A 245,002-nucleotide genomic window follows, 5' to 3' on the forward strand; every position below is an offset into this window, starting at 1 on the left:
CTGTTACTTTAGTGGCTTAATTTAAATAATTAAGGAACTTGTGAATCTGTTTTGTTTGGTTTCTGCTCTTCCTAGCAGCTCTGTGCAGTTTTATATGTATTAAAAGTGCTAAGCTTCCTCTGGCCTAGATGTACAATAAATACCTTAGTCAATGCAGTTAAGTCCAGTTTCCTCTCTTCACTCAGAAGAGATTTGTTCCTTATCTGAATTGTTCCTCCATTCAGAAGGAGAGAAGCCTTGTGCAGCCAAAGCTCACCTCATAAATCACCCAGACAAATGGAGCTTGGGGCAGAAGAAGATACAAAATAGGAATAGTTGTGATTTAGGCTCCCTGAGGTTTGGAGTTCTGCTGTGGGAATGTGCTTACCAACTATTTGAAGTACAAATGTTTAAAATGGTCACCATTTTCCAGCTATTCCTTCAGCTGAATTTGCAGTTATCAGCTGGGCCCTGCTCCTCAAGGGTGCCTCCCTTCGCCCTTAAACATCCTCTAACATTCAGTAGCTTCTCTTTAACAGTATTAGCCTCTCTTTGCTTGGTCTCCTGCCTAACTTAAACAATTCATCTCATTTGCCTTCAATATAAGGTTATTTTCTACTGTTAGCTCCTTTATAATGTCTTCATTGCTTACAGTTCTGAAGAGTTGGTATCTTTCCATTCCGAGAGTGTTTGATAAATACATTTGTTGCCACCTGTCCTTGTTTCCTCCCTTCCTCCCCTGCTCACTCTAAGGACCCTTTACAGCAATCTCACCTCAGTCACAAAGGGTCCCTCTGCCAGACTGGAGCTTCCTGTTGGTGTTATGTCATTTCTGAGCAAGGAAAGGCTGATACCTCTGAGCTCAGTGCTTGCTTCTTCTCCTCAGTCCTCCCAGGGGTCTTGCAGGCGCTTTCAGTTCTGCCTCACGTCTTTGATTTGGTGAGGTTCCCTGCTATTTACATTTCTTCACATATATCCTCTTCCTACCATCTGCTACCTTATGTTTTGCTCATCTCTGAAATGTACTGACCATATTTCATTCAATGTTGTTTTACATGATTTTCTTAAAATTTAATTAAAAGGTTCTGAAAGAACAAAGCAAATTAGAATTCACCCATTTTGTGCAGACGCTTTAAGTGAATGGGAAGCAACTCAATAAAGACCTTCAAATGCCTTGAATGGATTTGTAACCAAAATCCTGAGCAGTATTTATCCAAAGAGTCTATTATTGAATTCATGAGGAGAGTTTCATTAGTGACAAAAGTTAAGGTTGTTGTTGAGGAACAGCACCTTCTCTAGAAACTCTCTTTCTTTGGAATTCGGCAGTTCTCCTGAGCAGTATTTACTTTGGAGTGAGTGTGTGGCTGTGCCTTGTTAGATAAAAGCTGCAGCACTAAAACTGTTTTACTGAACTTAGCTCCTGACCTGCCTTCTGAGGCCACAGCTACAAAGGGATGATACATCAATCTAGTTTGTTTGATCTAATTACAGCTGTTTAACCATCCTGAGCACAAGTGCACTCACCCTACTTTGTTATGCTGATTTCAGGTATTTTCACTGTTAATCGGGTGCACGGTGCTTGGTTCTTTCTTGTATTAATTTACCTCTCAAGATATTCTGGGCAGTTATCCCACAGAGAGGTGTTCTGCTACTCAGCTGTATGTTATTTTTCACAATGTGTTGACAGGGAATTCTCAGGAATTTGGGGATTCTGTGGGTCAACCTGACAAATGACTACTCCTTTTCTCCTGACATCCATTGTTTTTTTCCCTGTGCAACTTCTTTTCTGAAAGGCTGCAAGGTTCATGGGGAAGAAAGTGGTAAATCTATTTAAACATCCCTTAACATGCAGAAGCCCATTGCCACCTGTGGAAGAGCAGATTTCTGATTATTTCTAACTGAAGTCTCTGGGGTTTATGTCAAGAATATTGTCATGGGATCTTCTTTTAATGTATATATATGATCTTTTGTGCTTGTGAGATATCCTCTGGTGAGAACACTGGGAAAAGCAAAAAGGTAATGAAAAAAAGGAGGAAATCCCCCCAACAGAAGATGGTTTTTTGCTCCATGCTTGTGTGTGTTGGTGTTTATAGGAAGGGGAAGAGGTGGCAGATCCAAGGAGGCTCGGAAGAGTGGCATGGAAAGCATCTCCAGTGGGAAGGCACCTGGGACAGGAGATCCCAGAAGGGCAGCCCTGTTTGTTGCTATTTTGCTACAGCAGGTACTTCTTGTGTGGAGAGGGGAAGAGGTGTGAGATGAAAGAAATGGGTGCTACACGCTCCTTATGATGGAAACAGAAAGACTTCAGGAAAACCAGGCCTGTGGTGTGAGCCCTCCTGGTGTTCTGGGAGGTGCAGTGCTCTGGGATTTTGGAAGCTGCTCCCTTGGAAATGTCTCTCCTTGACGAGTTCCCTGCAGAGCAGAGGAGCCCACCCTGAGGTGACAGTGACAGTGTGTGCAGGCCTGGCACACAAGGATCAGTGCTGAGTCCTCCAAGCCCTGGCTGCCCCAGGGAATGTGCTGAGCTGGTGTGTGCTCCAGGCCCACATTAACTCACCCTCTGCTCCTTCACGCCTCTGTGGCCCGGATGAATTTACCGGGGAGCTGAGCAGAGTGTTCAGTTCTCCTGCCTGTGTTCTTGCACTTTTGCCCACCCTAATCCAGTTCTTGGCGCCATGATGCAAACTCTAATTATAAATCAAATCATACAACCTGCCTTCTCAAACTCTTGTCTCATTCAGAGTTTTCTTTTATCCTTGTTATTTGATGTTTGCTTCCATATTTTATTTATTGCATATAATTCAAGTGCTGCAGTAAATACAGAATTACTAATTGTAATGGATTTTTGTTACACTTATCACTACAGTGTCTGAATACTTTTAAACCACCGTTAATGAATCTTCACAATATTGCAGAGATTTTCTTCTCATTTCACTGATTAAAGGTGGGGAAAATAATGACAAAACTGTCAAAGTTCTCCATTGGGTCTGCGTTCCCCAGAGGAAAGAAGGATTCCTTAAAATCTAGTTTTTCTAATAATAAGACATCCTATTCTAGCAATCATTTTAATTGTTCTCAGGCCTTTAGATCTGTATTTGTTGCCCACATAACCCTGGAGTTCAAATACTGTCTTCAAGCCATAGTCTGTGTATACAAACTCACCCTATCACCCCTCTCTTTGTTGGAGTTTGCTGAAAGGAAGCTTCACTCTTCTCTCCTGACAGATTCCTTGCTCTTGTAACCAGCTCAGGGAGCTTTTTCTGTGATTATTCCAGTTATCATGTGTCATTCTTGAGTAGAAACTGTACCCAAAATTCTGTAAGAGAGCTGTTGCCATAACATCTGGATGTGCCTTACCTGGTCTTTAGATCCCATTTGTCATCTTGGTTTCTGTGACTGAATAACACTCCTGAGTCTCCATCCTTCCCTAGCTGTGCTGGATTCCCAGGTTAGAGGAGTTTTGGCTGTCAGTCCCCCTGTGAACAGCCTTGTGATTTGCATTAATCTTGTTACTGCATTCCACCAGCCCATTCCTCAGGATTCCTGGGCTGTTCCAAAACCTCATCCAGGTCTTCATTTAGGCTATTCCAGTCTCCTGACTGGTGCCCTCGGATGTTGTCAGTCACCACCTGCATTAACACTCTTTTTCAGTTCCTTGTGCCCGTGTCACTTAAAGCCCATCAACAGCATCTCTAGCCCAAAACTTCCCATTTCAGCACAATCCAGCTCTGGATTTTTAGTCAATTTTACCCACAAAACTTCTCTTGCACTGACCTTCATATTTATCAATTTAACTGGTATTTTTACATGATGCACCAGACCAAACACTTTACTAGTTTGGGGATGGGTGAGATCTACTCTGTTTTCCTTTACCCAGAAAAATTTGCTGCCCTATCAAAGAAAGACATCAGCTTTGGCATTATTGCAACCTTTGTTGTCTTTTATCTCTTTACTTTCCTCTACATCTTTTCCCCCTCCCGAGGAAGAATAATTTAAGTTTTGCATCTCACTGAGGTCATGTTAATTAGCCTCTCATTGTTTGGACATTACTTTCACCATCTTTGGCTTGATTTTGGTTTTTTTTTCCTTTCTCCCCATAATAGCATGTCAAATTTAGATTATTTTTGTACCTCTAGAAGTGGTGGAAATGAATTCACTCATTTGCATCACAACTCAGCTGTAGTGTTTCGTCTTTGGGTTGGGTTTTGTTTATTGGTGGGTGGTTTGGTTTGGTATTTATTTTTTATTTTTAAAGAAAGTTGCTGTGCTGTGGCTATGAAATAGGTAACAAAAAAAAAAAGAATTTTGGAATATTTGCGAAGTTCTTGAAAGCATAATGATAATGAGCAGTTTCTTGAGCAATGATAGCTGAATGCAGGGCTCCGTTATCCTGTGGGATGCTGATAAGTGCCAGGGGCTCGTTGCAGCCCGTGGCTCATCACTGCCCTGCAGAAGTTCTGCTCCTGCTGCTGCCTCAGCATTATTTACTGCTCTCAGCCTGTGTTTGAACAGAACATGAAGCTTGCTGGGCTCTCTGCACACACGTATGAGGCAGTCCTGCACAAAATACTCCCTAGAAATAGACAAGGTAGGTGAGGCAATGTTTAGGCAGTGATTGCAGGGAGTCGGGCAGGGCAGCGCAGGGCAGGGAGGGCTGCAGTGCCCCCAGTGACTGCGGGAACCCGGGCTCAGGAGAGCCCGAGGTCAGTAACTATGTTTCCTGAAGCTGCGAAAAGTAATAATTTTAAATACTTTGTTTCATAATACCGTTAATTGCACCTTTTTCTGACAGCTGTAATGACTCTGACTCCTTCTGATCACGTTTCACTCAGGATCTAATTCTAAAGATTGAGATACAAGCAACAACTGTTACATGTTTGGATTTGGACTGGGTTTTTGTATTTTGCCAGATATACTCGATAATTTCATACATATTTGAAAATTATGCCTTTTTTACGATTTTTCAGTATGTCTGGAGCTCAGTTTTACAGAAGAAGCTCAGGCCAATGCCTTTGTTTTAGTGAAAAATGTGTGTGATATCCCAGGCTCTACCAGCAGTGCTGTTGCTGAGGTGTGATCACGGGCCTCTCTCAAGGCAGAGATAACTGATAGATAAAAATGACCTCATTTCACAGTCCCAGAGCTGAACTCTGAAAGTTCCAGCAAGGCTGGTCAGAATGTGTTTGAATTTTTGTTTGTGAGTAAGTGTCACCAAGGTCCCTACTTGTGACGTTCAGAAGGTGACTTCAGGCCATGAGAGCCCGAGGGGTGGAGGCCTGGAGCAGAAAATCCATCCCCACACAGGGACCTTGAGTGTGTGGGAAGTCCCAACACTCCCGGGGGGGCTGATTACAGAATTCAGATTGGAATTACACATTTATGTGAGGCTGCTGAAAGGTAGATAAGGACAATTGCTGTTTGACCCTTTCTTGGCCAATGTTTGCAAGCTGCTCAACGCCGTGTTGATGTGGAATGTTGCGATTGTTTTGGGTTATTCATTTTTTCCTCAGCAGTTATTTGTGCCTGTCTTTGTACAGCTGGAATGAAGGGACGTTACTAAGTGTTCTCCCCATAGCATGAATATTTAATAGTTTGTGTGTTCCTTCTCTGTGTCGTGTGTGTGCCGATATAATACCAACAAAATCTCTTAAAGTCAGTTTCTGCAAGAGATTTTCAAAGCACATCGTGTAACTGAGTCACGGTGCTGAGTAAACCACTATTGTAGAATTTCACCTAAGATCTGAATTTGCCAAATGGTGATATTTTGCAAATAAGCACAGATTCTGCTAACTTCCCCTTGAGATTTTATTCCAGTCTGATCCAATTTCCCAGTATGGACGAACTGGTGTCTCTTAGAAATAAAGCAGAAATGTTTAGCCTATTGAAAAGAGGATTTTCTTTGTTTCTCAGATGTGCAGATACTCATGTCCTGCAGCTCAGAGCTGCTCTGAGTGTGCTGGGCGGATCCTGCAAAGTGCTGAGTGCATGGCTAACTTTAAGGGAGTAGATCCTTAAAATCACCGGGGCTGCCGGGGCTGCCGATGTTTAAAATTACGCAGAGACTTAAGTACTCTGATGGCCCCCTGCCAGTGGCTTTCACATCTCCTAGGACTGAGCCCTGAGGAGACGCAGTGATCAGCTGCAGCTCAATTTCCTTCTCCCCTTTTAAATATAAGGTTTAAAGCCCAAATTCTGACAGCTGTTTAATTAAAGATACTCATTTTAACTGTGAGGAATGTGATATGCAGCGGCGCTACGCCTGCTTTCTTTCTTTCTGCCTCTCCTGGCATCCCAGCTCACTCCTCTCAGCGTTAGTGCAGGGCTTGCAGTTTTCACTGCTGCTCCGTTCCTGCTTTATCCTCTTCCATCTTTTCCATCTGCTTTATTCTGTTTGGAAAATGGCAATGTAGAATGTGTTTGGTGTAACCTTAATCCTGACCAGCATCTGGGCTCCGTTTGAAAAAAAAAAGCATCTACTGCAAGGAAGGTTTCTGTATATGTTTCCCCACTTTACTAAAACAAAGTTGGGGGGCGGGGAGGGGCAGAACCCAAAATAACCATGGCAAAATGATATTTATTTCAATTGACTTGTTAATTAATATGCGGGTTTTAATGTGTTTTCCTGCCTACATGGACAAACCGTGGGGTTTGTGCTCTCACCTCTGTCCGGGTGGGGGTCGAGTCAGAGGTAAACCGGATTTGGACCATTTTGGGAAAGGAGAGAAAGGGGGGAGGGAGGTGGTTATTTAAATCTGCTTTTAACAGCCTCGCTGCTAATTACTCCCAATATGTAAAAGTTAACGCCACCATAAACCACGGGATGCACTGAAATTCCTGCCTGATGCTTCCTGACGTTTCCCTGTTAAACTTTCCCAGGCCCGCAGAGGTGCCGGTGGGACACGCCGGGACCGGGCAGGACGGGGACAGGACAGGGACCGGGCAGGACGGGAGTGGGCAGGACAGGAGCGGGCAGGATGGGGACAGGACAGGGACCGGGCAGGACGGGAGTGGGCAGGACAGGACGGCCGGTGCCCCGCGGTGCCCCCCGCCCGGGCAGGGCAGGGCACGGCAGCTCGGCGGGGCCGCGGCCGCTCCCGGGGGATGCTCGGGGCCGGCCCCGGGACAGGGCAGCGGTGCCCGCGGTTGCGGCGGGCCGGGGGCACCGGGACCGGGCACGGCTCGGGCACCGCGTGCCCCGCGGAGCTCAGGGCGCTCCCGCACCGAGCCGGCTCCGATGCGGGGGTGGGACCGCTCCCACCGGCCCCGCTGCGCTTCCCGGGGGGGCAGCCCCGACCCCCGAGCCCCCTTTTCCATTCCTGCCGCTGTTGGGTTTCCCCGAGCCGCATCTGCTCCGCGCTCCCAGCCCGGGGCTCTTGAACTTCAGTCCCCGGCCGCCACAGAGGTCGCTTCTGAGCTCCACGCGAAGCCTTTTTTTCATTCATTATTTATTTTCCCCCAACTCAGGCTCTCCCTCCCTCATGGCCGGAGTGGAAAAGCACGTTTAAATCCCGAGCTCGGCTTTCCCACGTGGTGTCTCGCTGAGCTGCTGCTGTCACAGCCACGCCGCGTTCTCACAGGGCACCGGAGCTTCTCCCCTGCCCTGCCGGGAAGGCACAAGGTGATGAACGTTTTAAATCAAACCGTATTTTCGGGACACCTCACTAAACCCCAAACTTGTGCTGAGAAATTCGCTCGCCTCGTGATCAGGCTCTTGCTTTTTAATTCCACCTGGACCGAGTGTACAAATAATGAGGGGGTTAGTTCTGCTCCCCCTTCCTGGGTGCCTGCTGAAGGGATGGATGTCTGTCAGCGATTTGGGGGTTAATTCAGACAAGTTTATTTCACATTCTGGGTCTGCATACACGCAAAGAGCACGCGTGGTGTGGGGTGAAGGATTAGTGTGCAGGGAAACAAAACCAATTGTGGATGTGAATATGGGATGCACTGGATGTGTGCCTAAGCATTAAATCGAGGGGGGGCTGGGTTTTAGGTGACTTTTCGCCCCATTCCGAGATCATGGTCACAATGCACCGTGTTTCAACACTCCCTGGGCAGAAAGGGACACGGAGGGGAGGCAGGGCAGTACCCCAAAGTGCATCTGGGCTTCAGACCGCGCTGCAATCTCTCAGGGAGGGTATGCCCAACCTTTAATTATTCAGTTTAAACAGGCCTAGAGCACGCCACATTTTTAAGGCCTTTTCCCTGGTGTCTCTAGGAGGCAGCCTTCATCGAGCGAGGAGAGCGAATCTTGGCAAAAAGAGCACCGAAGGATGTGAACCCCTTGGAAAATTCCACTTCCTGCCCAGCACTGCGTGTCCTTGGGTCTCTCACTCATTCCCATGCACTTAACGAGGGATTTCTGCCTCAGGCTACCACACCAACTTTCTAAATAAACGCCGCGCACACCCGAGCGCGGTGCTCTGCAGTTAATCTCAGCCCAGCACCAGCTCTCTCTCCTCTCTTCCTACTTCCCTCCATTTTATTTCTCCGCTGGTTTTTCTCTCCAGCAGGCTCCAACTCTCTCCTCTGCTGAACTTGCCGGGAACAAAAGGCTCCGTTCCCGATCCAGCCCGCAGTTGCCGTGAGAAACTTCCTCGCCAGCGCTGTCTGTCGCTCCGCTCTCCCTCCCTCGCTCCCTCCCTGCCTCGGGAAAATGGCAGTGCGAGAGCTTGATGAAAAGGGGGAAAAAAACCCTTCTTTCTCAGCGCCTGCCTCTCCCGCAGCACCCCCCTCCCCAGCCGTGACGCCTGAACTCAAACTTCTCTAAAAATACACTTTAGGAGGGTAGATTTTCAGGGGAGGGGATGTGTTTTTTACACCCCACTGAAAAGAGGCACCGAGGTGGGGAAAGGCCGAGGGACAGCTTTTTCCAGACAGGAGAACCTGCTGCAGACCCCTCCCGCACGGCATCGCCAGGTCCCAAGGATTTGGAACACAATAAGTTTTCCTTCAGTGGGAAAATCCAGGCCCAGAGTTCAGATCTTTCTCTTTTTGCAGATTTAAAAGCCCCTTTTTTCCCCTTTTTTTTTAACTCTTCACAGTGGGGTTCGCAGCAGAAAGCGGTCTCTCTGCCAACCCACCCTAGAGCTCCCAAATCTGGTGGCATTCAGGGAAAACAGAAGGTTGGCTCCGGATCCAGTGCAGGGGTTTTTGCAAACTCCGGTCCGCGTTTTGATTTTCTTTTTTGCCCTTTTTTTTTTTTTTTTTTTTTCTTTTCTTTTTTTTTTTTTTCAGTAGATTTACTCTTCCTTCCCCGAGCGCACCGGAGCGCTGCTGTCCGAGGGCAGCCGGGGTGCACCCCCGGGTGTACACAACAAACGGGGTTCGTCTTTGCCTGCACTTCATTGTTGTTTTCCTGCCCTTCCCGATATCCCCCAGTTTTCCCTGGAATCACTAATTCCCACCCCCACCCTTACTTTCGCTGCGGGGTGAGCGCTGCTGTCCCCGCTCAGCCCCAATCCGCACACATGTGCCCCCAAACTTGCTCTGTTTCGCTTTTCCCCGCTGGGTTGGCTCGGTGCGGGCCGGGGGCGCGGACACGCGTGGCCCCACGCCCGGTTGCCCCTGGCCCGCGGGGTCGCGCAGGATGCGCGGGGACTGCGCTCCCGCTTCCCTTCCCCTCCGCAAACTCCGCTTCGCTTTTTCCTCCTCCTCCTCGCCAGCGCTGCTAAAATAATGCATTTCCTCGAGTCAGGCCGAGTCCACTTTCCTGCCTTAAAATGCATCCAAAGTTTCGCAGATCTCTGTCAGATGTCACCAGCGGGCTCTCGCCGGGGCTCGCTCCCTGCCCGGGGGAACCTGGCGTGGGAAGCAGCAAAACCCCTGGAAAATCCACGCCTGCCTTTGAGCTGCTGCATTCAGCAAAGGGACAGAGTTACCTTTGCCTGGCACTCACAGCGCACAGCCATTGTGTCTCCCCAGAAAGCCAGATTGTACAATATTTTAGCATTATGTTGAAGTGGATAAGTGAGCGTTGTCTTGCACGATGCCCAGCATACAAATAATTCAAATAATATCAATCTTAGTGGTGATGGAGCCACAAGGAGAGTGCTTAACCCAGATACAACAAACGCTGCAAGGAATAGGCTGGGCAAATACAAACACATTGAAAGGAAATGTGATTTTCTGTAGCAAAAAGCCTATAAGGGAAGCTGAGGCACAGCCAATAACCCTCCCAGCTCCGTTCCATCTTTTGCAGGGCACCCCATGGATTGTAATAGATGGGTCTCTTGTTCTCGGGTCCGGCGTGCACATCCCCGCACGCCCGGTGCGGGTTTAGAGCATCCCTCCCCATCCCCACACAGCTCCTGCATCCCTGCCCAGCTCCCCTCGCTCTGCCCTGCTCGCTCCTCCAGACTTTATCGGGAGCCGCAGCCGGCTCCGGCAGCCGGATCCAGTCCGTGTTTGTAGCCAGGGAAAGGCTGGATAATGATAACTTGTGTGTGCGAGCTGAGCCGAGGCAGCGCTGACTTTAGTCCGGTTTCCATGTCAACGATTCAGTCCATATTTGCCATCACACAGTTGGCAGAGCCCGTTTTTTTTTTTTTCGTGGAGGGGGGAGACACTACTCCTGTTTCTAGTACTGTAATCTAGACCAGGTTTCCTAAACTGCCTTAGTGCTGGGTTAAATGGCACGGCCACCTTCATGAAGGAGACTTCCAGTCAGGAGGAGGCAGCGCGGTGGCGGTGGCCTGCAGTGCCATGTGAGCGCTGCTTCCCAGCCTATCTGCGAGCCGGGAGCCGGGCCGGGCTGAGCGAGGCGTGCTCGGCTCCGGGGACACGGGCACGGAGCTCTGCCGAGCGGGGACGGCCCCGGCTGCCCAAAGCGAGGATGTGCCGCAGGGAGAAGTCGCTGCCGGTCCCGTGCACGGCCGCGACATCCCGGGACGGCGGGAGGATTTTCAGCTCTTAGGTGGCAATGTTGTTAAGAACTGTGCTGTCATCTGCTTCCCAGTGCTCATGGCTGGGAATTCACTGAATGCCTCAGTATTGAGTAAAGTGCCAGGGCCTCATTGATGAGGCGTATTCCAAAATCTGCTGCAGCTTTCACAAACATTTGGTAAAGTGAGTGTCTCCTCATTGTGTGGGTGGCTGGGGAATCCAGGCTGCTTTTCACATTACTATCAACACCGGGTTTCATAGTCTGACATAGTGCTCCTTGGAGGGGGTTCCAAAAGGCGGACTCAGGTAGAGATGTGTGAGCTCGGGGTCTTTGCCTGGATGCACCCGAGCTGCTTCCCAGGCTCCTGCAGTGAAGTGGTTAAACTTTTGGTGATGCTCAGTGAGGTGGTGGGGCTTTGCTCCCAAAGCAGACCTATCTCTGGGGCTGGGGGCTTGAGATGGTTCTGGGGTAAAATGGCAGAATTCTCTCCAGTTCGTGCTTTTTCAAGTTTACTGCCAATGAAACACTCAAGGAATGGTGTTTTGGTGCTGGGCACCATGGACATTAACAGAACACTGGGCTTCACTTCTGAGAGTCCAGCCTGATATTGGAGGAGTTTTCCCCCTCTTTTCCTTTGTCTTTCCAGTACCCAGGATTTAATCAAATAACTCCTCTGATAAGAGGATGTAGATCAATTTTCGTTCTAGTACATTCCATAGTTTCCAAACTCTTCTGAAGAAGAATATCTTGGTGTTTTTCCTTCTCTGTGGTCCACACACATCTCACTGTAGCCACAGGGCCTCTCATGTGAGATTTCAGCATTGTGCTGGGGCTCCAACCCTTGAGAAGGCCTTGAGTCCTATCACAATACCAATATCATCGTTTATTACTTATTTTTTCCTAATAGTTTATTGACAGCTGAGGAGAAAGGCTGACCAGCCAATTTGCTGGATGGAATCTGCTCCATATTGCAGAGTCAACTGTGCAGGCTGAGAAATGGCAAAGGTGCTTTGTTTGGAACCTGAGGGGCAGTTCCTTGCTCTGGAAAACACTTAGAGTTTTGCTATTTATCACCATATCCCACCTCCCCTCCCACTTTCCAGCTTTGGAATAACCCCTTTGTTCCTCCACCTGCACTCTAGATGATAAATATTTCATATTATAAGTTTTATAACGGGTGTGAGGGCTGAGCTGCTGTCAGCAGACACTGACACATTCACCGGATCCCCGGCAGGCACACGGTGCTGGCAGGGACCCAGTCCTGCTGCCCAAGGCTTCTCCTCCTGCGCTGGACTGGCGTTTGCTCCCTCCCAGAGGGATTCCCTGTGTGTGTCCCGCTGGGTGCTGGGCTGGGGCCAAGCCCTGCACAGGGGTCACTTCTGCCACATTATCTGTTCTGTGCTGATGTTCTAAAATGGCAGCCTCAGACCTCAGAGCCTCTTTTGGCTCCCCACCTACTGTTTTCTGATGTTTTCTCTCCTCTTAAAGTTGTATTTACTTCAACTTCACTTTTCTAAGTATTTCCATATTCCAGAGGAACACTGGTCCATGGGACCCAGGCCTAACCCACACCATGCCTGCCATTTTTATTGGACATCCATGTCCTGATTTCTAAGAACTTGGTGGTTATATCCCAAATAACTCATCTTTGTGTCCTTCCCGTGCCCTGCACCACCTGAGGTTAAACGGGCAGGCACAGGCCAGGCTATGTCCAGGGCAGAGCTCCAGGTACATTGCTCTCCTCCCTCTTCCCGCTCTGCCATGGGCTCGGGATGGAGGAGGAGGAGGTGGGAATCTGGGTCTGAAAGGGTTGCAGAAGAGCATGGCCCAGTTCCCAGTTCACCTCTTGACAGCCGGGGAGCTCCAGCCCGGCTGGGCTCTGGCTGCCAGCGCATCCTGTCCCGCTGCCCAACGTGTTGTGTCTAGATGTGCTCAGGTGGTTTTGGATCTGGGAATTCCTGGTTCCGTGCCCACCGCCCTCGCCTTGGCAGGAGCGGGGAGCCGGACTTTCTTGGATTGTCCGCGCGTGCAGTCACAGCCCTGGCGCGCCGCCAACGCCTTTTCCAGAGGGACACGGCCAAGCGGAGAGGAAATGACAACCGCTAACAGTTCGCAGAGGGCTTAATTCTAAATGGAATTTCTAGGGACAAAGAAGAGGCGCTTCGGTAACCCACGGGCAGAAACCCCGGGGCCGGCGGCCGCCCAGCGGCCAGCACGCCCCCGGAGCGCTCGGGTCGCGGGACATCGCCCGCTGCCCCCGGGGATCGCCGCGGGCGGCTCCGGCCCGGCGGGGGAGCGCTGCCCCCCGGCCCCCGGCTCCGCCGATCCGCCGCGGGTTTTGCGGGCGGCAGCTCCGCGCCGGCGGCGGCCGGGGCCGGCCCGCTCCTCCTTTGTGACGGGGGGGAGGCTCCGCTCCGGGCCGGGCTGCGCTCCGCTCCGGGTTTGGCAGGCGGCCGCGGCGCTGGGTAAAATGGCAGCGCTGAGCCTCGTGTCGGACTGAGCCCGCTCGGCCGAGCAGAGTCGGAGCTCGCCCAGCCCGGCCCCGCCGCCGCTCGGCCCCGCTCCGGGGACGGCGCCCGCCCGCCCGCCGTGTCCCCCCTCCCTCCCTCCCGCCTCTCCCGCACCGGGAGCCCCGTCCCGGGTCCCCCCCCACCCCCCCTTTCCTCCTCCTTCCCCCCCACTCCCTCCTCCTCCCCTTTCTCCGCCGGCTGCAACCGAGGAGGTACAGCGGGGCCAGGCCCCGGGAAGCCCAGCCCAGCGGAGCCCTCCCCGCCTCGCCGAGCAGGCCGGGGGGGAATGAGCCCCCGCTGCCCTGAAGAGCCGCCCGCCGCCGCCTGAGCGGGGAGAGCAGAGCAGCGAGGCCTCACGCCGGCCGGCCAGGCAGGGAGCAGCTCGGGGGGACCGGTCCGGGGGGGTGGCCGGGCGGGGAGGGGGGGGATCATGGCTGCTCAGGTCGCCCCCGCCGCCGCCAGCAGCCTGGGCGCCCCGGCTCCATCCGAGCTGAAGAAAGCGGAGGCGCAGCAGCGGGATTGTCCCCCGGAGGAGGCGGGGGGTGAGGCGGCGGCGGCGGAGCGCGGCGAGAAGCAGGCGGAGAGCGAGGGCCCGTCGGGGAAGGAGCTGCAGGACGGGGCCGAGAGCAACGGAGGGGGCGCAGGGGCCGAGTCCGACCTGAAGAGCTCGAACGGGAACCCGGGCCCCAGGCCCGCCGCCGCCGCCACCCTGAACAATAACCTCCCGGAGCCGCCCGGTGGCGGCGGCGGCGGCGGCAGCGACGGGGTGGGGGCGCCGCAGCCGCCGCCGCAGCAGCAGCCGCCCCCTTCCCACCCGGCCGCCTTGCCCCCGCCAGCCTACGGCTTCGGGCAGCCCTACGGCCGGGGCGCCGCCGCTGCCTTCCACCAACATGGCGGACAACAAAGCCCTGGCATGGCAGCGCTGCAGAGCGGGGGCCTGGAGCAGAACTACCCGGGGCCGGCGGGAGCCCCCGCGGGGCCGCCCCCTCCGCAGAACTCGCACGGCGCCGGGGCCGAGCACGGTTTCCCCAACCATCAGTACAACTCCTACTACGCGGCCGGGCGCAGCGCCGGCTCCTACCCGCCTCCCCCCCAGGCCTACGCCCTGAGCTCCCCCCGGGGCTCCGCGCCGCCGGCCGCCAAGTCCCCCGCGGCCGCCGCCGCCGCCGCCTTCCAGCAGCAGCAGCAGCGCTTCGGGGTCATGGGTCCCTCGGCCGCCGGCGGCGCGGGAGGAGGGGGCACCACCCCGCAGCCCACGGCCACCCCCACCCTCAACCAGCTCCTCACCTCCCCCAGCTCCGCCCGCGCCTACCAGGGGTACCCCGGGGGCGACTATAGCACCGGGCCGCAGGACGGGGCGGCCGCCGCCAAGGGCGCCGCCGACATGGTCTCGCAGTACGGCGGGGGCAGCGGCCAGGGCTGGGCAGCGGCCGGCGGGGCCCCGCCGAGGAGCCACCACGCGCCCATGAGCCCCGGGAGCAGCGGCGGCGGGGGACAGAGCCTCGGCAGGAGCCAGCAGGTACCGGCCGGGCCGCGCGGGACGGGCCGGGGGGGGCTCCGGGCACGGGGCCGGGCGGGGGGCGCGGGGCTCGGGGGGCTCGGGGTGGCGGCGGCGGCTCTCCCGCGGGTTCCCCCCGCCGGGCCGGCGCTGCCGGGCGCTGCCATTGTCTGTGCTGCTCGCTCGCTCTAAAATGGCTGCCTCGCCGCCTTCCCTTCCTCCTCCTCCCCGGCCTTTGTGCGGGGCTCCCGGGCCGCCGCCGCCGGGCTCCCCGCCGCCCCGGGGGGCTCTGCCGGGGGCCCGCGGGTCGGGGCGGGCGGCGAGGGCCCGGCGGGGCCGGGCGCGGGGGGCCGGGGCGGCGAAGGGCGCGCCCGGGACATCGCGTGGCCCCGGCAGCGCCGCCGCCTTCCCGCGGCCCCGCGACCCCCGGCGCCGGCCCGGGGGGGTCCCGCGGCCCGCGGCGGGGTCCGGCGGGGCGGGCAGGGCCGCGAGGGGCCGGCGGGGCCGCGGGGGCCGCGGGGCGGGCGGAGGGGCCGCGGGCCGGGGCGGGAGCGCTGCCGGGGAGCTGGGCGACGGGAGCAGCGAGTGCGGATCGCTTGGGTTTGGGATTTGAATTATGGAGGTAAAATCCTTCTGTCAAAGCCAGGAGACAGTTGGTCTTAGGTTGACATCCCATCTGTGATCTGATTGGCTCCCCATCCCCTGCTCTTGGCCATTTATAATTGCCTCTGATGTAATGGTACAACCATCCTGATGAGCTCATAAACTTCCACACTCGCCTCCTCCGCCAGCCCCGGGACGGGGCAGCCCCGCGCCCCTCTCCGCATCCCCCGGCGTGACCTTGAGCCCCGCACGGAGCGGGGGGCCGGGGCACGTTGTTTGTACCTTGGCTTTATTTTCCTTGTGATGTTGGATTCAGCCTGGAATAGAGTCTGTGTTGTCGGAACGGTGGCAGGGCTGCTCCGCACAATGGGCTTGCTGTTTATTTTGGTTATGTGACTTTCCCCTTGGTATAAATGATTTCTTTGATGGATCTGAGGATGCGTTTGTTCCTGCCTGGTTTTGGCCCTTTTCAGAACTGGGGCTGTTTGGGTTCTTTATTAGATGGGAGCATGTGGGGGGTTCTGGGGTGTGTTACTGCCTAAAGAAGGAGAAAAAATCCTCGAACAACCAAACAATCAGATCCAAACTTGTGGCCAAAATGCTGAAATTGGTCGGTTACCAAGAATTATCAATTTACATTCAACAGAACTGTGATACAGGGCAGGAGTCTCTAGCTCTGTGTCTTAGGGCACATTGACTTATTTTGAATGAGAACTGATCTGTCTCCTTCCCCCCCCATAAATACAGGCACTTCCTAGAGGCTTCAGGTGCTGGTTGTGGTCAGGCTCAGCAGTGTCACAACTCTTCTGAGGAGTGGAACTAGCAAAAGCAAGCCTGAGGATTACCTTTATTGTTGGATGTGCAGAATTCCCTCTTTGCTGGAATAGGAATGGCCAGGAAACGTGCAGAGGAGAAGGCAGCACAGCATCAGACATTTTAGATACGGGGAAAAGAGGTGCTGGTATCTTTATCTGACAGCCTCGACTCAAAGCAGGTTCCTTTCTGTGCTCAGACTCGCATCTCCAAGGCCTGTGCAGGGCTAAACTTCCCTTTTCATTCTGTGTGCTTTGCTCCAGCTTTAGGCCGAGGTTGGAGAGATTTGGTACCACGTAGGGTGACCTGCAGCCTCCAGAGCTTCCCTTCTTGCCCAGGAATTCTCCTGCACTGATCTGAAGCCTGCTCAGTTGTTTGTCCCTTGATTACCAAAAGCACCCTCTGCTGCAGCCCCTTGAGTGGTTGGAGTGGCTTTTCTTTCAGGTTCTGCTGTCCCAGAGAGCAGATCTGCTCTGCTGGGGCTGTCAAACATCCAGTGGTGGCTGGCACTGAGTGCTGGAGCATCCTCAGGGAAGGTTTCAGCTGCTCGGGAATGTGGCCATGTGTTCCATGGATGCACAAAGTGCTTACTTTGTAAATCCTGGAAAATCTCAATTTAGATAAAATGTACACTAAAATACAGAGCCAGGTCGAACTTCTCAGGTGTTTTCCTGCAGTTCGCTTCTGTCAGTGTTCTGGTGCAAATTTGTAAAAGAAGCTTTTTTTGTCTTGGCAAATGAATTTTGCTTAATTCCATGAGCTGCTGACACAGTGAATTAGGAATACCTGAGTAAGTAGTCCCATAAACTGGAATTATTAATGAATAGTTGTTTTTAGAATTAGTTGGGCTTGAGGAAGGACTAATAGTGGATGTAGAAGGTTAACCAGCAACTCCCTCACCTCAAAAACCAAATTACTTTCCCCCCCAGTCCTTTTTGTGCCCAGGAGTGTCGGACTTAAACTGACAATTCCTCTTTTTCTGCTGGAAAAAGAAAAGAGCAGAGGTATCTAATGAAAAAAGCTTCCACGTGTCATCTGTGCTGCCCACAAAAGGTTGATTAATAATAATAATACTCCAGGCCTGAATTACAGCCTCCTGTGCTGTGTACTCCTAAATTCCCTGGATTAGGAGAATTTAGAGCTTTGTGTCTTTCTTTGTCTTGCACAGCAATGAGCAGAGCAGGTGCTTCCCTCCCAACTCTGAGAAGCTCTGGGAAGGCAGAGCAGGGCAGAGGGCAGCTCGGCTGCCAGAAACCTGCCAGGAGCATCTCGGGCAGGCTGGGGAGGAGGATGTGGGAAGAGCACGCCTGGCAATGCTGGGGCACCTTGGGGTGAGGAGCAGGGTGGTGCCTTTAATCCCTCCTCAGGGACTCTTCAGGAATTCTGAGTGATGCTATCGAGAGGATTTTGTCACTTTGCTCATCAGGAAAGGCCCGGTGATTTTCTGTGAAAGTTGTTTGGGTGGAATGCTGCCTGCAGTGAGCGAGAGGAGTGTGTGGTTGCACAGGGGTGGCTCCTGTGTGTAACCTTGATGGGTGCTTCACCCACAGCCAGTGAACACAAGGATGCTCCGTGTTTTGGGGACTTTTGGTGTTTTTTCCAGATGATCTTTCCAGCTGGGCAGCACAGAGCAGGATCAGCAGATCGGGATGGCTGATCTGTGCTGTGTGGGATGAGAAATCCGGGGTTTGCTGTGGCAATGACTTGTTAGAAGCCAGGCCATGGGTCCTGGTTTTCAGTTTTTCCAGTTCTCCCATGGATTTGTTTGCACTGCTTCCCCTCAGAGCATGTAGCAGCTCTTAGTAATGCGCCAGTTTTCCCAGGGTCGTGGGATTTAAAGGAAACTGCTTGAGAGAAAGGTCTTCCCTGCCTTTAATAGATGGGCATTTCTCAGGCTTTGGCTACAACGAAGTGTCTCCTGTAATGGGAGAACTCTTTGGATCACATTAAACATTGACATCTTGGATAACCTCCCCATAGGTGCCCCGGCATCTCAAGGCCTCTGTTATAAGTTCAGTGAAAGCAGTTTAAGAATCTTATGTTAATTAAAAAAAAAGCTTTTGGGCCTGTTGCCATACAATAGCTATTTTTTGTTGACTTTGATTCTGACTTTAGTAGCGAGTGAGGCATGAAAAACGTTGTTGGAAATATGGTTTTAAACTAAATTGGCACCAAAAGGCACTGTGCTGCCAGTGAGCTGCGATGTCTTGGAATGGGAAATTGGGACCTGGCTCCTCTTGGCTCGTGGTTTTTTCTTGCTTTGCATTGTAATGTCAGGAGCCCTGGAGTTGTGTGTTGTGCACTGGAGCTTTCCAACAAAAAGGAGAGTGCTGCATCTCCTTTCTCTGAATGAGCGATTTTAGGGCTTGGATGTTTTAGGAAAAGCAGGAAAATTCTGCTGCTTTGATTTTTTTTTTTAAATAAAATCTTGTTAATCCTGGTGTGGACACTGGAGGTTTTACTGCTTTATCTTTTTTAAACAGCCTGAAGTCAACCAGGTGTTGTCTGATTCTCTTAAAATCTCTCATTTTCTGCAGCACCATCTCCCTGATGCCCAGCTTGGAGGTGTCCAGTGTTTCCAGGCACGATGTGTGTGGGATACAGGACAGTAAAACTCAATCCTCACTCTCAGCTGCAGCTTTTATTTTTCCCTGCCCTTATCACCACCAGTTTACTGGGAAACCCAGGACAAACCACTTGAGTGTTGTGGTGAAATGGTGTTAGCAAGGCTTGCCTACTGCTTTTTATGGAGTTTAATTGAGCTGCCCTGTGAATCCTTATTTATTATCTGGGCTAGGGGAGGTTTCCCCTACGGTTCTCTCTTGTGAGGATGTTGTTGTTTGCAAGACAGAACTTTGTTTTCTGGAAGGTTTTATGTTTGACTTTCAGGCCTTTTTTGGGGGGCTAGAATGCTTAGTGGTTTCCTGGAAGTGCCCAGTTTTATTCCTTTTACCTGCTACAACTTCTGTTTCCTATTTCTGGAATCAGGAAAACTTCCTGTTTTCCCTCAACAAGCAGGCAGAACTTCTTCCCTGGTCTTAAATAATATTGGAAACTGGGCTGGGGGAGGCAGGACAGTCAAATGTTCTGTTACAAAGCTGTGCCTGACTGTTCTCATAAGCTTGGTGTATTCATAATGCTTTGGGATTTTTCTGTTGTCTCATTTGAGAACTCTGGTCAGTGGTTCCTGTGTTACAGACGTATCACACGTTCCATGAGGGCTGTGCTAAAAATCCCAGCAGCTTTCCTTCAGAGAGAAAATAATGTCTAAAATTAGGCTTAATAGTGCAGCTGTTGGTTTTATCTGTTACCTCATGCACGACTTTTCCACCACTTCTCTCCCTTACTCTTTTCAAAGGAACGCCACCAATTGGAAATCCAGCTTTTACCCTCTGCATCTGTGCTCTGGGTAATTAAAATATTAGAGGAGAAAATGCCCTTTCCAGTTCCTACTCTGTGTATTTAAAATTCTCTGGCTAGTGAGCCTGATTTCTTCTTTGAATTGCAAGTCCTGAGTGATGGATTGCTCTGGGGAGAAGCTGATCAGCAATGCCATTGCCCAATTCCTGCTAGGAATGCTGGAAACTCTCAAGGAGCAGCAGCAGCAAAACAGAAACTGAAGGCAGCAAACCTGGTTGGGGAGATGGAAAAGATAAGCTTGTCAATATTTAGCCATTTGCTTTTTCCCCTCTGATGTGGTCCTTAAACCATCAGCGAGGGTGGAAAACAACATTTCCCCTTTTGTTCTGGTGGGAGAGAAAGGAAGGATACCTTCCTGCTGGAAAAAAAAGTGTTTTTAAGAAGTCCTACAAAAGTTTTTTTCTGTTGTGTGCTGGCTGCAAAGAGTTCAGTCTTTAATTTATGCACGGGCAGTGGGAAAACTGGACTGGATGTGTGTTAGGCAGAGCCATAAATCTCCAGCTGGAAGTGAATGACAAGAGGGATGGGAGGAATAAAGCTGGTTTTTGGCACGTTGGAACAGAGCTGCTGGGGCTGTGTCCGGTCCCTCCTGCCCACCAGAGGAGCTCTGCTGCCCTCCTGGCTTCCCTGGGAAAGCTGGGGAGTTCCTCACCTGGAGATAGAGCACGGGTCCTTCTGGGGGCTCAGGGGGACCACGCTGTGCCCACCATCAGTCATGTCCAGGAAAACTCCAGGGCCAAATTCAGCATCCTCTCTGCTTCTGGAGGTGCTGCTTTTGGTGCTTTGGGTCTGAAGTTCTGCAGGAGCTGGGTTTCTTTAGGATTCTGAAGTTCTGCAGGAGCTGGGTTTCTTTAGGGTTCTTTGGTTCTGAAGTTGTGCAGGAGCTGGGTTTCTGTAGGGTTCTTCAGGATTCTGAAGTTGCGCAGGATGTCAGGGTTTCTGTGGTTCTTTGGTTCTGCAGGATGTCAGGGTTTCAGGCAGCCTTTTGTCTCTGCCTGTGAAGCAGGGCTGGAACGTGGGCTCTCAGTTCCCTCAGTGGCTGTTCCTGAGCAGCTGAGCCGCCGCTGTGGGAGCTTTGGGAAGGGCTGAGCTGCAGGGCTGGGAAGGGTGCGAGGGGAATGTGACTCCTCTGTCGCATCCTGTGCTGTGAGTGTGACCCCAGCGTCCGTCCCTGGGTTAGCTGAGCACGTTGAGACCCCTGGGATGGAGCTCTGTGCTCGAAGCAGAGCCCAGGGCTGCACAGGAGGAGCTGCTGCTGCCAGGACTCAGCTCCTGTTCGTGTTTGACCATTCCCTGTCCCAGTCAGACCTGGATTAATCGTGTGTTAGCGCATGCTGAGCGAGGGGCTCCCACCCCTGGCCCTTCCTGCCCCTGAACCCCGGTGCTGTGAGCCAGCAGCTCGGTCCTGCAGCTGGAGCATTCCTGAGGGCTCTTGCACCACATCGAGGAGAGCATCTCCAGGTTTGCCACAGTGTCTTTGTGGAGTGTCTCTGAGTGTGAAGTGACAGCTCAGTGAGTATTTACACAACGTGGGCACGAGTTCTCTGTAGTGAAACGGAAAGGATGCTGCATGATGACAGGTAAACTTAATAAAAGCTGCCTCAGAGTTCCTCAGCAAGTATTGCTTTTTGCTTTAGGTGTTAAGAAGAAAATGTAGCTGGAGTCTAATTTCTAATAATGTTCTTTATATTTTTTTCTGGGAGAAAAAAGAGACAAAGGTGTATAGGCTCAAACAGGGGGACTGGTTAATTCTGTTAATAGGGTAAAGAAATATCTTTGTGAGAAAGTGGAGGTAGTATTCATGTCTTAATTCCTATGAAATTCCCGTGAAAAATCAGTTTGTGTAAATAACTCCAAAAAACCTGCTGCTCCATTACAGTTATTGGCATTTCATGTGATAACCAGCATGTCATTATTTCCTTAAGCCAGCTCTGGTAATTGAAACTCTTTCAAGGACAAATTCAATTGCTATTAACTTTCTTTTTCTCTATTTTTTTTAAACTTGAGTAACTTTCTCTCTCTCCTGGATAATTAACATTAGGCCTAAATTGGTCCAAGAAGCTCTGGGTTAGATGTGGGCAGTGGTTTTTGGGAACCCTGGTGGAGCAGAGGCTGCTCCTTGTCCTGGATTTGTGGGTGCTTGGCCGCGTGGGGAGCCAGAGGGGACCAGAGGTGGCTTTGTTTTGGTGGGATGTGATGGACACATCTTGGGCGTGGCTGGGAGGAGGCTGAGGCCAAAGGTGGCCCTGACTTTCTGCCACTTGTGACTTTCCACCCTTACAGATTCTGTGAAACTTTTCTCAGAGAGAAATTCTTGAGGCTGGGAGGGCTCTGGACTTTCCCACCCGGGGAGGATGAATGGGTTAAAGGAGTACTTTCCTCCCCTCCACTCACTTGTGAAATTTCATTCAGGTTTGACTAAGAGAAACCCTGAAAATTACCATTTCCCTCCTGATGTCAGCAGGTGCTGGCGCCCTGCCTGTGAGCAGGAATGTTTGAAACCCTGGGCCCAGCCCAGCTCCAGCTGCACTCCGGGCTCTGGGAATGGCTCTGCTGGGGCAGGAGCTCAGCATGACCAGGGCTCACCCTGCCGGGACAGGGCGCACGGGGCTGGAGGGAGCTGAGCTGCCCTGGAGATGGCCGTGCTGCTTTGGGTTTCAGCCCTGAATGGGATCACCGGTGAGGAGAACACACGGTGTGGGCTCTGCTGCCTGGCCGGTCTCGCTGTGGGTTCCTCGCCTGTGTTGTCTCTCTGGTGATGATGTTTTAGAGGCCTGGAGGTGAATTGGTGAATTGATCCTCCTCCTCCAGAGCAGGACCAGCCACCCCTGAGCACAGACAGCAGGGCTGCCCCCGTGTCTCAGCGCTGTGCTGCTCATTGGACATTAGGGAGAACACTCCAGCTCAAATCACGTTAATTGAGTGTCTCTTGTCCTGTCTCTCCAGGTGTGGAGAGCAGAGGCAAAAGTGCACACACAGTAACCTGCTCTCAAACCCGTGGCTTTGTGCCTGTTTCCTTGAGAGAAACTCTCTGCTTGTGTTGCAGAATGCCTCCCTTTGCCTCCAGGTTACTGTGGGAATTCTCCTGGAGGGCTTGGACTGTCCTGCTTTGGCACCTGAACTCTGCCAGGGTCCTGGGCTCACTGCTCTCTGTGGGATCCTTCCTGGAGGCCTGTTTGCAGTTCTGTACTTCATATCCAAGGGTGGATTTAAAGTCCAAATGACTGTAGGACTATGCACCCTGTGCGAGTTTAGGAGGAGAGTCTGGTACTCATTAACTCTGTAAATAATTAAACCAGTGCCAGGCTAGAGGTGATCTCCCCTCAGCCCTGCTCCATGTGAAAGGCTTTCAGCAAGAGTTCTTCCCTCTGTGCAGGAGATCCAGTGAAACAGTGGAAGTGCTGCTATTAGTTAAAACTTGATTTTTTTTTTTTCTCTTTAAATTATCTTTGACTTTGGGGTTTGCATGGCTGATCAAGGAAAAGACTTCCCATTCAAGGCCAGTTTACTGAGTGTGATCACGTGTTGCAGAAACTGCCTTTATGTGCTGTGGCTGCACGTGTGTCTCTGTTCTGGGGAGTCCTGCAGCCCTGTCCCTCGGGCTGCATGGGTGAGGGAGTATTTTTTATTAGAAAAAAACCCCAAACTCATTTACTTACTGTTCTGTGGGGCACTTGTGATGATTGCAGTGCTTTGGATCCCCTGGGAAGGTCCTGGGGCAGTTGCTGCATACAGTCAAGTTGAACATTAATTTTTTAAAAAAATGTGTGGATAAATTGAACAGTGTTTTGAGAGGAGACATTTAAGTATCAAAGTATGTCAGAGATTTTCAGGTTATGGTGGCAGACCATGAGGCTTGAAGGAGGAGTTTCCATGTTTTGGAAGCCTTTCCCTGGCTCTGCACCCTGCAGGTGGCAGAGGGGTGCTCTAAACCATGGCTCAGAATCCAGGTTAATGCCCTCCCTGCTGGGTCAGAATTTCTCTCTGGGCATGGGGTTACACCTAGAGCAGTTTTCACAGGATCACAGCTTGGGAGGAGCTCTGGAACTGTCCCAGCCAAGCCCTGCCCAGGCAGGGTCACCTGGAGCAGGTGGCACAGGGACACGTCCAGGTGGGTTTGGGGTGTCCCCACAGAGGGAGAGTTCAGCCCTGCCTGGGCAGCTCTTCCAGGGCTCTGCCCCCCTTTCCACCTCATGGAGAGAAGTTCTTCCTCACGTTGAGGTGGAACTTGTGTTCTATTTTATGGCCATGGCTCTTTGTCCTGTTACTGTCACCACTGAGCAGAGTCTGGCACCATCCTCCTGAGAATTTTCTCTGGTTTAAGGAAAAATCACCTTGATGGAAATGTGGTTTCCAGCAGCCTGTGGGCAGAATGTGGCTCCCTGGGACAGGGCACACTGCTTGGGAAGGGACTTTGGGGGGAATGAGAGTGTTGGCATCAAACCCACCCTGACTCAGGTCATGCACTGGCTGCTGTGCAGAGACACTGACAGACCAACCCTACCCCAAATCATCCTGTCTGCCTGGACTTGAGGGGTGTTTCTGAGCCCCTTCCCTGTGCTTCCTGCTCGGTTCATGGCCATGGTGGTGTTGCAAAAGCTGCTTTCCACGTTAATTGTGATTGATTACCTTGCAATCTGGGACAAGATTCCCTTTGAAAAGCTATATGCTGATTTGGTGTCAGGAATTAAAATCAGATGAAGTGATTAGCGTTGTATGAAACATCCCAGAGAGCCTTGGTTTTCAGCTGTGTTGTGGCCCTTAACCCTTCCCTGCCCTCTGCTTGGAGCGAGGTGCTCAATCTGCAGCCCCTGCTCAGGTGAATCACTCAGCTGGGGTGCTGGGGACCCTGGAGCAGTGCTGGGGACCCTGGAGCAGTGCTGGGGACCCTGGAGCAGTGCTGGGGACCCTGGAGCAGTGCTGAGAACCCTGGAGCGGTGTTGAGAACCCTGGAGTAGTGTTGCTGAGCCCCAGAGCAGGGATTTCCTGGCTCTAGTGAGGACTCTGAGTGTGCTGATGCTGCTCCCACAGAATGAGGAGCAGGAATTGAGGAGAGCTTTGTGTCTGATCACTCTGTAAATGGCAATAAACTGTTGAGAGGTGTCACTGCTGTCAAGGTACAGTCATGGCTCATCTTCCTTTCCTTTCCTCATACGAGTTGCCTTACAGTTTCTCGTTATACCTGTTCCTGGAACCAGTGGAGACTTTGCAGCGTTGGCTGTTCCTCCTGCCCCCATGGCATTGGCACGCTTGGGAATTCTTGTATCCTCTCCCCAGCTGCCAGCACACACTCTTAACTCACTAAGCAACTCCCCACGTTGTTCATTCTGCCTGGAAAGAAAGCTGGATTTTTCTGGATGGAGATGCAATAAAAGCCCAGGGACAGAAGCGAGTGTGGGGCAACAGAACCAGGCTTCAAAAATTACTGTAAGCAAGGCCTGGTGGGCTTTAAAAAAAATAAAAAAAATTTAAGTAACAAGGACGTTGTGGCACTCAGGATGTGTCTGTAGTGAACCTGAATCACAGCAGCCTTGGCTTGGTGAAGGCTCCAGGAGTGTCTTCCCTGCTGTCTGGAGCTGCCTTGGCTGCAGCTCCAAGTTTCTTGCCCACGTAGACTTTCCATCTCCCCCAGCCTCCTCTTCCCCAGCAGCCCGGCTTAGCTGGATGCAAATAGCTCGTTTGGGTGTAAATACTGGAGATTGGTTGTGGCTTTGCTGTAAAGTTACAGAGCCCATCCTCAGTAAATGCAGATGGTAACTTGTCATTACTGCAATTTTAAATATTTTTGGTTCCGTGGAACTGAAGTGGAGGCTTGAAGGTTGAATTTTAAGGCTAAAATAAGAGGAGGCTCAATAAAATCCACAAAAATAGCACCCGGATTTGTCAGCTGCTGTAATGACAAGGGAAATAATGTAACTTTTCTGTTTCCTATTAGCAAAACAAAGCTTTGCTACCTTGTTTCGGGTTGGACACAGAACGCAGCGGGGTCGGGAGTGATGGGAGGGGGTTTGGGATTTACTGAGTTACTTCCTAAGGAGGGAGCAGCGGGGCTGGTGGCGCAGTGTGTGGTGACAGCTCCTGTACCCCAGGGGTGTTTGAGGGACTCTTGGGGTGATCAGTGACGCTTATCTGGCTGGGCTAGGGCTGTGAGAGCAGCCAAGCCTGTGTCACCCCATCCCAGGGCCAGGGTGGTCTCCACTGTGGAGCTGTGAGCAGTGAGCGTGTGGTGGAGCACAGGGGATGGGTTGTGTTGGCACAGTCTGGGATTGCCTGTCTTCCACAGATTCATGCCCAGCCTCAGACTTCTTGGATGGTTTCTATCTTCCACAATGCACTTTTGAATGAGTTCAGGCACTCTGCAGGAGCAGGGCAGAGGCTGAGCCGTGGCTTGGAGCAGCTGCAGGCCCCGACACGCAGCTCCTGTGGAAGCTGTGGGTAAGATGGAGCTCTGGGATGAGGCACCTCCAGGAGCTGCAGCTCTGCAGGGATCAGGGTGGCTGCGTCCTCCTCCCTCGAGGTGCTGTGTGTGGCAGGAGAGGTGGGGCTGTGGGGACCCGGGGTTGTTCAGAGCCCTGAGCTGGTCCCTGAGGCTCCCCAGGAATGCCCATCCCGGCGTGGGAAGGGGTCATGGGAGTCTGCCTGTCCAGTTCAGTCTGTTCAGCCAGTGTTTATTCTGGTGTAAAATGAGATGAATTTGCAAAGTGATGAGATATTCAAATACAGATGGAGCTTTCAGACACACAAGTGGGTAGAAACCTGTGCTGCTGCATTTTGCAGATGAAGATTTATCAGGAAAGTGTTCTTAGAAAGGAACCCAGGAGGCTGTGCTGGAGGTGTCTTATCAACTCCAGAGCATGCACCAGCACCCTCAGATTTCTGTGCAGAAAAGGCTTTTAATGAACTGATAAAACTGCCTTTATTCTAGAAAGCAAACTGCAGTGAGCCCTTGCGTTGGCTCTTCCTTCAGACCTCCAGTTTTGGGAAACATCCCTCGTGCTCAGTAGCAAAAGACATCTGCCCGTGAGATCAGCAGGACTTGTTTTAAAGGAAGCAGGGGTTACAGGGAATTAGCTGGGTGACTGAAGTCTGCCACAGGTTGCAGTGTCTGAATGCATTTACGGGGCATCTGGAGCCCTTTCAGGTTTCCAGCGCTGTTCAGAGCGAATATTTTGGGACTCCCCGGCTGGTGATGGGGAACAGCTGCTCTCGTGCTCCTTGGAGTGAGATCGCTGAGGCAGTGGTGACACTGAGTGTAATTCTGCTCCTCCAGCCTAGCCCTTCCTCCTGCTGCCTTTTTTCTGGCTTGCTCTTGGCCCGGTCCCACTGCTGGGGTACAGCAGGAGCTCCTTGCAGCCGGGCTGGAGCTGCGAGGAGACCTTCGAGAGCCCTTTTGTTGACTTGCCTCCAGTTCATTAGAGCAGAAGCAGGAGGCTGGCTGAACTTAAAGCCTGATTTAATATTCAGGAAGGAAGTTTCTTTCCATCTTAAAAGGAGCAGCACCTCATTACAAGGATCACATGTTCCTTTGGATCATCTCCCATGGAGCTCAGGCGCAGTTTTCTTTACATCTCGGTGTTGCTTGGATTTTTGGGTGGAGTCAGCAGTGGCACTTGGGGAATCCTGGGGCGAGTTGCTTGAATAATGTGCTTGTAAAGTGAATTGAAGCCTGACAGTGAGGGATAGATAGCTTGTTACTTAGTTCTCTGGATAGAAGGAAATTGTATTTTAAATGTAAGGTGAAACTATAAATTGTATGGGGATCACACAGTCTGAATAACAAGCTGCATCATCTGACCCAGCTGCCTGGGAAATGCCTGAAATTTTCACTGGTCATCATCTATTGCACAGTAATTATAATCTTTTGTTAATTTTGACTGCTGTTAAATCAGTAAATGGTGTTTTTCAGAATGATCTGCCACAGTGTAAGTAGTTGAGGTGGAGGGACAGGGATTGAGTCCTCTGGTTGTTGTTAATGTTCAGGTGATGGGGGAATCCCTTGTGCTGTCCCATGGGGATGTGCTCTGAGCCTGCAGACAGGAGAGGTGTCCCTGAGGAACCATCGTGGTGCTTGTGGCACACCTGACGCCTTCCCACCCTCCAGTTTTTGATAAAATAAAAAATAACAACTCTGCTGGTACTTGGGCATGAACACTGTGCTGCTGTTGGGCTGTTCCCAGTGAGGTTTTGAGGGGTGACTCTCATTTCACTTCCCACCACATCACCTTCTGCCGATTGACTTCTTTCAGGAATGAGACGTTCCCTAATGATACATCCTGTAATCAAAACTCTGGTCAGTTTTAATCAATTAGAAGAAACTTAGTAAGAGCTGTGCTTTGGAAAGTCCTCTGAGATGTGTGGACTGGGCTCTTGCTGAGAAACGTTAATGGGTAATTACTGGATTTTGTTTAGCAGGGAGATACAGGTCACAGGATGGCAGCTGGGAGAAACTCACTCATCTTCCTTCCACAGGATCTGGATTTACAGCAGATCTCCCCCCAAAAATGGTGTAATAAATGATCAAGGAGGGGTTAGACATTGAGCAGGGCAGATTTGGGCTTTGCAAGAGCTCCAGGTAGAAGCAGGTGGCTGAAGTAATGCAGCAAGAGTCCTGTTCCCCTCCTGTGTTGATGTCGTGAGCTTCTTCTGAGGTCGGGGTGTTAGCAGAGGTTTAGAGGAATAGAAAGTGTCTGGGGTCAAACTCTGACCTACTGGGAAAAGTCAGAAGAAAAACCAGGCTCTTTCTGGTTGCAGAACTGAAACTGTGGAGCAGAGGTCATCTGTTTTGACAGCCAAACTTTCATCAGCATTGGCCATTGACAATGAGATGATGATACATCACCTCCTGGTTATGTGTCCAAATCCAAGTTAGATTCTGGGATTTGTGGGGGCGAGGGAGGAGTTTTATTTTTCTGTAGCTTATGTGAAAATGGATTTGTCCTGCACGTTTCCAAGGGATGAGCATTTGTAACCCTGTATTGCAGAAGTCAGGTTTTGGCACTCCAGGCTTATGGGTGTGAGTCTGAACATCCCAACTGCTTCCTGAAGGGAGTGGGGTTTCCAAAGGGATGGGGCTGCCCTGGGGAAGGCAAGGAAAGCCCTTGGTGGGAGCTTGGCACAGGCTTGGGGTGTGCCCTGTGTGAGCTGAGGGACTGAAGGAAGTTGGTGGATTTCTCAGGTTTAAGAAGGGAGGGGAAAGGCAAAAAAGGAACTGTGCATTTCTGTGACGATGTTCTTGGAGAAACAAGCTCCTTGTTGAAACTGTCCCAGTGAGGTGGTGGTACACCTCATGGAGTGTTTATTACCATGGGTTTTCCAGGTGTTTTCTTTTGGGGGTATCTTCATGTCCTGCTGGAGGATCTTTATTTTAACTGCAGCTTCCCCTGAGCCTGTTCTGTCCCCCTTTAAAGCAGACCTCCATGGAATAGAGGCATTGGAGCATGACCCGGCTATAAAAGGCAGCGAGTTCAGGCCGGGGTGTTGACCTCAGCACAGCCAGTTGCACCTTAAATAGAGCAGATGAAAGAGCTCCCCACTGCAAGGTGAGCCGTGTTTGCTCCCGAACGAGGACGGTTGTTGGTTTGTGATCGTTCCTCCAGTTGTGGAGGAGTTGGAGTCACCTCTGGGGGGGATTTTGGAAGGCACAGGTGGGTGTGAGACTGTCTGATGTGCAAACACGAGTGACCAGCTTAAGCTGGGGTTTGCTGGAGCCTCCTGTGTTCCCCGTGGGTGCTGTTGTGTCCCTGTCCCCATTAGTCCTGTTTTGGTGATGCTGTGGATCAGCTGTGGTTGTGTTGTCGCAGGAGAGGAGCTGCTGCTCTCAGCAGTGGAATCACCACAGCCTGCCTGGTTTTGGTGGATGCCCAGGGCTCGGTGCCAGCTCTGGGCAATGCCTCCCTCTGTTTCACGTTGTTCATGAGCCCTGTGCTTTGTGAGCTGGCACCATCACACGGGAAATGGGGTTTGTGTGTCTCAGGCCTTGGTGCTGCAGCAGCAGAACTCTCACAGTGCCCTTGGAAGGTGGAAAAGGGGCAGGGGTTGGAAAGGGGCAGGGGTTGGAGGGTTTAGGATAAGGGTTTAAAGGTGGGAGGTCGAATGCCTCATCCCTGTTCTCCAAGTCCCACTTCAGTGCAGTGAGATGCCCTGGAGGGGTGAGCAGTTTGTCCCTGAGCCTGGGGATGAGTTGCCCATCCCTGGTGCTGCTCAGCGTCGTCTCAGCCTGGCCGCTTCCACCCCGCTCTGTGACCCCTCTCTGGCCAAGCTGGGGTGGCCAGGGAGCAGCTGGCAGCTCCCCGTGGGCTCTGCAGGCTCTCTTTGTACCAGTGCGAGCAGCCAGACAATGGCTGGTGCTGCCGGGGTCCTCCCCATCTGTTGCTGGCCCTTGCTGGGATTCCCGGCGCGGGTCCAAGGCCTCGCAGGCAGCGCTCGCTCGGTGGCCGGGGATTCCGGGCTCAACCTTGCTGGCAGCAGTGGCGTGGCTTTGCTTTTATGCAGATTAGCCATGTGCTTCTCACTCGAAGGCGTTGCACAGGAAAAGACGTTTCCTGTGTTTGGTTCTGGGTGGGCGGCTCCGGCTCGGGGCTGAGCTGGGCTGGGGAGAGGGATTACGGAGAGCGGCCCCCCCGTCCGTCCCCTCCACCTCCAGCTACGTCACCACAACACAACCACACGCGCTCATACTGTTGGTGTCATTCATTCAGTGCCAAGATTGCTTTAAAAAATTCCCTTGGCCCCAGTTCAAACAGGAGTACAGCTGGGATGTGTTAGATTTTAGGCAGTCTGCCCTCAATTTGAGATGAGTTATAAATAGCAGTGCCGACTTCCTTAACTACCACTCTCCGAGGTAAAATGCAGGTTAATGACTGTGGGAATCAATTAGGGCTTCTCTCGGTTAAACAGCCAGGAATGCCTTTTATTATTTTTTTATCACAAATAACGGACAACAAAGCTGGTCAGGAAAAGATTTCAAAGCCAAGGTGGGAGCTGAGGGCTTTTCTCTTATTTTTTCAGCCTTCTTATTTTTTTTGAGGGGGTCAGAGGGGGCAGCTGAAGAAACCGGTTGTGGCCAACACCCATGTTTGCCAATAATTGAGTGACGCTGATTTGAAACTGGAGAGTTCAGTAAATCACTCTCCTTCTTTTTCTTCCTCTGGCCCAATAAAATACAAATATGTAATAAGGTAATGGGGAAGGTCAGAATTTCATTTTTCTGTACAGCTGTGGAGAGTTTGGCTCTTGCTTCCGAAGTGGGATTTGCCTCTTCCCTTTACTCGCTTTCCTGACAGGACCAATAGCATGTCCTCTCCAATTTAACCAAGCCATTCATTCAAGAGGCCAAATTTCTCTTCCACTGGACAAAATCTGAAAGGAATTGTTCATGGAATCCTCTTGTCTGCCTCAAGCCTTTTTTGTTTCTGAGGGAAAACCCTGGTGTTGTTTGGAAGAAGAGCTGGTTTCAGTGCACTGCCTCATTATAGGGGCCTGACACCCTTCACATCACACAGAGTGATTTCAAGAGCTTTTGAACTCGGCAATTTCAAGCTCACTCTGGGCTTGCTGTTACAAACTCTTAGTCTAGAAATATCTTAAATTACCCCAAAAGCTCCACAGTTTCTCTGGAGCATGGGTTTCTGGTCACTCTCTTTACTCACCAAACCACACAGCTTTGTTTTTGGGAGTTTGACTGGTGGCAGGACAATGTTTTGTGAGTTTTGGTACTTACTGGTGTTGCACAACAGCAGAGATAGTGGGATTGAAGGAGAATAGAAGCAATTTCTATGAATGCAGGGAGGTGTAAGCAGGGGGTCTGGACTTCAGTGATCAAGGAGCAACACTTTCTCTCAATTATGTCTCTCTGTGGCAGGGCCTTTGCTTTTGAAGTGTAATCACAGTAATCTACTCCTGCGGTTTCCTATTGAAAGGATTTCCCATGTATCAGCCCAGAGAAGAATTTCCAGCCTTTTGCAGTCAGGGTTTGGTATTTCCCTGTTTACCCTGCCCATCTCTGTGAGAGGGCTGTGCAGCCTCTGCTGCTCCCAGCACCCACACAGCCCCTGGATCAATCCTGAATTCCAGCTTGGTCCTTGCCTTGAGGCACATGGAGTTAAACTCCCCAAAAGGGTTTTGGGGCAGCAATTCCTGATGGCTGACTCTTGGAGCCAGAGCAGCAATACCAGGTCCAGTTACAGCCCCTTGTGTGGGATATTCTGAATTAATGGCATATTTTGAAGGAAGAAACAACACATGGCAGCATCTGAGATGTACAGGGCAACCCTGGGGAGCACGAATTAGCCTTGCTATGAGTCAGGAGCGTGTGTATGAAATAGTTCCTTCATTAGGGATTAATTGGCATTTACATTCCTCCTGGTGATAGAATTTTATCCATAAGGCTGCCATCTAGATGCTCTTGGTGTTTGTTTTTAGCACCCTCTCTGTGCTAGGGCCTGGTGGAAGGGAGGCAGCTTGAGGCACGTCGTGTCCTCCTACGCTGAGCAGCCAAGGTGACGACTTGGTCACATCCTGGAAAGATGTTTGGGGTTTGTGTTTTGGGGTTTTTTCTTTTCTCTCTCTCTCTCTTTTTTTTTTTTTTTTTTTTTTTTTTTTTAATGGCTGCATAAACAGTTGCAAATGTTTCTTGGAAGTTTTTTAGTAGTTGTCATGCTTCCTGTAGGAGTCATGGAGAAGTGAATCTTCACCTTGTTTTCTCCTCCCTGAAGAGATGGTTGGTCTTGTGGGTGACCACAGACAAGACAATCAGTGCAGGGGTGGCAGCATGTGGTGTGAGTGTATTTAGGGAAAAAAAAAAAAAGGTTAAAAAAAACCCGAAAAAGGATGTATTCAAGAAGCTGCCCTTGGTAGCGGGCTGCAAAGGTGAGTTACAACCAGGAGGAAGCGCGTAGCAAATGGAAAAGATGTTGAAATATTTAGTCAGTAACCCCAAAGTTGCACTTTGTCAGGTGGAAGGAAGGATGTGAGTGCTTGGGGGTGGTGAGAGCAGGCTGAAGTCAAAAGCCAGGGGTTAGGAAGGCTCCTGGTGGCCCTGTTTTTACATACCAAAGGAGATAATGTGGGCAGGGAGAAGATGTCAGTAATGCAAGGGGATACCCACAAGGCAGGACTTGGGAAGCACCAGGGACAATTGCAGAGAAGATGTAAACACAATTTGCATCTTTGAAGGTGTATGGGAGCTCCACATGGGTGCTCCATTCAGGACTGAGGCCCTGCAGCTCTGAGGGCTCCACCAGAGCCTTCAAAGATCTCTTTTTTCTGCCCCCATGAATGGAAGCTCCTTTTCCCAGCTGGCACAGACCCTGTGTGGGTGCCTGGCATTCCCAGGGCAGGGACCTGGGGGCTGCAGCCTCTGCCCTTCTCCCTCCCCATCTGTGAGAGCTTGGACACGAAACACAGAATAAAACTTGTTCAGGGCTGGTTTGGTGTCAGTATGGATGAGAATGGGAACAGCCAGCACAGCTGAGTGTGGGAGGGCATCCAAAATCTGCCTCTGCAGGGCCCTGCGCTGGCTGGGGGCAGCTTCCACAGGGTGGCCAGGCTTTCTCAAGCCTGCCAGAGCTCCAGGAGCGGCTGGGACACACTCTCAGGCACAGGAGGTCACTCTGGGGTGTCCTGTGCAGGGCCAAGTTGGATCCTTTGGGTCCTTTCCAGCTTGGAAGAGTCCATGGGTGCCCTGAGCAGCACAGAGCCCCTGGGCTTTGCTCTCCATCCCTTTGTGCCGTATTGACACCGATTGCTCTGAGAGCCAGCCCAGTTCCTGTGGAGCCAGCACCCTTCCCTTTCCCAGCAATGGGGCTTTTCCTGCCATCCCCGCTCAGTGCCAGCCCCTGGTGCCCAGCAGAGCCCACGAGCTGCCCGTGCTGTCCCTGTGCTGGCTGCTGGCTCTGGGCTGAGCCTCCCTGGCAGCCACCCTGCGCTGACAGCTGGGCACACAAATGTGTGCTGGGGCTCCAAGCTGTGCTGGCTGCTGGGGAAGGCTCCTCTCCAGTGCAGCATGCTGCAAGGACTTTCCTTCCTTCATTACCATGGGTTTTCTCTCCAGTGCAGCATGCTGCAAGGGGGGATTCTGCAAGCACCAGTGGAATCCTGCTCTGGTCTCCAGCGTTCTGTGGGGTTTCCAGCCTGAGCTGTGTGTGATGTTGGCTTGTGCGGACCTGCAGGGCCACTCCTCAAGCACCTGAGCTCTGCCAGGGAGGGTGGATCTGTACAAACACCACCCCGGGGCTGGTGGCAGGAAGGGATGGTGGAATAGAGTCCATTGTCATGGTGATCTGTGGAAAACATCTAATTGGGATTAGTTAGATCACCAGGAGCTCAGGGAAGGATTCCCATTCAGCCCGAGGAATGAGGGTTAAGGACTGTGCTGGGATTCATTTAGAGGTCAGCATGCCAGAGCAGCCCTTGCTTTAGTGGGGGATAACTGCCAAGGTGAAAAGCCCTGTTTTGAGGTCTATAGTGTTGAGGTTTACAGTGTTTTCAGGAAATCTAATTGACTATTCCTAAACCTTGGCTCCAGGCAGGGATAGTACAAATGAAGTCCAAGGAAAGTTGCATTTCTTCACTCATTGTCTCTGCTCTAAAGCTCAGGGACCTGACTTTCGAGGCTGACAAAGTGTTTTACATGCATCTGTATAAATTTGATTTAGAAACTCTTTATTCTCCAAAAGGCAGCGGACACAAAGCACATGTAAAAAATAGATTCAAAAATGAAACTGCAGTCTTGAGGACTGTGGATGTCAGCAGCACTGCCCAGTGTTACTACATCAATGTGCATTAATTGAAATGCATAAGTGTAAATTAACAGCCTGTAGTGTTTTGGGAGACCTTGTTATACGTGAAAGAAGCAGTGTTTCTTGTGAATATTTAAATTTTCAGCCTAAATTTAACTTGTTGTGGAATATCTGGACATTAAACTACTACCTACAATGGGGAAAAGTCACTTCCACTGATAATTGATTTTTCTTGATGATCCTTCCCCCCTTGTTCCCTGTCTTGCCACGGGAGAGATGTCAGCATTAAATGACTTCTCACTGGGCGTGTTCTTGGTGCGGTGGTGGGTTAGGGAGGGCAGCAGGAATCCTGCTGTAATTCCAAATGTAACTTTGGGCTTTAGCCCCTGGGAAGAGGCAGAGCTTCTCCTTGGTGCCGAATTTCTGAATTTCTGCAGGGTTTTTGGGGAGTTGTGATGTTTAAATCAGCGATTCCTGTGTCTGGATGTGCCTGACGTGTCCTGCATTGCCTTGCAGCCCGCGAGCCCGATGGATCAGATGGGGAAGATGAGGCCTCAGCCCTACGGAGGGAACAACCCCTACACGCAGCAGGCGGGGCCGCAGGCGGGGCCGCAGCAGGGCCACGGCTACCCCGGGCAGCCCTACGGGCCCCAGGGCCCCCAGAGATACCCCATGGCCATGCAGAGCAGGACGCAGAGTGCCATGGGCAGCATCTCCTATGCACAGCAGGTACAGCTCCACAGCTGGCACGCACAGCTGGGCGGGCAGGGACACGCAGCCAGCCTGGGTTCTGTGCCACACCTGCATCCAGGTGGGATCCATAGCCTGGGGAATCTTTGTCTGAGAGAGGCGGTGGCAGAGCAGTGAATCCAGCAAGGGAAAAATAAATAGCAGGGGAGGGAGATCCTCTTTCTGCTGTGCTGAGTTAGAGACACAGCTGTTCTTTGCACAAGAAATGACTCCAGGTCAGTTTTGGCTCATTACATGATCCAAGTGGCGCCTGCTGGACTGTTTGCAGGATTCAAAAGGCAATTTTTTATTTGTTTTTTTAAGTCTTTGGAGCAAGCAGTCTTTCCTTTCAATGTTACTTTTATTGAAGGCTGGTCAGATAGGGATCCCTAAAAACTTAGCTATGATGCCTGTTAGAACTTGGTTACTGCCAAGAATAATGTCACACGCGAGTGTGTGACACGAGTGTGTGACGTGACTTCTGCTGTTTTCTGGGAAGTATCTAGATAGTGGCAATTCCAGTGCATTTACTGCTGTTGAATTTTGCTTCTGGAGCAGAATCTGTGTGTGTGTGTGTGAAACTCCCTTGTGACTGGCTCACCTCCCTCTCTCCCCTGCAGATGCCTCCATACGGGCAGCAGGGCCCCAGCGCGTACGGGCAGCAGAGCCAGAGCCCCTACTACAACCAGCAGAGCCCTCACCCGCAGCAGCAGCAGCAGCAGCAGGCTCCCTACTCGCAGCAGCAGCAGCAGCAGCCCGCTCACTCGCAGCCCTCGTACCAGCAGCAGCAGCAGCAGCAGGCGCAGCCCCCGGCCCCGGCGCAGCCGCCGTACTCGCAGCCGCCGGCGCAGCCGCCCCATCAGCAGCCCCCCAGCCCGTACCCGCAGCAGGCGGCCCCGCAGCACGCCCAGGGCCAGCCCCCCTACTCCCAGCAGCAGTCCCAGTCGCCGTACCAGCAGCAGCAGGCGCAGCAGCCCGCGGCCCCCGCGGCGCTGGCACAGCCCTCCTCGTCGTACCCGCCGGCGCAGCCGCCGCAGCAGCCCTCGGCCTACGGCCAGCAGCGCTTCCCCCCGCCTCAGGTAGGCTGGCCTGCTCTGCTCCTGCTCTGGGGCGCTGTGTGTGGGGCAAAGCTCCCGGTCTGTGCGTTAGAATTGGGTAACTACACACAGGGAGCTGCATGGCACAATATGGGCAAAGCTCCTGTTCTGTGTGTTAGAATTGGTTAGCTGCACACAGAGAGCCCCTCGGCCTACAGCCAGCAATGCTTCCCCCTGCCTCAGGTAGGCTGGTCTGCTCTGCTCCTGCTCTGGGGCACTGTGTGTGGGGCAAAGCTCCTGGTCTGTGTGTTGGAGTTGGTTAGTTACACACAGAGAACTGGCTAGTTACAGATAGAGAATTGGGTAGCACCACATGGGGCAAAGCTCCTGGTCTGTTTGTTAGAATTGGTTAGCTACACACAGTGAGCTGGGTAGGACAAAATGGGCAAAGCTGGTGGCTTCTCCTGTGGCTCACAGAGGTGGTAACCAGCAAAAGAAAAAGTTGGCTTTGGGGAGGAGAAACAATGCTTGGGACCTTTCAGCAAACACTGCAATGCATCCAGAGTAGCCTTTGAGAAGTGGAAGGGTTTAATTGACTTGCCTTGTTTGTGTAAAGATGTACCTGGAATGAGGGTGAAGGTGAAGGTGAGGAAGCAGAGGGGCAGATCCAGGACAGCCTGTGGCAGAGCCTGTGATGAGGGAAAGCTGGGAATGGCTGTTCTGTCATGCCCTGGACCTGTGCTCCCAGCTCTGAGCACTATCTGTGTGTGCTGCTGGCTTTCAGTGCTGGCTCTCACCTCCCGTTTTGGGCAAATGTCACCAAGGGGACATAAGTCTGCCACAATGTGAGAATATCCCAGAGTGATTCCGGCAGAGGCCTCATTGTATTCCCATTTGTGACTTTTTTGTGTGTGTTGGTTGATGTTTCAGGAGTTATCTCAAGACTCGTTTGGGTCCCAGGCATCCTCTGCTCCCTCAATGGCTTCCAGTAAAGGGCAAGAAGAGATGAACTTGAATCTTCAGTCCAGACCTTCCAGCCTGCCGGTGAGTGGGGCCTGGCCCGAGGGCAATCAGCAGCACAGCAGGAAAATGAGCACTGGTCCTGTTCCACGTGGAAATGGGAGCCGTGGAGGCTGCCTGTGCTCTTTGCTAACTCATTAGCTTCCTACTTCCCACTGGAGGTTGAATGTAATTTACAAAAGTAATGGATTTGAGAGGGGAGTTTAACCCTGAGTGCTCTGGTCTGCAGGTGCTGCCTAAAGCAGTTCATTCTGTGTTCTCTGTGTGCAGAGTCTGAAGTACGTCACTTCAGAGCAGGCCCTGGCCTCCAGGAAAATCCTCATTTCTAGCTGATCTTCCTGTTCCTTAGCCCACTGTGGCACTGGTGACTGGCATTGGAGCATCAGTGGGCTTCTCTGGTCCAGTCTGGCTGAACAGTTGGTGAAAAAGACAAATTCATTGGTATCTGGCGTGAGAAAAATCAGTCCCATGTAGCTCCTTCCTTGGCAGATGGAGAATTGGATTTTCTTTGGCATCCTAAATCTGAATGTGCAGTGACCAGTTGAGGATGAGGCTAGTGCCCAGTGTTTCATCAGGTTTTGGGCCAGAGTAGTTTAATTTTGTATTAAAACATCAAGGAAACAGAGAAGGGTTGAAAGTTTAGATTAGCTTGCACAAGTTGGTCTGTGCCTCTGGCTTGGGAGAGAAGTTTGGAGCTTCTGAGTTCCAATTTTGCTGGTAACTTTTGTTCTAACCAGTAGGAAGTGAGTGAGGTTTCATTTTTTTCTTTAGCCACTGGCTAAGTCAGTGCTGGGAGCTGCAGCTGGATTGGCCAGAGGAGTGAGCTGTGTGTAGAACTGAGTTATTTTTGCTCCCAGCCATGAGAACAGCTTTGTTACCCGCCCCTTGAAATAATGCCTTCAGATTGTGGGTACAAATTGTCACCCAAAATATAAAGTGATTCTAGTTCTGACCACCTAATGGGAGTAGTTGTGGGTTGTTGCTTTTTCTTCACTTTTTTTTTTTCCCTTTTTTTCCTTTTGGACCTTGATTACAAAGATTTAATTTGTTCTGAGGCCTGGGGGGAAAAAAAGAATCTTTTTAAATAGCATGTTTCTTTCCACTCTGCCTCTCCACAAGTTCTTCCATGTGACCCATCTTCTGGCAAGGAGCTCAGGAGAAGTGAAGGCACTGAAGTAATTGAAGCAATTGCTGTAGCTCAGAAGGGTGGGAAGTCCTTTCAGAGGCACTGCTGATGGAGCCTCCCTGGATCCCACTGATCCCTCTGCCTTGGATTATAGGAATTAGGAACCAGGCTTTGCAGAAGTGGCTCCTTCTCAGCACCAAGTGGGAGTTTGTGTTATACCTTGTGGTTAAATATATTTGGCCCTTTTCAAGTTGTCCCCTCTCCTGAGCAGTCTAAGAAAAGAAATCCATCCCAGCTGCAAGAGTGGAGGAACCTAGAAACAAGGGAATATCAGGTTTTCCTGGCTTTACCACCAAATAATTTGCATTTAAGAAATCAAGCAGTCTTTAGCTTACCCAGCCCTGGTGTATTTTTGGCCTTTCTCTTCCTTAGTAGGCAAAAAATTAAAAAAAGGAGACTCACTTGTACATCTTTCATAATTCCTGGTTGTCTCTTTGGGATCCTGTAGGACAGGAACAGCACCAGCTGAGAAGGGCTCCAGACAGGGATGCTGTGGGGTGTTGAAAGGCATCTCTGGGATGCTGGCAGCCAAATCCTTCTTTCAGTTTGCAGTGATCAATCTCCTGCACAGAGTTTGGCCTGGGGATGCTCAGGAACACAAGATCTCCATGGAAGGCCGCTATCAATTTCTTTTTATCTTCCTGATATTGCTCAGTCTGTCTAGTTGAGAAAGTTTTATCCTGCTCAGGAGGATTCCCAGATCCCTGTTTTGCCATTATGGATGACTTAGAGGAGCAGAGTTTGTTTGTGGGCTTTTAATTTTATTACAGAGTCCTTAGCCCGTTTCCAGGCCTGGTGGGTGCTGTGGAAAAGCTCACTGGGTATCCTGGAACTGGGGCAAATCATGCCATGCATCATCTTTAATTAAACAGGGATCAGCCCAGCAGGAAAAGGAAAAGGAGGTTCTGCTTTTTGGGTTCTTGGGAAGTGTTGAATTTATGTGCCTTTACAAGTCCTTGGCCTTTGCACATGGATATTGTGCATAGTGTTCATGTTGGAATTCAGGGCAATAAAGGGAATATTCCTTGGGCTGGAGCATCACCCTTCAGGAGGTGCTGGTCCCCTGGCAGGGGCATTGTCAGGTTGTTCAGCTCTGGGATCTGCCTGAGGAATGTCCTGTGGATCCCTCTGGGTGGGGCCTTCAGGATTCCTTCCACAGGATCGTGGTTGTTGTGTCATTAACCAAACTTTCTCCCTGGTGCCTTGTAAAGAGCCCTGCCTCCCTGTGAGTGTCCTGGCTGCTCTCCCTTCCTGTGGCAGGCAGGCTGAGGAATTTCTCTGTAAAATTCACTCCTTCCCCAGGGAGTCTCCATCAGGATTGCAGCCAAACTAAACTTAGATTGCAATTGCACAGGAGAAGTGGAGTAGAGTATTCTGTGTCTGGGTGTAATAGAGGAATAGTGATCCTTGGGATAGATCTCCTTCTCCCAGGAGATTCCCTAGTTTCTTCTCCTTAGCAAAAAAATTCTTCCTGGAGAGTTGTATCCAGTTTATTCAGTGCTAGCTTGGACTTTTGAGTCTTGGGTTTTGAGGCTGAAGGAGTCACACATTTCCAGGTAAAAAGTTCCTTTGTGCAGCCATGGAAGCAGCTCTGGGGGAAGCAGATTGGATCCGTTTGGGTTTGGATTGCAGATCTGCTCTGCTGCAGGGCTCTTTGGAGTGTTGGGTTTGTTGGGAGGGATTTTCTCTCTCATTATGGAACATGGGACAGGTTTTACCTCGCCCCAGTCTCTCTCTCTCATGGGCTGCCTTGAAGGAGTTCCTGATGTCTTTGGGAAGGATGTGGGGCATGAGGCAGGGGTTCCACCAGGCTCTTCATCCCTGCCCAGCCACAGAACTTGGCATCTCTGGTGTTTGAGCTCCCAGGTTCGCCCCAAAAGCCATTAATAAACCAGGAGGACAGTCTGGCAGGGTTTTGCAGGTCCTGACACAGCAAGGTCATGTTTAAATTTTTGTGGCAGCAAACTGGGCAGTTGGGGCAAAAATTTTGGAATTCCTACCCCAGAATGTTCTTAATTTGGTCAGTGTAGTGGTGAGCCTGAGGGAGAAATCTCCTCCCTGTCCTGGACAGTTTATTTTCATCTTATTGTAGAGTGGGAACAGTTTTAACCTCAGTATTCTGCTGTTTTGCCCTATTGGGAAACCATTTTGTTTATTTAGTGATGTTTCACTCCGGTTCATATGTGAATTTTGATCTGAAAAGTGTCCTATCAATGGCAGAAAGGATTTTAACCAACTGAAAATATTCCTGATCCAAGGTTCATTTCTGGGTGTGTGTTCTGGCCTTGGGTCCTTGCAGTGTGGATTGAAGGAAATGAGGTTTTGTTGGGTAGGGAGAGGAATGAGGCTGCAGAGCTTTGGCAGAAAAATCTTGTCAGTGAGTGTCCCCAGCAGTTGTGGGGTGGTTTTGGTTTGATTATCTCTCCCTCTGTGGAGCAGTTGCTGAGCTGGGGCACAGGAGGCTGTCAGGAAGCCCTGCTTGGGCTCTCCATCCTTTCCAACTGGTCATTTCAGCTGCTCTGGGAGTGCTTGAAGTGGAATAAAGTTGAGCTCTGTCAGCTGCGTCCCCTGACCTGGAAATAATCAATGCAACAGGCTGAAATGCAGCACAAAACTGTCAGAGCTGCCATGGAGGGAGGCAGGCAGCCTGCTTCCTTAAAATTTCAGTTTAAAATGAATAATTTCAGCAACTTTTTCAGGGGGCAGGGAGAAGGAACCTTTTATAGTTGAATCTGCTGGTCACTTCAAACCCTTTTTTTTCCCCTCTCCTTTTTTTTCTCTTTCCATATGGGACTTCCTGCTTCTGTTTGGTTTGTGTTTGGCCTTTTGAGCTCCTCTTATTGCATGCCTTAGGAGAGGGATTAGCAGTGTGTGCATTTCAAAGCAGGGCAGCACAGTGGATATGCAGATAAAGCCACCAGCACCCCGGGCTTCCCCAGGAGCACCTGAAGCTCTGGCAGTGCAGATCCCTGCCTGCCTTCAGTTCGTGCCATCTGCAGGGTTTTATCCAGGCTGTGGTGATTCTGTAAGGTAAAAATGTATTTTTCTTTGTTCAGTGCTCCTCTGCCCAAGGTTTGCATGTTGTGTGACTGTGCCCAGCATTCCTGCATGGCTCCTTGAGGAGGCTGTGCCTTTTCCCCCAAGTTTGTGTATTTTGTTAGCTGTGCAGAGCATCCCCAGAGCCACCCCGACCTTCAGCTGCTCAGTGACGCCTTTCACACTGGGCCCTGCCCCAGGGCAGCTTTGCTGTGTGTCCGTGGGGCAGTTCTCTGTCGTGGCACCCCTTCCTGGGCTCTGAGGGGAGCTGATGCCCTGTGCCAGGGGTTCTCCCCACGCTGGGGCCGCTCCCCTGCGCAGAGCATCCCAGGGGAGCCGCCGCAGGAGCTGTGCTGTGTGCTGCGCTCAGTGCCGGGCTCGTTTCCTGTTTCTATTCTGGTCTAGAGCAGCTCAGCTCGGCTTCCTGCCTGTGCCTCTGCATTCCCCACAGCCCAGCCCTTCCCTCACCCGCCCTGCTCTGGGCAGCGCAGCTGGGACCCCCGTGGGACCCTCCCCGGGCCAGCCATGGGTGAGAGGGGCTGCAGGGTGGGCAGCCCTGGCTGGGGGGCCTGGCTATGCTCTGGACTCTGCTGCTCACATTGCTGTGTGCCATGGGCCCTGAGCCCCTTCCCCAGGGCAGGGTGAGCCCCTCAAAAGGGCAGGGTCAGCCCCTGCTCTGCCCAGCCCCTGCTCTCCCAGCAGCTCAGGCTGCGGGCCGGGGAAGTCAGGCTTTCACTTCCTCTCTGCTGCTGCCTTTTAGGCTCACTGCACACCCTTTAAAAGGTACAGAATCCTCTTGTGAGTCTGGCATTTGATGCTCACCCTCTTCCCTCTCCATGCAATGAGCCCTGCCAGAGGGGAGCCCACCCTCACCTCCTTCCCTTTCCATGCAGATCAGCGCTGCCAGACAGGAGCCCACCGTGCTGGGAGGGAGGGGCTGTGCTGGTGAGACCCTCCTCTGGAGGGTGTTCAACCCTGGGGTGCTTCAAACACCTCCCCACCTGAGCTCTCATTCCAGTTTCCCTCTTACTGTGCTTCTGGCACGCTGGATTGACTTGTCTTGGAGACATGTGGGATCATAAATACCACGGGGAAAACTCTTCCCACGTGGTGCCCATGTGTGGGGCACGGCAGGGGCCCAAGGCTTGGGATGTCCTATGGGCTGGGATGGGTCACACCAGCATCCCAGTCAGCCCTGGGAACTGGAGGAGGTGTAGGATTGGTTTTTATTGCAGTTTTGAATCTGGAAAGAAGAAGCTTCTATTAAGGGAAAGGGAAAAAAAAAAGGTTTAATTTCCTGAAAGGACAAGAAGTGACATCTCCAGGCATGGACTGTTCTGGCGCCCTGACCCCGAGGGCAGCCTGGCCTGGGCCAGGTTTCCATGGATATGGTGCCTCTTCCTGTGCTGCTCACTGCCCTGGGCCAGGAGCAGTTCCGTGATTCCCTCCAAACGTGTCTCAGCCTCCCCATCCCACCCAGAGCAGCACCCAGGCCTGGGGTGGCACTGCAGACAGCTCTGGGCATGATGCCCCAGTGCCAAGGGGCCAAACCCTTCCCACAGGCTCCAGGGAGTTTTGGAAGGAGCTGCAGCCTCCAGCTGTCTCTTAGAATCCATCCAGGATCACAGACTGGGTTGGGTTGGGAAGGACCCTAAAGGTCATTTGGTTCCAGCCCCCTGCCACAGGCAGGGACAACTTCCAGGGGAGGAACCACTGGATTCACCACACTTGCAGATGCCTGAGACCTTATAAATCTTGTTCTGTCCTAAAATCTTCCTCCTGCTTTTTTAGAAATTGATTCTGTCACTGTTAATTGTTTCAGAGGCTGATGAGAATACTAAAAGCTGATTTATCTTAAAGTCCAAAGTATTGCCTGAACCGGGGCCTTCTAAATTTTGTAATAATTTCAGCCTCTTGCCTTTGCTGCTTCCCTTTGCCCACCGTGGCTGGGGAGGTTGGCAAGGTGGCGCAGTCACATGCTGGGATGACTAAATGCTCTGGAGTGTCAGTGTGTGGAACATGAGCCTGGAAAGTGCCTTCCAGAGAAGCTGGGCAATGGGAATATCCTCATGTCTGGCAGTGCAAGGGGAGCTTCCTGCCTGATCCTGATCCTGGGTTTTCTGGAGCTGGGCAATGGGAATATCCTCATGTCTGGCAGTGCAAGGGGAGCTTCCTGCCTGATCCTGATCCTGGATTCTCTGGGAGCTGGGACTCGTCTTCAGACTTGGATGAGGAGATGTAAGATCCTGTGGAAGGAAAACAAAAGCTCTGTGAATAAGCAGGTCTGTCAGCTGAGGCCTGCACTCATCTCCCTCCTGCACCTCCTTTCCCACTGATGGCTTGGAGATCCCTGCATCCCCAGACCTGCCAGAAATCAGGGAGAGCATCCCCTGGTGCTGCTGCCATGTTGCTTCCTCCTGTGCCCAGATCCTCCTGCCTCTTTCCTGAGCTTATTTTGGGGTCAGAGTTGCTGTGGGGGCTGGAGGTGTCACCCTTCTGTGCTGATGGATGGGACAGCTTCTGGGACAGCTGAAGTGACACCACCCTGGCTGGGAAAATTCGGCATTTTTGCGCTGCTTTGGATGTTTGATGTGGTACCAACCTTTGTGTAAAGCTGGGAGTCCTTTTTGTCAGCTGAGCAGCCTCCAAAGGGTTAAGTGGGAGCTCCTGTGTGGGGTTTTGCTGCTGCACCTCGCAGGGTCCTGTGGAAGAGCCCGGGTGGGAATGCTGCCCTTCCACACGGCGCTTCTCCCTCCAGCGACATCTTGTTCTGTGGATGAATCATGGTGCTCCTTCTCCACTTTGTGCTGCAACCACAGCTCTGAATCTCTGCTCTCCAAAGACGGGGAAGATGAGATTTGCTCGCCTGCTCCATGCTCGGAGGGGGAGGAAAGCCCCCTCGCCCTCCCCTTTTTTTTTAATATATTTTATTTTATTTTATTTTATTTTATTTTATTTGGAGGGGGAAGAGAAGGAGGGGTGGCACGGGGAAGGAGCAGGAGATGTGATTAAAGCTCCTGCCGAGGAGATCTGTGGGAGTGGAGTATCGACCTCTGAAAAATCAATGGCTGCTGCGGTAGCTGTTCCGCAAGGCTCCGGCGCAGGAATGTGGCACAGCCAGCAGCCCTTCCTTCCCCTGCCCTGCTCCTGCTCCATCCCCAGCCTGGTCCCTGCCAGCCCACCACCCTCACCCACCTCTCCCGAGCTGGATTAGAGCAGCAGCTTATTTTTGCAATCAGAGTAAAATTCCTCATGTGGCACCGAGCCCCTCCTCCTGCCAGCCTCCCTTCCCTGCAGTGCAGCTCGAGCCAGCAGCTTCTCCCAGTTTGTCTGAAGCCAGCCTGGAAGAATGAGCTTTTCAGCTTCTTTTTTGAGCAAGGAAACTGCACGAATCTCTCTGGCATGTTCCAGTCCCCATCTTAGGTTTGTAATTGCCAGCGCTGCTGCCTGAGAGGAGCTGGAACTCCTTAGAAGGGGAAGGGAATATGGACTCTGCAGCAGAGCCTTGCTGAAGCCTTGCTGCTGTTTGTTTTAGTGAGCAGGTGTTTTCCCCTTGAAGTAGTAAAGTCTAGCACTTCCTTCCTCTCTGTAAGGACTGTGGGGATGGGTGAGTGGCACGTGAGGGCTCCAGGTCCTTGTGGCTCACTCAGTTTGGTACCAAACTCGATGTTTTTTCTCCTGCTGAACTCAGTTCTTGTTGCTCTCCTGTCATCCCTGCTCAGATCAGAGGTGGAGCTTCCAGGGACATATCCAAGGGGCCAATCCCAGTGATTTCATTGCAAATAAATCCCTTTGTTCCTTCTGACTGCTGGGCTTGTCCCATTTTGAAGGAGGGCGTCCCCTTTGTGTCTTGTCCAGCCCATGCCCACCCCAGGAAAGATCCTGAAGGTGCTTTTGGTGCTGGGAAGATGGACTCGTGTTCCTCTCCACAGTGGAGTGAGGGGAATGATGCCATCCCTGGCACAAGCTGCATGTTTTTGGGATAGGACAAGACTTGGAAAATCTCTGTTCTGACTCTTGATTTGTCAGCTTTGGGGACACTGGATGAGAAATCTCTCTGGATGACAAGCATCAGCTTGTTCCCAAGCTCCAGCTTCTGGTTTCTGCTGGGGGAGCAACCTGGAAGAGGCACAGCAGGAAGGCACTGGGGCTGCAGGGCCTCTCCAGACCCTCCTGTCACATCTGGGAAAACCTCAGGTTCCTTTGTGGGGGTGCTGTGAGTGGAGCATGGGGAAGTCTCCAGGAGAAAGTGTTCTTTGGAGCATGAGAGGCAGAATTTGTCTGTGCTGCCAAAGGAGGAACGAGTCTATCCATGTCCCCAAAATAGCAGGGAGATCCTGCCAGTCAGCTGTGTGATTGTTGTGATAGAGAGGATTGAGGTATTTTGGGTGTGGAAATAAAGGGGAAGGAAAGGACAAGCTTGTGATTTTTAAATGTTGGTAGTTCTTGAGTAAGTGGAAAAGCAACTGCACAGAAAAGGAGCTTGTAATAGAAAGTGAGTATTTCAATCAGAAGGAAGGAAGAGCCTTTTTCCCTTTCAGAAAGAACTGGGGAATAAATTTAGCCATTGTTCTCTGGTCTTGCTTGTGAGCATCCTATGGAAACAACTGGCCTTACAGAATTTATAAACTGCAGCACATGCCCATCTCAGACCATAATTTCCCTGAGTGCTGTCTGGTGACCTGATGGTGTGAGATCAGTCCCTGTTCCCCCACACTTCCCTCGTGGAAGGGCCGAGGCTGGGACGGGCAGGGGAGGCTGCAGTCCCTGCTCAGGGATCCCTTCTGCTCTCTGGTCAGTCTTCCTGCTCCTCCAGGTCAGTGGGATGGGCCGGAGCCGAGCCTCGAGTCTCTCTGCTCCTCTGGGACTTTGTTACCTTGATCTTAAGCATTTCTGGCTGTTTCATCTCTCTGTTTGTTTAACAAATGGGCTGTATCAGATAGAGGGGTGCAGATAAAAGAATCCCGGCTGTTTGCAGCACAAACCCTCGGCTCCTTGTGCTGCCAGGCCAGGACTCGCAGGGATCTGTGTGCAGGCTGAGCTGCCCTGGCCCCTGCAGCAGGGTCTGTGTGTGTGAGCAGGAGGTGCTGTGCTGGTTCCTGCTGTCAGCAGCACTGACAGCCCCGCGCTGGCACCGGCCCTGCTCGGGCATCCTCTCTCTCTCACAGCTGGAACCGCTCCCTCCCCGGGTCCCCGTGGGCTTCCGCTATCAGGTCACATCCCAAAATAACACTGGGCAGTATTTCAAGTGAAGAAACTCAGGCTTTGGGGCTGCAGCCAGCCTGGAGTGTGAGATTCTGTGTGAAATAGTTGGAATCCCTCCAGCGTTTTTTGATCTGCATGGCAGATGAGCAATAAAATGCATAAAAAACACATTGGAAACACGTGAGGAAATTCTCCAGACCCTGACGTTTCCTTGAGTTGGCAGAGCTGCTGCTGCTGAGCCTCACCTCCTGTCTGGGCTCCCTGGCTGTGCTGTGGGAGAGGGGAGAGCCCTCGTGCTGCTGCTGTGCCTTCCCAGGGCTGCTCCTGGTGCTCGTGGGAGGCAAATAAAACCTCGCAGGCCCTCTGCTCTTGGGCTGCGTCCAGAACCCCCTGACGGCAGCAGGGCTCCGTTATTTCCATCAGGTTCCGTTGGTTTTAAAGGTTCTCTGCTAACAGGCTGCGGGGAGATGCAGGCATTTCCTTTTCCCCTGCTTTGGGGGTGGCAGAGCTGGAGGTGTCTTTCAGGTTTAATTAACCCCTGGTGCCCTGGTGCTTGACATCCTGAGAGGGAATTTGATGGGAGGAAACCAGCTGCCCCCTGATGAGCTGCTGGGGCTCAGACACTCCAGTCCATGTTTTCTCCTTCCCCTTGCAGGAGTTTCCCTTCTGAGCAGCTCAGTCCTGCTGAATAACACACTCAGAAAATGCTGCTGTGCTGGCAGAACCCTTCTTTGGTGGGAAATGACTTTATTGTTGGAATTCATAAAACTTACCTATCTTTGGAGGTGAAAGTCACTTCAGGAGTTACTCAGTTTTCACGGTCATGTTTCAGCTCATGTCCCAATGCTGGGAAAGGGGGATATGTATTTCACTTCCAACTCATTGGAACTGATAATCTGGGAGCCTGATGCACAGCTGTAGCTCTGGGGGTCCCTCCTGGTGTGTCAGCAATGGGGCACAGCCACCCAGGACCCACCTGCTTCATTAAAATGGGATGTTTTTAAATGCCTTGAGTACTAAAGCACTGATGCACAGGCAAGGTGAAAGGCATGAGCTCTGCAGATTATCTGCTTCTTAGGAGTTAATTTTCAAACCGTTTTTAACGTTCCTTCATTTTATGTCTTGCAGATATTTGGTGATTCAAAGTAAAACCACCTTCATTTATTGAAGGGACATGCCAGTATTTCCATCCAGCTGTAGGCTGGACTGAACTGGTTTCTGGACATTGTGATCCCTTCATGGGCTCTGGAAGAAACCTCTTTGTGTGTCTTGAATCAGTGGCTGCAGTTGGGTGCAGTAAATCTCAGTGAGAGGAGTGTTTTGCTCTTGATTGTTTGTGTTGGTTGATGCTTTTTAATGCAAAATGTAGGAAATAATGTCTCTTTACTCCCACTTCAGATGGTTTCTGCAGTAGGAATGTGGGATTTGTCAAAGTTGTCCAGGGAAAAACACCCAAATAGCTGCATAAAGGAGCAATGCTTTTGATGTTACAATAGGAAAGTAGTGAAAATTGCAAGAGATCTCAGACACTATTTTTAGGCTTTTTCTGCAGTTTTTTAGCTTTCATTGAAATAAAACAAAGCTTTTTTTTTTTTCCCTCAGGAAGATAATACTTGAGCAGTAAGCAAATACACCTCAGAGACTGTGGTGAAGGAAATGAGCTCTCCAACAGGAGCAGTAATGGAAGGGGAGGGAGGACACGCTCTGCACTAAATCATCCCACCAAGTGTCTGGGCTCTGCAGCTCCAAAGTAACGCTGGCCAGCATTTGTTAGAAGCATTTTGTTCAAATTCCATTAAAACAGAGGAAATTGCTGTGCTGGAGCAGCTGAAGGCGGTGCTGAGGCCCAGCTCTGCCCTCTGGGTGTCCCAGTCCCACGGGGTGATGAGGTGCTTGGGTGTCACCATGTTGGCTTTTATTCCTCCACAATTCCCCTTCTCCCTGAGTTCCACATCCTGGCTGTGCTGTCAGAGCCTTTGCACGCCCCTGGCAGGCAGGGCTGGGTCTGGGGGCTCTGCTCCCCCAGGCTGATGAGTTGCAGTGTCTGTTCCAGGTCCCTGTGCACTGCCGGGGCTGGGAGCACGTTCCCTGCCCTGCTGCTGGACCAGGAGCTGTGCTCTCAGTGGGAATGGAACCAGGCTGGCCAGGTGATTTATCAGCTGCCTCGGCCTTTCTCCGTGGGGTTTAAATGAGGTTGGCTCTGCTTGTGCTGCTCAGCTGAGTTCTGTGCAGGGAGAATGACCTGGGATTCCCTCAGGGCTCACCCAGAACCCTTCTGATCCAGAGCTGATTGCTTTGGAAGACTTAGGAGGGGTAAGTGAAGTCCTGGTAAGCTTTGGCCTCCACTTCTTCACCTGCCGTGATCCTTTGAACCTCTGGCAGTGATTTTATCTAATCCCTGGAATAGTTACAACTCCCCAGCTTTCTGTTCAAATAGGCTGCCACTTCCTCTGGCTGGGGCTCTCCTGACTCATTGAGTGCAGGCCAAGCCTGAGCAGCTGATGCACCTTGTTAGCAGCCAGCCAGCACAATTGGGCATGCTGGATCTGATCTGCACATCAGCTCCTTGGAATTAGCCCCATTCCACACTTGCCAGCTGGTTCTTGATGCTGTGGCAATTGGAGGGTTCAGCTCTCTTAGGCTTTTTGTGCTTTTCTTCTGCAAGGTGAATACATGCAGGAGGAAGGGTGTTTTCTAGCCTTGCCTTTGAGAAAAGCTAAACTTTACAGGTTGATGCAGTAACTGCTAATTTTTGCTGTCTTTGAAGAAAGGGAAGTGGGAACCCTGAAGAGTATTTTATGGTTTTCTTTTAAATCTCTGTTTAGTTTGTTTTTATCCATCTCAAGTGAGTAGTTTCCCAGCTCATAGGAGGTTTATGAATTAATTATGGTGAGGCAGGAGTTTTCTGTCTTTCAGAGGCTGAGCCACGTTTCCCTTCCAAGCCATGATCACATGGACTGTCTCCTGTGTTTGCAGCTTTACGTGTGCTGTTGATGCATTCTTTACCTTCCCACCTCTGAACTGAATTAAAAGGAAAATTAGCCGGTTGTTTGGGCCAGCAGCAAACCAGCTCAGGAGCTCCTGGGTTCAGGCTGGCAGCAGGATAGGACATGTCTGGCAGCAGCCTTTGGTACCAGCAGCAAACAGAGTTCACTGACTCCTGAGTGCAGCATGCCCAGGGACAGATGCTCCTCCTGAGCAGTGTGAGAGAGCAGCCCCGTGGCTCTGTGGTTTCTGATGTGTTTCTGTGCCCTGCAGGACCTGTCTGGTTCCATAGATGACCTGCCCATGGGGACCGAAGGAGCCCTGAGCCCTGGAGTAAGCACATCAGGGATTTCCAGCAGCCAAGGAGAGCAGAGTAACCCAGCTCAGTCTCCTTTCTCGCCACATACCTCTCCTCACCTGCCAGGCATCAGAGGACCCTCCCCCTCCCCAGTTGGATCTCCAGCCAGCGTTGCTCAGTCCCGCTCCGGCCCCCTGTCCCCTGCTGCAGTCCCAGGTAACCTCTCACCCCGGCTCTGCTGGGGCTGAATTGTGCTGCCCAGAGCTGCCCTGGGTGCTCACTGAGCTCCTCCGAGCTCCTTGGTGTGTGTGAGAGGTTTCTGGGGTGGATGAGGTGCTGGAGAGCCAGCAGTGCCCTTGCTCTGGCCTGAGTGACCGCTTGCTGCTGTTCTCCCCTTGTCCTGGGCTCGTTTGGGGTTCTGGGCTGTGCCTGCTGGCTGTGTGGGGGTCTGTGCTGATGGTGTGTGTCCTTTTGTGGCCCAGGCAATCAGATGCCTCCCCGCCCTCCCAGTGGCCAGTCGGACACGATCCTGCACCCCTCCATGAACCAGTCGAGCATCGCGCAGGACCGAGGTGGGTCCCCCCCTGCTGCCTCCAGCTCCCTGCCCTGGGCACCTGGCTTCAGGGGGCTGAGCCCTGGAAAGCTGCCCCAGGAATACAGGCTGAAGTGTTGGGGCGCCTTGCAGTAAATTCAGCTCTTGGTGGCTGTTTGGCCTCTGAATGTTCCATCCAAACTGGTGCTTTGGCTTCTAAGATGTTTTCTCTGGCTTTTTAACATGCTTTAAGCTTCAAAACAAGGGGTGCTCACAGCAAGATTGTGTGCCTTTGCCCTTTGAGAGAGTAAAATTTTGCGGGGGAAAAATGAATGTAAAATTTCAGCTCTCCTGGCTGAAGGTATAGAGTTGTCACCCTGAGAAAAGAAACAAGTGAACAAAAACCAAGAACAAGAAGCCCCAAGGATTTGCAGAGCTGTGCTGGCTTCTGCTGTGACACTAAGGGGGTTTTTTCCTGACTAAAACAGGAAATTGGATCTGTTATCTGCTCAGATAACACAGGCTCCTTAATGCAGCCACTAAAATGTGTGCAGGCTGCTGCTGGAAGGATTCTGTCGGTGCTGGGGGCTGTTCCCTGGCACACGTGTGTGCACTGGCAGCTCGGGACGCTTTGCACTAACGCTGTTTTCCCTCCTGGTGTGCAGGGTACATGCAGAGGAACCCCCAGATGCCCCAGTACAGCTCCCCCCAGCCCGGCTCAGCCTTATCCCCCCGGCAGTCCTCGGGAGCACAGATGCACGCCGGCATGGGGCCCTACCAGCAGAACTCCATGGGGAGCTACGGACCCCAGGGCGGCCAGTACGGACCTCAAGGTGGGAACGGGGCCAGCAAAGGCCTCTCTCTGTCCTCATGTCCTGTTGGGGCCCCAGGTTGCCCAGAAAAGCTGTGGCTGCCCCATCCCTGGAAGTGTTCATGGCCTGGTTGGAGCAGGCTGGGATAGTGGAAGGTGGCCCTGCCCATGGGATGATCTTCAAGGTCCTTCCAAACCACTCCATGATTCCGTGATAAATGTTTTGATTTGTCCCCTCTTAAACTGTGGGTGATACCAACCAGAGCATTGCTCCTGTTGAGATTGATGGGATATGTTGCTTTCAGGGATAGCTGTACTTCTAAAAGTAGGATTCTTCCAACTTATTTAGGAATAAGCATGTTGTGCCTCCCATGTAATTGTGACAAAGGGATGGCTCTCTTTGGAGAGGAAGATGATGCCTCTTTTGGGAAGGGTTAATGTGGGATTTTCCATCCTGTCCTGGGCCATTTAGCTCTCTGTGCTGGGCTGAGGTTTGGGAGAGTTTCAGGCAGCTTCTGAATCGATGTTGTTACTTGGCTGTGTCAAAACACATTTTACGTGGCTTATATCCAAGTACTTTGACTTTGTGTTGAGGTGTGAACACTCCCCCTCATCTCTGTTAGTGATCTTTAAATATTTGCCGATAGAGGATTTCTGTGGTGATTCATGAACGGAACGGGGTGAGTGACGCCGCGTTCCCCTGTGCTCTCTCCCCAGGAGGGTACCCCAGGCAGCCAAACTACAACGCCATGTCCAACGCCAACTACCCCAGCCCGGGCATGGGGGGCAGCATGAACCCCATGGGGGCGGGCAGCCAGATGCACGGCCAGAGCGGGGTGCCCCCGTACAGCGGGCTGCCCCCGGGCAGGATGGGCCACGGGGCCATGGGCAGCCGGCCCTACGGGCCCAACATGGCCAACATGCCCCCGCAGGTGGGCAGCGGGATGTGCCCCCCGCCCGCCGGCATGAACCGCAAGGCGCAGGAGGCGGCCGCCGCCGCCATGCACGCCGCTGCCAACTCCATCCAGAACAGGTAGGGGGGCACGGCTGGCACGGGGCTGGCACACGGCGCTGCACGGGGCCGGGCAGAGCCTGGCGCACCGCGCTGCACAGGGCCGGGCAGAGCCTGGCGCACCGCGCTGCACAGGGCCGGGCAGAGCCTGGCACACCGCGCTGCACAGGGCCGGGCAGAGCCTGGCGCACCGCGCTGCACGGGGCCGGGCAGAGCCTGGCACACCGCGCTGCACGGGGCTGGGGGGGATTGGGGGAATGCTCACAGAGGTTCCTGGAGGTTTGTCCTTCATGGGCGTTTGATTTCCAAGGGAAGTGTTAAAAAAGAAAGAGAGTAAACCCTGGAGGAGCTGTGTGTGTGTTGGAATGCCCAGAGCAGCTGTGGTTCCCCCATCCCTGGCAGTGCCCAAGGCCAGGTTGGACACAGCCTGGAGCAGCCTGGGATAGTGGAAGGTGTCCCTGCCCATGGTGAGGGTTGAACAGGGGGTGATCTTTAGGGTCTGTCCAGCCCAAACCATTCCAGCCCTCTATACATCATTTATGACATACTTAGGGAGTTTTTAATGCTCACAAGGGAATTATTTAACTCTGAGATCCCTACAATTGTTTTTGCATTTTGCTTTCTGGTGCTCTCTGTTCCCTGGGTGACTTGGAGATGCTGTCCCTGCGCTGCAGCCCCTAAACCCAGCAGCCACCCAGCTGTGTGTGTGATCCAAGGCATTGCTTGTCCACTGTGAGGAACTTCTTCCTTTTAGGGCCTTGATGAGCAGCTGTGGGAAAGGAGCTGGAATTCAGCTCTGAACTTTGCACTGTTTTCTGTGGTTGTTTTCCCCTTTATTGCCCATTTCAGAGTAGGTGTGTGTGGCCTACCAGAATGCCAGGGGAGCCATGAACGTGCTCTTAAATTGGGTTCCCCCAGAAGTGGTGGATTATTTGTTGTCTGACTGGACCCTGCTCTTTATCTTCACCTGAGGGCTGCTCCTGCAGCCTCCTGCTTTTACCTGTGCCTGCCAAGGCTCAAGTTCCCAAACCCCTATGAAGGCACCCAAGCCTGTCCCTCTGAGGAAGAAGTTTGAGCCACAGTACATGGAAAACAATGCTTCCAGCTCAGGACATTCCACCATTCTAAATCCTGTATTCTCACTACACTGCCCAGGGCTGCAGAGTCTGCAGGTTAAAGGCAATTTCACAGCTGAAATGAGGCTCAGTTTGTGGATCTAGGAGAACAAGATGAAGGGTGAAAATGTTCAGAGCTCAAGTCCCACTTTCCAAAGGGTTTGCATCCTCTTTTCTCTTGAGAATGTGGCTTGGGCTCTGGGCACTGAGCTTTACAAGAGCACCTGATCTTTGTTCTTGGTTTGGGGCAAGTCACTTCTCCTTGTCCTTTAAAGTTTCTTTTAGCAAAGCTGCTTTGTCAGAAGGCAATATCCTAGTGCCTAGCATGTGGAGTAATTGTGTGTTTCTTCCTCCTCCAGGCCTCCTGGTTATCCCAACATGAACCAGGGGGGAATGATGGGCACTGGGCCTCCTTATGGGCAGGGAATTAACAGCATGGCTGGCATGATGAACCCCCAGGGCCCCCCCTACCCCATGGGGGGCAACATGGCCAACAACTCTGCAGGTAAGCCAGAGCTTTGGGACCTCACTGATGTCGCTGCGTGGAAGGAGAATCAGTGTTAAAGATTCCTTTAACTTCCCAGGGATGGCAGCCAGCCCTGAAATGATGGGACTCGGGGATGTCAAATTAACACCTGCAACTAAAATGAACAACAAGGCAGATGGGACGCCCAAAGCAGAATCCAAGTCAAAGGTAAAACGTTCTGGGTTTTGTTTTTATTGACTCCCATCCTCCTCGGCATCCAGGGAAATAAAGCCATGTGTTGTGTTGGATTGAACAGTGGAGGGGAACGCTTCCCAGTCCTGTGGGACACATGGATTTCACCAGGAAAACAAATTCAGTATTAGGAATTATTACCTGCCACAGTGAAACTGCCAAAAGCAGCGTAAACAAACCTGAGTTTGTTGGTGGAGTGGGCCTGGAGCGAGGCAGCTCTCAGCTGGGACGTGGTAACTAAAGTGTTGCAGTTGTTTCACAAACAGACCTCTCACTAATCCTGTATCAAAGCCAGAAGAGGGAGGCAAACAAGTTCTTCAGGGAGTGTTTTTCTTTGCATTGCTGCTACCAGTTTCAAAAGAACCACCAGAAAAGCAGTTTCTGAGCCCCTGGTCTCCTCCTTTGCTACCTGAAGGAAAACAAATGCTCAGCAGGTTTGATCCCTGTGCCAGCAGCAAGAAGATCCAGGAGATCTCTCACTTCTGCTCCTGTGTTCTGGCATCTGCCTCTCCTATTTATGGCAAAAGAGGAGTTGAATGTTCTTAGCCACAAATCAGGGCTGGTCTGTGCTGTGAAGGAATCTCATGTGCCATGAACACACTCAGTTCTGGGTCTGGGGTTCACCTGGAACATACCAGTTTTGAGGAACACCTCTAGTTCAGGAGATCATTCTTAAGTAAGGATTTGGAGTGCCAGAGCCATCTCTGCCTCCACTCCAGGTGGTGAAGGACACAGGAGACAGGGCCAGATGCCCCCTGGGACATGGAGGAGCTGCTGTGGTGCCGCTCAGTCCTGATCTCTCTTTCCTTCTCCTAGAAGTCCAGTTCCTCTACCACGACCAACGAGAAGATCACCAAGCTGTACGAGCTGGGAGGGGAGCCCGAGAGGAAGCTGTGGGTGGATCGATACCTGGCCTTCACTGAGGAGAAGGCCATGGGCATGACCAACCTGCCAGCCGTGGGCAGGAAGCCCCTGGACCTGTACAGGCTCTACATCTCTGTCAAGGAGATCGGGGGATTGACTCAGGTCAGTGACCCCAGCACAAAGATCAGCTCTGGGGCCAGATGTGAGCCATGCATTTCCATTTAGCCTTAACATTTTATCTGTTTTATTTCTGTAAATAAAACCCAGCACCCTTTAAGGGAGCCAGATGTCTGCTCCCCCTTTGTCTGGGTGAGAACAGTCTGTGGCCAGATCCAATCCAAGCCCTTTTTCCTGCTTGCCCAGTGCAAAGATTGGTGACACTGCCTTTGTTTTTGCATCTGGCTGTCAGCTGACCTCGTGCCTAATTTGATTTGCAATCTGTCCCTGGAAATGTGAAAAGTTTCCTGTAGGTGAAGAAGGGAGTTCAGTGGTTTTGGGGTTGCTCTGCTTGGCCCTCAGTGCACCCTTTGTGTGAGCTGGGAAGGGTTGATGTCTCCTCTGGGAGGGGGTACAGCTGGGATTTGGAGTTCAGAGCCTCCTGTTTGCTCGTGCAGGTCAACAAGAACAAGAAGTGGCGCGAGCTGGCCACCAACCTGAACGTGGGCACGTCGAGCAGCGCAGCCAGCTCCCTGAAGAAGCAGTACATCCAGTGTCTGTACGCCTTCGAGTGCAAGATCGAGCGCGGCGAGGATCCCCCGCCCGACATCTTCGCAGCTGCTGACTCCAAGAAATCCCAGACCAAGATCCAGCCCCCGTCTCCAGGTGAGGCCAGGCCTGGTTTGAGCAGGGCTGTGTGAGCAGGAGGGTCTGTGGCACCTGCTGGGGGCCAGGCTGGTCCAAACTGCCAAATGCCCCCCGTTCTCTGGCTGTGCAGGATAGAAGTGCTTTGGTAAAGTGGGAGTGGGTGAGACTGGGAGTGAGTTGAGCCTCTTGGGATTCAGTTTGTGTGTCCAAGCTCTGGATTAAGCTTGAGAGAAAGGAAATTCTAAAAATACACACACACACCTCTGTGCTTGCTGCTGCATCTCTCTGGAGGAGAGAGAGCTCTGGAGTTTCCCTGCAGGGTGGCTCCAGCAGCAGCCCCTGCTACTGCTCCTGTTTGGGAGCCCACTGTAAAAGCTGAGCTGCTCTGGACTGTGCCAGTGATTCCTTCTGGAGGAGAGGCTGCATGTGGGTGTGCACTCACCCTCCTCAGGAATTCCTGCTCTCAGCCCTCAGCAGGAGCCAGGGAGGGCATTCTGGGGCTCTGTGCTCAGAGCAATAGAGGCCTACAACATGCTTTAGGAATCTTTAAAATGCACCTTTGCTGTTGTTTCAGATTTTAGGGGGTGCTCCTGTTTCTGAATATTTAAGCATAATGCTCAATTCAGATTTGTTAAACAAAAAAAGAAAAGACATGCAGGCCAGCCATGCACGTTGTGCTCTTTAGTCTTTGGAAAGTCTGATCCTTTCTGTCTCATTTGCATTGAGTTCATTGCTTGAATTGCTGCTGAATTTGCCAACTCTCCTTTAAGCTTGAGTTTTCCAGTTTGTCTTATAACTAAAAATCTTCAGATGCTTTTTCTGGTCAGGAGCCTGCTCATGTAGGTGAAACAAAAACTTGGTCTGCTTTGAAGTTCCTATAATGTTTGCAAAAAAATGCCTTTTTGGTTGTGAGAGCTGGCACCATGTTCGTCTGGCTCCTGAGGAGCAGAATAATGAAGTTTTTTTGCCCGCAGTGCAGTTGTGTCCCAGCCCTGCTGGACCCTTCAGGGACAGTGGGCCTGTCCCAGTGCTCTGCTGGGCACCACATTTCTCCTTCCAGCTACAGGAGGGGTTTTGTAAAGAAATAAATCCTGTCTTGTCACTGGTCAGGAAACCTGCCCCATGGAGCTTCAGCCTTGTGTGTTCTGCAAGATAAAGAAACTTCTGTGCCATTAGACTGAACCTCTGTCCAAAGTGGGTCTGAGTTCTGCCCGAACTACACCACAAATCCAATCCCACTTAATTTCCAAAACCTCTTTCTTGCCCCCCAGTGCAGTGGAACAAAGATGTTGAGAGCATTTGGAGTTTATTTGGAGAGAGCTGAGACTTTTAGGAAGCCACTTTAGACTTGCTGTAGCTCTAGGTGTGTGTCAGAGTGGATTAGGTGCTGCATCAGATTTTGTTTTGTTTTAGCTCACGTGGTGTTTGGGAAGGAAGGGCCTGGCTCTGCCTTCTGGGCTGAGCTCCTGCTTCAGCAGGAGGAATTTGCAGGGCTCTTACCCAAACTCTGCACGTTTGGGTCCTGCTCTGGGAGGACCTTGCTGCATTTCCAGCTCAAACCCTTCTCTGGGTGCTCCAGCTCCCACACTGGGAACGTGCAGGGCAGCACTGCAGCCTGGCTGGTGGCTCTGATGCTTTCTGCTGAATCACTCAGCTGTCCCTGCTCCTCTTTCACTTTCCTTTTCGTCCTCCCAGGGCCTGGGGGTGTGGGGCAGACAGAAATTGCTCTGTCAGCCCAGCTCCAGGCTGAGGAGCCCTAGGGCAGTGTGGATGCTGCTCTTCCAGGGCCCCACACAGTCCTGTCCCCAGGGAATCGCCTGGATGAGAATAAATTCCCTGTTTGGGAACCTGTGGACAACAGGGGGACGTTTTGAAGCCATTTCATCATTTGGTTGAAGGGCTCTGCTGTCCCACAGACGTGGTTTGCTCTCCTTGCAGACCTCACAACCTGTTGGCATTGGCTCGCTCTTCATTTCAGCCTGTTCTGCCCAATTAACTCCTGCAGAACTTTGGGAATGGTGAAGGTTGCACTGTGCTGCTCTCCATTAACCCTTCCTGGGGCTGCAGAGGTGGAGCTGCTGGTGCCAGAGCTCGTCCATGTCCATCACACCCTCAGCAGCCAGCAGTGCCCCAGAGATGGTGGCCAGAGGGAACTGGGAGCTCCCTCATGGGCACTGGGAGTTTCCTCTGGCAGAGTCCCCGGGGAGGCACCTTAGGTTGGAATTCCCAGAGCGTGGAGCTGGCCCTGCTCCAGCTCCGGGTGAGTTTGTGAGTGGGAGGGACAGCGGGAGCTGGGGACAAACACCAAACGGCAGCAGGCAGGGAATGTCTGGGGAATATCTCGGGGAATATCTCGGGGAATGTCTCAGGGACTCCTCCAGAGCCAGTCCCGGGGGATTCAGCAGGGCTGGGCTGCCAGGGAGGGGCTGTGAGTGAAGGAGCTCCTGCTGCCCTTCCTCCTGCAGCCCTCCCGGCCGAGGGAGTCGAAGAGCACAGGACAGGGTGCCAGGAAGGTGGGGTGTAAACAAACATGGCCTGGACGTGACCTCGGAGGATTTTAATGAATAGCTGAAATGACTCATCAGCCGGCAGGGCTGAGGCTGAGGGATATCGGGTGCTGGGGACGGAACTAATGGAAACATTAATTAAGAGTTCAGCTCTTGCCAGCTGCGAGGAGCGGCTGAACCTGAGCTGATGCTGTCACAGCGATCCCGGGCCAGGGGAGAGCTGCAGCACAGCTGGATTGCTGGGTTGCACAGGGGGGTTTGGTCAAGGCTCAGTGGAGCAGAAAGCTGGGGCTTGCAGGGAACCTGCTGGACGGGTTTTGTGCGCATTCCCTGTTCCAGGAATCCTTGGGAGTGGTGCTTCACTGGTGAATTCACTGCTCTGGGAGGGCAGAGCAGGCAGAGGAGCCTCCTTCAGCTGTGGTTTCCATGGCTGGGGAGGTCCTGGGGCTCCCAGGACAGCGTTCCAGCCCTCCATCCTGGCTGGGGGATGTGAAGGTGACAGGCACATCAGGGGTTGTTGTCACTTGGCAGAAGCCCCACGTTCCTGCCACGTGGTGCCCTCCAGAGCATCAGCTCTGGCAGGATAACGTGGGAAGCACCACACAGGGCCATGGTGTGGAAAAGGGAACGGGGTTAAGATGAGCAGAGACACAACCTGTCAGCTTTGGGTTCTTCTGGGGAGCCTGGCCCAGCCTGTCCTTGAACTGCTGAGCTCCTCGTGCTTTCTTGGCCATATTTCACCTGTCTCTTCCTCAAAGGACTCTGGGAGGTTCAGGGTTGCATCCTTAGGGTACAAGGCTGCTCACCCCATGTTCCTCCTCTTGCAGCGGGTTCAGGCTCCATGCAGGGCCCTCAGACACCTCAGTCCACCAGCAGCTCCATGGCAGAAGGAGGGGACTTGAAGCCACCAACTCCAGCCTCGACGCCTCACAGTCAGATGCCGCCTTTGCCAGGCATCAGGTATGGCACCGCTGCTGGGGTGACACCTCTGGGTCATTGCTGCAGATGTTGGGGCCTTGGGTGTCTCTTTTGGTGGGACTCCACAGCTTGGCTCCTTCCCTCATGGCTGACAGCAACATCGTGTGTGAAGGTTATTTAATCTTGGAGTTGGGTCTGAGGACAGCATTGTGGAGGGACAGTTCCTCTTAGCTCTGGCCCTTGGAGGGGATGGCAGCACCTGAGAGGGAGCATGTGAGGAAGAGTATCCTGAGGACTGTCATGGACCTCTGTAATGTGGTGTTTGTGGGACTTTTTTGGAGCAGGAGTAACTCGGTGGGCCTTCAGGATGCCTTTGCAGACGGCAGTGATCCCACGTTCCAGAAACGGAACTCCATGACTCCAAATCCAGGGTACCAGCCCAGCATGAATACCTCTGACATGATGGGTCGCATGTCTTACGAGCCAAATAAAGATCCCTACAGCAGTATGAGGAAAGGTGAGGGATCATCCTCTCCTGGAGCCCCCATCCCTGCCTGGCTGGGTGCTGGAAACGCTGCAGGACACCCCTGCTCGCCCTTCCTGCCCAGAGCCTCGGGTGTCTTTCCCTAAGGGTGTGTTCAGTGGTTCTTTTCTCTTGCAGCTCCAGGAAGCGACCCCTTCATGTCCTCAGGGCAGGGCCCCAACAGTGGCATGGGTGACCCTTACAACCGCGCCGCCGGCCCCGGCATGGGCAACATGGCCATGGGCCAGCGGCAGCACTACTCCTACGGAGCCCCCTACGACAGAGTCAGGTGGGTGCTGCCCTCCCTGCCCTGCCCTGCCCTGCCCTGCCCAGCCCTGTCCTCCCCGGGGCACCTCTGCCCACTGCCATGGCTGTGCTGAGCAGCCTGTGCCACACAGGCTCCTGAGTGCCCATGGGGCTCTCTCTGTCCCTTTGCCCGGTCCTGAGTGCCCATGGGGCTCTCTCTGTCCCTTTGCCTGGCCCTGAGTGCCCGTGGGGCTCTCTCTGTCCCTTTGCCTGGCCCTGAGTGCCCGTGGGGCTCTCTCTCTGTTTCCCTGGCCCTGAGTGCCCGTGGGGCTCTCTCTGTCCCTTTGCCCGGTCCTGAGTGCCCGTGGGGCTCTCTCTCTGTTTCCCTGGGTCCTGAGTGCCCCTGGGGCTCTCTCTGTCCCTTTGCCTGGCCGTGAGTGCCCATGGGGCTCTCTCTGTCCCTTTGCCCAGTCCTGAGTGCCCGTGGGGCTCTCTCTGTCTCTCCCCACAGGACGGAGCCGGGGCTGGGGCCCGAGGGCAGCCTGGGCACTGGCACCCCCCAGCCCAGCATCCTGCCCGCCGCGCCCGACTCGGGCATGTACTCGCCCAGCCGCTACCCCCAGCAGCAGCAGCAGCAGCAAAGGTCTGTGCCAGGGGCTGCTGTCCCCAGCCAGGGCTGCCAGCCCGTGACAGGGACACTGACACATCTCTCTCTTCTCCAGACATGATTCCTATGGCAATCAATTCTCCACTCAAGGCACATCCTCGGGCAGCCCCTTCCCCAGCCAGCAAACCACCATGTATCAGCAGCAGCAGCAGGTGGGTGATCCAGGGATCCCAGCTGGCTCAGCTGGGAGTTTTACCTGTGCTCTTTGTGAAGAGGGGAAGATGGAAACTCTCAGGGCTGTGCGTTTGCTTTATGAATGTGAGGAATTGGGTACCTCATCACAGAATCACACAGTGGCTTGGGTAAAGGGACCTTAAAGCCCATCCAGGGCCACCCCCTGCCATGGGCAGGGACAACTTCCCAGGGAGCTCCAAGCCCTGTCCAACCTGATTTTGAAAACCATTGTAAAAGTTTTAATTGACATTCCCAGTGCCGTGTTAACAAAACAGTGTTCTGAGAATGGAGGTTGTGTGGTTTGCATGCTCTGGTCAGGTAGCAGAAGGTCAGGGAGCTTTATTGGATTTCTCTGTCCCTCTGGAGCTTTGTGAATCCCATCCTGTTTTTGTAACACTTTTGGTCCAAGTGATGACTTTCTTTGGAGCAAGTCCTGGATTATTCAGGAGAGCTGTTTCAGGTGGATTGTTCTGCACAAACCAGGGGATTGTTTTGGTCCTTCCCTTTCCCATCCTGCAGCCAGAGGCTTCAGACTCCATGGCCCTGCTGCCTCCTCCTCCTCCTTGCTGTTCCCAAACCCATCAGGTTTGTTTCAGGACAGTTTGAATGAACGTGGATCCCTTCCCATAATCTTCACATACGACTTGCTCTTTGTATCCGTGCCAGGACCCATAATGTTTTCCTGATAATTTTAAGTCCTATGGTTTAGGAGAGTATAGAGAGGGCACTCACTGAGCTGTGCTAAGAATAATTCCAACTGCTCTGCAGTTTGGCCCTGCAACCAGAGCCACGGGGCTCGGAGCCAAGAGTTCGAGTTACTCTGGAACTTGTCATCTTTGAAGCCCTAGAGCTCCATCTGAAGCCAGTTACGACCGTGGAGTGTCTGAATAGCCTCCACAGCAGCTACAGCTCAGACCTTGGAGGCAAGAGAGAGCCTGGATTTTAATTTGGGCAGCAGTTGGCTGTTTTCTCCGTTTGCACTTTAAAGAATTAGGGGTGAGAAGCCTTCTTGCTCCTTTCAGCAAAGTGTTTTGAAATCCACAGGAAAGGAAGAAGCAGGAAGTACAACAGTTTTTAATGCATTTTGTCTGATACTTGAGCAGAAACCTGGGAAATGAGAGAAATAGGGTCTGATAAAATTCCTGGATGTGGAAGGCAGCAAGTGCCAATGTCTGGTCTGGTTTGTGGTGAATGCAGAGTAGAGCTGAGCCTTTTCTGCAGGAAAGTCCTTTCTGTGGGCAGACTCCTGCCCCCGAGGCATCCTTGTGGAATCCACAGGGAACCTCCCCAGGCAGCCACAAGGAATTGGCCGTGGCTTGTGAAATGGAACAAGTGATCCAACTTTCACATTGGGTACGGCCAGCAAGGAGACAGAGCCTCTCCCAGGCCATGCCGTGGGGCAGATCCTCTGGCTCTGGGGACTCTGCCCAGAGGTTTGGCTTTTTGTTTCGTGGAATCGGTGAGGGTGGAAAAGACCTCTGGGATCCATGAGTCCAAGGTGTGACCGATCACCAGCACATCACCCAGGGCAGAGCACTGAGAGCCACACTGAGGTGTTTCTTGGAGAGCTCCAGGGATGGTGATTGCACCACCTCCCTGTGCAGCCCCTTGCAGAGAAACAGTCCCAACTTCCCACTCACCCGACCTCGTCTGTGCCTTTCTGTCCCCGCAGAACTACAAGCGGCCGATGGACGGCAGCTACGGGCTGCCCGCCAAGCGGCACGAGGGCGAGCTCTACAACGTTCCCTACAGCTCGGGGCAGGGCCAGCCGCAGCAGCAGCTGCCCCCGGCGCAGCCGCAGCAGCCCAGCCAGCAGCCGCCGGCGCAGCCCTCGCCGCAGCAGGACCTGTACAACCAGTACGGCAGCACGTACCCGGCCGAGCGCCGCCCCGGCCAGAGCCAGTTCCCCTTCCAGTTCGGCAGGGAGCGCGTCTCGGCCGCCCCCGGCTCCGGCGCCCAGCAGAACATCCCCCCCCAGATGATGGGGGGCCCCATCCAGCCGGCGCCCGAGGGTCCCCAGCAAGGGGCCCTGTGGCAGGGCAGGAACGAGCTGGGCTACGGCAGCTACCCCAACCGGCAGAGCTCGGGCGCGGCGCCGCAGGGCCCCGCCTACCACGGGGTGGCTCGAACGGATGAAATCCTGCATTCAGACCAGAGGGTCAACCACGAGGGACCATGGCCTTCCCACGGGAACAGGCAACCTCCCTACGGCCCCTCCGCCCCCGTGCCCCCCATGACCAGGCCCCCCCAGTCCAACTACCAGACCCCCCCCAGCATGCAGAATCACATTCCTCAGGTATCCAGCCCAGCACCTCTGCCCAGACCTCTGGAGAACCGCACTTCTCCCAGTAAATCCCCGTTCCTGCACTCGGGGATGAAGATGCAGAAGGCGGGGCCGCCCGTGCCTGCCTCGCACATCACACCAGCAGCTGTGCAGCCCCCCATGATCCGACGGGACATCACCTTCCCGCCCGGCTCCGTGGAGGCCACGCAACCCGTGCTGAAGCAGAGGAGGCGGCTGACGGCAAAAGATATCGGTAAGAGGAACCTCCTGCCCTCCTGCTGGAGCCTTCTGAGGGATTGGTGCTGCCTTGGCCCTTCAGTACAGAGGGGCTCTGCTGGCTTTGAAAAAAAAAAGGCATTTTTACAGGTTAATTGTGTCCTGAGCCCTTATTCTGGCATTGCCTGTGGGCAGGTTGGTGGTAGATGTCTACTGTCATCTTAACCAGGCTCTGCTCTTCACAGGTTCAAATTAGTATCAAGTGTCTCCTTTTTGTTTTGAAACTCCAGGAGCTGGAAGTGTCATGTGTTTATGTTACAGGAACTCCTGAAGCCTGGAGAGTGATGATGTCTCTGAAGTCGGGGTTGCTGGCTGAAAGTACGTGGGCCTTAGATACCATAAACATCCTGCTCTATGATGACAACAGCATAATGACCTTCAACCTCAGCCAGGTGGGTGCAGATGCTCTCTGGGACAGGTCTTTGAAGTGCTGATGCTGCAGGGGTTTCTGTCAGCCAGGTGTCAATGAGCAGCTCATGCAGCCTCTGTACCTGGAGCGTGGGGTGTGAGCAGCTGTGAGTGGTCACTCCCTGGCCTGAGTGATCTGTGTGTGCGCAAAGGCCTTCCCTGGGAGTTGTTTTCTGATCGCTGTTCCTTCCTGCCCCCATGTAGCTGCCAGGCTTGCTGGAACTCCTGGTGGAATATTTCCGGCGCTGCCTGATTGAGATCTTTGGAATCCTGAAGGAATACGAGGTAGGAGACCCAGGGCAAAGAACACTATTAGATCCAGAAAGGTTCTGCAAATCTTCAGCTTCCTCCCCTGAAGAAGGGGAGGAGGACGACGAGCCACGGAGCCTGAACTGTGAGGAGGAAGAGGAGGATGAGGAAGAGGAGGAGGCCGCGTTTTCGAGCAAGGACAAAGTACCTCTGGAGAGCAGCGAGGAGAAGCTAGTGAGTAAATTTGACAAGCTTCCAGTGAAGGTGGTGCAGAAGAACGACCCCTTTGTGGTGGATTACTCAGACAAGCTGGGCCGGGTGCAGGAGTTCGACAGCGGGCTCCTGCACTGGCGCATCGGCGGCGGGGACACCACCGAGCACATCCAGACACACTTCGAGAGCAAGACCGAGCTGCCCTTGCCTCACAAACGAGCTTCCTGCTCCTCTGCCCTGAGGAAACGTTCAGCAGCCGAGAGCAATCCGAGCCCCAGGGAAGGGGAGGCTCCCGCGCCCGACGGCTCCGCGGAGAAGAGGATAACTGCCACCATGGACGACATGCTCTCGGCACGCCCGGGCTCCCTGGCAGGCGAGGAGGAGGAGGGCAAAGCCTCGGAAACGGCCAAGGAGAGCAGCAAGTTTCCCTTTGTCATCAGTCCAGCTCAGAGCCACAGAAATATAAAAATCCTGGAGGATGAGCCCCACAGTAAGGACGAGACGCCGCTCTGCACCCTCCTGGACTGGCAGGACTCTCTGGCCAAGCGCTGCATCTGCGTCTCCAACATCATCAGGAGTTTATCGTTTGTGCCAGGCAATGACTTTGAAATGTCCAAACACCCTGGGCTGCTGCTGATTCTAGGGAAACTGATCCTCCTTCACCACAAGCATCCAGAACGCAAACAGGCGCCCCTGACCTACGAGAAGGAGGAGGAGCAGGACCAAGGGGTGAGCTGCAACAAGGTGGAGTGGTGGTGGGACTGTTTGGAGATGCTGCGTGAAAACACACTGGTCACGTTGGCCAACATTTCTGGGCAGCTGGACCTCTCCCCTTACCCGGAAAGCATCTGTTTGCCTATCCTGGATGGACTCCTCCACTGGGCAGTGTGTCCCTCAGCAGAGGCCCAGGATCCCTTTCCGACACTGGGACCCAACGCTGTCCTCTCCCCTCAGAGACTGGTTTTGGAAACACTCAGCAAGCTCAGCATCCAGGACAACAACGTGGATCTGATCCTGGCCACGCCGCCCTTCAGCCGCCTGGAGAAGCTGTACAGCACCATGGTGCGGTTCCTCAGTGACAGAAAGAACCCGGTGTGCCGGGAGATGGCCGTGGTGCTGCTGGCCAACCTGGCCCAGGGGGACAGCCTGGCCGCCAGAGCCATCGCCGTGCAGAAGGGCAGCATCGGCAACCTGCTGGGCTTCCTGGAGGACAGCCTGGCCGCCACGCAGTTCCAGCAGAGCCAGGCGGGGCTGATGCACATGCAGAGCCCGCCCTTCGAGGCCACCAGCGTGGACATGATGCGCCGCGCCGCCCGCGCGCTGCTGGCCCTGGCCAAGGTGGACGAGAACCACTCGGAGTTCACCTTGTACGAGTCGCGGCTCTTGGACATCTCCGTGTCGCCTTTGATGAACTCTTTGGTTTCACAAGTTATTTGTGATGTACTGTTTTTAATTGGCCAGTCATGACAGCTGTGGGATCCGAGCCCCCGTGTGCGTGTGCGTGAGTGGAGAACTTAGAAACTGACTGTTGCCCTTTATTTATGCAAAACCACCTCAGAATCCACTGTCTGCCCTGCGCTGTCCTGCTTCTCCCTCGGGGAAGGATCTCCCCGGCCCCTCTCCCCCTCCCTGCCCCTCAGATTTGTCCCCAATCCCTTATTAAAGGAGACAAAGTTCTGTCTACATAGAAGACTTTTTTTATTTTAACCAAAGTTACTGTCGTTTACAGTGAGTTTGGGGAAAGACGACTTGCCGTGTTATCCCATTGACAGGCACCACTTTCATAACTGTTTTTAATGGTAAACTCTGAAGGACAAAAAGTGACTGCTGAACTCTGTGTGGTTTATCGTTGTACATTCACAATCTTGCAGGAACCAAGAAGTTACCAGTTGTGAACAGACCTTGTCCAAGGGAGGCCTGTGCAGTAGCGTGTAGAACTCCATGTACTGTACACCTTAAACTGTAAACATACTGTAATAATGTCTCACATGGATAAAAAAAAAAAGAAAAAAACGCTGGATCAGCAGCAAGCTGTAGTTTTTAAAAATGTTTTTAGTTAATGTTGAGGAGAAAAAAAGGCTTTTCCCCCAAAGTATAATGTGTGAACCTACAACACCCTGACCTCTTTCTCTCTTCCTCCTTGATTGTATGAATAACCCTGAGATCACCTCTTAGAACTGGTTTTAACCTTTAGCTGCAGCCCAGCGCTGCCACGTGTGTATATATATATGACGTTGTACATTGCACATACCCTGAGACTCCTGCAGTTTTGTCCCCTCCCACCCTTTATAGTATGACGAGTTAACGAGTTGATGACCTGCAAAAGCGAGACACAATTATTTAATCTCTTGCCAGACATCCCTCCCTGGAGGATGCTGTACAGGTCTCTGTGTATAAAGTCATTGCTGTCTCAGCAGCCAATCAACTTATAGTTTATTTTTTTCCTGTTTTTGTTTTCTTTCTAATCGAGGTGTGAAAAAGTTCTAGGTTCAGTTGAAGTTCCTGATGAAGAAACACAATTGAGATTTTTCAGTGATGAATTCTGCATATTTGTATTTCAGACGATGTAGCTAAAAACTTGATGTAAATTCCTCCCTTTTTTCCTTTTTTGGCTTAATGAATATCATTTATTCAGTATGAAATCTTTATACTATATGTTCCACGTGTTAAGAATAAATGTACATTAAATCTTGGTAAGATGTTTGTAAGGGTTTTTTTTATTGGCAGGACAGGGAGGGCAGCTCAGTGCTGGTGATGCCCGAGGCCTGCCCTGCTCTGATGCTGCTCGCTCTGACTTCGCTTTCCCTGCTGGAATTTTTCCTTAGGAGCTGCCCAGGCTCGGGATTTGCAGCGTGAGGTGAAGCTGTGGCTGCCAGGGAGGGAAGGGAGGCAGCTCCCTCCCAGCTCTGTAAAATGGAAAATTTTCCTTCCCCTCGCATTTTTCACATTTTCTTGGGAGCGTGGCACAGACTCTTGACTTCCTCCCGAGCCGGGGCTTTCCAGCAGACAGAGCTCCCAGGCTTTCCTGCAGCAAGTAGCCAAGCTCAGGCTCTCTGGATGAGGATCTGCAGTTTCAGGGCTGTGGAAGCAGGTATTTCATTTAGCCCCAGGCTCTGTCCTCAGTGGATGCTGCAAGTCGGGTAGCTGGAACTGCTCATTAAAGGAAAAACAGCTTTTTTTAAAGGCAAACGTCATTTTTGTTCAGAAATTCCCCTTGTTTTATCTTCCCAGTCCTCTCCTCAGGAGCTCTCAGTTCCCAGAGCCTTCATTCCTCAGACTTCAGATTCCTGGGAGCGACTGTGCCAAAATCAAAGAGCTTTTTCCTGGAAAGTCTTGTCTGTCAGCAGGAGTGGTGGGAGCTGCTCCTGTCAGGAGAGTCCTTCAGAGGATTGCTCAGAAGGCAGGAACCGTGCTGGGCTTCCTTGGCTTTGGGAAACGCTGGCACCCAGGATTCTGCCGGACTCCAGGGCACCCCCAGCTGCCCTGACAGTCCCTTGTGTGTTCCAGGAGCTGAACCTGATGAAAGCAGGTGGGAGTTCTGCTGCTTTTCCTGGACAGAAAGGAGCCAGCAGTGACCTGGAGGCAGGTAATGAATGGCTCACGGCTGGGAGGGAGGAGAGGCAGGAGTGCTCCTCAAGGCCCATTTCACCAGAATTCTGCACCCAGCTGATCCAAGGAGAGGAATTCTGCTCCCTGTCACTTGTGTGGGCACAGCCACAGCCCCTGGGCACTTCTCAAACTGTGAAATGAAGGGCAGAGATGAGAAATGAGTAAAATGAGAACAGCGTGGCACTGGGGGAGCCACACCTGCCTGCAGTTCAAACCCTTGGTGCTTTGGGCCCGATCTGTACCCAAATCCTTCCATCCCAGGAATTCCTTCTGGACTCCAGTCACTCTGCCGTTCCCCATTTTTTGCCAGCAAAGAAAAGGTGAGTTCTTCCAAGGCTGATGCCCAGTGAAAGCGCTCAGGGCTCCTTAATGGTTTCTCCTTCAGCCCCGGGTGGATTCGGGCCGGGCTGAACCCTGAGCACTTCACTGAGGGCTCCGGCAGAACTCAAGTTTTCCCCTTTGCTGGCAGAAACGGGGAACGGCAGAGAGGTCGGGTCAGAGAGAGGCGTGTAACGAACTGCCCTAGGAATGGAACGATTCGGCTGCAGATCGTGAGGGATTGGCATTCTGGCCGCCCCGCCCGCGGGGCTGGGAGCGAGGGCCGTCCCCCCGTGCCCTTCCGACACCCCGCAGGGCGCGGCTCCCGCGGGCCCGCCCTGCCGCCCCAGGAGCTTGTGCTGCTGCGGGTGGGACACAGCCCTGGGCCTGTTCCGTTTCCAGCCCCGGTTCCGGTCCCGGCCCGGCTCCCCCGCCCGCCCCTTCCCCGCACGCGCGCGCCGCCGGAACGGGCGAGGCCGGAAGCTGCGCGCGCAAGGGCCAGTGGGCGGTGCCAGGGGGCCGCGCATGCGCCGCGGGGGGGGGGGCGGGCACTGCTCCCTCTGTATCTCCGCAAGGGGGCGCTGCGGGACCGGAACCGGCACCGGGATCTGAACAGGGACCGGGACCGGGACCGGGATGTGAACCACGACTGGGGCCGGAAACGGGATCGGGATCTGAGCGGGACCGGAGCCGGGGTCCCCGCCGCCTTCAGCCCGGCCCCAGGACCGGCAGGAGCCGCACGGTGAGGCCGGAGGGGCCGGGTCGGGCGGGGTGCGTGTCCGGGCAGTGCCGTGCGGCCTCGGCGGCGGCAGGAGCGGCACCGGCGGGGCCGGAGGCGGCCCGGGACAGCCCCGTGTGCCCGGGGCCGGTCGGTCCGTGCCCCCTCCCGTGTCCGGCCGCTCCTCAGTTTAACGGGAGCTGTCCCTCCCTGGCCTCTGACCCAGAGCGGGCTCCGTTCACCCGTGCGCTGCTGCCGGGGACAGACCCGCTCCCGTTCGCACCCAGACCCAGGGCAGCGCTGCCGCAGCCGGAGCGGGCAGCAGGGATGGCCGAGAGCGCCAGGCCCGCAGGAACAGCACCAGGCAGACGGGAATTCCAAAATCGTCCTGCTTAGAAGGGGTTTAGAACGTGTCTGGAGGGTCTATTGAGTCTCACGGCAGGCTGGGGAGGTGCCGGTGCCCGGACCGTGCTGAGGATCCGGCAGCAGCATCATCCCGGACCTGCCGCTGTGGCGGGCGGCTGCTGCCCCCGGCTGGTCCCTGCCCCGCACTGCGGCTGCCCGGAGCCGCCGCTCCCGTCCCGCGCTCCTGCACCGGCCCTGCCCGCATCCCCCTCTCAGCGCCGCTTCCAAACCGAGAAGTTTGGAAAACTTCTGATTCGCAGCTGAGAGCCAAGGGAAGCGCAGCACCCAGAGAGGAAAACATCTTTAAATCAGACTTTGCACGCTTTTCTGCTGGAGTATTTTTAACGCCCTTCTCCCTCTCCTTTTTGTGTTCGTGCAGGTGCCGTTTCCCACAGGATTTTTGGGGCAGAGCCATTCCCGACGCTGCGTTCTGGATCCAAACGGGGCTTGTGGGCTGCAGCTCTTTTGAAGGCTTCGCTCTGTCACAAGGTGTGCTGCGTCGTGACAGGAACAGGCTTTTTAAAGCTGTTTGCTTTGAGCTCTCTTGGCACATTCAGGCGAGGCTTTTTCTCTGCTTTTTGAAAAAAAAACTATATTTAAAGTGCCGGGACAATTTCTGCCGCTGTGCTTTAATAGGATTTGCAGCTGTGAATGTGCTTTAAAAGGGTTTACAGCTGGGTTGAAGTGTCCCCTCGCTTAAAATAACGTCACAGCTTCGTGATGCAGGAGAATGTGCCTCCCACCAGTTGCTTTGTGAGTGCTGGGGAGCACAGGGGGAATAGGAGCAACCCCAAAACTTTTATTAGTGGTTAAATAGGAAGCAAAACCCTGTGGTTGGGGATTGGAGCTGTCAGTGAGCCGGTCTGGATCTTGGTTTTTGCCTTGCTGATGATTTGCTCTCTGCCCTCTCGTGCAGGTTCAGCCTGGCAGGGTTTTCTCTCCACGATGGCACGAGGGAAATGTCAGTGATTTTAGGTTGTGGAGCGGTGGATTTGGGGCTCTCTGTGTGCTGCAGAGGGCTGGAGCAGACAGAAGGGCAGGATGTGGTGTCATGGCAGCCAGCGAGAGCTGTGGGCTGTGTGTTTCTCTAACTGATCAGCAGTTGGTGGCTGGGGAACCAACGGAAGAAATGTTTTATCTTAAAGAGCTGCAGAGCAGATCCTGCCTGCCTCCCATGGTTCAGGGCCAGGGGATCAGAGCTGGGCCACCACGGCACCCAGGACATGCAGGCACTGAACAGAGAGGCTGAAGTCCCTCAGGGAGCTTTGCAGGGAGGAGGTGGACAGCTGGATTGAAAATGTGCAATGTGCCCAGCAGACAAGTGCCAGGAGCTTTGCCAAAATAGTGGAGAATTGCAGGTGGTGGCACAGAGTTTGTGTGCTGCCTGTGCTGTGTGCCTGAGTTCCACCCTGCTCTGCTGCCATGGAACCAGCTGAGTAAATCCATTCCTGGCTTCCCAGGGGCAAACAGGGAGCAGCAGAGAGGAGGGAGCTCCTGGCAGCCCCACTCAGCAACTGCTCACACGGGGGTTACGCTCACAGTCCACAGGAATTCTGTCTCCATTCCAAGAAAAAGAGGCTTAGATCCCATTCACTGGCACTGGATGCGTGTGAGGATGCTTGGCTCCAGCTGCTGGAGCTCCTGCTGAGGCAGCTGAGCAGCCTGTCTGCTCCAGGGATTTACCCCAGCCCGGGCTCAGAGAACATGCCATAGCCTCTCTCCCTCAGTGTCTTGGCCAAGCTTAACAAGTCAGGGATGTTTTTTTCAGTAGGAACAGTATCAAAGAGGTCTCTGCATTATCTCCCAGATCCCTGATCTCTTCCAGAAGCGACTTTCTTGTTGACAGAGACTTGCACCTTTCAAGTGCCTGATAGTAAATAAAGGTACAAAATTGACAGAAATCCCTTTCTTTGTCCTCTGTGTTCACCCAGCCAGGTTTCCCGAACTGGAAGGAGGATTCCCCTGGCCGCGGTGACCTCCCGAGGCGGTTCCTGGCCGTGGGATGGAGCTGTGGAGCAGGGCAGACCCCCAGCTCCGGGAGGTGGTGTGGTTCGCGCTGCGCTGCCGGGCCCTGGCGCTGCTGCTGCAGGCAAGTCCATCCTCCAGCCAGGGAGCTCTGCTGGGGTTTGCTGCTCCCAGATCCTCCCTGCTGTACCCCAGAGACCCGTGAGCTGCTTCTGCACAATGGGGAAATCTTCCTCTCTGGAGAGCCAACAGACTGTCCACAGCCAACTTACAGGTTGCTGTTAAGTAAAATTGCATTAATTTCCTCGTGACTTGCTGTGTTTTCATGCTGCTGCTGCAAGACGCTGGTTTGGCTCAAAGTGTGTTTATCCACAGAAGAGGAACAATAATCTCCTCCTGTACATTCCTCCCAAGTCTTATTTCCAGAGACATCCTGCTCTGAGCATGGGAGAGCTTGGTTGTGACAGCCAGCACAGAGCCCAATCATAGCCGTGAGCAGCTTTCCCTGGCCACTTCTGCAGGGATTCATGCTGCATCCCAGAGCGTTATTCTGTTGAGATGCAAACACTCCAAAAGGGTTGTGTGTGCACCTTTTCACAGCCTCGTGGGCATTTGGGCTCCGGCCTTGGTGCCACCCTCACCCCTTGTTGGAGTGCCAGGAGCATCTCTGCCAGCCTGCAGCCCTGTCTGCCATCTCTGCCAGCCTCCAGCCCCGCACTCCCCTTGTTTTCCAGGCCGTGTTTAACGCGCTGATCCCGGACCACGCTGCCGACGCCTTCTCCCCGCCGCGGTCGGGCGCCCGGGGCCCGTGGGACGCGCTGCTGGAGCGGCTGCTGGGCGGGCTGGGCCGCTGGGACGCCGAGCATTTCCTGTTCATCGCCGAGCGCGGCTACCTGCTGGAGCACAACTGCGCCTTCCTGCCGCTCTTCCCGCTGGGGCTGCGGCTGCTGGCGGCGCTGCTGCCGTGCCCGGTGCCGCTGCAGCCCCGGGGCCGGCTGCTGCTGGCGGCCGCGCTGCTCAACGCGCTGCTGGCGGTGCTGGCGGCGGCCGCGCTGCTGGCGCTGGGCCGGGCCGTGCTGCGCAGGCCCCGCCAGGCCTTCCTGGCCGCGCTGCTCTTCTCCCTCAGCCCGGCCGGCGTCTTCATGGCCGCGGCCTACTCGGAGAGCGCCTTCGCCGCGCTGGCCTTCGGCGCCATGTGGCAGCTGGAGAAGGGGCGCCGCTGGCTCAGCGCGCTGCTCTTCGCCCTGGCTGCCGGGGCCCGCGCCAACGGGCTGGTCAATGCCGGCTTCGTGCTCTACTCGAGCGTCAGGCGCTTCGTGCTGCAGCTGCAGGGCACAGCGGTGTCCCTGAGGGAGCTGCCTGTGCTGTGGAAGCAGGCCCTCGGCCTGGTGGCTTCGGCAGCCCTGGTGTGTGCCGGGATTTCCCTGCCTTTTGCCTTGTTCCAGTACTACGCCTACGTGAGGTTCTGCAAGCCCAGCACGGGCCTGGCGCAGGCTGTCCCCGAGGCACTGCTGCAGCTGGCACGGGACAAGGGCTATCGTGTGGCAGGCGTGGGTGAGGCCAAACCCCCCTGGTGCTCCCAGCGCTTCCCCCTGGTCTATTCCTACATCCAGGACGCTTACTGGAACGTGGGCTTTCTAAGGTACTTTGAGCTCAGGCAGATCCCAAATTTCCTGCTTGCTCTGCCTGTCACCCTTCTGTGCTCGTGGGCTGCCTGGACCTACGTCACCGCAAACCCCCGGCACTGCCTGACTCTTGGTCTAGTGAGGAGCAAGGCTGAAGAGAGGGGAAAGGCAAGAGATGGATTCTGTGGCCCTGCTGCCTTTGTGTACGTGGTGCACAGCACAGCCCTGCTGGCGTTCGGGTTCTTCTGCATGCACGTGCAGGTAGGACGGGGGGATTCCTCGTCCAGGGGCTGGGGCAGTGACAGCACAGCAGTTTGGGTGATTTCTCCTCTGCCTGTCGTCCCCAGGTGCTGACCCGGTTCCTTGGCTCCTCCTCGCCCATCCTGTACTGGTTCTCAGCTCACCTGCTTTTGGAGCACGAACCTTTACTCTGGAGCACAGGGACTGATAACCCAGCCTCTGGGAAGCCTCCTCTGGGTAAATTTCACAGTTCCTGTGGGAAAGGGACCTCGGACAACCCCGTTGTGAGGCTGCTGCTGAACTGGCGATCGATCACCCCCCTCAGCAAGAGCATCCTGGGGTTCTTCCTGGGCTACTGGCTGCTGGGGCTGGTCCTGCACTGCAACTTCCTCCCGTGGACGTAGCACAGGCCAGAAGTGGGGCAGGCACTGCTCAGAACTGAAACTCAGCTGCTCTGAAAGCCTGAGGTGGCTGCGGTGACGCTGTCCTTGCAGTTACAAAGGCGTTACTCCTCCAGTACCACTTCCCAGGCGGGATGTTCTCCGTGGTGTGATGCTGCAGCATCCTGCCCCGCTCAGCTGGCATTGCTGACGGCCAAAATTCCCATCCCCTGTCTGGGATGGGGAGTACACCTGGGCTCCTGCATCTCCCGGGGGGATGACGGCAGGTGCGGATTTGCGGGGGGATGCTCTGATGGATTTGGGATGTGCTGTGGGCACGGCAGGGAGGGTCCAGCTGCCCTGAGCTGCTCAGACTGTTCCGGTTCCTTTTCCATGGTGCCGGTTCCGGGCTCCGAGCCAGGCTGGGCAGGGGCACGGCGGGGGTGGCGGGCGCTGCGGGAGCACATGCACGACCCCAATAAACGTGAAAGTTACCGGACAAGCGGTCAACCCGCTCCGCCGGACCGGGCTCGGGGCAGGGGCCGGGCCCGGGGTCCGAGTCGGGATCGCGGGTTCCGGTGCCGGGTTCGGTGCCGGGCCGGGCCCGCTGCGCTCCCGGTGTGGCGGCGGGGCCGGCAGGGGGCGCTGTGCGGCGGGGCGGGGCCGGGCCCGCATCGGGGCCGGGCCGGGGCTCGGGGCGGGACCGGCGGGGCCGGGCCGGGATCGGGGCCGGGCCGGGGCTCCGGGCGCCGCGGCGCGGCCATGAAGGACTGCGAGTACCGGCAGATCTCGCCCGGGGCGGCGGCGACGCCAGGCCCGGGCCCGGACGGGCCGGCGGCCGCGGCCCCGCCGGCCGGAGCGGCGCGGCGGCCCCGCAGGAAGTGGGAGGTGTTCCCGGGCCGCAACCGCTTCTACTGCGGCGGCCGCCTCATGCTGGCGCGGCACAGCGGCGTCTTCGCCCTCACGCTCGGCCTCATCCTGGCCACCAGCGGCCTCTTCTTCGCCTTCGAGTGAGTGTGGGCCCGGCGGGCTCGGCGCCCCGGAGCCGTGCGGGCTCCGCGCCTCGGGGCCGCCCCTTGCGGCTGCTTGTCCCCCCGTTAGGGCCTGCCGGGGTTAGCTGCACCCCACGCTGGCCCCGGGCCGGAGGGAGGTGGGCTGGGGGTCCCCTATTCCCCTGGGATCCCCGCTGTCCCTGCTGCCCGCTGCCCTTCCCCACGGTACAGCCCCCAGAGCCCCTTTGCTGCAGTCACTGCCCCATCACCTGTGCCCAGGTGTGTTTGTGGTGGGCAGGGGTCGTTCTGCGCCTTGTTTGCTCAGTCTGGCCCCAGGGAGGGGTTTAACGTCCCCCTAGGATGCCCCCCTGGCCTTTTAATACAGCCCGCAGGTCTCCCCTTTTGCTCCCAAGAAGAGAATTGGCCCGAAATTGCACCCAGGAAACCCCCAAGGCTCGTGGGCTTTGTCCACCGCTGAGATCTAGGAGCAGTGTTTCTTCTAAATGGTGAAGCCCTTTGGGGTCCCACCTGGAGGGTCTGCACTGGAGCTGGGCCCCCATTGTGCAGCACAGTCTGGGGAATCGGGAGCTGCATCTTTCCTTTCCTTTGGAAGCTGGTCCAGGGAAGCTCCCTGCTCCTGCAGCCCGAGGCAGGGGAGAGCCAGGAGCATCCCGGTGTGTCCTGTGCTGCCCTGGGGGCTGGGGAAGGAGCACCCTGGGTTCCTCACGCCTCGGAGGGTTCCGGTGTCCTGCCTGTCTCTGTCCCGGGAGGGATGGGAGCCGCTTTTCCCTGGAGCAGGGGGAGCCGCGCCTGCCTTTGGGTCTCGGCGTTATCCCTGCGAGGCTCGGAGCAGAGCTGCCCCAGCCTGCTGGTGGGGAGATGAAAGCGCTTGATCGGATTAGAGGCTCCGAGGAGTCAGATGAGCTGCAAGGGACAGGCAGCTGCGGCAGGCAGGCACGGCATCCCGATGGAAAAACCCTTTCTCAGCATCATCCGTGCCCTGACAGCTCCATGCCAGGTCGGGGGCCGACGGGCAGCTCAGCACAGTGAGGGCTTTGTGTTCCGGGCAGAGCACACAGGACATCTGCTCTGCCTCCCTTCTTGCCGAGTCACCCTCTCGTGCTTGAGGGTGCCCTGGGGCTCTCCCAAGTTGTTATTTTTGCAGGATGCCTCTGTGGCACAGGCTCCAGTTTGCTGGGTGTACAGCAAATACGTCTGTCTGTGTCTGCATTTCATGGTTTCTGTGGGAAAACCTGGCACAGGTGCCCAGAGCAGCTGGGGCTGCCCCTGGATCCCTGGAAATGTCCTAGACCAGGCTGGACAGGGCTTGGAGCAGCCTGGGACAGTGGAAGGTGTCCCTGGCCATGGCAGGGGTGGCATGGGATGGTGTTTAAGGTCCAAACCATTTGGGGATTCTATGATTTGTGTGATTGTTGTTCCCTAGTGGGGCAGAGTGGGCTCTGGAGGTTCTCTCAGGAAAGGGCTGACAACAGGCTCACATCTCTCCTTTCACTGACCTTTCTGTGCATGTCTGAGGGGCTCAGGCTTGGACTGAAGGGGTTTTGTTGCTTGGTGGGTGCTTTGTTCTGGACAGCTGAGCTGGGGAGGTGAAACAAAAGTTGCTTAATCCTCTCAGATTGCTGCAGAGCCTGAGCACTGCCTGCAGCCCTCGGGGCTGGGGCAGCCCATCATCATGTGCTGGCTCTGGGTGCTCTGCAGGAGGGGACAGTGGCTCTGTGTGTGCAGGGTTGTGTCCTCTGCTGTCCTCAGCTGCTGCCTGTGGGTAACAGAGCTGCCCTGGTGTGGGGTGTGATCACACCAGCCCCAGGCTGGCTGCTGAGCCCACTGCCCCGTGATAGTCAAGGCGTGATGTCCCAGCTGACAGCAGGTCTGTGCAACGATTGATAACAATTCCATTTTATTTATCTTCCAACAGCTGCCCCTTCCTTGCCAGTCACCTGACCCTGGCCATCCCCATCATCGCCGCCGTCCTCTTCTTCTTTGTCATCAGCTGCCTGCTCCAGACGAGCTTCAGGGACCCAGGGATCCTGCCCAGAGCCACCCCCAGCGAGGCTGCGGACCTGGAGAGGCGAATTGGTGAGAGCTCTGGTCCCTGTGTTTAGTTCTGTGTGTGTCTGTGCACCTTCCAGGCTCAGTGAGGCCCCTTCTTTGGGTCTTGGCTCCTTTGGGTTTGTCCAGGTGGAAGAAAAATCCAGAGTATCAGATTGTGGGGCTTGACAGTGTTTACCAGTCGTGATGAGAGGTGCAGTAAGCTCCTCTGGCAGTGCCTCAGAGAGGATCTGCAGAGCAGCTCAGCTGCTTTTTGCTCCTGTCCAGTCCCAGCTTTTTCCCAGGCAGCAGAGTTGAAGGACAATTAATGCTTTTTGATATTGCCATTGAGCCTGCTGTGCTGCAAGGTGTTCTTTAGAGTAGGCTGATGTTTGTCCTCTTCTGAAAACTGCTCTGTCACGCTGGTCTGGGGACAGCCAAGGAGGTGTTTGCATCCAGGAGCTCAGGACGTTGTTGATGTGACAGGTTGGAGCAAATGCTTTAGCAGAGCTGATGTGACACAGCTTGAATCTGTCCCGCTGAAGACAGATGCAAGGCAGTAATTCTACATCTGACTTTAAAGATGGTTTTTAAATATCCCCCAGAGTGGTGATCCATGTTTCTATTTATAAGGGCCTAAAGCAGTAATCTGGCTGCAGATGCTGCCTGATGTGCCAGCTGTTACTGCTAATATAATCCACTTATTATCCTCTTAACATGCTCGCTGTTGCATCACTGTTTTCAAAGAATTCCTCACAGTTGGAAAGGTACTTTTTTGGGAGTGACTAAAAGGAATAACCCCCAAAACTGCAAATATGATACCAGGGGTTTCCAGCTCTTGCTGTGTACAGGAACAGTCTCCAGCCCCCAGGGAATAACGGAGTGCCAGCACACAGAGATGTGACTTGCAATGCCCCTAAAAATCCTCAGTTTAAACCTGGAGGAGGAGGAACCCTCTTGTGCTATGAACACAAACATGTCAGATTCCAGGGAATCTACTGGAGCACTCGGGACCTGCTGCTGTCCTTCCCCACAGTGATGGAGGCGAGTCCCTGCAGGCTGTGGGGGGACAGGCTGTGTGCTGGCAGTGCCAGGGATGCTCCTGTGGCAGGGCCACACGTGCCTGCACAGCCAGGCTGCCTGGTGTGACCTGCTGGACGCGCAGAGATGAGCTGGTGTTCCTGGGCTGCTGCTTCACACTCACTGTTTGTAAATTGCTTGATGTTCCACAGCACTGGGCGCTCACTGCTTCCTCTTGGCATCCCAGCAGCATCGGCACTGAACAAAGACAGGCCATAAATAACGCTGGAGCTGACTGCAGCTCTTGGCTGCCTACCCTGCAACAAATCCTGTGCGCTGTTAAAGCCAGGAGAGCGTGTGCCAACCCCTGCCCCCGCTGGGAGGTGGCACAGGGCTGTGAGTGTCCCTCCTTGTCCCTGCAGACAGCATGGGCAGCTCCACATACCGTCCCCCAGCCCGCACCATGGAGGTGGTGATCAACAAGTACGTGGTGAAGCTCAAGTACTGCTACACCTGCAAGATGTTCCGGCCGCCGCGCACCTCGCACTGCAGTGTCTGCGACAACTGCGTGGGTGAGCAGGGCTGAGCTGGGCAGCAAACAGGGTGTCCTGAGCTGGGAGGGACCCACAGGCACCACTGATCCTCCTGACCCTGCCCAGACACCCCAAAATCCCACCCTGGCCATCCCTGGCAGCGCTGTCCAAATGTTCCTGGAGCTCTGGCAGCCTTGGGGCTGTGCCCATTCCCTGGGGAGCCTGGGCAGTGCCAGCACCCTCTGGGGAAGAACCTTGTCCCAATATCGAGCCTGCCCCTGCCCTGACACAGCCCCATCCATTCCCTCTGGTCCTGTCACTGGTCCTGTCACCTGTGTTCCTGGACACATTGCTTTTTGCTTCTCCTGAAGGATTATGAAACAGGATACTGCATAGTCTGTCTCCTTTGCATTTAAATTGGAAGCAGCACTAGTGCAGTGTCTCAGGGCAAGGGGCAGCACATCCAAGACTCCCTGGCTCTGTTTTCCCTGGTTTTGGGAGGAGGGTTCTGTAAACAAGCACGAGGTTTGCTGCAGGCTCCTCAGTGTGCGTGGCCAGGCTGGTACAGCCACCATGGAATCTTTGTGCCTCTCACTGCTGCACAGGGCTTCTGCCCTCGGGGTGCAGATGGGTTTGCAGCTCCTCATTCTGGGGGGCTGAGCAGAGTGTGCTCCGTGCTGGGTGTGGGGTGGCAGGAGCCCTCCTCACCTGGAGCCTTTGTTGCAGAGAGGTTCGATCACCACTGCCCCTGGGTGGGCAACTGCGTGGGCAAGCGCAACTACCGCTACTTCTACGCCTTCATCCTGTCCCTGTCCTTCCTCACCGCCTTCATCTTCGCCTGCGTCGTCACCCACCTCACCCTGCGTAAGTCCTGCCCGGGGGCTGTGGCTGCAGCTCAGCTCTGCTCCCTGCTCCGTGGGACACGGCACAGGAGGGTCTGTGGGGTTACACCAGGGATTAGAGGGTGCCACAGGTCTGCTTCACCTCGCTGCAGAGGCGCTTTGGGGGCTGGGGAGGGGATTTGCTTCCCAGAGCAGGTGAGCTGCTCTTACCCTGGCAGGGAAGGTGCCACCAGCCCCAAATCTCCTGGAGCCGTGTCCCTGCACTGACATTCCTGCAGCATCCCAGACTGCAGGTGTTCCTCAGCACACAGACACAGCCACACAGCCCACGGGGTGGAGTTCTGGCTGCAGGGGCAGGGCTGCTGCTGGGATGCCATTCCTTGTTCTCTCTTGCTTTGCAGGCTCTCAGAGGGATGGGTTCCTGGCCACTCTGAAGACAACCCCTGCGAGATATCCTTCTGCTGGCAGCAGCTGCTCGGGGTGCCTTGCGCTGCTAATCACTGACAGAGAGGGGCCAGGAGCTCTTTGCACATCACCCTGGTGTCCCTTCCCCAAAGTAATTTAGTCCCCTGGCTACCTGGAACTAAGGGTGGGTTGTTTCCCAGTTTGCAGGTTTAGGTGGAGAGGGAAGAGCTGGAGCAGGCTGTGCCTTGGTGGATCCCTGCAAGCCAGCTCAGGGAATGGGAAGCTTGCCCAAACCTCCCCAGACAGTCCTCTGCCTCTCCTTGAAGGATGATTTTGTTCCTTGAGACTTCCTTGACTTCTGTTTCACTGTGCTGGAGCTGGTGATTTGTTTTTTCTCAGTCTGGTCCATTTTGGGCCTCTCAGGTTTTCACACTTACTTGGTCGCCTCCAACCTGACGACGAACGAAGATGTAAGTACCTGGATGCCTGTGCTGCTGCCAGGCTGCCTGTGACCCATCCTGAGCAGCTCTCAGGGCATTCTTGGCTGCCCCAGTGCAGTGTTTCATGTCTGTGATTCCCCAGTGCAGAGCACACAGCCTGTGCCCACGGCTGCACTTTCAGGTGGCTCAGTTAGAGCCATCACGTGTGTGTTTTTTCCAGTCTGTTTGTGGCCTTGCTTAAAATTAGGAGTTGTGAGATTAAAAAAGGGAGGCTGGCCCAGGGGAGTATTTGGGTGTGAGCTTGGTGATCTGAATTCAGCATCCCGTGTAACCACGGGTTTCCTCTGAGACCCTGGGCCCGTCCCTTTGTGTCTGGCAGTTCCTCATCTCTAATTAGCAAGCAATCTACAGACATCTGATGAGATTTGCCTTCAAATCTGGGCTGTGCACAGGCTCCAAGGACCAAATGAGTGCCCTGAGTGGGAAAAGCAGGATCTGTCTGATCCTCAGAATCACAATTCGCCCTTCTGGCCAGAAGTACCTGTAATCCTTGCTGGGAGCTTCCAGCACTGCAGAAAGTGTGTTTGCATCCCTTTTGGTTTTGCTTTTTCCCTTTTCCCCTCCACCTTACATTCAGAGGTGTGGCAGAACTGCTCAGGGCTGTGTGGGTGAAGCTCACAGCTTGTACCCAGCTCTGGGAGCACCGTGGCTCCAGCCTCGTGCTGCAGCTGGGGGGAGGAAGCAAAACAAGAGGAGGAAATGTGCTGGTGGAGGTGCTGGTGCTGCTTCAGTGCAGCCTGAGGCAGCTGTGGCAGCTGCCCAGCCCCTGTGCCACAGCCAGTTTCAGAGCAGGGCTGGGGACAGAGGAGCCCCTGGGCTGGGAATCCCCTGGCTGTTTGTTTGTGCAGCCTGAGGGAGCAGAGCCCTGCTCTGGTGGGTGCCAGCCTGGGGACCACGAGGGCAGCAGGAGGACAGGGCGGTGTGGCAGGTGCTGACAGGGGTGACAGCAGTGACAGTGACATTGCTGTCAGTGGTGGCAGCAGTGACATTGCTGTGCAGCACGGGGAGAGCATGGCTTGGGAGCTCTGCAGCTGCAGGGCTGCACTTCAGCAGAGGCAGCACGTGGCTGTTTGTGCCTGCAGGTGTCCTCCCCGTGCTCTGGGACAAACCTTCCCCCCTGCACGGATCCGCTGTTGTTGTGTCACTGTCTGCTCTCCATCCTTCCCCTCCTGATCTCTGTCCATCCCTTTCAGATCAAGGGCTCCTGGTCAAACAAGAGGGGCTCGGAGTTTGCCAATCCCTACAGCCATAAAAGCATCCTCACAAACTGCTGTGCAGTGCTGTGTGGACCCTTCTACCCCAGGTAAGAGCACTGGGAATTGGCCCCTGCCATGGGAGAGCACAGGACAGCTGCAGCTTGTGACAGGATGGGGCAGCTGGGCAGGGCCAGGCCCTGCTCTGCTCCTCACCTCCGAGAGCCTGCCTGGAGCTCCCGGCCTGTTGGGGATGTGGGGATCCCTGGGGGATCCAGGCTGGAGTCCTGGAGCAACTCTGTGGTGCTGACAGCAGCACAGTAAAGTGTGGTTTATATTTTGTGGTTTATATTTTGTATCAGGCCCTGCTCTCTGCAGTGTCCCCAGGCTTTGTGGTGGGTTCAGAGGTGCCAAAAGGCAGGGCTGCCGTTTAGAGCTGGTCAGTCTGTGCATTCAGGGAGCCAGGCTGGGAGGTTGTGGGGAGGAGAACAGTGTTCTACTCCAGTTTGTTCCTCTTTCATGGTGCTTTCATGTTGTGAAGCCCTTTGGCCAGTTCCCCTTCGGGTTTTGGTGGCCCATGGGCTGGGGTCTGTGGCTCATGGGAGGGGTCTGTGGCCTGCTGGGCAGCAACCCTGTGCTGTGCTCTGCAGCTCCTGGGAGAGGAGCCTTCCCTGTGGCCTGTGAGCTCCCAGGTTCAGTCCTTGCTCCCTGAACTGCTCTTAACTTCCTGTTTTGCAGTTTGATAGACAGAAGAGGATTTGTCCAGCCAGATGTCGGGACCCCGTCCAGTCCCAAGAGTGAAATCCCTTCCCTTGGAGCCAAAACTGACACCAGCATGGTAGGAGGCATTCCCTAGCAGTGCTGTGATGTGCCCAGTGCCTGCTGTGCCTGCACCTTGCTCCAGCCAGTTCCTTCCCCTGCCTCATGCCCGGCCTCAGGCGGGCAGCCCTGGCACCCAGAGCTGCCAAAGACTCGAGCCATGCGTTGCCTTCTTTTTTTACATTTATTTATTACTTTTTGTTCATTTGTTTCACTGTGAGGTGGCCTGTCAGGGGTGTTGCCTGACAGAGCCCAACAGCTTGTGGGACCCTTGGACTCGTGCTGGAACAGGGGGTCCCCAGGAGCCCCCAGTCCCTGAGCTCCAGGGAATTGCTGTGATTCCTGCTGGGAATGAGATGGGCCAAGGCTGGGAGGTGGCACTGGCAGATGGTTCCCACTCGGGGCTGGGCTGGAGGAGGTGTCACCTCCCTGGTGCCCCTGTGAGCTCCATCAACACTCCCTGTTCCCCTGGAGGCAGGTGACGATGTCCTGGGTGCTCCCTGCTGCTCCTGTGCTGCCTGGGGCTGTGCTTTGGCCCTGCCAGTTGGTCAGACACGTTTTGCAGCAAGGACACGAGGCAGGGGACCCTCCTCTAGCAGGGAAGAAGAAACACTCTGTGCTCTGTGACTCTCAGGAGATGCACAAGGCTGCAGGGGTCAGGTCTGGGAGCTGGAGCTCCCCAGGGTTGTGTCCTGTCTGTGGGAGACCAAGAGGCAGCAGAAAAGTGTGTGAATTCCTGAGGGTCCTGAATTGCTGAACTGCACCTGAATTCCCTCCCAGGTGGGGTTTCACGAGGAAGCAGTGAGGGGTGCTGGTCTCTGATAAGCTCATGTGTGCTCTTGGTTTGGGTTTCTGAGCAGCAGAGTGTCCCCAGGGCTGTCCCCAGTGCCCTGGGGACCGTTCCAGCTGCTCATCCCTGAGCACCCTCTGCACCCAGGCCGCCAGCTCCGTGTCCCTGGGCTGAGGGCAGAGTCACAAACCTTGTAGCAATACTTGAATCGTGTTACTCGAAGCTGCTGGATATTTTTGCACAATTTGTAGGACTTTTTTCTACGTAGAACATTTTCTGTGCTGTGCAGGGAGCGCTGTGCGCGCTGGCACCGGGGCAGAGGCTCACAGTGCCGTGCTGCCTGTCAGGTTTCCTTGGATCACACAGACCAGTCTCACCCTCGGGCAGGGGCAGCACATTCTGGGGGGCAGCCCAGCCCCCTGAGCTCACCAGCGTCGTGCTTTGTGCTCTGCAAGTGCCTGTGCCAGGGGGATGGCAGAGGAGCAGTGAGGAGGGGGTACCAGGGGCCAGGCTCCTTCCTGTTTTTATTTAAACCAGTTTCCTTTGTTACTCAATAAAACTTTATTTTGAAAGAGTTAACTGCTTGGATGATTATTTCCTCCTTGGAGACAGAAGGGGGCAGGTGTGTCCCGGTGTTTGGCATCTCCCAGGTGCCAGCTGCACTCTGTTGGGCTCAGGCCTCACCTGGAAGCTCCTGCAGGGAGGGATGAGCAGCAGCTGGCGCTGCTGTGGCTCCTCTGGAGTGAAGGGAATTTGCTGTCCCACATTTCCAGGCTGGGCAGGGGCTCATCCCCTCCTGCTGCTGTCACCTCAGTGTCCTGTCTCCAGCTGGCACCTGTGCCCCATCTGTGCCAGCCTGTGGCCCCGTGGCAGGTGTGAGGTGCATAACCTCTGGTGTCTTCCCCAGGAGGATGCCTGCCAGGACTTTGCCATTTCCTGCACAGCCTGACGGGATTTGCCCCTCCTCGGACGTTTGCCCTGATTTCTGAGGGTTGGCTGGTAAGAAAGTGCTTCCATCTCCCTCTCACCACTGCAGCCACCCATCCTCACTGCATGACAGCTCTGAGCTCAGGGCCCATCATCCCAGCCGTGCTGCCATGCCTGTGTCCCATCCATCCCACCAGAATCCCACCCACGGGGCACGGTGCCAGGGCTGGGGGTCAGGGGGCACAGGAACGCTTTGCCACAAGAGGAGAGGTTTGGTTTTTCCTGGCTTTGTGCTGGGCTGGAGCCACCTGGTCTGCATGGGGACATTGTGGGACATTGTGGGACACTGTGTGACACTGTGGGACACGTGTGGGACATTGTATGACACTGTGTGACACTGTGTGACACTGTGTGACATTGGGGACACTGTGTGACACTGTGGGGCACTGGGACACTGTGGGACACTGTGGGACACGTGTGGCAGAGGGCTCTGCAGCCCGGGGCTGCCTGGAGCCCAGCCTGCCGTGGCTGTGTGAGGGAAGCCCAGCCAAGCAGAGTTTTGGTGTTTGGAGGAGCCATGGCCCCTGGGGTGGGTCTGGACCCCCATCCCTGACCCGTTCTGTGGCCTGGGTGACCCCTCTGGCCCCTCTGCCCGTTTTCCTCTCTGCAGCACCCCGTTCCCCCTCCTGTGGCCAAGGTAAGTTCCTTCCTTGGCATGGGATGTGTCGCCTGTGGGCCGTGAGCTGCCCCTCTGCCCCTCCCTGCAGCCCCCCGAGGGCTCCTGAGCCCCCTCCTCCCTGTGCCCCAGCCCTGCCAGTGGGCCTGGCTGCTCACCCTGCTCCTGCTGCTCCCCAGCTCCATTTCTGGCACTAACTCTCTCTTTATCTTCTCCCCTCTGCTCTGCCTCGCTCCGGGCGGATCCAGCGCCATGAGCAGCAGCCTGAGCCTCTCGTGGGGCGCCCACGGGAGCCGAGCCCGCAGCCATGACCACCGGAGTGCCTCCGCTCCCTCCCTCCGTCCCTCCGTGCCCCGGGGCGGCGGCAGCGGAGCCCAAAGCCATAGAGCCCCCGCAGCGAGGAGAGCGATGGATGAGCGCAGTGCCGAGCCGTGCCGTGCCGAGCCCGGCCACCGCTGGGCGCTCGGTGCCGGTGCCTCCCCGCCTGGAAATGTCGTGGTTGGCGTCCCAAGGGGATTTTGGAAGGAGCAGGACCTCTCCAGAGCATTTACAGCCAAACCGGGGGCACCAAACCCTCCCAGCCCCTCCAAGCCGTGTCCGTGTGCCACAGGACTTTCCCGATGGGAATCCGTACCTGGTCAGTTCATCCTGCAGCCCCCGGGCCAGCTCCCCTGCCAGCCTCATCCCAGCACGGCTCTGGATTTAGGGGAAGGGGCTCCTGCACCTTGAGCGGCCTCCCTGGGCTGAGAGCTGAGTGGGCAGCCAGGCCTGCCCCAGCCCTGTAGGGTTCACCGTCTGTTTATGCCTTTTACTTTTGTAACAAAATGAAAGTTTCTCCTATTTAGCGTACTCTGCGTCTGGCTCTGCTCGGCGGGTGGAGGGGAGCGGCTCCTGCCTGGGCAGGCCCGAGCAGAGCCGAGGGAAGCCACCGAGGGCTGGCCCTGCTGCTGTGCCATCAGCCCTGGGGACGGGAGCCAGGAGCTCCCCACACCGGGCTGTGGCACAGGATGGGGCTGCTCTGTGCCCAAACCGGGCTGTGGCTGTGGCACAGGATGGGGCCGGGCCGGGCCCAAACCGGGCTGGGCCCAAACCGGGCTGTGGCTGTGGCACAGAACGGGGCTGCTCTGTGCCCAAACCGGGCTGTGGCTGTGGCACAGAACGGGGCTGCTCTGTGCCCAAACCGGGCTGTGGCACAGAATGGGGCCGGCCTTGGTGGGGCTGTGGAGGCCATGGAGGGGCTGTGGGACCCATGAAGGGGCTGTGGGCACCTTGGTGGGGCTGGGCACCCTCACGCTGCTGCCACGGGAGCCCCTCGATGGCACCCTGGGCACCCCAAACCCAGCACATGTCAGGGGCTCAGCCAGGAAGGGGTGAACAGCCCGGTGAATTCCTTTTTCCTGAATCCCAGGGTGCAGAGGAGGCGGTGTGAAGGCTGGGGGTGTTTTCCTGGCCTTGAAGTGCCTGGGAAAAGCATCCTCACGTTTTTCCTGCCTCCTCCATCGCAGCAGGGCTGGGGTGGAAGCTCAGCGAGGCACAGGGGGATCCGGCCGGGTGTCGGCAGGCAGGAACAAAGCAGCGAGAGCTCACGGAAAGAATCACAACCGGCGGCCCCACCCTGCCCTTCCCGCACGCTCCCGCACGGAGATAAGGCCGGGCCGGGCCGGGGCTGCGGCAGCGCCCGGCGTGTGGCAACAGGCTCGGAGTGAAACTCAGCGCAAGGCGCAGCTCAGATCCCTATCGGGCACCGCGGCCCACGGCCAGCCCGGAACAGCCCAGGTCCTGCAGGGAGAGAAGGCTAAAACCCTGAATTTACAGCCCGAGAGATGCGGAACGGTGCGATGGGCGAGGGCAGCCCTGGGCTGGAGCTGATGGGGATGGGCTGGAGCTGCTGGGGATGGGGTCTCCCCTCTATCCTCCCACCACGGGGAGTTTTTGGGGGTCCCACCTGCGGCTCAAAGGCCAGCGCTGACCGTGCCCCGCTTTTTGGGCCGGTCCCTCCGCGGCGCCTGGGAGAGGTGCGGAGCCTCTGCCGCGGTTTCCCCACCTGTGGGAATAAATACCTGCCCGTCAAGCCCTCGCAATTACCGCCGAGGCAATCTCCACATTAAAAACGACTGTGATATGACTTTTTCGGGGGGGTGGGACCCGTTTTCGCGAGCGGCCACACCCCATGGCCCATTTCTCCGGGCTGGGGACGAGCCAGCGCTGCCGTGTCGCCGTCCCCCCGAAGGACAGCGCGGCTCCGCCGCCTCCCCAGCGCTCTCAGCAGCTCCACGGGCGCGTCCCGGTGCCGGGGCGGGCGTTGGCTCTGGGGAGAGCCCCGGGGCAGCCGCGGGTGCCGCACCCACCGGGAGGGCAGGGCGTGGGCCGCCCCCCGCGCCCCCTCCCCGGCCCCGCCGCCCGCGGGCGATGATTCACCGCGATTTTCCTTTTAAGGCCGCGCTCGGCGGGGAGGAAGCAGAGGAGGAGGAGGAGGAGGACACTCCTTGGACCTGGCTGGCTCCTCCTGCTCTCGCTCGAGGCTCCGACGCGCAGCCAAAAGCGAATCCCGGCGGCGGCGCTCGGCAGAGGCTCCGACGGCTCCCGGCCCCGCTGCTCGCCCCGCGTCCCAGGCATGGCAAGAAACCAGCAGGTGCAGAAGGCCAAGCTGGCCGAGCAGGCTGAGCGCTACGAGGACATGGCCGACTTCATGAAGGCCGTGGTGGAGCACGGCGACGAGCTGTCCAACGAGGAGCGCAACCTGCTCTCGGTGGCCTACAAGAACGTGGTGGGCTGCCAGCGCTCGGCCTGGAGGGTCATCTCCAGCATCGAGCACAAGACCGAGGAGGGCGACGACAAGGCGCAGGTGGTGAACGAGTACCGGGAGAAGGTGGAGCAGGAGCTGAACGCCGTCTGCAACAACGTGCTGGGCTTGCTGGACAAGTATCTCATCAAGAAGGACAGCGACACCGAGAGCAAGGTCTTCTACCTGAAGATGAAGGGCGACTACTTCCGATACCTGGCCGAGGTGGCCAGCGGGGACGACCGCCTGTCGACGATAGAGAAGGCCCAGGAGGCCTACCAAGAGGCCATGGACATCAGCAAAAAGGAGATGCAGCCCACGAACCCCATCCGCCTGGGGCTGGCCCTCAACTTCTCCGTGTTCCACTACGAGATCGCCAACGCCCCCGAGCAGGCCATCTCCCTGGCCAAGACCACCTTCGACGAGGCCATGGGCGACCTGCACACGCTCAGCGAAGACTCCTACAAGGACAGCACCCTCATCATGCAGCTGCTCAGGGACAACCTCACGCTATGGACAGCCGAGTGTGCCGGCGAAGACGGCGGCGAGGCTGGCGAAGAGCCCAAGAACTGAGCATCCCCTGCCCCGCTCCAGACCCTTCGGCATCTCTTCGTGGTTTTCTTTTTTTTTTTTTGTCTTTTTTAATTTTTTTTTTTTGGTCGGTTTTGGCGGGGAGGAGTCTCAGCTTCCCCCCAGCCTGGATACCGGGAGTGGGGGTGGTTTTGGCAGGGTCCCTCCCTCCCTCTGCCCCATCCTCTGCTCTGGGGAGGGGGAAAAGAGGGAGAGGGGGTGCCTCTGTCCCGGAGAGCTGCCAGCCCCCAGCTATTTAACATTTTTTTGTGGGGGTGTCCGGTCTGGCTTGTGCCAGCTCCAAACGCCCTGTCCCAGAGGGCTGGAGCAGCGGCAGGAGGAGGTGAGGGGCTGGGCCGGGGCGAGGGGGGTCCGGGCAGCCCCCCCATTCCGGGAGGGCGTCTCGTGTTGCCTCTGTGCTCCAATAAACCTTCTCCTGCACCTCTGCTCTCGTCTGCCTCGTCTCTCCCTGTGCACATGTCCGGGCAGCTCCAGGCCTGCCTCGCCCCCCTCCCACCCCAGGGTGGGGGCAGCCGGGCCCCCCAGCAGTGGCTGGTATCAGTAGCCCCAGCCCTGGCTGCCCTCGGTGCCCCCCATTCCCCCAGCAGGGTCTTGGGCTGAGCTGCAGCCCGTGGAAGGGCTCAGGGGTCTGTGCATCCCTGGGATGGGCATTTTGGCAGCCCCACAAAGAGCTGGCTGCTTTGAGGTGCTCAAAGGTCCCGAGTCCCTGACCCAACCCCATTAATACAAACCCAGAGCTCCCCAAAACCTGCCTCTGACACCCCTGTGAGGGTCCCCAGGTCCTCCCCAATGGCCCCTCTAATTCCAAGGAGGAAAATCCACAAAAGCTGCATGGGTAGCAACACAGGGACAGCCCTGGGGTGGGGACACCCCTCTGGAGGTCCCACATCCCTCTTGGGGTCCCACATCCCTCTCGAGGTCCCGGCGCTGGGACAGGTGAAAGCTCAGCACTTCTGGCCCTGGCACGGGGCCACGGCGAGGGCGCAGCTCCCTCCGCCTTCCCCCAGCAGCGCGTTTCAACACGAACGATAATTACAATAAAATACAGTCACAGCACCCTGGGCTATGAGCTCACAGAGCCAGCAGGGCCGGGCAGGAGCTGCCTTTGATGGGAGCCCTGGCAGGGAAGGAAAGGCGCCTGACTCAGGACGTGCTGCAGGGGGACAGGGGGACACGCCAGGCCCCAGCCCTGGCCTGGCCAAATCCCAGCCCGAGGGGTGCAGGGACCCCCAAGCTTTGGGGAATGAGGCACGAGCAGGGACGTGACCCCCTTGGTGCACGCAGGAATTGGGGGAGCGAGGGGCTGGCCTGGGATGTAATGAGGGCTCTGGTGTAGGCAGAGCACAAACCAGCGCTGCTCACCTGGACGGGACACCTGGAGAGGGGCTGCAGAGGGGATGAACCCCTGTGAGCCCCCTGGGCCTCCCCAGCCCCATCACAACACCCTTGGTGCTGCCCTGGCCCCCCAAAGTGTCAGGGCTGGTCCTGGGGGACCCCAAAGCGTGGCCTCCCCCTGGCCCCAAGCTCTGCCAGCCTGGGAACAGCCCCAGCCCTGTAATTAGCCAGAGCGGGACTAACGAGCCGAGGGCTCGCGCTGACCCCGCGGCCCGGGGACACCCGGACTGGTTGAACTGGGCACGGCGGGGCTGGAGCTGGTGGAGCCGTGCCCGGGAAGGGGAACCGGGCTGTCTGTCCAGCCCTGGGGCTCTGGGTTCCCCCCTGGCTCCCCAGGAGTTAACTGATTTCAACAGCTCCCGAAATTGCAGCGTGGCTGGGCCGTGTGGGAGGAAGGTGCTCCCCGCTCCCAGCCGGTCCTGCAGCTTTTCCAGGCTGGGGAGAGGAGCCCTGGCTCCCAGGACACTCCTGTGAGAGGCTTGTGCTGCTGGGGAGCTCCCTGGGGTCCCTCTGTCCCCCTGCTTCACCCAGGATGGGGGCACCCAGGTGGAAGGACCAGGGGGACATCGGGACCTCCATCCCCAGCCTGGTCCTTGTCTGTGGAATGCTCTCGGCATTCCCATCTGCAGGAGCATCCAGAAAAGCTCTCAAATGGATCAGTTTTAGTGTCCTAAACACCCTTAGAGCAGAGGGACTGGGTGCCAGGGCCAAGGAGTGTGCCCACCTCACAGTCACTGCCCAGCAGGGCCCTGGCACTGCCCCTTTGGTGGCTGTGGGGACAATGCCACCAAAGCAGGGCTGTAGGGCCAGCAGGGACGTTCTGCTGCCTGCCAAAGGCTCTGCCCAGCCTGGGTGGCAGCAGCAGGACCCACAGCCCTGCCCGTCCTTGTCACCAGCCTCCCCCAGGGCTCTGTGCCCAGGGCTGGGGCTGGGCACCACCAGTCTGGGCACCCAGACATGGAGTGCCCAGCGTCCCTGGCCTGGGCAGCCTCCTGCCAGGCTGGCACCACTGCCTGCTCTGGGGACCTTGGCATTTTTGGAGGAGGTTCTATCCCCATTGGAAAGCACCTCTTGATGGGGAAACTGCTTCTGAGCAGGAGCTCCATGATGGAGCTGGAAATCAGGGCCGGAATCCAGGGGGGACCCAGGAAAGCCCAGTTCTGTGGCTGTGATGGGTGCTCAGATCCCTCCATCCCCAAAATGCCACCCTCGGGGTCAGTGCCACGGTCAGGGTGGGCTCAGCAGCAGGAGCAGCCCAGGGCCGGGTGGGCTCTCAGGTCAGGGTGGGCTCAGCAGCAGGAGCAGCTCTGTCAGGGTGGGCTCAGCAGCAGGAGCAGCTCTGTCAGGGTGGGCTCAGCAGCAGGAGCAGCTCTGTCAGGGTGGGCTCTCAGGTTCAGGATGGGCTCAGCAGCAGGAGCAGCCCAGGGCCGGGTGGGCTCTCAGGTCGGGGTGGGCTCAGCAGCAGGAGCAGCTCTGTCAGGGTGGGCTCAGCAGCAGGAGCAGCCCAGCAGAAAGCTGAGCCCCCTCCCAGGGACGTGCCAGGCTTGGCGTGACTCATCCTGGCCCTTGGCCCCGCCGATTGCTCAAGGCAGTGACAGCAGCCGGTGTCACCTCCCTGGCAGCCCAAGTGTCCCCTCCCTGCCCGGGGTGTGTGGGGTGCAGGGACAGGCTCCTCTCACCCTGCCTTCCCAACAGGGGCTCCAGCAGGGCAGGAGCAGAGCTGTCCCCTCCGGGCTCTGGGTCCCGGTTCAGCCCCTGGTTCATCTCTAAGAAGCTCCTCGGTGTAAAACTCTGCAGTTCTGGGGCTGAGGCTCTCTGAGGCCTGAGCTTTTCCTGGCTGCAGCACAGCAGAGGATCCTGAGCTGAGCTGAGCAGTTTCCATCCCAAGGCTGAGGCTGCAGATATCCAGGGCATTCCAATAAAAAAGCCAAAAAGCCACAAAAGCTTTGATGGCTCTTGCGTAACTCAGCCTGACCTGACCATACCCTTTTAAGCCACCAAATCTCTCAAAGCCAGGAAAAAGCCACTATAAAATTAATATTTTTATGATCCAGTCTCCCACCCCTTCACAGCAGCTACAGAGCTCCCAAAGGAGCAGGACAAGGCCACGAGCCACAGGGTGAGGATGGGATTTCAGCTCAGGTGTGGTGAGATTGGCTTCCAGAGCCCCAGCACTGAAATGCAGCTGCTGGGTCCCAGCCAGGAACACCCGGGGAAATTCCTGGGCTCTGGGGAGAGCTGAGGCCCTGGCAGCACTCTGGGATTCGCCTTTGGTATCTGAAATCTCAGTTTCATTGGGAAGGGGTCTGGGTGAAGCACAAGCATTGTGCGTCTGCACCCTCCTCTCCCTGAGCTCCTCCTGGTCTCCAAATCCTGGCCACAGAGTTGGGAGATGAGGAAAAAATTCATTTAAATTCCTTGCCCAGCTGCCCAAGACCCCATTCACAGTTAGAACCATCAAGGATCCAGTCTCCAATCCCTCTGCCAAGGGCCAAACCATCCTGTGAGAAAATCCTGCTGCATTTTATGCAACATCTTGGGCAAGAGGTGATGCTGAGTCTGCAGAGCTGGGACTGGGAGTTGTGCCCGCTCCCGTCCCTGTGGGGCTGCCAGGAGGCACCCGGGAACTCCCTGATGTGGACACCCCCCTTGGCACCCCCAGCCCTGCCAATTCACCCCCCAAACCTCCCAATCCACCCCCAGCCCTCCCAATTCACCCCCAGCCCTCCCAATTCACCCCCAGCTCTCCCAATTCACCCCCAGCTCTCCCAATCCACCCCCAGCCCTCCCAATCCACCCCCAGCCCTCCCAATCCACCCCCAGCTCTCCCAGTCCACCCCCAGCCCTCCCAGTTTACCCCCAGCTCTCCCAATTCACCCCCAGCCCTCCCAATTCACCCCCAGCCCTCCCAATCCACCCCCAGCTCTCCCAATCCACCCCCAGCCCTCCCAATCCACCCCCAGCCCTCCCAGTTTACCCCCAGCCCTCCCAATCCACCCCCAGCCCTCCCAATTCACCCCCAGCTCTCCCAATCCACCCCCAGCCCTCCCAGTCCCTGCCCCAGCTGCTGCCTGGAGCAGGGCTCAGAGCAGGGAGCACACTCGGAGCCCCAGAGCTGCAGCAGCAGAGCCAGAGGGAATCCCACGGGCAGCAGGGGAAGCCCCAGGATCCGGGAGGTGCAGAGAGCAAGGCCAGGAGAGGGAAGGTGGATGAGGACAGCCAGGGCTGCTCCTGGGAAAGGCCCGAGATGCAAACCACGAGCTGAGTCACACAGGGGCTCTCTCAGCCCAAAGGAGCCGAGCTGGCACTCTGAGTGTGTGCCCAGGATGGTGCAGGAGCTGTGCCCTGCCTGCTGCCCCCAGCCCTGCCGGGCTGAGCCTGTTCCCAGCAGGGCACAGGGCACAGGGCACAGGCCCTTTGGCCCCGGGCTCCACGGCACTCCTGCGTTTATTTACTCAGCTTCGGCAAACTCTAAGATGAAAGTGAGACGGAGGAGCGTTTTATTAAGAAAGAGTCCATCATTATTTCTAAGAAAAAGAAAAACAAACATCCTTCTGTCCTTGGGACGGCGTGGAGGCGTCCTGGCCTGGATTCTGCTGGGAGTGTGGGGCCCCTGCACGCTCCTCCTGCAGCACACCCAGGCCTGCTGCCTCCACTCTCACTGCACACCAGGCAGCTCCTGCTGATTTTTCTTCTCTGGATCTGTCTTGGTCAAGATGGAGGAGACCTCATCTCGCTGCTTTTCCTTGCTCTCCCTGCCTTCCCTGGCTCAATCTCTCTGTTCCTAAGGGAAGACCCTTGGCCAAAGCCCTTCTCTGGGCAGCAGGCCTGAAGCTCGGGAGGTCAAACCCACCCAGAGAGGGTCCAGACTCTGCCTGGAAAGGTTTCCAGGGGCTCTGAGTCACAGCCGAAGCTCCGGGTAGGAAAAGGAGAGGTGTCAAAACAGAGGAGCCAGGGAAGGGCGTGTCACAGATCCATCACCTCCTCTTCCACAGCTTTGTCCTGAGATTGCACATACTTCTCCTGCACTGCCAGGGTGCTGATAACGCAGTAATTAAGGAAAACGAGGGGCTGGGCTCAAACACTCCCTTCTGCAGGAGCTCTGAAGTTCCCAGCGAGGACCCAGCCCAGCCTCACATTAGCCCCAAGGCCATCGGGAAGAGGCAGCATCACCTGAGTTACTTCTGGCTCTGCCTGATCCCAGGCCTGACAAGTCCAGGAGAATCAATTGCATGGTTGGAGGAGAAGGAAAGAACCCACCCATGGGAAGGTGAGAGAGAGGGAAGTTGTCAAAAGGTTCCTGACAAGTTCACAGTATGGATTCCCAACCTTTGGGGGGTTTGGTGGGGACAGGTGTCCGCCCCAGGCTGGGATGAGCACACCCCACTCCCCGCGTGTGTGCCACCCTCCAGATGATGAACCTGGGCCTGCAGATTCAGCCTCTGTCCCCCAGGGAGAGGGAAATGGAGCCCGGCAGCAGAGAGGATACGAGGAGAAGTGGAAGTCGGCGCCCACAGCCGCCGACATGAGCGCCTCGAGGCTGCGCTGCTCCCGCTCCCCGAAGGAATATCCATTGGCCTTGTCCACAGCCTGCAGCACCTGCCTCATGCTCTGCTTGTCCTGCACCAGAGAGCTCCTGTGCCTGCTGCTTCCCCACAGGCAGCAGCTCCCTCCCTCCATCCCTCCCTCCCCACGCTGGCCTGGGCCCCTTGGGGCCACCCTGACAGCCCGAGGGCTGGGGACACCAACAGGGACAAACAGGGACAAACAGGGACAAACAGGGACACCAACAGGGACAAACAGGGACACTGCCACTGGCCCTCCACCCTCTCATTCCCTTTCATCACCTTCCCCCAGCCCATTTGCCTGCTGACACTTCTGCCAACTGCCTGATTAAGGGCATTTCCAGCCCTCCCTCCCTCCCCCTTCTCATTATGCACTGCTCCCTAATTTAACAGGGCTTTAGGTGACCCTCAGCCCAGGCTGGAAATGCAGGCCAGAAGAGCTGAAGGAAGGGGGGCCTGGATTGCCCACCCCAGGACACAAGGCCCAGGTATCCCCAGGCTCATCAGCCTTTTTCTTTCCTTTGGCTGCCACAGATCATTTACAATCTGGCTGTGCTCTCCTGCTTTCCCCGAGTCTCTTCAGAGCTGAGGTTTCCAGCCCTGTGGCTCTGAGCACACAACAAGCAGCTGCAGCACATGCAGGGCTCCCTGCTCCCTGCTGCTGGCTCACCTGGACGTTGAGGGGCACGAAGGACACCAGGCTGTAGTCCTCAATCACCTCCACCAGCTTCTCGTTGAGGCGGCGGAAATTCCTGAAGAAGGGATCGGAGGCCAAGTGGTCCACGAGGTAAGAGAGGTCCAGCACCTCAGTGTAATAATCCAGGTTGAAAGCTGCAGGGCAACAGGGAGCTCTGAGGGCAGGCTGGCAGCTGAGGAGCACAGTGGGATCTGCAGTTCCTCACCCAGCCCCGTTCTCGCACAGCTGATTCGCACCTGGCACCCCAATTCCACTCCCCTGCCCCTCAAATTCCACGTGCAAGGCCAGAAAGGAGCTCTGAGCCACCCTGCATGAGGAAGGGAGGCAGAAGAGGTGAGGTGTGAGCTCCCTTGCCCCCCAGAGCAGGCTGTGGCTCAGCAGATCCTCATCCAGCCCCGTTCTCGCACAGCTGATTCGCACCTGGCACCCCAATTCCACTCCCCTGCCCCTCAAATTCCACGTGCAAGGCCAGAAAGGAGCTCTGAGCCACCCTGCATGAGGAAGGGAGGCAGAAGAGGTGAGGTGTGAGCTCCCTTGCCCCCAGAGCAGGCTGTGGTCAGCAGATCCTCACCCAGCTTCCCGTAGTGCTCGATCAGGTCCATCTTGGAGAGGACGTTGACGTGGGGCAGCTCCACGTGCAGCATGGTGGACAGCGAGGTGCAGAGCACTGAGATGAACTTGCCGGGGTCTGTGCAGTAGTGGGAGTCCACCAGGTGCACGGCAGCCAGCTGGGCAATAAGGGACACGGTCAGAGGTGCTCCTCCCCTGCGAGCAGCCCACCCTGCCCGTGGCACGGCCTGGAAGGGGCACAGGAGAACCTGCCCAGGCCTGGCTGCACCTCCTGGGGAATGAGCTCCCACCTCCCGCCCACTAAACAGCACCAGAGAATCCTGGTTTGGGTCAGAGGGGACCCAAAGCCCCCCCAGTGCCAGCAGCGGTACCTGCAGCTCACCACCTTCTGCTGGGAGAGTCCCCTGTGGTTGGCACTAATAATTAATAATTGCACTAACGAGCACGTTGATTCCCTGGGTTTTGTGTGGCTGTAACGATGTGGTCCCAGAGCTGGGGAAGTCACTCCAAGCCAGGGCTCTGGGGCTGAGTCACAGCAGCAGAGCCCAGCCAGTCTGGGGCTCCCAGGCAGAGCAGGACCAGCCCTGCACATGTCTCATTTTAGCAACTCCAATCCCGTGTCCACTCACTCCAATGAAAATAAGCTCTGATGTGCAGATTCCCAGTGACATTCCCAGGCAAATGAAGCTGCCCTTCTTGCTCAGAGCACGCGGGGTTTGCAGCTGGTGGTGCAGCCCTGCTGCAGAGCAAGCGCAGCGTCAGCAGCTCGGGGCTGCTCTCACCTGCAGCTCCCGTTGTGCAAGAGCCCAGAGCCCGGCCCGGGGCTGCTGCAGGGCCCTGCTGGGGCTGCAGGGGTTCTGCTGGGGCTGCAGCAGGGCCTGGCACGGCCCCTGCATTCCTCAGGGCAGTGCCAAGGCTCCCGGCACACACAGAACCCACCCTGGTGAAACCCCCCCGGGCTGGGGGAGGATCCTGCAGCACAGCAGGACACACTCCTGCCCAGCCCTGGGAGTGCTCAGGGACAGGCTGGGGTTCTCTGGAAGGTGTCCCTGCCCACGGGATGGACTGGAACGAGACGGGCTTTGAGCTCCTCTCCAACCCAACACATTCTGGGATTCTGTGTGAAGTGTGAGGAAGGAATCTGTGCTCCGGTTCCCACTAAAAGCCCTGACAGGACATTCTTTTGCCAATCTCTCCCAGCATAAAACAGGGCAAAACTCCCCTCCTTCCCTGAAAAAGCCACTTCACCTAAAGCCCACAAACCTCCTGAAGGCAGCAGCCACGAGCCCCCCCAGCCCCAGGGGTGTGGAGCTGCCTGCGGCTCCCCCAGCCCATCCCTACCCTGAAATTCCACTTGGCCAGCTGGGCCAAGACGTTCTTGAGGGCCTGGTGGTGGGTGTAGAGCTCCACCTGCCCGGGGCAGTCGAAGAGCAGGTAGTGTCCCCGCAGCCCCCGCAGCCGCTCCCGCAGCCAGTCGGCGTTGGCCTCCAGGTACTCCATGCAGTAGAGCAGCCCCCCGTTGGGGCCCAGCCCCAGGCTGCCCATCACGTCGGGCAGGGTGACCAGCTCGCCGATGTCCAGGGCGCAGGGCCCGGGCAGGGCCTCGTTGGCAGGGTCCAGGTTCACCACGGCCACGGGGCGGCCCAGCCGCGCCAGGAACTCCCGCATGGCCTGGCAGTAGGTGCTCTTCCCCGAGCCCGGGGGGCCGATCACCACCTGGCCAAAGGCCAGCGAGCTGGGCCGGCTGTCCTCAGCCATGCTGGGTCATCCTCCCGCTGCTGCCGGGCTGCGGGGACACGGGGACAGGCTCTGGTACAGGGGACACGGGGACAGTGCCCCAGCGAGGGTCTGACCTGTGTTTAGAGGGACAGGGTATGATAGAGGGGACAACATCCCATTGAAGGCTTGATCTGTGTTTATAGGGCCCATTTATCCCCACCACCCCATTTGTTCCCGAGTTTCCCTCGCGCCCCCTCTTCTCCGTCACGACCCTCCTTCCCCGCTCCCATCTCCCGTCCTTGCCCAGACCGCTTCATCCCCGGTTATCCCCCCGCTATCCCGGTTATCTCCCCCATCCCTGTTATCCCTCCCATCCCCGTTATCCCTCCCCAGTCCCGGTTTCCCCCCCGTTATCCCGGTATTTCTCCCCGGTCCCGCAGGCCGCTTACCGCCGCCGGTGCCCCCGCGGTGGGTCCGGGTGCCCGCGGGCCCCGAGCGCCGCGTTCCGGGAGCGGAGCGGCCGCCGCTCCCACAGCGCCCCCTGGCGGCCGGGGGGACGCGCAGCCCCGCCCGGGACTCGGTCACGGCGAGGGTCCAGGGTTCGAGTCCCGGGCCCGGCTCTTGTCCCTCCAGCACCGCCCCAGCCCCGCTTTTTAACAAATCACAGAATAAATTGGGTTGGAAAAGGCCTCTGAGACCATCGAGGTCTAGGTCTGACCAGAGCCAGCACGATGGCACTGAGTGCCACTCCCAGTTTCTCTGGGTACAGTGACTCCACCACGTGCCTGGGCAGCCCCTTCCCAACGTCTAATCCCCCTTTCTGTGAATAAATTCTTCCTAAGGCCTACCCTCAGCCTTCTCCCAGGTGGCTACACCCTCCTGGCAGGTATAAGGAGGAATTCCTCCCTGCATTTTCCCCCTTCACCCCTTCAGGAATTCACACAGGGCCTGGCCTGCCAGCACTGGGTCAGTGGCACAGAGCTGTCCCCTGTGCCAGTGCCTGGGGAACAGGGCAGAGCAGCCTGGAAAGCACCCGCTACCAGAGCCACGGGGAAGGCAGAGAATCCCCCTGCAGGCTGGCAGGACCAGGCTTTCATCCCTGCCAGAGCGGGACAGCCACACCCCAGGAACACTCGGGCAGGGAAGGAGTTACCCTGCCCTGCCTGTACTTGTCCTTCCCTGCCTCCCAGGCTGAGTTCTGCTTCCTCAGCCTCACCAACGCACACATTCGGTTGATCCCAGCACGAATGTAAGTGTTAATCATCTTAAATCCTTCTCCATTCACACCAAACACCATTTCCTTTCATTTGACAGAAAAAAAACCCCACTGTGGTGATTTTAATTACAAATCTATATTTTTACTAAAAATAAATACAAAACCACCCTGCTTACACTCACGCCAGGAGCCAGCCTGGCCTGGGGAGCAGGACAAAGGCTGTGACAGTCCCTGCTCAGCGCGGCTGGGCCCTGAGGCTGCCCAGGGCGGGCTGGGACGCTCGCACAAAGGCCATGTCCTGTCTGTACTTCATGGCCGTGAGGGGCTGGCGCCTCAGCAGCTGGTCACCCATGTCCTGGGGCTCAGGCTCATCGTAGATGGTGGAGATGACAACAGAGCTGTCACCACGGGGCTTCTTCCTCCTCACAAAGGTTGGCAGCTTCTCCCCGTGGTACCTGCAGGGAAGCAGGAAGGTTTGGTTGGAGCTGCAGAGGCCATCAGGCATCCCCTGAGCTTCCCAGCTCCTTTCCTGGAATGGTTTGGGCTGGAAGGGACCTTAAACCCACCCAGTTGCACCCTGTGCCATGGGCAGGGACAGCTCCCAGAGGCTCCAGCCCTGCTCCCTCAAGGAGCCCCAGCTTTCAGGAGGAGCAGCCTGTTTGGCTATGGAGGCTGTGGAACTGCCCAGCTGTGCAGGGATCACCCCTGGGACAGCCCTTTGCAGCCCCTCAGTGCTCTGAGCCTGGGCACAGGGGGAACAGGGGCTGGGAGGGCACTTGGGAACTCACCCCAGCCCCCTCTTGCACCGGGGGTTCTGACCCTCGTTGTCCAGAGCTTCAGCCATGCCAGAGTTGCTGCTGCCCAGGCCCAGCCCCTCTGTCCAGCCCTGCTGCTCCAGGACCTTCCTGCCAAACCCCTGAGAGAGAGGAGAAAACCATCACAGACTTGCTGGACAAATCCCACCCTCTTCTTCCCACAGCCAAGACCTCTCCTCCTCCTCCTCCTGAGAGGAAGGCAGAGCTCTCCCACCTTGGTGTGCCTCTCGAAGGTGCCGATGTGCTGCCCTGACACAGAGCCATCCTCCAGCCCGGCCCGGAGCCGCTGCTCCAGCCACATCTGCACCGAGTCCCGGGCGTCCTTGTCCCCTCCATCTGGGGACAAAGCAGCCACAGTCAGCACAGGCCAGCCCAGCCAGCCTGGGCACCACCAGCGTGCTCCCCAGAGCACCAGCACAGGAGGCAGAACCTGTTCTTTTTGGCAAGCCTTGCTGCCAGACCAGAAAAACACAGTTTCAGGTTCACTGACAGCCTGGGTGCTTTCAAAGAATGACAAAGGGCTCCTGAATTGTGCATGGTCAGAAGTTGCCTGGCTCCCCTGGGGAGGGTGGCTCAGCTCTCATACCTTTGTCATAGTAGATGCTCATGTCCACGTCCCAGTCGTCGGCTGTCTGCTCGTCAAAGTCTGCCAAGAGAAGGGAAGCAGCGCTTTGGGTGAGCTCTGGCACAGGGCAGCCCTTTCCCTGGTCCCTGGAGCAGAGCCTGACCCTCCCAGCTGTCCCCTCCTGGCAGGAGCTGTGCAGAGCCACAGGGTCCCCCCTGAGCCTCCTCTGCTCCAGGCTGAGCCCCTTCCCAGCTCAGCCCCTGCCCTGGGCACTCCCCAGCCCCTCCATGTCTCTGGACACAGCTCTGCACTCAGGGTGGTGCCTCAGCAGTGGCAGCACAGAGGAAATGGCCTTAGAGGCCCCCCAAACCCCACTGCCCACCCGAGAGGCTGCCAGCAACACCACGGGGGTCTCTGGTGAGCAGCTTTGTGCCCAAGGGAGGGCTCAGCAGCCAGGGCACGGTGCTGGGGGCTCCAGCTGGCCCGGACAGTTTGTTTAAGCCTGCTCAGTGAGGGCTCGGCGGCACAAACAGCAGGGTCACCTCCGTCCTGCTCCTGCCAGAACTGGGCATCCGTGTAGAACACGAGGCCGGAGCCGCCCTTCTCCCACTTGAGCTCGATCTCCTCCTCGAAGAGGCGCTCGCGCAGCCGCTCCTGCTGCGTCACGTCCTCGTGCAGCGCCGCGTGCCGCTGCCACTCCTCGCACGTGTCGTTGTCCTGCGGGGGACAGCAGGGCGTGGGACGGGGCTGGGGCACAGCACAGGCCAGCACGGAGCTGAGACACTGCACAGCCCCCTGCCCGCTGCCACTCCTCGCACGTGTCACTGTCCTGCGGGGGACAGCAGGGCGTGGGATGGGGCCGGGACACAGCACAGCCCCCTCCTCACACGTGTCGCTGTCCGGCAAGGACAATCTGGGATGGAGCTGGGGACAGCAGCTGAGCCCTCTCCTGCTCCCTGCCCCGTGCCACCGCCCTCCCCTGGAGCAGCTGCGCTCAGGCCCCGACACGAGGGATGAGCTCATCCCTGACTCAGAGCCCTGCCAGCTCAGCAGGAGCAATCCCAGAGCAGCCCCAGCCCAGGGGCCCCAGCTGATGCCCATGTAAGGAGCAGGGCTGCTGGACCTCAGTCAGCACAGCAGGGAGCTCATTCCACTGCAGCTGATCCCTGCAGACTGCGTGGGCTCCAGGAAGCAGCTCCTGGCACAGACACAGAGCTGCCAGCCCAGTCCTGGGCACAGCCACTGCCCAGCCACAAGAATGGCTGCAGAGCCAGGAACAGCCCGGGAGAAACAGCTGCAGGAGTCTGTGCAGTCTGCGGGAGAAAAGGTTGAATAAAAAGCTGGGAAAAGGAGGGAACAAAGCATCCCTGCGCCCCACGTTGCCAGGAGAAAGGAATGGGGTGCAGCTGCAGCAGAGATTTGGCATCTGAGTTAATTCTGGAGCAGCAGAGAACGGGAATGGCTTGCCTGGGGATCTGTAATGACAGAGCCTTGGGAGAACAGGCCAGACAGGCGTCTGCCAGGGACAGGGCTGGGATGGCTCCTGCCCTGCCCATTCTCCAGAAGCCTTTGTCACTGAAGCCATGTTCCCCAGAGTGACTAACCCCCAGTGCGGGAGCAGCTGAGGTCAGCCCTCTGTGCACCTCTGCACGTCACCCCAGCACAGCAACGGGATGGAGCAGGGGACACAACCCAGCCTCTGCCACCCCATCTGCCAGGCAGCAGACAGGACCTGCTGGGCAGCACCAGCCTCCCCTCTGCTCCTCCTCAGATCAGAGTCTTTGGGATCAACCCCCAGCACTCCCTGAGCAGTTCTGGGGGGCTCAGTGCACCAAGGGGTGAACAATCCTGTTTCAAAGCTGGTTTTAACATGCCATTTATCCAACTAAGAGATGAAAAATGAGCTCAGAGATGGGATCTGCCCTCACAGCTCCAACAGCCCAGCCCACAGGATGGTGCTGGAATGTTCCACTTACATCATCGGAGTTTGACTCCTCTTCCTCCTGCTGCTGCCCCTCCTCATCCTCCTGGGGCTGGGCAGGCTGAGTCAGCGCCACGGGCTCCTCTCCCTCGGTGATCTCATCCCCCGCAGCCGTGTAGACTCGCTCCTCCTCGGGCACGGTGTCGGTGCCCGGGTACTGGAAGGGCACGTTCCCATACCTGCGGGAGGAGCCCGTCCTGGGAAAATCCAGCTGCAGGCGGGAGATGACGCGGGGGGGCAGGCGGCAGGCGCGGATCAGCTCCAGGAACACGCCCAGGGGGGTGCCCACGTTCCCGCGGGGCATGAACGAGGGCGGGTTCAGCTCGGGCAGCCGCCGCAGCTCCGCCTCCGTCACGGCCGGGCCGGCGGCAGCGGCGGCCGGGCTGGGGGGAACCTCCGGGCCTGCGGGGACAACGAGGGGACAAGGGAGGCCGTGAGGCGCTCACGAGCAGGAGGGGGATAAGCAGAGCCCACAGGGGTTCTTCCTGCCTCGGAGCAGATTTAACGCGTTAAGGAAGCCCTAGGAGGAGCTTTAACCACCCGGTGCCCGAGGGTCCCGCCCGTACCTGTCCCGGCGCTCAGGCGGACCCTGCGGATGAGGCAGCGGCCGGGCAGCGCGGCGCCGTCGGGCCCGAGCCAGCGCTTGCCCGAGTACATGCGGACGAAGCGGCGGGCACGGCCGGGCCGCACGGACACCAGGCAGCAGCAGGTGCGCGGCGCCGAGGCCCCGCCGCCGCCGGCCGCTGGCGGGCGCTCGGGGCGGTGCCGGTAGTGGAAGCAGAGGAAGCCGCCGGCCTCCAGGAACTGGCTGAAGTAGGCGCGGAGCTGCGCGGAGCGGAGCGCGGCCGGGATGCCGCTCACCAGGCAGTACCGGGCCGCGCCGCCATCGCCGCCGTCGCCGCCGGTACCGCTGGGCGCCGCCATCTTGGCCCGTCGCGGCTGGCGCGCTGTGATGACGTTGTGCGCGGTGATGACGTTGCGCGTGCAGTGATGACGTTGCGCTCAGCGTGTGAAGGGCGCCGCCTTGTGGCGAGAGAGCGCACGGCAGGCGGGGCGTCCTGGGGAGGTCACAGGGGTGGGGACAGGGACCCTGGGGGTCACAGAGAGACCCTGGGGGGGGGTCACAGGGATTGAGGACCAAGATCCCCCATTGAGGAAGGCGTTTAACGGGCCCGGGGGGCCGCAAGGCTTGGCCAGACCCCCGGGGTCACAGGCTCTGAGGGTCACAGCCCCGGGGGTCACAGACCCTTTGGGTCACAGCCCCGGGGGTCTCAGGGGGTCTCCGGGCTGCCCTTCTCACCCCATACCAGCGCTCTCTGGCCTTGTCCCCCCCTGTTCAGTCCCCTGTCTGCATTGCCAGATAGAAAATCCCTTTAAATTCCATTCTATCTTTTCCATGCCTGCATTTTTTTTTCTGCCCACCCCAAATTCAACACTGTCTCTAAAAAGGCACCACCGTGGTCCAAAACAGCAAACATTTTATTAAAAAAATAATTTATTGCATCTTATATACAAACCATGCAAATGTACACATAAAATACTGACACCTCACATGCTGGAGGCAGGAGGAGCGAGTTTTCCAGGTGCGCACCTGGCTCTGTCTCCAGGGAGGGAGGTTTGGGTCTCCCATTAAACCAGCTCTGCTCGGGTTTAACTTTTCACACAGACAGGAAAGCCCAGAGCCCCACAGGAGGTGCAGTAGGTTTAGGCGCTGCCAAGTGCTCTTAATCCTGTTGCATTTCATGGAATTACGGAGGAAAGAGAGAATCTCAGGAAAAGAGGGGTGAGTCTGTCCATCCTGTAGGATTTAACACTCTAGCTTTTTCCCTGAAGAAATGTCCTGAGCATTTCTAAGCGTCCAAGCACAGAAGCCAGACCCAGAGCTAATTTTATAATCATCCCTCAGTCAATGATCTCACTGAGGATCCCAGCGTGGCATCAAGCTGAGCACAACCCTCACTGCTTGGAGCTCACAGCAAGATGAGCAAAAACCGGGAGCAGGACAGGAAACCCTTTGCTCACTGACACTGCCCGGGCTGGAGAGAAGCTCGGGGGGAGCAGGAGCTGCTGTGAGCCTGCTGAGCCTCAGCTGCCTCGGCAGGGATCCAGAGGCCTGGGCACACGAGGGAGATGCTGCAGGGATCCCACAGCCTGGGCACACAGAGATGCTGCAGGTCGGGAGCACCAGAGGCTCACAGAGATCCCGCAGGTCCGGAGCGTTCCTGTCCCGGCTCAGCGGGCCAGCGGCAGCCAGGGCGCCCGCGGCCAGCCCGACACCTCGAAGAGCATCTCGGCCAGCAGCTCGCCCATGGCCGCGTTGCCGATGATGGGTCGGAAGAAGAGCGCCGTGACCAGGGCGGCGGGGACGGAGCCCAGCGAGGCGGCGAGGCGCAGGGTGTGCGGGACGCGCTGGCGGTGCGCGGGGTGCGGCAGCTCCCGCAGCGCCCGCTGCGCCTCCCGCTGCAGGCTCTCGATGTACAGGGCGGCCCGCAGCCCCGGGATGTCTGCAGGAGACAGCACGGAGAGAGAAAGGTCAGGGATGGCCAACAGAGACGGGCTTCTCCCGTTCCCACCCCTCCCCGTTTCTCACACAGCGCTGGAGAGACACCGCTGTTCTAGGGATGCTGGGTGAGGGAGGGACAGCACCTAACACCGAAAGTCATGCTTTAAAAGTAAAGGTATCCAGGGTTTATTGTCCGCAGGGCGGGCAGAGGTTGTGACATCCTTCCTTCCTGCTTCCCAGTGCATTTGGGAACAGCCAGAGTTAGGGAAAAGGTGACCGGCCCTCTCTGCTCTCACACCTGCCCATCTCTGAGCATCTCCAGGCCACGAGGTCTGTGTTCACCTGGGAAGGTGGTAGGGTCCCCATTCCTGGATGTGACACTCAGTGCTCTGGGCTGATGGGGAGTGGCACAGGGTGCACTCCATGGTTTTGGAGATCTTTTCCAGCCTCAGTGGCTCTGGGACACCGTGATTCTGTGCCCAGCTGCCAGCGGGGGCCAGCAGAGCCACGAGGGCCTGGCACTCACCTGGATTGAAGAGGATGGCTCCCCTCAGGTAGGTGAACTCGCTGGGGCTCAGGTCCAGCCTCCAGAAGCTGTTGAGGCAGCCCTGCAGCCTCTGCACGGCCGCCAGCGTGGGCTGCGCCCCCTCGGGCTCCTGCCCCTTGCTCTGCCCGCTGAGCAGGATCTTCTTGAGCATGCTGGGCGCCGGCGCCTCCGTCACCTCGAAGGTCACCATCTCCTGCACCAGCCCCAGCAGGAAGAGCGGCACCCAGCAGCCGTCCAGCAGCAGCAGCTGGTCCTCGCGCGGCAGCAGGCGGAAGGCGGCCACGTTCTTGACGAAGCTGATGGTCTTGAGCAGCACGTGCGAGGCGGCGCGGCAGGTGAGCTGCGGCGTGCGCAGGCACACGGCGCGGCGCTGCCGGCACGGGCACTGCTGCCGCGGCCGCAGCTCCTGGCTCAGCAGCGTGTACAGGATGGCGGGCTGCCGCTCGCTGCCGTGGCACCGGCACCGCTCGCAGCCTGCGTCCACGCCGGAGCTCATGGCTCTGCCAGCTCCTCCAGGAGAGACGCAAAATCCCTTCCGGAATGAGTCCCGGGCTAGATTGTCCCTGTCCTGCCGGCCCCTGGCTGAACCAGCCAGCTCTTATAAGGCCGGGACACAGTGAACACCCCTCGGCAGCCTTGACCGGCCTGATTAAGCAGCCCTCATTAAACCAGCCGACCAACCCCGTGGCTGCTGGGCGGATTGGACGGGCCAGGCGCGGTCAACGGCCGTTTTTCTCAATGAATCGGCGGGGAGGGGTTGTGTGGCCTTATCAGGATTACCCAAACAGGATAAACAGAGTCATTAGCCCAGGCTGTACCATGGCACCAAGGCCCCATCGGGCAGCTGTCGCTGCCAGGGTTCACAGACAAACACGGGGCGCTCGTCTGAGCCCGGCGTTCAACGGCCCCGGCGCCCGGCCTTGGCAACAGCAACCTGGAAGTTGTGTTATCAGCAGCTGTTTGCCTGGCCTTGCTCGGGAGCCGCTTGTTGTGGTGCAGGAAGAGGAACCCGGTGAACTGCCAGGCTGTGATGGGCCCAGGGGTCGGGTCTGTCAGAGGGCTGGAAAGGGAAAACGCTGCCATGTGCAGAATGAGAGAAAAGTAAAGAAAAAAGGCCAAAATTCTCATATTTTCCTAGTGGAAACACAGCCCAGGGATTGTGTCTCTCAGAGGGCTGGGAAAGGGAAAACGCTCCCATGTGCAGAATAAGAGAAAAGTAAGGAAAAAAGGCCAAAATTCTCGTATTGTCCTAGTGGAAACATGGCCCAGGGGTCATGTTTCTGAGAGGGAACACGGCTGGGAAAGGGAAAATGCCCCCATTTGCAGAATGAGAGAAAAGTAAGGAAAAAAGGCCAAAATTCTCGTAGTTTCCCACGGGAAAGGGACCTAGAGGTGCTGGTGGACAGCAGCTGACCATGAGCCAAAGTAGGCAATGGTTGTTGGGGGGGCCCCGCACTCAGGCCTGGGCCCAGTTTGGGCCCCTCACTGCACAGACATTGAGCAGTCCAGGGAAGGGCTCGGAGCTGGGAAGGGGTGGGGCCCAGGAGCGGCTGAGGGAGCAGGGGGGCTCAGCAAAGGAGGCTCAGGGGGCCCCTCCGGCCCCGGCTCCCCGGCAGGACGGGCCAGGCCCGGGCCGGGCCCTCTCCGCGCCCCGGGCACCGCGGCCCGCCCGGCCCGTCGCCATGACAACCCCGCCGCGCCGCGCGGCCCGCCCTTCCCTGCGAGATTGACAGCCCTCGTGACCAATCGGCGAAGAGGGCGGCGCGGGAGCGCGCTGGGATTGGCGGGCGGGGAGGGCCTCGCGCTTCCGCGGGCGCCGGTTCCGGTTCCGGTGGCGGCCCGGTGCGGCAGCGGCGGCGCGATGGGGCTGAGCGCGGAGGAGGCGGCGGAGCAGGAGGACCGCTTCGACGGGATGCTGCTCGCCATGGCCCAGCAGCACCAGGGCGGCGTGCGCGAGGTAGCGCCGCCGGCAGCGGGCGCGGGAAGGGCGGGGCGGGAGCGGAGGAGCGAGCGGGGAGCGGCCCGGCCTCCTCGGGCCCCGCCCCGGCACGTGGAGCAGGGTCCGCACGTGCGCCGCTCCCGGAGCGGCGATAACGGCCGGGCCCGCTCGTTAATGAGTGCGGTGTTAATGCGGTGCCCCCAGCGCGGCCTCGCAGCCCGGCCCCAGTGCCCCGGGAGCGCCCCGGGTGCGCGGCAGTGCCGGTGATGGGGCACAGCACCACGGGGCAGCATCGAGCTGTCCCGGTCAGCCTGCCAGCACAGCCCCGCGAGGCCTGGCCGTGATCGCGGGATCCCCCCGTGCTCGGGATCTGCTCACCCGCCCCGGTCCCAAGGCTGCGGGCTCCGCTATCCCGGCACTGACCGGCAGCAGGGCTGGAGGGTGTGGGAACATCGCACCCACATCCCACTCAGAAATAATTCATAAAAAATGATCCTGTAACAGCCCCTCATGTGGCAAAACCTCGGAGTGAAACCCCCACGGGACAGGATTCCTGGGAAATAAAGATCAGCCAAGCTCAAGGAGAATGTGGGATTCCAGAGGGGGTTTGGAGGTGCTGGTTCATGCATCAGTGCATTTTTACCCTGGCAGCTGTAGAAGCAAGGAGTTTGCATGCTTTTAGGTGTGCAAAGAAGCAAAACATGCTATGGGTATATATATATGTATAGGATATGTATGCATGCATGAATCCGTTCCTGCCTGGGATAACAGCCTGAGGTGTGGGAGCAGGAGCTGGGAATAAGCTGCTGCCTTCAAGCAAAGCACCCCAAGCCCTCTGTGCAGGAATCCAGGCTGGATGTGCCCAGCTGAGTGTTCTGGAGGCAGAGCTCACGGGGCTGGCTCCAGGGCCCTGCTGGCACAGCCACAGATAGGGAGGACAAAGGATCAAGGCTGCTCCAGGGACACGAGGTGCCTCTCAGTGACCTGGCCTCACTGCTCCCTCTCTCCCCACCCTGTTCCCCAGCTCGTGAACACCTTCTTCAGCTTCCTGAGGAGGAAGACAGATTTCTTCACCGGGGGAGAGGACGGAGTAGCAGAGAAGGTAAACAATAAACCTGCAGGCCTTTAGCTCTTGTCCCTTCCATCCCACCTGTGTGTGTGCCATGCCAGGGCTCCCCTGCCTGAACAGCAGCTCCGAGGGAAGGAAGGAGACCCCGAGCTGCCCCTGTCAGGTGAGGAGCACCCAATTAATTCCCTGCTGGCTGGTGCCTCAGTGCAGGTTTCTTGCCAGGCTCTGGCCAAAGGCTAGTTTGGAAAGCAAACCTGCCAGACACACTGACTTAGCAGTGACACGGCAGGTGATAACCCCCCCGTTACCTTGTTTGCTCAGCCAGGAAAAACACAAAGTCCAGGGCTCTGCACATGCAGCTGCCCCTTGGCCGGGCTGGGCAGCCTGGACAGAGCATCCCCTCTCCTGCAGGGAGCCCTTGCTGGAGCTGGAGGGCTTTCAGGTCCTTTCAGCCCAAAACATCTGTGATTCTCTGAAAGAAAGAAAGAAAGGTGAACCCCACAGTCATTTTTTATGGAATAGAGAGCAGATGTCCCCTGTTCCTGGGGGCTGTGTGATCCCACCTGAGCTCAGAGGTGCCTGGCTGCTGTCCTTGGCAGTGCTGGCATCTGTCACAATGCTTTATTGTGCTCTGCCACCACAGGAACACCACAAACAGGGAAGGAGCTGCTTCCCCAGCCCTGCTGAGCCCTTGGCATGCAGGAGACAGGAGAGGGTGGGAAGGTCACTGCATGTTTTGGGGGCTGTTTCAGCAGGCTCGGGGTGTGAGCAGTGACAGGGACAAGCTCAGGCACTGCAGGTGGTTTCCTCACCCAGGTGGGACATCCTGGGGGATGCACAGCTTGCATTCTGTACTCCAGGAGACCCTGGGGCTGAGCTGTATAAACAGTCCTTGCTCTTAAAGCCAAGCAGAAACACTCAGTGCTTGCTTACAAACTGCACTTTGCTTGGAAAAGGCTCTGGATTTTCCCCCAACCCTGAAACTCCTGGGATATATATATATATAAATAAATAAAAGTTGCCCCTGTGAGTCCTGTCTGAGGATCTGTCCCTGTTATTTATTTTCTGGGGCAGACCTCAGCTCACCTACGTGCTGCTGTGTAAACAATCCTTGCTCCTAAAGCCAGGCAGAAACACTCAGTGCTCGCTTACAAACTGCAGTTTGCTTGGAAAAGGCTCTGGATTTCTCCCCAACCCTGAAACACCTAGGATAGATATATATAAATAAATAAAAGTTCCCCCTGTGATTATTCCCATCTGAGGATGTGTCCCTGTTGTTTCTGGGGCAGACCCCAGCTCACCTACGTGCTGCTGTGCACAGCAGCCCTGGCCTTATCGAGCCTGGGGCAGTGCTCTGGCTCCCTGCCTGTGTACTCAGCTTTCCCTTGGCAGCCAGACCTTGGGATTGACTCCCAGAGTCACAACAACCTCCGGAGACCTGGGAGCAGGGCTGAAACAAAGGGTGTGTGGAGGAACTCACCCCTCAGTGTAAAAACAAGGGCTTCAAGCATTTCTCCTCCAAATCATGGCACTCCAAATCAGGCTCCATCTGGAGAAAAGCCCACAGAAAGGTCAGAAGTAGGTAAAGAAGCTGGATCTGGTGTGTCCAGCTGTCCTGGAGGTGTGGAGTAGCTTCGGGTGGCTGGGTTGGGCATCAACTCATCCTGCTGGAATTGCACAAAGGACAAAATTAGTGGAGGATTTAAATTTCACTGTTATCTCCTGGAAACATACTCCCTGCATAACTAGGAAGAACTACATTTAAATGTTTCAAATTTTCCCCTTTTTCTCCCTTTTCACTTCCTCCTCTGCTTTTTAAATTGAAAAATCTCTAGATTATGAGTCCAAAAAATTGAGCAAAGATGAAAGATGAAGATTCCCAACATCCGTGCAACTCAGCAGATTTTCCTGTGCTCCTCAGGAGACCAAGTGGGCTTGGTTTAGGTTTGAGTTGGGTGGTGTTTAACCCCCTGTGCCCTGTCTGCAGCTGATCACAGAGGCCTTCAGCCACCACAACAAGCTGGTGCTGGTGTCCAGGTGGATCTTCATACCTGCAGGGACACACCAGATCCACACAGCCTGTGCTCCTCAGGAGTGGGCTTGGTTTAGGTGTAGCATGGGTGGTCTTTGGCCCTGTGTGGTGGTTCAGGTGTGAGGTGGGTGGTGTTTAACCCCCTGTGCCCTGTCCCCAGCTGATCACAGAGGCCTTCAGCCACCACAACAAGCTGGCTCAGAAGGAGCGGCGGGAGAAGAAGGCGCGGCAGGAGGCCGAGCGGCGCGAGAAGGCCGAGCGTGCGGCGCGCCTGGCCAGGGACAGGGACAGGGACAGGGAGCAGCCCGGCGAGCCGCGCATCAAGGAGCTCACCGACGAGGAGGCAGAGAGGCTGCAGCTGGAGATCAACCAGGTGAGGGCCCAGCAGGTAGTGCCGGTGCAGCTCTGTGCTCCCCGCGGCTGCGAGGGCTAGAGCGGCTCAGGCTTGTTCTTCCCTCGGCAGTACCTCTGTCCTAACCTCCCCCTAACCTTTCTAAGGGCTGAAAATGCCCTGTTTTCAAAGTGGAGCTGGAGCTGAAAGGCTGAGGCCATCTAGTGCCAGCTCAGGAGGTGACACAAAGTGCCAGCTCTCGGCTGAGCGTGTTCCTGCTCTTCTCTTTCCAAACAGAAGAAAGAGGCACAAGGGCAGGGTAACAGTGTGCCAGTGAAACCCTCGGAGGAGGAAGGTGAATCTTCAGATTCCAACAAACAGGTAAAACTCGTCTGGAAATACTTCAGATGCATAAAATGGTTTGGGTTGGAAGGGACCTTAAAGCTCATCCCGTTCCACCCTCTGCTGTGACACCTTCCACTGCACCAGGCTGCTCCAAGCCCTGTCCAAAATACACATTTGAAAATACAAATTAGAACATTTGGCTTTAAAAATGCACAGTTAATTCCTAAATGTGCCAGTACAGAGGGCTTTTGGTTTTTTTTTGTAGTCATGTTTTACCAGAAGCAGCTGTTAATTATGGAGCTAAATTTAAGGGGATATAAAATACAAACAACTGACCTGCAATCCTTAAACAACTGAAGAGGTCTTGTTACAATGGAAACTGGAATAGCTTTATTCTTTATCTTGGATTGCTCAGGGAACAGATGATGAAGAGGAAGATGAGAAGGATAAAGGAAAACTTAAGCCCAACTCTGGCAATGGAGCTGACCTTCCAAATTACAGATGGACACAGACTCTCTCAGAATTGGATGTAAGTAGTGCTTTACGGCCAGGATCTGAGAAATCTGAGACAGGGAATAAGAGCAGGTGCTGGTAAGAGGTGAAGCCATTTTCCTGTGTCCCAGTTGCCTCTGGAAGTTTGTTGGAAACAGCAATGTTCCAATAGCTGGCAGAGAGCTTGGTAACTCAGTAAAATTCCCAGGAGCTCTGGTTTTCCAAATTTTGGTCTTGTTTTAACCAGGCATCAAAATCTGCTTCCCTTTTTATGGTCTCTTCATTTCACTTTCTGCTCACTCAGTACCTCAAGGAAAAGAGTCCCTGCTCTGCCTGGCTCTGGTGAAACCAAGGCAGGAAGGCTTGGAGCAGCAGCATGGGGGGGTGAGGAGGACTTTCCCTGCCCAGCTGCTCAGATCTGCTCCTTTTTGCTGCAGCTGGCTGTGCCCTTCAAGGTGAGCTTCAGGCTGAAGGGCAAGGACGTGGTGGTGGATATCCAGAGACGCCGCCTCAAGGTGGGCCTCAAGGGCCACCCTCCTGTCATTGATGGGGAGCTCTTCAACGAGGTCAAGGTGGAGGAGAGCTCCTGGCTCATCGAGGATGGCAAAACAGTCACCGTGCACCTGGAGAAGGTACAGCAGGAGGGGCTGGGCAGGGTCAGGCCTGGCCCTCAGCCCCTTCTGGGCCTCAGCTGGAACAGGGCCACCCTGGTGTCCTGGGCACACTGGCAGTGGGGTATTTAGGTTCCTCCATCTGCAGCCTGATTTCATGCTATTCCAGGATACCCAGTGTAATTCTCAGCAGTTCAGGAAAAGCTGGAAGGAAATCAGTCATTTTAATGTTGTCCTTTAGTGTGTTTTGACATCTGTTAGTGACATGAAAATCCAGGGGCAGACCTCCTTGTGTCCCCTCTGGGCCTCTCCAGGTGGTTTGTTGTAATCCCATTTATGTCATGCCAAATGGGACATCTGACATTCTCTCAGATCTCCCAGCTGTGAAAATTTAGGCTGCCTAAAGTAGTTTGAAACAAAAATACCCTTTATCTATGTTCAGATTTTACTGATATTTAGGAAACTGTCAAAGTTTGACTCTGAAATTTTTTTTTCCTGTGGCTGAGACTTAAAAACCCTAGAACAAGTCCAAGAAAGATAAACTGGTTTTGCTTCTTTGTCCTCTAGATCAACAAAATGGAATGGTGGAACAAACTGGTCTCCACAGACCCAGAAATCAACACCAAGAAAATCAATCCAGAGAACTCAAAGGTAAGAATTGTTTGTTTTAAGGGACAGCCTGCTCAGGAGTTACCTCAGCTGAGCCCAGAGTTGTTCCAATGTGGGTCTTGCTTTCAGTTGTCAGACCTGGACAGTGAAACTCGCAGCATGGTGGAGAAGATGATGTATGACCAGCGACAGAAGTCCATGGGCCTGCCCACCTCTGATGAGCAGAAGAAGCAGGATATTTTGAAAAAGTGGGTGCAGCTCATTCCTTTGCTTGGCTTTACCTTCCTCTCTGGCACAAATAAGGGAGCAGCAGCTTGGCCTTCAGTCCCAGCCATGCTCACCTCTGCACATCTCTGTGTTGTTGGCCAACCACCAACAATAGTGTCTGTAAAAGCCTGTGGGGGTAGAAAGCCCAGTGGTGAAATCTGGGAATAGCCTAGCTCTGGAATTGCCCTAATCTGCTGATTTCAAGTCCAGAAGGCACGTTTGGAGCTGGAGGTGCCATCTCTGCTGAACTTTACCATGGTCTTGATTGGTGTCTAATCTCCCTCGGTAGCCAGCTAATCACCCCTCCCTCTTCCCTCCAGACAGTTGTCCCCAAGCCACTTTTATGGCTTTATTGCCTTGTTTGGCATAAGTGCACTGTGGCAGAGAAATGATTCCTGGAGCTCCCAAGGCCATCTGGGAAGGTGTGGAGGCAATTCTGGGTCACACAGCTTTTCAGCAAGTGCAGCCCCACACCTTATCTCTGGGTGAAGGATTGCTGTGGCTGACCTGACTCCTTGCCTCCCTTGGCTTCTCCCGTGGCAGAAGCTTCTCTGTGAGCAGAGCAGGGACCAGGCTGCCCTGGTGTCAGTGGGATGGGAAGCACCCTCTGCTCTGGGAGATCACATGCAGGACACCTCGCTGGCAGGGCCTCTTGTTGGGTGCTCTGGAAGCTGGCAGAGGATGGAGAGGAAGTTTAGACTTTGTCCAGGGCAAAGGTGGCTCAGTGACACCCATGTGGGTGCTGGTGTTTGCCAGGGGAGCTGTCCTGGCTGCCAAACAAGGACAGGATCCTCACAGCACAGATGGCCTGGAAGTGGAAACGCTGTGGGGACGTTCCAGGGAAACCCCGAGATGGGAACACAGAGGAGACCAAGCTGCCCTGCCTTGCAGGGTGTGTGAGGCCTCCACAGGGCTGTGATGTGCTGTGTCCCTTGGGGAGCAGAGCAGAGCAGCCTCTGTGTGCACTGGGCACTCCTGGGCACAGGGCACTGCCCTCACAACTTCCTGATGTGCCAGCCTGAGTCCAAATAGCCCCTGGAAGGTGTCCCTGTCCATGGCAGGGGGTTGGAAAAAGAATATCTTTAAAGTCTCTTCCAGCCCACACCATTCTGTGATTATTCCCTCTGCTGGGACTGCAGTACATTTGAAATCAGATTTCACCTGGTGTGAAACCAGATCCCTCTGGTCGTGTCCTCCCTGAGATTTTACTGTCAGAGCACTGGGGATATTGCCCATATTCCAGTAAAGCTGGCAGCCCTAATCTGCCTTCACCATCTCCCCTGTGCCCCACAATCTGTGGTGGCTGCTACGTGTGCAGCCCCGAGGCAGCACTGAGGGTGAGTGTTTGATAATTAACAGGTCCCGTGTGCCTGGGCTTGCTGACCTGGCAGCCTGGCAGGAATGCTGCTCCCACTGACCCGAGGAAAAGGTGTTTGTAGGGAAAGTCCAGGGAATGTGTCCCAGGGAGCTCAGCAGAGCCCTCCGTGCTGTGGAGGGTGTGGGGCTGCAGCAGAGTGCAGGAAGAAGGAACCCTCCCCTCCCCAAACCGAGCTGCTTGGCTCTGCTGACTCACTCAAACTCCTGTCTTTGTTTTCCTTGCAGGTTCATGGAACAGCATCCAGAAATGGACTTTTCAAAGGCTAAATTCAACTGAGCTGTCCCCCTTCCCCCCCTCTTTCAGTCAGCCCCTTGAATGGGGCAGGAAATGTATGGTTGGATATTCCTCACCTTGGACAAGTTAAACTTCAGCATCCCCCACCCGAGCTTGCTGTGGAGGGCCTGCCCAGCCACCCTCGGTGTCCTGGGAGCAGAGGCCCCCGAGCAGCTCCAGACAGAGCCACCTGCCACAGCTCCCAAAGGCAGCGAGGAGGGGAGGAGGGCTTAGAGCCAAAAGGGTGTTGGGGCTGAGAGAGCCAGACCTGAGAGGTTTTGGGATAAACCCTTGAGGTATTGCTTCGCTTCCCTGGGCTGCTCTGAGCTGCTCATCCGCTCTTTGCCACCGGCACAGGAACTCCTCAGTTCTGCTCCCTCCTGCTCTCCTGTGAAAACAAGGGTCAGTTTATTTTGTAAAGCAAATCTTTCCCTGCCTTCTTGGGAAGGGAGAACAGCAGTTGGAAAGCACAGCTATTGCAGTGGAGACAGACCCTGCTTCTCCTTGCTGCTGCTCCTGTTTGTGCCACAAGTGGGACAGCTGGAGCACCCCAGGCTCCCAGCACAGATGGAGGGTCGGGCTGCTGTCCTGGAGCAAGGAGAGGCTGGGGCTCTGTGGCTGTGCGTGGGGAGGATGTGGGGGGCGTTGGGGATGCTGTTGTTGCTGGGAGTGTCTCCTGCCTCTTCCCCAAGAGCCTTCCTCCCCTCTGGCTGTGCGAGCTCCTGCTGATGAGTGGCATCACTCTGCATGTTCTGTCTTTGTTGAAACTGCAGTGCAACATAAAGGAAAACAAGTGGAATATCCCAGGCAGAGTGTGTGGTTTCTCTGGCAGAGGGGATCAGGGATCCAGGCTGGGAGGGAGAAGGGAGGGTGCCAGGGGTCCAGGCTGGGAGGGGGAAGGAAGGATGCCAGGGGTCCAGGCTGGGAAGGAGAAGGGAGGGTGCCAGGGGTGCTGTGCCCGTGCTCTCTGCAGCTGCCTGGGAATCCCTCTGGTGCTCCCAGCTCTGCACTGACGGTCTCTCCCTCCCTCAGGAGGTGGCACTGGGAGCTGTGTTTTGCTCAGGAGCGCTGCTGAGCCCCATTCCCATCTAACCCCAGGGTGGCTGCTCCAGGCTCTGCTCTCCACAGGGCAGCACATGACCACACCAGGAACCCCCCCCTTGCCCCAGGTCTCCTTAATGCCCAGCTAACAAGGAGAGTGTCAGGAAATCCTGGGCTCTATCCCAAATCCCTGCTGCTGTGGCTTTTCCTTTGCCTCCCCCAAACATTTCCACCTCCTGCCCAAGGGATGGGCACAAAGGGCTGAAAATCTGTTTGGGCAAAGTCCGGCCTGGCACAGCTCCTGGTGTGGTGGGGTTGTTTTCTGAGCAGCAGAGCACTGTTTGCATGAAGAGTTTTACAGACTCATGGGGTTAAAAAGCAGCTCCCACCCAGCAGAGCAGTGACCTTGAGGGTGAGCAAGGACCCAGATTGGGGCAGCTGCTTCTGGGCTGGATCCTCCTGCCTGTTTGTGTTACAGATCACCTACACCCACCTGCCTTCCCCCTACACGCACCTGCCTGTCTGTACTTTGGCCTTGATAAAAGAGCAGCATCTCCTGTTTTCATTAAAAAAGCTGAACTCTGCTGGATTTGAAGGTTTTAGCCCCAGAATGAGCTCCCTGCCTGGTTTGTGGGGCAGGGGAGCTGGGAGGGCTGAGCTGCTCTGGGTGTGACGAGCTTCTCCCTGTTCTCAGCTCTGTGGGTGAACCCCAGGGAAGCTGGGGGGATTTGGGGAGGAAGGAGGGTCAGTGGGAGAACGGGGCCAGCCCTGGTGCCCTGACCCTGCAGGAGGTGAATGGCCAGGCCGTGTTTGTGAACCTGGCTGATCCCAGAGCTGCCCCTGGACTTCGGCCCCTCGGCAGCGGAACAGAAGGTGTTTCACTGCCGGCCTTGTCCTCTGCAAACAGCCCCAGGCACCACTGCCCCAGCCAGAGGGAGCTGGGAGCACCCTCTGGCTTCCCAAGGCAGCTGCCCCTGGGATAAACCCTGCTGGGTCCAAGGAGCTGCTCAGGGCTTGAGGAACGCAAAGCCCCACCTCAGTCTGAGTCCCCGGCGACCTCGGAGTGCGGCTTTGTCCTGTGCCCACGGCAGGAAATGCTGGATCCACAGCACCAGGGAAATGCTGGGCAGCCCCAGGACCCACAGCGTGCACACCTTGAGTGGTGTCTGAGCCCCAGCAGAGCGGGAAGGGCAGTGCTGGACAGGGACAGGGACAGCTCACCGAGGTCCCTCTGGCTCCATACCTGTGCCAGGTCACCTGGAGCAGCTGTTCAGGTGCTGCCACCAGCTGGAGGGCAGAGCCTGGAGCTCCTCACCTGACCAGGGCAGAGCCCTCAGCTCCTCATCTGACCAGGGCTCCTCCTCACCTGTAAAAGCAAGGCCTTTGCAAGCACAACAGGCTCTGCACAGAGCTTTCTATAGGGTAAAGTTTTCCCCAGTCATTTGGGTTTTATCTTTAACAGCAGCTTCTGGCTTAGCTTTTATTAATGAATATTGCAGCTCAGAGCATTTGGGAAATATCCCAGACTCCATGGCTGCTTTGGGAAGAGCAAGGGAACAGCAAAACCCCGAGGAAGGGAACAGGAAGAGTGAGGATGTTACCGTGTTGTTTTAGGAGGAGCCTCAGCTGCTCTGTTACTGCAAGGGCCAGGCTATGAGGAATTAGGGTCCATCCATCTGCTTCCTGATGTCTAAGCCACACTGAAATCAATAATTCAGCAGCTCAGGGTGGGGATGTGCGGAGGAATTTCTTCAACACTGCTGCAGCCGTTCCCTGCAGAGCCCCCGAGCTGCCCTCACCTGCTCCCAGGGCACCCTGGGCAGGGGCACAGCTGGAGCTGGGCAGGACTGGGGTCCCTCTGAGGGCACTGCACAGCAAGCACCCACAAAGCGGGAGTGTCTGGAGACTCCTGGCAAAACCAAGCCCAATAAAACCAAACCATGTCTTCAGGAAAAGCCAGGTGCTGAGTCAGATTCCCAGAAGGAAGCACCTGTGTGAGAGAACACCTCCAGAGCCAGGTAAGGCTCTCCTGTTTGTGAGGTCTCCACTTGGGCAACGCAGTCAGCTCACTCAGCACAACACTCAATGCATGCTCAGAGCAAAAACCACTCCAGCAAGAGCCAGGACAGCTCCATCCACAGCAAACAACTTCCTGCAGACAAAAACCCCTGGACTCATCCCACGTGTGGATGTGAGCCAGGAAACAGCAAACTGGGAGGCTGCTGAACAAACTGGGCTGACAGACCCAACCCAGCTGGTCCGAGGGCTCCAGACACAAAAACCTCCCCAGAGAGCCTTCCCAGCCGAGAGAAGGCAGCATTTACCTGTTCATGGCTCTGAAATCCTCCCAGGAAACACATCCTGGTCCTGTGCACCAGCAGGAAACCCCCAGGGCTCCTGCCCCAGGGGGTGAGGGAACGGAGCCCTGCAGGTTATCCTGGGTTTGCACTGAAATGGGCAAGTGCAGAACTGGTCCTTCAAGCCCCAGGGTCAGAGGCTGGGCCACCCTCCATCCCTGAGCTGATCCTGCACAGCAAACCCCACATCTGCAGCCACGAGCCGGTGACACCACAGGGACAGCCTGGGAATTCTACCCCAGGCTCGGCTTTTCCAGAGCTCAGGTCCAGCATCATGCCCTGGAAGGTCCAGGTTTCCCTGCAGGACAACAAACCCTTCCCCAGAGGATCCTTCATTTGCATCCAGACACCAGCCTGGCATTCAGGATGCCCCTGGAGCCACCAAATGAATGAAAATGTCCTTGTCCATCTGGGACTGCAGGATTCAGCCACCCCCTGTGCAGGATCCCCAGGCTGATGAGAACAGGAATGTAAAAGCCACAGCACAGTAAAGAGCACAACTTTTACTTTATAAAAAAGACCAAACCATAACATTTAAGGGCAATGAGTGCAATAGAATCCCATAAGACACCACAGGTGAACCAGCTTCGGGGACCATCGAGTTGACAGTCTTCCTCTGGGTGAGTTTTTGGGGGGTTTGGGTTTTTTTGGCTAGTTTAACTCCCACATGCTCACTCTTCATACTCAGACCAGCCACTAAAATGTGGATCTGCTCTGAACCAGGGACTGCTGCTCTCTGCAAGCCCAGCTCACCCCTCGTTTCCAGCTCAGCCCACAGAGCTGTGTCAGTGTGACCCACGTGAACCTCAGCACACAGCTTTGAGGAAACTTGTCCAAATAACAATGTACAAACCCAGGAGAAGCAGAAGCCAAGCAGGTCCCTCAGGACGGGCAGCATTTGGAGGGAGGTGACCTCACACAGCTCCCCTGGGAGTCCCAGCCTGGCCTTGCTTCAAGTCTTTCCCTTGTATAAACTCGATTTCTCATCAACCAACAGCTTTAAACACAAAGCAGGGAGGGGAAGCCAAATCCAAGGCTCAGTCCCTTCCCTTCGTCTTTGAAACATCTCTGTCAGTGTCTCCAGGTGTGGTCTCAGTAATGCCCCTGATTCCTGGAAGCACACTCTGAAAACAGCCAGTGATTTACAGAAACAGGCTCTAACAGGGACTGCAACTGTCCATTTCAAAGGGTTTTGGCCTTTTAAAGAAGCCTGAGAGCTCCTGAGAGGAATTAAATCCTTCCTCCCTGCCCAAACCTCTGAAGAGCAATCACAAGCTATAAAATGAAGGCACACTTCAACTAAGGCACATTTCAGCTCAATTAAGGTACATTTCAGTCCAACTGAAGCACATTCCAGTCCAAATAAGGCACAAAACCATGGTCCACACTGAAGCCCAGGGCCTGTCTGGGCTTCCCTCTCCCCAAAATCCAGTGGGTGTGTTTATCCTATGGCTGGTGAATTAAATGAAGCATTTTCTGTTCATGTCCAAGGGCACCCAAAGCTCCAAACAAGTCCCATGGCTCGCCGTGTTTAATTTGTGATAAACAACCAAGTGGCAACACCACAGATGCAGCTTCCTCCTGCTGCAGCCCCAGCTGGCACCGAGCCCTGGGGCAGCAGTGCCCATCTCCTGGCTCCCAGGGCCTGCCAAGGGAAGGACAAGGTGCTGCGTGCCCACGGGGAAAGGCAGGGCCAGCAGTGCCTCACAAACCCTCTGCTGACACTCTCAGGAGCCTTTCCTTTGAGGCAAACCAAGGGGTTTGAAGGGATTTTCAGCAGAACAGTCAAAGAGCCCAGTTCTGAACCACACAAAGAAAGTCAGGAGTGAATCAAGTGCCACAATCCTGCCCCAGGCTCTCCAGGGGAAACATGGACAGAGGAGTGGGGAGAGCTGCAGGCAGTGTGAGCTCCTGGGCTCCAGCAGAGTGATCCCCATGGTCTGCTCATGCAGGGGCAGCCCAGCAGCCACCCCAGCCCCAGCACTGGCCCTGAATCAGGGGATGAGCCAAGAGGCACAAATTGAATGAGCCCCACAAAGCTGAACCTTCTCCTCAGGCAAGAGGGGACACCAAGGCTCAGCAGGGAAAGGCAGAGCTGCCCACTGAAAACACCATGGGTGGAAGACTTTGGGTTGGTGGGACCAACACAGGCACTTTACACAGAGATTTGGGTCCCTGCAGAGCAGGATTCAGCCTGCACTTTAACATCAGCACCAGCACAGAGACACCACAGTTATTCCCTATCCACGTTCACTCAGGCAATGCAGGAAACAGCTCCTCAAAGCAGGGAAAGGGCTGAGCCACTGAGCTGCTGGAGCTAACTGTGATTTACAGGAATCACAGAGGCACAAGTTCTCTGCTACTTCCTTGTCCATCTTCTCCTCCCTGGGCACACATTCCACCTCCAAGTTCATTAGTTCTGCAGTTTGCTTCCTTGATTGTCCATAAAAACCAAAATATGCAGTGAAGTTCAGACAGCAGGAGGAATCTGGCTTCAGTAAGGATCAGGGAAGACTGAGAAAAAAAAAATTAAACTTGGCACAAGACACTCCACATGGAAGGAGGAGGATTGTGACTGCAGCACAGGCTGGAATGACTCCTGCTGCTCGGGTCCTTTAACAGTACACCTGGAGCAGAGGTGCCCCCGAGGAGTCAGTCTCTGTGTCCTGGAAAGAGGAATCTCTGCTGGTTGGAGAGCCTTGGGAGGAGAGAGAAGAGAAGAGACGGTGCCATTAGCCCAGGGGAAGCACAGCAGCCTGGCACTGGGGAAGCAGCTGCCACAAAAGGCTTTGTGTACCATGAGGGAGGAGAAAGCCACACAAAGCCATGGCAGGGAACAGCCCTGCCTGCATTGCAGCCATCTCCCAGGCCAGAGCTGCTGTGCAGGAGGAAACTTGTCTTGTAGCCCTGGGCTGCTCTCTGGGAGGATAGAGCTCGGGGCAGCCCTGCCTGCTTCCCTTTGCACAGTTCCTTTTGTTCCCAGTCTCACCCAGCTGTGACCTCTGGCAGTCACACCCCAAATACAGCCCCAAACTTTGTCAGGGTACAGAGAGACTGAGAGCTCTCAGGCCAGGTCCTGTGCAAGGACAGGGAGCTTGGATTTCACCCCTTTTCAGAAAGATCCACCAACACAGGGAGTGTCTGAGCTCCATCACCCCCAAAGCCCAGGAGAACTGAGGGGAGCCCGAGGAGCGGGGTCAGCTCGGGCTGTGTGGAGGGTGAGGACACGGCCAGGGGAAGCTCAGGCTCTCCCCTGCAGCCAGGCCCAGCCAGGTGTGTGTGTTACCTGCGCTGCTGTGCCGCCTCATGTTCCTGGCCAGCACATCCGCCGGGGTCTCCTCCGAGATCTGCACGGCCAGCTCTGCAATGCAAACCAAGAGGGGCTGAGACAGGGAAGGAGGATGGAAAGGGTGAGTCAGCACTAAGGATCCTGTCAGGGAACACCCTCAGGGAACAGCACAGGCACAGTCTGATTCTTCCCATTGCTTCCGCCATCGTCCGGACAGTCTGAGCTGTGTCCTTAAATCCCAGGAGCAGCCTCTCTGCTAATCTGGGAAGCACAACACCCACACGGTTTGCTCAGGGACTTCTGGATATCTCCTTGCTCCCACACTTTTCAAGGTTTTTCTACAACAAACTGTTATAGCCTGCTCTGAAGCTCAGACACTTGAGGCTGCTCCCACAAGGAGGAAGAAGCAGAAGCTCTGGTGCTGTGAACAGCCCTTCCCTCCTCTTTGCAGGAATATTCACTGTGTGGAGGAGGTCTGGGCTCTGAGGACACACTGTCATGGAGTCTAGGGGTGGCATGAGCCAGGCAGCACATGGGAGAGAGCCAGCTGAGTAACTGGACATCCTGGGGCACGAGCAGCTCATCTGGTCCTACCAGTTCACTTTGACTCACCGTTTTTCTGCCTCCCTCGGATGAGCACAGGCAGGAGCAGCAGCAGCAGCACAAACCCATCTATTGCTCAGCACATACCTCACGGGCAGGCTCAAGAAAGCCCCAGCACAGGGAGGAGGGCGAGAAGCAGAGCTCTGCACTCACACAGCCCAGCAGAAGGTGCCCACTGGGGCAGAGCAGCCCCCAGCCCCGCCCCAGTGCCCCAGCTCGGTGGCTGTGCTGGCACTGCCCTCCTGCAGCACCCAGGGACCCCCATAGCCCCGTACCGTCCTGGCTGATGACCATGGACTCCAGCATGGTCTCGTTGCCGCTGTCGGGCGCGGTGCCGCGGCCGGACGCGTCCTGCTGGCCCTGGCTGCAGATGTGGGGCCGCACGCGGCTCTTGCGGGTGCTGATGCGGATGATGCCCCGCACCAGCCGGCACTCGGCGTCCTGCTCGTCCAGGTTGTAGTCCTGAGTGATGCTGTTGATGAGGTCCGAGATCTTGTTGGTCTTCTCCAGGAAGACGGTGTCCGAGGTGCACTTGGCCAGCTCGTCGATCTGGTGGACGCTGAAGAGCTCCGTGAGCTTCTTGAAGATCAGCACGTCGATCTGCCTGCTGGACATGGAGCCGTTCAGCTCGCTGATGTCCACATCAGACTCGTGGAAGGAGTAATACTCCTCTGAGCTCCGGTGGCTGCTGGGGAGTGCTGGCTTTTCTATGCTGTTCCTGAAGGGCTTCTCCAGCAGCTCCTTGCAGCAGGAGTCAGATTCCACGTGGTGGTTGGTGTTCCTGTTTGGATAGACAGGGATGCCCTTCAGCTTCACGTCTGGGTAACTGAAACTGCTGCCCATGCTGGACTTTTTGATCTGGTTCCCGTTCTTCTCAGCGGGAGAGGTGTTGGTGGGGCTGTTTGGCAGCCGCCCATTGTAGTCTCCGTTCTTGCCATCATCTGTGGAGGCCTCAGCGGGCCCTGGGTAGGGAATGCAGACACTGCAGTCCTGGAAGCAGCCCCCACACGTCACTATGCAACAGAAAACGGCCTTGTACGTGTTCCAGGCCTGAGACAGGGAGGAGCAGCAGAAGCCCTGGTTTGGGGGAGCCTCTGCTGTCCCAGAGATGAAGGTGATGGTCTCTGCCTCGCGGCCGTTGGGGTCTTTGAGCTCGGCCTTGCGCCCTTTCCTGTCCCGCATCTGCTGCGCGCGGCCGCGGCCGGCTTTGCTCTCGGAGCCACTGAGCACCTCCAGGCTGACATCCGTGTCCCTGCTGTCCCTGGAGTCCCTGGAGTCCCTGGAGTCCCTGGCTGCGCGGGCCCGCAGGGGCACGGCCTCCGGGCAGGGCTGCTCCCTCTGCCGGGCGCCGCTCAGCTCGGGGGGCAGGCGGCTCCTCCGGCCCAGCATGGCTCGGCTCTGGGGCACCTGCAGGACACAGCGGGGATCAGAGCAACCCAGCACCACCTCAGCGAGCTGTCCCACAGCACACAGGGCTCTGACAGCCAGAGCTTCCCAAAGCCAACGATTCACAGGAATATTTGTGACAGGACTCGCGCTGCTCTCACTAGGGGCCCGCGTTCTGTGGTTCTCCCACCACCCAAGCCTTGCTGCTTCCTTTGGGTAGCTGCTCTCATCAGAAGAGAGGTGCTTTAAAAGGGCTATTTTCAGACATCAAACTCCCTGTAACCTTCAGAAGAGTTTCCTCCACGCAGCTGGAAGAGGAGTCAGCTCCAAGCAATGAAGGAGCAGCACAGCTGGAGGTGGAGCTCCAAAGGGAAAGTATCTTTTTTTAAACAACTTCCCTTTGTCTTGCATTCCTCGGGATTAGGCTGGGCCCTGACAGCACTTATCCATTTCAAAACACATCGTGCCCAGGAGGAGATGACAAGCAATCCATCATTATGCAAGCTGCCAATTCCAACTCCACGTTATTTGCTGCTCTTTCAATTTAGAGGATTTAGCAATGACAGCATTACCAACACTAATGATTTTTGCCAGTCATGCTAAGGTCGGGTGATGTCAAAGACTTCCCTATGAAAACCCAACGTCTTCATCTGGATTAAGGAAAAGACCTTGTCAACAAGTCAGTCTCAAATCACCCCTCGTGGGAACAAAACCTTCACAAACCCTACAGAAACAGAAAGCCCAGAGCAGACCGTGCTCAGCTGTGCCAGCACAGCTCCTCCAGGTCTGCAGGCAGCAGGGAACTGTTCTTAGAGTGAGCCTGTCACGTTCCCTCTGCACAGAGCCAACCCTCACACTCTGGCACGTTCAGTCTCCCTGGTTTTAATCTTTTTATTATTAAAGCTCAGCTTGGGGTGATGTGAGGGAAGTCGGGTCAGGGCTGTCACTCTCCACTTCTGCTGTGCCTTTATCCCAGGCTGTGGTGGGTCCTGGAATTCTCCATGGTTTCCAGGCTTCTTGGCTAACGCTGCTTGCACCTCCAAGAGAGCCTTTCAAATACTAATTAGGGTAATTAATAAGCAGCGAGAGCCCAGCCATAGTGTAAGTGTTGTAGGGCTGTCCTTGTTGTTTTACTGTGGACTTTCTATAGGGCACCTCAAGCATGAATAAATAAATCTGTCAGGCCTTGTTAGAGCCCTGCCTCTTTCTCCCTGGTTTTTAAACCCAGAGTCACATTTTCCCCACAAAGAAACAGGCCCAGACTGAAAGCCAGGCAGTTACAGCACACCACTGCTTTCCAGGAATATTTTGGCTCTGTTACCTTATGAAAATTCATCCCAGGAGCTCCCTTTTGCACATTCCTGGGCAATATGCAAAATAAAAAGCATATTTTTATGGGAACTGCTTACTGGGATGTTTCTTTTCATTCCGAGGCCTCACTGAGAGACCCAACATCTGCATGGCACAGCAACACCCCTTTATGTAACAACAGACAATATTCTGAGATTTCAGAGCATCTGGGACAGAGAGAGGAGCATTGTTTCAGCTCTGAGGAGGAGACCTGCAGGCACAGGTGCCAGAGACACCTCTGGACTGGCCAATTCCCATCACAGCCCACACCTCTGGGACCTCTGGACCACATGGAAAAGTTCCCGAGGAGCACAGACAGGACACAGCTCCTCGATCCAGCAGCTCCCCAGCACAGGGATGGGCTGGACCAACACCCCCAGCCATAAACAAATGCTCAGACCACAATCCACATCCAAATGTTACTCACACGATGGCTGGGAGCTTCCTCTGCTCTCACACAGGCACGGGGAGTGGCTGCAGGTCCCTCCAGAGAGCCTCAGCATCTGCTCCAGAGGAGCCAGGGAGGATCCACAGGGGGTTTGCAGCACTCAGAGTTAGCCAGGGTCTAAGATCTTCATTGTTCAGAGGGCGGGATTTCCCTGGAAAGTTTTAGAAAAGCTCAGTTAAGTTGTGAATCTCCTGAACAATGTCACATGCATCTGACAATAACCATGCTGCTGGTGCTGCTGGCAGCTAGGCAATGTCTCCTAAATTCAAGAGACAGGATTTACACACTGATGCAGCTTCTCTGAACTCTGTGGAAGCATCCACAGCTGGGAAATGTCCTAAGGAGCCTTGCCAGGAGCTGGAGGTCACCTGTTAAGCTCCTGCTCTGCTGGCACCAGAGGGCTGGAGATCCCAGCCCAGGGTAAGTGTGGATGCAGCACTGTCCCTGTGCATCCCTGGGGACCCAGCATCCCTCTGGCAGCTCTCTGGGATGCCAACAGCCTGCCCGAGGGACTGCCTCGTGCCAAACCCTCCCTGTGCCCCCGGCCCCCAAAACACCCACCCTGTTCCATCTGACAGCCAGGGCTCCACCAGGGCAGGCAAACAAGGTTCGACACTTTTCCCTCCCAAACGAAAGGGAAGGAAAAGGGGAGACCCACCTGGGCACCAAGGGGAGCTCCCTCTGCCTACCTTGGCCCCCAGCGTGAGCTCCAGGCGGGGATTTTGGGGAGAGGAGACGCTGGAAACGGGAGCAGCAGGAGCGGCAGAACAGCCCCAGCCCCGTCCCCGTCTGCCCCGCTCCGCTCCGCTCCGCTCCGCTCCCACCGCGCCCCCGCTGCTTCCAGCCCTGGCAATCAGAGCCGGCCCCAAAGCCCCGGGAGAGCTCCGGCCGCCCCCAGGCTCCCCAGGGACAGCGGGAGGGGACCCCGGGACCGGCCGGCGGCGGCGGGGGCTGCCCGCCCCGGGGCTCCCTGCGCGGGGCAGCGCGGGGGCCGAGGGGAGCCCGCTGCGGGGGACGGACGAGCCCTCCCTCCCTGCCTGCCTCCCTCCTTCCCTCCCTGCCTCCCTCCCTGCCTCCGTCCCTGCCTGCCTCCGGTCGCGGCCTGCGGCTGCCCCGGGCCGGGCCGGGAAGCGCCGGGCGGCGGCGGCGGGGTCGGGCCGGGCCCGGGGCTGATGCCGGGGCCGGGGTCAGGCCGGGCTGGGGTCGGTGCCGTGCCCGGTTCGGGGCCGGGCCGGGGTCGGTGCCGGCCGGGCCGGGCCGGGTCTCGTTACCTGCGAGCCGGGAGCGCGTCCGGCCCCGCCTCACCTGGGCCAGGTGCGCCACGTGACCCGGACGGGCCGCGCCGAGGGACAGCAGAGCGCGGCGGGCGAAGCTGCTCCGGGGCCGGGCACGAACCCGAGCAAACCGGCAAAAATCCGGGCACAAACCCGGGTACAAACCCGGCAAAAATCCGGGCACAAAACCTGGTACAAACCCCGGCACAAACCCTGAGCACAAACCTGGGTACCAACCCAGCACAAATCCAGGCACAAGCCCCAGTACAAACCCCAGTACAAACCCTGCTCCCCCTGGCCCCCCAAAGGTGCGTGCCCCAATGCCCCTCGGTGCCAGGTCCGGTGCCAGGTCCGGTGCCAGGGATCCCTGCCGGCCCAATTACCTCCCCGAGGGTCCCTGGGCCCACCCCGAGTGTTCCCACCCCCGACGATCCCTGTCCCGCGGTGTCCCAATCCCAAAGAGCTGGTGATTCCCTTCTGGGGTCGGATCCTGCCCCGGAGGTTTGTAGGGCAGCAGGGGAGGGAGCCCGGTGGAACGCAGCAGGGCACTGAGTCTGCTGCTGGACTCCAAAAGATGGAGGGACAGGGAGCTGGGCCGGCCCAGGAGTCCTGGGCCTTAAACCTGAACTCCTGATGCACGATTCCTTCCCTAAAGCTGCCAGGATGAAAGAGCAGCGCCCGAGTCCCTCCTGCCCTGGTAACTGGGACACCCAGGAAAAAACCTGGGGAGAGGCTGGGAGGGAGGGCGCTGGCTTTAATTATTGCTGCCTGTAACGAGGCTTGGCTTTTCTGGAGCACATCCCAGTGTGGAGCTCTACGGGGGCTGGACATGAGGCCACCGCTCATCCCTGGGCTCTGGTTCCATCCTCCTGCATCCCCAGTCCCGGTGTCCCTGGGCAATGCCAGAGGCTGCGCTGGCTCAGGATGCAGGGTGGGGTCCCGTCCTGGTGTCTGTGTCTGTCCTGGTGTCCGTCCTGGTGTCCTGTCCCGGTGCCCCATCCCTGTGCCCCATCCTCCCGGTGCCTTGGCAGAGTGGCACTGCCAGGGAAGGGAGAACAGAGGGAGAGCAAAGGGAGAGCAGAGGGCTAACAGAGGGAGAGCAAAGGGAGAACGAAGCTCTCACCGGGTTTTTGTATCACCGAGGTTTATTCTGAGCGTTGCTAATTGCAGCCTCCTCTGCTAAATCATTAATAGCTCGGCAGCCCGAGCAGGAATCCTGCAGTGCTGGAGGGGTTTGGGGACTCATGGCCTCGGGGCAGGGACATTTCTGGTCTTTTTCCACGATTTGTCTTCACCAGCCCCTGTCTGCTCACTGCTGGGATGTGCTGGGCCAGCCTGGAGACACAAAGGCTGCTCTGGGGGCTCAGCCTCGCTGCCCCGTGTCCCCAGGTCACCTCCTGGGACAGCTGCTCCCCCTTTCCGTGTCCTTCTCTCACCCTGGAGCAGGGCCTGGAGCTGGGAAGGCATCAAGCAGTGCAGACATGGGGGGTGACCCAAAAAAGAGATTATTTGTGAGCAGGCAGTGACGGAGCAGGCGCCTCCTGAGCTCCCTCCAGCCCCTGCCATTCCGGGGTTTCATTCTGGGGAACGGGGGAAGCTCAGGGCAGGACACCCCCGGCCCTTTCCTCTCTTGGGGGGACCCTTGAGGGTCCAGTCCACAGGATCAGAGCAAAAAAACGAGAGAGGAGGGATAATAAAATGAGAGACTATGTTTAACTCCTGCCTGTCCTTATAGTTCTTTTTGGGCTGGGGGCAGAGGAAGCATGGAAAGAGCTTTAACCCCCCGGTGGAGCAGCACCCCTCAGCTTCCACAGCCCATTTCCAGCAGCATGTCTATCGGATAGATGAAGGCTCAGCCCAGTCTCCGGCTTCCCCCCAGCCCGGAGAGCAGCGTGAGGAGCTCGGGGGGCGCTGGGGCCGCGCTCTGAGCCGGGCGGGGATGCGTGGGCAGCCGGGGGATGGGACGGGATGGATGGGAGGGATGGAACGGCATGGGATGGATGGGATGGAACGGGATGGGATGGGATGGGATGGGATGGGATGGATGGGATGGGATGGGCCGGCCGCGGGGGCCGAGCAGTGACGCAGCAGCAGCCGCTGACGCTGCTCCGGTGCCTGGCAGACGCGTGGCAGCCTGGCAGGAGCAGGGATGTGATGCAAAGCACAAGAGATGGGTTTTTTTTTTTCCCTCCTAAGGTAAGGAAAGGAAAAATGTCACCAGCCCCGTGGGCGACATCCACGGAAGGCCTGGATGTGGTTCTGCCTGAAACAGATTTAGGCTCGGTTTTGTTTTTGGCTCAGGCTTTTATTCCAGTCCGGGGGTGGGATGAAACCTTGACACCTGGTTTCTGTCATCTCTGCTGCTCCGATGCGAGACCCACGCAGCCACACGCAGATGCTGCTGCCGAGGATGACATTCCAGCAGGAGGAGCCCCAAAATCCAGGCTCTGGGTGGGGGGAGCAGGGGGGCACCCCCCCGCTGCAGCCCCCTGCCCCTCCAGCCCACTCCCAGCTTCGTTAACACCGTGTAATCCACAGTGGCAGCGACCTTGCTGTGACAGCCGCGCAGCCAAGGACGCTCCGGCGCGGGGACGGCCCGGCCCAGCCCCTCCCGGAGCCCCAGTGCCCCCGCACTGCCCTGCGATCCCACCCGGCCCCAGCTCCGCATCTCCCTCCGAGGGAGCGCACTTTTCCAGCCCCAGTAACGCCCCCGGGCCGGTGCCGTACCGAGCTGTACCGAGCCCGGTGTCCGGGACCGGTACCGAGCCCAGACCCCTGACGGTGCCACACCGGGCCAGGGCTGTACCGTACCGAGCCCGGGGCCCATCAGTGCCGGTACCGCTGCCGTACCGAGCCCCGTGCGGCACCGAGCCCATAGCGCTCCCGCCCCGGTGCCGCGCCCGGCCCGTACCGAGCCCCGGTGCTCGCGTGTCCCCCACCCCCTTTCCCCGTGCCGGTGCCGGAGCCGCCCCCGCCGGGGCCGAGCCGCGCCGCCGGCGCCGCCCCCGGGCTATATATCCCCGCCGCATCCTCCGCCGCCGCTCCCGCTCCCATGGCTGCGGCGGCGGCGGCACCGGCACCCCCGAGCCCCTCCGGCGGCGACGCGCAGCGCCCGTCCCGCGGCGGCCCCGGCGGCGGCGGCGACGGCAAGAGCGGCGGCCCGGGCGCGGTGGAGCTGGCGGCGGCGCGGCGGCGGCTGGTGGCGGCCGAGGGGCGGCGGCGGGCGGCGGCCGAGCTGGAGGGGCGGGTGCGGCAGGTGCACTGCGCGCTGCTGCACGCCGAGCTGCGCCTGGCCGCCCGCGCCGAGACCCTGGGCCGCCTGGGCGCCGGCGTGGCCCAGGCGCAGCTCGCCCTGGCCGCGCAGAGCCAGCGGCTGCAGAAGGGGCTGCGCCGTCGCCCGCGGCCCCGGCCCGGAGCGCTGCTCGCCGCCGCCCGCGCCCTCCGCAGCTGCGTGCCCTGGGCCCCCGCACGGAGCCGCGGGGCCGCCGCCGGGACCCCCGTGCGCCGCCTGCCCGCCGCCAGCCGCGGCTCCGCGTAGCGCGGCCGGGGGCTGCGGGGGGCTGCGGGGGGCTGCGGGGGTCGGGGGGACCCGGGGGAGCTTGGGGTGTGGGGACACGGGGGGTTCTGGAAGTGGAGGACCCCGTGGTGGGTGTGGGGGACCCTGCAGGATTGGGGGAGCCCGTGGTGAGGGGGATCCGGTCCTTCAGAGGGTCTTGGGAAGGGTAAATGGTGGGGACGCGGGAGGTTTGGGGAGCTGGGGGGTCTGGGGTGCTTGAGGGGGTTTGATCCGTGGGGAGCCAGCGGGTCTGGGGGCTACGGAAGTGGAGGGACACCTGGTTGGGCTCACTGAAAGTGGAGGGACGCCTGGTTGGGCTCACTGGGGGAGCCGGGGGAGCCAGGGCTGTGGAGGGGTCCAGCAGGGTCTGGGGTCCTTCGGGGGGTCCTGGGGAGTCCAATGGGTTTGGGAGTCCTGGAGTCGGGGGCACCTTGGTGAGTTTGAGGGGCCTCGGGGACCCTGCAGGATCTGGGGGACCCACCTGGTGTGGGGCAACCCAGCAGGGTCTGGGGAATCCGATGGGCTGGAACCCAGTGGATTTGGGGGTCCCAGAGGGATCCTGCAGGGTAGGGGAGGTCTGAGGGGTCCACTGGGATGGGACCCAGTGGGTTGGGAGGGCTTGAGCATCCTTGAGGGTGCCAGGGAGATCCTGCAGGGTCCTGGGGACTCTGTGGAGTGCGGGGACCCAGCAGGGTCTGGGGACCCCGGCAGTGGCCCAAGGGGTCTGATGGGGGGAGGCTTTGGGGTATTTGGGGTTCCACAGGGGACCCTGTGGTATTGGGGCACTCCAGGGGACCCAGCAGGGTCTGGGGACCTTGGGGTGCCCTGAGGGTTTGGTGGGGAGAGCATCCCCGAGGGCCGTGGTGCTCGAAGGACCCTGCAGGGTCAGGGTCCAGGTGAACTGGCAGACTGGGGGGACACAATGAGATTGGGGGTCCCAGCAGGATCTGGGAACCTCCCTGGGATGGGAGACCCCTCAGAGTCTGGGATCCCTGGCGGATCGTGCCAGGTTTGGGGGTGTTTACAGAGGAATCTGCTGCCAGCGCCCCCAGCCCGGTCTGGGGCCGTGTCTCCCTGAAGGCAGCAGGTTCTGGGGCAGGGCCCCTTCCCCGCCTGAGCCCCCGGGAGGGGACCCCAGCCCTGGGGACGCTGCTGGGACTGTGACTCACACGAGCAAGCCTCGGCGAGAGCGGAGCGGGCTCGGGACCGCCGGAGCGGCAGCGCCCCGGGAGGGACAGAGCGGGCTCGGGGCTATCGCACCGGCAGCGCCCCGGGCAGCGCCCCGGGAGGGACAGAGCGGGACGGGAGCGGGGCTCGGGCTCCGCCGGCACCGTTCACCCCAGCCAGGGGGGTTTGGGACTGCTCCGTGACCGACCGAACCACGCGGGGACACCGAAAGCTCCCGGTGCTTCCAGCAGCGTCCTTGGGGACACCCAATGTCACCTGGGGGCTGAGGCGGCCGCTGCGGGCTGGCAGGAAGGCACGAGGAGGAGGAGGCGGAGATGGGCTCGGGATGAAGGGATCCCTGTACGGATGAAGGATCTCTCTCCGGGATGAAGGATCTCTCTCCGGGATGAAGGATCTCCGTCCGGGATGAAGGACCTCTCCCCAGATGAAGCATCCCTCTCTGGCATGAAGCATCCCTCTCAGGGATGAAGGATCTCCCTCCGGACTGAACGCTGTGCAGGGCCCTGGTGTCGCTGTCCCGCAGCCCCGAGCCGGCCTCAGGACGGACGCTGGGCCCGGATGGATCAGCCCGGCCCCGCCGGGCGCTGCAGAGGCTCGGCTGGCCCCGCTCCCGCTCCGGTGACCGACCCTTACCGAGGCAGCAGCGCCCGCTCCGAGCTCCGCAGCGGCGCTCCCAGCAGCTGCATGGATCCCCCGGAAAAACTAAGTCCCTCCGCTATTTATTTATTTAAATTTAAAATACCAAAACTCCGGGTTTGGGCTGGGGTGGCGGGGGGGGGAAGAGTTCACTAACCCCCTGCTACTTATTTATTTATTTATTTAAATTTTAAAATACCAAAACGCGGGGTTTGGGCTGGGGTGGGAGGGGGAGGGATTTCACTGACCCCCTGCTATTTATTTATTTAAATTTTAAAATACCGAAACCCCGGGGTTTGGGGTGGGGGGGATTTCACTGTCCTCCTGCTATATTTATTTATTTATTTACATTAAAAAGCCAAACCTCGGGTTTGGGCTGGGGTGGGGGGATTTCACTGATGCTCTGCTACTAATAAATTAAATTATTTATTTATTCATTTAAATTTAGAACCCAGACCCCGGGTCTGGGCTGGGCTGGGGGTTTCTCTGACGCCCTGCTATTAATCAATTAAATTATTTATTTATTTATTTGAATTAAAAACCCAAAACCCCCGGTCTGGGCTGGGCTGGGGGTTTCTCTGACGCCCGAATGTGCCGCCCTCCCTCCGCTGGTGTGACAGCAGGTCTGTTGTGTAACCCCGGCTGCGCTGCCCGCACCGTGCTGCCCGTGCTCTGGAATAAACTTTGATATATATTTTATTCATGACGTGCAGTGTCCTCGAGTGCTGGTTGAAATATAACCGGGAGGGTGATTAGAATGGGGATTAGCAAATAAGCCCTGGTAATGGCATGTAATTAATACCAGAGTGGATTTCTCTGATTATCAGCCTCTTCCCTCCTCTGAGTGCGTGGGGAGATGGGGAAGAATATGTTCAGAATTCCTGCAGCAGGATATCACTGTATATATATATATAAATATAAATATATATATGCCTACAAACATGTCTGTCCCGAAAAACTCACATAGGAGACAAACAAGGCAAACTTGGGTGACAAACAAGGCACAGCTTGCACATCAGTACCTGCAGAAAAGCGGTGGCAGGGAAACACCCAAGCTCCCATCCCGCCTTTGCAGCCCCACGCTAAGAGCTCTGCCTTTCCCCTCTAATCCCAGGCTCTGAGCTGCTCCTGGTTTTGTGCTGTGAATGCTCTGACACCTCTGGTGCTCCCCAGCTCCTGCCCTTTCCCTCCCCAGGGCCAGGGAGATTTTCCTGTGTGTAATCCCAGCTGGAAGGTGATTCCCAGAGCCCAGAGCAGAGTTTGCTGCTAAGAGCAGCTTAGGGGTCTCAGCCAGGAGAAGAGACACATTATCTCTCCTGGCTTTCAATTAATAGTATGGAATGCACAGCTTGGCCTCAAATCCCTTGATTTTTTTCCCCTTTCTGTGGTGATTATTTGCAAATCAGCTTTTGACCTGATTAGAGTGGAACCGACTTAGAGGAAATGCAGGGAAAGACCTTAAATGCATAATAAATCAACTCCATTAAAGCAGAGAGGCCAAAATCATTAAAAATCCCTGTGTGTGCTGGTTGCTCCCCACCCTTCAGTCTCAGCAAGGATACAGTCCCATCCCACTCTGTATTCCTGGAGTATCTTCAGCTGGAACATGACATCCATTACAATTCCTACAATTTTTTCCCATTTTCCTCCAGGACAGGGAGGCTGACGCAGTCTGTGAGCGCAGGAGGGTTGGTGGGAGGGCAAGGAGAGCCCTGCAAGGGGCTGCAATGAGGATGCCTGTGTGCCCCAGGGAATGCCAGGCCCAGGAGTCCAAGGGATGGGGAAAGGCAGGCGTGCATCCATCTCCATTTTCCAGGCACTGGAAACAACAAACACACACAGAGCAGCTCCAGCACAAGGCACAAGGACAGGAGCAGGTCCCTCCATGGCCCCAGGACAGCCCCAGGCTGGGGAGCAGAGGGATTTACGTAACCCCCTGCCCTCCTGCAGCACCCTTACATAACAGCACCCACACTTGTTGGCTTTATGAGATTACTCCGTTACAGACTTTCTGGGAAAAATGAAATTAACGTGGCGTGTTAATGCCTAAGCCTGGCTTCTCCCCCTTTCCACTGATAATTCCTCTGGGCTGGGCCTGGCGGAGCGGGTTGGCATGGGGAGCAGATGGGCACAGGCACCCAGGGGCAGGGACAGAAACTGCCCAGGGCTGAAATTATTCCAGGATGTTGGTGGGACAGAGGGGCAAGGCAGCGAACGTGGGAGGGTGAGGGAGAGGGTGGGAGGGGGATGGAGGGGATGACACAGAGAGTGGGAGGGTGATGGAAATTGGACAGGGACATTGGAGGGGTGACACAAGAGGGATAGAGATGGTACAAGGGTGATGGAGAGGGGACAGAGACCACGTGAGAGTGATGGAGTGGAACACAGACAGTGAGGAGGTGACAGAAGAGGGACAGAGAGGGCACAAGGGTGATGGAGAGGGGACAGGGACAGCGGGGGCGATGCAGAGGGGACAGGGGCGGTGCAAAAGTGATGAAGGGCTGTAAAGGGACGGGGCGAGGGTGATGGACAGGGTCAGACAGGGACAGTGCCAGAGTGATGGGGACAGGAGAGAGGGGACAGGGGACAAGGGACGGGGACAGGGGACAGTGTCGGGAGCCGAGGCCGCCCCCGCTGCGGCCACGAGGGGGCGCTGCGGGAGCCGCCGGAGCAGCCCCGGTGCTCCCGGTGCCGCTGGTCCCGGTGCCGCCGCTCCCGGTGCTCCCGGTCCTGCTGGTCCCGGTGCCGCTGCTCCCGGTGCCGCTGGTTCCGGTGCTCCCGGTGCCGCTGCTCCCGGTGCCGCTGGTTCCGGTGCCGCTGGTTCCGGTGCTCCCGGTGCCGCTGCTCCCGGTGCCGCTGCTCCCGGTGCCGCTGGTTCCGGTGCCGCTGGTTCCGGTGCTCCCGGTGCCGCTGGTCCCGGTGCCGCTGGTCCCGGTGCCGCCGCTCCCGGTGCCGCCGCTCCCGGTGCTCCCGGTCCTGCTGGTCCCGGTGCCGCTGGGTCCTGGTTGTCCCACTGGCCCCGGTCCAACCTGGTCCCGCTGATCCCGCTGGTCCCGACCCTGCTGGTCCCTCTGGTCCCGGTGCCACTGGTTCCTCTCCCGCTCTTCCTCCTCTCAGCGGCGATCCCAGCCCCAAACAGCCCCAGAGGGTTTTGGGAATCGCCCCCCGGCCTTCGATTCCCCCTTCCAGCCCTGAGCCTGGGCTCCCCAGAGCCTGGTGCGGGGTATTTCCATCTTCCTGCTCCCTCACCCCTGGGAGCAGCAGCCCTGTGCTTCATCCCCGCTTAGGTGTGTTGAGAAATGCCCATAAATCCTTTATTTTCAGTGCCTAGAAACTCTTTATTTTCAGTGCCCAGAAATCCTTTATTTTCAGTGCCCAGAAATCCTTTATTTTCAGTCTGTCCCCTGGGCCTGCCAGGCTGGGGACACTGCCCAGGGCCTGAGGGTGGGCACCCTGTCCTCACCACCTCATCACCCCCTGCCCCAGCTCCAGGGCTCTTGCTGTGGCTCTGGGCTGCTCCCAGGCCTGGGAAGGCATTCCCATGGCACCTGGGTGCCCCGTGCTCTCCTCACTGTGTTAAGCTCCTCTTGGTCCACTTCTCTCTTCCCCACCAAAGCTCCTTAAGTCACTGATCTCGTTAAAGCTCAGCAATCGGGTTGTTTTGCCCTGCAGGTTAATGTGCCCAATTCCTGCCCAGTCCCTGAGCCCACACTGGCCCAGCCCGCAGCTCCCCTTGCTCAGATCCTGCCTGGTTCTGACCAGGGCAGCCCCCCGTGGATCCTGGGGGTCCCTGGGCATGGGGGGCAGAGTCTGGGTGGTGCTGTGTCCCTGGGCTGGCAGCAGGATGGCTCAGGGGGCTGCAGGGCTGGGCAGGGCTGGAGCAGCATGCAGAGCTGTGCCACGGGGTCCGTGTGAGCCTGGCGGGTGCCCCAGCCCCAGCCTGGCTGCCCCGTGCCCTCCATGGCCTGGGTGAGGCTCGGGAGTGGTGCCCACCCCGGCACAGCTGCCCCCGGTGTCCCCCCACAGCCCCTCTGCTTGGGGGTGAGGAACAGCAGAAAATGTCTCAGTCAGCCTCAGCCCCTCCTCACACCCCTTCTGCAGGCGTTTGGAGATTTGTCCATCCTTTTGTAAAGGAATCCTTTAAGGGAAATGGGGTAATTAATTAAGCAGGGTAATTAATGCTGCCACTTGTGGGTTATTCAGGCTTTTCTCCCTCCAGCAAGGCCGGCATGGAGCTGGGCACAGCCAGGGCTGTCCCGGCCAGGATTCTCCGGGGTTCAGCATCCCTGCCTGACCAGCCCCAGCTCCCCAGCACGGAGCAGCCTCTCTGTTCCCAGTCCTGCTGCCCCGGGATCACCACAGCTGCTCCTTCGAGGTTCTCAGCGTCCCCAGCCCGGGCGGGATCCAGCACCGTGTCCCCAGCACCGTGTCCCTTCCTCCTGCTGCTCCCCGAGTGGATCCCCGGCACCCGCAGCTGCCCCTTGCCTTCAGCACCAGGGCTTCCCCGGGCCGGCAGCAGCCACACCTGGGGCTGGCAGTGCCCGGGGAGGGCAGCGCAGTGAGGAACGGTGCCCAGAATAGCTGCATGACGTGTGCAGCAAAGGGCAAGGTGCTGCTGGCTGGCTTGGCCTTGCTCACTGTCCCCTCTCTGCTGGGGACGTGGGACAGATCCCCCTGCAGCCTTGATACCGTCATTTATAGTAAATATATAAAGTTCAATATGTGAAATGGAATAGGGAGGTGTGAAGCCCAACTCCCAGGCCTGCAGCAGGGATGCCAGAGCTGATCCCAGGGACACCCCTCCCCTGCTGCTTCCTTCCCTGCCCCTGCTAATCCCCAGCCCTCTGACATGACAGGAGCCCTGTAACCCGATCACGGTTCATTAAGAGCTTTAACCAGATTAATTGCCAAAAGCACCAATTATTGCTGCAGCCCTTCCCTCGGGAGGATCCAGAGATCCCCGGGCTCCGTGTGCTGGGCTGTAGGTGAGGATTTCCCAAAAACTGCAGCAACACAATCCTCGGAACGGACAGATTTGGGGGTTTGGGGTTCCCTTCCAGAGACAGCTCCGGCTTTCCACACGTCCCAGCGTGGTGCTCATCCTTCCCTGGGTGTGCTGGGGGACGCCAGGACCCCCGGAAAAACAGCCCCGTGCCCATCAACACACCCAGCAAAACAACAGCAGCCCCGTGCCCACCGCCCCCCGCGCACCGGGAGTGCCACCCGGGGGTCCCGGCGGTGCCAGCCCGGGCCGTGCCATTCCGGGCCGTGCCATTCCCGGCCGTGCCAGCCCCGCGCCCCCCGCGCTGACGCCGGGCACTAAATCGGTCGGTGACGGGCAGGAAAGGAATCCAGGGAGCAGAGCCAGGCCCGGGCTCCTCCGGCGCTCCCGCCTCGCCTCTTATGGAGAGGAGCAGGAGGGACAGGGGCCGGGAGCAGCTCCCGTTATGGAGAACCCTGGGGAAGCCCTGGCTCAGCCCGGCGGGGCACGGGGGGAACAACGTGCTGGGGACACGGCACCAGCCTGGGGACAGCCCGGAGCCCCCCGACACCCAGGGGTCCCTGGGAGGGGCACGCCAGGAGGGGCAGCTCCAGTTCGCAATGAATATATGAAATTCAGTGTATGAGAGGGGCCCTGGCCTCGCCCCGGGCTTTCTGTGCCTCCGTTCCAGCGGGCTCTGGCCTCGGCGCTCCAGGCTCGGGTCCTTGCAGGGCAGCAGCAGCAGCTGGGGAGCTCGGGAGCCTCTGACACCTCGGGCTGCCGGGGCACAACGCGGCCCAGCGGCACACACAGGAGGGTTTGGGGGAGATTTGGGGTCTTCGAGATTCTTCAGCACAAAGGGCAGGGCAGAGCCAGCTACGGGGCAGACCCAGCTCAGCCCCAACACCCCCTCCCTATGTCCAGAGGGATTTTCTGAGTCCATCCAAGAGACATTTCCCTTCTGTGTTGCAAATTCAAACCCATCCAAGGGAGATTTCCCTTCTGGGTGGCAAATTCAGGCCCATTTCGTGCAAACCCACGGGGCACAAAGCGGCTCCAACCCCGAGCGGCTCAGCTCAGTGACGGAGCAGGGCGCAGCTGAACCCCCGCGGCCAGTCCCGCTCCTGGGAACCTCCCCTGGAGCCGGGGAAAGCAAATCCTCCTGCTCTTTCCCACGTGTTGTTGCGCTGCACAAATATTTGTTTTGGAAAGCGCTGCCGTGCCCCGAGCCCCGCAGCCAAGGCCGGCGCTGGCACCAAGGCTGCGGCAGGGCCGGGTCCTGCTCCGAGCAATCCCCGGGGATGGCAGGGACGGCCAGTCCCGGGCTCTGACCGGCATCCCTTCCCCGGGGTCCCCATCGGAGAAATGAGGACTTCTCCCCATCGGAGAAATCGGAGAAATGAGAAATCCCCATTGAGAAACCAGACGGGAGGGCAGCCCCCAGCCCCGGCCGTGGGGCTCTCTGGGGCCCACACCAAACTCGCAGCCCCCCAGATCCTGGGAGACAGGCTGGGGATGCGCTGCGGAGGGAGAAGCCCTGCTTGGAAGCCTCGGAGGGGAATCCTCGCCTTCCCGAGCTGTGTTCCAGCCTCTCCTCGCCCCTGGAAATGCGCTCTGGGCCGGCGGGAGCAGCAGAGGGGCCGGGCCCGGGGGGGGCTCCGGGACAGGAATTCGGGGCAGGGGCCCCGCGCCGGCCCCCGCACGGACGGCAGGGACACTGCCCTTTGTTTGGAGAATAAAGTTAGCGCTGTTACTCAGCCGGTCGCTATTCCAGCAATTCCTGCCTCCACTTTCGCTCGGCAGCGGGAAACATTCCTGCCCGGGGCTGCCGGGACAAACCCGCACCGGAGGCACCGGGGGGCGGCAGGGGCGGCTCCGGGACCGCGGCTGCCCCGGTGGGCACCGCACCCGGCCCTGGGACACGGCCCCTTCTCCACCCCATAAAAACCCACAATTCCCGCGGGGAGCACTATCATCCCAGCCATCAATGCACTTCGGTCCCCTGGGTGACAGGGAGCAGCAGAGGATGCGGGGACAAGGCGCGCCCCCGAGGTGAGGCTTTGTCCCCGAGTGCCACAGATTTCCATGGAAAGTTCTGCTGATGCCAGCGGGGCTCCCACACGGAGCCTGGGTTTGTTTTCCCTCCCTGTTTTCGGCTCTTTCCCCGCGATAGGCAAAGCCCGCAGGCTGTCCCCGAGGTCCCCGTGTCCCCAGGAGCCGGCCGTGTGTCCTTGCGCTATCGCTGCCAGCCGAGAGCTCCGATAACCCCGTGCGAGGGGGGAAGCGGCTGCCTGGAGGGGAGGCCGTGGCCAAATCCCACACAGCAGCAGCCTCGTCCCGCAGCCATTCCCCCTTCTGCGGGGGCAAACTCATCCTGGAGCTCCCAGCTCCTCCCTGGCATCCCTGCCCGGTGTGGGACACACGGAGCCGTGTGGGATCCTCCTCCATCCTTCCTGGAGAAGCTGCTTTCCCCAGCTCCCTGTCCCTGCCCGGTGTGGGACGCACGGAGCCTTGAGGGAGCCTTGCGGGATCCTCCTCCATCCTGCTCTCCCTCTGCTCCCCGTCCCCGGGTGGATGTGGCATTGCACCCTCAGCCTCTGTGGAAAGCCCAGAGAACAGCTCCCCCCTGACCACCTGCCCACTGCCGAGACTCCCTGGGAATCCCTGCGAGCACCGAAATGCAGCGGCTGCCAGAGGAGGAGGAGGAGGAGAGGCCGGGGCAGCGCAGCCCCTGCTGGGGCTCCGTGCTACACTGCCCGGGCCGGAACAAAGGGAGCACAGGGAACGTCCTTTGCCAGTCCCAGGGACATCAAACAAACCCCAAAGGCCACTCTCGCCGTGTCAGCCCCGCAGGTCAGCCCGGGTTTGATCTACAGCCCGGGGCAGCAGATGGAAAAGCTCCCAGGGAGGGTTTTGGACCAGGTCCTGGCGTTTTTCTGCTGCTGGGACACTCCGTGCCTGGTGAGCCCCAAAGAGCTCTGCTCACCCTCCCAAGGGGACCACAGAGATGTGCTCTCCCCACTCCCCTCTTCCTGAGAGCTGTTAAATCCTTCCTGTGACCGGGACTCAGAGTCTGAGCTACAGATCTACTCACCAGCCTGGAAGCATCCTAGATGTAAAGCTCAGCTGCGCTGTGAGCTCCCACAATCTCAGCCCTCCGAGCTCCCATCACCTGCTCTGCTTCCAGCCCAGGATTTTAACCCAAACCCCCACTTTCCACCAGAATTTCAAACAAGATGAAGCTGTATTTCCACTCAAGAACAGCTGCTGAGAGCTTTGCAGCCAAAGAAGACAAGTGGCAGAAAGGGGAATGGCTTTCAACGGAGTAGGTTTATGTGGGATTTTAGAATAAATTCCTCCGCGTGAGGATGGTGAGGCCCTGCTGAGCTTTCACCCACCAGGAGCCCCAGGCCCTCCTGCCCGGGGCTGCTGTCCCTGCACCCCCAGCCCTGCCTGTGCCACCCCCTGGTCCCTCTCTGCACACCCGGGATGGCCTCGGGCCTATGGGGTAACTCAGCCCGCCTGGATAATGCAGATCATGGGCTCAGTAACCACCGGCAATTAGTGCCATTAGCAGTGCCACCATCTGCAGCTCCCTGGGCGTTCTGGGGGCGGAGGGCCCGGCCCCTCCCGGCTGAGCTCAGCTCTGACGCGGGCCCTGCCGAGGATGCTCTTACTCACACCGTGCCCTCCTCACGTCACGGAGCAGCAGCAGCAGCAGCGGCGCCCTGCCCAGAGGAGCAGGCTGGCTCCAAGCTCCCTGTTCCCTGGAAGGGCACGTTCCCAAGCCCCGCAGCTGCTGGGGCTGGCAGCATCTCCCGCTGGCAGAAGGTGACACACGCTCCCCAGCCCTCCCTGTCACCCCGGGTGAGGGCTGGCTCTGCCCTGCCTTCCCCCGTCCGCGGTTCAGGGTTTTAGTCTGATCTCAGCTGAACACCCCCGGGCAGAGCAGCACCTCTGGAGGGACTGGTGAGGGACTGGGGCCAGTGGGCCCTGGCTGCAAACCCCTCTGCAAGGGGATCCCAGCCGGGCCCTGGCATCAAACCCCTCTGCAAGAGGATCCCAGCTGGGCCCTGGCATCAAACCCCTCTGCAAGGGGATCCCAGCCCAGGCCTGGCTGCAAACCCCTCTGGAAGGGGGATCCTGCCAGGTTCTGGCTGCAAACCCCTCTGGAAGGGGATCCCAGCCCGGGGGCTCGGCCTGGCCCTGGAGCCGGCCGGGGCTGCGGGAGGAAGGAGGAGCAGGGCAGGAACCGGCTGGACCCGTTCCGCCGGTGCCATCAGGAAGGGTGACTGTGAGTGGCACGCCAACCATCGTGTCCAGTCCCTGAGGAATGCACCCAGGATCGCCAGGGGAGCACTCCTGGGTGAGTCACGGCACGGACACGCGGATTTAGCCGGGATTTCAGCCCAAGCCTCCTCTAATTGCATATTACTAGAGGGATGCTCACAGTAATCAGCTGTTCCAGCCACGCCGGCACGGGGGGAAGGGAGGAGGGCTGCAGGGGTGTCCGTCCCTCCAGCCCCTCCCTGGATTACAAGGCACAAATATAGGGCACGCAAACAGCCCCGCAGCGCTGCCTTCCCCTTTGAAGGCACGGTGACACTGCTCCGGCCGGGCCCGGGCTTCGATAGCGGCCAGATAAGGAGGGTAAACACGCCGTGGTGGTGGAGGGGGCAAGGATCAACCACCCCAGGCAGCCGGGGCTGTGTTCTGTCCCCATCCTGTGCGAAGGGAGATGAGAACGGCCCGGCAATGGGAGAGCAGCGAGCTGCTGGCAGTGAAAACGTGAGCTCAGTGCTGGCAGTGAAAAAGCGAGCTCTGTGCTGGCAGAAAATGCGAGTTCTCACCTGCACGGGGAGAGATAACACATCTCACACCGCCCTGCGCCTCCGCGGGCGCCGCTCCAGCCTCGGCCCGCTCCGGAGCCGCCGTCCCGCCCTCCAGCCCTCATCCCTCCCCATAATGTCACTGTTTGTTTCTCCATCCATCCATCCATCCATCCATCCATCCATCCATCCATCCATCCATCCATCCATCCATCCATCCATCCATCCATCCCAGGAATGTCGCTGTTTCCCCATCCTAAATCCATCCCGGGAATGTCACTATCTCCCCCTGGCACCCTCCTGATCCCCCTGGCATCCTCCTGGCATCCCCCTGGCATCCCCCTGATGGGACGGGCAGGGTTTGGGGTGCAGGGGAGCAAGGGCACCCCGTCCTTGGCCTCTCCCTTGTGCAACACCTCCAGGCTGCGGTGACAAGGCAATTGATTTCTTTTCCTCCTCTCCTCAGGAAACGCCTCTGCCCTGGCTGTCAGTCATCCCCCTGAGCACCTCGGGATGCCAGCGGAGGATTTCAATCAAATTTGTCAGAGCCGTGGTGTTTCCACAGGCTGGAATGCGTGTCCGGGCGCGGGGATCCGCCCCGGTGAGGAGCAGCAGCCCGGCAGCAGCTCGGGCACGTGTGGGTCATTCCCGGAGAGCAGGAGCAGGGAAGAGCAGGATCCGGGAGCTTGGGGCAGGCTGGAATGCTGCGGAGCAGGCAGGAGCCTCTGCAGGAGCTGATCTGCGCTTGGGGTGGCTCGGGAGGGGTGGGAAGGCCTGGGCTGCTCACGCCAGGCTGGATCCAAGAGGCGAGAGAAGGTGGCTGTCAGGGAAATCACGGAGCTGCTGGCCTGTGTTTAGAGCTGAACAGAGCAAACACTCCATGTACAGAGGGAGAAAAAAAACCTTTTTAAAGGTTCCGGTGCCTGTGCACACAACAGGTTCTACACCCAGGGGTGCTGGGCACTGGAACAGGCTCCCCAGGGAAGTGGTCACAGCACCGAGTCTGCCAGAGGTCAGGAAGGGTTTGGAAACCCTCAGAAGCATTGGGGTTGTCCTTGATGCTCTGTGGGGCTCCATTCCAAGCCAGGGTATTCCACAGCTCCAGCAGGAGCTCAAACCCTCCGTGGAGCAGAAAGGGCTGAGCTGGTCCTGCAGCAGGGCTGAGAGATGGGATCAGAGTGAGGGACAGAGCAGAATCCTCACCCTCAGCCTGCCCTGTGCCATCTCTGGGACAGGCAGGGAGCTGTGCCATCCTGGGGCAGGCATTGGGGCTGTGCCATCCTGGGCAGACAGGCAGGGGGCTGTGCCATCCTTGGGGCAGGCATTGGGGCTGTGCCATCCCTAGGACAGGCATTGGGGCTGTGCCATCCTGGGCAGACAGGCAGGGAGCTGTGCCATCCTTGGGGCAGGCATTGGGGCTGTGCCATCCTTGGGGCAGGCATTGGGGCTGTGCCATCTCTGGGACAGGCAGGGGGCTGTGCCATCCTTGGGGCAGGCATTGGGGCTGTGCCATCTCTGGGACAGGCAGGGGGCTGTGCCATCCTTGGGGCAGGCATTGGGGCTGTGCCATCCTGGGGCAGGCATTGGGGCTGTGCCATCCTGGGCAGACAGGGGGCTGTGCCAGCCCCGGGCAGCCCAGCCCGGCCCGGCAGCCCTCGGGGAAGGGACACATCAATGGAGCGTTTGTCCCGTGCTTGGCAGCGGGCGCCGAGCCCCGAGCGCGGCTATAAATGGCAGGGGAGGCACACAGACAGGCTGTTCTCTCCTCCGCTGCAGCCCAGGAGCAGCCTCCACAGCCGGGACGGGGAGGAGGAGGAGGAGGGCAGCCAGGGAGAAGCGCTGGCACGCTGCAAGGGAAAAGCTCCGCGGAGATAAAATGGGATGGAAGCGCCGAGCTGGGTCTAGCGAGCCGCCCGCACGGAGCTGGTGCCGCCCGGGCACGGGGCCAGGCTGGAGGCAGCGGGGCTGCAGCAAGATGCTTCTTGCATGCTGGAGTCAGGACAAATTCCTGCCGTTTCAGTGAGCTTGGAGCACGGCCAGGTGTCCTTCCAGGAGAAAAAGCTGCAGCTGCAGCAGCCGCAGGCGGCCCCAGGAGCGCCGCAGCTCTGCAGGGCTGGGTGGTTTGGATGCTCCTGCGGCAGAGGGGCTGTGGGCACCTGCAGCACTGTGCCACCAGCCCTGGGCACAGAGCTGGGCACTGCCCAGGGCACGGGCTGAACCTCGGGACTGCATTCATGGCCCTGAGGGAACGGCCAGCCCTGACCTCAGAGCCAGGCTGAGGGGAGCACTGCAGCAGCACCTGGGCCTGGACTGCACCCAGCACAGCCTCGGGCACGTCCTGACTGATCCATCACCCCTCTGCTCAAAGAGGAAAATAATGACAGACCACAGGCTGTGAGAAAATATATAGGGGTTTTTTTTTATTTGACAATTAACAAAAGAGGGATGGGAATCTGGGCTGTAAACATTGATAGCTCCTTTCTGATCACAACGAGTACTTTCCACCAACATCCCTTTGTATGCTCTGATCCACCCAACAATGCCCAGCCAACTCTGTCAGGGCTTTTGCTGCTCTGCTCAGGGTCACAAATCCAGAGGCAGCTCATTCACCACACACCCACAGCAGGAGCAGCACCCACACAGGAGACAGCTGAGGGACTAAGATACCTTAGAGCTGCTTCCATAGGCGAGACACTTGGAAAGGGCAGGAGATCATGCTGGGCTTGGGCCAGAAAGAGGGAAACATCTCCAAACCCAGCAGGTATGGAGAGAAATGAGCCCTGAAAAAGGCAGAGCCTGCCCAAGCAAGGACAGGGACTGTGGCAGTGCCAGCCCAGCCAGAACACCCCAGCCCTGCTGTCAGAGGGAAGCTTTGGCCCAGGACTGTGAAGATTTGGAGCTGCAGAGCCAGCAAGTCTGTCCCAAAGAGGGACTGGCACATCGTCAGCTCCATTGTTGCAGTGGCACCAGAACTGCCTGGAGCTTGACAGGGGGAAGTGAAACCTCATCTTGGGCTGGAGGGCAGCCAGGGCTGGAGGAGCTGCACCCAGCTGCCAGCCCTGTCACCCGCAGCTTTTCCTGGGACACAGCCCTCCCCAGCACACAGCTTTTGCTGGGACTGAAACCTTCCCCAGCCTCAGCCTCTCCTGCCCCAGGAGGAACCACCCTGCAGGCAGGTCAGAACCAAGCCCAAGGGCTCCAGGCACCTCTTGCTGCTCTCAGCAGCAGGGATGGAGCCATGGAAAGCCAGCAGGGAGGGTTCTGGTGCCACCCTCCCTCTGCAGCAGCAGGGAAAGGCAAAATGCACAACTCCAAAGAACAGAGTTTAAAACAGAAACCTCCCCCAGCTGACACAGCCACGGCACTCCCCAGGGCTCAGAGCTGCTCTGGACTGGGGCAGATCCATTCCAGAAGCTCAGCCTGCCCCCTTCCAGGTGCCCAGCTGGTTCTGAGCCTGGCTTTTGGTGGGAACAGGGTTGGGACATCTCCTCATCACACCACCCGGATGGACAAGCAAATAAAAATAATCCAACAAATTTGAATACACTGTATTTATTCGTAACAGATTCTAAAGAATCTAGTGAGTCTATGTCAAGCCCATCGCATGACAAGTGATACAGGTGTAGGAAAAAAAAAAAAAAAAGACATTTAAAACAAACAAAACAACGAAAAAAAAAAAAGAAATCAAGTGCCATTCAAGCTACTGGAATCTTCCAATTGCCCCCTCACAAGAGGCAGCACAGTATCACTGCAAGGTCTAGAAAAATTCATGTTCAAGCCACTCACAAGAGTCCCACCACACACACTCCATAAATCCAAAGTGCAATCTCAATGGTAGGTCGCCCTGTCGAGCTGTTGGCTGTAGGGGATCTGTTTGGACACCTCAAAGGGAAGGAGGGAATCTCAGTTTAGTGTGTCTGTGGGCAGGAGCAGCCTGTAAAAAACATGCTACATGGCATCTATGTTCCATTTCAAACACAAGGAAAAAATCTCACCCTCCTCAAAGCCACAGCAGTGGCACAGTCAGGCTCCCACAGGCAGCCCCAAAGCAGCGTGACCCTGCATGGGACACGCCAAGCTCCCAGCACGGGACGGGGCTCTGGGGAGCTGGGGGCTGCCATGAAGGCTGGGCTGGGCTCAGGAGGCACCAAAACCTGCCAAGCACAGGGTCAGTGCCACTGCCCAGCCAGGGGCAGGGAGCAGAGCTGGGCTCCAGGGATGCCACCCCCACCCCCTGACTCCCCATCCACAAACCCCAAAAAAGGTACCAATCTGGCTAAACACATTCCAAGGATCTAGTCTTTATTTCAATCTGCCCGGCTATTACAGTTTTGTCACAAAAACAAAAATAAACCCCAAAAAACACGAGTTAGTAAAGGTACTGGATAGGTCAGCAGCAGGAAGCCGCGGTGGTGTCCCCGAGCAGCATCCCTGGGGAATGCCTGCTGCCTGCCCCTGAAACCTGAGACTCTGGGGCTCGGCAGCCCGGGCACCTCCCGAAAAACCTCTGACACTCAACAGCTTCAGAGCCACACCGCACCGAGAGAGCCAGACCCTCCCAACACCAGAGGGTCTGCTCAGAAGACATTGCTTCCCTAAGGCCAACTAACCTCGCCCCTCCTTCTGCCCCCAGGCTCCATTTCTAGCTAGAGAATGAATTTCAAATGCTATCAGGGAATCACAGAGCTGGGAATGGGCTGCTTTGGAGATGGGACCTGCCCAAGGGATGATCTCCAGCATGAAGAGGTCTGTCCACCTCCCTGGAGGACACAGCAACAGCTGGAAATGACTGACCAGTGACCTGGATGCTTTGTGCTTCAAAGGACAAGCCTCACCTTCCCCATGGCCCAGCTGGCCTGTGGCTTTGTGCATTAAAATCACACTGCATGTCAAAAAAAAAAAAAAAAAAAAAAAAAAAAAAAAAAAAAAAAAAAAATTGGAAGAGCAGCATTTCAAATTCCCCTAGAAAAAACAGGATTAGGTTTGGCAGCCTGGGGCAGGCTCCTGGACAGATCATCTGCCTCACTACATTTTGGCACTGCAGACTTGGGAGCTTGAAGAAATCCAAGTGTAGGTCCCTGCTGCCTTTTTTCCAGCAAGCCCTGCACAGCATTTTCCACCATGCACTCCCCCCTTCCCAGTGCTCCCAGTTTCAGGCATTTCCAACCCCCCGGGTTAGGCAGCCCCACTTTGGCAGCTCTTGGCTCCAGCTGGTCCTTCACAGGCAGCAAGTCATGCCCAAACCCCTCAGCCACACAGAACCTGCTCTGGCCTCAGCCAGGATAAGAAATGATCTTGCGACCCTCCCACCCACGACAGAAACATTTTCCTCCTCAGACATTCCCCACTCGAGCTCTGGGCCATCAGCCCCCGCAGAAAATAATAAAGTTTACAGTACAGTTGTGTTTATATTGTTACAGGCACTTAAACAGGATTCTTTGGTCCTTCAAAGGAATTAGCCACCCTGGCTTCTCTCGGCAGAAACCACAAGTTTGCAAACCCAGAACACCTCCTGCACTAAAAAAAAAAAACAAACCACAATTCAGATCCATTTCAGGGCAGTGCAGCTCTACCTTAGCGTAATTCTACAGTCTCCCCTCACACACCCCACCCACCCCGTTGCCTCCACAATTCCATAAGGAGTCATTCCCATAACACTGCACTTCCCATCACAGTGTACAGCAGACAAGGCTCGTCCCAACAATCCCAGGAACGAGACACTCAAGCAAGAGTCCAGGAAGTTTCCTTTTGTTGCAGTTCTGGGAAGGTCGGCAGGTTCCATTTTGCTCCCCCCTCCCCACCCTCCCAACCCCCCAAGGCACGGAAATACCTTGGAGGACAGACCCTGGGGTTTGTCCTGGCTCAGTTACAGGGAAGCCACGTGGGGTAGGACTGATTGCAAGGCAGAAAGGGCTGCACGTGGGTCACGTAGTAGTTGAAGTTTATTTCGCTGACATAAGGGGCTGGCTGGTAGAAGCAGGTAACGTTTGTGACCGTGGGGATGATGTTCTGCTCAGCCAGGACCCTCACGGCCAGCATGGCAATGAGGTTCAGGGTCTGCCTCCTCTCGTGTCCCATGAGGCAGACCGTGCTCTCGTTGACCACCCTGTGCAGGGTCATCAAATAGTCATATCTGTTGCTCTCCATGCCCACGAAGTGGCTCTGCAGGTAGCACTCCAGCTTCCGCAGCTGCTCGCCGATGTCAGAGAAGTCTATGAAGAACCTGGAGCACATGTACCTCTGCAGGGCCTTCATGTCCACCTCGGGCTTGGGCTTGAAGCCCCTGACGAGGAGGTTGCAGTACTTGAGGAGCCCCCCGCCGCGGATCTCCTCGGGGTTGCGCGTGGCGATGACGCGGTGCCGCAGGTGCTCCATGGCCTCCTCGAAGTCCCCGTACATGCTCTCCCCGGTCACCGTGGGGTGGAAGTTCTCGGCCATGGGGTTCTCCGAGCACTCCCCGAAGAGCAGCAGCGAGTCCAGGATGATCTGGAAGGAGTCCACGCTGAACTCGAACTGGCGGCGCAGCGAGTCCACGAACTTGAGCTCCACGTTCTTGCCGCTGTTGTTGGAGAGCGAGATGAGGCTCCAGCGGTCGGTCTCGTTGCACACCTTCACCAGCTTCTGCACGTAGGCCTCCTTCAGGGTCACGGGCGTGATCTTGTCCTTGTTGACTCCTTCGGGGAGGAAGTCCAGCAGGCAGTCCATGACCACATCCTTCACCAGCTGGAAAACGTCCTCGTTCTTCAGATCCACGCCGAAGATGAGGTCCAGGTCCTTGTAGCCCAGGCCGCTGTCCTGGTGCAGGACGTGGCTGGCGGCCGAGCCGTTCAGCCTGACGTTGTGCACCGGGATTCCCTTCTTCTCCAGGCGGCTACGGACAACCTGGGACAGAGACAGAGCCCGTGAGAGGCGGGAGGGAGCAGCCTGGGGGCAGCAGGAGCACTCCCCGCGCTCACACAGTCACTCCAGTGCAGCACAGTGAAATAAAAAGCTAATCCATCGGAAACAGGTCACTTTGGAAAGCATCCCAAGTCCTGCCAGCAGCTGGGGTGGCTCTCCTTCACTTATTCCCTGGCATTAGAGATCCCACTGCACATGATCAGCTGCTCTGCTTCCAGGGCAGGGTCTGCTCTCCCTGCCTTCCCCACTCTGGCCTGGAGGGCCTTCCTGACCCCATTTTTTGGGGTGGTCTCTGCCCTCTACGTCCCCTCCCCGCTGCAGTGACCAAGCCAAGAGCAGCCGACCCCAAAGTGACCCCAAAGAGGAGGTGGCAGCACAGTCTGCAGCAGTCCCTGTGGATTTAATCAGGGTGGCTCACTCCTTTTAGCCATCCCTTCGGCCTGTCAGGATTCATTAAAGGCAAATCAAGATGCCAGAGCAGCTCAAAAGCCCCAGCCAGGCGTATGCAAGTTCATGTCCCAACTAGTAAGTGTATCCTAACAATTTCCAGTGTGTCAGAGCTTCGTGCTGAGCTTGGCGTGCTATCAAGCACAAGAGGCAGCTTTCATCTTACGGGTGTTACTCCGGTGATTTTAATGCTGCCTGCTCAGTCCTGGCACACCCAGCAGCCCCTCCAAAGCTTTGTTCATTTACTGGGAAGCTGAATCACCTGCCTGATTACTTAACAGGCAGGAGGCTAAAATAACCCCCAAGACCATAAAATAAACTATCTGGACACCAGCTTATAATTTGAGTTTAACTCATCTCAAAGATCCCAGGAAGATTAGGTTTGCACCTTCCAGCAGAAGCTCTCCCCACATCTCATCCTGCTTTCGTGTTCCCCTCCAGCCATCTCCCATTTCCCTGGGAGTCCCAAGCAGCCGGCCTAGGGCAAGGCCACGGCTTGAAAGAGCCGAAGCTTGGGACACAAATGGACAAATTGGATCATCAAGAGCCAGTCTGACTGGGCCCTTCGGCCCTGGGAGCCTGCCCTAGTTTGAGAGGCCCTACAAACTCCACATTTTGGCTGCCCAAAATGTGAATCTCAATTCCAGGCTGCATCACAAGGGCCAAACCCTCTTGGCTGCCCTGGGCCCGAGCAGTTCTGGGGGAGACCAGAAGCATTGCAGATCTGGTCCCAGCAGCAGTAAAGCTGCCCCTCCATGGGTTTTGTTGGAAAGAAGAACACACAAAAGGTCAGGGACTGCAGCAGGGAACCCTCATCACATCCCAGACCCTCTGTGACCGCGCCAAGGGCCCCCAGCAAGTTCTGCTGCCTTCCCAAAGTCACCCCAGAACAAATGCCCTGTATCTGCACACCTGGGAGGCTGTCAGGGCTCGGGAGGCAGCTCCCTCGCGGCGCTTCCCCTCTCTCCTGACACGGCCATCCCTGCTGGGCTGGAAGGGCAGCCAAGCCCGTGGTGACAGTCACATGCCAGGCACAGTGAACCAGGGGCTGCTCCCCTGGCAGCCAGGCCACACCTGCCCAGCCAGGGAATGAAGCAGCTTTCCAGGGCAGGCGGTCTGAAAGGATGGATCCTGCTGCCCCAAAGGGAGCAGACATCACCCAGGGGAGCTGCTGGCCTGCCCTGCTGCCAGCTGGAGTCACTCACCCGGGGCACAGCTCCAGCACTGCTCGTGCACTCGGAGGCTGCTCCCAGGCTCAGAGACACAAGATATAGGTCACAAAGTCTTAGAGGCAGAGCTGGGCCCTGTGCTCGGAGAAGATCTCGTTCCAGATTAATTTCCTGACCCCAAAGAACATTTGCTTAACCCCTTTATGGGCACGGCTCAGGACCTGCGGTGTTCCAGACCCACAGGCTCCAAGCTTACTCAAGTTCCCCAGGCTGTCTGTGTGAGATATATTCACAAAACAGGGAAAAGACCCAATTGCTCCAGTCAGTGTCATCCCAAAGCATCCCAGAAATCTCCAGCCTGCTGAGCAGCAGGGAGCAGAGCACTCTGCCATTCCCTGGGAGCCTCCAGCCCCCAGCCCTCACCTGGAGCTCATCCCCCCTGGCTGCAGGCAGTGGGTTCAGGGCTGCACGTTCCCCCAGAGGGCTGGATATTTGCAGGGTTAGGCAGCTGCTGACCTGCTTCCCACAACAGCAGCTCACCTTCCGTGTGGTTGGGATAATTGACTGTGACAGCCAGGCAGGAGCAAATCCTGCTGCGTCCTGACCTGCGCCTCGCAGCTCCCCGGACAACAACAACAGGATAAATAACTGCCTTTTGGGTTACTTGTTCAGCTTAGTCAGCCCTAAACACAGGCTCTGCCAGCACGGCCGGGCACAATTACAGCCCTCAGCTATCCCGTGCTGGAGGCTGCTGCTGGCAGCATCCTCTGGGCAGCCCCACGAGCTGCTGCAGGGCTCGGTGCTGCCCAGCCAGGGCAGCCTGCTCCTGCCTGCAGCTCTCACCCTCTGCCGTTCCACCCCGGGCAGCCAAGCCCAGCGCTGCTGCTGCTGCTGCTGCCCCGGCAGCAACTCGAGGAATCCCACACCAGCCTTTCAAATGTCACCTTCCGTCTCCCAGGCTCAACTCTGACTCTTTCTCAAGCAGCTGAGGCTCCAAAATCCCGGTTATTGTGAAAGCCAGTTGGGTCTTAGCGCCGTGAATAGGCTTTTTAATTAGAAGCCAACATGCCCGATTTTACATTTGATGAGTCATTACTGAGGAATGAAGTCGCCTCCCAAATATGAATATGCATCAGCTCATTCGAGCCACATTGTTAGTTTAATATTAAACACAGTTATTACTTGATGGTTAAACTAAGAGGAGCTCGTGAACAAGCAGAAGTCTCAGGCAGGCTCTGGAGAATTCAGCCAGGGGTGCCCAGAAATCAAAGGACACAGACATTTGATCCGGCCTTTGAATTAATGTTACTCTTCCAGCACGAGCCCAACATGTCCACCAGCACGAAGCCATTTCGTGGAAGCAGCTCCAAAAAAAGCCACTTTTGCCCTGGCCACACACATTTCACTGCTTTTAAGGGCAATAAATTAACTAAAGAAGAATAGGAACAAGGTAAGAGGGGAGGAAGGCAAGCAGGATCCATGGCAGAAGCTGCAGCAGCTGCAGGGATGGGTGAGCTACTCAGGAGGGTCCTGGCAGCTTTCGGCACTCCTGCTGTGGGCGCTGCAGGGGCCAGCCCCACCGGGACCCCGGGGTGATGGGGGCCAGCCCCCCAAAACTTCTAACTCCCCCTGGAGCAGCCGGGCCCGGCTGACAGGACTCGGAGCAAGCTGCCCTGGTGGAAGGTGTCCCTGCCCATGGCCGAGGCGCTTTTCCCGAATTCCAGGCCTGGCAGGAGTCGGGCAGCAGTGAGACACTGCTTTGGGGCACTCGGCATTGGGACACCGCTTTGGGATTTCTGGGTGTCCCGTGCAGAGCCGCGCCGGGCTCCCTGCAGTCCCCCAGCCGAGGCCGTTCCCCGGTGTTAATTTCAGGTCCCTTCCAGCCCGGGCCGTGCAGCGGCTCCGCTCGCCCCGCACGGGCCGTGGGAGGAGGCCGCGATGCCCGGCCGGGCTGGCTCGGGGCCCGCCGGGCCGGTTATCGCCGCCTCAGCACTTTTATTTTCTGCCTGCCCCCCGCCGGAGCGGGGCAGAGTCCAGCGGGGCCCGGCCCCGGCCCGCAGCCCCTCAGCCCCGCGGATCCCTCACCTGCACGATGGTGCGCGGCCGCACGGACAGCGTGGGGAAGTTGCCGCGGCCGTGGATGGGCACGGCCTCGCCCAGGATCTGGTCCAGCCGCTGCACCTGCTCCCACGTCAGGACGCTGAAGCGGCTCCCGCGCTGCTCCGCGCCGCCCGGAGCGGGCCCCGCCGCCGCCTCCAGCATCGCCCCCGCCGCCGCCGGAGCCGCTCGCCCGGAAACCGCCCGGAAACCCGCCGGAAGTGCCGGTGCGGGGGGGAGCGGGAGGAAAATTTAAAAGTGGGGGGAGGAAAGCAAAAAAAACAAAACAAAAAACAACCCCCCCAGTGGCGCCGGCGAGGGGCGGCTGCGCGGGGCGCGGCGGGAGCGCGGTCGGTGCCCGCAGGGACTCGCACAGAACCGGCCCCGGCCGCCCCCCGCCCGCCACCGGCTCCGCCGAGCGCTGCGCCCGCCCGCGCCCCGCCGCGCCTTTTATGGACCCGCGCCGCGCCCCATTGGCCCGCGCCCCCGCCAATCCCGGCCCGAGCGCGGGCCCAGGGGGAGGAGCGCGGCTGGACCGGGGCCAATCGAAGCGGCGATGAGGGGAAGGGGGCGGGGCGAGGGGCGGGGCGAGCCCGGGGACACGGGTGACGCCGACAGCACCGGGGGACATGGGTGGCACCGGGGGACAGGGACAGAACCGGGGGACAGGGACAGAACCGGGGACACGGGTGATACCGACAGCACCGGGGGACATGGGTGGCACCGGGGGACAGGGTCAGACCCGGGGGCACACCGGGTGGCACCGGGGGACAGGGACAGACCCAGGGATACGGGGGACAGAGACAGCCCGGGAGGCACCGGGTGGCCCTAGGGTGTCCTGTGGGACCCCAGCCACGGCCTTGGTGTCCCTCTGAGTCACCTCGTGCCACAGCAATGTCCTCTGATGTGCTGTTGTTTCCCTTTGGTGCCCCATTGGTGCCCTTTGATATGCCCTGGTACCCTTGGTGCCCCACTGATACCCCACTGATACCTCAATGATGCCCCATTGGTACCCCACTAGTGCTCCATTTATACACTTGATGCCTCATGACCTGATGCCCCGTGAGCTGGTGCCCCGGTGATGCCCTATTTGTACCCCGGTGCCCCACAGATGCCCGGTGATCTGAGGCTCCATTGGTGCCCATCCGTGCTCTGCAGGCTGGCGCCCCATTGATTCTCCTGGAGTGATGCCCACGGTCTGGCACCCACAGACACCCCTGGTCTGTCACTCCACAGCGCAGTGTGCCCATCCTGGCACGCCCAGCTCCCCCTGGCGCCTGTCCCGGGCCAAAAGGGCCCCCGTGTGCCAGCTCTGGGTGCCACCCTGGGGCGATGGAACTCCAGGAGCTCCGAGCCAGCCCCTGAATCGCAGAGCGTGGCCCAGCTCCCGGCCGAGCCACCGCCTCCCCCTGGGGCCAGAGGTGTCCCCAGCCTCTGACCGGCCGTTTCCTTTCATCCCAACAATCCCCATCCCTCTGCAGCGCTCATTTCTCCGCGTTTCACCCCGCAGACATTTCCAGCAGGGCCCTCCCTCCCTGCCGAGCCGCTGCCCCGCGGCCCCGGCATGGACAGAGCGACTCCAGCTCCGCACCTGCCCGGCCACTCCCATTGCCCGGGTTCCTCCTTGCAGCTGGGACCCTCCTCGGGAGCCCAGAGCCCCCAGGAGCTGAGCCAGGGCTGGTTTGATTGCAAGGACTCCCCCGAAAACCCCCGATCATCCACCCTGGGACTCTCCACCTCAGGGCAGGCACTGCAGAGCTCTCCCAAGGGGCCAAGTCTGGCTCGGGAGATCTGCCACATCCCAGGGCTGGCTGCTGGGAGCTGGAGCTGGCTGCAGAAAGGGGAGCTGGGGGCATTGGGGCGCTCAGGAGCATCCACAGAGGGGTTGGAAAGGAGGGAAGGGCAGTGGAACCCTGGTTCCCTCTGCAATCGCCCCATCCCTGGTGCACTGACAGCCAGAGGGGCTCCCGGGGGTCCCCATTGGGATGCTCCTCCTGCTGTGGGGTTTTGCTCCCTGGCTTGCACCCCTGTGACTCCACGGGAATCAAAAGCTGCTCCTGGGTGCTCCCAGCTGGGGCACAGGACAAGGGCAGCCCTGCTGGAAACTGATTTTCCAAGGAACTTGATTAAAAATCAGGCAGCTGCCTCTCGTTGCAAAACCCTTTTGAGGTTGCTGGCGAAAAGGCTGGATCGGGGAGGGTTTCCCAAGAGGCTGAGAGGGCCCGAAAGGCTTTGGGGATGGCTCCGTGCACCGGGGGATGCAGCCGGAGGAAGGGCTGAGACCCCGCGGGCGCGGGGGACCCGGCTGGGCGATCCAGGCAGGGAGAGGAGCTGCAGATCCCTCTGGGACGAGCTGGGCTGGGCGCTGGTGCTGCTCCGTCCCTCGGGGGTCTGGGGTCCGCAGCACCCGGACCCCGCTCCATCGCCGGGGATCGGCGTGGCGAGCAGCGGGGACCCCCCGGTTCCGGGCACGGGAAGGGGCACGGGGGACAGAGTGGGACCCCCCGCCCTGATGGGAGCCCCTCGGGGCGCTGGGGACCGCGGGCAGTCCCGGGCAGAACCGGGCAGCGGGAACCGGGGCTCAGGAGCGGCAGCGGCCGGGACTGGGGCACTGGGTGAAAACCTCTGCGGCCTGCGGGGAAGGGACCTCGGGCGCTCCGTGACGCGCGTGGGACGGCTCCGACCCACTCGGCATTAGCAGGGCGTGGGCCACCTCCCTGAGCAAGCACAGGGGCCCAGCCCTGCTCCCGGAGCCACCGGCGTCACGCAGCGTCACGGGAGCCGCCAGCAGGCGGGGGCGCGCCGGTGTCCCCCTCCCGCGGCACCGGCACCGTGCCCCGGGCTGGCCCCGGCCCCGCGCCCCGGCAGCTGGCACCGCGCGGGCACCGCCGTGGCACACACTGGCACCGTGCGGGCACCGCTGTGCGTGGCTGCCCCACGCGGGCACAAAGCGTCCCCATGCAGGCACAGACTGTCCCTAGGTGGGCACAAACTGTCCCCATGTGGGCACAAACTGTCCCTAGGTGGGCACAAACTGTCCCCATGTGGGCACAAACTGTCCCTAGGTGGGCACAAAGTGTCCCCATGTGGGCACAAACTGTCCCTAGGTGGGCACAAACTGTCCCCATGTGGGCACAAACTGTCCCTAGGTGGGCACAAAGTGTCCCCATGTGGGCACAAAGTGTCCCCACGCAGAGTCCAGCCGTCCCCCTGCACAAAAGCCACCGTCCCTGGCCAAACAGGCGCTGTCCCCAGCGCAGCTGCTGCTGTCCCCGCTCTCGTCACTGTCCCCACGCACACGCCCTTGCCCACGTGTCCCTGTGGGTTTAGGAGGTGGAGTTCTCTCCATGGCCTTGTCCAAGTCCTCCCTGGGCAAACACGGCTCCTGGACACCTCCCAGGCGCTGGAGCTGCTGTGCAGCCCCGCTCGCTGCCACAGAGCCAGCCTGTCCCCGAGGTGCCACCGCCGCTCCTCGCTCCTCCCCGGGGCAGCGCCACCAGCTGCTGTGGCTGCAGCTCTCCAAAGAGGCAGGACACTGTCCCCGTGCTGGCCACAGCCGGGCTGGGTTCGGCTGGATTAGGGGCACTGTGAGCACCCAGTGCACGGCATGAGGGCTGTCACTGTGCTGCCACTCTCTGATCTCAGCCTGGCGTCCCTGTGTCACCGCCCTGGCCCCCCAGGCTCGGCCACATCCCCTCCTGGAAGGGATGATGAGTGATGCTGCCCGAGAGGGGCCACCCGGGAGGCGCTGGGATGAAAGGGAGCGCAGGGTGTCATTAGTGCAGGTGACACAGAGCTCGGGAATGGCACCTGTCACCTGCCCTGGCTGCTGCAAAATGCTGCCCGGGGAGTGGGGGGGACACGGCCCCGCCGGGCTGTGGGGACAGGGACACAGCAGTGACCCCAGCGCTGATGAGCCCTGCCTGAATCTGCCCCGGGTATCACTGGCTGGGGACACCCCTGTCCCCTGGCAGCGTGACCCGTGTGTCCCCAGGCTCGGTGGCTTCCAGGTGACACCACGTGCTGTTTTTCTTGGCGTGACCTGTGCCTTTCCAGCCCTGGCAGGGGATGACCCATCCCGGTGCCACAGCTGGGGCTGGCAGGGAGCACAGCCGCTCCCTTCGCGTTGGGTTCGGGCCCCGGGTGACACTGAGTGCCCTGCAGGTGGTGGCAGCTCCAGGGCTGTGCCCTCTCCTCTGGGGACAGCCGGGAGCTCTGCTGAGCCTGGAGCAGCTGGTTCACTCAGGCAGGGACTTCATGGGCACCTCGAGGGCTCTCGGGCCCCGCTGGGGCCATGGGGACAGTCCCCGCACCCCAGGCTTCGTGCTGGACCACAGAGGGAAACTGAGGCACGGGAAAGCCCTTCTGGCTGGGGCAGAGGCAGCAGATCTGTAACCCTCACGCATGGGGGCTGTGGAAGGGGCATAAACACCGTGGAACACACATGGAAGGACAAGGTCATCCTGCTCAGAGTCCCTTTTCTCCCTGTTCTTGGTGCCACCCCCAAGGCCCAAACACATTTTGGGGAGAGGGAGATATGGGGCATGGAGGGTGCCCACGGGGAAAAGACATCACTGCCAGGATGGGGGGCCGGGGGGACACACAAGGAAAACACATCACTGCCAGGATGGGGGGCCGGGGGGACACGCTGGGGCATGGGGGGCACACAGATCACTGCCAGGACCCTGGCATTAGGGGGACACGCTGGGGCCCTCCACGCCCCAGCCCCAGCACCGTGAGTGCTTTGGCAGTGCCTCAGTGGTGACAGCACAGCCCCGGAGGGATCATTAGTCCTCCCTCATTAAAAAAAGTTACTCACCCTTTGGGACAGAAACAAGAATATCCTGGAAATGCCTGGGTTCGGGGAGTTCTCGCTCTAAAGGCATGACTGACACCAGGCTGCAGGTGATGCTCCCCAGCACGTGGGCAGGTGAGTTACCTGGGCACTGCCCGGGGCTGCTGCGCTCCTGCTGCTTCCTCTGTGTCCAGGGTGGGCAGTGTCCAGGGTGGGCAGTGTCCGGGGTGGGCAGTGTCCTGGGTGGGCATTGTTCAATGTGGGCAGTGTCCAGGGTGGGCAGTGTCCGGGGTGGGCAGTGTCCGGGGTGGGCAGTGTCCAATGTGGGCAGTGTCCAGGGTGGGCAGTGTCCAGGGTGGGCATTGTTCAATGTGGGCAGTGTCCAATGTGGGCAGTGTCCAGGGTGGGCAGTGTCCAGGGTGGGCAGTGTCCAGTGCGGGCATTGTCCAGTGTGGGCAGTGTCCGGGGTGGGCAGTGTCCGGGGCGGAAAATTGTCCATCACCCCCAGGCCATGTGGCCCAAGTGTCCAGGGTGGGCAGTGGACAAACCACCCCGGAGCCTGCTCGGGATGCCAGGGTGGCACCCGCTGAGCTGGCACTGCCTGTCACAAATCCCCGGCCCCCTCACCGTGCCCGGGGCCCCTCGGGCCAGCCCTGCAGCGGGTGAGGCAGCGCTGTGCCCGCGGGCACGGGGACCCCGGCGCTCAGGTGCGCCGGGCAGGTGAGCTGCGGGATGGCCGCGGGCTGAGTCACGGCTCCGGCTCGGGGCTTTGCAGCCGTGGAACGAATTCCCATCGCAATTCCCCAGCGAGGGGCTGCGCTGCCCCGGGACACCCCCGGCCCCGGAGCTCTGCTGGGGCTGGGGGGATCAGGGGCATTTTGGTCCTTCTTCCACCAGAGAAGGACCCTCTCACCCCCCTGCACACCCTCACAGCACACAGCTCCAGGGAGGGAACTGGGAGCCTCTCTTGAGCCCCTGTCTTTGCCAAAGTGAAAACGTCCCCCTGGGAGGGGGCTCCAGCTGCCCCTGAGCCAGGCAGCAGGGTGAGAGGCAAACTCTCCATGCCAACGATGGGGACAAAGTGTCACAGCCACCTTGTTCCTCTGGGACAGCCGGGACTGTGAGGCAGTGCCAGGAGCCCGAACAGCTGGAAAAACCCCCACTAAAAATTAACATTAATTTATTAGAATATTTATGATAAAAACCAAGAATCTCTTTACATGTGGGTTTTTTTTTTTTCCTTTTTATACAAGAGAATTTCCATTGCTTTTTTTTTTCCTCCTGGACACAGAGCAGGGCAGCAGGCAGAGGTGCGGGCGCCGGCCCTGGGGGTGCCAGCGGGGCGTGGGGCGGGTGGCACGGGCGGCAGGTGCCCACCAAGGCAGCGGGCAGAGCGTGGCAAGGCACGGCACGGGGAGGGGACAGCGGCCGGGGGTCCCGGGCAGGGACGGTGAGCACCCCGTGGTGGCACAAGGTGGGGGACAAGGTGACAGACACAGGGCACGCCTGAGCCAGGGAGGGCTGCAAGCCACCAGAACGCCCAGTGATCCCTCCCGAGCCTTGGGGAAAGATGGGCCCTTCCAGGCCCCCCGGCACCCCCAGTCGTGCCCGTGCCACCAACCTTTGGGATCCAAGGAGTCCCCACGCTGGGGGAGCTGGCACTCGGCTCTCCCAGCTCCTCTCACTGCAGGGGGACAAGCAACCCCCTGGCACACCCCGGGGACAAGCAACCCCCTGGCACACCCCGGGGGCAAGCAACCCCCCTGGCACACCCCGGGCCTGTCTTTGGTTAAGGAGCAGCCGCTGCCGCGCTGGCACAGGGCGAGGGGCCGAGGCTGGCCCCGGGAGGGTCCCCACGGGACAGGTGACAGCAGTTCCAGGAGGGATGGAGAGGCTGCTCAAAGCGAGGGGGTCCCAGCTTCCCCCTGCATGGCTCTAGAGTATTTCTCTGAAAAGACCTGGCATGAAATGCGAGGCCAGGAGGGAGGATCCCAGGCACAGCCGGGCCCACGGGGGAGCTGCCAAGGCGAGGGAGCAGCGCAGGAGCCCGAGGTGAGGGGGCACGGGGAGTGTGTGAGTGTGTGAGAGTGTGTGTGTGTGTGTGTGCATGCATGTGTGAGTGTGTATCTGTGCGTCTGTGTGTGTGTGTGCGTGTGTGTGCATGCATGTGTGTGTGTGTATCTGTGCGTCTGTGTGTGTGTGCGCGTGTGTGTGTGTGTGCATGCATGCGTGTGTGTGTATCTGTGTGTCTGTGTGTGTGTGTGTGTGCGTGTGTGTGCATGCATGCGTGTGTGTGTATCTGTGTCTCTGTGTGTGTGTGTGCGTGCCAGCCCCGTGACAGCTCCTGCTGTCCCGTCTCTCCGCTCCGGAGCAAGGCGAGGGGCAGTGAAGCACGGCAAAGAGGGCAGAGGGGGGCTGTGCCATGGGAGTGACTGTGGAGACCCCTGGTCAGAGCCGGCCGCAGGTCCTGAGTGGGTGGGCGCCTCCGGGGAGCCCCGCGGGGGCTGAGAGGCACCTGCAAATCCCAATCCCGGGCGGAAAATCGTCCGTCACCCCCAGGCCACGCAGCCCAAGGAGCCCGGGGCATCCCGGGGCCCCTTCCCTGCTCGCTGGGGCCAGCCCAGGGCTCGCTGGGCAGAGCTGTCCTGGCAATCCCAGTCCAGCCAGGACAGGCTCCCCTGGCTGAACCCAGTGTGTAGTGACAAGAAACCAAAACGGAGAGCAAAGAACAAATGAATGAACAGAGAGAGAGAAACGCTTTGGAGGCCGTGTGCCAGCAGCTACTGGCCCTTGGGGATGAAGGGCTCCCCCTCCTCGGGCTCGGGCCGCGGGCCGGGGTCGCTCAGGCACCGCAGCATGCGCTGGTTGCTGGGGCTGTCCCCGTTCCCTGGCGTGAAGACGTCGTCAGTCCCCGGCGAGGAAGGCTCCTTCACCCGCATCACCAGCCCCTCCTCATCCTCCTCGGGCGAGGGCGGGAGGCCGCTGCAGCCCTTGGGCTCCTCGCTCATCAGGTCCACGGACTCGGGGGACTGCGGCGAGGCGGGGTCGATGGTGATGATGGGCAGGTTCTCCGAGTCCTCCTTGGGCTCGTAGGCCAGTGGGTCTGGGGGCACAGAGGGGTCAGGCAGGGAGGGGGGGCTCTCAGGGACCCCCGGTGATGCCCCCCAGATGTGTGTTTGGGGCCGGGGTGCCTGGGCTGTCTCGCTGATCTCCAGTTCAGCGGTGTAACTCCTGTTCCCCATTCCACAGCCCAGCGGAGCTGCCGACAGCCCGGCTCCACCGGGAAGGGCGAAGCTGCCCTCTGCCGATGGAGCGCGGGCTCGGCAGCCGCGGCACACCCGGCACACCCGGCACACCCGGCACCCCGTCCCCGGAGCGGGAGGGACGCACGGGACAGGGGGAACCGCGGGTGCCAAAGCCAATGTGCCACGGACAAACGGGGAACGCACTGGCAACAGGTCCAGACAGGGGGAACCCAGGGTGCCAAAGCCAATGTGCCAGGACAAACGGGGAACGCACTGGCAACAGGTACTGGGCTAAGCAGTCCTGATGCCTGCCCCGGGAGGGGCACAGACAGAGATGTGCCCCACATCTGGGACTGCCCAACCTGCCTTCCCAGGGAATTGTGCTGGGAGCCAGCTGGGCGCCTCTGCTCGGAGCAGCAGCGCTCTGGGCCGGGCTGGATGGGCGCAGGGCGGGGACAATCGGGGCTGGAGCGCCACAGGGAGCTGCGGAGGTGCAGGACAGCTCCGAGGGCTCCAGGTGAGGGCAGTGCCGCTCCTCGGCAGCCCCTCCCACCTACCTGAGCCGATGCGAGCCCGGGACATGGTGGGTGAGTCCACCTTGTGCGCCGGCACCGTCAGGTAGTTGTTCATCTGCAACGGGAGCAAGGCACCGTCAGCAGCGTGGCCACAGGGATGGGTAGGGGATGGACATGGGGATGAGCAGGAGCAGCAATGGGACGCAGAGCACACAGGCACAGATCCTCCCAGCCTTGCTCCAGGGACTTTCCTGGGGCCTGGGGCAATCACAGGACCCCCAAGGCTCGGGGTCCCCCTCTGGCATCCAACCTCAGCCCCCTCCCTGCGCCCTCCCAGGCTGGGAAGCCCCCCTTGCCCCCATCCTGCCCACCCTGGTGTTCCCCAGCACCTTCTGCTCCAGCTGCCGGGCCTTCTGCCTCCTCAGGAGCATCTGGTTCCAGGCCTCCTCGTAGGGGTCAGCCACCAGCGTGTGCCGATTGTAGGAGCGCAGCTGGGAACAGATCCCGGAAAAGGAGATGGGTTAAAATCCCACACGGAGAGGGAGAGAAAGGTCACAGCCCCTTTTTCCCTGGAGATGGATGGGACAGCCACCAGTGGGCAGAGCAGGCCCAGGCAGACTCAGGGCTCTTCCCTTGTGTGCCACCACGGGATGCCTGATCCTGATCCACCCTGGCCCAATGAGGGTTTAAGGGCTGGGCTCAGCCACTGACCAGATCAGCCTGGCCCTCAGAGTACCCCAGCACCGTCCCAGGAGGAAAAGCCTCCTGGGGGAGAAGAGTCAGGCCAGGAGCACAAGGGCAGGGGACACGCACAGTGCCAGGGGACACCTCACCCTCTGCCTGGTTTTCTGCAGATTCGTGCGCAGGATTTTCCGGATCTCCTCCTCCTTGTCCTTGGACAGGGCCGGCAGGACGCGCTCCAGAGGGAGGGTCTGGGGGTTGATGTTCCTGCACGGACAGACGGGGTTCAGAGCCACAGACCACCACGGCCACACAGCACCCAAGGGCAGGGAGCACTCAGGGGGCCAGGGAGGTGCCCAGGGCAAGGAACTCACTGGATGGAGACGGTGGAGACGGCAGAGGGGATCTTGCCGATGCCCCCGCTCTCCACCAGCTCGATGGCCTGCTTCATCTCCATCTTGTGGTAGAAGGCGATGAGCTGGGGCTCCTTGGAGCGCTCCCCCGCGATCAGGCACTTCTTCACGTACTTCTTGTTGAAGCGGTTCAGCCTTCCCAGGACGGGGCACAGGAGGGGCAGACACAGCTCAGCCCTGGCCCTGGCCCACTCCCACTCCCCATTCCCCGCTCCCACAGAGCTGTGAAACCTTCTGGGTGGTGACTGAAACCCTTCCCCAGCCACCAAACCTCCCTACTCACTTGTCCTTCCAGTGGTGATGCCCGTAGTGACCACAGATATCCTCGATCCCCGTCAGAAGGTGATCCAAGAACTGGAAGAGATGGTCCACGGTGTGAGCCGCTTGGAGGGCTCCTCCCCACCCCTTCCCTCCCCGGACACCCACACTGACACACGGGGAGGGCGCTCAGGGTGTGTAAAATCAGGGCTGTGGGTCCAGGATGGGCTTTGGGAGGGCAGGACGGACCCACACAACCGGGCTTGGCTCTACAGGCACTGGGGGTCTGGGTCAGAGCGGGCACTGCACGACACAGACGGGGAGAGCCCTCGCTCTGCCCCCTTACCTTGGGCTCTGATCTAGGGGCAGGTCCCAGTGCCAGAGGTGGCAGAAGCAGGGAGAGCAGAGGGCTAAGGCAGCACGCGTTACCTGCGTGTGGATCTCCTCGTTGATGGAGCGCTTCGTCTCCTGCTTCTTCTTCACAGCCAGCAGATCCACCAGGGGCCGGATGGTCATGCCCTGGGGAGGGACAGGGGGGGCTACATCTCTGCCCAAGGCACAGTGGTGGGGGCGGGATGGGCTCAGCAGAGCCAACCCGCTGTGGGTGTCACTGAGCAGCGTTTTGGGGACGCGGGGCAGCGACAGGGTAGGGATGCAGTGGGGATGGGCTCCCACTCTCCACACGGCCGTGAGAGCCCCCTCCCCCTGGAAGCACAGCCTGGGCGGGTGCCACCCACCTGCACGAAGACGGTGAAGAAGATGACGGTGATGATGGCCGTGAGGAACATGTCCCTCATGCCAAAGTGCTTGTAGTCCAGCAGGTAGCCCAGCGAGAAGGCGATGGCGCCCCGCAGGCCCCCGTAGGCGATGATGAACTGGTCCTTCGGCGTCAGCTTCACGATCCGGAACTTGTTGATGAACCAGGTGAGCACGAGGACACCTGGGGGACAGCACAGTCCTGGGGGAGTGGTCAAGGGTCCCCTGCAGTCCCAAAGAGCCCACCCTGCAGCCCCTCAGGGCTGTCTGCTCATCTCAACATCCCACGGCAGCTTCCACCCCATGTCTGGCACCACCACGGCCTCAGCCCCATCTCCCCAGCACGGGTGATGCCCACGGTGGAGCCATGCCACCCAGGCATCTCCAGCCTCCTCTGCAAGACAAACCATCATGGTTGAGAGTTCACCATGACCCAGGTGCCCACCCTGGCCAGGCTGGACAGCGCTTGGAGCAGCCTGGTATGGTGGAAGGTGTCCCTGACCATGGCAGCTGGAACGAGATGGGCTTTAAGGTCCCTTCCAACCCAAACCATGCCATGATTCTTTTACCACTGAGGGCTTTGCCACCACACTGACACTCACCCAACACCCTGGCGATGAGGCAGAAGAAGAGCGTGCTGATGACGAAGGTCCAGTTCCAGTAGTGGTGACCAGCCACGGTGGAGACGCCCAGGAAGATGAAGATGAGGGTCTCGCTCACACTGCTCCACATCTTGAGGAAATACTTGATGGTGGTGTGGGACTTGTGGGAGATGTTGGCTTCCACATAGGGCCGCATGACCACACCAGCAGCGATGAGCCTGGGGGTGAGGTTGGGGCCCTCAGCAGCCATGGGGACATGGGGACAGCCCCAGGCCCGGGCCCTGCAGCAGCATTCTGTGCTGTGACACCAAACTCCAGGGCAGCACGGGCATTAGGAACCACCAGCAAATATTCAAGGCAACATGAGGTTTGTCCTTCCCTTGGCAGGGCAGGAGTGAGCCCTGGAGCACAAACCCACGGTGTCCTGAATGCTCAGCAGGCCCTGCCTGCTCCTGTGTGCCCGGGAGAACAGGAACAGGCTGCCAGCACCCCGGGGTCTGTGGGACAACTCCCAGACCCACATCTCTGGTGTCCCTCCTTGCATATCCCAGCCCAAACACAGCCCTGGGCCTCACTGGGCACGCAGTGACCGTGCTGGGCCAGGCAGGACTGTGGTCACACACCCCTCAAAGGCCCTGGGGACAGGAGGGCTCCCCTTCCCTGCCCGCTGCACTCACGCCATGATGCCGGAGAGGTGGAAGAGCTCGGCAGACAGGTAGGCCAGGACTGTGGTCACACACCCCACAAACCCCTGAGGGTCCCAGGGACAGGAGGGCTCCCCTTCCCTGCCCGCTGCACTCACGCCATGATGCCGGACAGGTGGAAGAGCTCGGCAGACAGGTAGGCCATGTAGCTGTAGAGGAACACGAAGAGCGGCTCGATGACGCGGATGTGCGAGGTGAAGCGCGACGTGAAGGCGGCGATCACGCCGTAGATGACGCCCACCAGGACCCCGCCCAGCGACACCACGAAGAAGCTGAGGAAGCCGAGGATGATGTCCAGGATGGTCACCTGCTCGAAGCTGGCAAACTCCTCAAACAGGTGGTAGAGGACCTGGCAGGGACAAAGGAGAGCAGGGTTCAAACTGTGCCCCTGCTAGGGGGGGACAGCCTCAGCTCAGAGGAGACCTCTCCTGTCCAGGGAGTGTGGCACACCTGAGCTGAGCCGTGTCCCTGCCTGGTGACCCCGAGCCGGGTGCTTGGCCAGGGCTCACACCAAAGGCAGCTGCTGGTGCTTTGCTGCGCCAGACACAGACCCAGGGGTACCAGCTCCCTGCCCTCGGTGCCCACAGGGACACACAGAGATGTGTCTGGGACAGCTCTGCCCTCCCGCTGTGCCAGGAGGGCCTTTGGTCAGCAGCCAGAGCCCGTTCCTGTTTTCCCAACGAGCAGGAAAGGACAGATCCAGGCTGGGGGGCTCCTGACAGATGCATGGAGAGCAAAGCCCCATCTGCCCTGCCCAGCCCAGAGAAGAGCCCAAACCCTTGAGGCGGCTTCTGCAGCTGAGGGAAACCCGAGGGAAAGACTCTGGGCTGTGCTGGCTTCTCCCAGCCCCAGACACTGCAGGGATGTTAAAGCACACGTCAGGATGGGAACAGGATTTAGGGCATCCTGCAGGAATAGCAGGAACAGAGGGCGAGGTGCCAGCTCCTGCCTGCCGGGGCCAGGCCCTGGGTGGGACAGGGGCAGGGGCACACAAAGGCATTCCCCAGGGATGAGAGTGGGGACACAGACCCTGCAGGCACCCCTCTGCTGAAAAACGGGGGAGAACTGCCTGGAAAAAGCCCCGTGGTGGGACAGAGTGTTCTTTGTCACCAGGAACCTTGTCAGCAGGGGCTGAGCAGCCAGCTCTGGAATGGACAGCTGGGATGTGGGAAAGGAGCCAGGAAAAAGCAGTGGGCTAGGAGTCAGTTTAGAGGTCAGCTCTGCAGAGAGGAGAAGGCCACGCTGACAGCCAAGCCAGCACCTGGACAGTGATGTCCTCTGGAAAGGGAGCAGGCCTGGCCCCACCTCCCAAAGGTCCCTGCAAAGCTGCTGCTCGCAGAGGGGCTGGGGGTGATCCGGGGGGGCTGCCAGCCTGGCCTCAGCCCCTCCAGCCTGGCCTCAGCCCCTCCAGTTCTCCCTTTGCATGGCGGATGTGCTGCCCTCCCACCTCCTGGGAGCTGCAGGACAGCGACCATGTGAAAGGAGAGACAGAGCAGCAGCTACAGGGCAGCTCTGCCTGAGCCAGGGGCAGCCCCTGGCAGGGCAGGCACGGGCACAGCAGTGACTCCAGCCAGCAGAGCAGATTCCCACAGCCCAGCTACCAAGAGGCTGAGGGGCACACAGCAATTCCAGCCAGGAGAGCAGACTCCCAGAGCCCATGGCACCAGGAGGCTCACTGGGCAGGTGCCCTCTGCCTCCCCAGCCCTCCAGGAGCATCACTCCACCTCAACCCACCTCTGCAGTGTTTCAAGCTCTGCCTTTAGCTTTGCACCTGGACACGGTTTGGTGCAGGTGGAGCCGCCAGGAGGCAGCTGGCACGGCCCTGGCAGGTGCCCCCACCCCGGGACGAGCCAACCCCGCTCCCCAGGGCACTCACGACGGTGACGGCGTCGTTGAGCAGCGACTCCCCGAAGACCAGGATGTGCAGCAGCTCGTTGATGTGGATCTCCTCGAAGACGGCCAGCACGGCCACGGGGTCCACGGCCGAGATGATGCTGCCGAAGAGCAGGTTGGCCAGCAGGCCGATGTGGTTGAGGCCCGGCCCGCCCAGCTGGCACACGGCGTACATCAGCCCCCCCAGGAAAAAGGCGTTCCAGAGCGTGCCCACCACGGCGAAGATGAGGATGGTGCCCAGGTTCTCGGTGAAGGGGCGCAGGGGCAGGAAGTAGCCGGCGTCCAGGATGATGGGGGGCAGCAGGAACAGGAAGAAGATGTCCGACTTGAGGATGGGGGGCTTCTCACCCACCCCCTTGATGAGCCCCCCGACCAGAAGGCCCACCACGATGAGCAGGCAGCTCTCGGGAACGATGCTGGACACCGAGGGGATCACGTGGAAGCCTGGAGAGGGGGAGAGAGGGAGAGACACGTTGGGTACAGGAATGGAGGATGCTGTCTGCAGGGGACACCCCTGCCAGAGCCAGGGACCAGTTCCCAGCACTCCTCGTGACCTGTCACTCCTCGTGTGCCTCAGTTTCCCCTCCTGCCCTGCTCTGTCAAGTGGAAACTGCAGCTTAACCAGACCGTGGTGCTGCTGGTCTCAGGCCAGGACGCTCAGAGTCCCAGCAGCAGGTGACAGCCACCCTTGGGACATGCCCTGTGGGCCCCAGGGTGGCCATGGCAGGTGTCCCTGCCTGTGACAGCCCTGCAGCTCTCCCCACACAGCAGTCCCCGCTCCAGCTCTCCCCACTGCAGCACTGCCCCCAGGCACACACGGGCAGTGGCATTTCCCTCCCATCAGACAGCAGCCTGCCCACCGGTGCCACCGTTCCCAGCGTGCCAGGCCAGCCCCATCCCCGGGCATCCCTGGCACAGGGCACGGTGGGATGCGGATGGGAGCTGCTGCTTGGTGCATTCCAGGATGCAATGCTCCCTCCTGCAGGTTTAACACAGCTGATTGCAGCAGGGACAGGATGCATCCTTGGGGCGAGGGTGACAGGGAACACATTTCCCCCGTTCCAACCCCAGCACAACCCCAAAGGCAAATCCCTGAGCCAGCCCTGACCGCTGGGATGACATTCCCACCCAGCACCCCAGCCGGGCACCTGCCAGCCACCAACACCCACAGAGGGTTCTGGGCTCCCTGCATCTCCTCCCAGCCTTCATCATTATTATTTTGAAGCGAGGCATATTTGTTCCCTGGCAAGGGAAGCAGTTTAAAATAAGGAGCCCTGCCTTGGCATGCCGCGTTCCTGCGTTCCTTCCGGCCGTGCCATCTGCAGCAATCCCACACCCGATTCCATCCCTCCAGCAGGAGCCAGATCCCCCCGAGCCCGCAGGGGCCACACCTGTGCCACGGCCAGCTCAGCCCTCCCGCACCTTGCAGACACCCCGCAGGTGCACAGACCCTCCCCGAGGAGCACAGCCCCCAGCCCCACGCAGGTCCTGGGGCAGGATCAGCCCCCAGATCCCCCTGAGCTGCAGGAACAGGCTCCAGCCTGAGCGAACCCAGAGGATTCACCCCTCCAGGAGCCATTCCAGCTGCTCCAGAAGGTCCCAGGTGCCACAGGGATGCTGGCAGCAGCCTGCCTTGGCTTTGCCCCCAGCACACAGCTTGATGGGCACAAAGGGAGGCAGGAGGAGCTGGGAACACCAAACCCTGTCCCAAGGCACCCCCAGCCCCGTGCACCTGCATTCAGGGACTTCCCAGCCCCTGATTTACCCCCGTGGGATTTCCCCTCTCTCCTGGAGCCCACACGAGCTCTGGGCACCCCAAGGCAGCCCTGGCACGCAGCTCCCGTGGGAGGGGAGGTGATAATCCCCTTTGCAAACCCTGGGAGCCACCGACCCTTCCAGCACACCGGGCAGTTTCTGGCTGGACCAAGGCCTAAAGCCACACAAGCAGCGAGAAGCCGACAGCAGGGCAGTTTCTGCTTGCTAAGTATGTTCAATCATGAATAAAACACAAACACTGACAATTAAGCATCTCTCACTTCTTCCCCACAGGCCCCAGGATTCCATTAAACTGGAACGTTCGTGCGCTGATGGGAATTCAGTGGTTTACAGCCTTTTTGTGGGGCCCTAAAAATACACTTACACGGGCTGCATTTTAATTATGCCTTTGATTTCACTGAATCTCAGCCATTTTTTGCTCCCTGCTTGCTCCGCTCAGTATTTTTAGAGCATCCCAGAGCTCATTGGTACCCATCTGTTGGTGGGAGCCAGCATCCCACCTTGGGATGCTTGGGGGTGACTGGTGGGAAGGACGAGGCCAGGCGAGGGTGAAGTGCTTTGATCCCAGCCCTGTGCCTCAACTTCCCTCCTGGAAGATGAGCAAGGCTATGCAGGATGCTGGGAGAGGACAATGCCCAGCCAAGGGGCAGCAGAAAGGGGAATAAGCCTTGATAATGGCATTAAAGATTACAATAATAATAATAATAATAATAGCAATAAAATAATAATAATAATAGCAATAAAATAATAATAATGTGACCCCTGATCCCTAAATCCCCAGCACAGGGCACGCACAGCCACCCAAGCTTCCTCCTTTGGAAAACAAACCCCATGGGAGCAGCTCCCTCTCACCAGCATCAAACACACCCGAGCCATTAAAGGAGAGAAGACAGTTGGGTCAAACGTGAACCCCGAGGGGTTGAGCAAACACAGAGAAGGAAGTGCAGGAGATAACAGCTCCTGTGAAAACAGCTCCTTGCCCACGCCACACAGCCAGCTGCCACGTGCCCAGCAGGGCACACACTGGTGGGCAGCAATTCCTTGGGTCGGGGCAGAAAGGAACCAGGGACAGGAACCCCAGTTTCAACCACAGACTGAGCACTTGCAGATCTGGAGGAAATCCCATCCTGGCAATTAAAGAGATTTCGGGCAAGGAAAGCTGCTCTGACAAAGGCTGCTCTGCTGCTTCTGAGCATTTCTGGTCTTTATTTTGGGGTCAGTGGATTTGCTGGACAGGAGGGAGCAGGGAAGGGAGCACAGGCACAGCTGAAGGGCCCGGCACGTTCATGGTTAAGCCGGATGCCCCTGAGGCTTCACCCCACATTCCCAAACACCCACGCAGGGACACGGCCTCAGCATGAGAGCCAGGATGCTTCCAGGAGGATCCTGTCAGCCCAGAGGAGGCGCGAGAAAGGAGAGTGCTCACACAAACGCCCCATCCTGGCCAGGCTCATCGCAGCAGCTGCAGGCTCCAGCAGGCAGAGGAGGAATCACTCAATTATTCACCAGGGCCAGGAGCTCTCCCAGCCTGGGGATGCTGCTCTGGAAGGAGGGGGTGGATGAAGGGTCCAAGGGGCAGTGGAGCCATGTGGGTGATGCTCTCGCAGCCCTGGGGATGCTGCTCTGCAAGGAGGGGGTGGATGAAGGGTCCAAGGGGCAGTGGAGCCCCCAGGTGATGCTCTCCCAGCCTGGGGATGCTGCTCTGGAAGGAGGGGGTGGATGAAGGGTCCAAGGGGCAGTGGAGCCATGTGGGTGATGCTCTCCCAGCCTGGGGATGCTGCTCTGGGGGTACATGAAGGGTCAGTCTGGGAAGGGGCAGTGAAGCCCCCCAGGTGATGCTCTCCCAGCCCTGGGGAGCCCGGGCAGGTGCTGGTTTGGGCTGCAGCGTGGCTGGGAGTGGAGCTGGCTGCTCTGGGAAGAGCAGGCATGCTCAGAAGGGCTGCCCTTCTGAAGGACACTGCAGAGAGCAGGGCTGGAGCAGACACGAGTGTCTGACAGCACCGGGCCCCTCCGAGGGCCACCACAACCCTGCAGGCTGGGCAGGCAGCAGCAAGCCCAGGTGCAGCAGGTGTGCTCACCTTCCCACACTCCTGTGTGACACACGGAGAGCCCCGCACACTGACACCCTGCTGGCTGAACCCCAAAATCACACATGTGTCACCAGCCCTGGGGACAAGCGATGCACGGAGCCGTGACTCAGCACCGTGCCCTTCTCTGTGCGTGGAAGGAGCAGCAGGGAGGGAAGGAGGGCTGGGCTGGGCTCCAGGGGCTGCAGAGCTCTGGGATCTGCCTTTCCCATGCTGTGCTTTGGGCAGGCCCAGGATGGGGTAGGACCCAGCCGGGTTAAAGCCCTGTGAGGATGGCAATGCAGTGACACAACATTTTGCAGAGGAAAATCCATCCCAGCCCTCCAGAGCTGGGCTGCAGCTTCTTCCATTTATCCCTCACAAAACCACAGTGGATTCCTCTTGCCCTGGCCTGCCCAGGGACCAGCCAGGCTCTGCTGAGTGCTGTGGCTCCAGCAGGGATCTCGGGGTGTCTCTGCTCTGCTCTCCCTTGGAAAATGGAGCCGGATCCAGCAGCAAAGACAGGGAACAAGGAGAACGGAGAGAGCTGCACCAGATGCAGTGGGGAGCCTCGAGGGAAGGGGATGAAAATTGAACTTGCTCAAAAGGAATTAAAAAGCTGGTGCTCTACACCTATAAATAGAGCGAGGCCACGGCTGGTGTCACCCTGCCAGGAGAGGGGGTAAAACCACTGTACTTAAATTACATTCAGTGCCTCTCACAAGCTCCAGCAGCACCACGTGCCCTGAAATCCCAGCCCCACAGAGCCCCAAGCTGGCTGATGCCCACAGCATCCCACTGGGAGGGCAGTCTGGGCTTTGCCAAACCCCGTTCTGTTTCACCAGGGAGCAGGCAGGGTTTAATGCAGGTGCAGCTCACCCCAGGGCTCCCCTGCAGCTCCTTCTGGGCTGCTTTCAGCAGCTTGGGTTGACCTGGGCAGCCTTTTAAGCACCCAGTGGCTCCAGTGTCCAGAACGGAAAAGCTTTGATTTTCCACCCCAAAATGCCATTTCCTGGTGAGAAGTTGACTTCTTGTTTTTTGTGTTAAGGCACAGGTACAGAAAGTGCTTCTTAGCACAACAATTTCCTCCAGAACAAACCAAATGTTTCACTCAAGCCTCATTATTTTGTTGTCGCTAATTACGAAGCAAAGCCAAGAACCAGGAAGGTAATTAATTTATGCTGCTTTTTGTGAGTCATGAGCAGATGCAGATCCCACACAAGGGCCACAGAGCCACCCTCCAAACCTGGCCGTGGGCACAGCGTGCAAAGCCAGCACGGGCAGAAGGGAAAAGCAAAACACCCAGCCCTGGTTTCGGGGTCACTGCTGCACCCCAAACTCGGGTGGGCAACCAGGCTGGTGCTCAGGGCAGCATCAGCCCTGCCCCACAGCCCACAGGCATTTTCAGGAGTGGGGATCCACTGCATCCACGTGGGATGGGATGGGATGGGATGGGATGGGATGGGATGGGATGGGATGGGATGGGATGGGATGGGATGGGATGGGATGGGATGGGGTGGGATGGGATGGATGGGATGGGATGGGATGGGATGGGATGGGATGGGATGGGATGGGATGGGATGGGATGGGATGGGGATGGGATGGGGATGGGATGGGATGGGATGGGATGGGATGGGGATGGGATGGGATGGGATGGGATGGGATGGATGGGATGGGATGGGATGGGATGGGATGGGATGGGATGGGATGGGATGGGATGGGATGGGGATGGGATGGGATGGGATGGGATGGGATGGGGATGGGATGGGATGGGATGGGATGGGATGGATGGGATGGGATGGGATGGGATGGGATGGGATGGGATGGGATGGGATGGGATGGGATGGGATGGGATGGGGTGGGATGGGATGGAGCCCTGGGCTGGTCCCCAGGTCTGCCTGCCCAGGGTGCCCAGCACAGCCTGGCTGTGACCCTGCCCAGCTGGATTGCACACAATGTCCCCAAAAGCCATGCTGCCACGGCCCACAGCCATCAGGAGCCGTGCCAATGGGGAAAGGGCTGCTGTATTTCCCCTTGGTGTGACATTACCACCCCTGTGCCTGCACACTCTGCTCAGCCCCACCCACCTGCCCCTGGTTTTACCCCTCTCTCCCACCCAAAGCAAACAGCCCAGGGCACCAGGAAGGAGCTGCTGTGACAGGAGCCCCAGGGTGCCTGGTACAGCCCCAGCACCTGGGCCAGGTGTGTGTGGGAAGGTGACCCCGCTGGACCCTGCTGCTTTGCTGGAGATAAAACAGGGCTGATAGCATCAGGCAAGCCCTGGGGTGACTCAAAACCTGAAAGGCACAGGACAAAAAGCAGGCACTGCCAGGCACCAGCCTTGCTGCAGCTCAGCCAAGCAGCCACAAGCCACAGCCTGAGCTGGCTCCACACAGGGGGACCCTGAGAATGGCTTGGTGAGCCCTCAAGGTACAGCCAGAGCAGGAGGCCTGGCTGCTGCAGCCTTCATCCCTGAGGAACAATCCATGGACAGAGGCCTTTAGCACAAACACTTGAACACTGGTTTTTTTTCAGAGCAGCAAGGGCACGTACTCTGGTTTTATCTCGAAGCACTCACAAGAAATTAACAGATCAATTGGGAGTCTTTTACAGAGCTGGTATTAATTTCCTCCCAGCTGTAAAAAGGAAATGAGAGACAAAAGACATTAAATGGACTTGCCCACGTCCCCAAGTGAGTGGCGTCAGAGCTGGTGTGAGAACCCACAGCTCCCGATTTCCAGTCCTGTGTTTAGATAACGCTTCTCCTTCACACCAGAAGGGAAGGCAAGGACACTCTGCAAGAAAAGCACATATTAAGAAAGACCTAATTGCCATGAAAGACTGCGAGACCCTTGGACTGTCACCCCACGGCTGCAGCATTCCAAGCAGCGAGGAAAGCACAGAACCAACGGGAGGCTTCAAGGCTCGGTGCCACCACGTGTGGAAAAATCCTCTTGCAGGCCCAGCTGTGCCCAGCTGTGCACGGAGCAGCTCTCCCCCTCCCCTCCGCAGGTCTGGAGCTGCCCTGCGACCCAAGGCTCACCCAGCCCAGGGGGCTTTGGGACACCAGCGCAGGTTTGGAGCTCCCCGGTAGCCCCGACTGCATTCCTGGAACGGGCACGTTCCAGAGCCACTCCCAAACCAAGCTGCAACCACCAAACCTGCTCAGAGCCCCTGGGCAGGCTCCACTCACTCTGCGGGGCGGGACCGTCACTCCTCGGCAGCCCGTGGCACTCACCCAGCAGCAGCTGGGCACGGGGCGCTCGGGGACAAACTGCCACCCAGATTCTGCTGTGGCTGCTTCCAGGCTCGCTTTGACTCTTCCCCACCAGCTCTGGGTGGGTGCAGCTTGCAGCCAGGCCCGCAAGCTTATTTATAATTCCTGGCACAGCTCGTTTACCCTGCAAAAGTGAGTTTTCTACGGGATAACAGCATCCTCATCCAGGTGTATGCCCTTCAGAACAGTGACAGCAGCTGGACTCGTGCATTTTGAGGATGTTTAGGGTCTAGAAAAACTTCTTTAGCTGCAGGGAAAGGGACGAGGAGCTAAACATAACTGGCTCTCAGCAGCCACGCTCTTCCAGATTCCTTCAGCTGCTACAAGGCGCTGGATGCCTCGAATAGCTGGGCTAGGAGGGGTCAGTGCCAGGGGATTTCTGGAACAGAATGCTCCCGGCGAACATCTGCGTGCTGCAAAGGGAACCTTCACACTGCTGGATGAAGATGGAGGCTCTGGAGCAGGGGGATGCAAGCAGACAGAGCCTGGTCACCCAGAACAAGGCTCCAGCTGCTCCCCCAGCTCCTGACCCTCGGCCACAGCACACAGCATTCAATGCCCAGCTCCGGCTGAAGCCCTGGGGAGAGCTAAACCTGAGCCAGCCTGAGGTGAGCACAGACACAGTCCCCAGCAGGGCGATGCCAGCCGCCCTTCCCAGGAAGGGCAGGCTTCCTACCAGGAACACGGGCAGGAAAGACAAACAAAAGCTTTTCAGGAAACAACCTGTTGGTCTCCACTCGGACAGCGGGGAGGCGGTAATTGCAATTAGCACTGATTGCTGCCGGGCTTTGCAAGCCCAGACAGAGCAACACCGCTCTCAGCACACGCCAGCAGCGCGTCCGGAGCCAGCGCCAGCGACGGCCACTGTCACCTCTGCCCCAGTACAGAGACAGCATCCCCGCACCCAGAGACACCATCCCAGCACTCAGAGACACCATCCCAGCCTTCAGCACCACCCCAGCCTTCCAACTCCATCCCAGCCACGACGGGATGCTGTGGGAAAAGCGTTCCCAAGGGAAACCGAGGCACCAACAGGGCTGGAAACACCAGCTCTTCTCTTCAAAGGCCTGCATGTGCTTAAATCTGTGCCCCTGGGGTGTCTGCTGTTAAACCTCCAGCAGTGGGGTGGGAAGCTGCCTTCTCTCCAAAGCCGTCATTAGGATCGAGCATGTCGAGACTCCAAAATGCAGAATAATTCCAGGCACTGGGAATAAACTGCTGCCACGGGTGTCTGCTCTGCAAGTGTGTGTCTTGCACAAGAGAGGGGAATTATTTCCCTCTGTTCAGTGCTGTCCCTGGAGGTCGATTGCATTGCAACTCTCTGGAGACAAAGACCTCGGATGCTGAGATGTTTGTGAGTCACTCCTGGGCAACCCGAGAAAATCTGTGTGTTCTCTTTAGTCTCTCTGACTAAAAAAGTACTTTGCATTCCTAAGCTCTCCACTCAAAACACCAGCCCAACTTCAAACGAGCCTCAGCCGTGCCCTTCTTACGCAGGCAGGGTCTGGGAAGGAGCCCCAAGAGACAGGGGTGATGTGACACCAGATTTCTGTACCCCCAGAGGTGAGACACCACCATTTCTGTACCTCCAGAGGTGACACACCACCAGATTCATCTCTGTGCCCCACTCCAAGCAAGGCTCAGCCTGGATCCTGCCCCTCCTGGCAAACAGGCAGCAACGAGTGTGTGCACGCCCGTTCTGCTGAGCTTTCACTTTGGTTTCCTCCTTCCCAAGCAGGAACACATGAGCTCTGCTGCCCCAGGAAAGAGCCAAAGAACAGAACACGACAAGGTTAACGCACAGCTGGAAGGCACTGTGGAATCAGAGTGGTCCCTGAGGTATCCAGCACCACGGGGAACAGATGGTGGGACCTCAGTGCAGTGAGAGACTCAACCACCAGCACTTGGTTCAACCCAAACCATCTCCTGCTCCTCTGCTGCTCCCTTGGAAGCTGTCTGGCCCTGATCTCACTGAGGTGTTCATCAAACCCACGCTGGCAGTTTTGAGCCCCAATGGGTGAGAGAAAGCTGCTGCTGACTCAGGCAGCCCAGTGCAGGGATGAGGTGCAGCCCAGCTCCAGCTCCACTCAGCAAGGCTGTGTTTCCACAGAGTATTCCGTGTGGATTTCGGGTTTTATTTGAGCAAATTAGGCCTTGGGGACCCAAAACAGAAGAAAAAAAAAAATAAAAAGAAAGCAAATGTTTACAAGGCAGCTGCAGCAATTCATGCCCATTACTGTTGGTGCCCACAGCTCCAAGGATGCTGCACCAAGGACCAGGCCCTGCATGATCCTGGGACAGGCTCAGAGCCCCCACCAGCCTTGCACCTACAGCCAAAACCAGGGCTTGCAGGAGGGAAAAGGGAAGGATTGTGATAAATTAGTATTTATTTGCAAGTCTAATGAGCATCTGGTGAGTACAAGTGCTAGAGAGTTATCTGTGTCTCGTCTGCACAGAGGGGCTGCAGTCCCTCAGTGCCACAGGATTACTGACACCCCAAGAACGACCCTCTGCCCTGCACCACCACCTGCATTTCCCTTCTCCCATGTGCAACCCTCAAACCCCAGAGGAAACTGTTCAGCTGCATTAATTGCAGACAAAAGCCTTGTCCTCCACCCCAGTAACTCCCAAGGGAACCCCAGCATCTCTGGGTACGGTGGGCAAGCTGTGGCTGGGGGATTGGGCAGTTTGGGAGAAAGGATGGGCACCAAACAGGCCAAGGATCAACACGTTCTGCTGCCACCCCACAAGCCAGCCCGGGTCAGCTGCAGGGCTCAGGGCAGCAACAGCTCCATGGCATGTCCTGAGAGCCAGGCCAGCACCTGGCACGTCCCTGAGAGCCAGGCCAGCACCTGGCACGTCCCTGAGAGCCAGGCCAGTTCCTGCCATCTCCTGAGAGCCAGGCCAGCACCTGGCATGTCCCTGAGAGCCAGGCCAGCTCCAAGGCATGTCCCTGAGAGCCAGGCCAGCTCCAAGGCATGTCCCTGAGAGCCAGGCCAGCACCTGGCATGTCCCTGAGAGCCAGGCCAGCACCTGGCATGTCCCTGAGAGCCAGGCCAGCTCCATGGCATCTCCTGAGAGCCAGGCCAGCTCCATGGCATCTCCCTGAGAGCCAGGCCAGCACCTGGCACGTCCTGAGAGCCAGGCCAGCTCCATGGCATCTCCTGAGAGCCAGGCCAGCTCCAAGGCATGTCCCTGAGAGCCAGGCCAGCTCCAAGGCATGTCCTGAGAGCCAGGCCAGCACCTGGCATGTCCCTGAGAGCCAGGCCAGCTCCAAGGCATGTCCCTGAGAGCCAGGCCAGCACCTGGCATGTCCCTGAGAGCCAGGCCAGCTCCAAGGCATCTCCCTGAGAGCCAGGCCAGCACCTGGCACGTCCCTGAGAGCCAGGCCAGCTCCACGGCATCTCCTGAGAGCCAGGCCAGCACCTGGCATGTCCTGAGAGCCAGGCCAGCTCCATGGCACGTCCCTGAGAGCCAGGCCAGCTCCTGCCATCTCCTGAGAGCCAGGCCAGCTCCATGGCATCTCCTGAGAGCCAGGCCAGCTCCATGGCATCTCCTGAGAGCCAGGCCAGCTCCATGGCATCTCCTGAGAGCCAGGCCAGCTCCTGCCATCTCCTGAGAGCCAGGCCAGCACCTGGCACGTCCCTGAGAGCCAGGCCAGCACCTGGCATGTCCCTGAGAGCCAGGCCAGCACCTGGCATGTCCCTGAGAGCCAGGCCAGCTCCAAGGCATCTCCCTGAGAGCCAGGCCAGCACCTGGCACGTCCCTGAGAGCCAGGCCAGCTCCATGGCATCTCCTGAGAGCCAGGCCAGCACCTGGCACGTCCCTGAGAGCCAGGCCAGCTCCATGGCATCTCCTGAGAGCCAGGCCAGTTCCTGCCATCTCCTGAGAGCCAGGCCAGCACCTGGCATGTCCCTGAGAGCCAGGCCAGCACCTGGCACGTCCTGAGAGCCAGGCCAGCACCTGGCATGTCCCTGAGAGCCAGGCCAGCACCTGGCATGTCCTGAGAGCCAGGCCAGCACCTGGCACGTCCTGAGAGCCAGGCCAGCTCCATGGCATCTCCTGAGAGCCAGGCCAGCTCCAAGGCATGTCCCTGAGAGCCAGGCCAGCTCCATGGCATCTCCTGAGAGCCAGGCCAGTTCCTGCCATCTCCTGAGAGCCAGGCCAGCACCTGGCACGTCCCTGAGAGCCAGGCCAGCACCTGGCATGTCCTGAGAGCCAGGCCAGCACCTGGCATGTCCCTGAGAGCCAGGCCAGCACCTGGCACGTCCTGAGAGCCAGGCCAGCACCTGGCATGTCCCTGAGAGCCAGGCCAGCTCCAAGGCATGTCCCTGAGAGCCAGGCCAGCTCCATGGCATCTCCTGAGAGCCAGGCCAGCACCTGGCATATCCCTGAGAGCCAGGCCAGCACCTGGCATGTCCCTGAGAGCCAGGCCAGCACCTGGCACGTCCCTTAGAGCCAGGCCAGCACCTGGCATGTCCCTGAGAGCCAGGCCAGCACCTGGCACGTCCCTGAGAGCCAGGCCAGCTCCTGCCATCTCCTGAGAGCCAGGCCAGCTCCACGGCATCTCCTGAGAGCCAGGCCAGCACCTGGCATGTCCTGAGAGCCAGGCCAGCTCCATGGCACGTCCCTGAGAGCCAGGCCAGCTCCTGCCATCTCCTGAGAGCCAGGCCAGCTCCATGGCATCTCCTGAGAGCCAGGCCAGCTCCATGGCATCTCCTGAGAGCCAGGCCAGCTCCATGGCATCTCCTGAGAGCCAGGCCAGCTCCTGCCATCTCCTGAGAGCCAGGCCAGCACCTGGCACGTCCCTGAGAGCCAGGCCAGCACCTGGCATGTCCCTGAGAGCCAGGCCAGCACCTGGCATGTCCCTGAGAGCCAGGCCAGCTCCTGCCATCTCCTGAGACCCAGGCCAGCACCAAGCTGGGCCCTGGCTGCCCCAGCACGTGCAGCACCCACACCCCAAATTCCATCCCCAGCCCGTGTGGGAAGCCAGCCCAGCCCTGACCCCAGCACCAGGTCTCCAGGCCTTTGCTGGTAAATGGGTTGAAACAAAAGCTTTGGTTCCTGAGGGCCCTGAGGCCCAGAAGCTGCCACGGGCAGCAGGGTCCCTGCAGGGAGCAGAGGCAAGGCTGCCATGGGGTGTGATCCTGCCTTAATGGACATCAGGGCTCGCCAGGGAGGAATGGCTGTGATCACAGACCTGTGCTGCTTTCCCCACTCCATCACCATCCCGCACCGCACAGCAGGAATCCCTCACTCTTCCAACCATAATTAAACTAATGGTTTTCTCAGATCCATGGAGGGAACAGTTTGGATGTTTTTTTAGCTCAGACACCAGCAACGGGCAGATCACAGAGGAAAAAATAAATGCTGTGGCTGTTTTCTCTGAGATGGCAAAGCAGGGGAAAAGGAAGCCAGAGCATGTTTAGATCATCCCCCAACAAGGAAGTGGGAATGCAACAAGTCTGCACTGGAAGAGACTGTTTAAATTCATCATCACGACAATTTACACTTGTGTGGCACCAGCTGCAGCAGCACTCCAAAATCCTTTCTGAACAGCCTCTCCCCAGGCCCAGCTCCCTGGGACAAGGGGGGACACTGGGGTGATCCCCAAGCTCTCACCACCCCGTGTCTGCAGCCAGCAGAGATAAGCCAGGTTGTAGGACAAACACTGCAACCAGGAATGAGGCAAACATTTCCCTCTGGCCCAGAGAGGGAACCTGGATAAGCCAGGGCCAGGATCCAGCAGGAACAGCCCCTTCCCCCAGGCCAGCAGGGCACACCTGGGGTGCACCAGGGCCACAGAGGCGACCCCAGCACACCTGGGGAGTCACACACACGCACTCCCCACACTGGGCACAGCTCCCCTGGCAACGTTTCCTGGCTGTGCCATTCCCTCCCTTGCAGGTGGCACAGGCAGAGGTGTCCCCACGCCAGTGGCTTTGCTCTGGGGTGTTCCTGCTGTGTCTGGCCTCAAGATCCAGCTCTTCCATCCAGGGCCACCACCACAGCAGGTTTCCCACCCTGCTTATCAGCCCACAGGAATCTCAGGTTCCTCCACTCCCAGGGCTCTGTAAAACCTTGGGGTGGCTCCTCCAAAAGCCATGATTCCAGGGCAGGGATGTGGGCTGATAAAAACGTTTGAAAAGCACCCAAGTGTTTTAACACCCAAGAGTTTTAGCACCCAAATCTCGCTGCCAGCCAGCAGCCACCAGCTTCCACAAACGTTTCTGTGGCAATTTTGAAATTGTCTCTTCTCCTCCAGGCACAGGAGCCACCCCCATGCCCTGAGCCTCTGTGGGGCTCCACAACCCCACCTGCACCCGTCAGGTTCTGCCCTTCTTCTCCCAGCTCCTATCACCAGCTCACAGGCACCGGGACCTTCCCTAATCTTGCTCCTCTGCAGGCACAGCAGCGCTGGGGAGCACTGGAGCTCTCAAAGCAGTGTCACCGAGCAGGGTGCTGTGCTGGCACGGAGGGCTGAGCTGTGACACCAAACCTGCCCGGGCACCAGCGTGTCCCCACACAGCACTGGAGCTCTCAAAGCAGTGTCACCGAGCAGGGCACTGTGCTGGCACAGAGGGCTGAGCTGTGACACCAAACCTGCCAGGGCACCGGGGTGTCCCCACACAGCCCACCCCAGCACAGCTCTGGGCTCTGCTCACTGAGCACGGCTCCGTCCCCAGCTCGTTTTACACCAGCCCAACAGGCACAGGGTGGGGACACGCTGGGGACAGCCCTGTGAGTGCCAGGCTGGCGCTGGCAGCTGTCACTGGCTGTGGAGGGGCAGGGAGAGCCCTGCAGGTGACTCGGGCTGGTTTGTGGGGTGGCAGCAGAACGCGTTGGTACTTGGCCTGTTGGGCTCACATCCTCTCTCCCAGACACAGCAGGGCTGCCAAGGGGAAGGAGAGACACAGCAGTGACTCAGTGACTGTCACAGTGAGCAGCAGCGGTGAGTGAAGGAGCTCAGCTGCAAGCACTGCCTCATGCAAGCATGGTCCCTGCCATGGGGACACAGGGAGGGATGTCCCCACGGCCTGGCTCCGGCTCAGCTGAGCCCCTCTGCCCCACCTGAGCCCTCCGTGGTGGCTGGAGGGGGCTGATAACACCCCGAGCTGCTCACAGCACCCAAGCTGCCCCACACTGACCCCCAGCAGGAGCTGGGGCTGGGAGGGGACCCTGCTGGGACTGTCCCACACTGACCACGGGGACATCACACACCACATCACGCAAAGGCAACAGAGGAAGAGAGGGTGGGCAGCTCTAATCAGGACATTTGCTTTCCGGAGCAGCCACCCTGCTTCTGAAGGAACTTCCCAGGAAGTGACTGGACATCATCTGCTGATGGGAAGTAGAGAATAAATCTTTTGTTTCCCTTTGTTTCCGCACGTGACCTTTGCTTCTGCTTCATTAAACTGCCTTTACCTTGATGCATGAGGATTTTTCCATCCTGGTTTCTCCTGCAGAGGAGGGAAGTGATAGAGCAGCTTGGTGGGCACCAGGAGTCACAGAATCATGGAATGGTCTGGGTGGGAAGGGACCTCAAAGCCCACCCAGTTCCACACCCCCCATATCCCAGGGACCTCAAAGCCCACCCAGTTCCACACCTCTCACCATGGGCAGGGACACCTTCCCCTGTCCCAGGTGCTCCAAGCCCTGTCCAGCCTGGCCCTGGACACTTCCAGAGATGGGGCAGCCACAGCTGCTCTGGGCAAGCTGTGCCAGGGCACAGGTAGCCCCAGCTCTCCTCCAGGGTGGGTGGGAGCTGGTGCTCACCACAGAGCTCTGCCTGCTGGGCCCAGCGCAGCCAGCAAAGCTGACCACAATCTGTTATTTACATTCCTGACTCACTCCTTCCCTTTCCCCTGAAACGAGGACGTATTTACAGTCCAACTTGAATTCCCCTCAACGTCTCTGGGAGCCACGTGAGCTGAAAGGTCAATCGTCAGAGAGGAGAGCAGGTTTTCCTGCAGGGAATCCCCTCAGCTCACCAACCTCTCCCTGGGCACGGTGTGAAGGAGCCTCACAACACCCCTGCAAACCTTGGAGAAGGGCACAGGGAGCTCCTGACTGGGCTGTTTTGGGAAGGTCTGGCCTTCTGCAACAGTACAACAGGCTGGGACAACGTCTGGCTGCAACCTGCAACTGCAAAGGCTTCTCCTGGCAAAGCCAGGCCACCACCAGACCTGATCTGCACATGGTTGTAGCTGCCCCTCGCCCCTCTTCCCCTACTCAGCCCAAAATATCATGTGAGTATTAAGCAAAGCAGCCAGCAGCAGCTTCCCCTTCTGCAGGGGGATTAGCACAGCAGAACAGCCCACGCCTGCAGGACACGCTGGGGACACACATCCCCTGTGCCTTGCCCGGTGAGGGACCCTCCACAAACCAACTCCTCTGAGGCACTTCACAAAATCTGCAGCAAAGGGCAAGGGCTCAGCTCACACCTCTGATTCCCCAAACAAACCCACGGTGAGAGCTGCTGGAGAAAGGACAAATGCCCTGGATGCATTTCAGTCTGAAGAGCTGTGTAAAGCATCAGGAGCAAAAGGGGGAAGCTGAGCAACAGGACAAGGTCAGGCTGCAGAGCAGAGCCCTGGGAGCATTCCTGGGCTCCTCAACATGGTCACCCTGCACTGCCCGAGGGTGGGCGACGCCCTGCAGTGACTCAGGGGGCTGAAGACTCACTTTTGGAGCAACCTGTGGCTCATTCAGCAGCTTCAGCCAGCAAGGAGAACTGTGGGGCTGGAGGGGGGCACGCAGGAGGGGCTGAGCTGTCATGCACAGCCCACACCCTGGGAATTCCTGTTCTTGGAAAGAGATGATGCTGGTCCCCTCAGGATCACCCCGATGCATCAATAATGCACACTGACTGTGCGAGGAGAAGGAGGAAGCACAAAATCCTGTTCTATTTATCATTCCCCTTGTTCCCTTGCTGGAAATGGGATGCTGCAGACCCTGTCTGGTGTGGGGAGCCAGGGCTCTGTGAGCCCCATCCTGCCATTCCAGGCTGGGCTGCCAGCAGTGCCCAGCTGTGTAAGAGCCATCCCTGCGTGGAAAAAGCCTATTTTGCTGCTGCTGAACAGCACCCCGTGATGCAGGGCAGGAAGGATGGGGCTGGGAGAGGGACACAGAGCAGTGAGAGGGTTTTGGCTGCTCACAAACTCAGGGAGCTGTACCTGCAACTGGGGAATTACCTGTCAAGGCAGCACGACAAGAATGCAAAACGAGGAAAGGAGGCCAAGGAAAGGGGTGTCCCGGGACCGCCCTGTGCCAAGGCCCTGCCACAGCTGAGGGTAAGCTGAGGTGTGGATTCTGGCATACCCAGCACCTCTGGAGCTCTGCACAGCACGTGCCACCTCTGCCAGACTTGCAGGGCAGCCTCTCCTCAAATACCCCCCTCGAAACACGCAGTCTTGCATAAGACTCGTGCAGCATCAAAGAGCTGACAGCCGACAGCCACAACTTCTCCTGCAGCAGCAGCAGCACCACGGAGCCCTGGCTGCGGGCAAGGGAGGCAGGAGCAGCTCCCACAGCACTCTGACAGAGTGCTGGGTGTCCCCTCCTCACAGCAGCAGTGACACAGAGTGCTGAGTGTGTTAGCTCCCCACATCAGCATCAGTGACACAGGCTGCTGGGTGTCAGCTCCCCATGGCAGCAGTGACAGAGTGCTGGGTGTCCCCTCTCCATGGCGGCAGTGACAGTGCTGGGTGTCCCCTCCCCATGGCAGCAGTGGCACAGGGTGCTGGGTGTCCCCTCCTCACAGCAGCAGTGACACAGAGTGCTGAGCGTTAGCTCCCCACATCAGCATCAGTGACACAGGCTGCTGGGTGTCAGCTCCCCATGGCAGCAGTGACAGAGTGCTGGGTGTCCCCTCCTCACAGCAGCAGTGACAGGGTGCTGGGTGTCCCCTCCCCATGGCAGCAGTGGCACAGGGTGCTGGGTGTCCCCTCCCCATGGCAGCAGTGGCACGGGGTGCTGGGTGTCCCCTCCCCATGGCAGCAGTGGCACAGGGCGCTGGGTGTCCCCTCCCCATGGCAGCAGTGGCACGGAGTGCTGGGTGTCCCCTCCTCACAGCATCAGACACAGGCTGCTGGGTGTCAGCTCCCCATGGCAGCAGTGACACGGAGTGCTGGGTGTCCCCTCCTCACAACATCAGTGACAGTGCTGGGTGTCCCCTCCATCCCCTGAGCTCTGCTCGCCCTGCTGTTTGCCAGCTTTCCCCGGCAGGCCCGCGGGCCATTGGCCCCTCCTTTCTGCTCCAGCTTCCGCACAGATATTCCTGATTTCATCACTCCCTGCTCCGGGAGCAGCGCTGAAGGCGCAGTGCCACAGCGAAGGGAGCCCTGCGAAGGGAGCCCGGCCTCCCCAGGCAGAGGCACCTTCCACCCCAGGTGCTCTGGGGAACGCCAGGAAGGCACAAAGCCCACCTGGCTCCAGCCTGTCCTCAGTGCCTGTCTCCCAGACAAGCCTGCGGGTCTGAAGTGCTCTCACTCCTCCGCCTGCACGTAAATAAAGCACTCGGGAGGCACTGTGGGAATGGGGCTGCACCTGCCCACGCACGCTCAGCGGGCCGGGAAGGGGATGGGGTATGTGAGGAGCAGCTGGGCAGGAAGGATCTGAGCCCTGGGGGTCTCTCAGAGCCCTCCAGACCAGGACAGGGCACAGTTTACAACAGGAACCAGCTTTAGAAAGCTCCTAAAGCAAGATTTCCCTCAGCAAGCTGCAGCACCCCATAAATGAGTGTTATCAAACCACTGCTGGCAACTGAGGAGCAAAACGAAGGAGCACAGAGCTCCCTTCCCTCCTCACCTGCTCCAAGGCAAACACTCCACCTGTCCCCCTGGCTGTATCGCCAGGGATGGGAGCAGGGCCAGCTCAACCTCTGCACTGCCGGGGACAGCACAGCAGGCTCCACCGCGTCACAGTTTGGGCTAATTCGGCTGCTATTGATCCAGCTGCAGAAGTTTGGAAAACACTTTGTCAACAGCCCCCACCCCGGCAGAGGGATGCTCTGATGCTCTCCCAGAGCGGGGCATCCCGGGCTCAGCCCAGCAGGTGCCTTTTCCAGCCCCAGCCGCTCTCTTTAATGCAGGAATCTCGGGACGCTGTGCATGCAGCACGGGCAAAGGCGCCCCGCTCTGCTGCTGCGGAGGGGGAGGAAGGGGAGGCCGGGCACCGGGAGGCTTCTGAGGGACTTCTCCAAGGTTACAGAAAGCATCTGTGGTTAGGGAGGAAGTGAGCAAACGGGGCGCTTCCTCCCTGGGTGTCACAGGCAGGAGAGCAGACCTGGCCCAAGCAGGGTCAGCAGCATGCCCAGGCCGGTCCCAGTGGGAGTGGAGGGACCGGGATGCTGCTGTCCCCCAGGCCCGGGACAGAGAGCCAAGGTCGCGGGGAGAGCAGTGCCCACCCCGGCCCAGCCGGCCTGGGAGCTCTGCAGAAGATGTGCAGCAGATTTTGCACTGCGATGTCTGGGGTGGTCCCACCCTGGGATGTCCAGAGGGTCTCTCCCTAGGATGTCGCTCCTCGGGATGCTCTCAGGAGCCACTCCTTGGGATGGCTGGGGGTGTCTGTCCCACCCGGTTGGGGGGTCCCGCCCGGGATGCTCGGCGGCTCTCTCGGGGCAGATGCTCACGAGGGTCACTCTTTGTGATGCCTGGGGGTCTCTGTCCCATTTGCCCGGGGGTCCCTCCTTCCCCAGGCCCTCCGCAGGCCCTTTCCCACGCACGCCCCCACCACGCCGCCCACCTACCCAGCTTCATGAGGCAGGCCAGGAGGATCCAGAGGGAGATCTCGAAGGGGATGCGGACGTGCGTGTAGTCGATGCCGATGACCGGGAAGGCTTTGCGGTGCTTGGCGTGCCCCTCGGCCGAGCCGTTGGCCGGCTGCTCCTTGAGCGGGTGGATCTCCTCGGGCGCGGCGGGCGGCGCGGCGGTGAAGCCGGGCACGGCGCCGCCGGGCAGCGGCGCGGGCTGGCCCTCGGAGGTGAGCATGGGGTTGGCCTGCAGGACCTGCCCGGGCAGCAGCGGCCCCAGCAGCAGCAGCGCCCAGGGCAGGGCGCGCAGGGCCGCGGCGCCCATGGCGGCGGCGAGGCCCGAGGGGCGCGGGGCGCGGGCGGGGGGCGGCGGGGCCGCCGCGGCGGCGAGCGCTGGAGCCGCCCCGCCACAGCCCGAGCGGAGCTGGGCCGGCCGCGGCGCCGGGCTCGGCCCACACAGCGGGCGGGACGCGGCCCAGGGAGGCACCGGCGGGGCGGCGCCGGCGGCGGGAGGCGGGAGCGGGGCGGGGAGCGGCGGGGAGGGCGGGGAAGGGATGGGACGGGATGGGATGGGATGGGATGGGGATGGGATGGGGATGGGGATGGGGATGGGGATGGGACGGGATGGGATGGGATGGGACGGGATGGGATGGGATGGGGATGGGGATGGGATGGGGATGGGGATGGGATGGGATGGGATGGGGATGGGGATGGGATGGGATGGGATGGGGATGGGATGGGGATGGGATGGGACGGGATGGGATGGGGATGGGGATGGACTCGGGGCCGGGGCCGGGAGCGCAGCGGGGCTGTGCGAGGGGAGCGGACAGGGGGATAAGAGGGGAGAAAGGGAGCTGGGGGCGCTGATGGGAGAGGGAAGGAAGGGAAGGGGAAAAGGGAAAGGAAAAGGGTGGGAGGGGGCGGAAGGTGGGTGCAGGGGCAGAGGAAGCAGGGGAAGGGGGTGCAGGGGCAGAGGGCCCCGGGGGCAGAGGGCGCTCTGCAAGGCCGGCTCGGGGGGAAGCGCAGCGGGGGCCGCGCAGGGAGCGGAGCTGTGCGGGAATCCAAGCCCCAAAGCGCGGTGCGGGTGCCGGAGCACAGCGGGACAGCGGGATGTGGGGCAGGTGTCTGCTGCTGTCGGGGAGCACGGGGGGCTCTGCGCCGCGCACCGGGGCTGGCAGGGACAGGGGTGCCCAGGCACCCTGCGGGACCGGCCACGGGGCACGGGCACAGCTCCCTGGGCACAGCCGAGCCCGTGCCCTTCTCCCCGGTGACCGCTCGCTCGCTCGCTCGCTCTGAGTCACCAGGAAATCTGATAAGGCTCCGCTGAAACCTCTGGAGCAGCCTGGGGGGGCCGCTGGCACCGCGGCCGGCTCAGCCTCCCTGATTTCTTGGCTCTCCTCCAGCACCCTGGCTGTCGCAGGTGTGTGATCAGAACAACCCAAACCTGCTTTGCTGCCCAAACTTCAGGAGCTGAGGGGCCTTTTGGTAAAGATGCAGCCCTTAATTCTTGTGAGAAGTGCATGGGCCCTTGCCATGGCATGTGGCAGCTGAGCCTCGAGCTTTGAAGGTGACGTTTGCTGGTTTGCCCCAGCTACACTCTTGATTTAATCCTCCCAAAGCGCTAGTGGTCAGAGGATGCAGGGAATAGGGAGGGCGGGAGGGGAGCAGCATGGAAAATCATCCCCAAACGTGACCCATCCATTAAAGCACATCATCAGCCCCAGCAGGAACACGCTAGGTGTGTCAATTCCTCTTTTCCGTTTGGCCGTGTGCTGGGCAGCCAGATTAATCTGTTTTAGCAATTAGGCAAGAAACCCTGAGCGTTTCTCGTTCTGAAGGGCTTAGTCATATCTGGGTGAGAAGCCTGAGCTGGTGATGTGGGCAAAACCCCGGGGGCTGCTTGGCCTCCCGAGGCAGTTCCTGGAAGCAGAGCAGGTACAGAACAGCTGGAAATGCTCCAAAGGATTTGGGTTGGTGCAGGTTCTTGGCCAAGTGGAGATTTCCTTGCTCTGGCCTGTTTTAACCTGCAGACAAATCCCAGTCCAGCTCCAGGTGTCTGCAGGACAAAGCACTTTACAGGGTAAGATCCGTGTCTGTGAAACTGCATCTTCACCCTGGGACGTCCTAACTGTGGCACGGGGTGTGAAATTGAACTTTGTGTGCGTGTTGTGGGGGTTTTACACTGAATTCCCTTTTTTCTTCTGTGTAGGTTGAGGATAGAAAAGGAGACAGGAAAGTCGCCAGCAAACTGGTGACTTTTAAAATTATTGTTGAAATAATTTAAAATAATTTTAATTTATTATAAATTTTAAAATACATTATTTTAAATTATTATTAATTTTAAAATATATTATTGAAATGCCTTTTAAAATTAATAATAACAATTAAAAATACCTTTTGTATTACTTAAATTTCAACCCTGTGAAAAGGGAAGGCTCTCAGGCAGGTTTATTCCCTGCTCCCTGCACCTTTCCTCAGAACAGCCACAGCCCTGTTCCACGAAGATCCTCTCCAGGTGTGGCTCTCCTGCAGGAGCTGCGCTGCTGGGAGAACACCTTGTTTGCATTCCCCAGCTTTCACACTGCACCAGCCAACTCCAGCTCTGACAGCCAGGACCAGCAAGTCCTGCTTGGGCCCAGCCTGGCACTCCTGTCACCAGCCTGAGAGAAAATCCAGCTCCCATGGCCCAGTTTCCTCTGCACCAGCAAGGAAAACTTCCATGTCAAGGGCATCTGAATTTTCGGCGTGGAGCTTTGGGTCCCCATGGAGATTGCATCTGTGGAAAGAAGATAAAACCCTTTTGTGAGGATGGATCCCGGTTATTATTTGTTTAATTAGAATCTGGACTGATGCAGAGGCAACAATTAACAATTACCTTCCGTGGAGGACTTTGACAGCAGCTGAATTGGTTTAATGACTTGCAGGATGGAGACAAATCACTGCAGCTGCCATTCATGAGGCTGGAGGTGCGAGGAGGAGTCCCCGGGCCCGATGTCTCTGATTTAAGGGGCTTTTCCTCCTTCTTTTGGAATGACCAAGCAGGAATTTTCCTCCGCCGTGCAGCTGGGATTATCCGGGAGCCAGGGAATTAAGTTCCAAATGAAAATTTAAACTATTCATTACGCTTTATTAGCAGGCTTCAGGAATGCTTAATTGTAGAAATAAATTACAGGAGAGGTGAGTGGGTAAGTTTTGCTTTCTTTCACGCACCTCCCCGTTTTGGGAGGGTTCATTAGGAGGATCGGGACTGGGCTGGCTTGTCCTCAGTGTCCCCAGGGCGGGTGGGAAGGGTTTTGCAAACACTGCCACCGCCTGGCTCTTTGCGCTTTATTTTACACAGAGTTTTGTTTTCCGAGCAGCGCCGAGCTCGGTGCTGCCGCAGGGAGGGGAGATGCCAAAGGGCCGGGCGGTTCAGCCAGCCTGGCACGGATGGTCCTGGGGTGTCCCTGCAGAATCGGGGGGTTCGGCTCCTCTGCCCGGAGCAAAGGCTGCAGGACGGGGTGGGGACAAGAGGAGCCTCAGGGTGACCCAACTGCAGCTTTCCAGCACCTGAAGGAGCCAACAAGGGTTGGCTCAAGGAAAACGGATTATTTAAAGGGGTCTGGAGAGGCAGGACAAGGAGGAATAGCCTTAAAGCTGGTGGGGTGTAAATTTAGATGGGATTTTGGGAATGAAATGAGTGTGGGCAGGCACAGGGTGCTCAGAGCAGCTGTGGCTGCCCCTGGGTCCCTGGCAGTGCCCAGGGCCAGGCTGGACAGGGCTGGGAGCAGCCTGGGACAGTGGGAGGCGTCCCTGCCATGGCAGGAGTGGGACAGGGACATTTCCAGGGACAGGAACGGGACCCTGAGCCCCCTCTTCTGCAGGCTGAACAAACTGAGTGACCTCAGCTCATGCCTTCTTGGCTTCCCCTGCAGGCCGTTCACCGTCCTGGCCGCTGTGGAGCGGTCCGAGCTCAGGTTTGGGGCTCTAATCCCCAGGTTTGGGGCAGGGGAGCGGGCGGCCATCATTTCCCTTTAACTACATCTCCCAGCAGTCCCTTCGCGCCTCCACGCTCCCGCCCCCTCGGCGCCGATTGGCGGATCTCTCCTGGTCAGTTTCCTCCCTTCCCATTGCCTCCTCGAGCTGTCAGTCCCGGCGCGGCGGCGGGCAGGAAAGGGCGGCATTCACGAACGGGATTTACGCCATTTGCGCGGGGCGGGGCGCGGCGGCGCGCGGGGGGGGGCGGTTGCGCAGTTGGCGTGGCGCATGCGCAGCGCGCGGCGGCGGCGGGGGGCGCAGCGCAGCCCCGGACAGCTGGCGGGGGTACCGAGGGCCGGGGGCGGCGGGCACGGCCGGGGCCCCGCCGCGGCCCCTGCGCTGCGTCCCGCTCTGCCCCGCATGGATGGAGCCTCGCAGCCTCCGGTGCCCGCTGCGCTCGCGCCCGGCAGGCCTGACAGGTAACGGGCCCCCGCGGGCCGGACGGGCCCCGCCGCCCTGACAGAGCCCCCCACCCCCGAGCCCTTCCGTGCCCGCCGCCCCCCGATGCCCCCTTCCCTTCCCTGGCAGCTGCGCCCCATGCCCGCTTCGCTCGCAGCTACATCTGCCGGGCCCCTTGTCGGTCCGCCGGCCCCGGTGCCCGCTCCCTGGCAGCTCTGCCCCCGGTACCCCCGTTCCTTGGCAGCTCTGCCCCCGGTGCCCCCCGTTCCTCCCCAGTGAAACACAGCTCTTGCCCCTTCCCTGTCAGCCGTTCCTGTACCCCCTTCCCTGTCAGCTGCCTGCCCTGCAGGCCCCAACCCCTTCCCTGACAGCTGCATCCCCACGAGCCCCCTTGCCTCCCTTTGCTGACATTTCCCCCACCCCTGTCTTTCCCATCAGTTCCCCCCAGCCCAGGCTCTGTCCGGTGTCCCTTCCCCCCAGGAGTCTGACTGCCTTTAGGGATCTCTCCCTTATCCATCCTCCCACCGCAGCCCCTCGCTCCCATTTCCCCAGGCCCTGTTCCTGCTGGTGCCACCCCTGCCAGGTACAGCTCCTGCTTTCTGCCTCCTTTCCCCTTCCCACCCCAGCACTGCCCTGTCCTCACGCTCCTCTCCCCTTTCCTGGGTGTGACCCTGCCCTGCTCCCTGTCCCTTGTCCAGAGCCGTTCCCTGCCCTGCTGGGCGTGCTGCAGCCGCTTTCCTTGGACAGGGGGTCAGCCTCTCCTCCTGGAGCTGCTGGCCCGTGTGGATCTTGGTGCTGGGGGTTCTCTGCTCTCTTCCTTTTTCTGTGGGTGTGTCAGCTGGGGGTCAGGGAGGCAGGATTGCAGTGGGAGGGCTGAGCTGTGAGCACCGAGTGCCCTGAGTGTGTCAGAGTTCCCCTGTGCTGCCCCTGCCAGGGCTCCCCTCTCACCCCTTCTCCTGCTCCCTGCTCCAGCCATCTGTCCTGGGGAGCTCCTGACAGCTCCTTCAGCTGAGAAAAACCTTCTTTTAACAAGGTGTTTGCTGCTAACCAGGGCATTCCCTCTTGGTTCTTCAGGTTTTCTTAAAAAAAAAAAAAAAAGCTGTCTACACTTTATATATTTTAATTTGGTCTGTGACCTCTTGGAAAGTCAAGAGGGCAGGGAAATAAGTTGTGAGGATAAAGAAGCCTCTCAGAGTGGGCTCCGGGTGGTGTTTGGAGGGCTGAAATAATTTATAGGTACTGAAGGGAAGGGTCTGGGTGAAATAATTTACAGGTGCTGAAGGGAAGGGTCTGTGGAATCCTCCCTTGGGATGAGCGGTGTATCAGAGGCTCGTGGTGTGCAGTGCTGCTTTTTTCCAGTGACCTTGAGTGTGGAGCCTGAGACGCTTGGGCACATGCAGGCGGTCAGGAATGGGGTTGCTTGTTGGGAAGTGCTGGTGTTGGGAGTCCTGCTGCTCTGGGGAGCCCCGTGGGGAGGATGGAGCTTTCCCAAAGGGTGCTGGTGCCAGGGCTGGGGCTCTGCCCCCCTGTGCTGTGGGTGGGAGGTGCTCAGGTGGCTCCGTGAGAGGGAAATACAGTCCAGCCAAGGAGCAATCCCCCAAATCCAGGCCATGTTGGGAGCGTTTGATGTTAAATTGATGGAATTATTTGTGCTATCAGGGCGGAGGTTTTGTTTCCAGGCTCGGCGTGAGTGTTCCTGTCCATGCCCTGGAGTACCCTTTGGAAGTGTACTTTCCCAGGAGCTTAAGGGGCTTTTCAGTGGCTGTCAGTGTCAACAGAGCCTGCCCAGTTTGGAGCCCACGGCAATGTGTGCCTTGTTAATTTTTGACTGTGGTTTAGCCTTGCGAAAGCCCCGCTTGTGCCCTGCAGTGCTGTGTGGCCACAGAGGGCAGGGAGAGCGCAGAGCTGCAGGTGGGAGTCCTGCTCTCTCTCTCTGTGTGCTCGGGGAGCAGTGGGAGCACAGGCTGGCACTGCACCCCAGGTTTTCAGTCCTGTCCGGGCTGTTCCAGGTTGGAGCAGTGAGGGGTGAGGGAGAGCTGTCCCTGAGGGGTGATAGAGTAACCTTGGTGCCCCGGTGCCATGCAAGGGGTAGCCCCAGAGAGGCCACGGGCCATGGGATGGGGTGGTTTTGTTGCAGGGCAGCAGCTCCTCCGCAGCCCAGCTCGTTCCAGGGCTGGCCTGGAGCACAGAGCCGGGGCTGGGGTTGTCTCTGCCCGGTGGCAGCAGATCTGTCCTGAGGCGTCCCTCGCTCTGGGACTCCGTCCCTCGTGCCACCGGGGGCTGCTTGTGCCGGGTCAGTTAAAAGCTGCAAGAATGGGTTAGAGCAGAATTTGCACGGTGGTTTTGCCTAAAGAGGAACATTCTTTACCAATTTCCATGGTGGAAGCTTCCAAGGAGTTTCCAATTCCTTTAGTGGTGACAAAGACAGACTCTTTGGAGGGACTTTGTGTTTGGAGGCCTTTGTGTCTAAGAAATTGGGAGGCAGAGTTGATTTTTGTCGGATTTTTATTACGTGTATTTTGCATGAGATCTAAAAGTCTTGGGAGATTTTGTTTTATTCCAGGGTCAGTTTGAAACTGGAGGCTGGATCTGCCTGTACAGTGGTGGGGTCAATAGTCTTTAGTGTTAAGAACACTTAATATTTGTTTTATTTGTTTATTATTTATTTACTTAATTTTTGAAGGAGGTCACTGTCATCTCCATGGAGACTGGGAGTCGGGGGCTGTAATCAGTTGTGGCTAATGCTCAGAATGTGATCTGGAATGAGAATTTCGGCTTCTTACTCCTTTGTCTGTGATTCCATGGTAATTTAAAGGTTGCCAGAGCCTTTGTAGTTGGGGAATACCTGTTGAGCACCAAAAAATAGCAAAGGGAAAGGAGGAAGGGCTCTTGGAGCCTTCTTGGCCAAGCAAAGGCACAGAATCTGGGAGACCTTTGAGCCTTTTGCAGCATCCAGCTGCCAAATGAAGCGCTTTCCTGGAAAGAGAGACACCTGGGGCTCCTGCATTCCTGTTGGACTGGGTTTATCCACGCCTGTTACCCAAGGTCTGATTTCTTGGGTGATTTTCCTCGCCTGTATTTTTCAAGAAGTAAAGTTAGGATGTCCCGCAAGGTAGAAAATGCTGCACAGAGGAGTCTCTGTTGAAAAACAGAGTTTCTAACAGTCTGTTAAGGAGTGGTGGCTTTGGGGGGCTTGGCTGTTCCTTCTCTCTGTGTGTGCAGAGGGGTTTTGGGGTATTAATGGTTTTGCAGTGACTTATTTAGCTCCAGATTGGCCTCCTGGTGTGGGTTATTTATGGCTGTATATGGGAGATGTGGATCTTTCCATGCTCATGCGTTTTCCCACGTGTGTCCTTGAGGTTGTTTGGTGCTGTTGGAAGAGAAAGGAGCTGATTAGAAATTAGCCATAACTAGAGGTGGGAAATGTGACAGAAACACTCCCAAAAGGGCAGTGGGGTGTTTGTCAGTGGGGAGGTGACAGCCTGCCTGGCGCTGGCATGGTGGGGCCCTAAGAGCCAAATACAGCTGCTCTCAAAGAGGGAGACAAGAAATCCCACTGGGTGGGACAGGAGGGCCACTGGGAGCCCTCCTGTGGCAGCAGAGAACCAGATGAGGGTTGCCGGGACTCCTGTTTGTTGCAGCGTTTCTGTGAAATGCTCTGGTTTCAATGAATCAGCATTTCCTCATTTAGAAGAGGAAAATTTTGGCTTGTTCTGCTTGGAAATGTTTTTAAACTAGAAGGTTACATAGGACAAAATGGGTGTTTGAAATTTCATTTTTATTCTTTTTGTTATGTTAAAGAGAGCTGTAGAAATGTCTGAATGGGCCAGGCTGTGGGGTGGAAACTGGGGGAATTGCAGCATTTCTCTGATCTGACTGATCCTTTGCTAGGCAGCCTGTCCGGCTCGGGGTTGGGACCATCACTCTGCAATTTGAATATTTTTTTAGCAGAAGTAGCCAATTCCATGGGGTTTCAGTTATTTAGGTTACTACATTAAACTCCATTAAGGGTGTGCAAGACTCTTAATTTCTCCTGGAAATTCAATTTTAACTGGTCACCTCTTTTCTCTTGCTGAGGTAATTAGGTGTTCAGTTGTGACCTCATGTTGTGATTTCCAAGGAATGTTTATGCCATTTGGATATTTTGGGGGTGTTCTGCTGATAATCCAATGTAGTAGATGAGAGAGATGTGGCCAAAAGCATCAATGCTGTGTTTATTCACAGTATAACCTTTTTAGAGTTTAGGAAACATGACGTTGGACATGAGTGGTCGTGGAATGGTGGGAGGGAAGCCTGGGACAGGAGACTGCTCTGCTGGGACAGAAACATGGATTTTCCAGGCTGATACAGTCCTGGAATTCTGCTCATCCTGAATTTCTCCACAAACCAGGAACAGCCTTGAGTCAGACGTTCATTCTTCCATTTTTCTTCCCTGGGTTTCTTCAGGAGCCCTGTTCCCGGTTTCCCAGCTGTCAGCCCCCTGTGTTTCTGGAGCTGGGCAGTGTGTGAGTGCCTAAAGCGCCGTGTCCCTGCTGTGTCCCCGTGTCCTGCAGGTAACTGAGCACCCTCAGCGTGGACCCTGGCATGCTTGGATGCACAGCAGCTCTTCCCACTGCTTCTCTTGGTCTGCCCCACTGCAAGAAGATGGCAAAAGCCAACATCACCAGAGACATCATCCACAGGCAGATCAAGGTAGGTGTGAGCCTTGGAGGAAACTCGTGGTGCTGCCTCTGCTTGGGCACCAGATCTGTTACTTACATATTGATAAGCCCTGTAAGGAGCTTAGGAGAACAAACACACAGGACCTGTCACTGTCCTTAATGGAGAGCTGGGATGAAGTCTGGCAGGGCAGGAGCACAGTTCCTCTCCCTGGGCTGGTTTGCCATCAGCAGCTCTGTTCCTTCTGAGTTGAAGAGAGAAATGGAGCTGCTTGTGTTTGGGCACCACAAAGGCCCTTAGCCAGCTTCCCTCTCTGCTTTCTGTGTTCTCCCCGTGTGATCTTGCCATCAGAGGTATTTCTGACTGTAGTAAAGCTAATGATCTCTGTCACGGCCTCTCTGTCTCCTTTTCTTTAGAGAGTGCTGTGTTGCTTCCTTTGTGTAGGGAAAAAAAAAACTTGTGCAGTGGTGGGATCAGTCATCTGATGGCTGCTTTGGTGGAATATCAACGTGAAAGGACTGGCTGCAGCAGACACAATAGGCAATTATTGCTGGGACTCAGAGGCCTGAAATCATTTGCAGCTTTGCTGATAATCAGCATTCAGGAAAGGGATCTGTGAGTGGCCAGAATAAGGAACTGGGAGCTCGAGTGCTCACTTTGCAGTTTGGTACCAAACTCAGTTATAAGCTTGTAATTCAATCCATGTGCAGAGATTTGTTTTGCTGCCCTAACAAGGAAGGGCTGGTTCTGTGGTTTGAGCCCTAGCCTGGGACTGTCTCAGTCTGTCTGCTCTGTCAGACTTTGACTGTGACCTTGGGAAGATTGCTAAGTCAGGCAGTTCCTTGTAGGAAAAGCAGTATCCTACCCCAGAGCCCTCACAAAGCCACTGGGGCTGCAGCAGCACAAAATTACACCTGCAGCACCTTGCATGGGCCTTGCAGTGCTGCAGGAATGCTCTCCACAAAAGTACATCAAGGAGTTTGAAGTCTGTCATGGAAGCTCCTACAAAAAGCCTGGTTTGTTTTGCCTCCAATCCTTTTATGTCTCTCTCCATTCTGTCTTCAAATAGCTTTTGGTGTGTGGAGTTCATTACTGAACATTGGGCTGGGAAGGGAATTCAGCGCTTCTGTGTGTGCTCTGGGACTGCTGATGGGCTCTGAGCACCACCAGGGTGGTGTTTTGGGCACCACCAGGGTGATTTTGACATTGGGGTTCCCATCTCTAAATGCTGGTGACAAAGGATTAAGTTGACAAGTGTGGCATGGAGTGAGACCACACTGGGTCAAGTCCTAGGGAAGAATCTCCATTTAGATGCTCCATCCAAAATCTGACTGGCATTCTCTCTTCTTCATTGCTGCCTCTGCAGTTGGCCTTCTTTCATCAGAGCCATCTGCTGATGCATCTGTGAGCCCTGTGAGATCACAGGGGAAACAACTGTCCTGCTTTCCTTCACCTTCATTTGTACTGACGCAGTTCTGTGGCAGCTGTTCCCATCCCTCTGGAACAGGCTGTGCACTGCAGCTCTGCTCCTGCCTGACGAACAGCCCATCCCTGAGGGCAGCTGGCCAATTCCACTCCAGCTCCTCACCCCGTGCTGCTGCTGCTGCTGCCTTGGGACAGGCTCTGCAGCGGCACAGCTCTCCTGGGCAGCTCAGCACGGAGCTCCTGCTGAAATCCTTGCCAAGGGACAGTAGCAGCCACTCCCAAGTTCTTCCCTATCTTCTACTTCAGGCCCCAGGTAGGGTCAGCTCACTCTGCCTCAGAGTGGGCTTCCCAGAGCTGGTTTTGGCTCCTCAGCTGGAGCCTGGCACTGACTTACACAGCATTTTAAATCAGTTCAGGGACAAGGATTAAGATTTGCCCACCTGGACATGTTCAGAGGAGGGGAAGGCTGGAGAGGGACTTGTCACAAGGATGGGACAGGGGGGAATGGCCTTGAGCTGAAGGAGGACAGGGTTAGATGGGATATTGGGAACAAATTCTTTCCTGTGAGGGTGGGCAGGCCCTGGCACAGGGTGCCCAGAGCAGCTGTGGCTGCCCCTGGATCCCTGGCAGTGCCCAAGGCCAGGCTGGGCAGGGCTGGGAGCAGCCTGGGGCAGTGGGAGGTGTCCCTGCCATGGCAGGGGTGGCACTGGAGGGGCTTTGAGCTCCCTTCCCACCCAAACCGTTCTGGGATTCTGTGACTCCCTACTACAGTCCAGGACCTGTGGACCCCCCAATACCTGGTGTGGTTTTTAAAGCTGAAGGATGTTCTCTGAAAGGGCAGGAGGAGTGTTTGTGTGCCATGCTCAGTGTGCTCACGCTCCCTTTCTGCCCCTGCAGGAGAGGGGAGCGCTGGGCTTCGAGCGCCACTACCACGTCACCGACCCCTTCATCCGCCGCCTGGGGCTGGAGGCTGAGCTGCAGGTGGGTGTGCAGGGGGAAACCAGCTCCTGGGGGGCACCTTGCTGAACTGCATGAACTGCTCCGGTTTATCGGGTCCCTCAAACTGCATCAGAGCCAGGAGCAGCTCAGAGAGAGCTTGCGTGAGCTTTCTGCACTGCCTGGTGCACGTGAGGAGAACCTTTCACAGGGTGGGCACCACCTCATCTCTCAGCACTGCCTGCTGCACCTGGAGGAGAACCTTTAACAACGTGGGCACCACCTCAGCTCAGCACTGATGCCTGAAGAAGACAATTGTCAGCTGTTCAACGTGCTCAGCTCTAATGGAATAGGTTGTAGTGCACTCTGACATACCTTAGAAAATATTAAGATTATACAGAATATTCTGAGTTGGAAGGGACCCACAGGGATCATTGAAATGTTAAGTGAACAGCCCCATCTGGGGGTCAGACCCTCAACACCCTGCTCCACCCAACTGAGGCAACCTCTAACACATCAATTATCTTGGTTTGGGGGAGAAAAGGGTTATTTTGTCCCCCTTTTGAATCACATCTCCCACATAAATGGTGCTCAGCACTCCCCCACTTCTTGGTGCAGTCGTTGGTTAATGTGGATGAAGATGGATGATGTAGTCACCCAGCAGCAAGGTGCTTCTAACAGAGCTATCAAAAGTGCATTTTCCCTGTGTTCCCAGAGTGCCTGTACATGTAATTTGTCAGCCTAGCCAAGGGCTTTGGAAGCAAAGTCACCTTTCCGTGTGTGCAGCCTGATTTCAGCTGTAGCCTCTGAGACTAAACTGCCATTTTATTCAACACTACCTTTTTCTATTTGTTTCATTTTGCCTTTTCTACCTCAACTGCTCTAGCATGTCTGTCTTTTCTGGAGGTGCTTATCTACCAAGTGTTTGGAGTTCTTTGCAGGGCTGGAATAAAAAAAACCTGCTTTTATTGGAAGAAGTTATTTGTGAGGAGCTCAGTGTGTCCTCGTCTCAGGACAGCTCTGTTTGATACATCTGAAGTTTGACTAATGCCATCTTCCCTTGCCTCCTTCCCTCAGGGTCACTCTGGGTGTGTCAACTGTCTGGAATGGAATGAAAAAGGAGAGTAAGTATGTGGCTTCATTTGGGGAATCAGCAAAGCCATAACCCCAGGTTTTCCCAAGAGTAGGATGTAGGTCATGTTATCATAAGCAGCTGCTTCCCATTTCTAGTAAAGTGGAGCTCAAGCTCAAATTCTGAGCTGTAGTAGAGCTCACGCTTCAAAAGAAGCTTTATTTTGTTAAATATATCTGGATATTATTAGAAATGCCCCTTTAGTGAGTTCAGAAGGGAAATGGTCAGACTAAGAAGTGGCGATTGAAGGCTGCTTCTCTTCTCTTAAGTGGTATTATGGATTATAATGGATCTTTAGGATTTGCCCAGCTGGTGGTGACATTTCCCCCCCCTTCACCACGCTGTTCAAAGCTGCTGCTGGGGGACAGATATCCAAGGGAAGGAGGTGGAGAATCCACCCCTCTGCAATTTTAGAGGGGCACTAAAGAGCAACTTCCAGTAACCAAGTGGAATGAAGAGTTTCTGTGTGAGAAATGAGTGCATTGGAGGAAGAGTGGGTATTTCTGCACATGCCTCTTACAATGTCCAAAGTCTGCCCTCTGATACTCTTCAGAATTATTTACCAGTGAAAATTTCATGTGCTTGAAAGAGAATGGCTGAGTTTAAAAGGGCTGAGAGTTGCAGATGTCAGATTCCTTTGGTCCAGATGGATGGACAAGGCCAAGAGCACCTTGCAAGGCCTTTAAAAGCAGCTTGTGGTTCACCGCTTGAGCCCTGGGGCTGCCTGGGCACCTCTGGAGCCTGGGAGTGGGTGCCTTGGCTGGGCTTCAGAGATGGTGTGGAGCAGTTAACACAGCCAGGTAGTGGGGAGGTGGAGACCCTGCATTTTGCTGTTGACCAAAACTCCTGTTCTCCCATCACAGTGTGGGTGAGATCCTTCAGTCAGCTGTGCTTTCTGTGGAATTGCTTTTTGTCTGCTCTAGCTCCTAGACCTGGCTGGAGGGATGGGTGCACAGTGAGCAGCAAGAACAGAGAGCTGAGGGAAGAGAGGAAATGGGCTGGTTAGGGCTGAATTAACTTAATGGATGTCTGTGGTCAAACAGCTCCACAGACCTGGGCACGGTGTGGAGCAGAAGAATTCATGGTGCATATTTGTCTCCTGTTCCTTTCAGCTTGTTGGCCTCTGGCTCTGATGACCAGCATACCATTGTGTGGGATCCTCTGCACCACAAGAAACTCCTTTCTATGCACACAGGACACACTGCAAACATCTTTTCTGTCAAGGTATGTGCTCAGAAGGAATGAGCAGCTAACAGAAACAGCAATCTGAGCAGTAAAATAATAAATCCTTGCTAGGAAACATTTTCCTGCAAACAGTTTCTCCCCCAAAAGTTAAATATTTCTAATTATGGAGAAAAGGATTAAATCTAATGTTGAAGTTAGTTTATGAAGGTCCCAGGCTTATTCTCTCAGTGAATTGGAAGGAAATGGTTGTGGCAAACTGGGATGTGTGATGAAGCCACTCTCGAGTCCTGCTGTAGCTGGTGACTCTTGAGCGTGCATGCTGGCCTGTGTAACAGGGAATCCCATGGGTTAGGCCAGGTTCCTGGAGCAGAGTTCCTGCCCTGCGAGTGCCAGGGTGTCCCTGTGAGCAGCCCCAGTGCCGTGCAGGCTCAGTGTCCAATCCCTCTGCCGCAGTTCCTGCCGCACTCGGGGGATCGGATCCTCATCACGGGAGCTGCAGATTCCAAGGTGCACGTCCATGACCTGACTGTCAAGGAGACCGTGCACATGTTTGGAGATCACACCAACAGAGTGAAGCGCATTGCCACGGCGCCCATGTGGCCAAACACCTTCTGGAGTGCAGCAGAAGATGGCTTAATCAGGTACAGAATTCCAGTTGGTTTGGTGTTGGGAACCATCACAATGTGTGCTGTGCACAGACCTGAAGAGAGGCTCTGTACTGGACAGCTAAATCTCATCTCTCCCTTTCCTAAAACTGGAAAGATTTATCTTGTAGAGTCATAAATACTTTCCTCAGCTCCTCCATTTTCCTCACTGCTGGAAAGGGAGGCCAGGAAAGGATCAGGTCATGGCTTGGGAATTTAATTTGGAGCTTGAATAAATCTGTGCACATTGTAGATCTGCTTTTAATGATTATCCTGGTACCAAGGCCTAGTGAGTGCTGTCCCAGCTCAGGACATTGCACGAGTCTCTTCTGCTGCTTCTGTTAGCCCGTGTGTGTCTGCCTCACTGCCACCCCTTTGCAGGCAGTACGACCTGCGGGAGAACAGCAAACGCTCCGAGGTCCTGATAGACCTGACCGAGTACTGTGGGCAGCTGGTGGAGGCCAAGTGCCTGACAGTGAACCCCCAGGACAACAATTACCTGGCCGTGGGGGCCAGCGGGCCCTTTGTGCGGCTCTACGACATCCGCATGATCCACAACCACAGGTAACAGCACCTGGCCCTGGGGCAGCCTCCTGGGGCTGGCATGTGGTGGGAGGAGGGACCTGCAGGGATCCAGCACTCTCCTCTTTCTGGGAAGTTTCACTCTGTTTTTTCTGTCACCCAAAGCCTTTTGGCTGAGTGCACCAGGGAGGTGTGGGGCTGGTGACCCCATGGCTGTGTGGGCAGCTGTGTCCTCGTGGGTGGGCAAGAAAAGCCAGTGCAGACGGGGCTTGCAGCAGCTGAGTGCTGTGGTTCCCATGAGGCTGTTGCTCTGTCTGCAGGAAAAGCATGAAGCAGAGCCCCTCAGCTGGCGTGCACACGTTCTGTGACCGGCAGAAGCCCCTCCCGGACGGGGCGGCTCAGTACTACGTGGCAGGTATGGGTCTGGCTCCAGGGGTCACCTGGGGCCTTCACTGTGCAGACACAGAGTCACCCATCACACACAAACCCCTTCCCAGGGCACCTCTTCCGTGGGATATCCCATGGAATTGCAGGTTATTCCACTGGGGAGGTGCGCCAGCCTTGCTGCTTTTTGTCCAGCATAAATGTGTTTTTGTCACTCCTGCTGGAAAGTGAAGGATTGGGTATAACCTGGGCTCTATAGGCTTTCCTGGAACTGGTCCCAGTTCAAAATCTTTTTGGCACAGAAGTGACTTGTCCTCATCCTGCAGATAAAGAATCAGTGATGCAGTATCTAGATGACATTTTTCTCCAGTGCTCATTATTTACTATGTTTTACCCCAAAATGTTTGGGTTTTTGTTTGGGTTTTTGTTTTTTTTTTTTTTTACAATATCTCAGCCCAGCATGTTCAACAGACCAGTTCTGACAGTCCTGCTCCTGATGGTTCCCACTAGAGGATTCCTCAGGTCCCCTGAATTGGTCATGCAACACATCTGCTGTCTGAAGAACAGAACCTGTGTGTGAGCTGAATATTTAGGAGCTTTGGCTTCCTTGTGCTGAGGGCTTTATTAAGGAAACCTAATTAGGGGGTTGAGGATGGAGGCATTTGCAGATGGCTGCAAATCACAAAAGCCAAATCCTAGAGAATCCCCAAAACTGAGATTTGCTGGGTTCTGGAGGCTCATTATTAGCAAGGCAGTTATGTGGGGTGGCTGTGCAAAATTGGAATAATTGAATCACAGAATGGTTTGGGTTGGAATTGGAAGGGACCTTAAAACACACCTTGTTCCACCCTACACCATGGGCAGGGACACCTTCCACTAGACCAGGTTGCTCCAAGCCCCATCCAGCCAGGCCCTGGACACTTGCAGAGATGGGGCATCAATACCCAGGTGAAAAGGCACCTGTGCCTGTTCTGGTTCCTAGTGGAAGGATCCCATAAACATCGGGAAATGGAAGATCCTGTAGGTGCTTGTGCTCCATGGCTTTGCTCTTTAAAAGGGAGCAGCTGGGCTAGGACCGAGAGAACATTGAGAGTTAAACCAATAACTCTGGGCTTGTCCTCTCCCCAGGACACCTCCCAGTGAAGCTCCCAGACTACAACAACAGGCTGAGGGTCCTGGTGGCCACGTACGTCACCTTCAGCCCCGATGGCACCGAGCTCCTGGTCAACATGGGCGGGGAGCAGGTAAGGGGGCAGAAAGGCTTCACCCTGGGTCACTGGACATTGCTGTGTGCTGTTGCAAACAGGTACAGCAACTTCTCTTGGGTAATGTGATGGATTTTAAACTGCTCTCTGATTAATTCAGACTAAATGCTTGGGATTAGGGATATATTTGTTACGCTGTCACTGATCAAAGTTAAACCACGTTCTGTTGTGGTTTTCCAATTCACATTTCACTCTCCGGAAGAGGGGAAAGAAAATAAACAAAACCAGTTCTGAAACTGACCTTTGTTGACCTAGAAAGGATTTCATAACTCATTCTTGAAACATCAAACTGCTTCTGTAATAGAATGTAGTGAATAAGAACTTGGAGAAGCAAAGGCCTTCACCTGGAATATTGATTGCTTTAATTTTAAGCTCTGGGTGTTATTCATGGATCTTTTGTAAAGCCTATCAATGGAATGAGAAAATCCTCCTGACAGCATTAATCAGCGTGGATTAAGCAGGACCTTTGCTTGTGGGCAGGTTGCACTGTGCTTGTCCCTCTCCAGCTCTTTCTCACACTTGCTGCCTTTAGGAGAGGGTGAGCTGTGGGTCTGGCCTGGGCTGTCCATTCCTGTCCCAGTACAGCTGTAAATTAGTATTTCACAGAGCTGCCCTGGCAGTTTCTTGGGAAATACTGGTTTCATCTTAGAAAGACTTTTCCTTGGTGTCTCACCTCTTTTCTGTCAATAGGTGTTTGGTTTCTTCATTATCATGGTGTTAATTGAAATACCTTAGTTGCTTAATTGAAATATGAAGCTTTCTGAGCACGTTGGTCAGTGGTCAGGTCATCTTTTAAACTCTGCAGGTGTGGAGTAAGATCAGGTTCCTGTTTCTCAGTGTTGTTCTCTGAACTGGGCTGGACTGGGACACACCCCAGTTACTGCTGCCATCCCTTGTGTGTCCCTCTATAAAAACAATTCCCAGTGAGAAAATTGGAAATAGCAAACGCAAACAGGGAACTGGGTACCTACTGAGCCCTCTTTTATTTCTGACTTGAGCATCTCTGTTTTGCAGACTTGTCTCATGCTCTTTTTTCCTTTCCTCAGGTCTATTTGTTTGATCTGACATACAAACAGCGACCATACACTTTTCTCCTCCCAAAGAAGTGCCACACTTCAGGGGGTAAGTGTGATGCTGTCACAAAGGGAGCGAGCAGCACAGGGGAGTTCTGTAGTGCACAAATTCATTTTCAGGGTGCAGGAGGAGAATGAAGCAGGGTGTGGGTGCTGCTGGGCTGCTTCTGCAGTGCAGTGCATACCCTGGTGGCAAAGTCCTTCTGCAATGGGACAAAACATGAGGACAGAAGTGACCTGTGGAGAAGGGGATGTGTGAGTTGGGAGTGCCTAAAGCTGTGCTCCAGGATTAAGCAGACTGTTGAGTGGTTGAGGTCCTGGTATCCTCCCAGACCGTTCCAGGATTCCATGATACTCTAACCATGGCCTGAAATCAGTCTAAGGGAATTCCCTTAGCACTTAGTTCTGTGTGTGTCTGGTTTTTTGATCTAGAATCTTATTGCAAAGGACACTGCAGAGATTTGTAAATAAAGAGGACAAATGAAATCCAGGTGGCTGGAGCAGGTGGAATCATGGAAATTTAGTTTCTGCTCTGAATGGGGCTGTCATGCTGGGTTGGTCCTGCTGTAAAATAAACCCTGAGTTTGTATAATCTACACTGATACTTAGCATGGTTGTATATGTCTTTTTCTAACCCTCAGAGGTGCAGAATGGCAAAACCTCAACCAATGGAGTGTCCAATGGGATCCATCTGCACAGCAACGGCTTCCGCCTGGCCGAGGGCAGGGCGCACGTGAGGTGAGGGCACAGCTGCCCCTCCTGGGGGGCTCCGTGGCCTTGTCCTGTGCCTCTCACAGGGCGAGGGGCTGCCACACAGGTGTCAACTGAACACCCGTTCCTGGATTGCCACGTGGCCTCTGTCCTTGGGGCTGTGTTGGCCTCTCATGCCTGGGCTGTGAACAGGAGTCAGACCAGGCAAGAGTATCCTGGGAGGATTTTTTCCTCTTATGATGAATTAAGGTGGACAAACCTAAGAAATTATTCCAGGCCTCCAAGCATAGTGTCCTGAGTGGTGGTTGCTTCCTGGCCTGCAGGATCTGTGTGTTGATAGTGGCAGAGGCTGGCAGGTGAAGGAACCTTGCTTCTTCCCTCTGCCGTTTTTTGGGCACTTGCATGCTGCAAACTGAACTGAGGCAGCCAGAATTGTTCTGTGGCAACACTGGAACACCACTGCCATTCCTAGCATGGGAGCCAGGACTGGATGGAGCCTCTTCTATTGCTCCTGCTGATTTCTTTCCTTAAAACAAAATGCATTTGGGGTGAAGGAGCAGCAGCAGCACATCTCGGTGGCTGTTTTTCTTCCAGCTGATGAGACTTGGTTCAAAGTCAAGACACTTATTTAATACCATATATGGGTAGTCTGGGTTCCTCCAGAGTCACTTTGGGGACTGTTTCAGCTCCTCTCCTCTAGATGGCCCCTCCACCGCGGCAGCAGGAGCAGGGCTGGAATTTTGGGTGGTGGAGCATGGGCCTGGTGAGCTCAGATGCTTCTGCATGTGCATTGTTGTGCATTGCTAAAAGAGCACTGGAAACGTTGTTTATGCAGTTGAAACAAAGACCTATTGGTGAAGTCTGATGCTTAAAATATCCACTGCTCAATTTGGAGTGTGTCTCTGTAGATGAAGAAAAATGGGAAACGGTCAAATGATGGTCACAGTGATGTAGTGAGACTGCCAGAGGGTGGGGGGGCTGGCACAGGGTGCCCAGAGAAGCTCTGGCTGCCCTGGCAGTGCCCAAGGCCAGGTTGGATGGGGCTTGGAGCACCCTGGGGTAGTGGAAGGTGTCCCTGCCCATAACAGGGGGTGGAACTGGATGGGCTTTAAATTCTCTTACTACCCAGATTATTGTGGGATTCTGTGATCAACACCAAACTTTCCTCTTAAACTCCAGTTCTTCAGGTCCAGAATCCCTTCTGCCTTTTCCTGAACCTTTTGTTAGGAAGTTTAGCAAGCATTAGCTAAGCTGGAGCTAAGCACTGCAGGCTGTGACCTGGAGTGAAGGATGTACAACTCACCTGTGCCGCTCCCTTGTTCCCTGCAGCCCCCAGGTGGAGCTGCCCCCGTACCTGGAGAGGATCAAGCAGCAAGCCAACGAGGCCTTTGCGTGCCAGCTGTGGACACAGGCCATCCAGCTGTACAGCAAGGCTGTGCAGAAGGCCCCCAACAACGCCATGCTCTACGGGAACAGAGCTGCTGCCTACATGAAGCGCAAGTGGTAAGGGGCAGTGCCACTGCAGGGCCCTGCTGTCCCTCTGGGGGTTGGGGAAATCAGGCTGAAACACAGCTGGGCACCTCTGGCACCAAGGGGTGGCAAATCAGTCTGTGCTGGACAGATTCTGGGGAGGCACAGCTGGGAAGCAGCCCGTTGTGTCACCTACTGATGTGCTGGGTGAAACCCTGTGCCTTTCCTGTTGAAACAGAGACCCAGAATCCACATCTGATTCACAGCACTCTGGATGTCTCCGAGGGTGTCTGTGTTTCTTTGGGTGGTTCTGATTTGCATTAAAGAAGGGCTCTTAAATCTGCTGTCAACACATGACGTAATGGTGACTGTGCTTTGTAACATCCCATGACAGGAGGTTGTTTTAGGGCTGCTGGGGTGGCTTTGCTGCTGCTTTATCCAAGTGCCTCACGCTGCAGACACCCAGACCTGGTGGTTGCCGTGTTACCCCAGTTAACCCACACTCCTTGGACTGGAAACAAACCCTTGGGAGGGCTCTGGGGAGGTGGCAGATCCTTGCAGTCTGCAGAGGATTCTGCCCTGCTGGTTGCAAAACACCCTGTCAGCCTCTGCAGTAGGTAATGTCTGCTCTGACCAGTGGCCAGGGCTGCATCTGCAAGATACAGCTGAGTTATTTTAGTGCCTGTCCCCTTGAGCAGAGTAAGACTGAGTACCATGACTTGCCATTAACATATTTAAAATAGCTGTGGTCCTTCATCTCCATTTGCTTTGTGAGGATATCCTTCTCCTCTCCCTGCTGAAATCCCCAGTATGAATTCTCCTCTCTCCTTGCCAAGATAAAGAGCAGCCAGCAGTTGTTGTGACTGTTGGTAACTGGCCTACTGGCTGTTTTGCAATAGCAGAGATTTGGGAGCTGCCTCAAAAAGACCTCAGTGTTCAGAAGGAGAAGAACAATAGGTTGGGATTAAGGGATGGAACACAGAAGCTGAGTGCTGATCTCATGAATGACATTTTTCTTATAGGAATCGTTTTTCCCGAAGGGTGTTGGCGCATCTGAACCTTTCAGTGTGTCAGCTACTGCTCTGCCACAGTTTGGGGTAGCAGGAGGATGTGGAAAACACACACAGTGGGTTTCTGTGGCATGCAGGGGGTAGGATTTAAATGGCACTGAGGTGATACCTTCCAGGTGCAGAAAAGGGGCACTTTCCTGCTAGGAGCAGTTTGTGGAGTGTGGGGAAGGTGGCTGGGATGGCACTGAGCAGGGGGAGAGGCAGACAGTGACCCAGGCTGAACCACCACGTCTCTCTGAGGTGTTCTTGATGTCTGGAGCAGGAACAGGTACAGGCCATCCTCAGAACCCTGCAGGTTCTGCTTTGGCCTCATTCTCTGAATAATAGAGCAAGAGAAAAGGAAGGTCTGTAATTTCCTAACCTCCCCTTGTTCATCTCCCTTAAGATGCTGCTCATATTTTCCAGCACTTCTAAGGCTGTCCTTTGAAATTTTGCTCCTAAAAGCCAACTGCATCCCCCTCTGGATTGCTTTCAGCAGTCCACGTTGGCAGTTCTGAGCTGATTTCTGGTTTTGCACAAGCTGAGTCAATCCTGTAACAAAGGGAGAAGGCAGAGCCTGCTTTACATCCCACCAGGTCCATTCTCACTCCAGTCTGTTGGGCTGCCAGTGCTGGTAGTTGAGCTTGAAGGATGTTTGAGGGTGGCTCAAGCACCTCAGCTGAAAAGCCCAGTCAGGTGTGCAAGTCTGTGACACCTGTCATCCTAACAGGTAGCTTGCATTCCCTCTTTCTCTGAGCAAAAATGGCCCATTGCTGTGTGTCCTGAGTTAACCCTGGCAGCCCTGCAGAGCCCTGTTCCTGCTGCACATCTCATGGGCAGAGCTGGGCAGGAGGAAGCTGCAGGGTGCATGGTTTGCAAAACATGCAAAGATTTGGAGCTGCCCTTCATAAGGCCAGACACTGAGACACCTCTTCCCTGTTCACCTGTGCATGAGGAGGAGATCCTTACTGTGAGGGTGACAGAGCACTGGGACAGGCTGCCCACAGAGGGTGTGGAGGCTCCTTTACTGGAGATACTCACAAACTGTCCACAGTCCTGAGGAATGTGCTGTAGGGAGCCCTGATTGTGATCTCAAATTATCCTCTCCTTGGGAGTGTTTTGGACCTTGGCAGGTGCAGTGCACAGAACCCTGGAATGGTTTGGGTTGGAAGGGCCCTTAAAGCCCATCTCATTCCATTCCCTGCCATGGGCAGGGGCACCTTCCACTGTCCCAGGCTGCTCCAAGCACTGTCCAGCCTGACCTTGGACACTTCCAGGGATGGGGCAGTCACAGTGGGGCATGTAGGTTACTATGAAACATTATCATTATTATTAGTATTATTAGCCATCAAATGGAGCCGTGGCACTCTGTCCAGGCAGCTTTAGGCAGGTGTGTGAGCAGTTGAGGTCAGTGCTGGCACCCTAGGTGTGTCTGCCCTGCCAGCCTGAGCTGGGCACCGCGCAGGGCTCAGCCAGTCCCTGCTGCTGCAGAGCACAGGCAGACAGCCTCATTGCCAGCCCCATTGCCCCAGCCCCGAGCTCAGGCTGTGAACAGGACACAAACACCCACAACAGTCCATCTGCTCTAACAATCACTTCTGAAACGCCACCGATTTTTCCTGTGAAGGTAGAAAAGGCTCTGCTTGAGACGTTTGTCGCTTTGTGTGTGAGGTCCTGCCGGGGCTGGGCCGAGCTGTGCCGTGTGTCCACACAGGGGCACGATTGAGCTGTGACAGGGAGCCCGCCTGGCACGGGAGGGCTCTGCTGCCTGGCCAGAGGGCTGCTGCATCCTCCATCTTCAAAGGACTTCCCGAAATGTGCTGCAGCAGGGAGCTCTGCTCTCGGATTTAAAATGGCAGGTCAGGGCTGGCGGGGCAGCCTGGTGTGGTCACATCCCAGAGCTGCCTGTGGGCGTCTGCCGAGCCCTTGGGGAGGCTGGGCCGGGTCAGGTGGTGCCCCCGAGCCACAGCAAATGCTGTTAGCGAGCTCCTGGGGTGTGGGATTGTGTGCAGAGCTGGAAACAACAAGCTGTGGAGGGAAACGAGGGCTGGGAAACAGCAGTGGAAAATGTTTGCTGTTGCCGCCTGGGCTGGCTAATGCAGCGCTCTGCTTTCCTCAGGGATGGGGACCATTACGATGCTCTGAGGGACTGCTTGAAGGCCATATCCCTAAATCCTTGCCACCTGAAGGCCCATTTCCGCCTGGCCCGCTGCCTCTTTGAGCTCAAGTACGTGGCAGAAGCACTGGAGTGTCTGGATGACTTTAAAGGGAAGTTTCCAGAACAAGCACACAGCAGTGCCTGCGATGCACTAGACAGGGACATCAATGCTGCCCTCTTCTCCAAGAGTGATAACGGTGAGTGCTGCTGCTCCTGGGCTTCTCCAAGGTTACACTGCAATCTAATGAGCACACAAGGACTTGCCTCCTTAAACTGCCCCTCTGAAGTAAAGCTCCAACTTCTGAGAGAGATTGATTGTTGCTGTGCACAAAAACTGGCCTGAGCCTGTTCTTTCCTTGCGCCTGGTCCTGGCTTGCTCTTGAGTGAGAGTGTGATAAAAGGAGTCTGATGTAGCCAGGAGATAATCTGGAAGGAAGGAAGCTCATGCTCTGAGCCCTGCTTCCTGCTGGAATCGTCCTTAACCCTTCTCTGAGGCTGCGGGGCTCTCCTGGGCTGTGTTTTGCTCAGAAGTCCCGCAGTGGTGCTGAGGGAAACGTGTTGTCCTTGCAGCTGAGGACAAGAAGGGGGGAGGCCCCATCCGGCTGCGCGCCACGGGCCGCAAGGACTCCATCTCTGAGGACGAGATGGTGCTGAGGGAGCGCAGCTACGACTACAAATTCCGGTACTGCGGCCACTGCAACACCACCACGGACATCAAGGAGGCCAATTTCTTTGGCAGGTATGCAGGGGTGCAGGACAGGAGAGAGCAGCAGCAGGGTGATCTGTTCCGTGGAAGTAGCCCCATGTTACTGTTCATAAAATGACATGGGGACAGGGTTGGGATGAGCTGACAGGAGCCCTCCTCCCACGCTGCTGCATGAGGAGCTGATGAGGAGCAGATCCACAGAGTTCTGTTGGGCTGGCCATTCAGAAATCCATTTGGGATTGAAAACAGGGCTCCTGGGGATGCAGGGAACCAGCATGGGGAGCTTTATCTGGATGTGCAAGCGTGAGGGGTGTCAGCCTGCTGATGATAGAAGCTGTGTGGAATTGTCAGCCTGCTGGAGCCTGGCTCTGGAGGGTGACCCAGGCTCTGCTCCTCTGCCCTAGCAACGCCCAGTACATCGTCAGCGGCTCGGACGATGGCTCCTTCTTCATCTGGGAGAAGGAAACCACCAACCTGGTGCGTGTGCTGCAGGGGGACGAGTCCATTGTGAACTGCCTCCAGCCTCATCCCAGCTACTGCTTCCTGGCCACCAGCGGCATCGACCCGGTCGTGCGGCTCTGGAACCCCAGGCCGGAGGTAAGAGCTGCCCTCGTTGTTGGATGCTCTTTCCTGCTGTGTTCCCCACTGGGATCTCCCTCGCAGCAGCCCCTCCTTGGTGCTGAGTGCTGTCCCCTGTGTCCTGCAGAGCGAGACCCTCAACGGGCGCGTGGTGGTGGACATGGAAGGTGCTTCCCAGGCCAACCAGCGGCGCATGAACGCGGACCCGCTGGAGGTGATGCTGCTCAACATGGGCTACAGGATCACGGGACTGACCAGCGCTGGGGCTGCAGGCTCAGACGACGAAGACAGCTCAGAGGGGCAGGTCCAGTGCCGGCCCAGCTAAAACAGAACTGCCTCTCCTTCCTCTAAATGTTTGGCTGAAAGGGAACCGAGTTTCCTTGGTCCTGAACTTTCTCTGGTGAATGACTGCACTGTTTCGCACTATGCACAGGGTAGGACAAGCTGGCAGGGGCAGGAGCGGCCGTCTCTAAACCATCACCTCCTCCTCCTCCTCCTCTTCCATGGCAGTGCAGTCCGGGGTTTGCCTTTAGTGGAATTTAGTCCCAACAGGGGTCTTTGAGTTGTCTGTGAGCAGTGTAACTGGTGATTATTTTTCCAGAGCTGCTGTATGATCTGGTACAGGGGCTGTTGCCTGCATTGCAGGGGGGATGTTAAATTCCTGAATAAAATACAAACCTAGGGCAGGGGTTATGGAATGAATTTACTGCAGTGATTTTGAAAGCTTGACTGTGCTACCAGCCTGTCTAGAGGCCCCTGGTTTATGGCTGTTGGCCATGAAACACCTGTTTCATGAAACACTCGTCCCATAACATCTTTCTTCTGGCTTCCATCTCAGACACGTCAGCAGATGTAGCTGTGCTGTGTTGAGGGCTGGAGGTTGCCTGGTTTGTGCCCCGGTCGTAGCTGAGGGATCAGTGAAGGCACTGGGTGTGTGCAGCTCCACGGGGCAGAACGAGCTTGCCCAGTTCTGATAATCTCTCCTGTGGTCCCCGAGCCCATGCAGGGAGGTGACAGCAATGGGCACAGGCTGCATCAGAGGCCCAGGACTCGTGTAGCTGAAGCTGCTGAGGAGAAGGGCAGGTGACAGCACCTCTCCATTGCCCAGGGTGTGTAGCTGTGTTCACTTTCTCCTCTCCATGTCACCTGGGCAGGAGCTGAGGCTGTTGTCACTGTGTGAATGATACAGCTACAGTCTGCAGTTGTCAGAAGCAGCATTTTTGTGCAGCCAGCTGCTCTGTCTTGGCCAAGGTGGGCCTTCCTGCCTCTTTGTGGTGTAACATCAGATGGATTCGTGGTCCTCTCAGGAACCCTCCTTCCTGTCCCCGCTCCCCAGGCCCTGGCTGGCTGCACAGCCAGGAGCACACCTGGAAACACAGCACTGCACTTCCATTCCTCCCCCTCCTGTGACACACAGCCCTGATTTCCCCCCTTGCAGTTGCCAAACACTAAATACCCCACAGATCTTACACAGCTGTGCTGCAACCACCTCTGGAGGTTGTTTTTTCTAGGACTATCAACTAAGACCAAAGAGCCCCTGGAGATCTGAACCGCTCTGTGCTGTCTCGCGTCTCTTCCTGCCGAAGGTCTGAACACGTTAGCCCGGGTCCCAGGGGTGTGAGGTGTGTGTCTGGGAGCGTGTGCGCATGTGTGTGTGCTGTTCTTCCATGTGCTGCGATCCCTGGTCTTCCTGTTGCTGCAGTGGAAAGATGAGAGGCCTCCCCTTCCTGCCCGGCTGCCTCTGGCTGCCTCTGGCTGCCAGGCACCGCTGAGCGCAGCTGCCTGAGCCAGGCGCTGCCTTCCAGAACAGTCCTGGAGCTGAGGAGCCGCGGAGGGAGCTGGCAGCGCCTCTCTGAGGACGCTGCTCCTGCAGAGACAGGGCTGGGGGTGCCCTCGGTCCCCGGGGCAGGGGAGCAGCTCCCTGCTCTGCCAGCTCGGGGACAGGACCAGCAGAGCTCACCTGGCCAGGTGTCCCTCAGCCCCTGGGGCACACGGTGTCCCTGCACCCCAGGGCAGCTGTCCCTGAGCCCCCGGGCAGGTTTGGTGGTTGGTTTTCACGCAGTACCTGTGACTGTTGAGTTCACCTGGCTGGGGCCGTGGCCAGGTGCACCCCCGGCATTTGCTGCTCTTCCAAACCCAGAGGCAGCAGAAGATTCTCCTCACTTGGGTGGCTTTCTGACATGGTCTGCCCTTTCCTTTTTTTGCTTAAGGCTTCCTACTAGACGTATCCTCTTCTTTTTTTTTTTTTTTTTCCTTTCCCTCTTCTCCTCCCACTCAAACTTTTTTTCAGCTTTCAGTAGACAACGTCTGTAGACTTTGATTTTTAAACTGAGAGACTGAGATGGAAAGCCCTGAAGAGAACAGACCTCTCCCTCCCCATTCACCTTTTGCTGTGGCAGCTATTTTTTGGTTTTTTTTACCCTTGTGAGACAGTGCAGCTCTTTTACCTGCCAGTTGCAGTGTGAAAGCAACCGGATTCCCTGCCTCTGCAGTGGGTTGCTGTTTTTAATGGCTGCTTTGGTTAAAAAAAAAGAAGATTAATAATAATAGGAGAGAAGGGGAGAGAAAAATCTCTCTGCCTCTAGCCCCTTTTCCCCTTGCTGTGGGCAGATTACCTGCTTGTCGCTTGTTAACAAGGAATTTGTATTTATTGGTGAAGGAAAAAAAAAAACATGCTGGGGAAGTCAGGAGAAGATGTTGCTTTATTGACCTCTGCTGTTTACTTCAACCCCCTCTTTGGGAAAGCTTCTTCCTGCTCTTTCTGGTTAACTCTTTCTAGCCTGGGATATGCAGGGATGCCTCCTTTATTTTTGTATTCTAGCAATGGGCTCTCCGTTAGGAGACTCTAGGATTCTCTTAGTGTTGCAGTGACCATTGCTTCTCGCTTTTTTGAGTACTAAAGACGATCATCTCGTAAACTTTGCCCCTGCAGTTGTAGAGGTAACACACGAGCCTTACTGCCCTCATTAGAAGGAGCAGAAAACTTGTTTCTCTGGTCCCTGGAAGAGAAAGGGTTAAGCGATTAAACAATTCTTTGTTCTAGTTCTTTCTCGGTGTGGTTTTGTTCGGGGGATCCTTGTGGTTTTGTTGTACCTCTCTGCTCTGTGAGGGTGGCTGGAGGGTGGCCTGGGTGGGCCAGGTCAGTTCCTCAGAGAACAGAGGCTCCAAAATGTGCCTGGGAGGGGAGCCCAGAATGTGGCCCATGAGCTGTGCTGGCCCCAGAGTCAGCGCCGAGTTAATTCGCCCAGGTTTGGGAGCTCGGGGCTGTCAGAGGAGCGAAGGTTGGGGCTGCCAGCGCTGGGGTGGGGACGGGAGCAGCTGCTTGCAGGGGAGGGAGCTCATCCTGCAGAGCTGCGGCAGCAGTCCCTGCTCTGAGGGGCCTCCCAGAGACAGCAGAGCCCTGAAATCCTGGGGAGGGCCCTGCTGGCCCCAGGAGCCGAGGGGCTCAGAGCTGCACCCATCAGAGCCCACCCTGCCCTGGGGCTGCTCCCTTGGGCTGGGCTGGGAGTGCTGGGGCTCAGGTACCTGCCCAAGTCACCCTTCCCGAGGTGCTCTGTGTCAGCAGCAGTGCCTTGCCTTGCCTTGCCAACATTCCCTGCCTTGCATGGTGCCCCCATCACCAGCCTTTGCACACAGAGGTGTTCCTTTGCTAAAGCATTTCACAAACTCACTTCTTCCTCTGGATTCCTGCTGCAAAGCCTCCCAAGCATTTCCTTGCTCTCCATTCTGCAGGCCTTAAGGGAGAGCTAGAAAACCAGGCTGTTATTCTCAGAATCCATTTGAACTCTTCTCTTAAAAATTCCTGTTGGACACCTTTCAGCTGAAGGTCTTTTGAGGCCTCTTCATTTCAAATCCTGTCTGATATAAATTATTGCTTCCAAAGGCAGCTCTGCTGTAACAAAGCAATGAGCATCCATAGCTGGAATTGGCAATCAGCTAATTGGGTCAGCTCTTGGAGTGAGTGGTTGGAAGCTCAGTGTTTGAATTGTGGGTGGAAATGGGTAGAAGGACCCAGAAAATTAGTTTTATTTGTCATTTGGATGAGAGGATTGGGTTGAGGAGGCAGAGGAGGGATATGCTCTGGGATGTGGGGAGAGGAACATATTTGCAGCCCGACAAATTCACTTGTCTCTGATGGAACCGTTGGCAGTGCCAGCAATAAAACTGCAGAGGGCTCAGGATGGGCCCTGCGTGTGAGCAGAATGGGATCAGGGAGTGGGGATGTGCCTGCTGTGGGTGCTGGAGGAGCTCAGCCCCCCTGGCTGTCCAGCCTTGCCCTGCAGGACCGGAGACTGATGGGGTTCGGGGCTGGCTGGAGGGGAGCTGGGTTTTGTCCTGGATTTCATGGCTGAGCAATCGCCACGACCAGCTCTGGGAGCGCTTCCAGTGAGCCCCTGGGAAAGTGGGGCTGTTCCCTGAGCCAGGGAAGCTGCCCTGTGCATTGCGAGGGAGAGAGGGAGGAGGAAATGCAGTGGCAGGAGAGAGAAAAGCCGCCAAGGCTGGAGCTGAGGGCCGGGGTGGCTCAGGGCCACTTTGGGGCGGGTGGCTGAGGCTGGGGTGTCCCCTGGGGCTGCGAGTGGCACCAGCAGAGCCCCGAGGGACCTTTGGGCTCACACTGAGCCAGGAGAGGCTCTGGGGCTGCACAGAGCAGAGCGGGGAATGGCACAACCAGAGAGGGGAATGGCACAACCAGAGAGGGGAATAGCACAGCCAGAGCAGGGCACAGCACAACCAGAGAGGGGAATAGCACAGCCCGAGCAGGGCACAGCACAACCAGAGCAGGGAATGGCACAACCAGAGCCAGCCTGGAATGGGAGAGCTCCAGGTCCCAGCTGGGCTGGGCTCCAGGCTGGGCTGGGACAAACGCAGGGACAAACCCAGAGTGCCCCGAGCCCCCAGGCTGGGCTGGGACAAACCCACAGCTGGGCTGGGCTGGGACAGCCCCACAGTTTGTCCCTCTCCCCATGGCTCCCCTCAGGAAGGCCCCGTCCCCGCTGTCCTGAGGGTTTCTGGCTGAGGGCAGGCACAGGAGCCATCCCCTGGCAGAGCCTTTTGTTCCTCCCCAAACGAGAGCTTGCGCAAACAATGATGGCACCATTCCTGCTCTGCACATCGATCCAGGGCTCTAGTCAGGCAGGAGAGCTGCAATAAAACCCCGGCCTTTAATTTTATGCATGGAGAACTTCTTACCTGCCCTCCCCTCGTGTGCTCCCCCCCACAGCTCCTTTTCCAACTGCAGCTATTTTTCCCTGCTGACTTCAGGTGTTTTGTATTCTGCTTAGATCAATAGCAGCACAACAGCAGCAGCTTCCCGGCTGTCACTGGGAAGACCCTGCTGTCAGCTCCAGCTCTGCCGGGCTGGAGAGCCCTTGTGCTTCCCCGGCAGACACAAAGGGCTGCGCAGCCAACCCGTGCTCTATTGATTCTGGCTTTAATTATTTCTTTTTTTAATCCAGCCTGGGGAAAGCTGTGTTCTTCCCGAGCTCCGGCAGCGGGGTTTGGGTTTGGGAGGGAGAGAGGAGTGTGAGCTGCCCCAGGAGGGAGATGGCACTGGGGGGAGACTCCTATCAGAGGTGGCACTGCAGGGACACTTCTGTCACAAATGCCCCTTGCCCGGGGAGGTGGCACTGTGGGGACACTCCTGCCAGAGGTGGCACTGCCCCTGCTTGTCCCAGAACCGGGCTCTGTGCGTTTCAGAGGCACTGGGCTTGTCCTGTCACATCTGTCCCTTGCCAGGGGAGGTGGCACTGTGGGCACACTCCTATCAGAGCTGGCACTGCGGGGACACTCCTGTCACAGCTGCCCCTGCAGGGACGCTCCTGCCAGCGCTGTCCCCGCCGTGTGGCTCTGCCAAGGAGCTGCTCCCCGGTGATATCCTGCTTAGCAGCCTCCCAGCCGTGGGCAGGAGGAGCAAATCCATTGCCTAATCCGAGCGGCGTGCCAGTGCCACATTAGCTCATGTGAACATTGGCCCTCGCTTGTGGCTTTTTCACAATCTCTGATATTTACGTTGGCCGGCAGCAAATCAATGCCAGCGAACAAAAAGTGTTCAGTGAAACACGGCCTTTGTGTGCATCTGCCACCCCGAGTGCCAGGAGGGAACCAGAGAATGCTCAGGGGTGGAAGGGACCTTAAAGGGCACCTCACTGCCCTGAACCTCATTGCTTGAAGGGCACCTCACTGGCAGGGACACCTTCCCTTCCCTTGGCTGCCCCAGCACTGCCCAGCCTGGCCCTGGGCACTGCCAGGGCAGCCCCAGCTGTGCCAGGGCCTCACCACCCTCCTGTGATGGTGTTCAGAGGGGCCACGGATGAGGGAGAGATGAGGATCTGACTCCATGTTTCAGAAGGCTTGATTTATTATTTTATTATATATATTATATTAAAACTATACTAGAAGAATGGAAGAAAGGATTTCGTCAGAAGGCTGGCTAAGAATAGAAAAGGAAGGAATGATAACAAGGGTTTGTGGCTTGGACAGAGAGTCTGAGCCAGCTGTGATTGGCCATTAATTAGAAACAACCACGTGAGACCAATCCCAGATCCACTGTTGCATTCCACAGCAGCAGATAATCATTGTTTGCACTTCGTTCCTGAGGCCTCTCAGCTTCTCAGGAGGAAACATCCTAAGGAAAGGATTTTCCATAAAAGATGTGTGCGACACCCTCGCAAGGAGGGATTCCTTCCTCCTGTCCAGTCTGATTTCCCCCCTTTCAGCTTGCACCCATTGCTCTTTGTCCTGGCAGAGGAAAGCAGAAACCAAAGCGCCAGCCATGGCCTGGCTCTCCAGGGTTTGATTTGCTCACCTTCCTCTCTTTGTTTTGGACACAGACGATTTTGTGGATTCCTTTCCCAGCAGACAGGTGAGGCTCAAGGGGAGCTGCTGTGGCCTGAGGGGAGAGCCCACCCTGAGAGGGAACTGCAGTGACATTTTCCGCTGCCCAGTGCCCCTGCAGAGGGGAGGAACCCTCGGGTGGCCCCTCAGGCGGGCAGAGCTCACCCTGGAGCCCTGCAAAGCCCTTTGTGCCAGGGCTGCTCTGCCCAGGGACGCAGCACACCCACGGCCAGGCCCAGCGCAACAGGAGGGGCACAAAGCAGGGAAAAGCCTTTGGTGAAGGACAGAAACGTTGGTGAAAGGGGGAGCTCTGAGTTTGTGATGGCTGTGGGGAACGGGGTTTGTCAGCCCCCAAACCCCCTCGGCTCTGCGCTGCCTCTGTGCCACATGCAGGAAAGGGTTCTTGGTTTTATTTATATTTATTTTAAAAATTTATTTATGTATTTATTAGGAGTGTTTGTTTTTTTGCCAAGCCCTGGCAGAGCAGTGACTCCGCAGCTCTCCCGGAGAGCCCTGGCTGTGCTGTGAGGGCAACGAGCGGCTCCAAGGAGAACGGGGAGGGAGGCAGGGCTGGCAGGGGGGGCACGGGCAGCCCCGAACCGGGCCGGGCCGGGCCGGGCCGGGCTCTGACCCCGCTGTGCTCCCCCAGGACCCCGGGTCTCACTGTGCCCTCTCCGAGTGCGTTGTGGTGGGTGGGAATCTGGAATAAACACATTTCTCCGGCTTCCTCCTGCAGTTTGAGTTTAACTTCCTAATAAAGCGATTGTTATTTTCCTAACCCGGGGCTTTCCCTCTGCTGGTGCTGCTCTGGCAGTTCCTCCCCCGTCCCGGAGGCTCCGGGGGATGATGATTTCGGATTATTTTGGATAATTTCGGATTATTTCTGATAAAATTATTTCTGCCGCTGCGCTCCCCTCGGAGCTTTAGGGGGCTCCCCCAGCTCCCGGCCCTGGGGCCAGCCCGGCGGGTCCGCGGTGTGGGGACCGGGATGGGGGTCCCGGCCCGGACCTGGGCTCTGGTCCTGGGGCTGCGGCCCCGGTCCGGGTCCCGTTCCCGGTCCTGCGTCGTTCCCGGCCCTGTCCTGGTCCCATTCCTGTTCTCATTCCTGCTCCCATTCCTGTTCCCGGTTTGGGCCCTGTCCTGGTCCCATTCCTGTTCCCATTCCTGTTCCCATCCCCATCCCCGTTCCCGGTTTGGGCCCTGTCCTGGGCCCATTCCTGTTCCCATCCCCGTTCCCGGTTTGGGCCCTGTCCTGGGCCCATTCCTGTTCCCATCCCCGTTCCCGGTTTGGGCCCATTCCTGTTCCTGTTCCCGTTCCCGCTCCGGGCCCGCTCCCGGTTCCCGGTGGCCGGAAGCGCGCGGGCCCGCCGGAAGTGACGCGCTGCGGGCGCGCCCCGGGCATGGCGGCGGCGGAGCCCGGGATGAAGCAGTTCAATGGCGGCGGCGGCGCGCCGGACGCGGAGCGCGGCCGCTTCCCGCACTGCGTGGTGTGGACCCCGATCCCCGTGCTGACGTGAGCGAGCCGCCGGGGCCGCACCGGGGCCGGGCCCGGACGGGACCCCCGCGCCTCCCCTCGCTTGTCCCGGGAGCCCCGCGCTTCCCCCGAGCCCCTCCCGGACCCTTCTCCCGGGTCCCGCTGCCCCTCCCGGGTCCCGCCTGCCGTCCCGGGACGGGCTCGTTCCGCGGGAGCGGGGGCAGGCCCGGTGCCGAACGTGCTCGGCCCTGCGGGAGCGGAGCGAGCCGGGAACGTGGGAAGCGCTTTAGGAGCGCGGGGATCCGAGAGCAGCCCGTGCCCCGGGGAGTCTCGGTGCGTGCCTTTGCATCCCCGGGACCGGCTGCGCCTTCCCGGCCGAGCGTGGGCAGGCTCCGTGCAGGGAGGGCTCGGGGCTCCGCTCCGGCCGTGAGAGCGCGGGGAGCTGTGGCTCCGGGGGCTGTCCGGGCACAGCCGGGCGGGTTTTTGCACCTGCTCTTCCCCCGGGCTCCCGTCAGGTGATGTTTGCCCAGCCGGGCTCCCAGGCGGGTACGAGATGTGGGGCGGGGTGTGCCGGCATCGGGAACGGCCCGGGAGAGGCTGCGCGTCCCCTCCTGCCGTCTCTTTTATCCCTTTTATCTCTTTTCTTTTTTGACTGCTTAAAATTTTCATCTCAGCCTTTTCCTGGAGGATTTTCCAGAGCCTTTTAAACATTCCTAACCCTAGCTGAAGGGAGCTGCCAGAGCCACTGAGGCCCTCAGGGAGGGAGGAGAGGGAAATCGGGGAGATGAGCACAGCTGAGGGTGCTGGAGCAGGTGGGAGAGGGCTGGAACAGGACCTGGAGTATCCACTCCTATGGGATAGTGGTGGAAGAGGCTGGCATGTAGGTGTGATGAGGGAAAGGGTTTGGGATGTAGATCTGGTGATAGAATGGGCTTGGGACGCAGGTCTGAGGGAAAGGGTTTGGGATGTAGATCTGGTGAGGGCAGGGGGTTGGGATATTGGTGTGCTGCTCCCTGAAGCTGTAAACACCCATCAGGGAGAAGGTCTGTGAAACACTGGGATCTCTTAGAGGAGGGAATGCCCTTGCTAGAGCCAGGAACTCTGTCTGGAGAGCTGGGATCTGGGTCGCTGTGGGAAGCTGCAGCGCGATGGCAAGGTGGGCAGGGCGACCTGGTTTTTGGTTGCTGGAGTGGAAAGTCCGGTTTGTGCGCAGGCAGTCCCTGCAGGATCTGATCTTTGTGCTTGGCTGCACAGAGGGGTTTGTGCGGCTCTGGGCTCGCCCTGCCCTGCTGTGTGGAGTGTTTTGGGGTGGGTGTTCCCTCCCGGCCTCCTGCCGCGGGGCTGCGGCTGCTCCTTGGTGTTCTCCCTGTGCTCTGCTCCCTGCCAGCCCTTGCCCGGCCCAGCTGCCATGCTGGGAGCAGGGCCAGCTGTCCCCTGACGTGTCCCTGTCCCTCGCAGGTGGCTGTTCCCCATCATTGGCCACATGGGCATCTGCACCTCGGCCGGCGTCATCCGCGACTTCGCGGGGCCCTACTTCGTGTCTGTGAGTACCCCTGCACGCCCTGCCTGCTCCTGCTCAAATCACACCTGCAGGGCCCTCCCAGGCTCTGGGCTCCTTGCTGCTGCTCATCTGGGGCTCATCTGGGAGTCTGATAAATAATGGCTGCTTTGGTCACAAGGAGGGAAAAAAAAAATCTCGTGTTCCAGTCTCTAAATTGGGAGTTCAGGAGTTAAATTCTCTGAATTCTGAGCAGCAGAAGTGCCTTCAGCTGCCTCAGCCTGGCTGTTTCTGTCGTGCTGCTCAGCATCAGGTGTGTGCCAGGCTCAGGGTCCAGTGGATTCTGGAAGTAAAGACAGTTTTAATTTGGGATAATTAATGCTCCTAATAGACTGGGACATCTGCAGCCAAGAGTTAACAAAATATTAACACTTAAAAAAGGGAGGGGAACAAGGCACTTGTAGATCAATGATGTCACTGAGTGTGGGGTGTAAATGTGCCCAGAGCAGGAGTATGGGAACAGGGGAACCCTAACCCAGGCACCCCCAGGATTGGTGTGGGGGCAGTTGGATCACTCAGCCAGCCACCTGTGGAACCTCCAGCAACAGCCATGCCCTGAATGTTGCCTTCCGCCTCCTGAGACAGCTCTCCTTTTGTTTTTGCAGGAAGACAACATGGCATTTGGGAAGCCTGTGAAGTAAGTGCTGTGTTTGTGTTAACCTGAGCGGCTGCCCTGCAGCTCCTGGGGACAGGCGAGCCGTGACATTGCTTTTCCTGGTGCTCAGCTGCCCTCCTGCACCTTGGTGGCCGCTGCGTCTCTGCTTTTCAGGAAACCACATGAAATTAAATCGTTTTAGCAGCATGACAGCAACGTGGTGGTGTTAATAACCAGAGCTGTGTGGAGCCTTTGTTAGAGAAAAGGAAAGGAAAAGGCTAAACTGTTCTAGGATGATGTTAACAAGTGCTCTGGGTAAACACTGCCTGGCTCTGCTGGTGAGCTGAGGGCTCTCCCATGCTGCCAGTGCTGGGTTTGTGTTTGGAATGGCTGGGGGGTTCCTTTGGGGTGTGGGAGCAGCTCAGGGCTGTCCCCTGAGCTCTGTGATTCCTGGCTGGGGTGCTGAGCAGCCTTTCTGCTGCCCCTGCTTGTCCCAGAGCTTATAGGGGGATAGAATAGAAGAAAATAAAGGTAGTGTAGAAAGTAATCTTACCCCTAAGGTGTTGCAGCTGGGCCAATTATCAAAGATTAGGAGCAGGCCTGACTCTTAACAGGCCACAGCTGTAATCGATGAGAAGGAGAGTGCTCTAAAAGAGTGGGGTGGTGTTGAGAAGGAGCTGGAGTCAGTGGCTGCTTTGTGAAGAAGGGTCAGTGCTCTGAGGAGCTGCCCACGAGAAACACCAGGAAGGTTTGGAACCTTTGCAATAAGGAGACAGCAGCGTGGAACCCCTGCAATCAGATGACAACAAGAGCTGGGCTCCCTGCATTTCAGAGGCACTGGGTTTGTCCAAGCCCTTCAGGAGTGTGCAGGGCCAGGAGCTGGTCTCTGATCCTGGTGGCTGCTTTGAGGCTGTGATTCACCAAGGAGCGAGCACTGGGGCAGGTGCAGCAGTAGAACCATGCCAAGGCAGCTGTTCTCACCCTCCCAGGTACTGGAAGCTGGATCCCAGCAAGGTTTATGCCACTGGTGCCAACGCGTGGGACACGGCCGTGCACGACGCCTCCGAGGAGTACAAGCACCGCATGGTACAGCCCCTCTCCGGGCTGGGAGGAGCGAGGGAGGGTCCCCAGGGGCTCCAGGGGTTCCCAGAGACGCTCTGGACACCCATCCCTGGCAGTGTTCAAGGCCAGGTTGGAGCAAGGAGCTTCCAAGCCCATCCAACCCCAACCATTCCCTGTCTCTGCAGGGGCTGGAAGGGATCCCTCCCCTCCCCAGTGCTTGGCTCCTTGCCACAAGGGTGAGACCTGGACTGGGAAACCTCAGGGACAGGATTTCTAATCCCTTTTTTGTGTTCCAGCACAACCTCTGCTGTGACAACTGCCATTCCCACGTGGCCCTGGCCTTAAACTTGATGAGATACGATAACAGCACCTCCTGGAACATGGTGAAACTGTGCTTCTTCACACTCCTCTATGGGAAATACGTCAGGTGAGCTGGGGAACAGCCTGGATTTGGCAGCAGAAGGGGCTCTTTGCTTCTCCTGAGCCCTCTGAGGCATCACCTGGCCCGTGGAGAAGGGAGAAGCATCCCCCCAGCCGTGGGTGGTGCTGTCACTGCCTGTGCTCAGCAGGAGAAGCAGGAGTGCTTGCTGGGTTGCACTAGGTGCTGCTCCCAAAATCCTGTTCCTGGCTGCTGGTTTGGAGTGCCTGGAATTTGGGAAATGCTGGCTAAAGCAAATCTTACTCTGTGTTGTCTTCTGGCTGGGGTAGGTCAGAACATAAGGTCACAGCATGGCTTCTCTCCAAGGATTACTGGTTTCCCTCCCCTCTCTTGGGTCTTGTTTACATAAAAACTGGTCTGATTTCCAGCTGCTGTGGAGCTTCCCACTGCACTGGGGAGGGAAACCCCGAGCTTTCCTTAAGGAAAGGCTCCTGAAGCTCCACTTCTGTGGAGTCTTCCCTGTCCTGGGAGAGCTGCTTTACCTGCTGTTGAGCAAGGATAGCTCCAGCTGTCCTGGTTAAATCCACCAGCAGTTGGAATAACAAGCCCTGTGGTAATGGGGTTTCATTTTTTGTGGCCTCCTGTCACCATTCCTGTCTGTGCAGGGGTGAAGTGGGCTTGTCTTTCACTTAGTTTAAGCTGGAAGGAGACTCCAGCCCTCTTGTTTGTGATATATTTATTGTGGTCCTGACCGAGTCTCAGTTTTTAACACCAAATTTCCAGGCTGGGGTGTATGGCAGCGCCAGCAGCAGGTAACAGTCAGGCATTTGTCTCCTTCTGATTTCTCCAGCTGTTCTCCCATCCTTTTGTCTCTGCTGGTTTCTCACATTTAACCCTTGCCCCCTTTCCCTCCTGCAGCGTAGGGGGGTTTGTGAAGACCTGGCTGCCCTTTGTGCTGTTCCTGGGGGTGATTGTGACCGTGGTTCTCACCCTGCACCTGCGGTGATGGCAGCCCTGACCCCCCATCCCTGAGCACACAAAGGAAGAAACTGTGACTGATCCAGCAGGATGGAGGCCCGGGGCTCTGGGAGCCTTTTCCAGGGAAGGTGGCAGCCCCACTCCATCGTGACAGCTCATTTCGTCTCCTGGAGCTGGCTTCTTTTCCTCCTGTTTCTGTTCTCTCGATGGTGTCTCCCCATGTCAGGGGTCTGGAAGCTTCTGCCCTCTCCCTCTCTGCAGCTGGGGAGGTGGGAGTGGGACCAGGGAAAGAGAGGGGTGGGCACCTTTGCTTTCAGTGCCAAGAAAAGCCTCAGGGCAGGCTCTGCCTCCTGCAGATCCACCTTGGGAGGGTCTCTCTGATCCCCTGCTTTCCTCCTCCTCCTCACCAGATGCTTCCTCAGTTCCTGGGTTTGCAGTTGGGAGTTGCTGTTTTCCCTGTGGCACACCTCTCCAGCAGCACACGTTCCAGAGGGGAGGTGTGGGGTGCCCAGCACTCAGGGATGGCCCAACAGGGGCAGGAGGTGAGGTGGGACCCTGCTGAGGGGTGCTCCATGGCGGGGCAGCTCCCCTGGCCCTGCTGGTGAGCCTGCACAGGCAGGGAGGCTGAAGGGCTGGCTGGGAGCAGCTCGTGGCAGGGTGCACCCCTCAGGAGCCTGCTGCAGCTTGGGGAGGCAGCCCTTGCTCCCTTTCAGCTTGTGCCAGAGAAAACATCACTCCCCTGCTTCTCCTCGGGCTCTCTGTTGCTAAATCTGGCGCTGCAATCCTCACAAGCACTCGTTTCCCTTTGATCCCCGAGCTCCCAGCAGGCAGCAGCTGGGGCAGGGAGCTGAGCCTGGGGCTGGGGGAGCTCTGTGGGAGCAGCACCTGAGCCTGGAGCTGCAGAGGGGCCGCAGGCACTGGGAGCTCCCTGCCTGGCTGGGCAGGGCAGAGGCTTCTCCTGGCTGGTGGCTGGGGAATGGTACAGGGAGCTTTGGGGAGCGCAGCTGGGCACGGGGGCTGGGCAGGGATTGGGGTGGGGGGCACACCTGGGCACAGGGATTGCTGTGGGGAGCACAGGGGCTGTGCAGGGATTGGGGTGGGGGGCACAGCTCAGGTAGGATTGGCCATGGGGGGTTTGTCCTTGAGTGCCAGGCAGGAAGGGAGTCTGGCTGTGTCCTGGAGCCCCTTGTACAGCTGGGTCTGCTCTGCAGGTGCTGGTTTTGGAGGGCTCTGAGCCAGGGGAGTTTTAACCCCAGCCTGTCATGTGCGGCTGAGCAGGTCCCTGCTGGCTGTAGAGGGGGAGAAAGCTTTTCCACTCACACCTCTACCCCAGTACCTGGCAGGTTCCAAGGCATCCATTTCAGGGAGAGCTTGTGGCCAGCAGGAAAGCTTTCCTGGGGTCCCTGCCGTGGCTGCAGCTTCCTCTGACTGCAGAGCCCACTCACTCACTCACTGTCAGCCCGCTGGTTCTCACACCCCTCCCCGTGTGCCATTCCCTGACCTCTCTGGCCTTGTGGGAGGGTTGGGCCCCCCTCAAACTCGTTTCTGTGCTTTTCCCTTTTCCTCAGTCACTTTTAAGCCACCCCTCACACCTCCTGCTCATTACTGTCCCTCTGTCACCCCGTCGTGGCCTTGCCCCCCAGCCTGGAGCTGCTCTGTGCAGTCCCTCCCGTGCTCAGAGCAGGGATGGAGGCGCTGGGGCACTGAAATCCTGATCAGAGAGAGCGGGGATGAGAGCACGGAGCGCTCAGGGAGCGCTGCCCGCGGTGCCCGGGGCTGGGAGAGGGCAGAGCTTTCCCTCGTGCTGATTTCAGAGCGATTCCTTGGAGTGCCGGGGCCGGAGCCACCCTCAGCAATAACCCCGAGCCCTCCCGTCCGTGTTTTATCCACGAGCTCTGCGAGAATTGCCAAAGCTGAGACTTGGGGGTGTGGGGGGGCCCCTGGAGTTCCAAAACCCCACTGTGAAATTCCCTCTCGTTTGCTCCCGATGCTTTTTACCAGAGCGGAGTTTGGAATGGCGAGGGCGAGCCCCCATCCCTCATCCTTTGTTCCCTTCATCTCTGCGGGGCGCTGGATTTCTTTGTAAATATTTAAACTCTGCTTCTGTGGTTTCATAATCCCGACGGCAGGGAAATAAACTGATTTCTGTGGATATCTCCTGGTGCTGCATCTCCTCCCAGCCCTCAGCCCAGAGCGGGGTTGGCATCGGGGTCTCCTGCCCAAAGGATCCTGGAGCTCCCACACCTTTGGCTTTATGAGCTCGCCCTTTTCCCTGCTCCAGGGAAAACTCCCGACCCTGCTGCTGGGAGGGAGCTTGGGGGCAGGAGAATTCCCCATCCCTGCAGTTCCTGGGGTTTAATGCTGGGGCAGGGGCAGCCAAGTGTTCTGGGGTGGGAGATGCTTTTTTCCAAGGCTGATTCCCTTCAGCTGTGAACAGCCTCCCTTTTGTCTGTGTCCTTTTTTCTGGAGGCTCTGCTTTCCCAGCTCCTTTCCCTTCCCAGGGGAGGGCACGCCTGGCCTGGCCCTGGGGCTGCCAGGAGCAAAGAGCCAGGCTCATTTTCCCCTCTCCCAGCAGGGTCTGCTGCCTGAGCTGAGCAGGGGAAGCTGTGCCTGCTGACTGCAGATGCAGCCGCTGATTTTCTGTTCCATCTGATACCCAGGGGCTGGAGCTGCGGGCAGGGAGTACATCAGCCTTGAAATGGGGTTGTGTCCGAGGCCGGGGGATTTCATGGCGCAGCCGTTTCATGGGGAAGCACCTGGATCTCCTGCTCAGCCCTGCAGGCAGCGAGCCCAGCTCCTGCGGGCGGGCAGGCGGCTCCCAGGGCTTTATCCCCACACAGCTGTCGCTGCGAGGGGAGGTGAGGTGAGGCTGCAAAGCCCCCGGGACCGCCTGCCGAGCCTGGCAGGATTGTCCAGGCAATCTCCTGCTGCTGCTGCTGCCGGAGCTCAGGGGCTCTGCGGGATAGGTGGCCTGAGCTGGGGGGTTCAGGGCACCGGAGGGGAGCAGCCGGGCCCCGTGTGCCCCTCTCAGGTGCCTTGGGCAGGGGGCTGCTGTGCCAGCCCTGCTCCCAGCGCGGCCCTGGGAGCCGGGAACGCTGCAGGATGGATGGAACATCAGGATCCTCAACTGCCGCATGGCCTGAGCGGGGTCACTGCATCCATCCATCCATCCATCCATCCATCCATCCATCCATCCATCCACCCGTCTGTGCCACTATTGCAGGCAGTGCCGGGTGCCACATCACCGGGCCTGGCAGGGCAGAGGGCACGGGAGGCTGAGATCCCAGCAGAGGAAGGGGCCAGGTGTGCCCTATCCCTCTGGGGACACGCTTGGCAGTGTCCAAGCTGGGGTGCTGTGCTGCAAGGGCTTCCCCGCCACGCCAAAATCCACTGCTGGGGCTCCACCCGTGCTCCAGCCCCTGCTCCTGCCTCAGTTTCCCCCCAGGAGAACCAGACTTGCCTGAACCTCCCAGACCTGAGGAGCAGGTCCTGGAGGGGAGCAGGGCTGGGAGCAGGCTGGGACTCGCCCCGGCCAGGCTTGGAGCTGCCCATGCTGTGCCCAGGTGAGACAGAACCTGTGTCTGTGCCCACGAGCTGCCTGCAAGGAAAACCACCCCCGAGGGCTGGCCTGGCACCTGGCTCGGGTGTGCCAGGGTGTCACTGGGTGTTCCTGGGTGTCACCGGTTGGTGCAGCTCTGTCCCAGCCCCCGAGGCTGTGGCTGAGAGCCAGCGCCCTCTCTGCACCCCCGGCTCAGCAGGGATGGGGTGGGACACGCTGCAGGACGTGTCCTGCTTCTCCTCACCCCCTTCTCCATCCCAAAACCGCTCCTCACTGTGGGTGCTGCAGAGCAAAGGGCCCAGGGTGCCCAGCAAGGGCTTGGTGCCCACCTGGCGTCGCCCAGAGCTGAGCCCTGAGGGGACTCAGGTGTCCCCACACCCCTGTCCCTCTGCAGAGGCCTGGCTCCTCTGGGACCCCCCCAGAACTGAGCAGCAGTGCCCTGCAAGGGGACAGGGAGGGAGGGGAGTGGCCCACAGAGGGACAGACACACGAAGCCACTGCTGAAGTCTCATTTCCTGAGACACCAGGCTAAAAATAATCCCCTTTTCTTGCGGTCCTGTGCTCGTGAAGTGCTGCCATCTCACATCAGAGCTGGGGGGGAGCCTGTCCCCCACCCCCAGCCAGCTGCTCTCCCTGTGGCATGGAGGGAAAATGAGGCACAGGTCCTGCTGTGGTGCTCCTGCCAGGGTTTGTCCCAGCCTGGCACTGCTGGGCCCATCCTGCATGGTCCTGGCTGCTCAGGACCCCTGGCCATGCAGAGCAGGATGGAGGCGGTGTGTTAGAGCAATACAACAGTGGTGGGGCTGGATGTGTCTGTGGGACAGGGAACGTGGGGTGGGGGAGCCGTGGGATGGGGGGGAACCACGGTTTGGGGAGGGGGCTGGGGCCGTCCCGTGGGCTGGGAATGCGTTCTGGGATGGGGGCACCCTGGGCATGGGGTCCTGCAAAGGCCCGGGGACCTGGGGCTCCACACTGGCCTTTGGGGTGGGGGCTGCAGGTGGGCAGGTGTGCTGCAGGTGTGCTGCTCCCCCTCCCCAGCACAGACCAGTCCCCCCAGACACTCTCCTGGGAGTCCCAGAGCCACATCTGCCCCCAGCCCCTGTGTGGCCCCAGGGTGGGACATCTCCCACCCCCTCCCCTTTTCCACACCCTGGAGTCTCCCCCAGGCTCGGGGTCCCCCGTCCCGGGCCCATCCCCGCCGCGCCGCCCCTCGGCGGGCGCTGCCGCCGCCCCGTTCAGCCCGGTCCAGCCCGGTTCAGCCCCGTCCCGCGGCGCTGCCGGCTGCAGTCGCTGCCTCGGTGCCGCCGGGTGCGGAGGCGCTCCCGGGGCTGCGCTGGAGTCACCGGGCACGGCCGGGCCGGGGCAGCGCCGGGGGCACGGAGAGCGCACCTGGGCAGGTGAGGGGGGCCCGGGGGGCTCTGGAGGGGCTCTGGGGCCCGTCCCGCTGCTCTGGCCCCGCTCGGGGCCGCGCCCCCTCCTCCCCGTGCCCCGGTGGGGAGCCTGGGCTGGGGGCGCCGCTTTGAGGGGTGGCATTCCCTGTCCCCGCGCTGTGACACGGACCTGGGGCTGACCCGAGCCCCCCGATGGGTCCCTGGTGCCGGGAGGAGCCGAGGGGGGCTCCGGGCAGCCCTGGGACCCGCCTGCGGGCTGGGGGCTCACCCGGGAGGGGCTGGCCGTGAGGGCACTTTGGGGAGGGGGCCTGGGGGGCGTTCCACGTCCCCCCTCCATCTTGTGGGGCTGCCTGCAGGGAGAAAAGGGGGGCGGGCGGGCCCCGGCTGCGGCTCGCGGGGGAGGCTGAACTGGTTTGACTGGTGCGGGGCGGGGGCCGGGGCCAGCACCCCCGGGGGCTCCGCTGCTCCTGCGCGGCTCGGTCTGGGACCCCGAGGGAACGGGGACGCGGCAGCCCCGGCTCAGGCTAAGGTGACATTTTTAGGTGGTGGCTCTGTTCCGGGGTGCGGGAACCCCCCCGTGCGCCGGCGGTAAACAGGATACGGGCGGCGGCGGCGGGGAGACAGCGGCAGCATCGCCCCCGCCCCGGGAGAGCCGGTTCGTGCCCCCGGGACCCTTCCTGACCCGGGAGAGCCGGTTCGTGCCCACTGGACCCCTCCTGACCCGGGAGAGCCGGTTCGTGCCCCCGGGACCCTTCCTGACCCGGGAGAGCCGGTTCGTGTCCTTGGGACCCCTCCTGGCCCCGGGGGGAGCTGGTTCGTGTCCCCGGGACCCCTCCTGACCCGGGCAGAGCCGGTTCGTGCCCCCGGGACCCTTCCTGACCCGGGAGAGCCGGTTCGTGTCCTTGGGACCCCTCCTGACCCGGGAGAGCCGGTTCGTGTCCTTGGGACCCCTCCTGGCCCCGGGGGGAGCTGGTTCGTGTCCTGAAACCCCTCCCGATCCCGCGGAGAGGCGGTTAGTGGCCCCGGGACCCCTCCCAGAGCCATGTCGGGGCCGGTGTCTGAGATCCCAGGGGCACCTGTGGGGCAGGGAAGGGAGCCTCGAGGAGCAGGGGACAGGCTGGGACAGGGCCACCCGTGGGGCGGGCTCAGGGTCACCTCTGGGGCTGGGACAGGGCCGCTGCTGGAGAGGGGACACCGCCGGGCTCGGCTCTGTGGGTGCCCAGAACCCGGGGCGTGCCCGGGGGGTGGTTCAGGCTGCTCCTGCCCCACGGCTGCCGCAATTTCCTGCCCTGGGTGGCTCCAGGCAGCGCTTTCCCAACGCCGGGGACAGGAAGGGCCGCGGTGAGGCAGCGCCGGGCATGGGGCAAGACCCTCTGGAGATGCGATGGGCCGGGCACGGCCTCAGCCTGGCTCGGCTCAGCCCAAGGCAGGGACAGCCGAGCCCCTTCTGCCATCTGTCCGTGTGCCCTGGCAGCCGGCGAATCCCCGGGAAAGCGGCAGGGGCAGGGCCAGCCCTGAGCAAACACGCTGGGCAAACAGCGGCCGCGGGCAGGGCCGGGCTGGCGCGGAGCCGGCAGCGGGAGGAGCGGCCCGGTGTGCCCGGGCTGCCGGTGCTCTCACCGGGCACCCCCGGCACCGGCCCGGTGTCCCCGTTCGTGGCCGGGGGTGTTCAGGGGGTGTTCAGGGGTGCGGGCTGAGCTCGCCCCCTTGTCCCTTGTCCTTGCAGCGGGATGAGCGGGGGGGGTCCCCCCCAGCTGCCCCCGGCTGTCTCTCCCGATGCTGGCGTCGCTGGTGCACGCCCGTTGCGCTGAGCCGCCCCTGGCCCCGCGCTGTCCCCGCGCTGTCCCCGCGCCGGCCCCGCCGCCCCGCATGGCGCTGCAGCCCGAGGAGCTGGACCTGAGCTTCCTGACGGAGGAGGAGCGCGGCTGCATCGCCCGCGTCCTGCAGCGGGACTGGCAGCTCCGTCGGCGGGAGGAGGGCCGCGTCAGGTGGGCGGGGGTCGGGGGCACCCTTGGGGACGGCGTGGGGTCCCTCTCGGGGTCACCTTGGGGACAGCGGGGAGCCCCAGCAGCAGCTCCCTGGCGTCTGAGAGAGCTCCCCGTTCCCAGAGCAGCCAGGCCGAGGGTCCCCTGCCCACCGGGGATGGGGTCACCTCTGAGCTCAGGGTTTGTCACACCAGCACCGGGGGTCCCACAGGCCCTGGGGAGGGGTCCTGCTGTCCCCCAGGCCCTGCTGCGGCGGCTCCATCCCCTGGGGAGGCTCTGGGGCGGTGGCAGAGGGGCCGATGGCAGTGCCAGCCTGGCGGTCCCAGTGTCCCCTCCCGCCCACCAGCAAACTCCGCAAGTCGGTGTCGGACCCGGCGCGGCTGCGGAGCCTCACCGGGGACTGGTTCAGCGACGCCCGCGCCCAGCGCCACCAGCACCCGCTGGGCTCCGACCTGGTGCGGGCCTCCATCCGCCGCAGGAGGCGGCCCCGGGGTACGCGGGGGGCGCGGGGGGCACCGGGACCGGGGGGGGACCGGGCTCGGCCCGCTGAGCTCCCCAGGACCGGGGGGGGGGACCGGGCTCGGCCCGCTGAGCTCCCCCAGCTCGGCCCGCTGAGCTCCCCGGTGTCCCCAGGAACGGGGGAGCTGGAGCGCGGCCCCAGCCTGGAGGCCATCGATGAGCCGCTGGCAGAGGACAGGGAGGATGAGGATGGTGCCTTGGAGACGGACGCGAGGTGAGGAAGGAAGGAAGGAAGGGCATCATCACCCCGCAGGTGCCCCAGGGCTGGTGGCACCTCGCTGGTGCCCACTGGGGCTGGCACGAGGGGGCTGGAGGGGCAGAGCCCCCGGTGGAGGGCACGGTGCAGTCAGGGCTGGTGTCTGCCCACGTGTCCACCCCTGCCCCCCACCATCCCAGCATCTGTCTGTCCACCATCCCACTGTCCTGCTGTCCCTCTGTCCATCTGTCCCAGTGTCTCCCACTGTCCTGGTGTCTGTCTGTCCACCATCCAGGCCAAACTCACGGTGGTCTCTTCCCGCAGTTCCCCCGCCAAGGAGGTGCAGGAGGCCACGGAGCCCCAGGTGGGTCCCTGCTGGGAGCTGAGCAGTGGGGTTCACCCGGCAGCACCCCAAGTGCCATTCCAGGGTTGTGCTGCACTTGGGGCGATGGGAAACGTCCCACAAAATGTCCCGTGGGTGTCCCTTGGGTCATCCCTCATCCAGGAACACAGAGGGGAGGCCTGGGCTGGGGGATGAGGGGGTGCCGGGGGTCCCCTCTGACCCTTTCCCTCTCAGCCCAGCCCCCCCGGCCCGGCTGTGGAGGGGAGCCCGGGGTCACAGCCCGTGCTGCAGGGTGACAGCCCCCCGAGGGAGCAGGACAGCCCAGGTGAGTGGGATGGGGTCGGTGCTGGGGCTGCTGGAGCCCCCCAGCCCTGCAGGGATCCCCCTCCTGCCGCCCCCGCCCCTTGGACCCCCGCCCACCCCTTGTCTTTGCAGGTGACACGGGGGGTCCCTCCCTGGGCCCGAGCAGCACCGAGGAGGAGGAGGAGGAGGAGGAAGAGCCAGACTCGGCACAGAGCAGCCACAGCGCTGGGCAGGTGGGATGGGGCTGGGGGACTACATGAGATTGGGGGGCTGGAGAGGGTCGTAAGGAGTTTTGGAGGGGGTATGTGGGGTTTTGGGGGTCTGGAGGTGTCTGTCTGGGGTTTTGGGGGTCTGGAGGTGTTTGTGTGCTGTTTTGGGGACCCGGGGGGACTGGACAAAGCCAGCACAGCATGAGCTGCACCCAAGCACCAGGCCCTGCTGGGAGCTGGCTGTCCTCAGTGGGTCTGGGGGCCCAAGGGGGATGCTGACCCCTCTTTGCATTTCCAGAGACCAGAGACCCCCCAGACGGATCAGACGCCCCCAGACCCACTGGCCCCACCGAACGGCCACACGCCCCCGAGGCTGCTGAGCAGCTGCTCCTCTGTGTCCAGCCTCAGCTCCTCCACGGTACCGGGACAGGGATGGGACTGGGCTTTGGGCCGGTGCGGGGCGGGCGGGGGCCACCTCCCCATCGCCCCTCGCTCTTTCCGCAGCTGAGCGGGAGCCTGATGAGCCTGTACAGCGAGGGGGAGCTGGGCCGGGTGCCCGTGCGGGGCTGCGTGCAGTTCTCCCTGCGCTACCAGGCGGCCGAGAAGGAGCTGCAGGTGCACGTCCTGCGCTGCCGCCAGCTGGCCGAGGCCAAGAAGCAGCGCTCGGACCCGTGAGTGCCCCCGCCCCGCGGCGCTGCCCAGGGAGCCCCCGGCCCAGCGCCCCCAGCCCCTTTCTCGGCCCCAGGTACATCAAGACCTACCTGCTGCCCGACAAGTCCAACCGCAGCAAACGCAAGACCGCCGTGAGGAAGAGGAGCTTGGACCCCGTCTTCAACGAGACCCTCAAGGTTCCTGGCCCTCCTTGGGGTGGGCTGGGGGGTCCCCAGGCTCAGACCGGGTGGGTGGGGATGGGCAACCTCACCCCGTGTGCCCTCCCCGCCAGTACAAGCTGGAGAAGAGGGACCTGCAGGGCCGGACCCTGAACCTGTCCGTGTGGCACCACGACAGCCTGGGCAGGAACCTCTTCCTGGGCGAGGTGGAGGTGGCGCTGGGCACCTGGGACTGGGCCAACACGCGGCCCGAGTGGTTCAGCCTGCAGCCACGGGTGAGCCGCCCCCCTCCCGAGCCTCCCATGGGCACAGTGCCCCCGTAACCCCCCCTGTGCCCCTCAGATGCCCATCCCCTCGGACGGGCTGGCCAGCCGTGGCAGCCTCAACCTGGCACTCAAGTTCATCCCTGCTGGCTCGGAAGGTGAGCGGGGCCCGTGGGCAGCCGGGGGGTGGCATGGCACAGCACGCCATGGCACGGCATGGCATGGCACGGCATGGCATGGCACGGCACGGTGCCCCTGACCCCTCTGCCCACAGGAGCGGGGATGCCGCCCACGGGCGAGCTGCACATCTGGGTGAAGGATGCTCAGGGCCTCATCCCGCTGCAGAGCGGCACCGTGGACGCCTTCGTGCAGTGGTAAGGGTGGCGGTGACACTGGGGACGCCCGGGGGCGGCTGGGGCGCCCCCTGACCCCCGTGTCCCCCCAGCTACGTGCTGCCCGACGACAGCAAGGCCAGCCGGCAGAAGACGCGGGTGGTGAAGCGCAGCCTGAACCCCCTCTTCAACCACACCATGGTGTACGACGGCTTCCAGGCCAGGGACCTGGCCGAGGCCTGCGCCGAGTTCACCCTCTGGCACCACGAGGCCTTCTCCAAACGGCAGCTGGGCGGCATCCGCCTCAGCCTGGGCACCGGTGAGAGCAGGGGCTGTCCCCGGGCTGTCCCCGGGCTGTCCCCAGGCTGTCCCCAGCCCCCAGTTTGTCCCCAGCCCCGGCGCTGACGCGCTCCTCTCCCCGCAGGCAGCAGCTACGGGCTGCCCGTGGGCTGGATGGACTCCACGGCCGAGGAGCAGAGCGTGTGGCAGCAGCTGCTGCAGCAGCCCCGGCGCTGGGTGGAGGCGCTGCTGCCCCTGCGCACCGACCTGGTGCCCCGCGGGTAGCCCCCAGACCCACGGAGCGCCGGGGCCGTGGGACTGCGGGGTCCGGGCGGGCTGGGGTCTGTGCCCTCCCTCAGCAGCAATGAAGGGGCACCAGAGGGCACAGCTGGCGGCTGTTCATTGCTGTGGGCACCTCTGGCGGCTGTTCATTGCCCTGGCCAGCATCCCCTGCCTTCTCCCTCCGCTGTGGGGCTGGAGCTGCTGCGCCCCACTGCTCCCGGTGTGGGGCTGGAGGTGTCTGTATGGGGTTTGGGGCACCTGGGGGGACTGGAGTCACGCACTCATCCTCACAGAACAAACCCCTCTCTCAAACTTCTCCACATCCCTGGGGTACTTTAACCCTTTAATCCACTGCCTAAGCATAACTAATTTCCTCAACGGAGGACAAAACTTTGCCTCTCTCCTGACTGACCTTTCCTTCCACGCCCGTCCCTCCAGCCCCGGGGGCACGGGGGCCCTGCTCTGCCAGGGTGCCCCATTCCGTACTGGGGTGCCCCACACCGGGCTGCCCCATCCCCTGGGACCCCACACCGGTTCCCAGTCGCTGGGGGGACTGGAGTCACTTGGGACCACCCCCCAATCCCACCCTGTGGCAGAGCAGCCAAATCCACAAAGGCGTTTTTGCTGTCCCAGGCCTGCTGGGGCTGCGGGGTGACAATGACACGGACACCAGAAATTACAGGAAAATCCTTTATTGGTTTCTGTGCCCCTGGCATGGGGCTGGGGTCCCAAAGGGTCCCCTGGTGCCCCCCGTGGCCGTGTGCCCTGGTCCCTGGGTGCCCTGGCAAGCACAGGGTGGGGGCCCAAGGAGGGATTCAGGGCTGGAGGGGCCCCCGGCCCAGCGGCACCCCTGGGAGCAGCCGGGGGGGCCCAGACCCCCGGAGCACCCCCAGGCACCGTGCAGGGGGGTCGGGGGGTGCCTGTCCCCCCCCGGCTCCTGGCCTTGCATAGTCGTGGTGGGGGGCTGTGTGGGGTTGCAGCCCCCTGGCCGCGGGCAGGGGGACGCCAGCGGTGGCCTCTTCACTGGGGGCCCAGGACAGCGACCCCAGCCCGGGGGGGCTCAGATCCTGGGGGTTGGACAGAGAGGAGACGTAGCAGCAAAGGGGCTCCACCCTGGGGGTCCCGGCCCCTCACAGCCCCAGGGGGGGTTTGGGGTGTCCCACCCGCGCCAAGGGGGAGGGTTGGACTGCACTGGAGGGAGGAGGGGTCCCCTGCACCCCCCAGACACAGCACAGACACCGCTTGGAGGGAGGGGGGGTCCCCTGCACCCCTCCCCACCACAGTAACCCCCGGACACAGCACAGACACCGCCTGGCAGAGTTTAATGGGGCAGCCCGAGCTACAGTGTCACCCCACAGCACACGGCACGCACCCCCTCCCCAAAACAGCACACAGAGAGGGTGGGGGAGAGGGACCCCCGAGCCCCCCAGAGCACACAGAGGCACAGCAAAGCACACAGCAAGGCCCTGGCTCCGCTCCCCGGCCGGGCACGGGGGATCCGGGCAGGGCTGGGAGCTCCGGCCAAAATCCTGCAGGGAGAAGCACCCGGGAGCCCCGAGGGGACCCCCAGCCCCATGAGCCTCGAGGCTGTGGGGAGGCAGGGGGTGCTGAGAGTGGGAGGGGGCTGCTGGGGCCAGACTGGGGGGGCCAGACTGGGAGCCCTGCGGTTCCCGTGCTCGCAGGGAGGCTCAGGGTGGGGCTGGGGGCACTGGGGGTACTGGGGCACCTCACCCCAGGGGCAGAAGGGGCTCTATGGGGCTGCCCCCGAGGGGCTCCATGCCACAAAGGGGGCCAGGGGGAACCCCCTTCCCTTCCCCCCCTAACAACCGACAGGAAACAGCAAAACCAGTTGGGAAACGCCGTCATGCAAACCAGCAGGGAGGGCCCCGTCCCCCGTGCCCGGGAGGGCGAGGCAGGGGTGAAGCTCTGGGGATGATGGGGTGGGGGCACCCCCTCCCCTCTGGCCAGCACCTACTGGTTGTCCTCTCTGCAGCGTGGAAGGAAAGAGAGAGGGGGCACGGCCCCACATCAGACACAGCGACCCTGGCACGAGGGGACAGCACCGAGACCCCCTGGCAGTGCCCAGGGACACATCTGGCACATCTGGGACCCCTCTGGCTGCTCCAGGGACACATCTGGGACCCTCCCAGCCCTGGGGGGGCTCAGAGCCAGGACCCAGACAGACAGACAGACAGGCAGAGGGGGCAGGACAGTTGGACAAGGGGACAGGCAGGGGGATGTGAACCCTCCATCTCCCAAACCATCCCCTGAAGCGTGGGGACAGACTGGCACAAAGAGCCACGGGACAGAGGGACAGAGGGACACGGGACACAGCACAGTGGGGACACAGGACAATCGGACACAGGACAGAGGGGACACAGACACTCCCCAGGTGACCCAGTCCTGACTGCAGGGATGGCTTGGCCCGGGTCCCCTCCCTCCCTCCTGAATCCCGGGAAGCTTGGGGGAGCCCTTACAGCGTTTGGTAGGTGCTGTCCTTGGACTTGATGAACTTGAAGAGGAAGAAGGCGACGGCCTGCAGGCACAGCACCAGCACCATGCCCCCGATGAAGCTGGCCGTGTCAAAGCCGGGCGCGTGGAACTCGGGGCTGCCCGTCAGCGGGGCACTCGTGGTGGTGGTGGTCCCTGGTGCCAGGGAAAACTGGGGTTCGGGCAGCCGTGGGGGCTGCTGGCACCCCTGACACCAAAGAGAGGGGATTTGGGGTGCCAGGGGTCCTGAGGGAACCGTGGCTGCTCAGGGAGGGATGGCAGCTCCCACCTCGGGCCTGGGGTGTCCCCACCAATCCGAGGCTGCTGGGATGGGCTCAGCCCCGTGCCAGAGCAGCTGGAGCTGCGGGAAAGGAGCCAGCAGCAAGAAGATCCCGGTGGATCAATAATTCAGCAGGCCCCAGGCTCTGGTTTCCTGCTGTGCTCTCCAGTTCCCCCTTACTGGAAGAGGCTCCTGCTCCACTCCCAGCCAAGGTAGCTGGCAATTCCCAGCAAGGCTGGGGTCAGGGCTTGTTCCTGATGGGTGCCATGAGTGCAGAGAGAGGGGAAAGGGACAGGGCTGTGACAGGGACAGCGGGGACATCCCTTGGCCCAGCACTGAGTCAGCTCCGCTCATCCCTCCCAAAGGGACGTGAGCTAGAGAGGGAAGAGCCTTGCTGGGACAAGTCCCTGGGGCACCCAGGACCCCAGCCCACGGCCTCCCACCCCTCCCCAGAGCCACTCACTCGTGGGGTGTGTCACTGGCTCCTTGCTATGGGACCGTGGAGGCTCCTCCGTGTGGGACTTCAGTGCTGGAGAAGGCAGGGACGGAGGGCAGGGGCTAAAGGGGTGTCAGGGGACATTGCCCCGCAGCCCTGCAGCCATCCCCTCCTTCCCATGGTGGGATTTCCCCCCCGTGGCCCCCGCAGCAGCAGCAGCAGCAGCTCTGTCCCCAGGCCAGAGGGTCTGGGGGCTTTGGGCTCGGGGTTACCTCGGCACAGGGCGCTGCTGTTGTAGAGAGCACAGGTCCCCTGCACTGCTGAGCCTCTCTGCACGCAGCTCCCCGCTCCTGGGGAAAGGAGCAGAGCTCTCAGGGATCCCAGGCAGGGCAGCCAGCCCTGCCCAGGCACCCGAGGGCTTGGGAGGAGGGGGTTTCATTCCTGGGCTGGGTATCCCCTGGGGGTCAGGGGGCTCAGAGCTGCACCCCGCAGGGCAGAGCCCCAGGCAGGGCCTTTGGGAGCAGCTGAGATGGGGAGAGCAGCTGGGACGGGGCACCCAAGGGTGCTGGGAGCCACCACCCCGGGCACTGGGGCTGGGGAGGGCTGGTGGGAGCCCCTCTCTGTGCCCACCCAGCCGAGACCCTCACCTGGCTCCCTGGGTGTCCCCAGCCCCTCACTGGCTTCTTGGGTGTCCCCAGCCCCTCACCTGGCTCTTCGGGGGTCCCCAGCCCCCCAGTGGCTCCCTGGGTGTCCCCAGCCCCTCAGTGGCTCCTTGGGGGTCCCCAGCCCCTCACCTGGCTCCTCAGGGGTCCCCAGCCCCTCACCTGGCTCCCCGGGGGTCCCCAGCCCTCACCTGGCTCCTCGGGAGTCCCCAGCCCCCCAGTGGCTCCCTGGGTGTCCCCAGCCCCTCAGTGGCTCCTTGGGGGTCCCCAGCCCCTCACCTGGCTCCTCAGGGGTCCCCAGCCCCCCAGTGGCTCCCTGGGTGTCCCCAGCCCCTCAGTGGCTCCTTGGGGGTCCCCAGCCCCTCACTGGCTCTTTGGGGGTCCCCAGCCCCTCACTGGCTCCCTGGGTGTCCCCAGCCCCTCAGTGGCTCCCTGGGGGTCCCCAGCCCTCACCTGGCTCCTCGGGGGTCCCCAGCCCCTCAATGGCTCCCCGGGGGTCCCCAGCCCTCACCTGGCTCCTCGGGGGTCCCGCAGCCCGCCCAGACGCAGCCGGTGCCGTTGTGGGGGTGCCCAGCTGTGCACAGCTCGCAGGAGCTCAGCTGGCCGCACTCTCCTGCCAAAGCCGGGGAGGGGCCGTGAGGGCAGCGCCAGCACCCAGGAGGGGGCTGCACCCCCAGCCCCAATTCTGGTGGGGCAGCAGGAGGGAGGAGGGCACATCCCATAGCACCAAACCCGTCCCCGTGGGGTGTTTGTAGCATCACCAGCCCTCCAGCGAGGGGACGGCCCCAGCTGCAGCTCCCACCCAGCTCACACAGGGCCCCCCCGTCACCCACAGCGCAGGAAACTCCCCCGGCGTGGGGATCTGGGGTCCTTGGTGGAGGCTGGAACGAGAGCAGCCGCAGCTCCAGCCCGGCCGGGGTTACCCGGGCAGCGTCCCCGCTCTGGCCGCCCCGGCCCTCCCGCGGGACCCCCGTTCCCGGCCCGGTGAGTCACCGGTGTGTGCGGAGCCGCTCTTCCCCCACCCGCGCTCATCATTAATTTACAGCGCTGGCTGCGCAGGGAGGCTGCGGGAGCCCTGCCCGCACCGCGGCCCGCGCTGCCCATCCCGGCAACGGGCCCGGGGCCGCTCCCCGCGCTGGGTGCCCCGGGATCGCCGGGCAAACCCTCCGGCAGGGCACGCCGGAGCGGGCACCGGGAACGGAGCGGGCACCGGGAACGGAGCGGGCACAGGGAATGGAGCGGGCACTGGGAATGGAGCGGGCACCGGGAACGGAGCGGGCACTGGGAACGGAGCGGGCACCGGGAACGGAGCGGGCACTGGGAACGGAGCGGGCGCAGGGAACGGAGTGGGCGCAGGGCACCGTGCCGGCAGCGCTCCCCTTTGGGGCCACCGCTGCAGCCCCCCAGCTGTTAGGGCTCCCCAGACCCCTGCGCGGCTGGCAGGAAAGCCCCTTCCCCTCCTTGCCAGGGAAAGCCGAGGGGGCGCAAGGCGCGGGAAGCGGAGATGCTGCGGCCCCATTGCCATGGCTACGGGAGGGGGGTGGGCACGCCGCTGGCCCCCCCTCCGGCATTCGGAGACCTGCCGGGAGCCAATGGGAAAGTAGGACTTTGTTCGCAAGGCTTTGGGCAGGTTTATAATTTATTTTTATCGCGGCAGGCGCAGGAACAGACGTGTGAGCGCAGCGCCGTCAGCTCCCGCTCCTGCCGCCAGGTGTGGGGACGGAGGGAGGGGGCGGCCCAGGGCACCCCCCGCCCCCAGGGGCGCTCCGGGAACACGCGTGGGACAGGCCAGGGTGGAAACGTCTGCCTGCAGCAGCCGGGGCTGGGAGCGGGGAGCAGGAGGAAGCCCGGGGTTTGCATAATTAATGCCCGGAGTTGCAGCGCCTCGGGAAGGAGGGGACGCTCCGCTCGCGTCTCCCCGCCACGAGGTCCCCACACTTTTTGGGGAGGACTGGGGCCCTGCTCGGCGCTCATCCCGCGCACCCCCCTGGCCCTCGGGGGTCCCAGCCCGGAGCACGGACGGCAGCGGGGCTGGGGTCCCGCTCCCCCAAACCGAGCCCGGGCGACCGAGTTCCGTGGGGGCGAGGGAACCCCTGGGACAAACCAACCCCCACGGAAAAGTTGGGCTGCCCCGGAGCTGCCGAGGCCCGCGCTCCCCTCCCCGGCCCCGGCCGTACCTGCGCGGGTGGGAGCGGGTCCGTGCGCGCACAGCAGCGCGCACAGGAGCGCGCAGCGCAGCGCCGCGGGGCCCGGCGGGGCCATGGCCCGGCCCGGCTCGGCTCGGCCCGGCGCGGCACGGTCCCGGCGGATCTCCCGGGAGAGCGGAGCGCAGCAGATGCGCGCCCGCGGGAGGCGGCCCCGGCGGCGCGGGGGAGGGGGGGCGGCCCCGCCTCGGCCCGCCCCGCCCCGCCCCGGCGGGCCCGGCCCGGGCTGGGGGGGCTCTCACGGGGTGCGAACCCCCCATGGCACCCACCGAGCACCCACCCACCGAGCCACCGAGCACCCGGGAGAGCCGGGGCTGCCCGGACTGCACACCTGTACACAACCTGTACACACCTGTACACTCTGTGCACACCTGTACACAACCTGCACACACCTGCACCCCCTGTGCACACCTGTGCACACCTGTACGCACCTGTACACATCTATACCCCCTGTGCACACCTGTACACGCTGTGTACACTGCACACACACGGCACACCTGCCCATCCTGCACGCCCTGTACACACCTGCCCGCTCCGTGCGCCTGCAGCCGGCCTGTGCCCAGCGCCCCGCACACCCCGCACTCCCTGCCCGCTCCGGGCCCGTGCCCGGGACGCTCCGGTCCCTGCCCGGGCTCCGAGGGGTCCCAGCAGAGCCTCAGCCGGTCCGGGCTCCCCGGGACCCCCTCTCTCCTCGGCGGGGACAGATCCCCGGCTTCGAGGAACCGGCGCGGGGGAAGAGTCTGGAGGAGCGCAGCCCTGTCCTTCCTCCTCTCCTCCTCCTCCTCCTCCCCGGGGGCAGAGCTCCCGCAGCCCCCCCGGCCGCGCGTTCCCGCTCCTCTGGACCCCGAATTATTCAGCTCGGCTGTGGGAACGTCCCACGGGGACGCACCGGGAGGGGAGGGCGCAGCGCAGCCCCGGCCGTGCGGGGGAAGGACGGGCCCCGTCCTCGACCACCCCGCACCCCCAGCTCGGGGCCGCCCCCTCCAGCGGAGCCCCCAAACCTCCGCATTGCGGGGGGAGAGAGGGCCGGGGCAGCCCCGTGCCCCGCTCCTTCCCGGCAGCACGGCGGTGACCGGGGCTGGGGGGTCCCTCTGGGTGGGGGGGTCCCTCTGGGTGGGCGTCCCTCTGGGCTGGGGGTCCCTCTGGGCTCGGGGGTCCCTCTGGGGTCCAGGGGTCCCTCTGGGCTCGGGGGTCCCTCTGGGGTCCAGGAGTCCCTCGGGGCTCGGGGGCGGCGGGCGGGGGCGGGCGCGGGGTTGGGGGGGGGGGTGTGTGTGCGCTGTTTTTTATGAATGAGCGGCGATTACTATGCGTCTCGCGCGCTCCCGCGCAGCCCGCGCGGGCGCTGATTGGCTCCGCGGCGGCATTGACGTCACGGCGGGGCCGGGGGCCGTGAGTCACCCGCGCCGGCCCCCCCGGCCCCGCTCGGTCCGGGCGCTATAACCCGGCGGCGCCCATGGCACCGGGCAGCGCCGCGCAGCCCCGCAGGTGAGTGCCGGGCACCGGAGGCACCCGCGGCACCCGCGGCACCGGCGGAGGGGGGCCCGCTCTGGCGGAGCGCCGAGCACGGGGAGGGTGGCGAGGGGCGGCCGTGCTGCCCGCCCGGGGAGGGGGAGAGCCCCAGGGTAAGGAGGGATGCCATGGTGGGGATGGATGGGGGTGTCTGCTCCCGCGGGGTGATGGTCGGGGGGCAGGAGCACCCCTTTACCCGCTGCTGGAGATCGCCTCACTTTGGCGTTTTCCTCTGCCAGTCCTGCTTCTCTGGATTTACCCATCAAAATCATGCAGTGCCCATGCCCCGGCAGCTAAGGCAGGCATGAGCACGGGTGGTGTGTGTGTGTGTGTGTGTGCATGTCTGTATGTGTGTGTTCCCTCCCCTTTATTCACCTATTTATTTTATTCACCTATTTATTTATTTCTAAACCATCTTATCCAGAAAAATCCCCTCGGAGCAAACAGTGAGCACGCCCTCAACCTCCACTGCTCTGCCCACCCTCCTGAGGACAACTTTTAGGGGGCAGGCAGTGCTGTCCCATCCAGGTGGCACAGGGACAGCTCGTGGACAGCAGCTGCTGGGGGCTGCTCTTGCAGGCCCCCCTCTGCCACCATGATGGAGAAAGGGCCCCCCAACTCCAGCGAAGGCCAGCAGGGCTGGTTCTCAGCCAGGAACGGCAGCGGCAGCTCCTTGGATCTGGAGTCTGTGGTGCAGCCCCTCGCCTTGAACCCGTGGGACGTTGTCCTCTGCATCTCGGGGACCATCATCTCCTGTGAGAACGCCATCGTGGTGGTGGTCATCTTCTACAGCCCGGCCTTCCGTGCCCCCATGTTCCTCCTGATCGGCAGCCTGGCCACCGCCGACCTGCTGGCGGGCGTGGGGCTGATGCTGCACTTTGCCTTCGTGTACTTCATCCCGTCCGAGGCCGTCAGCCTCCTCACCGTGGGGCTGCTGGTCAGCTCCTTCACGGCCAGCGTCTGCAGCCTGCTGGCCATCACCATCGACCGCTACCTGTCCCTCTACAACGCCCTGACCTACTGCTCGGAGAGGACGGTCACCAGGACCCACGTCATGCTGCTGCTCACCTGGGGAGCCTCCATCAGCCACGGGCTGCTGCCCGTGCTGGGCTGGAACTGCCTGCAGGAGCCGTCGGCCTGCAGCGCGGCCAGGCCGCTGACCAGGAGCCACCTGGCGCTGCTGTCGGCCTCGGTGCTGGCGGTGCTGGCGGCGATGCTGCAGCTGTACGTGCAGATCTGCCGCATCGTGTGCCGGCACGCGCACCAGATCGCCGTGCAGAGGCACTTCTTGGCCGGCTCCCACTACGGCGCCAGCTCGCGCAAGGGCATCGCCACGCCGGCCGTGATCCTGGGCACGCTGGCGTCCTGCTGGCTGCCCTTCGCCCTCTTCGGGCTGCTGGGGGAGCGCGGCTCCGCGGCGCTCTGCGCCCACGCCGCGCTGCTCCCCGCCGCCTACAACTCGCTGCTGAACCCCGTCATCTACGCCTTCAGGAACCGCGAGATCCAGAAGGTGCTGTGGGCCGCCTGCTGCGGCTGCGTGTCCCCCTCGCCGCCCTTCCGCTCCCGCTCCCCCAGCGACGTCTGACCCCAGCCCTCGCTCACCTTCACCTCATCGCAGTCGGGGGTTTGCTCTCATCTCCCCTTTTCATGCAGGAGCTCTTGGAAACAAGCAGCTCTTCCCAGCCTCGACCTCTTTGGGCACAACACCTTCTTCTCCTCTATTTTTCCACTTTTTGAATAGAGACAAAGACGTATTTTTTATCCATAATATAATCTATATTTATGTGTCAGAGAGAGGGGGCCGATCCTCATATTTTCTTTAAAACTATTTATGATGCTTTATTTTTTTAAGGGTGGGGAAACGCCAGGAAGGTTCACCCCCTCTTGTTGTTTTTACAACCTTGTTATTTACCTCAGATAGTCAAAATATATTTTACACATTTGGGGAAGGGGAGGAGAGACTCGTTGCCAGAGGAGGAGGGACTCAACCCCCTCCCCCCTTCTCCCAGCCGTCCATTTATTTATTTATTGGTATTTGAATTATTATTTAATTCGATTTCCATGCCTCCCTCCCGTGCCCAGCGCTGGGCCCTGCTGCCCTCTAGTGCTCGCTGCCTTCAGGAGGGGGGGGCTGCCCGAGCCTCTGCACCCCCAAACCCACAATTTTGGGGTCCTCTGTGTGCTGCCACCCCCCTCACGGCACCCGGGGCCCCCCTGCCAAAGCCTTTCTTTGCACTGGGGTTGGATTTGCACATTTCTGGGGAGATGGATGTGAAAAGCCCCTTGTGAAGGGTACCCCTGGGCATGGGGACCCCTCGGGATGGGGACCCCTCGGTGGGTCAGGGTCGGGGGACCGTTCTTGTTTACAACTCTGGTAGGGGAATAAATTAATTTGTGGTACGAGGCGCGGCTGTTTGATGCTGGGGAGGGGGTGGGTCGGTGTTTCCCGAGGGGCAGAGCAGGGGGAGGTTCCCGAGCGCCACCGGGGCCATCCCCTGCTCCGTTTCCCTGCTCCCGGATGAGAGATGCCGAGTGACAGCGCTTCCCGCTCCCATCACATCCTGTTAGCAGGAGCTGGCCCGGGGGGAGCAGCGCGGATGGCCCTGACCATCCTCATCCTCGCAGCCCCAGCGGGCACAGGGGCTGCATCCAGCGCTGCTGGTGACATCTGACATGTCCCCCACCCAGGGATGGCAGGGGCTCGTTCACGGCATCCATCCGAGGGGTGAAACCTGGGCCCTCCACCGCAGGAATCTCTGCCTCCACCTCTGCCCCCAGACCCTCTCCTGGTGAGGGGGGCACGGGGGGCCGTGCCCAGCACCCCCTCACTGAGATTCCCAGAGTCACAGGATCTGAGCGCCCACCCCGGCTGCCCCAGCTGCCTGCCAGGTTAATAACGGCAGAGCTAATTAGGGCAGCTCAGCCCCCGGGTACCGCCTGTGCGCCCCCCGAGCCCCCCGAGCCCCCCGGCCGGGGCAGCAGCGCTCTCAGTGCAATTTGTGCATCTCGGATGTGCCGGGATGCGGCAGAGCCCGGGGCCGGAGCCGCCGTGCCCAGGGATGCGTGCGGCCCCCGGCTCTGCTCGCCTGGGCTGGGACCGGGTGGCAGCCCCGAGGCTGCGGCTGTTTATTGCACAGGAAATGCAGATTTCACTGGCTGAGCGCTGGCAGGGGCCGTGCCAGCCGGTGATGGGGCTGAATGGGGGCTGGGGGACCCACAGATGGTCCCTGCTCTCCCAGGGCTGGGGAATTTGGGGCTCCCCCGTCCCCAGCGAGGCTGAGCCGGAGGCTGGAGCTGTTCATTCTACCCAGGGCCCAGCTGAGATCCCTCAGGAGATAAATCCTGCCGAGCCTGCCTCCCCCAGCAGTGAAAATCCTGCAATTCCCAGCTCTGCTGTGCTCAGGGGCAGTTTTTACCTGGTGATTCTTAGATCAACATCACGTGGCAGCTGAAACTGCTTTTCTCTCCCTCGTGCCTCCCCTGCTGATGCCTTCAGAGGGAGCTTCTTTCTCCACGGTGTGCGAGCCCACCCAGTTCCTCCCACTCCCTGGGGTCCCTGTCCCTCGCTGGGGACAGGGTGGCACACCAGAGTGTGCAAGGCACAGAGGCAGCACCGTTCAGGTGTGCTGGAGCCCCGCGAATGTCACCTCAGCCACCACGGGGCCATTGCCCAGCTCCGTGTGCCCCTTCCTGGGTGGGAGAGGCACTTGGGCTCCTGCCTGTGCCCATTCCCTGCTCCGGGAGGGATGGGGGAACCCTGGGATGGGGGAACCCTGGGATGGGGGAACCCTGGGCTGGGGGAGCCCCTGGGATGGGGGAGCCCTGGGCTGGGGGAGCCCCTGGGATGGGGGAGCCCTGGGATGGGGGAGCCCTGGGATGGGGGAGCCCTGGGATGGGGGAGCCCCAGCCCCAGCCCTGCTGGTCGCTCTCCAGCCCGCCCAGAGCCATTCCTGGCTGCTCCGGGCCCCTGGGGGATGAAGGAGCAGGCAGGGACACCCAGCAGGGCCCAGCCTGCTCCATTTTTGTGTGGAGAAAGATGCAATAAGTGAAGCTATAAAAAGGAGTTAAATCCACCCAAGAAGGTGCCAGAGTGCTGAGCAGCCACCCCCACGCCAGGGATGTGCAGGAGAGGCTCGGGGGGGACCAAGAGCCCAACTTTGGGGTTAAAATACGAGCTAGGAGAGGTGGGCACGGCCTCAGCCCAGCTGTGCTGGCACATCTGGCAGGGCCAGCCCTCCCCAGGCTCCCAGCAGATGCTGCAGGCACAGGCAGCCCCTGTCCCCAAGGCCAGGCTGTGCTGCAGGGCAGGCAGGGGCTGGCTTGGGGCCCATTCACCTCTCTGCTGTGAGCAGCCCTGTCCTGCCGGCAGCAGTGGGGCCCAGATCCGGCTCCAAGCACTTGCCCTTGGCCACCGAGCGGGTGAGAGAGCTGGCAGCACCCACAACAGAGCCGGGGCTGCTCCCAAAGCACCCGGCTCCAGCCCTGGTGCCAAAAGCTCCGGGCTTTGCCAGATGGGAGGAGGGAAGGAGGCTGCTGCTGCCAAACCTCCCCCTGGCACCCCGAGCCCCAAGTGCCCTGCCTGGGGCGCAGCCCAGGGCTGCCCTTCCCACACCCCATGCCAGGGCTGGCTCTGTGCTCTCAGTGCCCCACTGGGTGCCCTTGATGGGACTCGAGTCCTGAGGCGCCTCCTCCTGCACCGCCCTGGCACCGCCGGGCCATGGGGAGGGCTGGCAGCTCCGCTTATGGGCCTGGGTTACATTTAAATGAGAAACCTCAGCCCTAGCTTGGGGGATTTTGTTTCCTTGGAAGCGGCAGCAGGCAGGAAATGAAGAAAACACGGCCCTGCTGTAAGTGTTTTACCAAATGCCGGAGGCAGCGGGAGGCACAGCGCGGCACAGCCTGGCCCCGAGCATCATTCCCGGCCACCACCACAGCCATCCGCGGCTCGGGGCATCCACGGCGCTCCCCAGGGAGGGAGGCCTGTCTGGAAGGGCTGTGTTGGTGGGGAACAGCAGAGCCCAAGGAGAGGGGCTCCGCAGCCTCCCATTTTATCCCTGCCCCCAAGGCGGCCTTGTGCCACAAACCCGTGGCCGTGCAGGGACCCGGGGCCAGCAGCACCCTCTGCTCCCCGCAGGGAGCTCCAGAGGAGCAGGCTCCCAGCTGGCTCAGGGCTGGGGCTGTGTCTGGCTGGATGGGCAGAGTAACTCAGGCCTGGCCACCTCCCCAGCCCTGCCTTAAGCCCTGGCCACGGCGGCGCTGGCCTTTGCAGAGCGGCTGAGCCCGGCGCAGAGCCGCTGCCCTGCCAGACTGCAGAAACTTGAGCTCCAAATAACATAATTCCTCTGGCACCCCGTGGTTATTTGTGAGCTGCTGTGAGCAGATGGAAGAGTTACAGATAAAGCCATCCGCAGCACGGGAGCCGATTGCCTTCCCCACACACCCGCGTAGGAAACGGCAAAGGCAGGGAGGAGGAGAGAAAAGCCCACCAGGCAGTGGGAGCGCCAGAGAGGAGTCAGCCATTTCTGAGGGGCTGAGCTGCCATCTCAGCACACCTACGAGCGAGCAACGGGGACTTTCTGCTGGCACCGGGCCCTGCCGGGGTGCCGGAGAGGGGAGCGCTCTCCCTCCGCCCGGGCAGTGCCACTCGGGGGTGACATTGGCACGGCGGAGCTGCCACACACCGGGAGAGCAGGCTGCTAACGCTGATCCGAGCTGGCAGCGCCTGCACTCGCCTCGGTCCCACAGGGGGAATTAAGGGAGAGAGGCTGACGTCAGTGGTGGAAAGGACACACAGCCCACTCGTCCAAGGCAGCCGGCAGCATCTTCTGGGTGTTGCTAACACCACCTTGAAGGAGAAAATTAAATAGGTCTTTGGAGACGGGGGCTCCTGTGCA

The 245,002-nt window shown here is 58.3% G+C and overlaps 17 protein-coding genes and 1 long non-coding RNA gene across 24 annotated transcripts; 11 read left to right on the forward strand and 7 right to left on the reverse strand.

The window, feature by feature from the left end:
• The first annotated feature begins 13,786 nt into the window (after window positions 1-13,786).
• On the forward strand, window positions 13,787-66,957 carry ARID1A (AT-rich interaction domain 1A). Of its 2 annotated transcripts, none has more exons than XM_063177650.1 (20): window positions 13,787-14,890; window positions 34,960-35,172; window positions 35,793-36,251; window positions 37,140-37,253; window positions 49,915-50,155; window positions 50,422-50,511; window positions 51,137-51,304; window positions 52,000-52,315; window positions 53,769-53,914; window positions 53,994-54,103; window positions 54,944-55,153; window positions 55,606-55,813; window positions 59,130-59,262; window positions 59,565-59,737; window positions 59,882-60,032; window positions 60,501-60,632; window positions 60,712-60,808; window positions 62,503-63,367; window positions 63,652-63,782; window positions 64,003-66,957. In XM_063177650.1, the coding sequence occupies exons 1-20, from the start codon at window positions 13,802-13,804 to the stop codon at window positions 65,725-65,727; spliced, it is 6,771 nt and encodes a 2,256-aa protein (XP_063033720.1). In that variant the 5' UTR covers window positions 13,787-13,801; the 3' UTR covers window positions 65,728-66,957. The 2 variants fall into 2 exon arrangements, with proteins under 2 accessions (XP_063033720.1, XP_063033721.1); XM_063177651.1 differs by having other exon boundaries at window positions 14,558-14,890; window positions 54,947-55,153.
• A 1,804-nt stretch (window positions 66,958-68,761) lies between these two features.
• Window positions 68,762-76,565, forward strand: PIGV (phosphatidylinositol glycan anchor biosynthesis class V). 2 transcript variants are annotated; one of them, XR_010030659.1, is made up of 6 exons: window positions 68,762-68,929; window positions 69,690-69,799; window positions 71,242-71,399; window positions 72,010-73,161; window positions 73,248-73,807; window positions 76,449-76,565. XR_010030659.1 is itself a non-coding variant. In XM_063177232.1 (5 exons), exons 3-5 carry the CDS (start codon window positions 71,313-71,315, stop codon window positions 73,542-73,544), a joined length of 1,536 nt encoding a protein of 511 aa, XP_063033302.1. In that variant the 5' UTR covers window positions 68,762-68,929; window positions 69,690-69,799; window positions 71,242-71,312; the 3' UTR covers window positions 73,545-73,987. The 2 variants fall into 2 exon arrangements, 1 of the variants encoding a protein (XP_063033302.1); XM_063177232.1 differs by lacking the exon at window positions 76,449-76,565 and having other exon boundaries at window positions 73,248-73,987.
• ZDHHC18 (zinc finger DHHC-type palmitoyltransferase 18) lies at window positions 74,283-84,503 on the forward strand. Of its 2 annotated transcripts, XM_063177233.1 has the most exons (9): window positions 74,283-74,530; window positions 76,449-76,609; window positions 78,004-78,153; window positions 78,841-78,978; window positions 79,358-79,406; window positions 79,729-79,831; window positions 81,055-81,164; window positions 81,793-81,892; window positions 83,571-84,503. In XM_063177233.1, exons 1-9 carry the CDS (start codon window positions 74,283-74,285, stop codon window positions 83,610-83,612), a joined length of 1,101 nt encoding a protein of 366 aa, XP_063033303.1. In that variant the 3' UTR covers window positions 83,613-84,503. The 2 variants fall into 2 exon arrangements, with proteins under 2 accessions (XP_063033303.1, XP_063033305.1); XM_063177235.1 differs by lacking the exon at window positions 83,571-84,503 and having other exon boundaries at window positions 81,793-83,091.
• Window positions 84,504-86,763: 2,260 nt separating this feature from the next.
• On the forward strand, window positions 86,764-88,064 carry SFN (stratifin). The gene has a single exon (XM_063177245.1). It carries the CDS (start codon window positions 86,881-86,883, stop codon window positions 87,619-87,621), a length of 741 nt encoding a protein of 246 aa, XP_063033315.1. The 5' UTR covers window positions 86,764-86,880; the 3' UTR covers window positions 87,622-88,064.
• Window positions 88,065-92,511: 4,447 nt separating this feature from the next.
• On the reverse strand, window positions 92,512-97,094 carry GPN2 (GPN-loop GTPase 2). Its single transcript, XM_063177420.1, has 6 exons — window positions 97,035-97,094; window positions 96,208-96,719; window positions 94,868-95,024; window positions 94,270-94,430; window positions 93,524-93,654; window positions 92,512-93,073 (listed from the first exon to the last, which is right to left on the reverse strand). Exons 2-6 carry the CDS (start codon window positions 96,622-96,624, stop codon window positions 93,001-93,003), a joined length of 939 nt encoding a protein of 312 aa, XP_063033490.1. The 5' UTR covers window positions 96,625-96,719; window positions 97,035-97,094; the 3' UTR covers window positions 92,512-93,000.
• Window positions 97,095-97,918: 824 nt separating this feature from the next.
• GPATCH3 (G-patch domain containing 3) lies at window positions 97,919-102,086 on the reverse strand. Its single transcript, XM_063177536.1, has 7 exons — window positions 101,700-102,086; window positions 101,158-101,556; window positions 99,724-99,898; window positions 99,203-99,262; window positions 98,831-98,952; window positions 98,590-98,717; window positions 97,919-98,256 (listed from the first exon to the last, which is right to left on the reverse strand). The coding sequence occupies exons 1-7, from the start codon at window positions 102,084-102,086 to the stop codon at window positions 98,037-98,039; spliced, it is 1,491 nt and encodes a 496-aa protein (XP_063033606.1). The 3' UTR covers window positions 97,919-98,036.
• A 537-nt stretch (window positions 102,087-102,623) lies between these two features.
• Window positions 102,624-105,255, reverse strand: NR0B2 (nuclear receptor subfamily 0 group B member 2). Its single transcript, XM_063177363.1, has 2 exons — window positions 104,192-105,255; window positions 102,624-103,666 (listed from the first exon to the last, which is right to left on the reverse strand). Exons 1-2 carry the CDS (start codon window positions 104,706-104,708, stop codon window positions 103,395-103,397), a joined length of 789 nt encoding a protein of 262 aa, XP_063033433.1. The 5' UTR covers window positions 104,709-105,255; the 3' UTR covers window positions 102,624-103,394.
• A 780-nt stretch (window positions 105,256-106,035) lies between these two features.
• NUDC (nuclear distribution C, dynein complex regulator) lies at window positions 106,036-114,364 on the forward strand. 2 transcript variants are annotated; one of them, XM_063177406.1, is made up of 9 exons: window positions 106,036-106,169; window positions 107,176-107,253; window positions 109,413-109,625; window positions 109,881-109,964; window positions 110,344-110,457; window positions 110,858-111,052; window positions 111,599-111,682; window positions 111,770-111,888; window positions 113,510-114,364. In XM_063177406.1, exons 1-9 carry the CDS (start codon window positions 106,074-106,076, stop codon window positions 113,559-113,561), a joined length of 1,035 nt encoding a protein of 344 aa, XP_063033476.1. In that variant the 5' UTR covers window positions 106,036-106,073; the 3' UTR covers window positions 113,562-114,364. The 2 variants fall into 2 exon arrangements, with proteins under 2 accessions (XP_063033476.1, XP_063033475.1); XM_063177405.1 differs by lacking the exon at window positions 106,036-106,169 and having other exon boundaries at window positions 106,993-107,253.
• Window positions 114,365-117,439: 3,075 nt separating this feature from the next.
• On the reverse strand, window positions 117,440-125,348 carry KDF1 (keratinocyte differentiation factor 1). Its single transcript, XM_063177510.1, has 5 exons — window positions 125,304-125,348; window positions 124,012-124,183; window positions 121,124-122,255; window positions 120,243-120,317; window positions 117,440-119,654 (listed from the first exon to the last, which is right to left on the reverse strand). Exons 3-5 carry the CDS (start codon window positions 122,235-122,237, stop codon window positions 119,572-119,574), a joined length of 1,272 nt encoding a protein of 423 aa, XP_063033580.1. The 5' UTR covers window positions 122,238-122,255; window positions 124,012-124,183; window positions 125,304-125,348; the 3' UTR covers window positions 117,440-119,571.
• Window positions 125,349-127,674: 2,326 nt separating this feature from the next.
• TRNP1 (TMF1 regulated nuclear protein 1) lies at window positions 127,675-128,844 on the forward strand. Its single transcript, XM_063177214.1, has 2 exons — window positions 127,675-127,757; window positions 128,394-128,844. Exons 1-2 carry the CDS (start codon window positions 127,675-127,677, stop codon window positions 128,842-128,844), a joined length of 534 nt encoding a protein of 177 aa, XP_063033284.1.
• A 15,188-nt stretch (window positions 128,845-144,032) lies between these two features.
• Window positions 144,033-151,274, reverse strand: TENT5B (terminal nucleotidyltransferase 5B). The gene is made up of 2 exons (XM_063177215.1): window positions 151,098-151,274; window positions 144,033-147,378 (listed from the first exon to the last, which is right to left on the reverse strand). Exons 1-2 carry the CDS (start codon window positions 151,272-151,274, stop codon window positions 146,359-146,361), a joined length of 1,197 nt encoding a protein of 398 aa, XP_063033285.1. The 3' UTR covers window positions 144,033-146,358.
• A 5,793-nt stretch (window positions 151,275-157,067) lies between these two features.
• SLC9A1 (solute carrier family 9 member A1) lies at window positions 157,068-184,167 on the reverse strand. Its single transcript, XM_063177319.1, has 12 exons — window positions 183,840-184,167; window positions 164,955-165,415; window positions 163,177-163,427; window positions 162,375-162,592; window positions 161,754-161,956; window positions 161,446-161,535; window positions 161,042-161,112; window positions 160,720-160,893; window positions 160,498-160,612; window positions 160,054-160,155; window positions 159,707-159,779; window positions 157,068-159,007 (listed from the first exon to the last, which is right to left on the reverse strand). The coding sequence occupies exons 1-12, from the start codon at window positions 184,165-184,167 to the stop codon at window positions 158,685-158,687; spliced, it is 2,409 nt and encodes an 802-aa protein (XP_063033389.1). The 3' UTR covers window positions 157,068-158,684.
• An 897-nt stretch (window positions 184,168-185,064) lies between these two features.
• Window positions 185,065-187,031, forward strand: LOC134429911 (uncharacterized). The gene is made up of 2 exons (XR_010030681.1): window positions 185,065-185,922; window positions 186,326-187,031. It is a non-coding gene; the product is annotated as an uncharacterized LOC134429911 (long non-coding RNA).
• A 1,143-nt stretch (window positions 187,032-188,174) lies between these two features.
• WDTC1 (WD and tetratricopeptide repeats 1) lies at window positions 188,175-211,198 on the forward strand. Its single transcript, XM_063177693.1, has 16 exons — window positions 188,175-188,278; window positions 192,812-192,950; window positions 195,240-195,323; window positions 196,356-196,402; window positions 197,523-197,634; window positions 198,049-198,236; window positions 198,621-198,803; window positions 199,082-199,176; window positions 200,274-200,389; window positions 201,457-201,532; window positions 202,125-202,221; window positions 203,524-203,697; window positions 206,833-207,068; window positions 207,442-207,610; window positions 207,982-208,174; window positions 208,284-211,198. Exons 2-16 carry the CDS (start codon window positions 192,843-192,845, stop codon window positions 208,479-208,481), a joined length of 2,076 nt encoding a protein of 691 aa, XP_063033763.1. The 5' UTR covers window positions 188,175-188,278; window positions 192,812-192,842; the 3' UTR covers window positions 208,482-211,198.
• A 5,185-nt stretch (window positions 211,199-216,383) lies between these two features.
• Window positions 216,384-222,056, forward strand: TMEM222 (transmembrane protein 222). The gene is made up of 6 exons (XM_063177312.1): window positions 216,384-216,503; window positions 217,923-218,007; window positions 218,628-218,659; window positions 219,607-219,703; window positions 219,976-220,106; window positions 220,977-222,056. The coding sequence occupies exons 1-6, from the start codon at window positions 216,391-216,393 to the stop codon at window positions 221,062-221,064; spliced, it is 546 nt and encodes a 181-aa protein (XP_063033382.1). The 5' UTR covers window positions 216,384-216,390; the 3' UTR covers window positions 221,065-222,056.
• A 5,799-nt stretch (window positions 222,057-227,855) lies between these two features.
• SYTL1 (synaptotagmin like 1) lies at window positions 227,856-231,921 on the forward strand. The gene is made up of 14 exons (XM_063177216.1): window positions 227,856-227,974; window positions 228,318-228,463; window positions 228,605-228,704; window positions 228,942-229,050; window positions 229,264-229,354; window positions 229,465-229,565; window positions 229,840-229,959; window positions 230,046-230,212; window positions 230,287-230,389; window positions 230,485-230,646; window positions 230,714-230,792; window positions 230,909-231,008; window positions 231,080-231,285; window positions 231,391-231,921. Exons 1-14 carry the CDS (start codon window positions 227,856-227,858, stop codon window positions 231,528-231,530), a joined length of 1,743 nt encoding a protein of 580 aa, XP_063033286.1. The 3' UTR covers window positions 231,531-231,921.
• Window positions 231,922-232,203: 282 nt separating this feature from the next.
• CD164L2 (CD164 molecule like 2) lies at window positions 232,204-237,657 on the reverse strand. Of its 3 annotated transcripts, none has more exons than XM_063177328.1 (6): window positions 237,573-237,657; window positions 235,907-236,008; window positions 235,006-235,083; window positions 234,761-234,826; window positions 234,005-234,173; window positions 232,204-232,594 (listed from the first exon to the last, which is right to left on the reverse strand). In XM_063177328.1, exons 1-6 carry the CDS (start codon window positions 237,655-237,657, stop codon window positions 232,588-232,590), a joined length of 507 nt encoding a protein of 168 aa, XP_063033398.1. In that variant the 3' UTR covers window positions 232,204-232,587. The 3 variants fall into 3 exon arrangements, with proteins under 3 accessions (XP_063033398.1, XP_063033397.1, XP_063033399.1); XM_063177327.1 differs by lacking the exon at window positions 232,204-232,594 and adding an exon at window positions 232,601-233,514; XM_063177329.1 differs by lacking the exons at window positions 232,204-232,594; window positions 234,761-234,826 and adding an exon at window positions 232,601-233,514.
• Window positions 237,658-238,992: 1,335 nt separating this feature from the next.
• GPR3 (G protein-coupled receptor 3) lies at window positions 238,993-241,508 on the forward strand. Its single transcript, XM_063177326.1, has 2 exons — window positions 238,993-239,084; window positions 239,533-241,508. The coding sequence occupies exon 2, from the start codon at window positions 239,704-239,706 to the stop codon at window positions 240,691-240,693; it is 990 nt and encodes a 329-aa protein (XP_063033396.1). The 5' UTR covers window positions 238,993-239,084; window positions 239,533-239,703; the 3' UTR covers window positions 240,694-241,508.
• Window positions 241,509-245,002: the final 3,494 nt, after the last annotated feature.

The sequence above is a fragment of the Melospiza melodia genome, chromosome 27 (genome assembly GCF_035770615.1).
Source record: "Melospiza melodia melodia isolate bMelMel2 chromosome 27, bMelMel2.pri, whole genome shotgun sequence".
NCBI classification, from domain to species: Eukaryota; Metazoa; Chordata; class Aves; order Passeriformes; family Passerellidae; genus Melospiza; species Melospiza melodia.

Excerpts from the sequence above, each read along its gene's own strand:
- NUDC (XM_063177405.1), top strand. The coding sequence starts at position 107,008 with ATGTGCCCAGCTGAGTGTTCTGGAGGCAGAGCTCACGGGGCTGGCTCC. Across the intron at positions 110,458-110,857 it reads AGACTCTCTCAGAATTGGAT|CTGGCTGTGCCCTTCAAGGT; the intron begins GTAAGTAGTGCT and ends TTTTTGCTGCAG. Across the intron at positions 111,889-113,509 it reads AAGCAGGATATTTTGAAAAA|GTTCATGGAACAGCATCCAG; the intron begins GTGGGTGCAGCT and ends TTTTCCTTGCAG.
- SYTL1 (XM_063177216.1), top strand. The coding sequence starts at position 227,856 with ATGGCGCTGCAGCCCGAGGAGCTGGACCTGAGCTTCCTGACGGAGGAG. Across the intron at positions 229,960-230,045 it reads CCAGCCTCAGCTCCTCCACG|CTGAGCGGGAGCCTGATGAG; the intron begins GTACCGGGACAG and ends CTCTTTCCGCAG. Across the intron at positions 230,793-230,908 it reads CATCCCTGCTGGCTCGGAAG|GAGCGGGGATGCCGCCCACG; the intron begins GTGAGCGGGGCC and ends CTCTGCCCACAG.
- KDF1 (XM_063177510.1), bottom strand. The coding sequence starts at position 122,237 with ATGCTGGGCCGGAGGAGCCGCCTGCCCCCCGAGCTGAGCGGCGCCCGG. Across the intron at positions 120,318-121,123 it reads CATGGTCATCAGCCAGGACG|AGCTGGCCGTGCAGATCTCG; the intron begins GTACGGGGCTAT and ends TTTGCATTGCAG. Across the intron at positions 119,655-120,242 it reads GAGGCGGCACAGCAGCGCAG|GCTCTCCAACCAGCAGAGAT; the intron begins GTAACACACACA and ends TCTCCTCCCAAG.
- ARID1A (XM_063177650.1), top strand. The coding sequence starts at position 13,802 with ATGGCTGCTCAGGTCGCCCCCGCCGCCGCCAGCAGCCTGGGCGCCCCG. Across the intron at positions 53,915-53,993 it reads CATGGCCAACAACTCTGCAG|GGATGGCAGCCAGCCCTGAA; the intron begins GTAAGCCAGAGC and ends TTAACTTCCCAG. Across the intron at positions 55,154-55,605 it reads AGATCGGGGGATTGACTCAG|GTCAACAAGAACAAGAAGTG; the intron begins GTCAGTGACCCC and ends TTGCTCGTGCAG.
- TMEM222 (XM_063177312.1), top strand. The coding sequence starts at position 216,391 with ATGGCGGCGGCGGAGCCCGGGATGAAGCAGTTCAATGGCGGCGGCGGC. Across the intron at positions 218,008-218,627 it reads CGGGGCCCTACTTCGTGTCT|GAAGACAACATGGCATTTGG; the intron begins GTGAGTACCCCT and ends TTGTTTTTGCAG. Across the intron at positions 218,660-219,606 it reads GCATTTGGGAAGCCTGTGAA|GTACTGGAAGCTGGATCCCA; the intron begins GTAAGTGCTGTG and ends TCACCCTCCCAG.
- WDTC1 (XM_063177693.1), top strand. The coding sequence starts at position 192,843 with ATGCTTGGATGCACAGCAGCTCTTCCCACTGCTTCTCTTGGTCTGCCC. Across the intron at positions 196,403-197,522 it reads GAATGGAATGAAAAAGGAGA|CTTGTTGGCCTCTGGCTCTG; the intron begins GTAAGTATGTGG and ends TGTTCCTTTCAG. Across the intron at positions 207,069-207,441 it reads CTTCTCCAAGAGTGATAACG|CTGAGGACAAGAAGGGGGGA; the intron begins GTGAGTGCTGCT and ends TTGTCCTTGCAG.
- GPATCH3 (XM_063177536.1), bottom strand. The coding sequence starts at position 102,086 with ATGGCGGCGCCCAGCGGTACCGGCGGCGACGGCGGCGATGGCGGCGCG. Across the intron at positions 101,557-101,699 it reads GGACCCTCGGGCACCGGGTG|GTTCCCCCCAGCCCGGCCGC; the intron begins GTTAAAGCTCCT and ends GCAGGCCCGGAG. Across the intron at positions 99,899-101,157 it reads AGGAGTCAAACTCCGATGAT|GACAACGACACGTGCGAGGA; the intron begins GTAAGTGGAACA and ends TGTCCCCCGCAG.
- GPR3 (XM_063177326.1), top strand. The coding sequence starts at position 239,704 with ATGATGGAGAAAGGGCCCCCCAACTCCAGCGAAGGCCAGCAGGGCTGG.
- PIGV (XM_063177232.1), top strand. The coding sequence starts at position 71,313 with ATGGAGCTGTGGAGCAGGGCAGACCCCCAGCTCCGGGAGGTGGTGTGG. Across the intron at positions 71,400-72,009 it reads CCCTGGCGCTGCTGCTGCAG|GCCGTGTTTAACGCGCTGAT; the intron begins GCAAGTCCATCC and ends CTTGTTTTCCAG. Across the intron at positions 73,162-73,247 it reads TCTTCTGCATGCACGTGCAG|GTGCTGACCCGGTTCCTTGG; the intron begins GTAGGACGGGGG and ends TGTCGTCCCCAG.
- NR0B2 (XM_063177363.1), bottom strand. The coding sequence starts at position 104,708 with ATGAGCTCCGGCGTGGACGCAGGCTGCGAGCGGTGCCGGTGCCACGGC. Across the intron at positions 103,667-104,191 it reads AGCCATCCTCTTCAATCCAG|ACATCCCGGGGCTGCGGGCC; the intron begins GTGAGTGCCAGG and ends TGTCTCCTGCAG.
- CD164L2 (XM_063177327.1), bottom strand. The coding sequence starts at position 237,657 with ATGGCCCCGCCGGGCCCCGCGGCGCTGCGCTGCGCGCTCCTGTGCGCG. Across the intron at positions 236,009-237,572 it reads ACCCGCTCCCACCCGCGCAG|GAGAGTGCGGCCAGCTGAGC; the intron begins GTACGGCCGGGG and ends CGGCTTTGGCAG. Across the intron at positions 235,084-235,906 it reads CGGGACCCCCGAGGAGCCAG|GAGCGGGGAGCTGCGTGCAG; the intron begins GTGAGGGCTGGG and ends TCCTTTCCCCAG.
- TRNP1 (XM_063177214.1), top strand. The coding sequence starts at position 127,675 with ATGCGAGACCCACGCAGCCACACGCAGATGCTGCTGCCGAGGATGACA. Across the intron at positions 127,758-128,393 it reads CCCCAAAATCCAGGCTCTGG|CCCCTCCGGCGGCGACGCGC; the intron begins GTGGGGGGAGCA and ends GGCACCCCCGAG.
- SFN (XM_063177245.1), top strand. The coding sequence starts at position 86,881 with ATGGCAAGAAACCAGCAGGTGCAGAAGGCCAAGCTGGCCGAGCAGGCT.
- TENT5B (XM_063177215.1), bottom strand. The coding sequence starts at position 151,274 with ATGCTGGAGGCGGCGGCGGGGCCCGCTCCGGGCGGCGCGGAGCAGCGC. Across the intron at positions 147,379-151,097 it reads GGCCGCGCACCATCGTGCAG|GTTGTCCGTAGCCGCCTGGA; the intron begins GTGAGGGATCCG and ends TCTCTGTCCCAG.
- ZDHHC18 (XM_063177233.1), top strand. The coding sequence starts at position 74,283 with ATGAAGGACTGCGAGTACCGGCAGATCTCGCCCGGGGCGGCGGCGACG. Across the intron at positions 78,154-78,840 it reads TGTCTGCGACAACTGCGTGG|AGAGGTTCGATCACCACTGC; the intron begins GTGAGCAGGGCT and ends CCTTTGTTGCAG. Across the intron at positions 81,165-81,792 it reads TGTGGACCCTTCTACCCCAG|TTTGATAGACAGAAGAGGAT; the intron begins GTAAGAGCACTG and ends CCTGTTTTGCAG.
- GPN2 (XM_063177420.1), bottom strand. The coding sequence starts at position 96,624 with ATGGCTGAGGACAGCCGGCCCAGCTCGCTGGCCTTTGGCCAGGTGGTG. Across the intron at positions 95,025-96,207 it reads TGGCCAAGTGGAATTTCAGG|CTGGCTGCCGTGCACCTGGT; the intron begins GTAGGGATGGGC and ends CTTATTGCCCAG. Across the intron at positions 93,074-93,523 it reads GCCGACTTCCACTTCTCCTC|CACCCTGGCAGTGCAGGAGA; the intron begins GTATCCTCTCTG and ends CTGCGTTATCAG.
- SLC9A1 (XM_063177319.1), bottom strand. The coding sequence starts at position 184,167 with ATGGGCGCCGCGGCCCTGCGCGCCCTGCCCTGGGCGCTGCTGCTGCTG. Across the intron at positions 163,428-164,954 it reads TCAACGACGCCGTCACCGTC|GTCCTCTACCACCTGTTTGA; the intron begins GTGAGTGCCCTG and ends TGTCCCTGCCAG. Across the intron at positions 160,156-160,497 it reads TGCAGAAAACCAGGCAGAGG|CTGCGCTCCTACAATCGGCA; the intron begins GTGAGGTGTCCC and ends ATCTGTTCCCAG.